The sequence below is a fragment of the Ambystoma mexicanum genome, chromosome 6q, assembly GCF_040938575.1.
Source record: "Ambystoma mexicanum isolate Mex_15411 chromosome 6q, UKY_AmexF1_1, whole genome shotgun sequence".
Taxonomy (NCBI): Eukaryota; Metazoa; Chordata; class Amphibia; order Caudata; family Ambystomatidae; genus Ambystoma; species Ambystoma mexicanum.
In genome coordinates, this window is record NC_090937.1 from 1,474,233,750 (window position 1) to 1,474,522,107 (window position 288,358).

At 46.1% G+C, this 288,358-nt stretch overlaps 1 protein-coding gene across 1 annotated transcript; it reads right to left on the bottom strand.

The window, feature by feature from the left end:
• Positions 1-41,117: 41,117 nt before the first annotated feature.
• LOC138516789 (T-cell surface glycoprotein CD8 alpha chain-like) lies at positions 41,118-220,639 on the bottom strand. The gene is made up of 6 exons (XM_069632187.1): positions 220,557-220,639; positions 194,627-194,986; positions 151,249-151,338; positions 74,375-74,497; positions 51,673-51,715; positions 41,118-46,372 (listed from the first exon to the last, which is right to left on the bottom strand). The coding sequence occupies exons 1-6, from the start codon at positions 220,612-220,614 to the stop codon at positions 46,327-46,329; spliced, it is 720 nt and encodes a 239-aa protein (XP_069488288.1). The 5' UTR covers positions 220,615-220,639; the 3' UTR covers positions 41,118-46,326.
• Positions 220,640-288,358: the final 67,719 nt, after the last annotated feature.

The window sequence follows — 288,358 nt, forward strand, 5'->3', positions numbered from 1 at the left end:
CTGAAGACTTGCTCTATTATTTGCAACTTCTACATTATAACACCACAGTTCAGTTGAGGCTTGATGGAAGTGGATCCTCAACTAGGGTGATAAAGCAAACAAGAGGGGTGAAACAAGGCTGCGTCACTGCACCCATGTTATATAATCTGTTCGTTTCCGATATTCCAGAGTATATTAGAGAGGTGAGTAACTGCCCTCCCAAGGTTGGCTCTCAACACTGCTTAATCCTGGCGTATGCGGATGATGTGGTTATTTTTGACCACACATTTAGCGGCATTCTACGCTCGGCAGAGCGACTATGGAAGTATGCGGAGGAGAACGAACTCACAATTAATCACATGAAAACAGAGTTGATCCTCTATAGCCATGGCAAAGTGAGCCGCCCTAGAATGGTTGTAAGAGGACATGAAATTCAATATACCCATAGTTACAAGTACTTGGGAGTGGAATTCGACTCTAAGGGAAATTCCCAATCATGTGTACAATCCCGCAAAATAAAAGCAGCGCAACTTACCTCTATGATACATCAGTTCTCCCGTAAGAAGAGTGGATATTCCATGTGGGCAGCTCGCCAACTTTACGTCCAATGCCTGATACCCATGGTAATCTATGGACTGGAAGCCCTGGTTGGCCTCAATTTAGATTGGCTACAGACATTGGAAGGCCGCTTTTGGCGAAAGCTGCTGGGACTGCCACCGGGAATACCAATGGCGATACTAAGATTGGAGCTGGGTTTACCCTCTTTAAAAGCTCTGGTCTTGAAGAAAAGAGCCGAGATCTATATTAAGCTGCATACTAATCCGACTAATCCCCTTCTGATAACTGTGAAAGAAGACATTGTTAAGAATAAGCAGGCTCCTTTTGTTAGAGAAATGAATGCTCTATTTGAGACGATTGAATGGACCCCTAACTGGGAGGACAATTATATAAATCTAAAGTCCCAAATGGCTGAACGACTCAAAATTTGGGACTGGCAAGATAATTTTAGACATCTTGCGAGCCTCCACAGCTACGGGTTCATAACTCATGTTTTATACACCTTCAGAAGGGCACAAGGATATCTCAACCTTTGCCCCTCGGATAATCTAAGACGCTTTCTGTTACTCCTACGCATCAACCATTTACCTGTTCTAGCGGTGTTGGGCCCTGAAAGGGCCATCTCTAAAACAGAGCGTTTTTGCAGGATATGCAAGAATAAAGATTCATTAGAAACTGCAAGACATGCTCTTACACTATGTCCCAGTTTGGGTTCAACCTACATAAAACATTATAGCAGATATGTACATAATCTTGACCATATTAAGTCCAAAGATTTTTGGCTAACATGCATTAACACCTTGAATCCTAGCCTACATTTGGCCTTATATAGAGTTTGGTATACAGTTAAGGGAATACTTGAAATCTGAAGACTAGCCAATTTCTCTCAGCATCAATAAATAGTAAACGAGTGATTATATGAAATAATATGAAATTGCATGAAAGTTATCTCTAGGATAAGGCCTATGAAATTTGCAACAAAATTGAATATGATTTTAAGTGTTTTCCACTTTTAAATATTGAACAGTTGTTTAAATTATAAGAAGAAAATATTATTCTGTTGATTTATGTGTAAAGTTTTTTTTTGTTTAAAAACTGTATCACATTAAAATAAAATAAATGTCCTTATTGTCCAGTGGAACAAAGTCCTGGAGATGCCAAACAGATTTTCTTCTGATAAAATATTGCAAATGAAAGAGTTGAACATTTGTGCAGCTTTCAATGAAGCAGACGTTTCCTGGACACTTGCCGCCGTCATTCTATTTACTCGCGCCCACCGAGAAGACTCTGCAGAAAGGACTCGCTACTGAATTATATCACTGGACGCCTTTTTTCTGGTTCTGCTCTTTATTCCGGACCCTTTGCTTCTCAAGGGAAATGCACACAGGCACCAGCAGTTTTCTTTTCTTGCAGGGTTTTATATGAATCTATTACAAGTTTGTACTTTTTAGCGTGAACATCACTGTCCTCTGTAATATTTATTCAGCGGTCATCCTGTGTACTTCTTGATAAGTGTCACCAGAAGCAATTGTTGAGAGATGTAGATTTCACGTATTGTGTACATACATGATAAATATAAACCTCCGTACACTACTGCAGAACACATAAAGGAAAGAGACTAGTGGCCATGAGCGTAATGCTGTATTCGTGGTGGAGGATGAATGCTGTGATGGATCCGGTTTGCTTTCGACTTTAACGTTGAACTTGATTGCTACTGTAAATAACACAATCCCAGGGAGTTTATTGGTATATTCTATTTCTAATTTAAAGAACAGTGCAGAGCGAATGGCTGTTGGGATGGAGTGCAATGAGAGATTGATTTTGCTTTAATTATCGAAAAAATATTTGTGTAATCGAATATTCAATAAAAGAAAATGTAAACCTGTGTGTTCTTTGAGATGTGTGCCTCTGATTTAAAAAAATAAAAAATAAAAAAAAAGTAAACCTTGTGCCATGAATTTTGACGTGGGGGATTCAGGGGGTAGGGTACTTAAACGACCATTACCACGATATTGTGCTGCTCATTAGAATAGAGTGTACGTTTCAATACCATCAAACCTCAAGCAGAACTTGTTTATCAGAGACAACGTTGTTGAAGACAGCCCTATGAATATAATCACTTGTTCTCTGGGCCCCCCAGACTTCGCAAGTCCTTTCTGGCTGTCACATCTCTCATGTAGGGATTTATGAAAAAATGTATTTTTGAGTTATTTCTGGTTTATCTTTTAACCCGTTCGGATTTACCCATCAGTTATGGTGCAGGGGTTGAATCGAAGATGAGCAGAAGCTAAAGGCATCCGGTATCATCCACTAAGCAGGAACCAACATCAAGGATCTAGTACAGTGTGCCACATAGCAGTGGTCGGTCAAAATATCGAAAAAAAATCTCGAATGACAAAAAGGTCGAAAAAAAAATCTCGAAAAATAAAAAAAAGTTGAATTTCTCTTTTTTTAATTATTTATTTTGAGGTCCGGGATTAAAAAAAATGGTTAAAAAAAGGGGGGTTGGGCGGGGAACCCCCCATTTTGAATAAAAAACTTCATTAAAAAAATTTGACTTTTTTTTTTTCAGCCTTTTTTTCGAGATGTATTTTTTCGAGATTTATTTTTTCGAGATTTATTTTTTCGGTATTATGACCATAAACCCCACATAGCTAACTTCCTCATAAATGTCAAGTTATAACTTCTTCACATTTATATATGATCCATTCTGCGTTAAATTTATTCAAGATCTATCCCAGTTCACCTTTTTACATATTCCTAAACCGAGTTAATTTAGCGTAGGTATGTTTGCATGGCACATTTGGCATAGAAGGTCCAACGCAGCCCCTGTTAATTGTTGCATCAATCTAACCAGTCTCTTCTAGGCTAAAAGCAGGAGCTTATCTCCCAGCAATTTCTACTCCTCCATAATGGTGACTGCCGATACAGGTATTGTGCCAAAGATCTACTTGTTGCTCAGATACTTTTTCGTCCGAGTTCTTTCAAAGCGATCACAACGCGAGGACCGTGGTGTACTTCTTCCAGTTCAGCTGGGAAATGGGGGGGGCGGGGCCCAGGCAGGGTCGGACTGGGACAAGAAATGAGCCCAGTCACCCAAAAAAAGTGGCCCTCCCTCGCTTCAAAAAAGTGGCCTGACCTCTGATATCACCGGAAGTGATGACATTTGACCCCACCCCAAAGTGACAACCTGGGAAGCGATGAAACACGACCTTTCACCCCTTGACTAAACAGCAAGTGGCATCAAATGGCATTTTTCCTAGGTACACTACGAAAAATATGGTTATGATTTCACGAATGTGATATACATTTCATACAAGAATGGATCACCATATGTATAATTAATATCTATCCATATTATCAAATTACTGTTAATCCAAGCAGACGTCCAAGGCCAAATGATAATGTTTTTGTATAGCACTTACACTTGAGCTCTTTTTTTATAGAACAAATATACATACAATATCACGCAACCTGTGTTGGTCCTCCTTTATCGACCTAAGAATGATGAAATGCTTTTTGGAAAGAAAAAACAATTAAAAAGAAAAAAGATTTTGATTTCAATTTCTTTTTGCCAAACCGGCCCAGGCATGGCCACAAACTGGCCCCCAATTCCCAGGGACGATTTCGTCCCGACCACAGGGCCAATCTGACCCTGGGTCCAGGGGGATACTGTTGGGGAGTTTGCCTATTCCTCCATGTCTCCCTGTGACTGGGGTTTGAGTCTATTTCTGGCCCTACGCTGATCTCTTAAGAGGAGGCACAGAACTCTCTGGGGCAGAGTTTACATCTAAGGTTACGCTCTGGCTTGGAGCTGCTGTCAAGAACTGTGTCTGCATGCGGTCTGTTTGCCATTCCTGCCGACTGTTCCCTCTGCCTAAAAAAGGTGGGCGTTTTGACCCATTCCTTGCTCCTGTATTCCGACCTCTTTGCATAGAGGTATTCTTCTTTCTTCCTCTTTGTCCAGCGTCGTTGGTTTCTTCATCTTCACCTTGTGTACCTCCTTCTTCTTCTTCAAAGAAGGTCTTACATGAACTAAAAAAAACTTGAAACCAAAGGCATTCCCAAGAACTCCAATTTAAGTCAACAAGAAATCGCCATATTACGAGGTCTGGGCAAAAATGAGAAAATCGTTATTCGCCAGGCCGACAAAGGAGGGGCGATAGTCCTTTTGAATAAGAAAGACTATATTGAAGAATGTCACAGACTATTGTCAGATAACATCAGCTACTGCAAAATTGACCAAGATCCTAGTCCTACTATTATCAAAATGATAAAGGAGAAAGTGGACAAAGCAGTCAATTTGAAACAGATTAGCAAACAGGAAGGAGAATACTTAACAAGAGAGACAGCGAGAACTCCTGTTTTTTACATCTTGCCCAAAATCCATAAAGATCTGGTGAGACCCCCTGGTAGACCTATCGTGTCTGGGGTCAATTCAATTTTGGACCCCTTATCGAAATTTGTAGATTTTTATTTACGCCCCTTCGTAATGAAAATGAAAAGCTATGTTCAAGATACCATAGATGCCATTGGGAAAATTGAAGGACTGCCGTTTGACTAGACCAAAGACATACTTATCTGCCTGGATATTCAATCTCTCTATACGAACATTCCACAACGAGCCACTCTTGAAGTGGTAGAATAGACTTTGCTCCAACGTGAGGACAATCATCCTGTGAGTAATGCCTTCATTTTATGGTGTGCGGAAACAGCTCTGACAAATAACTTTTTCCAATTCATGGGTCAATTCTATCTACAGGTAGAGGGCACAGCCATGGGTGCTGCTATGGCTCCTAATTTGGCCAATTTGTATGTAGACATGGTAGAACAAACAGTGATTTATTCGGAAATTAATCCTTTCAAGCAACAAATAACTCAATGGTTAAGATACATCGATGATGTGTTCATGTTATGGCATGGCTCAATAGATGAAGCTAACAATTTCCTTGTTTGGCTGAATAACCAGAATAGATACCTGAAATTTACAGCTAGCATGAACTCCACAGAGGTAAATTATCTAGATTTAACAGTTTACCAACAGAATAACCGACTATGGGTGAAACCGTTTGTCAAGAGCACCGACAAAAATGCGTTACTACATTATAGGAGTCATCACGCTAAACATGTCCGGGACAATCTGCCCTTTGGGCAATTTCTACGGCTGAAGCATAACAGTAGCACCAAACATGATTATGAAACAGGCGCTAACATACTAATGGACAAACTGATTGAAAGGGGTTACCCTACCAATGTCGTGAGACAATCTGCCAAACGAGCTTTTAACAACAACCGAGAAGCCCTTCTTGAAAGGAAAAAGAAAAACACTGCCAATCATGACACCCCATTGGTGTTTGTCAATACCTTTAGCAACATGTCCTACAAAGTTAAGAACATTATATGCAATAACTGGAAAAAGACTATGAATAGCCCAGTACCTTTGATAGCCTTTAAAAAGAGCACTAACATTCGTAATCTTGTCATGAAAAACGACATACACAAGGTGGTCAATCATGAGGGCGCCCAAAGTACATTGTGGGGTCCGCCCCCTGTGATGGGACATCATCTGTGTGGAGAATGTGTTATGTGCCCTTTTACTAAGAAAATGACTTCTGTTCATTTGGGTTTAACTACAGAATGGTCTTTGAAAGAACATACTAATTGCAAAACAGAGAATGTAATTTATTTGATTAAATGCCCATGTGACCTAATTTATATAGGCAAAACCAACAGAAAGTGCAAGACTCGCATGATCGAACACAGGAGCTGTTTGAAAAATCATATTGATAAAGCTCCTCTAGTAAAACATTTCGATGAGAAAGGACACACATTCTCGGACTTTGAATGGTGTATCCTCAAAAAGATTAAAGGTAGAACCCAAGACGAAATCAATAGAAAATTGATTCATTTGGAACAGAAGCTGATTTTTCTTACCAATAGTCACATTATAGGACTAAATGAAAACATAGAGTGGCATAATATTAGATAAGAGAGCTTGGTGTCACAGTGATTGGGCTCACGAAATCATTGGAGTGTTGCACTTACTGGGGGTTCCAAATGTGGGAGAATATCAATCTCTAGATGTAGAAACAATGAACTATATATCTGGTGGTGAATTAATGATTGCACAAACCTCTTGTTGGTGTATTTCATCGGTGATTGCTTCTAATTTGGTAAATCCTCATTGAGAGAGGTGACTCTGTGGTTTCTCTTTGACCTTTGGACATGATCTGGTCAGGGGTTTTCCTGCTGTAAGTGTGACTAGAATCACCCAGATGGTTGGCCTATAGTCTTTTTGACTTCGGTGATGGTCATTGGGAGAAAGAATTTCGGTAAGTTATCCCGTTTTCTTTCATTTTGGTGTTGCTACTTTTGAGCCCCTGATGTACCTTTGAGGTAATTGTGGTAGGCACTCTGTTGGCCCGTGTACACGTGGGGTTGTTGTGAGATCCCCATTTGTTTTCTCCGTAGCAATGGTTGCTTGGCAACCTCGCTATCGCTAGGGATTTTTGAGCCCGGCCCTACTTTGCGTGAAGGGTGCATGATGACGTATTACGTTACCGCGCGACAACTAGCGTGATGACATCATCACGGTATGCCACTTATGCGTAAGGAGGATTCATGTACGGTTGTTGGTAGAACTGGCGGTGGACGCGTCCGCCGGCCCCTGATCTCGAATTTCTATACGTGGCTGCCTACTAGGAGTGTATCCATCAAAGTGTAGGTAAGCGCTAGGAATGTTGTCTAATTACTCGAGTCCTATATGGGGATACTCCTTTATATTTTGCTGATCTAGCATTGTACTATTACAGAGCGAGAGGTTTACATCTGTGAAGAGGAAGAGGCCGTATTCAGATGGACTCTGATTAGAACATATATTTGTTGGCTTACACGAGCCTGAGATAGGTAAGAACACTCCTTTGAGTTGGATGAGAGGAATAATGGATATTTAGTGGGATAATTAAATCTATCTTCCACTCCCTGTATTTTAGGCACCTGTAGGTCTAGAGGAATTGGAAAGGGCTACCACGACTGAGACTTGGTTGAATCTAGGAAAAGAACAGCTTCCACATCCCATGGCGAGCAATCTATATAGTAGAACTTCTATTTTTGGGTTGTATTAGTATCCTACTGGTGATTGAGATGCTAAGATTCCTTTTACTCAGGGGAAAGAACGGCTATTATGAGTCAGAGAGATCTACATTTTAGCTTTGGGGTAGGTTTTTTCGTGGTACTTAATGCTGAATCCCTCTTGCTTTTGCAGTGAAGAGCCATAAATGGGTTGGCTTTTGAGGTCCAAGTTATATATTTCTTGAGACCCTTGACCAGGTGTATGATTTACTGTATACTTGGTACCCTATTGGTGATTAGGTTGTGGCTATGGTGATTAATTAAACCGATTATGCCGGTGTTAGTGATACATGTTTGTCTCTTTTTTCCCTTAGAAATAGCAAGTTGTTGGTTGAATAGGAAGAATCTACCTGAAGCACAGGATTACTTCTGCCCCTGATGAATGTCCGGTTATTGAGAACACAGAGGACAGAAACTTATATAAGTTGGGCTGTGACACACAATAGGAAATGAGATCAATTAAGTTGCCATTGTTGTGTTATGCTGATCTATTTGTCGTCATAAATGTTTCGATACTGTGAGGTGGAATGTTTTTAACATGTATATGACTATGTTATGTGTATATGTTTTTTAAACAATGTTTGTATTACTTGTGCTGAATTAGAGATTAATGTATTAAAAATGATATTTTTTGACAATACTGCTTTATGTCCATTGAGAATACATAATGCCGCCGATATTGATGTAGCGGCTGTTATTTAAAATTGCTTTCTGAGGGGACATGTTCATTGTTTGATATAGTTTGTTGTATATTCCTTCCTTTTGTTGAAATACATGTTATACATCCTCACTTAGTAGGAGAGATTATCACCAGAGCGTGGGGTTACCCCTGTAGAAGAGTATCTGCAACCTCTATATGCCCCACCACTGCTTTACTATTTTGATCATTAATATTGCGAAGACACAATACAAGGACATGACTGTTGAAGCTCAAACAATATTCAACTTAGAGATTTGCCAACAGGTTGAGTTTTGTCTTCACCTTTTCTGGCAACATGTCACAACAGTACTTTACATTACAGTACTTTACATATTGAAATGTCCATATCATTGGAAATGTTATGTTATGTTAAAGGCACTTATATAGTGCTCCGTCGCCAACGGAATTGGTCCCCATGCGCTCTGGCGGATCTGTAAACAGGATGAGGGCGGGTAGGGTTAGTCGAGAAGGAGGGGAGTAGGAGAGTGGGAGAAGTGGTGTGCTGTTGGCAGCTTCAGCTCGGTATACACCGAGTGCTGGGCTTTGGTGCAAGTATCGGATCGGGCGAGGCCTTGTGTGCTGTAGGTTCGCTCTATGTGTTGTTGATGCGGTATGGGAAAGTGCGGTATGGGATTGCTGGGATAGAAATAGTTTTGTGAGTGGGTTGAGTATGCAGAAAATTGAGGGTTGGGTTAGTGGGGTCTTTATCCTGTCCAGGTACTTCTGGTTCCGTTTGGAAAAATGCCACAACCGCCGCACACATAGGGTACATATCTGCATACAGGTATGCACTCACTTTTATTAGCTTGCATATAGCCGTACAAGAAGTTGCAGTAATGGGGTACATAATATGGATGAGAAGAGAATTCAGGGAAGGACATAGAGAGCGGGGTACAGGGGAGGAAAGCCGACCGCGGCTTCATTGATTTGTTGGTGGCTCTGCAGTCGTGCTCCTGCTGAAGCCATGTTCCTGTGAGGGCACTGCCTCTCTGATGCCATGCTCTGCCCTCTTCTGCCGAGGTCAGCGCAAGGAAAAGCCTGTGGTCTGTGCAGCTCTCTGCACGCATGCACAGGGACCTCAAGTTTACTTCCGCTCAGGCCTGTCTCTGGGGCGCAAGGTCTGCACAGGCACAACTTTAGCCACCAGGGGCATCACGCATCAATTATGTATGGGGCGCAGTCTGCGTGCAAGCAGTGGAGAGGAGGCATAGCTCATGGGCGGCGTAAACCCAGTGTGTGTAGTCTAGCAGAAAGCATAGATAAACTGGCTGCATTGTTGTTCAGTAGCAGAGAAACACCTACCTTGACAGAATTGCGATCTGCTCCACAAAGGCCTGCCTTTCTGTCCGCTCCCCTGGCTCTATTTTGAATTTCCGTGGGTTCGACTTCACAATGCCAACAAACAAACAAACAAAACACCCACGAAAGGCCGGGGGACTGTACTGGGGTGAATGCTTGGCTGAGCTAAGGTTCCTGGGTGTGGTAGGTTGTGCTGGGGTGAGGTAGGTTTGCAGGGGTGAGGTAGGTTTGCAGGGGTGAACTAGGGTTTGCTAAGGTGCTCAAGGGTGGCTGGGGTGCTGGGGTGAGCCGCATGTGTTGCAGTGATGTAGCCGGGCTGGGAGTGATCAGGGTGTCATAGGGTATGGGGTGGGCTAGGGTTTGGGAGTGAGCCTGGGTGGGTTCTTAGGGTGTGTGTGTGTTGGTGTGATTCTGCAACCTAGGTGAGGAAGGGTGGGTAGATGGTTAGGTGTGATCCTGGGGTAGCAAGTGTGGGTGAGCTATTGAGATGCTTGGGTGAGCTTGGGTGGGTTGGTGGGGCACGCTGGGTTGGTTTGGTGGGTGCTGTGTTACTTTGAGGTGACCTAACATGTGTGAGTGGGGTGTTCGGGTCAACTATGGTGTTCTGGGGCTAGTTATGAAAAATGGGTTGTTGTGCCTGGATGAGCTAGGGTAGGTGGGTATCGTGCTAGGGTAAACTAGGGTCCTCAAGCGTATGTGCTATTGTTAGCCTAGGTGGGAGGGGTCTTGGGGTCAGTGAGGTGGTGGGGTGATATTATGTTGGATGAGGCGAGCTAATGTGATGAGGTTGGGTGAGCAGGTGACATGGTTGGGTGGGTGCTGTAGATGGGGTGATGTGAGGTAGTGGGGGGTTGGCTTGGTTGAGGCGGTGGTTGGGTGGAATTAGGTGTATTAGTGGGGTGATTGTGGGCGGTCTGAGATTTCTGGGTGAGGGTTTAGGGTGAGGTTGAGGTCGTTGGGACAGGCTGGGTGGGTGAAGTGAAGCTGGGTGGGGTTGGGTGTGGTGAGCTTTAGGCTGGCATGTGCTAGGGTGCATGGATGGAGAAAGGGCAAACCTACCAGCGCTTTGAGGTCATACCAATGATATATAGAGCGCTATATAAATGCCAAGTAACATAACATACCATAGGACTGGGGTGTGCTTGGATGGTTGGGGTTCACTACTGGGGTGATCTAGAGCGAGTGGGTTTCAGTGCTAAGGTAAACTAGGCTAGGTGTGTTTCAGGAGTAGGTAGGGTGACGAGACGATCTAAGATGGGGTGCTAGGTTGAAGTAGGTGAGCTGGGGTCAACAAGGGTTGGTTGGTGGTTGAGGGGCTAGTGAAAGTTTGGGATTCTGGGTGGGGCTCGGCTGGGTTAATGAGTGGCAGGCCAGGGCATGCTAGGGTGGCTGAGTAAAGTGGGTGCTGTTAGGTTTCACAGCCATTTGGAGTGCTCCAGTGAGGTAGGATGAACGGGTGGGCGGTAGGGTGAGTGTATACTGGAGGTTGGGCTACTGGGGTGATCTAGTGTGGAAGGATGCGCTGCTGGGGTGATCTAGTGTGGAAGGATGAGCTGCTGGGGTGATCTAGAATGGTTGATGTTGTGCTGGGGCGATCAAGGGTTGCTCGGAGGTATGCTGTGTCAAGCTACGGTGGGAGGCAGTGAGATGGAATGACTGTACCGTGCTGGGGATGAGGTAGGATGGGTCGTTTGAGGTGTTCTGGGGTAAGTTTTGTTGGGTGTGCAGGTTGGTGTGTTGAGCCAAACCAGGGTGGGTAGCATGCTGGGATGACACGGTGTGGGTGTGTTTGTGTGAGGTAAGGTGAATGGGTGGTGGGCTGTGGTGAGTTAGGGTGTGTGCATGTTGGGAAAAGTGGTGCGGTAAGGATGTGTGGGATGAGGTAAGAGAAAGTTTAGCTTTGGTGAGTGGATGGAGTGGGGAAGGTGGTGGGTAAGGGTGGCTGGGGTGATGTTGGTGAGGTGGTGAGGAAGCGGTCTGCGGTAGCTTGGGTGGGTTATGTGGGTGGTGTGGGGAGGTTGGGTGGCGTGAGCTGTTGTGCTCCAGTGAGTTAGGGTTGTAGTGGGTGGCAAGAGTGCTTGGATAGTTCATTGCTGAGATGAGCTTGGGGGTGTGGGTTGGAGAGCTGGAGCAAACCAGGGTGGGTGGGGTTCTGTGCTGAGGTGCACGATAGTTGTACTTTCTCTACTTATTGCTATAACTTGCACTGTACCAGTATTTAAAAACGTAACATCTGCGCTGTGAATACTAGGCCTTTTGTCTCCCATTCAAGAATCTGAATCCTAGTTGTGTCCAACCTGGCTTTGCAATAATGTGCTTTTATTAGCTCCTTATCCTGAGTGCTGCCACCTTGGCCCTGCCAAACTTTCCTACCTCTCGCTGCCTTGCCTGCCTACTCTTCATCCTCACCAGTGCCCCCCCTCTCCCTTTCACCTCTCTCCTCTCCTGCCCCACCTATTGTGCTCTCTGTCTCTCCTATCTTCTCTAACTGCTTCTCCATTGACTATCCTGCTCTCCTCACTAAATCTGGTAGGAAGAAGTTTAAAAAGGACATCCTGGTATCCAACCCAGGCCTCCCTATTGCTGACACCTACACCAGTGCCTCCTCCAAGGAAACTCTCACCGACATCCTCTTTGCCGTGCCTTCGCCGGACCTATGGACCCTTCATATGGTCTCTGTGCTTTCACCTTTTGCCTCCTCCCTATCCTCCAAAGTCATCATTAATGTTTACTCTAATGGGACCGTCCTGGATCAAGGCCCTCAGGCCAACCTGCACCTTTTTGATAGATGCTTCCCACGCCTCATCAACTTCCTCTCTTCTCCTGCTGTTCCCCCTCCCTCTTCCTTGGCTACCTTGCCTTCCCCCTCCCTCTCGGGCTCCATCGACACCTCCGCAGGGCGTACCTCTGATCTGTACCCCTCCCCGGAAGTCCTTCAAGGAGGGAAACCTTCTCCACATTGCCACTCTTAACTCTCACTCCGCTGTCAAGCATTCCTCCGACATCTGCCGTCTTCTCGAAGAACTTGACCTCGATGTCCTCAGTCTTACCGAGACATGGTTCATGGCCAGCTCTGTCACCAGCTTCGACACGCACCTTCGACGGCTACAAGATCCTTTCTGCACCAGGCCCAACCGCTCCGGTGGGGGTATAACCCTTATCTTCCCCGAGTGGATTCCTCCCTCTGTCACACCTACACAGGCCTACTCCTCTTTTGAATGCCTTGTCTGCAGGCTCTCTCTCTCCCCTAGCCATTCCCATACTGTGGCTACTATCTATCAGCCACCTGGTCAGATTTCTCCCTTCCTCTCTGAGTGGCCGGACCCCTCCTCCTCACTCCTTGCCTCTACCACTCAACTCCTCCTTCTTGGAGACTTCAACATCCACCTGGACGCCTCTTGTCCCCCCTCTGGACACTTTCGTGACCTCTGCAACTCTCTCTCACTAACCATTCTCCCCTCTGGCCCGACTCATTCTGCAGGGCACACTCTCAATGCTCTGATCTCTTCAGACCTTCCCCTCTCTGCCCTTCTCTCCAGTCCTCTCTCCTGGAGTGACCACTTTCTCCTATCCTCCCACCTCACCCTCCCTACCCCTCAGGCCAAGCCTCCTCCATCACTGCCACCCACCTTCTCGGTCATCCGGCCCATGAAGCGCGTGTCAGTTGAGGCTTTCGCTGCCTCTCAATCACCCCCTCCTTCCCCTTTGGCTGACTCTCACCCTGACACAGCCCTCTCCTCGCTCCTCGCTCCACTACTCTTGATATCCTTGCCCCTGTCATGAGAATCCGCCTGAAGCCCAAAGCCAAGTGTAGTTCCTGGTTTGACTCGGACCTCGTCTCCCTAAAAAGCAAGTGTAGGGCGGCCGAGAGGAAATGGCGTGCTTCAAGTTCATCCTCTGTCAAACTGGCCTGCCGCCTGCTGCAAAGACAATACCGGCTCTCTGTCCTCACCAAGAAGAGCGCTCACATCCAAGCCCGCATCTCTGCGGCATCTAACAACTCGGCTGAACTCTTTAAAATCTGCAAGGAACTGGCCAATCCTGCCGCAGTCTCTACCTCTCCTGTCCCCTCCCAGGCCCTCTGCGCAGCACTGGCTTCTCACTTCATTTAAAAAACTCAGGACATCCTGTCCTCCTACCGCCTCCCTCCCCCTATTCCCTGCTCTTCCGCCGGCTCTTCTGCAGCTTCCCCCCCTCCTTCTCTGCCTTTCCCCTTTTCTCTGCTGATGAGGTTTCCAGACAAGTCCGATCTATGAAGGTCTCGTCAAAACAGGTTCACCCCTGTTCCTCCAAAACTATCAAGGACCACATCGACTCCCTGGCTCCTGCCCTGGCTGACTTCTGCAATCACTCCTTCACCACTGGAGTCTTCCCATCCCACCTTAAGCACTCCCTTGTGCACCCTCTTCTTAAGAAACACTCTTCCGACTCCTCCTGCCCAGCTAACTATCTCCCAATCTCCATCACTTCCTTCCTGGGAAAGCTCCTGGAGAAACTGGCCATCTCCCAGCTTAATCTCCACACTGAATCTGTGGGTTGTCTTCATGACCATCAGTCTGGCTTCAGAGTGGCCAGAAGCACGGAAACTGCTCTCCTGAACATCCGTGAAGATCTGCTCTCCAACCTTGACTCTAACACTCCGTGTGTTCTCATCTTGCTTGATCTCTCTTCTGCCTTTGACACTGTCAACCATGCCATCCTGCTCAACCGTCTCTGTGACAACCTGGGTATCACTGGTCAGGCTCTGGCATGGCTGACTTCTTTACTCTCCAATCGACCCTCCCAGGTCCAACTTGGGTCCTTCCTCTTTGACATCTTTTTCTCTACCTGTGGTGTCCCCCAGGGATCTAACCTCTCTCCCTGGCTGTTCCACCAATATCTGGCACTCCTTGCCCACTGCATCGCCGCTCTCTTCCCCAACTTTCAGTGCTATGCGGATGATACCCAACTCATTTTCAGGCTACCCTCGGTCTCCTCCTCTCCTTCCCTCATCTCTGACTGTCTGTCTGCTATCCAGGAGTGGTGTGCCGCCAATGACCTCTGCCTTAATACCAGTAAGACTGAGATTCTACTCATCAGCACACCCACTCCCTCCTTTCCTGCAGCTCTCTGGCCGGCCTCTCTAGGCCCTCTCCCTGCTCCTACCTGCAAGGCCAAATACCTCAGGGTCATCTTCGACTCCACGCTCTCCTTCTCTCCTCACATTTCTGACGTCTCTAAGAAGTCACACTACCAGCTGCACCTCCTTAGAGGTATTCTTCCTTTCCTCTCCTTCCCCCAGAAGCTCACTGTCTCCAGAGCCCTTGTTCTCTCTAAACTGGACTACTGTAACAGCCTCTATCTAAATCTGCCTGCCTCTACTCTCCGTCCTCTGCAACTCATCCAGAACAGGACTGCGAGACTTGTTCTTGGCCTCAAGCCCAGGGACCGTATCTCTCCAGGATTGAAATCTCTTCACTGGCTCCCAGTGGCTGCGAGGATTAAGTTCAAAACCCTCTGCATTTTCCACAAGGCCTTCTGGGGCCTGGGGCCGAAATACCTTCAACTCTCCCTTCCTAAATATCTTCCTTCTCAAGCTCTTCGCTGATCCGCCACCAACTCCCTCAGGGTCAGCCGCTTCTCCAAGCAACGAGTTGGGGGTAGACCTATCTCCGCGGCAGGGGCCTCCCTCTGGAACAGCCTTCCTGCCTCCCTGAAACTTGAGGAGAACCATCTCCGGTTCCGGAAGCACCTCAAAACCTTCCTCTTTGCTTCTGCTTTCTCTCCCCCTCTCCCCTGCTAAACTCCGGATTGAAACTGCACTGAATTGGCACCGGGCCACTCTCAATGATCTTGGTCCCTTGCCCAGCCACCTGCCCCTGGCACTTCCTCCCTGGCAACCACTGCACTGGGGGACTTTCTCTGTATCCCTACAGCCCCCCTCCGAGCCCTTGTTCTGCACTTACCTTGTACTTGCCACCAGCTGGCCCCTTATTTATGTATCTTATTTTCCACTATCCCATGTACTGCACTTTCCCCTCTCCCTTGCCCCTAGCACTTTCCCTTTCCCCCCTCCCCATGCACTTGCGCGATCTGAATGACACCTGGCCTAGTAAGATCGTTGTCTGTCTTCCCCATGTCCCCCCTCCCTGCCTCGTCGCGCCTTGAAACACTTGTGTATAGGCGCGTTATAAATGCCATATATCATATCATAGGTGTTTAGGTGGGGTGCTAGAAGATGCTAGGGTGAGGTGTGTATGATTATTAGGGTGGGCATGTCCTTTAAGCGCTGCATGCAGTGGAAAGCAAGACATCAGCTTTCAGCGCACTCCACCCCCACGCCTTCACAGGGGCAGTGTAAGGACAGTTGGTTTGTAGAAACCCAGCTCGGGAATTATTGGCACCGGTTCCGGGTTTGCATATGCTTCTCCCATCCCTATTCGGGGCATCTGCTTTGCCATTTTTGCGGCCTGGTCGATAAGTGATCACGAAATTGAATTTGGCAAAGAACAATGCCCATCGAAGTTGTCGCGATGATTGGGCTTTGGCTGTTTTTAAATACTGCAGGTTCCGGTGATCAGTGATTATGGTAATGGTATGCCTGGCACCAAGAAGGTAGTGCCGCCAAGCCTTAAAGGCGGATTTGATAGCTAATAGCTCTTTATCGGTAATCGCATAGTTTAACTCAGGTGCTGAGAACTTTCTGGACCAAAACACTACTGGGTGAAGGTGACCGGTTTCAGGATCCTTCTGGGACAGGACAGCTCCCATGGCTAAACTGGGTGCATCAGTTTCTACTATGTATGGAAGCTCAGGGCGTGGATGCTTTAAGACAGGTGCTTATGTGAATTTCGCTTTCAGCTCTTGGAAGGCCTTTTCAGCCTCTTCGGTCCACAAGAAGTGTTTGTTTTTTCGCAAAAGCGCTGTGATGGGGTGTACAACATGGGAGAAGTCTGGAATGAATCTGCGGTAGAAATTAGCAAATCTGAGCATGCTTTGTACCCATTTGACTGAACTGGGTGATGGCCACCTGAGAATTGCCTCCACCTTTCGAGAGTCCATAAATCCAAGAAATTCAACTTCCGTAGCATGAAAAACACATTTTTCCAATTTTGCATATAACTTGTGCTGGCGTAGTTTGTTAAGGACTGCATGCACGTGCTTAACATGATCTGATTCTGAAGAGGAGTACACTAGAATATCATCTATGTATACGACGGCACAGACGTCAATGAGTTCATGAAGGACATCGTTCATAAAATACTGGAAGGCTGCTGGTGCATTGCACAACCTGAAGGGCATCACCTGATATTCGAATAATCCGTACTTGGTGCGAAAGGCAGTCTTCCATTCGTCGCCTATCTTGACACGTACCACATCATATGCCCCTCGGAGATCTAACTTAGTGTAGATACAAGCATCCTTTACTTGGTCTAGTAATTAGGGGATCAGAGGCAATGGGTATCAGTTTTTTTTACCATAATCTGATTTAATGCGCAGTAATCTATGCACGTTCTAAGGTCACCTTCCTTTTTTGGCACGAAGAATAAAGCTGAGGATGCAGGAGACTTGGAACGACGAATAAAGCCATTAGCTAGGTATTGGTCCAAGTAATGCCATAGGTGAAGATTTTCAGGTTCCGTGAGGGAGTAGATTCTACTGCATGGGAGTTGTGCACCGGGTAGGAGGTCGATTTGACAATCGTATGATCTGTGAGGAGGTAATGTATTGGCCTGTTCTTTTTGAAAAACATCCTGACATTCTTGGTATTCCTGAGGTAACTGCACGATTGGGTTAACGACTGTAGCCAGGCCTTTGTTCAAAGTTTTCTCCGGGTAACAGGGGTGTGCACAATCCGGGAAGGTTATTCTCTTCTCTCGCCATTCTATACAAGGATTATGTGTTTCCAACCATGGCATCCCCAATATTATGTGGAACTGTGGGGCTTTGATTATATCAAACACAATAGTCTCTCGATGCCCATCTTGACTCAACAGTGTCATCTCTGTAGTGGAATGAGTTACAGGCCCTGAGGCAATCTCCGTTCCATCAACTGTGGTGATGACATCCGAAGTGGTCTTTTTGCAAAGAGGTAGATTCATCCTTGACACCAATTCGTGGTCCATATAGTTTCCTACGGCCCGCTATCTATGTATGCCCTTACTGCGTGCATACGTGATGGCGGCCTGGGATCAAGTAGGACCATTGGGATGATCAGATGCGAGGTCTGAGTGTCCTCCTTTAAGCTTGGCAAGCGGACCTCTACGCTTGTCGGGCGTGGTTGTTTTCTGAATCAGGCTCTATGTGGCTTTTATCAGCAACTCCTACTACCTTCTTGGGTGGTTTTGTAGGGCAATCCCGTAGAAAATGTCCTGAGGTTCCACAGTACAGACACAACTGCATCTGTCGTCTTCTTTCTCTTTCCTTTTGAGTTAAGGGTCCTTTAACCCCCCCCCGATCTGCATAGGTTCAGATGCATCTGTTCCTTTGGGAGCAACGTTGGGTTTAACCAATACCCGATTCTCGAAGTTAGCTCGATCAGTCTTTCGTTTCTGAAGTCGGTGGTCTAGCTGGACCACTAAGTCTATAAATTCTGTGCAATCCTGAGGTGGGTTCACAACTTGAGCTAAAACGTCTTTGAGTTCTCTCCGAAGCCCACGATGAAACAATGTAATTCGTTTTTCCTCCGGCCACCCGGTTTCCGCCACCAACCTATTGAAGGTTGCAATATAGGTTAGCAGATTCTGGTTACCCTGTCGAAAGGATAAATGTTTGTTGTCCAGGGATTGACCCTGCGAGTGTCTGGCAAATAGTTTTTCCATGCTCCTTTGAAAACCCTGAAAATCCCGGAGAAGAGGATCATCCTGGTTGACTAACGGAATGGACCAATCCGCTGCGCTGCCACTAAGATATGACAATACAAAGGCTACTTTGGCTTGGTCATTTGGAAAGGCTCCGGTCTGCATAAAAAGTGCAAGCGGCATTGGTTCATAAACACGGCGAACCTTTTGGGGTCCCCAGCAAAGCGTTCGGGTGGAGCTAACAGAATATTTACTGGTAAAACCACTTGCACAGGATTGCTTGATGAAACGGGGGTTGGGTTTCCCCCATATCCAGGTAGGGGCGTTTGCCCAGCTTGGTTTTGCAGTAGTTGCCTAGCCAGATCATCAGTGCGCTCCTTTGAGACAATCAGTTCTCTCCTGAGGGCATTAGTCTCTTGGCGAGCGGCATGTACTTCCGCCCTAAGTTCCCCCAATAATTGGGCCAGTTGGTCGGTTTCTGAGGTTTCCATAACAACCAGGTGGGTATTTTTAGAAAGGCTTCGTGTTCTGTTACGCTCACCTGGACCCCACAGGGGTGTCGATCGGACCCGGACAGCTGCGGTCTCCGTCAACGTGATGCGTAGTGCAGAGATGACTGTCTGGACTGGCCCGCCTAGTCTTGTCTGCTGGACCCGAATGAGTATTTTCCTGTAAGTGGAGACAGGGATTAGCCACCTGTGGGTTTTAGTGATGGCCTCCCAACTGTTCTCACTCTCCCCCACTAATCACCTCCGATATCCCCTTAGTAACCTCACCTTATGTTTGTAAAAGATGATCGCTCCATCCTGCGTGTCTTGCAGGGGCGCGTAGATACCAGTTACTTCACTGGTTTGAAGGCGTCGGGAGAGTTCCGGTAAGCATTGTCTCTGAAGTCCCAGGCGGGATTGGTAAGTATCAAGTTCAAAGAGTTCAATGTGCCCGATGTTCACTCTTGTCCCCTTCCTTCCTTAAGTTGCAACTGAGTTTGTGAGAAGAAGGTCTCGTAGCTGCTGCTGGCGTTCAGGTAAGAGCCTGTGTTAGCCAATGCTGTTCGGTAACTATTACATGCGTTAACGTGTTGTTTTTCTCCCTCTTACAGATGCGGCATATGAAGATATGGAGAATAATACCGCCGGTGGTAAATCAGGTAAGTCTATGGTGGTAAGAGGTATTTGTTGATTCCCTTGGCTCACCTTGTTATTCTTGTGCCCCTAGTTGCCGGAATATGGCAAAGAAATGATGGAGACCGTGCCGGATCGAAAGATGCTGTGAGAACTGCTGAGTATGGCGCTGTGCTGGAGCTGGCGAAGCGACGCGTGCAGGACTGATGTACTTCCAGGTCGGGAGATGAAATGGATCTGGAATCAGGTGAGGAATTTGAAATAAGTTTGTTTTCTAACCTTGTCCTTTTCTTCCTCTTTATTCTAGGAGCTCCGGATTCGAGGCGGGCGTGGCAGAAGACTGGATGCTGGCTGCAGGCACGGTGAGAGTCACGCTGCTGGATGCAGAATAACACAAAGCATGTGCTGCTGTTCGGGCGTGGTTTAAATAGCCTCCAAAGTAGTCCCAGGAAAGAAGTTCCCCAGGACCACACCCGAGTAAAAAAAAGTCCCTGTAGTAAAATAGTCCCATCCAGGCCTCACGTTGGCTTGGATTTATTTGCAGCATGTTCTGCATGAGGTAAGTAATGTCTATGAGCCTGGCGCCAATGACGCCAGGACTGATTTTTATTATGAGCCTGGTGCCTACGGCGCCAGGACTGAACCCAGACAGCCCCTAGCTGGGGCTGCTGGGGGTTTTTGTAAATGTCTGGATGCCTGCTCCCGGGGCTGATGGGCTTGATCCGGATCCCGGGGGTAGGCATCATGACACTGCACCATACACTAGCGTCCGATACAATGTGGCCAGACCATAACCCTGCACTAGCGTCTGATACAATGTGGCCAGACCTGCACCATGCACTAGCATCTGATACAATGTGACCAGACATACACCATGCACTAGCGTCTGATACAATGTGGCCAGACCTGCACCATGCACTAGAATCTGAGACATTGCGGTCAGACCCGCACCATGCACTAGAATCTGATAGAATGCATCCAGTTCTGCATCATACACTAGCGCTTGCTACTATGCGGCCAGACCTGCACCATGCACTAGCGTCTGATACAATGTGACCAGACCGGCACCATGCACTAGCATCTGATACAATGTGGCCAGACTTGTACTATGCACTAGCATCTGATACAATGTGGCCAGACAGCACAAACCATATTGAATGTATAGTATTAAACCATTCTGATAGGTACCAGGGGCGTACAGACGATTACATTCCGCAAGCATAAGTGTGCCAGATGTTTAAATTTCTTTAAGTCCTACCAGTGCTATTTATTAGATACCGCAAGTGCTATGTGCAATGGCATTTGAGCACATCATAAATAACATGTATCATAGCGGTATTACTATGTTGTAGATACAAATCAGTATTATAACATGATATAAACAATGTATTGATGCTGTACATATAACAAGCATTGATAGGTGTAGACATTTACATTGAACCCACATCAGTAATAGACTTTCGTTACTATAATTAAGCCGTCATATAACACGATGGACATTAATGGCCTAGCTATTTTAAGTCTAGCACCTCAAGACACCCACATGGTGTGCTATATAAACACGATCTGAAGTTGCCCACCGTAAACTGGTCGTACGTTTTTTCTTTGCATTTTGATACTACAGTTTTGCTTTCTCCCCATTATAAATGTATAAAGTGCTTCAAGTCACAGAATGCAAATACGAAGGAAAAGCAGGACTGTGATATGGAACAGCTTTGTGTTTAGTGTGAAGGCTTGAGCGCGCAGGTTCAGAGCTGTACATGGAGACCTGTATCCTTGAGGCTGATTGTGAGATGCACGCAGAGAGCACTGTGTATTCAGGCTTCCTGCAAACGCCGAGCATGAGTACGCGTGCGCAGTCAGCAGGACTTATCACGAATATGTATGTGTATGCGAACTAAATACATTATTATCACGTTAATAATGCACTTTGTTCACATACATATACATTTTTTTATGGATTCTTTAATATGTTTTGCACATTTAGTGCTGACTAGAATCCTGGAGGTTATAAAACAGTGTCCGCTGGGTTCAGGTTCTTTCATCTGCAGGGTTCGTGCTCTGTCCGTCCCTTTTGGAGTCGCTCCGGACACGGCTTCACTCTACTCTGTTATTTTAGTCAGCCTGGCTCTCATAGAGTGAAAAGTATTGCACCCCGGGACCACAGAAAGACAGGCACACCACATTCCTGGTGTCAAAATCCTATCCGTTAAGTAATGACTGAGTGTGGCGTTGCCCCGCAAGGGCTGCGCATGCGGCGGCGTGACGTTGCACGTCGCCGCGTGCAGCTTTAATAAACGGGGCGTTCCCGGAAGCCGGCAGAGCGACCGGGGAGCCCGAAGCCGACAGACGTGTGTGAGTGAGCTCTGTCGGGTTGGGGGGCTCACGGGCACGCATGGGGGGCCAAGGACGAACCCCCAACAGTGGCGACGAGTGGTGACGGATGCCCGGGCCCGGCGGTGAAAGGCTTCCGGAATTTTTCTTCATATCGGAACGTTCACGGACGTTTCGTTTCACGCCGTGGCTGCGGACCGCACACGCGGCTGGCGGCCATTTTGGACACAAGGCCGCAGAACTTCTCGGAGCTCCGGTTCAGAACGAGAAGGTGATCCGGGTCTAATTTTTGGATTTCATGGTTGCAGACTGCATACCCTGCACGCCCATACCTGATTTGTGTGTTTTACTCATATCTTTGGACTGTTACGTCGAGTGTAAGCCAGGATAAGGAGTACTATGGCAGGGCCTGCTTAGTCCAGTCTACCCACATGGCTTAATTTTTGGGACCTCTACATTGCGGTGCATTGCTGCAAGGTGGCAACAAGGCACTTCCTCGCCCCCTTCATCATCAGGACACATTCTCTTGATCCTCTTCATCTTCACAAGGTAGTGGCAGTTGGTGCTCCATTTTCTCTTGGTCTTCTTCATCATCACAAGGTGGTGGCAGTTGGTGCTTCTTTGTGTGTAAGATTCTTGAGTGGTGCTCAGGGAAGGGGACACACGTCACCGTCTTCTCCGCTCTCCAATTTGGGACCCTTGCTGTGCCTGGCATGGGGGTGAATCCACCTGCATGGTGATGGTGGGAATCTGAGTTGCGGCCCCAGGACTTGAAGTGGGGGTGCCTGTGCGCTCAATCCCATGTACGACAGCGACCAGGGCGGTGACGCCGCGGACCCTGTGGAAGACTTTCAGGACGAGGGTCAGGCGGCCCAGCCTGCAGCACTGCAACCGCTCCCACCGGGGAATCAGGCGCCTGCACCCCAGGCACTACTAGGGGCGCAGCCTGCCGCTCCACAAGGGGCTCCCATCATGGCTCAAGCGAGAGCCCAGGCGGCCCTACAACCAATACCAGAATTTGATCCAACGGGCCCCCCGTCCAGCCTGGGGCCCCGATGGAAGAGGTGGGTGGCCCGCCTGGACATGTACTTCAGGGCTGCTCGGGTGACGGACGACGACAGCATGGTGGCCACCATGCTGTACTCGGCGGGAGCCGCGGTTCAGGAGATCTTCGAGTCGCTGACTCCGGTTGACCAGACCTATGGTGAGGCCAAAGCGGCTCTCCTTGCACATTTCCTTCCACTCGCCAACGTGGACTTCGAGAGGTTTGTCATGCTGTCGGCCAAACAAAAGGATGATGAGACCCTGGACACTTTTTACGGCCGCCTGCGCCGCCTTTCCCAAGGGTGTGCATGGGGGGACGTGGATGATATGATACGAACAATGCTGATCCAAGCATGCTCCTCCGGCAAACTGAGGAGACAGGTCCTCAGAGAGCCGGGAATCACTCTGCCCCGCATACTGGAACTGGGTCGATGTCACGAAGTGGCCGAGGCACGGGCAAACAAAATGGAGGCGGGATCACGCTCAATCAAGGCCGAAGAGGTGTGCGCTGTTTGGCGGGGCGGCAGAGGAATAAGAAGGCCTGGTGGAGGCCCCCGAGACAGAGCTGGAAGATCAGGGGAGTCATGTCAGAAGTGTGGCTATGACCTCCCCCACCCAACAGAGTGCCCAGCCGCAGGAAGAACATGTGGCCGATGTGGACTGCCTGATCACTTCTCAAGAGTGTGTAAGTCGGCTCTACCTGTCATGGTACCGAGAGGCCCTGCCCGGATCTGGACTCCGCGCCAAAACCGGCCATCCAACGTGGCCCAGGTAGATCAAGCAGAAGAGGAGACCCAGATGGAGGAGGCTGAAGAAGAGGAGGAGGAGAACATCTTCTTCGTCTCAAGCATGGGGGTCCTGAAAGCAGTGGCGGATGGTGAGTTTTAAAGCTGGTGGGGCGTAAAGTTCCCAAGTGTAATTTGGGAGCGACCATGCGCAGAGCACAAGCCCACACCACCAAATGGCCTCCAAAATGTGCTATTTACTGTCCAAAACCCACCGAAATAGGACATTAAAAGCATTAGGTTTTACATACTAATGGTAGTACATTAGTCTTACGTGTGCAGGTGTGATGGTGTATTTTACAGCAGCTTGTTTTGAGAATAGCTGGTACTATGGTGTATGCATAAAAAATGTATCATTATATAGTCAGTAATGAGCACAAGTACAGCAATGAACAGATGACAGTAAATGAAAGGAAGTGTAACTCTGCAACTTTCAGAAGGGGGTCCAGGATATAAATGACATTGTTAGGACTGGAGGCTGGAGGCCTTGTATAAATGTGTCATAATGCAAGTTTCTAATCTCAGGCTGATCATTAATAATCATAAAATAAGGTGCAAGTACTGCAGCGGCTCTAGCCGATTGCTTTTCAGAAGCAACACTCCATTTAAGTCATTAAGTCTCATAACATTGCTTTGAAAAAACACTAGCAGGCACATTGAGTGCAAGGTTTGACGATGATGAATGTTTAATTTGAGCTAAAAGAGTTCCCACAAGGAGGTATTTTGGGCGGGTAGGGGCTGGAAATGGGTGGGCATGACCATTGGCATAAGCAGGGCCATGGGCAGTTAACGAGTGGTCAAATAATCAAACAGCACCTACACGCTTTGTTCCTTCTTCATATGCCATTTCTCCCTATCTGTACTCTGATGCAATAGTTTCGGCTTATAGGTGGCACACATGTGCCACCTAATAGCCCAAACTAAAAAGAGCAGACGCTCAATTGGTTACTTAGGGCAGTGCCATACATACCTGGGGATGTTTACCTATTGTTTACTAAAATGTCTACTTAGCTTTAACACTCTTGAGGCTAGTTTGGGGGCTCTAGGCATTATGTAAAAACGTGACTTTGATATGTTGGACCTGATTTACAAAAGCGTTTTATAATGGTGCAATTCCATTAAAAACGCTTTGTAAATCCGGCCATTGGAGTCTATGGAACATGACTCAACGTGTGGGACCTCAGAAAGACTGCTAAAATCAAGAAATATTATACAATAAACGTATGAATGCATAACAGCAGAATATTATAGAAACTTTGCGTCGTTGCAAGGTAAATTAGCTCCACGCTAAAAATCGGCCTTCTGCAGAAAACATATTCTTTTAATGTACTTTTGCACAAGGGAACTGTATGCCTTAATACTAACCCTCTCGGCCTTGTGCAAAAATGCATCGAAATGTTATGATTTTTGTAATGCAGGACAATTGCAGTTTGTCTATTACCACCCAATGTTTTCACCCGTGTTGCATGAGTACATGGAACATAGGGCGATCAATGGACGTGTTAAAAATCAACCAGCGTGACAGAGGGGGAAAAGGTTTTTATAATCTCGCAACCTAGCGAGTGCTCAAAAGACTAGAACGTGCCCATTCTTGTAAAAGCTGGCAGCTTTCGGTATGCCTTCTCATGGCGCAGTGCGATTATCACTGCAATTGCCGAAGCAAAAACGCAGGCTACGCAGCCATTATCTGAGTGAGAGTGGTCAGCCAGGGGAGAGGCGGGAGTTCTCCAGATCAAAGACGGGAGATTCTTATCTGCAGCCCATGTGTTCAGATGTACACCATTACATTTGACAACTCCGTGAGAGCTGCCGCACTTCACAAGCCCAATTTGGATTCCGTCTTTCCTCCAAAGAATGAGATTCATTAGGCAGAATGGAAAAAAAAATAATCAGAAAGTCATTCTTACCTCTGCGCCGCGGTTTAAGTTTTCATAATGAGACTCGGGAAGCTTGAAAGGCTGCGTCCGGTCACAAGTGGGTGCCGAGGAGCAGGCCATGCGGATGAGTTGCTATATTTGAAAACAACGGAGCATTATAGGCCCGATTTCCTTACAGACCCTTTCCTGCACTGCTTACGTAACGTAACGTTACAAGCTCCAATCGAGAAGAAGGCTGTGAGGCATACACCATGCCCAAGACTCACCCGACTCCACCCACGCGGAATGTCATTGGTTGCATGCTAGCACCGGACTCGGAGGAGGTCTCCTACGGCGCTGTTTGCGCAGAATAACAACAGTGAGGGGCCACCCCTCCAGCGCCCCGACAGCCTCCCAAATGAGAGGATGTGATACGTAGAGTGCGTGGAGCTACAAGCTCCACGCACTCTACATATACATACAATTAACGTAGCCTGCGTAGATCCGGACGCGCCCCACTGCTGTAGTGGTTGGGCAGGAGCAGGCCTGGCACTGCAGCCCAGCAGAGCGTCAGGTTAATAAATAAATAATTAATCTGCTGCTCTGCAAAAATGTATTTAATTAATTCCAAACAGCAAAAAAGAGTTGTCTCTTCTTCTCTCAGTGGCGGGAAAGGGGGGCGGCGCCCCCCCGCCCTATGTAAGCGGCCGCCACTGCCCGAAAGGCAAAAGCAGGAGGCAGCCAAGGTGCGTGGTGGAGGTGAACCGCTCGCCTGTTCCCGTGTTGGTGGACACAGGGGCATCTGTCAATGTAATGGCGAGGGGACATTATGACGCTCTTGACCCACCACCGAACCTGGCTGTGCCAAGAGCTCGCATATTCGCCTTTGGTGGACTTGAGCCTATACCGCTGGACGGGGCGTTCGTAGCGCATGTGGAACATGAAGGCTTGACGATCAGGGCTTGATTCTACATGACCCCTATTAGCAACAACACCCTGCTAAACTGTGCAGCTGCGGAGGCACTCGGGATAGTCAGTTTTGCGTACTCAGTATACCTGGAAGACATTAACGATCTACTTGACAAGTACGCGGCCCTGTTCAACGGCATTGGGAGAATGACCGGTGATCCAGTCAGGCTGTACATTGATGACTCAGTACAACCCATTGCCCTGAAACACCGGAGAGTTCCCTTTCATCTGAGGGAGCAAGTCGACAAGGAGCTGGATAACCTGGTGGCCTTGGACATCATCGAGAAAGTGGAAGGCCCAACACCATGGGTGTGCCCCATTGTCGTGGCCAGAAAACCAAAACAGCCGGACTCAGTTCGTATCTGTGTGGACATGAGGCTGCCCAACAAGGCCATCAAAAGGGAGCGACACCTGACTCCGACCATTGACGACATAATCGCTGAGGTACAAGGGGCCAGATTCTTCTCCAAGCTCGACCTCAGAGCAGGATATCATCAAGTTGTTCTCCATCCGGAGTCCCGGTATATTACGACATTCACCACTCACCGGGGACTCTACAGATACAAGAGGTTAAGCTTCGGGGTGTCGTCGGCTGCGGAAGTGTTTCAGAACATTATCCGAGGTGCCCTTGCTGATCTTGAAGGGGTACTCAATATCAGTGATGACATTTTGGTGTTTGCCACCACGGAGGTGATCTTCCTGAAACGCCTGGCCAAGACTTTCGAGAGACTGCAGTCATTGGGCCTCACCCTCCATAGGGACAAGTGCGAATTCCTGCGCCCCTCCATAGAATTCTTTGGGTTTGTGTTTAAGGAGGGAGGAGTGTCACCCGACCCGCGGAAAGTCCAGGACATAAAGAGGGCACAGCCCCCGGAATCGGTGTCGGAGGTGAGAAGCTTTCTGGGCATGGTGACCTACTGCGGTCGGTTCATCCAAAACCTGGCCTCAGGGTCTGAGCCGCTCAGAGCTCTTACCAAGAAAGAGACTGCCTGGCACTGGGGTCCACTGGAGCAGTCAGCGTTCGAGGACATCAAGAGCGCCTTAACAACGGAGGACACCATGGCGTTTTTCGACCCAGCGCTACCCTCGGAGATCGTGGTCGACGCCAGTCCGTTTGGCCTGGGGGCGGTCTTGACCCAGGTGGACCGGGATGGAAACCTCCGTCCCGTAGCGTATGCCAGCAAAGCACTCTCGGAAACGGAACAGCGTTACTCCCAGATTGAGCGGGAGGCCCTGGCGGTCCTGTGGGGATGCAGACATTTTCGCCTCTATGTGCTGGGGCGCCCGGTGACTGTGGTGACTGATCACAAGCCCCTGCTCCCGATCCTGGCAGGCTCGTCATCAAAGCCCCCGGCCAGAATTGAGAGATGGATGCTCGCATTACTTGAGTACGGGGTCACGCTGGTGTACCGGCCAGGCGCTAACAATGCAGCAGACTTCCTCTCCCGGCATCCCAGAGTGCCTGGGGGAGTGGTGGGAGACACCTGCGCAGAAGAGGCGGACGACCATGTCCGGATGGTAGTGGAAGGAGCAACACCAAATGCGCTACCCCTGTCGGAGCTGGAGGCTGCAGCGGCCGAGGATGGGTGCTTCCAAATACTGAGGCAGTCGATACAGAGCGGATCCTGGAAGTTCGTCTTGGAAGCTCTCGCGGGGCGGACCCATGAGGCGAAGACCGCCCTTGAACAGCTGTGGAAGGTGAAAGATGAGCTGTCATTCTCGGCATCGGGACTCCTGCTCCGAGGGGATCGCATAGTGGTCCCCCACTCCAAAGTAGGTGATGTGATCACTTTGGCCCATCACGGGCATCAGGGTGCTGCCAAGACGAAGGCGAGGCTGCGGATGAAGGTCTGGTTCCCGGAGCTGGAGAAAAGGGTCGATGACTTTGTGGCAGCCTGCGTATGGTGTCAGGCAGCCTCCCCGGTGCAGAGGGAACCGGCTATCGAAGCAATGCCTCGAGGGACCAGGCCCTGGGAGGTCATTCATGCGGACTTTGGGTCCACGTCCGTGGGCACCCACTTTCTGGCCATAGTTGGTGAGTACTCCCGGTACCCCGAGGTGGAGTTTGTGGAGTCGGTGGCATTCGAGCATGTGGTAGTCGCCGTGGAAAAGATATTTGCAACCCACAGATTTCCCCTGACGCTATGCTCGGACAATGGGTCGCCATTCCAAAGCGAGCGTTTCTCAGAATTTGTAGCCAGCTGTGGAGTCCAACATCGGAAGATATCCCCACTGTGGCCTCGAGCCAACGGCGATGCAGAAAGGCTGATGCGAACGCTAAACAAGACATTTCGGATTGCGCAAGGACAAGGTCAGCCTCTCCAACGGGCCTTGTATCTATTCCTGAGAGTGTATCGCACCACTCCACACGCATCCACTGGTGTCGCCCCGGCGGAGGCTTTATTCCGGCGATGCCCCCGGGGGCTACTGCCAGAGTTACAGGAGAAAGAACCCGGTGTGATCAACGACCAGCAGGTTGAGGCCGACCGACTGGCCAGGATCAGCCAAGAGAACTTGCGCCGGGGTCTTCGTCCCCAGCGGCTGGAACCCGGGGATGAGGTGCTTATCCGGAACCGACATCCTCACGGGAAGCTGTCCCTCCCTTACGAACCAGCGCCCCTGGATGTGGTCGACGTGAAGGGGTCGATGGTGACAGCCTCAGATGGGCGATCGGCTGTCACCCGAAATGTCAGCTTCTTCAAGAAGTTGGGGGACTCGAGAACTGAACCCCCTCTGGACCCTGGTGTCGCTGAGATACCTGAGGATGATGGGCCCCCTCTCGGTGCCCCGGCCTCTCCGATTCGAGGGACTGCTGCTGATGGACTGCCGGTGCCGGAGGTGAGCGGGAGGTACCCCCAGAGGGCTGGGCGAGGGAAACCCGCTTACCTCAGCGAGTATGTGTTGGGACAGTTGGAGAGTCATATGGAGTGAGGGGACCCGGGTGGCTGACATTAAAGGGGCATGAGCTCAGGATGGGCAAGTTGTTTTGTTGTGTGATGTGTCGTGTTTAACTAATGTTGCAATTGTGTGTCCTCCTGAAAAAGGAGGAGTGTGGCGTTGCCCCGCAAGGGCTGCGCACGCGGCGGCGTGACGTTGCACGTCGCCGCGTGCAGCTTTAATAAACGAGGCGTTCCCGGAAGCCGGCAGAGCGACCGGGGAGCCCGAAGCCGACAGACGTGTGTGAGTGAGCTCTGTCGGGTTGGGGGGCTCACGGGCACGCATGGGGGGCCAAGGACAAACCCCCAACACTGAGCATGTGCACGCATGCTCAGTCAGCAGGGTAGGATTTTTGGACACATAGCAAAAAGTGACGTTACACCGGTGCGATGGTGTCGCAATTTTGGGGGCATTTTGACTGCGGTGTTCCTTACCTGCATTAATTCACGTGTGGCACCAAAGGGGTCGCATTGGCGGCGGGAGGGGGCAATGTATACTAGTTACTGCCGCACGTTTTTGATACAGTAGGAATTTATAACCCTTCCAATACACAAGTTGCAAGTACGATGTGGTATCCTCTAACGGTACAGTTGTGTGATGCGTGCTCTTGATGGTGGACGGATGGTGGTCAGGGTAATTCTGCCTCGTGTTTGTGCGTGTGAGCAGTCTAAGCGGGGCAAAGAAGGGGTTTCAATGAAGTATTTTAAATACACCATGTTTGTTTTTCTTAACGGGTTTACACCGCGGTACAGGGAACGGGTTTCAAAGTATAATTTTGCGTCCTGTTTGTGCTTTCAAATGTTGGAGAACAACGATGCAGGGAAGGGGTGTCAGGTGCGCAGTTCAGTGCAACAGATGCCTTTTTGAATGAGTCAAACCACGGTTGGTGCGGCGAATGTTTCATGGGACAGTTTCATGCCACATGCATAATGCAAGTATTAATTTGAAGGTGGTCCGACTTTCCGATGTTTTGTTGCCTTAGGCTGCCTGGTATTGTTTGGGGGCCTCAGGTTAGTGTTCAGGAAGGACCAGTCGGGACCTTTCGTTTTAAAGTGGATATTATAGCAGAATTATGGCCGTGACACCAAAGTTCTTGTTCCGGATGGTAGAAGTTCACTGGGGAGGTTTTGAGCTAATTCGAAACAGGTGTAGGTTTTTCAATGACGCTGCATTTTCCTTTCGGGTTCAATACGAGCACCTAACTCACATATGGCCATTTGAATTTAGTTTATGTCCGCTACCCCAGTGCCAAACATTTCGAAAGGAATGGGAGGCAACTTTTACAGAGCAGGGATTTATAAGGAATGGTTCGCCCTTTGTTTCAGAACTATGTGTTGCGAATTAGGAGTAGGCATTCATGCAAAATCATCTTTTTTGAGCATGGTGAGGCGTCTTTGCGAGTTACTGTTTGCAATCCGGTCATTTGTCACTGTTTGTAAACAGGCATGTGACTTGCAGGAATTTAAACGGGTTGGCACATGGCCGCGTGGCAGGATTTATGTTGGTATACTACAAGGATGTGCTTTCAGTTGGCCGCAATTACCGTGGCTCCCAATAGTTCGGTAACAGTAATTTTTATTATTGTCTGAAAACCGCGTAAGTTGTACGCTACATGTTAATGGTGGGAGCTACAGTAAGGCACACGGTCAGGTTGCAGGGATGACATGGTTCAAACTTTATGTAAGATGCATTACATACAAAGTGCTAGGCCGAGCGAGTCCTGCAAATGGCCAATACAGTCGGTCGTTTATTCCTAAATTGGGTATCAATTTATGTTTCTTTATGGGTTTTCTTCGTTTACAACCACAATGAGGCTTCGTTGCAGGTGACCGTGTTTTGCAATGTTATGATCTGCATTCCTCAAACACCGCGTGGCAGCATGACTCCGGGCAATTGGTTTAGTGCTGCACAAGGTTGGTAAGGTGAATTACTTTTGATTGCTATTAAATACGGGATAGTTTAAAAGTAATTCCAGCGTAGCGGGAAGATTCGGTGAGTATGCGCAGCGTTACTGGAGCGAGCGCACTAATGAAAGTTCTTCTTTGTGCTTACAGGTGCCGGTGTAGGTTTCACCTCGTGTCCAGGGAAAGCTGCGGCGTGGAGAAAGTGCAGAGGTTGATCCGGAGCTGGTAAGCAGAAGCAGGATGATTCGGAGTAGGTAAGCAGAAACAGGATGATTCCGAGCAGGTAAGCAGAAGCAGGATGATCCGGAGCAGGTAAGCAGAAGCAGGATGATCCACAGCAGGTAAGCAGGAGCACGGTGAGTGTGTTGCTGATGCATCTTACAGAAAGCAACACGAAGCACTGGAAGAATCTTGGGTGTGGCTTATATAGCCAGCCACACCCGAACACTGGAGAGCTCATGGGCTTTCATGCACTTCCTGTTTGGCAACAGGAAGTGGTAACCAGGAAGTTACTACAAAAACCAGGAAGGAATTAAAAGAAGGTATCTATTAGGCCCGGCGGGGCCTCCGTAATAAAGACAGGCACACCGAGAGTAGGATACACGTCTTCTTTTATTCGGATACACTTTCTAACTGCCCGCAGGCACTCCTTCCTCCCAACGTCACGCGTCACGTGGCCGGACCACGTGACTCGACCTGTGTCTCTTAAAGAGACAGCTCAGTGTAACATCACCCCCGGACAAATGTCCTTACAACAACAACATTAACATTCTTCAACTAGGCGCATCGGTTTCTTCACGACCCGATGGGGTCGACCGTTGGCGGCTTCTCCTGGATCATCTTCTAGCTCTTGCACTCTCCTCACTCCTGGGCGAGCCAAAAATCTCGGTGGTGACCACAGCGAGTCTCTCGGGTCCGTTGGTATTGGTTCCGGATCTGGGGGATCTCGCTCCTGCTGGCCCTGACCGGTGGTGAGTTTGAACTGTGAGCAGTTCCGAGTTATTTCCCGTTCTTCGTTTTCAGCTGTTACCATGGTTCCTTTGGTGGCCGTCACGAGAAGCGGCTGTGGGGAGAACCTTGGGTCAGTCTTTCTGATCATCGTCTGTTGGACCAGTACTTCGTCTCCCACCTGGATCTCTTTCGGGCGAGCCCCTCTTTTTTCATCTGTTCGGATGCGGGCCCGTTCCTTCCGTTCCGCATCTCGCGTTAGGACTTCCGGATCTGCTTCCGGCTTGTTGTTGGGGTGTCTTATGATGCGAGTGCGAACTTGGTATTTTACCATCATCTCAGCCGGCGTCCTGTTTGTGGCCTCGTGCGGCGTGTTTCGATAGTCCCGAAGCATTCTGCACAGAGCCTGGTGAGGGTCAACATTTTCTAGTCTGGCTCTTTGTAAGGTCTTCTTGATCGATGACATGAATCTTTCGGCCATCCCGTTGGCTTGTGGCCACCTTGGTGTTATCTTCTGGTGTCTGAAGCCCAGATGCTTGGCGAAAGTTGCGAAGTCGTGACCACAGAACGGCGGGTCGTTATCCGACTTGATAACTTCTGGTATGCCCCACTCACTCACGACCTCGTCGAAGACAGCTGCTATGTGGGCGAAGGCTGTTGACGGTGACTTTTTCACAATTGGGAAGCGAGAGTGCTCGTCAATGAACAGTAGTAGGTATTCGCCGGACTCGAGGGGCCCATAAAAGTCTATTGCCACTCTTTCCCATGGGTGATCGGGGATCTGCAGTGACTGTAGTGGTGCGGGGGCTTCGGCCCTAGCTGTGCATTGACATGCCATGCAGTTTCGTACCCATCGATCTACTAGGGCGTCAAGAAATGGGAACCATACATGGCACCGAAGTTGCCGTTTGGTGTTGTCTGCCCCGCGATGGCCTTCATGGGCTGTCTTTATGATGTCCGATCGTAGGGCTGCTGGGATTATTATTCTGCACCCTCGAAGGAGTATGGACTTGTCCTTGACGGCTAGTTCGGTATGAACTTTTGCCAACCTTTCCAGTTCATCTCGATTCGCGTCCGGATGTTCCGTTAGAAGTTTCCTGTATGACTTCCATCTGTTGTGTTCTGTGAGGTTGATAGCCAATGCTATGGATGGGTCAGCAGCTGACGCCTCAGCGACTGTCTCGAGTGAAATTGCCGGGGGAAGTGCGTTTGTGGTGACATAGCTGATGTATTCTACATCTCCCTTTCGCTGTGTGGCTTTTCCTGTGGGGTGTCTCGACAAGTAGTCCGCTGGGTTGTGTTCCCCCCCCGGACGATGAATGATGTGATAGTCATATTCTTGCAGGCGGATACCCCACCGTTCAATTCGTGGCGGCATCTTCGTTCGAGGGTTGCCGAACAGTGATAGGAGGGCTTGATGGTCCGTTATTAGGGTAAACTTTTTTCCTATGACAAAGTTGTGGAAATGTTCGCATGCCCAGACTGCTGCTAGGCTTTCCTTTTCTGCCTGCGAATATGCGGACTCAGGTTTCGAGAGGGCTCTGCTGGCGTAGGCCACCACATGTCTCGGGTGGGTGTCTGTACCGTTTGTTTGGGCGAGGATGGCACCCAGCCCGACTGGACTTGCATCGACCACGATTTCAGTGTGCCAGGTGGGGTCGAAGTAGGCAAGTTTCCTGGCTTCTGCTAGGTGTTGCTTGATGGAGTCGAACGCATCTTGGCAATCAGCCGTCCAGGCGAAGAGCATCTCTTTTTGAAGGCGTTTCCTGAGCGGTTCCGTGATTGTGGCATAATGGGGTATGTATCTCGCGCAGTAACCTGCCATCCCCAGAAACGATCGCACGTCCGCTATTTGCCTTGGTTCTTGTAGGCCGAAGATTTCGCCACCTTGTCGGGATCAGGTGTCATTCCATCTGCGGAGAATATGTGCCCAAAGAACTTCAGCTTGGTCTTACTGAATCGACATTTGTCGACATTGAGCGTGAGTCCAGCGTCTTGAATGGCTTTGCAGGTGGCGCGGAGAGCTACATCGTGTTCCTCCTTTGACTTGCCAAATACCAGGATGTCGTCGCTGTAGTTAAGTGCTCCTCTGATTGGGCGAATGATTTGCCTGATGGTTTCGTGGAAAATCTCCGCGGCAGATGAAATGCCAAAGTTGAGGCGCTTGTACCGGAATAAACCATCGTGTGTGGCGAATGTTGTTATGCCTCTGGATTCTGGATGAAGTACCAGTTGGTGGTAACCCTGGTTAAGGTCTAGTTTTGAGAAAAGGGTGGACTTGTTTATCTGGACGATCATGTCCTCGATTCAGGGGCCGGGGTGTCGCTCACGCTGGATTTCGGTGTTGGCGACGCGCATGTCGACGCAGAGTCTGAGCCGTCCCCCTTCTTTTGGCACTATGACTAGTGGGGAGACCCACGGGGTCGGGCCCACTGCTGGTTCAATTATGTCATTTTCTAGGAGCTGTTGGAGTTCAGCTGACACGGCGGCTTGGAGGTGGAACCCGACTCTCCTCGGGTGCTGGGGAACTGGGCGAACTGCGGGATCAATGTGCAGTTTAACTGAGGGTCCTTTCAATTTTCCTAGGCCCTTGCAGATGAGGGGGAATTCCTTCACGATGGCGTCTTTTGATATCACGTCCATCTCTCTGGGTTCCGCTTGGATATTTGCCACGCTCTCTTTCGCTACTTGAGTTGGTTCTGATGAGTGGATCATGTCCCCATCTCGGACGTGTATGTCTATGAGTCCCAGGGAGGAGGCCGTCCTGTAGCTGAGGAGGCACCTTCCTTTCGTTGGGCTGCGAATTACGTGTATGCTTGTCATCGTGGCATGGTTGCCGTGAACGAGGTGGCGGGCGAAGAAACCAATTGATTGTAGTGGAGTGTCGGCGCCCCATTGATATATCTTGGACTCAGACGGCACTAAGGTGGGTTTCTTGGGAATCTGGTGGAACTCCTTTTCTCCCATTATGTTGACCGTTGCTCCTGAGTCAACCAGGAAACAGAATTGGTGGCCTCCTATTTCCATTGGTATCTTGGGTGCCTCGCGTGCTTGTCCTTCATCCATGATGAGGTTAACGTATTCATCTTGTCGATAGTGATCAAACTGATACTCTTCCTCTTCGGGGTGCTGTTGGTGTTGGTCCACCTCATAGTGAGATATGGGCGCTGGGGGCCCGTCGTATTCATCTCTAATGCGGGATATCTGTTCATATTGTCCGTCGCCTTGGGGTTCTTCCGAAGGGTAGACGTCTTCAACTACTCTGACATACCTTCTCGGGTTTTGTTGAAACGGGCGCGACGGATAGCCTTGGCTTTGGGGATTCCTGTAAGGTATTTTGAACTGTGGGGCGACCGGCGGTCTTTGGGTTGGGAACGGTTTGCCCTCTCTGCAGACTGATTGGAAGTGTCCCTCTCTCCCGCAGTTGCCGCATTTCTGGGACAATGCGGGGCATGTCCCTGCATGGGGATACGGCATTCCACAACGGTAACACTGGCGTTGCATTCTCGGAACAGTTGAGTAGGTGAGGTTGGGTCCTCTCTCTGTTGTCCTGGCATTATTGGCCTGCATGGCCGCGATCACCTCGTTGTTATCATGCTTGGAGGGGGTGGTGCCAGTTATTTGCGTCACTTGCTTTTCGACTCTCTCGAGGATCCTTGCCATCTGGCTGACTTCATCAATCGTGACGGGGGATTTTAAGAGTTGCTTCTTTAGCGTTTGAGATACGCACCCTTCAATCACTCGCAATCTAATGGCTTCATCTAGGGAGAATGCGTGGAACTGGCAGTTCGCACCTTTTATTCGTAGGCGGGTGATAAACTCGTCGACCGTTTCATCTGCCCTCTGTTTGCACTGATTGAAAATGTATCTTTCATAATCCCTGTTGGGTTCAATCACCAGTCTTTTGTTCAGTGCTGCAATAAGGGCTGGGAAGTCTGCTTGCTCTGCCTGCGGGATGGTTTTCAGAAGTATTTTAATGTCATTCCCTGCGAGGTTCAGAAACATGCTGCGTAGTCTTGGGGATTTCTCTTCACCCGCGGCGTCAATGAAGGTGTTGAAATCTTCCAGCCACTCGACCCACCTTGGGCCTTTGTCCGCCTGTGGCATCATGGAGAAGGGGGGTGGCATGCGCCATGCTGTGGTTGCTGTGTTCCCCGCTGGGGCGGGGGGACCCGGGGCCTGCTGATCTTGGGGTGCGCTCATAGTAGCGGTGAGCGGTGCCGTTCACTTGCGTGTGTCTGTCCCTGGGGGGGACTGTTGCCCTGGTGGCAGGTGCTGAGGGCTAGCGGGCAGCGCAGGGTGACACCCACCTTTCACCGGGGTCCTGGTGGTGGTCTCCGGAGCCTGTATGGTTTGGCGGGCGGGTGGACGTACCCTCGACGTCGGTCTCTGGCTGTGGGTGGCCGGGCCTGGGTCAGGCGTGCTGGTGGGTGCCTGGGCTTGGGATCAGGATTGACGCTGGAGCCCCCGTGGAGCTGGGCCTGGGGTCAGGCTTGTCTCTGTAGCATGCGTGGGGAGTTCGTTTTTAATATATATCAAAAAAATTTTTTTTTTTTTTTTTTTTCTTCTTTGTGGACCGCGCACGCGCCCTTCCTGTGTGTCGTGGGAACCTCGGAGGGGTGGGTTGCTGGTGGGCCGGGATCGGCGTATCGTAGGAGCCGGAGTGGAGGAGGAGGCGAGCGCTCGCAGGTTGAGCCTGTCGGCACCCGACGTGCACTGCGGAGCTCGGATGGCACCGTGGGCGGCGAGGAGGAGGAGGAGGAGGAGGACTCGGCGGCCCTGGAAGACGCCTCGTCGCCAGTTGTTAGGCCCGGCGGGGCCTCCGTAATAAAGACAGGCACACCGAGAGTAGGATACACGTCTTCTTTTATTCGGATACACTTTCTAACTGCCCGCAGGCACTCCTTCCTCCCAACGTCACGCGTCACGTGGCCGGACCACGTGACTCGACCTGTGTCTCTTAAAGAGACAGCTCAGTGTAACAGTATCTGCTATGGGTTTTTTGTGTGCCTATGCCAGGTCTGCCAAGCCTCCACCCAGCTTGCCCCGACTACATGCTTGGTACCCATGACAGCAACGTAGCATGGCGTAGACAGTGGGTCAATATTATGGTATGATTAAAACATATTGGTGGTTTGGATGGTTTAATCACGGTGCCGGTTGTATGGTTCCATTTTTCGGGTCCTTGCAGTTGAGTGATCAGCCACTCATGTATTGAGGGGTAAAGTGTGCCATTGTTCCTTACTGATCGGCACTGGCTTTCAAAAGCCACGTGTGGTTACTATTCAGGCACAACTATGGAACCATATTGGCAAAATTGTATATGTTGTAGGTTGCGGCAGTAACACAATAGTTATCAGGAATAGAGCGGGGCGCCTTACGTAGGACACAAAGGTTATGCACATGTGTTTCAAAGCTACTCATGTGCTGAAAGGTTGGGGATCGCTTTCCTTCTTTCAGCTGCAACCAGGGTTGGACGACGGTGCGGATAAAGAGTTTTATATGGTGTTTTGAAAGCATCGTGTTGGGGATTTAGAAGGGTTGCAAACACGGTGCGGGAAATGGATTTAAAGGTATTGGTTAAGGTGGCATTATGGTGCGGTTTCTCGTACAGCAAGGGGGCTGGCTTAGCGCAGGCCTGGGTTCCGTTGGTCATCAAAGGGCGGGCATTTTTATTTCAGCACGGGCGGGATTAAGCTTTTACATTTTGGGAACCGCAGTTAATTTTCGGAATCTAAATGCAGCATGTGCTTTTGTGAAGTGGTACAAACACTTTGGTGCAGGATGAAAGTCGAATGCATCAGGTAGGTTCCTGCAAGGGATTAGGGTGTGTTTGAGGCGGCGGGGCATGTTACACACGCACAATTGTTTCATTGGTCTGGGGTGAAGCTGGAAAGGAATGTAAGGTGATAGGTACGGAAGGATGGGGTATTTATAACACGCCGTTGCACAAGTGTTTCAGTGGCCTAGCAAGAAACCAGCCAGCAGTATTTATTACACGCCTTTGCACTGGTGTTCCCTTGGCCTAGCAAGAAACAAGCAAGCGAGTGCAGGACAATGCGATTTTAATGGTTTTAACCACGGGTCGTTACCGGGGGTCTATACCTGGACAAAGTGTTTTTTCAACATATGGGAATAACAAATTTTAATTTTGTACCAAAAACAGGTTTATAGGCCAGCTGGAAAGGACCACTTGTTAGTGTGCAGGAGATACAGTGGACAGCGCATATGCATCAGTAAGGGGTTTTTGTGATTGAAATACACTCCTGTTGAAAACAGCAGCAAGAAAGGTTTGCAAAAGGAACGGGTGCGGGAGTTTGGAAAGGGGAAGCAGGGGGTCAGAACCAAGATGTTGGGAGGTTTAAGTTGCAGATAATATGTTAATACCTGGTTGGTTAGTATTTAAATGAGTAAAAAGCAGGAAACAATCAGGTTAAGAGGCTTAAAGTGAGGTAGGAAATGTATGGTAATTAATTTGTTCTTTTTTCACCCAGTTCCAGGTTTGCATAGAAATGTCTCAGATAGGGTCACCGGACATGTTTTCAGGAGTGGAGATAGTTTTGGACACATTGGCCAATGAATTTGATGATGAAGCCAGGTTGTTAGCACGATTCCAGGAACAAATGCAGGGCAGAGAAAATGCTTAGCTAAGGACAAGGGCTACTTCCTCATCAGAGCATGGCGCAAGCACAAGTTTACGGTGTTCCAGACACCGCCCCGCTCACAGAGTCACCGCTGGCCAGTGTCCAGACTCCTAAGAGGGCACCAAACACCAGGCAAGGTAAGGGGCAATTGGTAGTGCCCGCAATAGAGCTGGCGGGAGCAGGTTTGGGGATCCAAGTTACACCCACCCCAAAGAAATGGGCAGCTAGGAAAAGCAGGGCGACACAGCCATTGATCAGCCCTCCACAAACACCAGAGGAACCGGTGGCCCCCATTGGAGGGCAGTGGCCAACTGGTGCTTTACGTGTGGGGGAGCCTATCCCAACTGCCCCAGTTAACGATTTATTGAGTTAATACCGGCAATGATGGCAGGGATGAGCGCTAAATTGAACAAAACACTGGGGGAAATGTTGAAGTTATTGCGTGGACCCATTTTTCCCCCTGCAGGTGCACCTAGTAATGGGTTAAGGGAAGCGAGGGGAGACCCACCTCAGCTAGCGACTGTGGGTACCATGGGGGGGGAGCACGCAACCTGGATCACGGGCATTACAGAGCCAGGCAGTATTTGGGGGTACTGGTGGAAAAAGGTAATGTCTCATCTGGGTCTGAGGTTGCGGGACAATTGCGGGTGGGTACGGGCGAGAGCACGGCAAGTACCACAGCACCAGTGTTAGGAGTGGTGGTCCCAGTACCCACAATGACCGCACCCACACCATTGGCAGCCCAGGAACCAATGGGGACAGTCAGTATGGCCAAAACTGTCACACCGGCCGTGGGCATGCCCATTCGGCCACACCCTGCCACTCCTAAAGAGTGAGCACATGCAAAGGCAATCCATTAGCAGCCACATCCAAGAATACACTTGGGGCTGCTTAATGGATGGAATGTTCAAGGTTAATGCATCCTGCTTAATGGATGGAATGTTCAAGGTTAATGCATCTGAAGTGCTGTGTCCATAATAAGCTTTTTGGTGTTAAATTGATGTTCTTGTTTACTTTTGTTCATGATCCTGGTGCCAAAGGCGCCAGGACAGTGTCCACCCAGGTCTCCTGTGCATGCGACCCTGGCATGCCTGTGCCCCTGACTTCATGACCATGACATAAAGAGGTACTGAGAAGAAACATCAGGACTGAAGAAATGATTGAGCTGGTCAAAAACAAAGAGATGCTGAGAAGATACATCAGGACTAAAGAAAGGATTGTGTTGATTAGAAACACAGATTAGAAACAAAGATTCAAAGAGATTCTGAGATGAAACATCAGGACTTGAATAGGCATTGTCTTGTCCAGGAGAAGAGAAGTAAAAGCCTGTCAGAAAGGCATACCAGGTATTGGTAAAATACAATGGGGTCTTTCATGTCTGAGTAAAAGGCCAAAGAAAAATGAACTCTCAGATTTGAGTTTGAGGTGCTTTCCCCCTCTGAGGCTGTTAGACCACATTCTGATGACTGTGAATTACTGGAAAAACACTTAAGAAAAATTCAAGCAAAGCATTGAAATAACAAAATGCACAAAAAAGAAAGTACCACGGGGTGGTATGAACCAGACCTAAAACAAGCGAAAAATAACATTAAAAATGATAAAAGCCCACCATATTCTCTGAAGCCAAAATGATGGAATACAACAATAAACTTCCAAAAAAGATGTTTGCAATGTACATCAGCCTACACAGCAGGACAGAGGGTCACTGGAATAATAGGTGCAAACATGTTGACAGGTGGGTCTGGAGCAGCTGAGGAGGCACTGGAACAATGGAGTCATGGTGGATCTGAGATGCAAAGAAGGGCACTGCAATGGGGGGCACTTTTTCGTAGTATTTCGCAAAGGTTTTTCCATTCATTTCTTTTAATGATTTTGCCAGTAGTTATTTTTTATGCCCATTTTGTATGCGAATTAACATACCATTTTTTTGCACATATAATACATTTTTCCAATGAAAGCGTTGAACAAATGCAATAGATTGCAACATTCCCAATAGTTAACCATCAGTCTTATCCAGTGAAAAACTGCCCTTTACTTTATTAAATAACAATATAGTGCCACCCTACTAGGACTTACTATCTCTCCACATGCTTTTACTTATCACTCAATGATATTCACTGTAAACGGGTGTGGGGTCAAACATACAACTTTTATTCCAATCAATTTGATTTCAACATTGTGGCCGTAACACTTGCCCTATCTCCATCAGGAAAGTTCTTTAACTCAGAAGAGTCTGGAGCGTAGCCCATGCCTGTGATGCCGGAAATGCATCGGAGGGACAGGGCCTCTGTATCCTTGTCCTTTACTGCTACGCTTTATTCAAGAGCTTCCTAAATAAGTGATACATCGAACAGCTATACAATTCATTAGCAGCAAACAGAACTCGCAACAAATGTATGGATTGAAAAACATGCTGCAAATGAAAAATGACATTTAAAATTTGCTGTATCCCATATAATTACAATGCAAGAATTAAAGGAACATATACAGATTAACACCTTCTACAAGAAATAAAGGTGATAACGAAACAACAATCACAATAATAAAGTGAACAATTTTAAATCAGAACTGCTGAAACAATTGGACATAATATACATAAAGGTATATGGAGTAAGCCATAAATAACAAACATCAAGATATATGTACTGAAAAATAATTCTTCCAATTAAAGAAACATAACTAGTCACTATGCTAGGTATACCAACTCCCGATTATTTCATGAATACAAAGGGTGAACCAAACATTCCATGAAATCGATGGAAAAAAAGATTTGTCCATTATGTTCTTGCTGCCCATGGATTGAACTTTTTTAATGAAAGAAAAACATTTCTATTGATACATTGTTTGGGTAATTATGGGCAAGAACAATCAGAATTTACCAACACTTTCTGAAGAAGATACCATTGGACTTACCTAATATGAAAAATGAATCAAAATATTAGATCGCCATTATGACAAAACAGTCAGTATTATTCTAGAAAGATATCATTTTGGCAAGAGAAAGCAAGAAGAGAATGAAACTATGAAACTGTTGAGCAATATATCACTGCTTTGCAAGGTTTTTCCACATCCTGTGATTTTGGGATTACACTTAATGAAAGCCTTTGTGATCAGTTCATGTTAGAATGCAAAGATAGCAAAATAAGAGAAAATCTTTGGGAAAAGGAAATCCTTTTTTAGACGAAGTAATTAGAGTTGCAAAAGAGGTGGAGCATACCAATAAGTGTCTGAAAGACCTTGAAAGGAGAAATGATGATGATAATAAGAAAGGGAAAATGGCACAGATTCCAGAAGTATTGGCTGTAGAGGGAAATGACTATACTAAGAAAAAAGGTTTATCAAGAAAGACATAATGGACATGAAGAAGAAATATAAAGACTAAAGACAAAGGAGAAGAACATGACAAACGTTGATGTTACAGGTGCAATAGCCGGTTTCATTTAGCTTCAAGTGATAAATGCCCAGGAGTTATGCAAGAGATTTAATAGGAAAGGGCATCTCACTAAGTTTTGTAAAACTAAAAAGGAAAACACAAATTGTTTGGAAGAACTATGTGAAAGTTTTGAAGAATGTACTTTTTTTGGTGGAAGAGGTTGTTCATTGTGAGAACAAGAATGATGATGATGCTGACAAGGAAAGGCCCATGGCTATGATAGAATTGAATAGTAAGAAACTGGAAATGGTAATTGATTCTGGTGCAAAATATACCCTATTGCCTAACTATATGTTTGAGAAAATATTTGGAACCAGTGTAAACCTAAATGTGATTGACGTTAACCCAGTGACATATGGAGGAAAGCGAATTGATCTTATTGGGTGGTTTTGGGCAGAAATGATATTTAAGGACGGGTCAGCAAAATGAAAAGTATGTGTTACAGTGAAAGGAATGCTACCACTACTAAGCTGGTCTCACCAGGTTAGATTGAAGATTAAGGTGATTGCAGCCGTGGAGGAACCCATTTATGCGGTGGATCAGGCACTAGTAGCAGCACATTTAAATACTTTTGATGACCATGTCGTATTTAGAGAACAACTGGGTCTGTTAAAAGATTTTTCTCACAAAAGTATATTGAAGCATGATGCAATACCTGTAGTACACAAATTGAGACCAGTTCCATTGAATGTAAAGCCAGCTGTAAAGGAATAACTTGAAAGATTGTTTAGTGATGGTGTGATTGAGAGAATAGACTCTTCAGAATGGGTGTCAGCTTTGGTGATAGTGTACAAACCAAATGGAAAATTGAGATTGTGCATAGACTTTAGATGTGTCAATAAATGTGTGATTCCTGATAGGCACCCGTTACCAAATATAGCTGAAATGTTAGGTACCATTGGAAATGCTAAGATTATGTTACATCCTATGTCAAGAGATATTACGGCATCCATTACCAGTGAAAGTTTGTTTCTGTGCAAAAGGTTGCCTTTTGGTCTTGTATCTGCAGTATCAGTGTTCCAACGTGTGATGTATCATCTTTTTAATCAAATGCATGGAATTTTGTGTTTTCAGGATAATTTCCTGATTTATGGTAAAGATCAAATAGAACATGATGATAAATTATACAAGGTATTAGATATATTTAAAGATGCTGGTCTTACCTTGAGTAAAGATAAATGGAAGTTCAATAGATCTACCATATCTTATTTGGGTCATGAAAAATCAGAAAAAGAACTAGACCTAAAGAGGATTTAGTTAATAATAACATCCTGAATTTTCCTAGTCCAGAAAACAAAGAGAAACGTATTTCATTTATATATGCCAAGATACTGTATCTGAGGAGGAATGGCTGACAGCAATGAATCTAGATGCAACTCTCACTAAAGTGAGGTAATTACTAAAAAGTGGTATGAAGGGTAGTGAGATTAGGAAAGGTGTATTGCCGGATGCAGTGAGACATGTATTTGATGAGTTACATTTACATGATGATTTGGTGTTAAGGAACGGAAATCTATTTCCTACTGAAGGAGTGAGGAAGTAGATATTACAAATAGCTCATGAGGGACATCAAGAGATGACCAAAACTAAGCAGAGAGTTAGACAGGATTTTTGGTGGCCTGCTGTTGATCTGGAAGTGTAAAGACTCATTTGTGATTGTTGTACCTGTGAAGACTCATCTAAGGGCTATGTAATTGGGCAGATTCCGATGACTATAACCTCAAATCCCACTATGCCGTGGGGTAGTGTTGGATTAGATATTGTAGGTCCTGTAGGAAGTCAGAGCAGTTTGAAATAATGCATGCTACTCATAGACATGCTGTCCAGGTGGGCAGAAATTGAGTGGGTGCAAAACATTTGCACCAAAGATGTGATAGCGTTTTTGGATAAAATGTTCAAACGTGAGGGATATCCACCATGATTATCACTGACAGCGGTGTACAATTGGTGTCACAAGAGATGAGTTTTTCTCTTAAGGAGAATGGAGTTAAACACAGGACAAGCTCTATCTATCATCCCCAGACTAATGGAATCGTAGAAAGATTCAATAAGGTTATTAAGAACAGCATTATGTCTGCATTAAGTGACAATACCGATTGGAAAAAGGCGGTAGAAGATACCATAGTTGCTCATAGATTTACACCACATTCCACTACAGGGACTTCACCATTTGAGTATTAAGGGGTAGGAAACCCAATACCAGTTTGTGTCCAGCATGGTTGGGCAGAGCATGTGTTAAGAATGTTGAATGTGAAGAAGTGAGCAGAAATGTGTTGCAGAGGCAGTAATATAATAAAGAGCAGTATGATGTGAGAAATGCAATTAGGGAGTCCTAAATTAAAGTTGGTGATTTGGTGAGAATAAAACGCCCAGGGGTCAATGCCAGAGGTTTAATCAAATGGTCTGATCCCATTCAAACAGTTAAAAGATTTCATGGTACCATAAAGGTATCAGGAGAGTGTGGAATCTCAATAGAGTATGTAAATGGTCAAAACAAGAGAATGATGGGAAAAGACAAGTTTAGGTTAGAAGGGAAGTGGAACAAAACAGAGACATTTAAGTTTGTAAGAATGATTGCAATAAACGTTTATGTACAAGACCATTCTGTACATCTCTGTCAGGTACTGCATTGTATATCCAAGTTAATTTCAACTTGGTAAGTAATCTGAATACTTCAACATCAAGTGTATATTTTGCTGTACATTTGTTAAATTTATTGTTGTGAGTCACTGTAAAGAAGGGAGGTGTGCAGTATTTTATTGTGTAAGTCATTAGTAATTCAATGGTGTTCTGTTTTACTTTGTTATTCATATGAACAGATGGGCTATAGGTATGGAATGTAGAATGTACTGGGAAGCCAGGATACTAGAATGTTAGAATGTATTGGTTGTAGGAATGATGCACAGGAAAGCATCAGTTATGAAGCTGTTTATGATGTGACCGGTGGGTTATTAATCTTATACTTAAGTAAACATATAAAACTACAAAAGTGGTGTGCAAAGATATTTCAGCCATATCATTTATTCACTCACAAACAATATGAGCATTGATTTTGTTTGTTTCTTTTTGTTTTTTTCTAATGGTCTCAAAACCTTTTGTTCCCACAAATTACCTGATGAACTACAATCCTGTAATTCACTGGTATGAGGTAATTCCCGGGGAACTACAGGTAAAACGACACTAAAAAGCAAAATCTTAAAAATGGGCTAAAGTATCCCCACCTGTGCTATATGAGTTGTCAACGAGGGCCTATCTGCCATATAGTGGCACAGTGCCACGGGCCAAGTGCCGTTGATGGGGCATGAAGCCCCAAAGTATTTTAGATACCTTATTACTAATGGGTACCTGGCACTTATCTACAAATCCCTGCTGTCCTTTTCACTTCCTCAACACTTTCATTTTTCTTTCGCTTTATTGTTGGTCTCCTCTACTTTTGTATATGTAATCTTTCTCCCTAATTTTTCCTTTCTGTCTTTCCTTTTTCTTTGTGTCGAGGTCCTTACCCATGCAAAGGGCCCACAAACAGCATGACCATCATGCCTCGCAGTAACTGGGGCCTAGTGGCAGCTTTGGGCGGCTGGAGCTGTTGCATGACATTTTAACAACATTACAGTCGGTTTGTCGAGTCGAGTGATATTCTCATGACTAGTAAGAAGCGATGCTGCAACCATCCTCCCCTAAGAAAAGATAATACGGGCATTTATACAGAAAGCGCAATCTCCCTTATATGCTAGTACATTTACATACACACACAAAACAGCAGATATTCCATGTATAATCAAAATGCACAAAGACTTTTGCAGTCCCCCCACCCCAAACGGCATTGGTTGCGTAGTTCCTGAGTCCGTGCAGTTATGCCTTGGCCGGGTCCGGGCACGCACTTCAGTCGTGGCTCTCGTCACACTTATCTGCTGGGTATGTTGGGTCTGGGAATGTTCTCGTTCATCGGTCTAAAGGGATAGAAAAGAGCACATATGAGGCATATCCAATGGAAATGCTGTCCACGCTTTCATCCACGTGGGCAGGGAAGGTCGCCTTTCGCCTGTCAGGTGTAAACTGCAGCCTGTGCCTCAGTGACAATATTTCTGATAGACAGCAACACTGTGCTGGGAGGAAAAGATCAAATTTTTTCTTCATGTTGTGTTCACAAACAATAAATAATAAATGTGCTCTACATGTGTGGGGACTGCTGGGACTTCTATTCGGTACCAGTGTCTGCCAACCACTGTTCAGTTACCTCACTTACTCTCTCTCTCACCGCCGCGACTGAGAGAAGGATCCCCGGGCATCTGAGCCCTTACTCCACCCAACTGCCACACGGCACACTCCACACCATCGTAGTCACCATTGTATGAACACAAGGGTCCACACCCCTGGCACCATCCTCAACTAGCACTATGACACAACCCAATCCACAACAGGCTCTAGAAACAGGGCACTAACCTCAGCGCTATATACATGTACCCACCTATCCTCATTCACCCCAATCCTACCATGGAGATAGGTTCAAGGGACATCCAGTAGGCACTATGCGCTATGCTATCAGCATGATTAAGGGACACGCCCCACAACCACTGCACTGCACCAACCACCACGGCACCAACCAGTATTAGCATGGAATCTCACCTTCATATCATCCTTGACTACCTAGGTTATTACCTCAGCAACACTTATAAGTTATATGAGGAGGGACACAAATCTTGTAGGTTTTGTTTGGTTATTTGTCCACCCATTGACTGCCCATGGCCATGCTAATTCTTATGGTCATTCCTACCCAGTTCATGCTCCTCCCCACCCAAAACACCTCGTCATGGGAACTCTGAGCCTTATCACCAAACCTTGCACTCGAAGTTGCTGCCAGAGTTTTTTTAAAGCAGTCTTCTGAGAAATAATGACTTAATTGGAGCAGTTAACGCACTACTGCTGTAATAAAAAATTCGTAACCAGTTCCGTCTTCAGCCACTTGATTTATTTGCACTATGCATGTCCTTCACTGAAGTCCTGTTAAAACAAGCATTGGCAGAGCCAAATGTTTTGGTTTGTATATGAGTATTATGGATTTGACAGGAACTGCTATTAGATGCTCAGGTACTCGCACCATTTTTCACCTGCTACCATCAATGGCCAGTTAATGCTACTATGGCAGTGCCTGGCAAGTGCCTTTCGCATGCCTAAACAAAAGCCCAAACTGTTGGCGTTGCCAATGTCTATCGTTCCATTAAACCAACAGCTCAGTTTTCATTGAGCTGTAGAATGCACTGGACAATGCAGTGTATGTTTAAGGCAAAGCTTCGTAGGACAGTCACCTGCTGAAATTGTGGAAGTGTCATGGGCGATTATGCACACTGCTTTTGGCACGGCCCCAAAGTGTCGAAACCAACTCGAGTGTGATAGCGGAGCGACTGAGAATGCTTGTGGCGACAGAAATGCGCCTTGATCTGAGAATTTAGTTGTTCACCGACACGAGGAAAGGGATCTACGTGATTATTTGATTTTTCCGCGGCTGATTTTGCCACGACGGAAATGTTTGCATGGGAAATGCACGAATACAAAATATTTGTACATTTCCCATGTGAACATGCAGGGTTGTCCCCCTCAACCCTTGCTAACTATACTGTGTAGGATAGTGAGCGAGATGCTGTGGGGGAAACCACAGCAGCCCCATTTTTTCTTTTTTAAAAAAAAATGTTTGTTCTGTCAGGATAGTTGTGGGGTTGTCCCCCGCAACCTCCGCTCACTGTAGTGTGCAGGGTGTTGTGAGGGACACCCCCTCAGTCCCTCACAACCTTTTTAAAAATATTTATTTTCACACCGACCCCACCAAAACACCTAAACACATACCACGAAAAGTTAGAACATTTGGTAGTTAGAACTATGTGTTTTAGGTCTTTTGGTGGGGTTGGTAATTTTTTTTCTGACATTTCGTCCTATTCCAAGGAAAGACACAGTGAGCAGTGGGCAGAAGAGGCTCTGGGTGAAGAAAGGTCTGGCTCTGGTGAAGAAACCCAGGTACTGAAAGAACGATAAGGCACTGAAGGTAGAGGACTGGGTGATGGACATGAGGATGCTGGTGCTCATGGAATCGGTGACACTCCAGATGAGGTGTCAGGATCCACTCTACAAAGAAATATGGGGGGATGTCTTTGACTATTATGAAATTTGAACATTTCTTTCCTTCTTTCCTTCTTTCTTCCTCCCCAGAGCTATCATAAAAGGGAAGACAGACTCAGGAAGTATGAGAGAAGCCCTCCCTGGAGGAGCAAGAAGAAGGGAAGTTTTGCTGCAGAAGAAGTAGTTGTGGACCAGAGGCTCTGTCTGGGGAAGGGGGCACCTTTGCATGCAGGTGAGGTGCTGAGGACTGGGGGAACCCAGGAGAAACCCTTTTCAAAGGACCTGACAGAGAGCCTAACCCTTCCTGGGGGAACAAGGGAAACCATGTTCTTTGGAGCTGCCACAGCACACTGGAAAACAGGGGAAGACTGCAGAAGCCCAAAACTGAAACAAAGACCTCAAGACCATCCAAGGATTACCATGAGAGACCCTAAAGGTACAGAAGTAACCAGACAGTTTGGTTGGGCAGAATGGAGCAGTGAGATACCCTGATCCAGCTAAACAGGGGAAGAAGGGAAACTCGGGGAAGGAAAGTAAACCTCCCAAGCCCCCAAGAAAGAAATCAAGAAAGACAGGTTTGGGACCGGTGCCCAATAAAGATTACCATCCTCAGTAATCTTCATAGTCGCAGTACTTGACAGGCTAGTGAACCACGTCTGCCACACTACCACTAAAAAAGACTTAAGGGTTTGGGAACAGTATCCCAGAGACTTTGAAGCAAGATGAAATACGGAGAGTGAAGAAGAGACCAGTTGAAATGGAAGCATCCTCCCTGGTGTTGTGAAGAAGCGGCCAGGGGAAGGGAAACATCGTCCCTGATTTTCTGAGAACAGCATGAGAGAAGTCGAGAGAAGTAATAGGGCTAGGTAGGTTTTTCTATTATTTTGTTATCAATAAAGTTTTATGCCAACAAACGTACCACTCCTGTGTCTGTCTCCTACCTCTGCACCCCCACACTGCATAAAACCCAGTTATATCTGCTGCATGATTATGTCTATCTTCCATTTTTACCACAACCATTCTTGGGGAAAGATGGGAGCGTGGTTTGGGAGCGTTAGGGATATAAAACCAGAGGAATATGTGGTCAAGGGCTGCAGTGGGAAGCTGTTTATTGGAGTAGAGGAAAGAGCACCTGCTTGCCCTCTGCCCTCTTACCAATTTATTCTTCTCAGAACCTTGCCTTCTGCCAACACTCACACTACGGAACCACTGCTTGAGTACAGGCTGCTAGCTAGGATAAAACACTATTCCAACAGCTTCCCGTCCATTCCTACAGCTCTTAATTGTAGCTTGAATAGCGCCTGTAAGTACTCTATTGAATCGTTCTACCATGCTGTTACCTTGGAGGTAATATAAGACGAAGGTACAGTGGGAAATACCCCTAGCTTTGAGAAAACGCTTCATCTTGTCACAGGTGAGTTGCATACCATTGTCAGAGAGATCCCACAAGAGATTGACTGAGGACGTGGTGATGGAGTCAACAATTTTGATCTCATACTATTTTGTGAAATGGTCAATGAGGACTATGGCTAAACATTCCTCAAACGGTGCACCTATGTAGAGACACACGTGCCATGAACCATCTGTACAGCCACCGGTGTAAGAGGGGACTGCCTACTCACATGTTTTTTGTCTGCCGAAGCACAGATGAAGCACTGTGAACAAATCTCTCGCTATGTGAATTTTCTGCAGGGCACCAATAATCCCTAAAGATGACCTTCTTCATAGCAGCGTTGCACACATTCCTTTGCTGAGCTGCCTGTAGAAGCTTGGTCCTGACCCCACAGATGGCATTATCTGGTCCACCCTGCACAGTATACCATTGTGTATGAACAACACCTTTATGTAAGATGCATTACATCTTTTTTTGAGCTCTGCAAATGTCCAATGTTGACTAAAAGAGAGTGAAAATCGGTTAATATAAAACATGTTACTGGCTCTTGACCAATCACATGGAAGGAAAAGGTTATATGTGATATTTCCAAGTATTAAAAGCCCACGCATAAAAGACAATTATTTTGGCCGATTTTCTGCAGCGTGCAATATTTGCAAATATCACGATTTTGTGGGGTTTACCCCAAGAAACCCCCTTTAACGTAGACCCACTGCCTGCCCTCTCCCGCGCTGACAGTGATTTCTGCCCTCGCCCATCCCCACACTGGCACCCATCTCCCCGCCGTTGCCTCACTTCCTTGCTACAATCCTTGCTCCTCATCAAAAACACAGACACACACTTACTTTCCACACCTGCTACTTCCGTCTTCCAGCCCGTCTGCACCTACCAGCCCCTGTCTGCACTCGTGTGCCTCGATGGGCGTGGCAGGTCGCTTTAGAAATACCGCTCTGAGCGGTCTCAGAGTGGTCTTTCTAAAGCAGCCTGTCCATTACTACTGGCATACCACCACAGTGCTGGACATGAATCCTCCAGCTTCCAGGTTGGTGTTATTTTCCATTATGGAGTCACATAGGACTCCATCAGGGTTTGGAGGAATTAGAACTAATGGTAGATCCTCATTTCTTGGAGGGAAAAGTGCAAGAAATACTTTTTGCAAAGTTCAGTAAGAATCTCTACCGTTTTCTCTACAAATCTGTAATATGGCAGTGCAGTAAATGTCGCAGTAATTCTTCTACTCCCCCTTGTTCACTACACTGCTATTCTTGTAATGGGGCCCAACCACCAAACTCGTTTACTGCTACTGCCTGGATACCACCTCAGAATTCGAGGTAATACTCCACATTCTGGGTTAGTGTTATTTCCCACTATGGATTCCCCTGGGACCCCGTTGGAGTTCTCAGGAAAGGTGGTAATTCCTCCAATTATTGGAGGCAAAGTGTAGGAAATACCACCTGCTACTTTTTTTACTGGCCCACCATACTAGTAATGAGGTCTATTGTGCTGTTTGCCCTGTAGAAGCCACCATGTGATATTAAAGGAGGGGGTGATATGAATTGTTTCAAATTGGCAAAGATAACTCACGGGAAGAGTCTCTGTGTTGTGATTAGCTTTCAACACTAATGCCATTAAATATTTAACTCATACAAATACTAACAATTACACATGATAGCACCTTTGCCATAGAGCTGCCTGAATGCTCTCTATAAAGTGAACATTAATGTCAACAAAGCATTTGCTACTGACCTCTTTTTGCCATGATGTTTGCACCGTTTTCTTCTTATGAAAACTGAAGAAAAATTCAAAAGAGAAATACAGAATCAGAGTATGGAATCGTGTTCATGCAGTCCTCAGAATACATCGAAAGTACTGTATGGTGCAACTTGGCGATCCATGGTGGCAGGCTGCCTACAAGTGTTTGGTACACGCAACAAAATGCCAGAAGGCAATCTCAAAAACAGTCTAGGCATGGTCTCCACAAGTTATTTATAAAGGATAGGCTAATCTACGATGCCTAAGTGCTCATTGCCACAATTAAATAAAACATATTCCAATGTGTAGTGCATTCATAATTAAAGTGGCTCTTCCTTTTAAGATTCCAAAGATTGGGATTAACATATAGTATTCCCCATCAATAACAGTTTTCGCTGTGCTTAGTTTGCACATGATTTCTGGTTTCCATCAAACTTATTTAGCATCTCATTATCTGTTTACATTATACTCAGTTATCAAATTACAATATGCCCTCTGTAAGGGTGCAGAAGTAATACTTTGACACAGAGGGGTCATGGTGATTTTAGAAACTTTTATTCAAATACGAAAAGGAAAAGAAAACCCTATCTCGTCCCTAACTCTAAGAGGGGTTTCCCTGCCTCAACTGAAATAACTAGTGTCATAATGTCCAAAGCAAATGTCCAATGTCAGAATCTAACTCTGTCCCTCACACTCTAAGTTTAAACTAAATGAAAAAGGTATTTCTAACCCAAAGGCAGTGGCTCCCCTCCCCTGGGCAAAAGACAGTTCTGGAATCTTCAAATCGTGAAGTATTGGGGAATATCTGCCTTCTTCCTGCCGTGTTCAGGCTTCTTGCAAAGTTCAACCAATTGTTGGGGAAACCTCTGTTCCCTTGTTGGTCCTTCTGAGGCGGCTTCTTCGGTCTCTTGGTCTCTGACCCTGATTAGCAGACATGGTTCCTTTTCACCAGGCACAACAGGTGTCTTGCGATGTTCACACAATTGTTGGGGAAAACTCTGTTTCTTGGTTGGTCCTTCTCGGGCTTCGTTTTCACCAGGTTCTGTGACAAAGAAGAGTAGCTTGGATGCACTCCCCATGCTGTGGTGGGTCCCTAACCCTGGTTGGCAGACCTGGTTTCCTCCTACCAGGTACTGTGATGAAGAATAGCTTGGATGTACTGCCCAAGCTGTGGTGGGTCCCTAACCCTGGTTGGCAGACCTGGTTTCCTCCTAGCAGGTACTGCGATGAAGAAGAATAGCTTGGATGCACTTCCCAAGTGCATTTATTTTAAATCACTTTCACAGTTTACTTTATATGGGTGCGGGTCCCAGACGTGCACTGCAGGTTTCTGCCAGTCCTCCGCTAAACTTGGTTCATAGCTCTGCCAAATATTATTCAATGGAGTAGGCTGTCTGAATGTCTTTGTCTTTTTGATAGGGTCCCAAGATCCATTCATGTGGCTCTTTAGGCTTACTTTCCTGCTCCCACTGTCTCTGCCACTCCACAGGGTCCCTGGTGAATCCACATTCATCAGCGTACCTTATTTCACGGTCCGTGATGTTCTTGGGGTGTCCCGTGCACCTGCCATCTGCGGTGGGGCTTCCCCGGCTTCCTTCTCTCATCTCTCCAGTCGACACACCGGATCAGCTTGACAGCGACCTCCTTGCTCGGCTCTCCAGTCTGCCTTTCTTCTTCCCAGAACAAATGTCAATCCTGCAAGGCAGGATTGACATTTGGTCAACTCCTTCTTTGCATTTAACGCAGCTTCGTCCAATCCACTGTCTAGAACCACTAGAATGGGCAAAGTAATTCTGGTAGGTACTCTGTATTGCTCTGCGTCTCCTCGTCACAGTACTGATTGAGTTATGATGATGTAACTCACTAGAGATCTTCCTCGTCTCAGCACTCTCCACTTCTGTTTTATTATTTCATAAATACATGGCATAGGAGGGTAGTGGTGGAGAGGGAGGAGATGAAAGAGAGGTGGGGGTTATAGGGATACAGTGTTCTACTTATATGGTCGTCACTGGTTTCAAAGGGGGTTTCCCCTCACATGAGATCTACCCACTGAGTATCACCCCCAGTGGGGGTATTGGGTAGTGGCCTCGTCTCCCTGGCCTCATGGGAAGGGGCACCCCCTTTGGAAGCAGTGACGGCATCCTAGGATTCGTCACACCACTTAGAGATGGCTGAGTACTTAGAAAACACAAGATCTCTCTCACTCAGTACTCGGTCTCACATTCACTGTCTCACTCCCAAACGCTCTCACTCTTGCCCTCTAACACCCACCCACCCTATCACACTCACTCTCACTGCCCTACTGGCACCCATTTTTGCACTCAAAATCATGTTGTGGTATGTCAAGTGATGATATGCCTGCTGTACCATGACGTGCCATAGCATTGAATGACATGGCATTTCTGGTAAACTAGCCTCGACATCCAGAGTAAGCTTCAAGTTTGTCATTTTCAAACAGCTCTTCATTTGATATTGCGAACGTTAACATATGTATCTTCTACATGCATATTTGGGAAGATGCCCTATGGCCTCACGCGTGCTGGTTCTCCATTGTTTTGATTTTAAATATCCACCTATGATAACATCAAAGAATGGGATGAAAATGAATAAAAGGGAAATAGCCAAATGAAACCTTGAAATCCCCATTGCCATCCTTTATCATTGTGTTATGTCTAGTAAAAAGGTAACCGACTTGTTGTTTTTCACCTGCCGCCTGGTTGTGAGTTACCCCAATTCCTCTTTGAGCCACATACCAAGGAGGTAGGACAGAAGATTGGCAAATGGAAAGTCTCCCATTGCAGGTGAGATTCACAGTTAACATATACGAAAATGACAGAAAGAATGGCCTTTTTGGAACATTACCCTAAACAATGAAGGACATCCATAGAGTTTACCATTTAATGGATTTTGGCAGTCGTTAGGCCTGACAACATGACTTCCTCTTTTGTGCTCTACTACAGACCAAAGTACCTCTTAATAGCAACCTAATGGATGGAAAGTCCACAAGAGGAACGGGTGCACCTTAACCTGGACCCCCATGAGAAGGCACCTAACAATCAGCGGGATCAATCAGCCATCGTGAATGGCCTAATCATTTTCAATACAATCGACCCCTAGAACTCCATCATCTTGGGGGCTTGCAAAAGATGGTTTACAGACAACTACCTTCAGATAGTGGAGGTTTCCCGGGTATGCACTCGTGAAAGAAATATTCGAGTGCTGCCTCTATGTACTCCTGGATGGGGGTTAACCAGAAAGAAAAAGATAGAGGCCTGTCTGATAGGGTGGGTAACTGAAAGTGGGGTAGCTTTCAGCACTTAAAAATAATTTTAATCATCATTATTAAACATCTTAAATTTCAACATAACACATCTTACAATCAAGTATATAAAATTAAGTAAAAAACAATACATACATTGTGGTTATTTGGACATACACATTTACCACATGTCATCTCAGTGGCCAGGGTATCATAAACAACCAAGGATTATTTATCCTGTTGACCTCTAGTTTCAATATTGTTTCAGTATAACCTAGAGTTTGGCATCACATTTGGTGGTTAGTTGCATCAATTGTTCACTGCATTGCTATTACACAGTACAAAGTCTCAACATGTTTCAGTTCGTAAAGGTGAGGAATCCAGAACTTTCTTCAGGAGTGAGACACTGGTTATAGTACTGGCTTGTAGAGTGTGCTAGTGTTTAGGTTGTAAAAATCGGTGATAGGTGAAATGCATTCCCTATCAGACAAAAAAACAAGAAAACTGGAGTGAGTTACTATTTCTCTAGAATCCAGTCCAACTCTTCATTAGAGTATCTCCTGCTAAAGGTATAATAATTACCTGTACAGGTGATTTTGAGAGGGCGTGTCTGTTCCAAGGAACGTAGGTAAGAGATAGTTTTCGTCCTTCCGTTTGCCTAGTTAATAGGAAAGCATAAAAAGAGTATGCCTTAGGTTTTGCTAAAACCATAACCAATGGAGTACAGTCCTAAAGGGCTACACATTGAGGCGGGCAGTCCTGTTAAAAATGGATCTTAAAATGAAAAAGTGCTGCACCCCTCGACTCACCTCTCTTGAAGAGGGTGAGAATTCTGTAGTTAGGGTGAGTCATCAAATCTGGTCTGGGTACTTCGATATGTAATATGGGTTTCTCTGGGGCCCGCAGCAGCGAGTATAATCTATGAAGAAAGGAGCGGTAATACTGTGTCATATACCATGCCCTGTGTTAAATTAGCATAAGGCTGAGTTTAAATGTAATCAAGTACCTCGTTTGTAAATAGTAGCCGCTGTAGCAGAATGTTGGGTTGTACACATTTGTAGAAAAAGCCGCTGCTGTAGCTAAATTCTGGGTTTTTCTCGTTCACCGGCCGATCCGCGTCGTATCGCGAATCAGGCTAAACGGGACCAAATAAATACGGACATTGAGTCTACTTCATTATCTGTAATCAGTGCGGGAATGTAAATAGCGGGTGAACTGTAAAACCAGAGCGCTTACCAGGCGCGCTGCCACTCGGTCAGTAAAGCGTCCAGCGGTTTGTGTGCGGCAGCCGGCAGCATCCTCCCCTGTTAGCAACCGTCGTCATAGCGATCGGTATGCTCATATGTACTGTGGACTTTTTCTATTTCGTTGGCACGTACGGAGTTCGGGCGCGCCATTTTGAAATGGTCTAAATGTAATCATTCACCATACGCCTCGTAGTATACAGGGAACTCTGGGGATACATAATCAATTGGCAACAAGTAATGTTTAGTTGCGAGCATATTCTCAATCGTATGGTGATTCTCCTAATCAAGGTACCAGAGTGTGGTGTCGTACCCTATTAAGTCCCCTCAATTATATAATTAACTCTGTTCAGGGTGCTAACCTCGCTGGTGGAGGAGCATCTGTTCTGGGCGTTTTACAGTAAAAGAAATTGCTCTAAAAAATATATTTTGTGTAAACATTATACTAATAACACAGGGGCCCATATGGACACTGCATGTGTCGAATAGGGGGATGTGCGGCACCCACCAGTTAGCGGACCTTGCTCAAAAATTGTACATCATCCCATGAGAACCCGATGATAGTTACATGTTCATTAAACTATTACAAATACTTATGTCTGGGCCCCATCCTATCATATCACATGGACATTCAGTAAATGTTGTCACATTTAAATTGTACACAAAAGCCCTGTGGATATTATGATAGTGGTGTACAAATATTCAGTGAACGGAAGCGCGGGTGAGAGATGACTCAAGCTCCAGACACCACCAACGCATGAAAGAGCAGCTTGATTTGAGTCGGAGCCCGATTAGAAAGAACAGTGAACAACAGCGCCAAACAGTCGACCGTAACCATTCAAGGAGAGAAATGCCAGAGGACACGACAACTAAACAAGATCAGCTCCAACCAATAACATGTAATGAAAGACAACCAAGAGGCCCCTGGAAGTGGCTAACGGCAAGTTGGACTAACAACAAGGGCAAATAGCAACTACAAGGGTCAGCTTGCCTCGACGATATCAGCAGCGAAAAAAGATGCGAGCGACCCTCAAACGAAACATACACCTTGGGCTCATGGAACACAAGGGGCCACATCCATCTGACGACACCTGGCGACGTCGACTTGGGTTTCTATGATATTTTGTGCCTCCAAGAAACCTGGCTGGTGAAACAACCAGCCCTGGATGGTTTCTCAGGGATGATTTCCCCTGCAGTGAAAGGCCTCCTCGGCAGACCGTCGTCTGGGTTGCTAACTGCAATAAAAACTGGAACAGGGCTGAGTGAACCAAGAATGTGGAAGCAGTCGTATGAAATGCTGGTCACCCTGACTTCTCAAAACCACTCTAAGGAAAAGATGGATAAAAGGCGCCTAAATCCTATGGCTATAATGAATTGTTACTGGAACCCTCAGCGAATGTCGATAAAATCATTCTGCAACAATATGTGTGATACAATTGACCAACTTTACACGGAATTCGAGAAAATTGAGCTCATCATTTGTGGCGATTTCAAAGCCAAATGTATGACAGGTCTGAGCAAAAAAGAACAATGCATCCAGAAATGGGGAGGGCTGGACCCTACTGCTGAAAGAGGAAATGCCTTGAACGAATCCATCAGCTCACAAAACATTCAAAATGTGGCTGCCCTTTTCCCCAACCAGACGAACATTCCTACGTGGGAGTCAACGACTCTAAAACGCCGCTCGATCACATCTTTGTGTCAAATGGCCTCACCCAGGATCTCGTCAGCTTCAAGGTCCTAAAAACCGCAAACAGTGACCATAATCTACTGGCCTGTACGTGGCAAACAAAAAATCGGAAAGTTAAAACGTACAATTGGGTGATCGAAACAAACGCACAACAGACTCGCCTACGTCTAACTGAAAAAGACCTGGCAAAAATTAAACAGTCCTGGGTCAACAAAGTCAGTGAAAATGCCCGGGAAGAAAAGAAAGAAAGACCAAACTACTTACCGCTATTATTAGCGTTCCAGGTAAAGGGTCAGAAGAAAACGAACTCTTGTACTCTCACCAACCACACTTACGATAAGGACCTGGTATAAAAAAGAAAAATTGGTCGAAGATTACTAAGAATAGCTAAGAAATCCAGCGCAGTGGACGACTGGATGGCCTGGCGCCGTGAAGTAAAAATCTACAACAATTGGCGCAGGCAGCACAGAGGTATTCAATACCAAAATGACGCTGAAGTTATGATGCTCAAACTACACTCCAAAAAATCGAGCAAATTTTGGTCTTTGATAAAAGAATCAAACTGCAGTAAGAGTTCTTCCTTGTCCAATGCAGTGGCCGAAGAAAGCTGGTGTCGATATTTCGCGACAGAATTCGTGGGTCCAGCAACAGATACACAAATGGTAATTCAGTGCCCGGAAACACCTTGGATTGATTTATCGAACGTAGAAGACATTGAAGCTTCCATACGGAAACTGAAGACTTTTCGAGCCCCGGGTCCGGACGGACTAACCAATATGGATCTAAAAATGTTTCCTAAGGAATAGGCTGAAATGATCAGCAAGGTCTTTGCAGAATGTGGCAAAATGAAAATGGTGCCGGAATCATGGCAGAAAGCAGTAATAGTACCCATATACAAAAAAGGGCCAAGAAATGAACCAGCGAGCTACAGGCCGATCGCCCTTTTGGATGTAATAGGCAAAATATTTGCCACCGGTCTGCTAAAACATCTACGAGCATGGGGAAAAGATAGCCAGTCCAAAGACGTACTCCAAACAGGATTTCAAAAAATGGATCTACGTCAATCAACCTAATGTTACTAAACATCTTGAAGGCAAAGGTCAAAGAAGGGGCTCCTAAGGTTTATCTGGCCTTTGTGGACCTATCCAAGGCGTTTGATAAGATCGACCGTCGTATTCTTTGGTCTAAACTCCAAGATTGGAATTGTCCATCTAAGCTCTTGGAGCCTTTAAAAGCCCTCCACTCGCACACAAAAATAAGAGTCAAACTTAACCATCAAGGAGCGCTCTCGGAGGAAATCAGAGTGAATCGAGGGGTGAAGCCAGGCTGTCCTTTGGTGCCGGCTCTGTTTACAGCATTTCTAGGCGATTACCAAACATCAGAAAGCAAAATTCGATCGTTCCCTCCAAAAATCGGGGAAACTGAGATCCCTCGTCTTTTGTATGCGGACAACTTCATCATAATCGATCAGACGAAAGCGGGCCTACAAAGAAAACTACGGAACCTGGAGAACTACATTGCACACAACCACCTGGAGATCAATAAATCAAAGACAAAAATTCTGCTGATTGAGAAAGGCCAAAGTAAAACAACGAAACATCCAAATGTGTTCCTGGATAATACCAAAATCGAAGTAGTGAACACCTTCAAATATCTGGGGATCCAAATGGACAGCTCCAGAACGGAAAAAAGCCTACAAAACCAAGTATGGGAAAAAGCTAAACGCCTGACAGCCCAAATGAGAGCAGTCGACCGCAAGTTCGGTAAATTTTCCCTGATACCGGCAATAACCTTTTACAAAGCCAAAGTGGTGCCTGCATTGATTTATGGAACGGAGGCTTCGTTATACCTTCCACGTAAGATCTGGTTGAAAATTGAAGGTCACGTTTGGAAAACGGTGCTAGGTTTGCGCAAATCATCGGCTATCCCGGCCATCAGAAGAGAGTTGGGGCTTGTCTCTTTGGCATCAACGATAGATCAAAGTGCTATGCGTCTATACAGAAGAACCATCATGTCGGACACGCTACCCATCTTTAATATCTTACGTGACGAAATGGAAACAGGCAAATGTGTGGCTCTGAAGAATTGGGTACAAGCTAGAAAGGACGATCTGGCAAAAATGGAATGCTCTGAAGAAGACCTGAAAGAAAACCCCGATCGCATTAAAAGGAAAATGGAAGAAATGGATTGGATCTGGACCACAGAGAAAGCAGCGGGGTACAAACTGCTAAGCCACCTGCCTCCAACATTTAACAAGGCAAAACAACCCTTGAAGTATTGTGCCAAGTTTCCGGATAAGAAACTGAGAAGTACGATCATGAGAGCAAGATTCAACCTGATGCCAACTAGAGAGATCTTAACGATCAGAGGCGACTTACCCGAAAAGCGATGTCGCCTATGTAAAAAGGACTCATACATCGAAACGTTGAAGCACCTCGTGACAGAGTGTGAAACCACAAAGAAAAACAGAAACATCTACCTCCCCCCGCTGGCGGAAAACCTCTGGATTTTCGAAACAGACGAGCTGTGGAAGAGATTGATTTCTGGTGAGAACACGAGATGGACTCAAGCTCTGGCCAAACTTATTGAACTTGCATTCGAGTTGATAACCCGCACTCGGTCCGATGATGAGAACGCTGTGAGATTCGAAAAATGGCAAAACAAAGAAGACCCAAGAAAATTGTTTTGGCCAGGCCAGCTGGGGTGATGCTTTCGAACTTTGATGGTTTCGTCTGTCTTTTTACGGCAACACGATCTGGACGATGTGAACCTTTGACAAAACTTAGTTGTAAATGAGTAAAGTTCAAATAAAAAAAACAAAAAAAAATTATAATAATCAGTGAATCAGTCATGCTACCCATCATGCCACCCTCTCATGGACTTTGAAGGGAGCATATGTATTCAATTAATGTGTGCTTGAATTCATAGTTTTAAAAATGTCAAGTATTAACGTCTCTGTAACTTCCTACTGTCTGTAATTCAATGATTATAATGATATTGAAGGCTTGAATGACTTATTATTTTCCATTTATAATTCAATAAAATACAGTAAACCTAAAATGATATATTGTATACCGCCTATATGAACGTTTTACATGGGAAAAGGGAAACATTTTAATATGTTCCTGAACATTTGATGATTATCTTCCAATCTATGATGGTGCCGTGGCGAGCTCCAGAGCAGACTGGCTTGGGCATAAAATGAATGTGGGCCCCATATAGCAAAGCAGTGTCTAGGAACTGAAAGAAGAGTATAGTGAGCCAAAAACAGAGACCTGGCTGAAATGTATAAATGGAATTGTTTTGCAACCATATGGGTCCTTTGTGATGGTATGCATAGTGGACTATGCAAAGGCATATGAAATGGATACTGTCCAGATCTGTGGGAAGACAATAGAGTTGCTTAAGAGGTTAAGAGGAGTAAGCTCTGCAAGGGGAGTCTGAGAGGAGTTCTAGCTAGCACCTTTTGTACTTTTTGCAATTTATGAGTTTGGATTTTCGTACAGTCCCGATAAATTACATTGCAGAAGTGAAATGTCACTGAAACGAAAGCAAAGACAAACTGCAACTGATGAGTAAATGAGAACAGGTGCAAGCACTTCCGTAGTTGTTTTAACAGTCCAAATCAGGTGACTGATAATTTATTTACTTGGGGGGCGGGAGAGTGGGGGTCAAGGACATTTCATTTCCAAGGGTACCTTCTAGGTTACATATCTTATCAGTAAGAACTTTGCAGGTGCTGACTATTGGTGGCCTAAGGTGGAATCGATAGGATTGCCTGCGGAACCATAGGTTAATACTTTGGGCCTCATCACAAGTCTGCTGGTAACCCTGAAAAGTGGCGGTAGCAGAATTAGTACTGCCAATACCGCTCCTTTGGATTATGAGCCGGCGCAATATATACTGTAAAATCAGCCACCGCTATTACAGCCGGCAAGGTTACAGCTGTCCACACGAGGTGCAAACACAGCCTCATCATAAGTCCATGTTTGCCGGTATTAGTACCCAAAACCGACGGTAATACCGCGTAAAATATGGTGCAGTTACCGCCAGCTTTTAGCTGGAGGTAAATGAACATAGATGCCAGAAATGAAGCCACAGGAGATCCCAATCCACCCCAGATTTCTACATAAGGCACACCCCTAACCCAAACACTGGTTACAACACCATGCTACCACTATCCACTGTGAGCTGGGGCAGGCAGGTAGACAGGACAACCAGGCCATGGCACAGGGAGTACAGGGGAGGAGGAGGAGAGCCCAGGCAAGGAGTACACCGATCCCCAGGATTAGGCCCTCACCCTGGACCCTCACCGACAGCCAGTTGGTCACCCTGTACCGCCTCAATTGGGAGACCATAACAGAGTCGCTTATCACAATACAGGACAACATAGTGAGCGGGATCAACATCCGGACAGCTGGTGCCTGTCCTACAGTTCAGTCGGAAATGGCACCTTCCAGCACTCAGTGGCCATGATGGTATGTCACATTCCACATTCTGCCCAGTGTTGAGTCAGGTGCTTGAAGCCCTCCTGCGGCAAGTATAATGCCACATCTCACTGCCTACCACCCCAGCCCAGGTCAATGGCATGAAGGCACAGTTCTATGCCGTTGCCCGAATGCCAAATGTGATTGCTGTCCTGGTCTTACCCATGTATCACTGGTGGCGCCCCAGGCCCACAAAGCAGTGTACCATAACCACAAGCGCTACCACTCCCTGAATGTGCAGGTGACCTACGACCCCAACATTCACATCACCCACTGCTGTGCCAACTACCCTGGTTCCACCCACGATACCATGGTCTTACGGAACAGCACACTGCCAGGATACATAGAGAAGTAGAGGACAACATACCTGAATAGTGGGTGAGTAGAAAAGCCAGCAAAAATGCGCGGTGAAGCACATGCCCAAATGGGGGGCCATGGGTGCAAATAACTACACAAAGGATGGCATGACAAGCAAATGCAAATCCCGTTCTTGACCACCTCCCGCACCAATGTCAAAGTACAGGCCAGGGAGCATGCAAATGCCGGACTTACCTGCATAGAGAAGCTGATGTACACATATACTAGCAACTATAAACACCAACATGACTACAGGTACCACAATGCAACAAGTACTTACCAAAGCAATGGTGACAAATGGCCACATCACCTCACACAAGAACAACCCTGCTAGTACCATCGCCATGCAGGCATGTGCGGCCAGCCGGCGAACCAAATGCTCAGGGATTGCCCATGAGAATCCCAGCATGCCACATGCATAGTGGAAATACACTGCCAAATGACAGCCACCATGCCAGCTGCACATGTCAATGACATACACCACATGTAACATATGCTGCAAGGGAACAGGATACATGTGAAGCAGAAACAATGCATGACACGAGTGACACAGCATGCACAGACATAGAATGGACACATGACATGAAAAGAAGGCCCATTTGCATACACAAGTTGTGCATTGCCCTGATATTGTACAAGCCCACACCTTACACTCTGACTAATGCCTGTGCCTCTGCCATGCAGGTGACTCCATATACCCACAGCTTCCCTGGCTAATGACCCCTGTATGTGATCCACAAGCACTGCAGGATAATGCCTACAACCACGGTCACAGCAGAACCTGCATGTGCATCGAGCATACCTCGGCCTCCTGAAGGCATGTTTCCACTGCCTCAGCCGTATCGGAGGAGCCCCGCTATAAGCTCCAGAGAAAGTGGGTAAAATTGTGCTTGTGTGTGCCATGCTGCACAATATCTGCCTGAAGAGGAATGCCCCGCTTCCAACTGACGTGGACATGCACCCCCACAGGATGAGAATGCAGTGCCTGTAGCAGAGGTAAATGCATGCATTGCTAGAGATGATTTGAGGGATGGGAGATGGACCCGCCGGGAACTGATAGACAATTTCTTCTGACACTTTAATATGGCACAAGCCATGTGCCACTGTGTGACACTTGTCTCTATCAATAAACACGACAATGACACAATCAGGAATGTCCTTGCATTGATGAAGTTTGATGGTTTTAATGTAATGAAGTGCCCAAACTATCCCCCATCTGCCTTCCCCCACCAACTCCCCAGCACACTATCCCCCTCCTGCCACCCCAGCACACTATCCCCGCTCTCACCAACTCCCCAGCGCACTATCCCCCCTCCCGCCACCACCCACCAACGCCCCAGCATGGCCACTCATTGCAACTAGTGTCTCAGGGTCCATTGCAACTGTGGCCTCTTTCGCCCCGCCAGCCCCCGGTGACCTTGGGCGCTGAAGGCGCTGTGGCTGATGCCTCAGTGTGCCCTGCTGTGACTCCTCTGGTGGAGTGGTTGAGGTGGAAGGGACGGAGCCTGGCTCCTGCACCTGTTGGCGTGTAATCTCGTTGCTCTGGTGGATGGCCTCTGCCAATGCAGACACCTTCATCCATCTGCCTGACCCTTTGCGTGCATAGAGTCAGGGCGAGCGTACTGGTTGACTCGGCCTGGTTCTTTTCGGTGGCCCGCACAATCTTGCGGGTGGCCTCTTGGATGCTGTCCCGTATGGCCTGCAAGTGTTCTGAGTGTGTGTGCCCTATCGCCTGCATCTTCCTCTGTCTTGGCTCCATCTCATCAAGCCTCTGCAGCACTGTGCTGCTACTTGGTGTGTGCTGTATGGGAGGGGGCCTGTGCAGTGTGCCAGGGCTGCCGTCAGGGGAGCCATATGATGGGGTGTCCACGTCCGCCTCAAGTGTGTGAGCATGCTGCCGGTGAGGAGGGCTCTCTGGGGTCTGTGGTGGGACAATTCAACAAAAGATTTCACCTTATAACCATTAATCCACCCCATCATGTTCATGTGCGCAGCACTCACCCAGTCAACCGAAGACACATTCTCTCTTTTCTTAAAATCCCTGAACCTTTTAAGGTATTGGGTAGGTGTCTTGCCAAACTTGGCAATCAAAGCAGATTTCATACACTCATACTGACCCCGTTCTTCCACACTCAGCTTCAGAATACAGTCATACCCAATCTGAGGCACTCTGCTTAACAAACACTTAGCCCAATCTCTTTTGTCAACTTCATGAATTGCACAAGCCATTTCAAACGCTTCAATCCATTGGAGGATATCAGAACCCTCCACAAACACACCAACCAAATCTTTCATAAATTTAGTTGCTGGGGACCTGACACTCTCACTGGGTTTCGCTGAAGTCTCCACTCTAGCTTTCTCTAGCTGGATTCTCTGACATTCAGTGTCCTTGTCTTTGAGTTCAAGATCCCTATTCTTGAGTTCAACTTGTTGAGCCAGATCCTACTTCTTAAGCTCAGCATCTATTTCCAACTTGCGATATTCGAAGGCCAATTTCATCCTTAATAACTCAAGCTCCAAGGAATTGCTGGGGTTCGGAATAGAGGCAGCAGGAATGGTGGCATTCCCAGAAATAGATTCAGTAGAAACCCCAGGGGCAGAGTCCTCATTGGTTGCATTCCCCCCTCATCAAGAGTTTCACCATTGGTCTGGTAGTCCACCAGGGCAGCTATCACCTCAGCCCTGAACTTGTCCACAAAGTCTAACTCCCTGGCTTCACAAGCACTCTGGAGAGCCTCTAAGCTCATCCGGGTCAATTTACCATTTGCAATAGACTCCATTGCTTGTAATGCAGTTATTTTGTACACAACCAAACCTTAATTTAATAAAGTGCAGATATTTTGTAATTGGCACGGTTATACACTGATTCTTAAAACCATAAGCATCCCACCGCTGCCACCAGTGTAAAGACTGGTAGGGGGTGTCTGTACTTCCGCTCTCTATATGGTAGAGGAGAGGCACAGAAGACCCCAGCCAAGATTCTCTATTACGGTAGCAATGGACGAGCAATCAAGGCCTAGCTTCTCAGGAGGTGATGCGGGCTGGTTCTTAAGTACAGTGTAGTCCCCGAACACCCACAAAGGAATGTCCACACACTGTATTACTGAAAACAGTCTTTATATAATTAATATTCAAAGGTATGTACACAATCACAATAACGCACTTTGTACTCAGAAGTCAATAATGATAAATATATACAATTCTAAAGTGGTACCACCAATGTTATCAAATCTCAGTGCATCAACTGTACGGTTAAAATGTCACACAGATCAATAACGAGGAAACCAGCAATAGAGATAGGCAGGAACGTAAGATTGTTGAAACAATAGGCAGAATGCTGACCCCTACCAATAGGCACAGTTCCGTGTGGAGATCCCCCCACCTGGGCAACCTGTAAATAAAGATATATAGCACAAGCCCAGTCCATATATTGTTCAATAGTCTTATTTCCTCCTATTAACGTTTTACCCCCCCCAATGTACCTGGTGGAGTAGAGTTCTCCGAAGATGCGTCGACCGATCCTTCTTGAGTGACTCCCTTTAAAGCAGGAGCCACGGATTGTCGAGAGGCGTTGAGGAACTCGGCGTTCGGTGTCGGGGAATCCAGGGCCCTTCTTGAGTGCCCTCCCTTTAAGGCAGGAGTCATGGGTCGTGGAAAGTCCGACGGCGAACAGGTTGAACTACGGCGGTGAAGTGGCAGCTTCGTTCCTAGCGGTGCTCGTCGACGACAGATTGTTGGCGTCCTGCAAGGAAGAGGCGTGGGGGGTACCTCGGTGACGATAGTTCTGGACCGCAAAGAGATGATGAAGAACTGTGGCCCAGCAAGGGCGTCGAGTCGTCGGCGTCTCTGTGGTCTGTAGGTGGCGGGAAACCCACCGGCGGATGCTCCTCGGCGCGTCGGGCCTTCTCCAGCGGGATAAAGCAGACGACGATGCAGACGAGAGCGTCCGATGATCAAATGAAGTTCTTAAGCAAACGGGAGCACGGCGGCTCCGGTCGGCAATGGCGGTAGTCGACAGTGGCGGACAACAGTCCGGGTGCTTCTCTTTGAGATTCTGCGGCAGTCCCCATCTCGGGTCGGCAGCCTGTCGAAGGTCTGTCTACCAGGCAGCTTTGGCAAAGATCAGCTGGTGCACGATGGTCCCTCGTAACTCGGGAAGAGGGCGCCTTAGCAGGTCCTTTCTGTGTCAGTCCTTGGAGACACAGCAGCTTTCAGATTGTGAAGGAGGGCAACAGCACTTCTTCTCGTCCAGCGGGGCATCAAGGTCAAGCTTCAGTTACTCCAGTTACTCGTCGTAGTGGACTTCAGCTTCTGAACATGATTCCTAGCAGTGAGAGGTCCCCAGATATACTGTTGATCTCCCATTCATTCCGCTGGGTTACACTCAAGCATCCAATCACGACTAAGGGCATTCATGCAGGCAGGGAGGCAATCGGGCACGCAAGGTATTCAGGCCATTCACTTCTCTCCAGACACTCACAACAAGTTATGTGTATTGGGACAAGTACCGAGCCATTCGACACTCCAAGCTGCATTCATACCGGTTTCGGGCAGGGCTGTCTCATTCATTGTCTCAACCACAAGATACTAGACATCCACAACACAGAATGCATATTCGTCACACACTCTATTTACTCAGGTCCCACCCACAGGAGGTACCCACAACATACATCACCGGGAAGGCTCCAGCTAGTCTGGCCGGGCCTTCACAACAACACCATATATGGCACTTCCATCCAACAGCCAGTCAGGGGGAAGGGACAGAGTCAGGGCTTCCCAGGACTTTGGGAAAACAAGGTAATGGGTAATAGAAAGCAAGAGGCCGCAGGGGCCATCTTGTTTTCCATCAGGAATCAACTGATCCCCATGGCAGGGCCGGGGTATCCCCAATATGGAGGATACTCTGCGCACCTGTCAAATTCAGCATGGAGCTGCCACCAACCCATACCCTGCTCTGCGGGCCACCCACAGGTGCCCAAAAACATACACTAGGGGCACAGGGTTGCACCCCCACCCATGGGTGCCATAAGGGTATCCCACAGGTCCGTCCACCAAACCAAAAGAGAGAGAGCTGCACTGCCAGGAGTACCACATGAACTCCTGCGCGGAAAACACGACAGAACATGCGATAAAAAGCAGTAAAGGACAAGGATACGGAGGCCCTGTCCCTCCGATGCATTTCCAGCATCACAGGCCGTCACTGCTCCCCCTCCATTGCACCGTTGCTGTGGAAAGTCTCCAGCAGCTAGACTCCTTCGAATAGGGTGCCGGTTATTACGGAGTGTTATACGCATGCGGGAGCCGCTACGAGCCCGCACATGCGCAGTAGAATAAAGGGAGCCCATTCCAGTCTGTTGGGGCCGGGACTCTGTAGTAACCAGACCTGTGTCGGTGTGTTCTTCCAGGTACCGGGCAGGGCGGGCCTAACTACGGAGGGGAACCGGGGCTGTAATATACTATTTAACACTGGCGACAAGGACGCTGCGGAGTGGGGAGAGAATTAATAGATCGAACGCTCAATTACACAGCAATTCTATTTTCTCAGCGCCCACTAGTCGCGTTACCCACTCGGTTCACGTGCGGCTGCCATTTTGTGTACATAAACGGTAGCGGCCCCTCACTGGTTGCTCGTGTGCCGTTTTGGCCAATTTTTGGATCCTTTACAGCTGTTTTATGCTAATGGCTGTATTTCTATGGACAATCTCCATGGTATTTGACATTTTTGGACCCCTCACAGCTGTTTTATGTTAATGACTGCATTCCTGTGGACAATCTCCATGTTTTCTTGACATTCTTGATTGTGGCCTCCTGGAGAAATTTTTACAGCCATCTTCAAAGGTGGACCTGCTTTGATGGCCATTTCTGGGTATCTGATGCCTGGACAGGCATGTGGGAGGCTGCACTGCTACTGTCTCTCTGCTGCAAGGTCTATGCATGGACTAGGATCTCTTCTTTGCCCAACTTTGTACGTAATTTGCCTGGAAGCCTGTGACCATTCCTTGCCCTCGCTGGGGGTGGTCATTTTTCTGGCGCCATCGCCCTGGAGCATCCCATCGAAGGGTGAGCACGCCTCGCACTGGACCTGTGCGGACAACTACGTGGCTGGTGCTGACTTGTGCCTTTGGGAAAGGTGAGAGGTGCCTGTGCGGTCTGCAGCAATGGGTGACAATGATGATGCTCAAGGAGGGGCAGCTCCACCTGCCCTCGGGGTGCAGCCACCTCTCAGACCTGTTCCCAGACAACAGGGTACGCTGACACCCATGCCGGAATTCAACATGTCTGGACCTCCATCGAAACTGGGCCCAAAGTGGCTCCTGTGGGTCAAGAATTTGGAGATGTACTTAAGGGCCATCAGTGAGACGGAGGAAGATGCAAAAGTTGCAACCCTACTGTATTCTGCCGGTTCCAAGGTCCATCGGATCTATGAATCACTGAACGCTCCTGCCGGCACGTACCAGGCTACCAAAGATGCCCTCAAAGAATATTTTCTTCCCCTGGCCAACCAAGATTTTGACCGATTTGTGATGTGTGGGGAGAAGCATCATGAGGATGAGTCACTAGACAGTTTCTGCGGGAGATTGCGACACCTGGCAAGCACGTGCCAGTGGGAGAATGAGGAGGGGATGGTTAGAAATCAGCTAATTCCGGGTTGCTGTTCAGACAAACTATGACGACAAGTGCTCCGTGAACCAGGGCTCACTCTGAAACAAATCCAGAACATGGGAAGAGTGTGTGAACTGGCTGACAGTCGTGGCTCTCGAATGGATGCAGCGGTCAAGCCCGGGAGGAATGAGGAGGCATACATCATCCGACGTACTGCAAACTCTGGGCCCCAGCACCCAAGATGGACTCAAAGGAAATCCGATCGACCGCAGAAGGGCGATGTGCCACAACAGTGTCAGAAGTGTGGGTATGACCTCCCACATTCCGACGACTGCCCCGCAAGGTCGAGGGTGTGTGGGCGGGGCAGTACCGCCGGCCATTTTGCCAGAATGTGCTGGGCAGCAAATCCAGTGGCTGTCTCGAGGGGCCAAAGCAGATCAGTGGGGGCCCGCGCAAGTAGAAGAGCATGGCCGCCGTGGAACAGGATCTCAAAGAGCTGGACATCGCTGAGGAAGAGGAGGAGGAAGAGTTCTTCTTCATCTCGAACATTGATGCCATCTCGAAGAAGAGCCGACAGCCCATGTGTGAGATCAACATCTGCGAGACTCCTACCCCAGTTCTCATAGAAATGGGTGCGTCTCTGTGTGTGATGGCCTTGCGACACTATGAGGCACTGCCAGGACCACCAGCGCTGGCTGAAACCAAGGCCAAAATATATATGTTTGGGGGAGAGCATCCACTTCCCCTCCAAGGGATCTTCACGACGTCCGTCAAGCATGCCGGCCGATCCATCAAGGCCAGATTATTTGTGACCAACGTAAGCCCTCACTCTATTCTGAGTTGTGCAGCGTCAGGAGCCCTGGATAATGTGCACTTTGCGCTATCCATATACCAATCGGACATCCATGGCCTCACCGAGCAGTTTGAGGGCACAGGCAAGCTGAAAGGGGAACCGATACACCTACACATCGATGAGTTGGTGAGGCCAACGGCGCTGAAACACAGATGCATTCATTTTCATCTAAGGGCACAGGTGGAACAAGAGCTTCAGATTCTCATAGACCTAGACATCATTGAGAGGGTGGAGGGCCCTGCCCCGTGGGTGTCTCCCATAGTCGTAGTGACAAAACCCAAACAGCCAGGGGCGGTACGCATTTGTGTAGACATGAGGCTGCCCAACCTGGCCATCAGGAGGGAACGTCACCTGACGCCAACGCTGGACGATGTGGTGAGGGAGTTGCAGGGTGCCAAGGTATTCTCAAAACTAGACCTGCGCTCAGGTTACCACGAGCTCGAGCTACATCCAGACTCCCGGTACATCACAACCTTCACCACCCACAATGGCCTGTATCAATACAAGAGGCTGAGTTTTGGAATATCCTCAGCCGCAGAGGTATTTCAAAATGTGATCGGGGCGCCCTTGCCGGGCTGTCAGGGGTGATTAACCTGAGCGACGACATCTTAGTGTACACCTCCACGGAGAGGGAACACTTGGCCAGGCTGGAGAAGACACTGGGGAGGATTCGGGACCTGGGACTAACCTTACATTGCGAGAAATGTGAGTTATTGAAGAAGAGCATCGAGTTCTTTGGATTCATCTTTCATGCAGAGGGGATATCACCAGACCCACAAAAGGTTATGGACATTCGGGAGGCCAGGGCCCCAGATGCTTAACTACTGCGGGAGGTTTATCAAGAACCTTGCCTCCCTTTCTGAACCACTGAGGGCCCTTACCAAGAAGGACGCCACCTAGACGTGGTCAGTGGAGGAGCAGAAGGCATTCGACACCATCAAGGCAGCGCTCACTGGTGAGGAAACAATGGCATTCTTTCACCCCAAGAAAGAATCAGAGCTGGTCGTGGATGCCAGCCCGGTCCCTCAAGGGCAGATGCAGCCCATAGTCTACACCAGCAAAGCCCTTACGGATACCGAGCAACGGTATTCCCAGATCAAGAGGGAAGCGCTGGCCATTTTGTGGGGCTGCAAACATTTTCGGCTATACATACTGGGCAAACCCGTCTCAGTTGTCACAGACCACAAACCTCTGATTCCAATCATGACAGGGGCATCCTCCAAACCGCCCCCAAGGATTGAGAGGTGGATGCTTACCCTCATGGAGTATGGGGTGAAGCTGCAGTACAGGCCGGGCACGCACAACCGAGCGGACTATCTGTCCCACCATCCAAAGGGCAGCGGCGCACAGACTGGGCAGTCCGGAGGGGACTGTGCCGAGGTGATTCGGCAGGTGGTCTAGGCAGCCCTGCTCATTGCCTTGACACTGGAGGAAGTGGCCGAAGCCTCAGGAGCCGATGATTGTTTTCAGCTGGTTCAGATTGCCATGGGCAGTGGGGACTGGAAGCTGGTCCTCGTGGACCTGTCCTCAAAAGGCGCCGAGACGCAGCGGGACCTGCAGGCGCTGTGGCGAGAACGTCACAAACTATCTGCATCCGAAAAAGGGCTGCTGTTAAGGGGAAGGCAGATTGTGGTTCCGCAGGCGCTGGTGGGACGCATATTGGAACCCCGCTCACAGCGGCCACCAGGGTACAGCCAAGACTAGAGCGTGCCTCAGAATTAAGGTCTGTTCCCCAGATCTGGAAAAGAGGGTTGATGGACACGTACAACAGTGTGTCTGGTGTCAGGCAGCCGCCCCAGTGTCCAAGGAGCCTTGCATCGAGTCGATGGACAGGAGCAACCAGCCATGGCCAACTGTGCATGCAGACTTTGGGTCTACCAGAGGGGCATGTGCTTCCTAGTCCTCATGGATCAGTGGTCCCGTTACCCGGAGGTGGAGCAGGTCGAGTTCACGTCAAGCGATCACACCATCCAGGCGATGGAGAAAATCTTTGCCGCCCATGGTTTTCCGCAAGAGCTGTGCTCGGATAATAGTCCCCCGTTCCAGGGCCGCCAGTTTGCAGTGTTTATGGATGGATGGATGTGGTGTCACACACCGGACGGTTACCCCTGGGTGGCCGCGGGCCAAAGGGGAGGTGGAATGTTTTATGCGGGCCCTCAATAAGATCTACCGGATCACTCAAAGTCAAGGAGGGGAATTGAGGAGAAACATATATCAATTCCTCTGCGAATATCGTACCACACCCCACCAGTCTACAGGGGTGATTTCAGCAGAAGCCCTGTTCAACCGGTGCCCCCATGGTTTTATCAGAGAGCTGGGAGGATGGACCACTGGGGTCATCGATCACCAAGAGACCCGGCAGGCAAGGAAAGGGCGCAATGAATGTGAGAACATCCGGAGAAATCTGAGGCCGGTGGACATCGAAGTAGGGGACACCATCCTCATACGCAACCGTCATCCGGAGGGAAAGCTGTCTTTCAACTACGAACCAAACCCCATTGCGGTGACTCATGTCAAAGGCTCTATGGTACCGTGGCTGACCGGAGGGGAACAGTTACGAGGAACTCCTGCTTTTTCAAGAAGGTCAACATCCAGGACAACCCTGACGTACCTCGTTAGGGTGGCGTGTCCACCTACACCTCCACTGCGGCTCCTGGGCTGGAAGAAGACGCCGGGGACCCAGTGTTGGTGGAGCCTCCTACGGAGGTGAGTAGAGCGGAAGGACGATATCCCCGCCAGTCGACGGTGCCTGGCCTTCTTCAAGGACTACATTCTGGACCCAAGTTCCTGAGGGTCAGAAGGGACGATAACTGCCCACATTGGGCCTCATCTAAGTTGTGTGAAGATTATCACTGTGTGTGTCACGTTGATGTTTCTCTGTTTGGTTAACTGTTGAGATTGTTTGTTTGTTATGAAAAAGGAGGGATGTTACGGAGTGTTATACGCATGCACGGGCCGCAAAAAGGCCACGCATTCCCAGTAGAATAAAGGGAGCCCATGCCAGTCAGTTACGGCCGGGACTCCGTAGTAACCAGACCTGTGTCTATGTGTTCTTCCGGGTAACAGGCAGGGAGAGTTCCCGGGGCTGTAATATACTATTTAACACTGGTGCAGTCCTGGGGCAGCTGTCTAGCAGTTGTCCACCTGCTCCGACCCGGTGGCCCCTTCCCAGCAAGCCCACTTCATGTTACGAGGGCCTCCGGATGCCCGGGAATAGGGCTGTGTCCAGAACAGCTCAGCGTGGGCTGCAGGATCTCACAGCCCCTCCCCCACTCAGGCAGTCTCTGCCGCGGACCAAGTTGCCAACGCGCCCAGGGCTCATGGAAGCATCTACTGGGCTCAGCTCCCCCACTGCACGGCCAGCCTTGCCAATGGCTCGAGCATCCTCTTCAGCTCACTGGATCGGGACACAATTCGGTCATCATGCGCTTCAAACCGAGCGCCACCTCTGTAACTCTTTTGAGAGTCTGGATATCAGGCACAGAGAAGGATATTATTAAGACCAGGATAAAGAAAGTGGCGGATCTCACGCTCAGGCCGCCATCCTTCTTGCTGCTCAGCAGCACCCCTCATTGCCACATGTTTTTGATTAAGCTGTATTGCGGGGAGGGTTTCTGTTTTCTAATGCTATACATGTATTTTATGGTGCAATGTTTCAAATGAATGTTGCCATCAAAGAGGCAAGGGCGATGGGCCGGTCGTATGCCTTAATCTGGTCCCACCACAATTCCACTCAAGGAGAAGATATGTTGGCATCTGCCAAGTGGTACACATGATGACGCGGTGAATCAAGAGGGGAACAACTACTGCTGCCATTTTGAGGGGGCACAGGGCTGAATTTACAATAGGTATGGGTTGATGCTAGGGCCTATTTAGTTGCAGTGCTGCGCTAAATATAAAAACATTTGCATTACCCGAAACCATATCTGCTGCACCAGCATGCTTTCAGCCAATCAGCTGATTGGACAAGTCTAATGAGAGTTGACAATCTACTCTCAGACAACACGGCGGATCACCTGGTTTCCTTTCACCAGAGAACCGCTGAATGCTCCTCTAGTTCCTGCCACTGTAACCCCAAAGCACTTTGAGGTGACTGATAATGAGCATACATGGGTTTGCAACCCACCCCAAATTAACATGTAATGAGCGTGCTGGGTGCCCACCTGGTATCGCACTGGAAGATGCAAAATATCAATGACTTACTTTTGCAGAGGAGGCTGCTCGCGACCAAGAAGGCAATCAATAGGACGCCGCCCACTGCAGCCATGGGGACCAAGATGTACAGAGAACAGGAGAAATCCAAGGATTCTGCGGTCAGGATCTTCTCTGGAAGGCAAAAGGCTCAGTGAGAGACAGTCAGTGCACAGAGATGCAGAAACACAGAGAGGTCATCATTCAGCTCTGGGAATGCCCACAATGCAGAAAAATCCTGCGAAAAGTTACTCTTTTGTAATCTGGCATAGATTGCCTGAATAATTTACCTGAGAGAAATGATTTACAAAAGCAGTATCAATTAAAGAATTGGTTTCTTTCATATGGGGCTTGTTGCTGAGGCTCATGTTTAAATAAAAGGTACTTACCTCACTCCGCCACAGAATATATTCTTCCGCTGTTCACATCAAAATAAGACACAGGCAGTTGCAGAAAGGAGGACCTGGCACAGCATAGAGGGGTGTGGGCCCTGTCCCTTTTCCCTTGCCTGCCTGTGGCCTGCCCACCCTGCCATGCCACCACACCTGGCACAGATCGTTTGCTTGCTTTGTGTTACCTCGCACCCACCCCAAATTTAGAAACGCTATTCATGTGATTGGGCTCACTTCTTGTTAAAGAGACATTTTGCCAAGTTATGTACCAGTCTGGTGAATCTTTAATATCTGACGTTTTCATGTGTGATGTGAGGCCGGCAGGCGTGTCTCTTGCTGTGAGATTAGGTGTGTCTGCGTGGACTCTATTCGTGTAATGTAATGTAGTTGTTCTGCTTGCCATCTTTAACGTTTTTCCCCACACCATGTGACACCACCAGGTACTGGACTATGGGCCTTGTGAGTATCTACAACTAGTACGCACAGTCTATAGGAACCAAGTTTCTGCCTTGTGGGTTGGTGGCACTTTATGTTGGCTTCATATGCTATGACAGGGGCAGATTGGCCTTTAATCAGTTCGGGCTTTCGCCCAACGCCCAGCAGCATCGAAGGCTCAAGGGCTGCTCTAGTCTTGGTTTAGGCCTACCTCCTTGTGTGTGATCACTACCCTCTCCATTCCCTCCCAAGCTGCTGGACTGCTTCAGAGACAAAACCATTCAAATGCAAGGGCTTGTGAGACATGGACCTCCCTCCTTCAGTCATCATGGTAAACCTTCATCATCTACATGACTGACATTTCCTCGCAGGACACATAGCTCACTGGTTCTGTGCATGCTTGTCAGATCTGTGCTTACATGGCGTAAAACATGTCAGAGGCCAGGAAGGTCAGGATCATTTTTATTCAGTTCTGGAAAAAATGTGTCCCACTCAGATTCAGAGCAGAGTATTTTAGTGAGAACTTCATTCAACGTACTGGTGACACAATCATGCTAGCAATGGGTGTAGAAGTCGTTATTTATTTTTGTAGCTTTGCTTATGAGCTCAGAAGCATTCACAAGGTTGTAGAATATCAGCACCTATTGAAAAACCAATTCCTTCAACACTATCAGTGGAACTGGTGGAGGACACCATTAACCTACTTAATATCACAGGAGAATATGAGTATATACAACAACAACATTCTTGGACGAACAAGGCATAGAATCCTTTTTATTGGATGAATAATCGCTCAGACCCAAATCTAAATTCACACCAGGGTTATCATCAGAAAATGTTATTGATCTATTCCATAAAGCCATAAGCAATAACATACGCTCAAACTACCTGAAGAATACAAAAACAGACACATGACATTTCACAAAAAATGAAAAACTAGCCCTAAAGAGCTTGCAAAAGATTACACCATTATTACAAAATCAGCGGATAAAGGTGGAAGAATTATTCTGAAGAACAGAACTGACTAAGTACGAGAAAGAAAAGCACACCTTAACAGCAAGAAAACACGATCAGAAATTGGCAACCAATCCTCTTCCTGATCTAGAAAAGGAATGGAACCAGAAAAATAAATGCTGGTTTGAAGAAGGTTTACTACTTGAGGGAGAACATTAATATATGTAAAGTATGGATTCCGTTATGGCTACAAAATATTTTCTACCAAAAGTACACAACCAATATGAGGACGTTCCACCTCTCACACCTATAATTAATGGATACGGTTCACTCACTTAAAAAATCTCCCAATACATTGATATACACCTCCATCCACGAGCATCAGGACTGACATCCTTTGTCAAAGACACAAAACACATTATTCAACAGTTAAATTCAATTCCATGGGAAACCAACTATCTATTTGTCACTCTTGATGTAGTGTCTTTATATACTAGCATCCATCATGAAAAAGGAATAAAAAGTTCACAATACTTCCTGAAATCACTATCTATTTCCTACAAACAGCAAAATGATATGATCATATCAATGCTTCATTTTTCACTTAACAATAACATTTTTTGTTTCGATAAAGAAATCTACAGGCAACTTCAGGGTAATGCAATGGGGTTGAAATTTGTCCCTCTACGCAAACCTATTCATGGGCTACTTTGAAGTCAACTATGCCTGGAGACATGATGCCTTTACAAACAACATAACATTTTGGGGTAGATATATCAATGACATTTTGATCATATGGGAAGGAGAAACCTCAAAACTTGGAGAATATATGGAATATCTAAACACAAACGATTACAATCTCTCGTTTACAAAGAAAGAAAGCCCTATAAAGATAGAATTTTTGGATCTAGAACTTTTTGTGGAGAACAACAAAATACAGACAAGACTGTATTCGAAGCCATCTGCAGGAAATAGTCTTCTTTATGCCTCATCCAATCATCCGAAACACTTTATCAACAATATACCTTACGGTGAAATCTTACGATTGAGAAGAAACTGCAGCACTGAAACATCATGCAAGGAAAATTTAGACAAAACTGTAGCAAAACTTATTCAAAGAGGATATAATCCAAAAATTGTGTGTGAAGCGGTACGTAAAGCATAAAATATTTTCAGGGAATTCTTACTAACAGATAAACCTAAGGTCGCCACCAGAATGAAAAAATAGTATTAATAATCTAAAATACGACAAAAACATATCTGTATAGGTAAAATGTCTCAGAATCTAAAGCTATTTAGAAATCAAAAATTGTAATTAAAACTACAACTATTATAGATATAATCAGATCCTATTGTAAAGTAGTAAGGAATATGAATAAGAATCAAATTTGATATCACTTCTGAAAAACCCAGCACTGCATTATAAAAATGATATTTATCCACCTAGAGAAAATGTAACAATACCTAAATATGGCCACATCATGCAACATTGGCATCATGCTTAGTTCAAATACTAACCTTTCTTAAAAATGTCTTGCTTTGGTAAAACTAAGCACTCAAAATGGCTGTGCCGCACAACACAATGACATCATAATGTAATCACGTTAATTTACATCGTAACGCATGATGTCATCACGTATAGCAGCCATTTTGGACGATAACATGCAGAGATCTCAGTATTATCCTGTGCCCCTTACAGGAGACATCAGGATACAAACAGGAGCATCGTGCCTGTACAAAAAAGAAAATACAAGGAAGCTCTAGTAAGTAAAGCTTCTCCACCTTTACTACTCAACCTAGACTGTGCTGTGCTCCCAAATTAGAATTTCATGAATATTTCATGCCTCCCTCTTAGGAATCTTCAAGTTCACCTTTTCTTCATCTTCTCTTTTCTTTTTGGTTTATCTTCCTGTCAGTCTGAAGATTTCAGACAAAAGATCTTAATTATGAAAATACATTCATGAGTAACCCTAGAGCATAAGAAAATCTCACTAAAGGAAAACAGAATTACTGGGTGAGTAGAACTTAGGAACTAGGAAATACACTACTATTAGAAGATGGTACATATTACTTTGATGTATACTTATTATTTTGTAGACATCTCTCCTAATGAGCCCTACAAAAAGTGGTGAAACACGTGTTGAGAGAGAAATAGAAGCTCTTACATAAAAATATGTGTAGTGAAAAATTAAAACAAACAGATAACTGAAACTTGACATGTGTGCCTTTATTTATCTTCAAGTAACTGGTTGGCGCAGTAGGATATAATCCCTTCCCTCAATAAATATGCAGAAGAATAGTTGAACATTTTGTGAATGGGCTGGAGTCCCTTACTGCTTGAGCTGCTGGTGGCCTCCCAGTCTGCCACTGCGTTACGGGACCAATTTGACTGACTTATACCCTACTGAGCCCACAGACTAGCAAACCGTGGACACTGGGTGGGGGTAACAGCAGTGTTTTAAATTGCAGGTCGTCTGTCTGCTAGATGGATGAATGTTTAGGCTTTGGCACTGCGTTGTACACATTGCGTTCCCTTTGCTTACTTTCGAGTGCATGGTTGTTGGATCTTGTTTCAATTCAATTGGCTGCTGGAGGGAGTTGCAATTGGCTGACTGGGTCACGTGAGATGCGTGCATGATTTTGCTTGTTCCTTATGTGCTCACGTTAAGTTTAAAGGGATTCTCACTGCAGGTGGCTTGCACTCGTGCAAAGTCAGCATAGTTATGTTATGTGAAAGGTTCTTATACCACGCACTGTTGCCACTTGTAGTGCCAGTCGTGTGTTCTGGTTCTGCTCACTGTGGCCATTGAGTGATGCTTCGAGACTGATTTTGTATGAACGTTTGGTTTGGCGGGGTATCCTTTGACTCTTGATCTAAGTGTGCCACACTCAAAGACACGTATTATTGTTTGTGGGTGCATGTGGGTGGACGACGTTGCCCGCCTTTTTCAGAGGGTGGTCCCCGTCCCCCGATGACCGTTTATTTTAAAGGCCATTTGTAAAATGATAAACATTGGCTGTCTTTTCTGAATTTATACTGATCTGCGATTCGAACCGTTTGCAAGCCAGACACTTCAGCACTGCACCATATAACCTGATGAGCAATAGTAGACAAGTAAAGTTGAAATGTCACATTTCAGGACTGCAACTTCCAGGGAAAACATTGGTATTGAATCTTGTAATCCATAGTCTGTTAGGTGTGGGCCACCGTTTGACTCATGATATGGTTGTTGGTTTAAATTAGAATGTGTGATGCAAGGGTTTTGTCGCCGTTCTGCTTAATGGTGACTTGATTGAATCCCGTTAGTGAGTGTGATAAGTGCTTACCGCACACTAGAGGAGGTAGATGAGGGAGATTTTGGTTTTGTGTGGAGGGATAGTTGGTTTGCTTGAAAGTCTTTGTGCGTGAGTCCTACTTTCCCTACGTATTCATACTTCTCTCTTGTGAGTCCCCTTTCAGTGATCTTTCATTTCTGATGTTTCCAAAAGGGCAGTGAGGTGTGCTTCCTATTTGCTCTTTCGTCCCGGCCCGCATTTATGATGTAATGAGTGTTCTGTGAGTGCAATGCTTGTGAGTGAGATGCAGAATGTTCGATATGTGACATTTGAGAGAGGCTTGCTTGGAGAGTGTGAGGCAATGACTCCCGCCCAGCCGGAGTACAGGGATGAGTAGTGGCCAACTCTCCTACTCAGCCCCAGGCTACTGCAAAACCAGTAGCGATCCCAATTATAAAGGTGAAACAGGCACAGCTCAACAGGGATGCCTCCTTTGTCTCTCTTGTTGGCTCATGCCGAGAGCAGTCCATATCTTCAGGAGGGGTGTGAGCTGATGAAGCTGCAACACAAACAGTAATAGTATGGTGGTCCGATTATAAAAACATGCCCAACCATGTTCCTATATAAATTGAACTTTAATAAAAACGAACAATGCACAAAACTAGTTAAACACATTAAAGACCCACCTATGCAAAGGAATCAGAAAGAATGTGGACTTTGAGAATAAAGGGGGCACTGGGTGGATATGCAGGTGTGTTCAGAGAAAATATTTCAGCAGCAATGTCAGTGTTCAAGGATGTGTCTTTTAAAGGGAAGAGTGTGGGCTTAAAAGTCACTATGGTGCTTTAGGATGGACCACTTCAAATAGCTTTATCATGTTGTTTGGGTGTTCGACAGCATTGGGTGCTTTCCTGCAATTAAGCTGGTGTCAGGACAAACTAAACATGTTGATTCTTTGGCACATTGCATTGAGTCATCTTCCAGATGGGGCTGTCTGTGGATTGAGTCAGCTGTCAGATCGGTTCGAAATGATGCATCCACTGTGTTGAGTCTGAATTTGAGACAGGCGAGTTGATGGCTTTCAATGGGTTGAGTCGCCTTTTGAGTTGGGTCAAGACAATGGTTCTGTTGTGTTGAGTTGGTGCTCGCGTTGTGGCCAGTTAGGTGCTTTCACAGCACTGAGCTGATGGTCAAGCTGCGGCAGCGATGCACCTCAATACGTAGAGTCAGCATTGAGAAAGCTTGAAGAAGCAGGTAAGTGCTTTAAAGTGCCAAAAGCAGCACTGTAAGTTGTAGGGGCTCAAAGTGAGACGAATTGAATTTGAATTTCTTCATTTTTAAAGCGCGCCTGGCCCTCGGGCATCTGGGCGCATATCTTAGGCTAGGTTACAAAGACATATAATAAAATAATGCGACATGTAGTACATCAAAATACAAGAGAGATATTTAATCTCTATTTACAAAATTTATAAAAGCAGGTATATACAAGTCATATGCATAAGAGGTTTACATTAGCAGGTCAGAGATGAGAGATGAGAGATGAATCAGGGCCGTTGCTAATTGTCACTTTCCTGGAGCCACAGTTTAGTTTTACATTTGAAGGCATGCGGGGAGGGCAGTGAGTTCCATAATTTAGTTGCTAGTACCCGGAAGGTGCAACTGCCCGCTTTCTGTTGCTTGAACCTGGGGAGGGTGAGACAGTTCGCTTGGGCAGATCTCTGCGGTCGAATGGAGGTACGGGGTGTAAATCGATTGGAGAGGTATGTGGGAGCTTGGTTAGAGAGACACTTATGGGTGAGTTTCAGGGATTTTAGAGAGATTCTTTGGGCTACTGAGAGCCAGCCCATGTTGCTTCTGGTGTCTGAGATGTGGTTGTTTCTAGGAATGTTAAGGGCTGCTCTGATGGCGTTGTTCTGGGTGACCTGCAACTTGTTTAGGTTCCGTTGACTGGTACCCAAATAGAGCGCGTTGCAGTAGTTGATCTTGGACATGACAAGAGTTCTGGCTAAGATAATGAACCTTATGATAAGAAACCTTCTGCTAGCCCTCTTCTTGTCTCCAACTTCAGAGCAATCTCCCTTCTCTCCATCTCAAAGCTCCTTGAGCGCCTAGCCTACTCTCAACTCTCAGCTTTCGTCTCCTCTCCCCCCCTCCTCCCCACCTCTCAATCTGGTTTCCACCCTAAACACTCCACTGAGACTGCTCTCACCTATGTACTTAATTCTCTCCTCACCGCTCGCTACGCTAAGCAATCCCCAATTCTCATCCACCTTGACCTCTCGGCAGCCTTTAACACCGTAGATCCCCCCCTTACTTCTAAGCACTCTGTCCTCCTTCAGCTTCAAAGGCTCTGTCCTCTCCTGGCTCTCCTCTTACCTCTCCAACCAATCCTTTACTGTCTCCTGGGGCGGCCGCATCTCCACCAACTTCCCCCTGAACTATGGCATTCCCCAGGGCTCCGTACTCAGACCTTTCCTTTTCTCTCTCTATACCTCCCTTCTCGCCCCCGTCATCTCTTTTTTCGGCATCACCCATCACTTCTACGCGTACGATACCCAACTCTTTCTCTCCTTGTCTTCCTTCAGCTCTGACCTCCACCACACCCTCTCTTCCTGCCTTACGGCCATAAAAAATTACTTAGATGTCATCCCATCTTCTTTCCCTCAACACTGACAAGACTGAAGTGCTTTTCTTCCCTCCCAACACTCTCTCACCTTCCCCTCCCCCTTCATCCACTTTCTCCCTTCCAATCTCCCCATCTCTACCCACGCCCGCAACCTTGGCCTCCATATTGACTCCTCTCTCTCCTTCTCCAACCACATCTCCCTAACCTCTCGTGCATTTCGGCACCACCTATTCAACATCCGTAAGATCCGCTCTTCCCTCACCTTTCACGCTTCTAAACTCCTAATTTCCTCCCTTATTTTCTCCCGTCTTCTACTGCTACTCTCTTCTCTTTGGACTCTCAGTCTCTCACCTGACTCCCCTAAAATCCATCTACCACTCCTCTATCCGCACTATATGTCTTCTTGGCCCTCAAGACTCGTTCTTTTCCTCACTCTCTCAACTCGGCTGGCTCCCATTCCTCTCACAATTGAAATTCCAATTCCTCTGCCTTGTCTACAAATCTCTCCACAACCTCATTCCCCCCTATATTTCCTCCCTCCTCTCATTTTACTCTCCCTCCCGCTCTCTTCACTAATCTCCACCTTCTCACTGTACCCCCAGCTCCTTGTGCCTCCTCGCGATTCCGCGCCTTCCAACTCTTGGCCCCCCTCCACTGGAACTCCCTACCTCTCTCTATTCGCTCCACCCCTACCTACCCATCTTTCCGCTCCTCCCTGAAAGCCCTTCTTCTCCATTCCCCGCTGACTCTCCTTCCCTACCTCTCTCCCCCCTCAAATCCCTGCCCCCCTTCCCTTCCCCTTCTCTGAACTCTTCCCCCTCATTCCCCCCGAGGACCCCAATTTGGATACTGTTACCACCTTAGTGCGTTGGAGGTCAGCCGGGGTCCCCCCCTTCCCCTCCCTCCTCTGTGTAAATTGTTCTAAATACTGTATCACTGGTTTGTTTCATGTTTGTAAATTATGCTTCATTCATTACTGTACCTGTTGTTATTCTGTAAAGCGCTTTGGTGTAAAGTGCTATATAAACTCAATAAATATAAACATAAACATAAACATAATGCAGTTAGCCGTGGAGAGAAAGGGGCGACAAGCAGTAATCAGTTTGCACGTGTAGGCAGAGGCAGATGTAGCTGAGTTAGTTTGTCTGGAGAGAGACAGAGTGGAATCAAGGTAGATACCGAGGGTGTTGGTGTCATTAGAGACCTTGATGGTGTTGCCGTCAATGATGAAAGACTTGAAAGCAGGATCAAGTTTACTGCGGTGGTGATGTCAGCCAAGGATGAGGAGCTCAGTCTTACCATCATTAAGACAAATCTCATGTTGAGCCATCCAGGCTTGTATGACCAGGTAGACGTCATTCAATGATTTGGTGTCAGCCAAATAGTCTCCAGTGATAGGGATGAGTATCTGGGTGTTATTGGCATAATTTGTTAAGGTGACACCCAGATAGTCAGGAATATCAAAGAGAGGTTTGGTGAACATGTTGTATAGTGTGGGGGATACGCAAGAGCCCTGGGGCATGCCACAAGGAACAGGTGAGGGTTCAGCGGCCGCAGAGGGGGAGAAGACTTGCATGGATCTATTGTCAAGGAATGATCTGATCCAAGAGGTGGCAGCATCTGAAAAATTGGCGGCTGATGAGAGGTGTTGACACAGGATGCAGTGGTTGACAAGGTCGAAGGCTGCGGATAGGCCTAATAAGGTCCTCAATTTGAGTTTTCAGATCGATGAGGGCCATTTCTGTCCCGTGCCTGCGCCTGAAGCCTGATTGCCTGAGACCAAGACGTTTATTGGATTTGAGGTATTCCTGCATCTGGAGGTATGCCGCCCGATCAAGGATTTTAAGCAGGAAAGGAACCGTAGTAATGGGCTTGTAGTTGGTAGGTGTGCTCGGGTCGAGAGTGGGCTTTTTGAGTAAGGGGATGACCCATGCAGATTTAAGATTGTTAGGGACAATGGGCCTCATTACAACCTGCCAGTCCGGGTCCGTGCAAAATCCGTGACGGCGGTAAAAACGTTTCCGTGTCCGCAAGGTTGCGGAAAAACCGTCTGATTACACGCTGACGGTCGCGCGCTCCACACGGACTCGGAAACGTTGTTACCGCCGTCACGGAAAACCCCACGGAAATGGAAATAACGCAGCCACAAGTGGCGCAAAACCCGTTTCCGCCTCCGCCGCCACGGACACGGAACCGGAAATACCATGATCGCCAAAACAGGAAACAGAGAGGCGGCCATCATATAAAAGCACAATCCATTGCCATCCAGAGCCAGCACAAGCACAATCCTAACTCCGAGAAGCCAAAAGGGACCACCAGCATGTCTGCCAGAATTCCTGCTCAGAGGCAGCGCAAACAGCGCTTCAGCGAGGCGGAGCTAACCGTCTTGGTGGAGCACATTGTGGACAATGCGGAGATGCTGTTCAGCGCCGACCAACGGCGTGCCACACAGCAGCGGAGGAAGGAGATGTGGGCCGAAGCTGCACGGAAGTGCACCGCTGTGGGCGTGGCAGTGAGGAGCGTGAAGGACTGCCACAAGCGGTGGGACGACCTGAGGCTGAGGGTACGCAACCTCATTTCCACGCACCGCCAACGCAGCAGTGGGACAGGTGGAGGACCCCCTTCCCCACTGAGGCTGCAAGCATGGGAGGAGCGTTGCAGCAGCGTCCTCCACCTAGAGGGAATCCATGGGATCGGGCAGGCTGAGGCAGGAGTGAGCCCACCTGCAGATGCCGGTAAGTGCCCAAACATGAATGCCACATGTAAATATGCAGTTGTGAGTACTAGGCCAAAGGACCCATTAACAACCCACCCCCCCAGGCAGTGCATGTGTGGGCCAAAGGACCCATTAACACCCCCCCCCCCGGCAGTGCATGTGTGGGCCAAAGGACCCATTAACAACCCCAGGCAGTGCATGTGTGGGCCAAAGGACCCATTAACAACCCCCCCAAGGCAGTGCATGTGTGGGCCAAAGGACCCATTAACAACCCCCCCCCCCCAGGCAGTGCATGTGTGGGCCAAAGGACCCATTAACAACCCCCCCCCAGGCAGTGCATGTGTGGGCCAAAGGACACATTAACCCCCCCCCCCCCCCCAGGCAGTGGATGTGTGGGCCAAAGGACCCATCATGATCCGTATGGCAACCAATATCACAGATTGCATACACCAGCAATCAGATGCATGTGACTAACACTATTCAATGTACAATCTTAATGACGCTTGTGATGCACCCATCTGCCACCACAACAACACTAATTGCATGCCCTTTGTGTCCCCACAGCCGTTTCAAGTGACAGTGATACTGCACAACAGGCCAGCCAATCTGCACCGGCAAGTAAACAAGCCACCGCCACCACACAGTAGGATGCTGCCAGCAGTTCCGCACCTCTGGCCACATTACCAGCCACTACAGATGTGCGGCCCACCACCACCAACGACATCCCCACCGTCTCCACACTGGCTGAGTCTAGACAGGTGCCACGGGAACCTATCATGGCCCCCCAACACAACACCGAAGGCAGCAGCACTGCAGAGGGAGCGGCCTGCAGTGATAACAGTGCCCCGCAAGAGCACTCGGAAACGGGGCCACAGGGGGAGATGCCCACATTGGAAGACCTGGGCTCCTTCCATGAGCTGGGGTTCAGCCCCACTTCACTGGGGAGTCCCATGAGGTCGCCCACCCCATCCATGGCCGAACTGAATGCCCGCATGCAGCGGATGGAGGACCAGCAGGCTACCCTCACCCAGCTGGTAAAGAGGCAACTAGAGGAATCCAGGCTGCAGAGGGAGAGCTACAGCGCCTGAGTGCGTCGCCTGTCGAGGTCCATCGGACGCTTTGCAAGCACTATAGTAACCCTTGCACGCCATGTGCGGGAGGGCAATGACCACACCTCCAGGCTTGTAGAGGCCATGTTGGTTGGCCAACAGGCAAATCTGGCACGGATGCCCTCAATCCCAGATTCTGGCCAATCAAACACAACCACCCCATCCAGCTCCACTACTGCCAGTCCAAGGAGGCGCTCGAGTAGGCTAACGGGTCCCTCGGGCAAGGTTGCACAGGCACAGAAGCGCACACGGAAGTGATGGCATGTGTGTGGGGCAGTGCAGGACACATGTGGACTACAAGGATGTGAGAGGGGTGGGCACGTTTGGGTGGTGGGGTAGGTTGTTTTGGGGGTTTGAACAATGGGGTCTGGGTGGGGTGGGCACATTTGGGTTGTGGGGTAGGTAGTTTTGGGGGTTTGAACAATGGGCTCTGGGTGGGGGTGGGCACGTTTGGGTGGTGGGGTAGGTAGTTTTGGGGGTTTGAACAATGGGCTCTGGGTGGGGGTGGGCACATTTGGGTGGTAGGTGGCCCCGGGTGTACAGCTTCCCTAACCAATGCACCTCCTTCCCTGTTGTTATTACATCAATACATCACCATTTCAAATCAAGACATACATGTGTGGACATTGATCATTTATTTTGCAGTGCAACTATTAATGCATGTTCGTGCATTTCTGTGAATGTGCTGTGACTCAAAAGTAAATGCGAATCAGGGCATCCCGTGCTCTCTGGCCATCATGTGGACCCCCAGGGGGAGGCGGTGCCATCCCATCCCCATCTCCATCCCCATCCCCATCTCCACCCCCATCCTCATCTTCCTCATCTGCGTCTGGTGGCATTGGGATGTTCCTGCGCAGGCATATATTGTGCAGCATGGCATATACGAGCGTGATATTTCCCGTCTTCACTGGGCTGTACAGCAGTGATCCGCCAGATCTGCTCAGACAGCGGAAACAGGCCTTCAGCAGTCCAAATGTCCTCTCAATCATTCCACGTGTGCGGATATGTGCCCTATTGTATGCCTCTTCATGCCTGTTCCTTGGTCTCCGTACAGGTGTCATCATCCATGGCGTGAGTGCATATCCCGCATCACCTACATGGGAACATGTCAGTGTTTGTGGCATCATGTCCTCATCTGCTGCTGTGCATTCTTGTATCATCATTCATTCATGCATATGTACCATGCAGTGTATGGAGGTATGTTTTGGGCATCACGATGTATGTCGCTGACTGCATATGGGCCTACACATTAACTTGCATGTTTACTGTGCCCTGCGGGTGACATTTGATTGTGTGCATGTCACGGTGCAGTGCTGTCCACACATGGCAGAGTGACTCCACTGTACGGAAGTAGTAAATACATGTTGTCTCATTTACACGCCTCTCGTGCTTTTTGAGGCAGTGTTTCAATTGAGGGTGAGTGTCTGCAGTGGCACAGGGTTCATGGGACAGTGACGGGATTAGCTGTGTCAGCGTGTGCACGGGCACATTGTGGCGCTCTGTCATGTCTTCCTTCATTATGTTTGGCATCCATTGTGTATTTGGTAGATGGAAGGGGGGTGATGCATGTGCGGTCACAGCGGCACACTCACAATGCTCATTGGCCTGGACACACACACACCACTCCGACAGGGTTGTAGCATCGTCAGCTGTACTCACCCAATAGCCATGTGCTTTGTCCGGCATAGGGTTCCATGTACCGTGGCAACGTGGAATTCCACAGTACCATTGAGTCATGTGATGAGCCTGGGAAACGTGCGCAGCAGTGTGTGTAATCAGTTGCATGGCATCACAAACCATCTGGACATTCAAAGAGTGATACTGTTTCCTATTGCGGAACACTGCCTCAATTGCATGTGGTACTGTCAGCTCGACGTGGGTGCAGTCAACTGCGCCTATGCAATTTGGCGTGCCTGCTATGGCATGGAAGGCCAACTTGGTGGCAATGACCTCGGGGAGGGTGCGGGGTAGGGCTATGTGTTCCGACACATGGCGCAACAGGGCATCCAGTACCTGTACCAGGATTTTGGAGAAACAGGGTTGTGATATGCCGTGCAGCTCACCAACCGTGTGTTGATAGGTGCCAGTGCCAAGGAAATGCAGTACTGAGACAACCTTCAGGAGTGGGGGGATGGCGGTGGGGGTGTCAATTAGGCTGCTGATGTTGTCCTCAATCATGCCGGTGATGTGCAGGATTGTTGCACGGTCCAGCCGGTATTGTGTGTGGATCTGTCCTGGGGTGAGGTTCCAGGGTGAGGCCCTGATGCGTGGTATTGCTGGCTGGCAGCGGGGTCGGGCTGGCTGGGCAATGGGGTTTGCCATAGCTGCAGGGTTGGCTGGTTGCCGCCTGCGCCTCCTCCGCCTACACCTCCTCCTCTGCGCCATTACTGCCACCATGTGCAGTGCTGCCTGTTGGTTGAGTAGGCCCAGTCCCAGTGCTACTAGACCTGCTGCCTGCATGGTTCTGTGTTGTGTTGGGCTGGGTGTGGCCCTTTTGTAGCCTCCCAGTGGCCTGCTAGGTCCAGCTGGGCTGATTTGGTGCACCTGTGCCCTGATTCAGTTCAGCAGGCAGTGTATAACGCCATGTTTGCGGTGGCAGCGGTTCCCGCCACCGTGATCACGGTATTTACGCCATTTTTCTGCCGGTATTTCCGTGTCCGCGCTAGTTGTGATGCTCACGGTGTTTCGTGTTGACGGTAACGGAGGGGTTTCCGTGCAGACGGACTTAACGGGAACCCTATTTCCGCGGTGGCGGTTTAGGGTGGTGCTATTACCGGGGCCGCGGGTCATGATTGAGCAGACATGGAAACGGTGCCGGTATGGTTTTACCGGCAGTGTTAATTCCAGATCGGAGTACTTGCAATGAGGCCCAATGCCTATTTTGAAGGATGTGTTGATGAATGTGGTGATAAAAGGGGCTAGTTCGTGTGCCGCTTCCTTAATAGTTGAGGCGGCACAGAGGTCGCCTTGGCAGTTGGTTGGTTTAAGCTTGTTGATGATGTTTTCAACCTCAGATATACTGAGTGCTGTGAAGCTGTAGGGATTGTGAGTAGAGCCGGGGGAGGTGATACGAGTGGGAGGGGGGCTGGTTGTCAGTCTGGAGGCACGATTGATTGCCTTTAATTTTGGCTTGGAGCGTGGTAATTTTACCCAGCAGGGCAGCTTGTATGTTTGTGCACCACAAGCTGTTCTTACTACATATATCTGGTGGGGTTGCGGGAGATTCAAGTTCTTTGAGGATCTTGAAGAGCTCTTCGGTGTTGGATTTGGCTGGCTTCCATGATGCAGCCGTTGTAGGTGTCTTTCTTGGCCTGGAAGATGGCTTCTTTGTATTTAAGGGAGGCAATGGTTAAGTAGTCTTTGTTGGCGTCGGAGCGGTGACTTTTCCAACGAGATTCGGCAGGGGGTTTTGCTTTACGGAGTTCTCTTAAGTGAGGGGTGAACGAATTGAGGTGGGCTCGGGTTTAGGTTACCTCGATTTGATTGGGGCAATGGAGTTTAGTTCTTTAAGCATGGTCTGGTTGAAGGTGTCAACTAGTGCTGTGGGATCCGTGCATGAGGATGCAATGTTGTTTGATAGCAGGAGGATGAGGGGGAGTAGTTTAGCCTTAGTAATGTCTCTTTTCTTTCTGGTCTGGGTGGCAGGGGCCTGTTCTTGTTTGGGGCATTGGTCAGTGGTTTTAATATCGAAGAGGATTGTGTGATGGTCTGACCATGCACAAGGAGTGTTGTCCTTGAGGTTGATGCAGCAGTTAGATTCAGCTAGCCAATCAAGGGTTCTCCCTTTGGAGTGAGTGGGTTCCGTTATGTGGTGGGTGAAGCCCATGTCACTTAATGTGTTAGCCAGATCTAGCGCTGCAGGGTCGTTAGGGTTTTGGAATCCAAGATTGAAGTCACCAAGTGAGATGATTTGTGATTTGGTTTTGGCTTTATCAGCTATGATGGACATGATATCATCTGAAAAGGTTGAGATGGGTCTAGATGGTCGGAGGTGGAGTGTGTCAGTTTGATTAGGGGAGATGGGGAGTTTGACCGTAAGTAGTTCTGCAGATGGGATTTGTTGGTTGTTAATGCTTCTGAAGCCAATGAAGATTTGGTGGATGAAGGCGACAACACTGCATTTAGATTGGTTGGTATTGCGGTCGCATCTGATAATAGTGTAACCGCCAGGAATGACGAGAGCTAGTAGTGGTCCTGAGGTGCCATGTAACCAGGTCTCAGTTATGGCCACGAAGTCAAGGTCTTGAGTTATAATCAGATCAGCAATATCTAAGGCGTGCACAGGGAGTGACCTGGCATTAATCAAAGCACCTTTGATCAGAGTTTCTTTGGGGGGGAGGGTTGTTAGGTGGTGAGTGTATGACGTTACTGCAGGGAGATTGTGTAGATGAAGGGCTCTGAGGTGGGTGAGAGAGTCTCTGGGGTGTACGGGTATGGGGGAGGAATCTTGAACCTAGTCTTGCGTTCCTTACGGTCGTGAGGCAGGGTAGATTGGGCGTTGGTCTAGTGGCTAAGTGTTCCAGCCACAGTGCAGGTGAGTTCAAGTAGGGATAATGTGGGGGTAGGGAGTGAGTCGGAGTGCTGGCTGAGTGTGCCATGGCGAGCTTGGGTGTCATGCAACGTTTAAGTTGGGTGGTGAGGCTGCATAAACTGGTGAAGGCAATGGTGGCGAGGAGAGGAAGTAGCCAGGTGTTGTTAAACAGGAAGAGGAGCTGATGCATAATGAGTAGCAAGCTGGGTTGGGCTGTAATGCTAGAAACAGTTGGTGTACAATAGGGCTGCAGTTGCTAAATTCGAGGTAGACTGTGTATGCACAGACTTAGTAGATCGCTCGGACGCAACAGGTACATAGGTGTTGGCATTTAGAACATCTATGGGAATCACAGGAGTTGAGGGCGTTACACCAATCAGAATCATTGCAGAGCAGTTCTGTCAGCCTCGGCCGTCATTAACACAATATGCAGAGTGTTTAGCTTTGTTTACTCGGCTTGGACCGGCGGGCAGGGGATTCCAGCATGGGGTGGTGAGCACAGTACCTTTAGAGGTCGGATCGCCGCTAAAGGGAGCCTCAGTTGGGCAGGGGTTCTGGCAGACGGCAGAACAGGCTTGGACAGGCACCAGCCTTGCCGATGTGGGCCTTATTGGAGGTGGTCCGGCTCGCGCCGCCGGTCACGGATTGGTGCACAAGAAGGGAGCCTCAGCCAATGGGACGGCGGTCAGTGCAGCTTCTGGCTGTGGCTGCAGGTAGGTAAACGAAGAGCCGCCATCTTGAAGCGGTTGATGCCACGTGTTTGCCAATGGAAGAATGATGCTTACGGGCAAAGTTGCTTACGGATGAGCAAAATAAAGGAAGCAAGTAGACTTGCATACAACATCTGGTATTGGGGGGTGATTACCGCGCAATAAGCGCTAAGAATAATCCAGATTGAACAAATCACGCTGCGGTCAGGGAAGTAGCCAGCGGGCTTACCTAATGCAGCTGGGTTGGCGAGGGATGCTCGATGCTGCTCCTGCAGTGCACCGGAGCTCCTGCTCTAACAGTGTTCGTAGGCAACAGGCTTGGTCTGGGTGAGCTGACTGGAAGATGTCTCAAAGTGGTAAATAGGATTCCAAGCTGCTTCTGTGTGACTGGAAGGCCTGATCCCTGTCTCCATTGTCAAGGGGGTTCTTAATTCTGCACTTTCTTTCCAGGTTGTTTGTGGGGCACCTGTAGAGGTTCCCTAACCCCTAGTAAGCAGGATCCTGTTTCCAGTGCACTTGCACCTGAGAGGCCTTGCTTCACAGCAGTGTCACCTCTAATATTCCCTGTGGATGGTTAGGGGGCAGAGGATTCCTCTCCCTTAGAGCTCTCTGTTATCATCTCTATGGCAGAGGACTTTGTAATAGACTGTATTCCCAATATTTCATCTTCTACTGCTGAGAGTCCACAGATAAAGAGAAGGGCATCAGTCCCTTATAAAGGCAACATGTTACAGGGGGTTTGTCCAAAGCAAGCCTGTTGTCAGGTGCCCAAATCCAGATTGCTGCAACAAGTGTCCTGTGCCTTCTGACATCAGACCAGAGTGCTTTGTCTGTAGAGAGTGGGGAGGGGTAGGACTTTGCAGAGAGCCCTAGAAAAAAACAACCCTAGCAGAAACCAAGATGGTGGAACCCTCCTCTTGGCCCACACTAATCTCCAGACTAGACTAATTCCACCCCCTTCCGATGTCTGCTGACATCAAAAGTACTCCAGTGATCAGCACCTTGTGTGAGAGTGGCTTTGTTATGTTGTTATGTCAGGACTGCCTCTGAAGCACAGATTCTCAGAGAATCTCCCAGAGAGGATTCCTATAGCCTGGGAGGAAGGTGTTGCCTTCCTCATGGGATCAAAGAAGCAGCTTCCTTGGAATTGCCCCACATGGCTGTTGTGGAGACATACAGGCCAGAGAACTAATACCTATCAGCCCTGCAGTAGCTGGATCACTGCTCACCTAGCACAGGTATGTTATTCAAATGCTGTGGCTGTATAATTGTGTGACCCCCCTGTAGCCACCATGCTATAACACGGAATGGCTTATATTTACTGACTAGGTTACATAATTATTATATTTTCAATTGGAGGTGCAGACAATAAAAACTACCTCTGTCTTTTGGAAAATTGGTGTTCCAGAAGCTGTCAGGAATGGACATGTGATTTTTAAACCGGCCTTGCTGCCAATGCAGGGCTGGTGCTGGGTATGTGAGGAGGTTGTGTCAGCAGAGGCCCATTCGCGCACTGTCATTTCAGCCTGGAACATTATGAAAGGGGGGGCATAGTGGTCGGATTGCAGACCTCCCGTCCAGAAACAAAATTACGCACATCATTTTATTAATAAAAATCTAAACAAACAAAGGCTCTTACACCCTCACGGATGACCCTCTGTTACAGAGAGAGGGTGTGTCAGTGGATGTCCCTATTTCATCTTATACTTCTATGTATCTATGTAAATAATTGGAAGTTCTAGGAGAATACAACCTGACTTCACCAATAATTCTGTTAAAAAGAATACATTTTAATAAAAATGTGTAATTGTATAAAAACAAATACATACAAATGCACATATAAAAACTAACACAAGTGACATGTGCTTCAAGTGTTAGTCACTAAAGAACTGACCAGTTAAGCAACCACACTAATGAGTTTGTGGTTTGTTTTTATTAATAGGCTTACCCTGGATCAACTCCCTTGTAGTAAATACAAGCGAACTGGGACTAATACTTCATTTTAGCACACATTGGGATACACTACTCAAGACCTCACACCTCTATGACAACTCCTCAAGTGTTTTCTTCATGCCACCATAAATTGGGCTGTGGGTGCCCCCTGACCCTGGGTCATACGTTCCTCTGAAGAAGTTCCTGTCACTAGTTTGAAAGACTGAAGGAACGCCACATGTAGGGTTTTCACAGATATAACTTAGAAGTTTCGGTATTAGTATCAATGATATATGATGCACTTTAGGTATATGTTGACTCAGACATAACAATTAGAGTCACTATACAATATGGGTCTTTGATTGTATATATTGTGTGTTTTGCTGTTTAACTAAGAATTAAGGTTACAATGACCTGAAACTGTCTAGATGCTTACATGTACATTTGATGTCACTATAATATCTCAGAGAACAGATATAGATCAATTGTGAATCTTGCACATTGTCAGTTGTTCAGTGACTAACACTTAGTACTTTTTGAAGCACTTGTCACTTTTGTTAGTTTTTATGTGTGAATTTTTATGTATTTGTTTTTATACAATTACACATTTTTATCAAAATGTATTCTTTTTAACAGAATTATTGGTGAAGTCAGGTTGTATTCTCCTAGAACTTCCATTTATTTACACTTGAACTGTTGCTGATAGTGTGAGAATCCCATTAGTATCCAGAAACAGGTGTGTTTAAAACCTATGACTAGCTTGGGGGCTTCTTCTTCATTGTCTATGATATGTCAGGTTTATCCCCCCGCTATCCTTAGTTATACCTGATTTCCCTTCTTATAAATTTTCTGCTTCCTGATAGCCTGCCTTAAAGCCAACCAGTCTAATGCTGATGTGTAGAAAGATAACTGAGCTTGGCTGTATTCACCTCCTACACATAAGCAGTTTACAGTCACTGGGTGCAGGGATTGTGCTTTGCTGGAGAGTGAAAATGCAGAAAATACATGAGCCGTTGTAGGCAATCCTTGGTAATGGGGCAAATATTGTTCCATTTCATGGCAATTGTTGGCATGTAACTGGGCAGTTCATTACAAACCTTGACGGTCAGATAATTACATCAGGGGGCCAAATCAGATTCGGTGGTAGGCGAACGCCGGCCCCCACCCAAGGCCCACCCCTTAGGCGCCTGTCTGAGCCTGGGTCCATCCATTACATTCTTTTGACCTAGTGAAGAAGAGCCATTCCCCCGTGCATGCACGATTCCCAGAGGAGCCAGCAGTCCGCCTGCCTTGAGGTAAGCCCAAAAGGGCTCATGATGCTAATTCATATGCTCCTGACTAAAGCAGTGTGCCATGCGCAAATTCAAATGTAAAATTGTCCAAAAAGAAATCCTTTTTGAAAAAAGCTGGAATGTGCATGCTTTGACTAATTTAATGAGCGCATTGTCACCTTTTGTCTTCGATGTGTTTTTGCACCTCTTCCTACATTGGGATACTCTGTGCTCCATCTGAATCCTATCACAGGCCTAGTTTCAAACATGGCCACCGTGTAACTGCTGGCACCGGAGTGCCTGTCCAACCATCACTACTGTGCATGGCTTGGCCCTTGCCCATTCATTAAGACCAATCACATTCGCCGGCAGACGAACGCCAGCCCCAACCCAAGGCCCCCCCCCAAGGCTCCTGTCTGAGCCTGTTGGGAGCGTGCCAGAGCACAGAGCATCTTTCCACACCACACACACCCTGGTAAGCCTCTTCAGGCACATGCTCACCCGCCATGCATTGTTGTGCTCACGCTGCCCTGGACCAATTGCTTTTTACTGTGTTCACCCCCCCCCATTGATTGTTGTGCTCACCCTGCCCTGGACCAATTGATTTTTACTGTGTTCAACCCCATGCTTTGTTGTGCTCTGGACCAGCCAATTTTGACTGTGTTCACCCCCCCCCTGCATTGCATTGTTGTGCTTACCCTGCCCTGGACCAATTGATTTTAGCCGTGGTCACCCTGCATTACTAAATTGATTTTAGTTGGGCTCACCCTGTATCACAAAATTGATTTTAGCTGTGATCCCAGATGGAGCCTGACGCTTGCCCAGGGAATGAACGTAGCCAGGAAGAAGCATGTCGCCAGAGAGCGAAGCCGGCTTCAGCTGAATACAGACACTTAAAGCTGCAAGAGCTCTCTGCTACTCTCCTCTGCTGACTTTTAGTATTCAGCTCAAAACTGACACTGCTGTACCCACTAACATTAACATTGAAGGGAAGCCTGAGTTACCCCTATTTACTGCTGGCGCTTATGTGATCGGTGGAAACGTAGTATTGTCAATGACGACCCACTGCCCGCGCCATCCCTCCAGCACCTGCCCTACCCCTTTCCTACCCCTCAAAGTCACCTTCGGTCCGCAACCAAGGCACAAACTCGAATCCCGACTCTCCCTGACAGCCCAGCACCGCGCCTCCCAAGTCACATCAACTCCACAAGCTCAAAACTGCCCAGCAGGTGCAGGACCCTCACTGCACATCCTGCAAAACACCACAGCCCAGTGCCGGCATTGCTTCCCACACACCGACCACCACTGAACCTAAACCAGACCCACCACACTCACAAACCTCCTTGAAATCCCAAACATCCAACAGCCCTCACCAGAACTCACATAAATCAACCCACACACAGGAGACATTAAACGAACCACAATGGACAAATATTCTCTACATCGCCTTGCACAAATCCCCCACTCCAAAATCCAAAACAGTGACCACTCAACTACCAGTCCGAATAAGGAACGGTAGGCTTGACGCAAGAACCACCAGAGATATCCCATCCCACCTCCCAGTGCCCACGGCGATGAGAAATGATAATCTCAATGTAAGATCTCAACCCAGCCACACTACTACAAAATCGCATAAACAATATACCGAGGAATACACAACCAGCCACAAGAAACTTGTCAGCCATATATCCAGGCGCCCTCTTCCCCAGACCTCCTCTCCTCCGAACACAAACAATAAAGCGACCGCCAGGACCAACATCACTGGCAAAGACCAAGGGTTAAACACCAAAACGCCTAACCCTAAGAGACCACCCACACCCACCCCAGAACCCCTCCAATGCCCCACACTAAACAGAGCCCTCATCAATACCAGGCCCTGTCTGCACATCCACTGGACATTAATGACCTAATCACAACATTGAACCTACACTTATTGGCTATTACCGAAACTTGGCTTCACCAAGCTTCTGGCCCTGCGCTGTCCTTAGCACTTCCAGAAGGCGTCACTATTCCCAGATGTGATAGAACAGACTCTAGAGGGGGAGGGGTAGCACTCATCCACAAGGACTCCCTCCAGATAAGACTTTCCAGCTCCTCAACAGAAGGCCACTGCAAGCACATTTCAGTTAAACTTGTCACCGCACCCACTGATTCCATTACCATTCACATCCTATACCGCCAGCCAGCCTCTTCTCCCGCGTTCAAAGAAAACCTCATCCACACCATTGGGGAAAACATAAAACCCACACCTAGAGTGTTACTAGTAGGAGACCGCAACCTAGGCGACAAGCGTCGCTAATGCCCTCTCAGACCCAGGCTTCAAACACTGTGTCACATCCCTCACTCACATCAACGTTAGAACCCTGGACTGGATAGCAGACCTAAACAGCTAGATCACCATCATCTCCAACAATCCCTGCCCGTGGTCAGACTATCACGTCCTGGCATTGGTATCAGGTAATATTATCTCCACAAATGATGTCACCATATATATGATCGCAGGGAACGGCCATAGGTGACATTATTTGTGGGGATAATTTATGGGGTAAATGGGAGCTGGGGTGGCGGGGGTGTTCCCGCTTGCTTTAAAAAAATATGTGGGGTGCTGGGGTGTCCCCCGCAGGATCCATGGGGTTAATATTTCAGCAAAGAAATGGTGGCATTCTTGTATGGCGCTATTTCTGCGGGGATATTAACACATGTGGCCTCATTACGACCCTGGTGGTACGGGGTAAACGGTGCCGTAAAAGGTGCCGGCGCCGTTTACCCCGTACCGCCTCATTACGAGGTCCCTCGTGGGACCCAGGAAGCAACGCATGGTCAAACCAGGCATGCTTACCGGGTCCCGCGAGGGGAAGAGAGAGCAAACAACGGGCCAACTCGTAATGGCACATTGTTTGCTCCCTCTTCCATTCCCATTCAGCCCTATGGGGGCTGAATGGGAATGGGGAAGGACCGGATCCGGGTCTTTAGAGGGAGGAATTACCGGCCCTTCCGAACTAGGAATGGCCCGGTTATTCCTCATTCCGAGGTCCGGACCCGGACGCGATTTCCGCCGAACTCGTAATAAGGGCCATGGAATCCTGGTATTTACCTTCTCCGCCTTGAAACAACCTCTACCCACCCCACCAACACTACCACCCACATGGACACAAAGCTCAAAATAAATGTCCAAAGAATCGATCACCCCCCTCCTCGAGCCCGAGCCCCTGGTTTTAGAACACCTAGCCTCAAACGACCCTCACAACCTAGCCAAGATCTCCACAAGTACCTTAACCATAGCCACAGAGTCAGTAGCCCCACTCCTTCCCAGAAAAACTAAAACCACAGTCCATTGTAACCCTTGCTTCACCATTGATCTCCACAAACTTTGTTCCCAGAAAAGACAAGCCGAAGCTTATTGGAGAAAAAGCCCCATAGAACACTGCAAACTGGCCTTCAACAAGACTGTAAAAGTATATAAGCAAGCCATCACAGCAGCTAAAACATCAATGTACAATACCAGCATAGTCAAAGCAAACTCAAACTCGCCACAACTATCTAGAATACTTAGAGAGATTTGAGTACCCAGCATCATAACCCTCAATCGATAAAGATGAAACATTGTGCACCAACATACAGAATTCCATGTGCTCTAAAATCTGCCTACTTCAGAAAAAAATCTAAGACAAACGAGTGAAGACCAACGCCATCAACCCCCACCTCCACCCCTCTCCCCCGCCACCATTAGGTCACAGACTGATGCACCCTTCTACCTCTTTAGAGAAGTCACTGAGCTGGAAACAGCCAATATACTTAAAAACCGAAAACCAACCAAATGCAAAGGAGACATATGCCCAGCAGCAATCATCATGCCCAGCAGATCTAAGAGCGGAGAACTCTTATTGGGTCTTCTGAATAGCACTGAAAACCTGGCTCTTTGCCTAATCTATCTCCTACCGAGCCAATGCCCTGTATGCAAGCCACTTCTTTTCCCCTTGATTGTTGATTTTTTTGCTGTCATGACTCAAGCCAGTGTATAAATGTAACTGGTCTGCAACAGCACCCTGGTGCCTCAGGGTTTAGGCGCTTTACAAGCGAAAAAATAAATAAATATCGAGGAGTTTGATGGCAATCCTAGCTGGCCAAATTATGGTAGTCCTTGGAAATATAGTAGGTACGTATCCAGTGTTTGGCAATAACTTTTAGTGGGTCAGGTTTATGAGCATTTGATGACAATCATGGAAATTGTGGCAATTGGCTTTGAAATCATAGGCATTGCATTATTTGACAATGGGACAAGTACCCGGGTATTTGATACCAATACTTAGCAATGGAGCCGGTATCTCAGCAGTTGGTTTCAATCTTTGGCAGTGACAAATGCACTTGAACATTCGATGGACATCCACTGCAGTACGGCAAATGCAGGGTCAGTTGATGGCAATCTCATCTAATACCTGGGCATCTCATATCAATACTTTTTTTTTAAATATATTTTTATTTTATCTCAACCAAACAACATTACAACAAAACATAAATAAAACACTTCAAACAACAAAACCAAACGAACTAAAAATAAGGCACTGCAATCCCCATCCCTCCCCCCTATGAGCCTGTAGAGTGTTCGCCATCAATGTCCGTTCCGTGCGGTGGGGCCTCATCGCTCTCAAGTCCAGCCGAGGCCGATCCCGCACCAAACAGCTCAGCTAACAACAACTTCCATGCCGTGAGAGAGCCTATTTCTTCCCCATCCCCTGCCATACTGCCATCTTGCCAGGCTGTCGTTTCGGCATCCGCCCATTTTTGGAGATCCCGCCACCAGACCTCCACTCGCGGCTTGTGACACTTCTTCCACTCCATAGCTATCCTACGTTTGGCAAGCACATAGGCCAAATCTTTAAGTTTCTCAACATGTCGAAGCTTACGCGCCCTGGGATACCCTCCCAGCAGACAAGCCCAAGCCGAATCCACCTTACGTGTGATACCCCTCCCTGCCAGCCTCCGCGCCACTTCACCCCAGTAAGTTGCAATCACTGGGCACGCCCAGAACATATGTATCATGTCCGCATTCTCTTCGTTACACTTGGGGCACGCCTGGCGCCCACTACCTAGGAATTTGGAAATTCTAAGGGGGGTCATATATGCCCTGTGGGTAATATAGAGCTGTATCTGCTTGAACCTGGCGTTCCTCGATACCTTTTTGTGGTACCCCAGGGCGCGCTCCCACATCCCATCCGACATCGGGGCCCCCATCTCCGCTTCCCACTCCAGCCTCAGGTGCCCCAAATCCTTCCCAACCTTTGTCATCAACATCTCGTACAACCTAGAGACCTCGTGTCCACCCTCTGATGCATCATACATCGTCTCCAGCGTGGCATCCGGTTCATCGGCCAAAGTAGTTTCAGGCCACGTGCTCCGGACCTCCCGGACCACCCTATGATATGTTACATATTGACCCCTGTGTAGTCCCGACCCTGCCTCCAGTTCATCGAACTCCATCAGGGTCCCATCCTGCCAGATGTCGCCCATTGTAATCAATCCCACTGACTCCCAATACGTCCGGATAATAGTTCTCAGCTGCCCGTCCTCCTTTGCCAGGGTGATCAGAGGGAACTGCGGCATACACGGCGAGGGGTCACCCATCATCCGACAGGCACGCCGCCATATATTCCTGCCAAGGGCTAGCATCTTAGGACGCTCTCTCATCCATGAGCCAGTCACCCAAATCACCTCCCGCAGATAGAAGGGGGAACAGTCTTTCCCTAGCAGCCTATGTTCGGGGGTCTCTTCATGTGAAAGCCACCTGGCCACATATTGCAGTTGCGCCGCGATATAATAGGCCTCAAAGTTCGGCAGCTTCACGCCACCTTTCTCGTAAGAGTTCTGCAATTTCTATAAAGCGACCCTGTTGCGCGTGCCGTGCCACAGGAAATTCCTACACACGCTATGTAACCTAGCGAAAAACTTCCTAGGTATCATATACGGGATGTTATTAAAGTAATGCAGGAGCCTGGGCAGCACCACCATTTTAAGCATAGCTCCGCGACCCATCATAGCTAAAGGCAATCTTTCCCAGAACCTCATGCACCTCTCAATCTTTCCCACAGCTAGTTCAGTATTATACTTGTGTTCTTCCTCGGTCGTGTGATACACGTCAATGCCCAAGTACCGGAAGGAGCTTGTTGCCCACGGAATCCGCAGCACCGGCAACCTCTTCGCCGGTATCCCCACATAACTGCCCAGCGGGAATAATACGGATTTCTGAGGGTTAACCGCTATGCCGGACAACCAGGCGTACCTCTCCAATACCTCCAAGATATACTGCAAATTCTCTTCCGGATGTTTCAGGTATAACAGCATATCGTCTGCATACAGGGATATAAGATGGCACTCTCCTCCCACCTCTATGCCCACCGGATCATACTGCTGCCGGAGGTAAACTGCTAAGGGTTCGAGGGCCAGTATGTACAACATTGGGGACCAAGGACATCCCTGCCTGGTACCTCTGCCTAACTGCCATCTGTCTGACACTACTGCACCCGTACGGACCCTAGCCAGAGGCGCACTATATAATAGCTCGGCCCACCTCATGTAGCATGGTCCCAGTCCGAACTGCCCCAAAGCCGCCAGCAGCCATGGCCATCGGACGGAGTCGAACGCTTTAACCGCGTCCAGCGCCACTATTGCCATTTCGCTTTCCTCACTGCCCCCCCATTCCACCACCCTGTGAAGGCGCCTGTGATTGTGAGTAATATTCCTGTTCGGGACATAGCCCGTCTGGTCAGGATGGATCAGCTTGCCTATTACCCTCCGCATTCTGGCCGCTAGGACCGCTGTCAGGATCTTGCTGTCCTGGTTCAACATCGACAGGGGCCGGTAGGAGCCACAATCATGCCCCGGTTTATTGGGTTTGGGGAGCGGTACTATAATCGCCTCCCTGAGTGATTCCGGCAGCCGCCCCACCTCGAACGCCTCATTAAACATCTCCAGCATGGGCGGGAGCACTTCCTCCCCATACGCTTTATAAAATTCACTGGGGAACCCATCTGCACCTGGGGCCTTACAAGTGGGCAGCTGCTGCACAATCCCCTGCAGCTCCTCCAGAGTGATCAGAGCATCCATCTCCTCTCGCTCTTCGTCACTTATCTTGGGCAGGCCTATGTCTTCAAGTACTACCTCTATCTCCTCCCGGCTTCCCCCCTCTCGATCCTCATATAATGCTCGATAATATTCTGCGAATGCTCTATTCACCCCTTCCTGGGTGTCCTGCTCCACTCCCTTTTCAGTGATAACTGATCGGATCGGGGATCTTGGGGTCTCGCTCTTATACAGCCACGCAAGAAGCCTGCCCTCCTTCTCTCCCCCGGCATGCAACCTCTCAATGTACCTCCTGTAATTCAGATTACAAAGCCTGTCCCAATGTTCTGCGCACCTCTGTTGCAGATTAATGACCTCCTCCATGTCCGTCCCCCCCTTCCCCAGCTCTCTCTCCAACTCAATCTCGGCTCTACGCAGATCTGCCAGGACTCCTCCCATTAATCTTTTGGATTTAGCAATGGCAACCCCCCTCATTACAACCTTAAAGGCCTCCCACAAAGTACCAGCCGACTTGACGCTGCCTGTGTTCGCTTCAAAATAAGCAACAATCTCCTCCCTCACTTCCTCTCTGAAGACTGGATCCCTGAGCGCTTCCGCCCTAAGGTGCCATGTTGGAATTCGCGCACGTGGGGGACAAAGCTGCCAACGCATGACCAGGGGCGAGTGGTCCGAAAGGACTCTCGCCCTGTAGTCTACCTGGTCACACTCCGCGACAACGTCCGGAGTGGCGAAAAAATAATCCAGCCTTGTGTGTAACTGGTGCAGGGCCGAGTAATGCGAATATTGCCTCACGCCAGGGTGTCTCGTCCTCCACACGTCTGCCAGGCCAAGGTCTACCAGCAGCGCCTGCAGTACCCGAGCCGCCGGGCTGGGCCTGTCCACCCTGTCATCTGACCTGTCTAGTACACAATTAAAGTCCCCTCCCCAAATCACAGGACCCCCCATCCCCTCACCCAGTCTAGTGGTCAGTGTCCTGAAGTATGTCGCCGTGTCACGGTTGGGGGCATAGGTATTTATAACGCACACTACTTTATTCTCCACAAGCCCCCTTACCATGACCAGCCTCCCATCAGACTCCACAACCTCCCCAAGTAGCTTAAACGGGACATGTGGTGCAACCCAAATCAGCACACCTCTAGCATAGGCAGAATATGTAGATCCAACTACAGTCCCTCTCCACTTTCTCCCCACCAGTTCCAGTTTATCCCGTGTCAGATGTGTCTCCTTTAACAAGGCGATATCTATCTTTTGTCTTTTTAGGTACAACATGACCTTGTTACGCTTAAGGTAGCTGTTAAGCCCTCTAACGTTCCACGTTAGTATCCTAAGGTCCCCCATGATGCATCAGTAGCTCCCATCCCTCTCCCAGGTCCACTCGCCTCCCCCCTACCGCAAGGGCCCCCATCCCCAGTTTCTCTCCCAGGCTCATATAAAAACTGACCCACCCCACCCCCCTAACCCAACCAACTGCCCAGCTCCATCCCTGGATCTCAGGCATCCCTGTGTTCGGTTCTCTCTCTGGAACCCAAGTAGAGAACCCGACAGGGTGTCACCCCACACACCGTGACTAACCTAAACTCAAACTGGGGTACAAAGAACAGTCCCCGGAGGCTCCCCTCCCACACTTCCGTATCCGCACACATGGACCATGTTTCGAAGTCCTAACGCATACACTACCATAACACAGTCCCACCGACTATATTCCAGTCCCACTGTTCATCGCCCAACCGGGCCCGCAGCGTCACTTATCTCTTCCCGTTCCGTTCGCCGTCCGCTCATCTGGCTCTTGAGGACAATTTTGTGCATCGAGCCATTCCATGGCCTCCTCCGGAGTGTCAAAAAACAGTGTCTTAGTCTTAAAGAATATCTTCAATCTGGCCGGGTAAAGCAACATATACTTGTACCCCGCTGCCCGCAATCGCCTCTTGACCGCCCCAAAGTTCATGCGACTACGCTGCACTTGCAGGGTGTAGTCGGGGTAAGCAGTAATGGTCGCCTCTCCTCGCTGTATGGTGCCCCTCTTACGAAAGTGCTCAAGGATCCTTTCCCGATCCCGATAGTTAAGGATCTTGGCGATCACAGGCCTAGGTGGGTTCCCCGGCGGTGGTCTTCTGTTCAAGGCCCTGTGCGCCCTCTCCACCGCAAACCCCTGCGACAGGGCTCCCCCAGTGATCTCCTGCAGCAGCAAGTTCTCAATAAACTCCGTGGGGTTCTGGCCTTCAGCCCCCTCTGGCAGGCCCACGATACGAACGTTATTTCTCCGAGCGCATCCTTCCGCCTCTTCGGCCCTACTTTCCAAGTTACCCACCCGCTGCACCAGGGCATGGATATCGCTCTTATATGCAGTGCAGTCCACCACAGTAGGGCCCATCTCCTTTTCCAGAGTTTCCGTGCGCTCAGCAAGGGCTCGTACATCCTGCCTCAGGAGGTTCACGTCCTCCTGCACCGCCCCGACCTGTAGTTCCAACGCAGTTTTCAATTCGACCACAGCAAGTTGGAGCCTGGTCTCCCACGTCGCCTTCAGGTCCGCGATCGCAGCGAGGACCTCTTGGTTCGCACCCCCGGCGGCCATCTCCTTGGTCTGAGCTTTATCCCTGCTCCTGGCACCTTCCAGGCCGGGCGACGTCTTGGCGTATTCGTCGAGCGTAGGCTGCTTATTCTTCGCCCTCAGAGGTTTGTTCGACATATCTCCAGTCAGGAGCGTCCTTCTGGCCGCGCTCCGGTCCAGGCCAGGGAGGCACCGTGCCCATACACCACGACTTAGTTGAGAGTCCCAGCTCGCACCACTGCCTCAGGCACCGCTGTTGTACGGCGCACCCCCCAGATGGGCCAGGTCGCGCTGCCCCCTTCGTTCCGCTGAGAGGGCGCACGTATGCTGTGGTCCCAGTCTACCGCTCCTTTGTCCCCTCGTCAAGCGGCGGCGGCCATTTTGTCGTCAGTCGTGATCTCGCCACCAGTGCTTCATTCGGCTCTTAAGTACACGTGCGCACCACGAACCCGTGTAAAAATGTGTCCTCGCGTGCAGCCGGACTTCATGTTCACAGTCTTCCCACTTTCTGCCAAATCACAGCGGTCCTTGCGCGGTATCAGTCGGATTATGTACGGATCAGCGGGAGCTCCCGTACAGGCACGTCCTTTCACATGGCTTCCAAGCCACGCCCCCTCATATCAATACTTAACAATGAGGCAACTGGCTACGCACGTCATGGCAATCATTGGCATTTGGTCTAGTAAATTAGCAGTTGATGAAAATCCTTGCCAATGGGTTAGTTACCTAGATAGTTGATGGCACTCCTTTGCAACAGGGCATTTACCTAGGCATTTAGGGGTAATAGATACAATTGCACAGAACTGATAAGTACCTGATTAGGTGATGGAAATTCTTGCAAAAAGTACATGGTCCATGGATGGTAACCCTTGACAAAAGGAGAAGGGCAGTTGACAGCAACCATTGACAACGGGGTAAGTACCTGGGTATTTGTAGAAATCCTTGGAAAGAGGAGGATAGCTGGGCAGTTGATGGAATTCCTTTTCAAGGGGGCATTTTCCTGGGTATTTGATGGCAATCCTTTGCAAAGGGCATTTACCTACACATTAGATAGCAATCATTGGCAAAAGGGTAGGTACCTGGGCAGCTGAAGCCAAACCTGGCAATAGGAAAAGCACATGGACACTTGATGACATTGAGCCTTTAATGCCAAACCAATGGGGTGTGTACATGGGCATTTGCTGTCTTTGGAGATGGCATTTGATGACAATTCCTGGCAATGGGGCCAGTAGGCTGGCAAATGTTTGAATCCTTGGTGATTTATTTATTTATTTAATTTGTATATAGTGCCGTATGCCCACAGGCTCGGTGCAAAAAAAAACCTGAAACAAGACAAAGCAAGAAAACTCAAATCAAGGGGCCATCAGCAATCAGAAAACGTCAGCAATGTATTGTTCATAATCCCAGGCCTAACATCAGTCAGTCAGTGCAGAAAAGGTGAGTCTTCAAGGCTTGTTTAAACTGTGATAGTTGTGGGATTGTCCTGAGGCCAACAGGTAAGGAGTTCCAGGAACTTAGCGCCACAATATAAAACATTGTGCCACTATTTCTGAAGCCTAACACATCTTTGATATAGTTTGTTGGCATCATTTAAATGTGGGGTCCTTCTTATCGGGGCTGCCTGAAGTCGCGTGGCGGGATAAGGCAGAGCCTTCCCAGTCCTACATTTGTGGACTAAAGTTAGAATTGTATGCAAGATCCGTTGCTTGACAGGAAGCCAGTCGAGTGACATGCCCTCCTCTTTTTAAAACCATAAATTGCCCTGATGGCACCATACAGAATGGATTGAAGCTTTGGAATGATGGAAATGGAGACACCAGCAAGAAGACACAACAGGCCTGATTTGTTATAAGAGTTTAAGAGTGTAAGAGCAGGAGGACCTTAAATAACTTACATGCCTCTGCATGGTCATCTGGGAGCAAAGGTAGACGCCTAATGTCTCAACATGATCAACCACAGGAACCTTGAACCAAGAACGAAAAGCCGGATTTTGCTGTGATTAAGAGCCAGAGAATTGGCTGCCATCCGAGCCTGAATGGAGGACTAAATAGTGTTGATGATCTTCGTATCATTGACATGGCCACCTGTATGTTGAACCAAAACGTGGGTGTCATGCGTGTAGTTCATATAGTTATCACCCCTCTCATCTAAAAGATCAAAGAGGGGGCGCGTGTAGATGTCATGAAGCGCTCCCCCTTTTATTATGGTCAGGAGGTGATTTATAGGCAATTTTGTTGGCTGAGGTTTCCTCTGAGCGCCATGCCTTCTCGCAGGTTATATTGACTTGACGTGGTTTTATAAGGCCCTCAGAGAACCAAGGATTCTTTTTTAACTCCATTTTAAAAATCTTGATTCTCTCTGGTGATAGCACATTAATAACTTGGGACGTAGCCTGTTGGTATTGATATTCAAGCTCTCCAACATCAGAAGCCGAGGGCAGAGAGTCGATAATGGGTCCTGCAAGTAAAACGGAGGAGCTAGTGTAACCTTGTTAAAATTCCTGTGTTTCTAGGGTCCGACGTTCATCCTTCGCCCATTTTCTTTTTGCTGCATTTTTTGCAAAACTTTTTTGCCACAAAAAATCATCTGAAAATATGGGAGGGGGTGGTTAGGCCATATAGGTGATAGGGTGTGGTGGGGAATAATGAATAAGTAATAGTGGAGGGGGGCTTGGAGGAGGCCCCACAAAAATAAATTAATGATTTATTTTCGGGCAAATCTTTTTGGCAAAAAATGCCACGAAATAAAACGGCGATGAATTAACATAGAACCTTTTCTTTCATGCTCTTGGGTTGCTACAACTCATGCTGGCTTGGTTGGTAAAAAAAAGATCAAATGATATAGTTACTTTGTGAGCTAAAACCCAGTCAATGATATTGCCTTCTATATGAGTATCAATATTGATATGCAATGTAAGCCCCAGGGACGTTAATGATTGTATGAGAGAATTAGCTACAGTGTCAGAGGCATCATGTGCCCAGAGACTAAAGTCACCAACCACTAATAGAGCACTTGATAGAACTAGACAACAAAGCCGGCATTTATTCCTAAAAATCAGGCATTTTATTAGGAGGGCTATATAAAATCAGAATACTAAATGTAAGGAGAATGTAATTGTTTATTTATACAGCGCTTATACACAGGTGGAGTGCTTCAAAGATGTGATAGAATGAAGGCAAAGTTTAGTTAGAACATGTTTGCAGTTATCTAATGCTGGAGTAACTACTGCATGAAAATTCACATTTTGTCTATAGATCAGAGCAATCCCACCGCCTTTGGGAGAGGTTCGATCCACCCTAATAAGTCTATAACTATCAGGGGTCGCAAGAGAGGCTGCATGTTAGGCAGCGTCGTGAAGCCAAGTATCTGTAATGGCTAAGATGACAATTTCATGATCTACAATATGGCCTGCAAGTTCAGTTGCATGCTGCACGAGGGACAGAGTATTGATAAGTGCAAATTGTAACCCAGAAAAGGAAGATGAGACTAATTCAGACATGTAATGAGCCAAGTACCAGGTGCTGTTGAAGGTGGCAATGGGGAAAATACATTGGGCAATGCAGTGAGTACCTGTGCATTTGATGGTGATCCCTGGCTACGGGGAGAGAACTTGGGCAGTTGTTGGCAATGGCGCAAGCATTCAGGGAGTTGATTGTAATCCTTGACAACTGGGTATGTACCTGGGGAGTTAATAGCAAGAAATCATTGGCAATGGACCAGGTACCTAGAAAGATAGTGGAAACACTTGGCAATAGGGAATTATTTGGACATTTGATGAAAACCTTGGCAATGGGGCAAACGTAGTTGGCAATACTTGGCAATGGAACACAACATGAGGAATACTTGTCAATGGGGAAAGCACCTGTGCAGTTAAAGATAATCCTTGGCAATAGGGCAAATACCTAGGCAGTTGATAGTTATCTTTGGCAATTTGGTGAGGACCTGAACAGGTGATGGCAATCCTTGCCAATAGGATATGCACCAGAGCAGTTTCTGAGAATTGGTGGTACTGGGACGTGCAACTAGGAGTTTTATGCGAGTACTTGGAAATACGGCAATTAGATGGCCAATTGATGACATTCTAAGAAATGGGGCAAGTACCTGAGAGCTTGATGTCAGATACCTGGACATTTCATGACAATTCTTGATGATGGGATACATGTGGGAAGTTGATGGCAATCATAAGACATAGGACAAGTACCTGGCCATTTGATTCCATTCACACAAACAGGGTGAATACCTGGGCTTTTAAAGGCAATCATGTGCATTGTGGTGAGCATCTGCGCATTTATTGCAAATTTACTGGAAATGTTGTGAGTAGCTAGGCCTTTAATGGCAAACATTGCCATTGTGTGATTACCTGAGCATTATAATATAATAGCCGGCAAATTATGAGTACCTGCTTTTTATGATTATACTCGACATAAGATGTGGCAATGTACCATTTGAGTACAAGGCATTTGATGGCAACACCTAGCATATGATACCGTACTTGACCATTTGAAGGGACTACTTACAGAGGTGGATGTGTATGGGCATGTGATTCGGTAAGACTGCAGATAAAATTCACAACTGCTGGCTTTGCCAATTCTTTTTTATTAATGTTATGCATTTTCTATTGGGTAGCACACGCAGGGTGTCTGGAGAGAGAAGACACACATCTGCGTGTATTAGTCCACTGTCAGCTAAAACTAGTGCTGTCCCTAAATGGAAGCATGAATCTGTCCCTACAAGGGGGTTCTTTCCTTAGGTCAACGGTGTGATGTTGCCTATCTAAAAGAAAAGAAGAGAATGCTATTAACATGGCAATAGGCCATCAGGGCATGGGCAACAGGGTTTTTTCCTCATGGGAAATGGGGGATACCGTGTCTCAACCAATGGAGCCATGACATCTCTCTGGAGGCTATCTCCTTCCATGAAATACTCCCACATTTAGCCGTCCCTAGGGTCAGGATCAGGTAGCGACTGCCATCCATTGGCCACATTGGAGGAGGCTACGACCGGGTCAATCCGCGATGACTCCATTGGATTCATCACAGTAATTACTGAAGACAATGAATGGACAAATCTCCCCAAGAAGATTGCTCTCTGCTGAGCCACAGCAGGGTAACCCATCACTAGATGACAGATGTTTTCAGTGCAGTTCAACTCGCATAACCTACACAATCGTTTGTCTCTTGGGCTACTCAATCTAGGTCCCGTCACCTCCAGCAATTAATGTGAAATTTCATATACCATTTTCGAACTTGTTTGGATGGAAATTTCTTCAAAATTGGTATAGGACTTATTTAAGGTCCTATACCAATGGGGGACATCTTTATACAACTGTAGCCTAACCAAATCATTGCCATGTATCCTTCACATCTTCTACTAATAATTATTATGAAGGCATTTATATTAGTTCTAACCATGCTCCCCAATTCAATACCCAAATTACGACTCATCTTATCATGATTTTAGTATATAACCCTATGCTCCCACCTTTGTATATGGACCACCACGATTGTGGTCCTAGTTCCAGTCTGAGAATACTGATAGGAACAGACAAAGGCCAGCCCAACACTGCTCTCCATACCCTTCCCTACAAGATGTCAAACCATTTACGATTACCTAACTAAACCAAATCCACCTCATAAAAAACGATTGCAGTCACCTTAACCCGATAAAATGCTATCTGGGAAATAAGCAAAAAGGCACATAGTTTACGCTTTACCACCTTCATCCATGATATGCACAACATAGTGCCCATGTTTTCTTTGTGCCTCTCAAGTTTGTTCTTGTTGACAAAAAGCAATTCTAAATATAAAATCTCATCAACCTCCTTAATCCTCACATCATTAATGGACCAAATATATTGTTTGCTTTCTTCCTAAGGTACACAGGCATTACATGTGCGGCAATAACCAGACCAAAAATCAGAGGAGCATAAAAATGGACATGACACTTGCCAAGACAGTTATCATCGTATAGATCAAGAAACTTTAAATCAGAAGAAGAAATGGAAACTAGCATAGGTATCACTCTAAACAATGACATTTCCGGGATCTACTCAGCGGACTATTGTATTCTTCCACAAATATCGATTCAAATGCCAGTATAGGTGGCAGATCAGTCTTCCACTGCTGGTTACCGTCATGGATATAAGATCATTCCCTGACATAAAACGATCCCATATTCCTGCATAGTAATGCTGTTAACATCATTCCTATATTTGATAACATATTGTAGGAGCAAGGCTGACAGATTTTCACAGTCATCTAAGATGTCTAATAGTTTCAATTACTGATACTCCACATAGTCTACAAAGCCGTTCATGACGAGGAATCCCCCATCTAACATCAATGATTTCATGAGTCAAGACTGTATTACATTACATTTACATACATTGTCTGACAGTATTACAATCTGGAAAGGCATAAATATACTTTGGTTTAGTCTTGATATCCATCCCATATTCAAGGAAATTAGTGCTATTTACTTTGGTTAATAAATCCAGCAGAGTTTGTTCTCTATCAATAGAGTTCATAACCTTCTTAACCAGATTCTAATGTGTATCCATCATTTTATCCTGAGAATGTATATATTGCACCTACCTCTTGATCAATCTTCTTGTCAACATATTCCCACTTAGACCGCCAATTCAATTGGTCATCAAATATTACACCCAGATGCTTATATGTAGACACAATTTCAATCTTTCTGTCATCTATATTCCAGATATATGCTTTCCTTTTTTTATTTTTACAAGGTTTGAATTCCATGATTTTTATTTTCTCCACGTTAATCATGAGATAATTGACTCTGGCATAATCCTCTAGCCCCTTCATTTTAGCCTGTAATCCTGTTGGGGTATAGTCCAGAACAACTATATCATCTGCATAGCTCAGACAATTTTTTTTGTTTCTGCCATATTTTATGGGATTAGCTTCAGACATATCGAGTACGGCTTGCAGATCAGTCACGTATAAGTTAGACAGGACAGGAGCTCAAATACAACCCTGTTTAACCCCTTTGCAGGTTGAAAACCAGTCTGTTATTCGTCCAGCTCCATCAATTCTAAGTCTAAGTCTACTGTTTGTATGCAGCTTTCTAATCATCAATAATGGTATTCCAAGTCTATCCAGTTTAAACCCTAGGTGGCCCCCAAGGATAGTATCAAAAGCAGTGCTGAAATCTATATAAACAGCATACACAGCCAGCTGCTGCTTTGCCCAGGTATATCCGATTAGGGTTGCAAGCGTGAGTAAATTGCACAGGGTATTAGATCCCTTTCGAAATCCAGTCTGATACTGTGGGATAATAGTATTGTTGTCCGTCCATTTCGTTAGCTCTTCCAATAGCACTCTAGAGAACATTTTGGAGGCGCTACATAGCATGGCTAAAAGGCAGTGATTACTAGGAGAACTTCTATTTCCTTTCTTATACACAGGGATTATATTGTTATCTCTCCATGATGCCGGTAATGTCTGAGCTACACTAATGCATGCAAATAATTCATGCATTGCTCGGGCCCATATGACAGGATTCGTTCAGGGCAGGGAGTTAGATGTGATGTGTTTAACTTTTTTATTATCACAACAAGATCATTAACTTCAGGCAGGGTACCACAACTTATGTTACTATCACTTAAATAAGGGGGATCTCCCACAGGCAGGCCTAGTGTGTTAGCTATATGATTCTCCCAGTCTTTGTCCAATGCACCTGCTTTTAATGGCCTGTGGGAGTTTCTAGTATTCATAACTTCCCAGAGTCCTCTATGATCAACTTTACCTGCATGGTCTGCAAGTGCCAAAATACCTCACTTTTCTTTTTCTTAAAAGAGGCACACAGCCATTAAAAGTATTAATTTTTCTGTTTCCTCACATCTGTTTTTAACTAGGGATTGCTATCACATCATCCCTCACATATGTCTCTGTCGTGATATCTGCTGGACTCAACCATATTAAGTGGAACCGCTAATGAAATTGCTAATGATATCTGCCTTCAACTTTCTCTTTTCATACTGCACATTCTTATCAAACATACAAGTGTGCTTAGTTCTTAAATTGGGAGAGTCGGAAATGTTTTAACTTAACCTTTTCAAATGTATGTGTTCTTGAAGGGTCTGCAGGAGTTTCTCAAATCTTGCTACCATATCCTTATTTCAAGCTCTCTCCTTAGTATGAGTTTGAACAATTAAATAATTCAGTTGAACATTAGCAATTTCATTAGCGGTTCCACTTAATATGGTTGAGCCAGCATCAATAGAAACTGTTTCACAGTTATCATATTGATGTTAAATTTCTCCAAGTTCCTACAATGTGCACTTTCCTCTCTGATAGTACTGCCCATATCAATAACAAATGTCAGAGCTGCCCGATTCACAAATATATAGTCAATTGTGGAGACACTACGTCCAACGACTTTAGTAAATCCACTGGGACTATCTCCTTTACAACAGTCATTCAGCATTGGTAAACCATACTGATATAAAATAACACAATATAACATATAACAAGTGTGTCCATGGCCTCCCTTTTTCACAATAGTTATTTCTCATGGTAGGAGAAGACGCCATATCTATCCCAGGGGCTTTTAGACTAGGTGTAATTCTGGTGTTAAATTCATCACCCACAATTATTGGTTCATAATTATCACTTGAATCCAATATTTTCTCAACTGTGTTAACTATTTCCTTATGCAGTGCTAATGCAAACGGGTCATAAAGATGTATGACAAGAAATTCTCCCTTAGGCAATATTGGATATTGGATTTTGCCAGCCAATACATTTTCACCACTCATTACATGCTTTGAGATACTCCAACCATTAGTTACTGCGATTACTAATCCACCTCTGGGCCTTCCAATAGCCCCTTTAACACTGGAGCATGGATAACAACATATCCATCAAATTCAGGTGGATCAATACACCAGGTTTCCTGTACTAGAAGCAGGTCAAAGCACTGAATATTATCACACAGGCCACCCTCCCAGGTATAATGAGTATGGCCCCTCGTGTTCCAGGAACATACCTTAGGGCCTTTTTGTAAAATGGGGTTGAAAAGCTTTCGGAAACCATTGTCAGTATCCATCTATTTTTTGATTCATAGTTGACCAACTATAGGAGTCAGACGCTTGTCTTTGTTCCATACTATCACTATCTCCATAATAAATGTTCCTAGGATTATCATATATTTTTCTGAAACTATTTTCCTCATGTCGAGTTCCAATGTTATTAGAGTATGTATTATGTTTTTTTTAGCAATCTTAACCACCTGACATCCCTAGACCCTTTTAAAAAGTTCATTCTCATGGGCTAAAACAAAGTCGAATAGTTCCCCCGTTTGAAACACTACGTTCATCGTTTCCCTACCCATACATATCATTTGGTCCACCAACTGTATATCATCACTTTCTTACTTTAAAGGTATAATACAATGCAACATCTTTAATAATATGGACCAATTCATGGAGGAGTGGCTATCTTGAGAGGAGACCCAATTCAACTGCAAGGCGGCATAGGCATCTGGGTCATTTTTATGCATCATTATAGGGTCTTCACTTTTGCATGTCAAGGGGCATAAACTATAACATTTTTTCAGCCCAGTTCTTAGATCTTTGTCCATTTGTATGCCTATACTAGCCACCTTTGGGGGTGAAGTGGACTGTTCCTCATAGAATAATCTGCTCAAGCCATCCAGTATCTCTATATCACCATTCTCGATAGTTTTTGCTGTTGTCTGGATTGTCTTAGTTGATTTGTGTTGAAGTCTCATCATGCTTTCCCAGTTGTTTCCCATTTTGCTCATTTAAATAGGGGGTGAATATCAATATTCTGAAAACTCTTATTATCATTCGGTTTAATACTCTTTTCTTGTATATAACATACAGGCTTACTTTTTGCTTTCTTTACCTCGAAAACATAATTTGAGGGCTTGCTATGGTAGACCGCTTTAGTGGTAGCAAGATCATAAATACCATTTTCATTTTTGGTGGTGGATGGGCAGAAACTGGAGGTAGTCGATTCCTTAATCTATCTGGGGACCCGGTTTGTCTCGAAATCCTCAAAGCAATCGTTTGTGGAAACCCTTGTAAACAAGACCTTGGCCCTTGGTTCTCAATGGAAAAAAATCAATGGGATGATCGGAAGGTTTTCCGTACTCCCACCGCTCAAGTTCTACCTTGGAAAAATAGTCCCAAAAATTCTGTATGGCCTTGAAATACAGGACATAGCAATTCTTGACGTTCTTAAAAAATTGGAGGCATCTCTCCCTCGGGGAAACTGTTCCATACTCCCAATTCTTTTCCGGGAGTCTTATTAAGATATGATTTAGGATTCCAGTCACTTAGATTGATGGGAATTTGGAGTTCCCTCAATTTGTACCAAATGATCATTATCGCAGATGTCTCCACTCTTTATGAAGATGTCAGGGTGTCTCTGTCCTGTCAATCCACACTTGGCCCATTTAAGATCCAGAAAGAATGCAAGAATTTTCTTTTTTTGATAGGTTCTTCACGTGAAGAACTAATAAATAAACATCACACACCAACTAATAAATAGACCTCACACACCAAACATCAGTTGAAATTGTGGGATTGGGCCCAAACGATCGATCTATTACACTCACTACCATCACTTGCTCACCTGAGTACAGATCACAAGAAACCCGGTGTTGTGGCACCATTGTTATTAGTCTATCCAGCTAGGTCAGCAAGGAATGAATTCTGTAGATTTCTGTGGAATCTTTTGTATACTAACAGGCTTGATTGAGATACAAAATGATTGAAATAGGAGACGTCAAATGCAGGTTTTGTGAGGGTGGTCCAATTGAAACATCAAGACCTTTATTTAATGGAATGTCCCTCCCTGAATGCTGTCCCATTTAAGTACCTCAACAGACTAGATGCTAACGAAACTATCTAAAATCAAACCGATGGTTGGAATAGATGTTTGAGTGGGTATGTAACTTCTGATATACTAGCGGTGGTGGTTTTATTTTCGGGATATCAACTGAGTCCCCAGTCAAAGTTTGGCCACCTGATTCAACCGAATGTTGATTTTGTCCAGTCTACCCCAAATGTCTGCGCTCACCCCTTGCATCTCTTCCATCAGAGAGGCAATGTCCCTTTTTGTGGACAACGGGTCTACACCACCCTCAGCCATGGTCCGTACCAAAATCTCACTCTCAGGCACCTTCCTTTGTAAATATTCAAAGCACTCTATTTTTTTTTTTTAAATCTGTTTTTATTGTTTACATTGTGCCAATAACGTGGTTACACACCAAAACAAAGTGCAGTTACAACCGCCCCACCCTCCCTCCCCCCAATCCCAACTGTCCGGACCCAAACGTGATGCACCACAAGTTCAGCTTTGCAATTGTTGTGAATCAATTGTGTCGTTGCCAGAGGAGCTTTCTGCATTGGAGTTGAACAATGTAACAGTTAGCTCCACCCATTGTAGAAGGTCGTCTGAGGTGTCCTGTCTTTGTTGGCGCTGGGCCATCTCCCAAGCCGCAGTTTCGGCGTTCGTCCATTTGCGGAGATCTTCCCACCATGTTAGCAGGCTGGGGGCCTGCGGGCGCTTCCAGTTCATGGCAATGCGCCTCTTTGCCAGCATATACATTAGGTCTTTTAGTTTATTGAGTGGTCTATTCTTCTTACTTCTGGGGTATCTACCAAGGATACATGCTTGTGGCGTGTGGACCTCCAGGGTGATGTTCGCCTCGGCCACCTTAGTTTTGACCTGGGCCCAGAAGGACCGTATGATGGGGCATCCCCAGAACATGTGTGTCATCACAGCGTGGGATTCGTTGCATTTAGGGCATCCCGTACTCACGGCTCCACTAAATCTGGAAATGATGTCTGGCGTGAGATACGCTCTGTTCGTAATGTAAAATTGGATGAGTTGGAACCATTCAAAGCACTCTAATGCTACTTTCCAGTCCATATGGGCTGGGGTGGCCAGACCAAGGACTCAATAATCCGGTCACTGCATGCATACCTCTTCCCACCTCACTTCAGAAGTGGGGCCACCACTCACCTCCCTCCTTATGAGCCAGACGAAGACTGATAACTCCAAGCTCTGTGGCCTTCCACATGTGCAGGGTCTCTCATTCCATGGTGGGCAACTGCCACCTAGCTCGATGTCTCCACAACTGGGGGGGCTGTTAGGGGCTGCGCTGTCGAACAGTCAGTAAATCCCAGGTTGCACCCTATCAGTAAAAAGGCACTCTACGGGATGTTCAACAAAGAGAGGCCACAACCCACCCTCTTTAGTTCCTCACACCAAGTGGGTCCCTTGTGACCCCTACACCAGTACACCCGGAAGCCAATTCTCCCAGCTCTCACCTGCACTAGCCTTCCAGGAGGTCACTTTCAGATACTGCAGCACTGCCACCCCTCCTTTTCCCAGAAGAACGTCCCTACACTCCCGACATCCCCAGGGGTCTTGGCTGTTTGTGGTGGTGTATTTCTCCTACGGCTCCTCCACTTACCCGACCTTCGTAGACCCAGGTCTTCTCCAGGGGTGCTGAATGGGGTCCGGTGACCCTTGACTCTGCTTGGCCTTCCCTTACTTCAACGTGTAACCCCCTTAGCTGAGGCTATCAGCTTGCAACTTCTTCTTTCTCCTTCACCCAAACCCTGCACTCCTCTTCTGGGGCCGGGCTGCGCTTGTTGCCTTTTTATCTCTTTTCCTTACTTCACAGGCCACCACTTCCCTGCTCCACTGGGGCCGACAACTCTCTAGTTCAGCCCCCAGGTCCCGATAACACTACACGCCAGTGGAGGACCGTCCACGGCAGGGCCTGGTACCCTCAAGGATGTAGGCCGCTCGTTCAGGCCTGCACAGCCCCTCCTCCGCTGGTCCGTGGGGCAATTTTTTACAATTTATTAATAAAATGTATTACATCGTTACCTTAAGGTTATTATTTCTGATGTTTATAGACTTTTGTTGGTTTAACCTCTTTTGTTAAAACATGTTGGGGGGGGGCAAAGTTTTAGGGGGGTCACAACATTTCAGTTTTTTTCCATAGACGCAATGGAAGAAAATGTGCTCAGGTCTGCTGCCCAAAACGCTGGGCAGATTTTGAATCTAGATATTAATGTTGCAAAGTTTGGTAGGATTCTGTAAATAGGGGGTAACATTAGAGGGGGTCCCCAAATATTGTAAAGGCTTATAAATGTGCATTGATTGTAATTATTTTTACAATGTTAATTGAAGTGGATAGGTTCACAATCACAATTATGGTCACAAGTAAAACTGAAAAACCTCAGAAATTCGCCAGTTATGGTAAGCCAAGCAACCATAACCCGCGCCACCACCGTGCACTGCTAAGACTAACACCCAGGACATCAAAGATCACATCACAAATGAACCAATTGGAGGCCCGTCCGCAGACCGGACAGAGAAGTGAGTCCGCGGACCGAACCCAGATATCACGATTTTCTTTTTACCTACTTTTGGGCCATTTAAAAAATAACTACTGGACGAATTCACACCAAAATCATGTTTATCTGCGCAGTAATTGTGTGACACACTTCCTTGTTCGCTCTGCGGACAGGACACCGATTGGCTAATCGGCTTGCGTCATGCCCGCAGACATGCGACGTGTCCTCTGATTGGTTGGGGTGAAGTGTGAGGTGCGTCATATGCTTTCGATACGTCCACCATATTGGATCTGTGGACATCCGCAGACAGTGCGGTGTGGAAGTGAGCATAAATCCAATTTTGGGGAGTGTGTTGGTGTGTAGGAGTGCTTGGAGAGGGTGGGGCAGTAAGAGATGGGTCAAATGCTGTATTTGTTTAGGTGGGAGAAGGACTTGATGTGTTTGAGGTGTCCGCGGTCACAGCGGTTGTCCGCGAATATACTAAACACTGGGCGCACTACTGGCTTTTTTACTTTAGTATGATGTTGGTTTTGGGTCGTTAGTAGAGCATTGGGTGAATAGGGTATGTATTGAAGAGTTTGTGCATTGGTTGTAATTATTTTTTAGAATGTTAATTGAAGTGGATAGGTTTTGAGGTGGATGTATTATGTTTTTGGGTTGTGGTCATTTGGTAGGTGTTTGCTTCTATCAGGCATGTACCCAAGACTCTAGGCCCTGGCCACAACCACCGCAGCATAACATACCCATTCCACTAAAGATTTTGATTGTGAAAGTGGGCTGCTTAGGGGATATGTTTTCAAAAATGTGTGTACTGATTGGCAGTAGTGTAATAGTGTTTATAGGATAGTGAGATGATGTGTGTTAGTTTGTTTGTTGGATTGTGTTCAAAGTGTTGGTATTGAAGACTCTAGGAATTGTGGGTTGTATTTATTGGTGAGGTGTTCATTTGCATGGCTGTGTTATGTTGGGGTGTTTGTGAGTCTAATTATTATATACTTACTGTTTCCTTTGCTGAGGCTGTATGTAGAGTTTTGGCCAGGCCATGCAGTCAAGATTGTAGTGTTTGGCAACAAGCGCTGCAGCATAAGATGCCCATGGAAGCAAACATTTTGGATTGTGGTCTACGGTCAGGTGTTTGCTTGAATGGGTGTGTTATGCTGTGGTGTTTGTGAGTCCAATCATTATATACTTACTGTTTGACTTTTCGTGGTTGTATGCAGTTTTTCATGGCATGAGTAGTTGGAGCAGACATTTTTTTTCAATCAGTGTGATAAAAGAAAAATTAACAGGTTATTATAGGTAGTTTATAATGAGTATTGCATTGCATAGTAGACATTTCTGTATTTTGTCGACCTCATATTGGGTCTGTGGGAAAAAATCCATGCTGGATTAAAAAAAAACTTTGTACGTTGTGGTACAATATATTTCTTTCATTGATTTCAATAAGAGGAATTGAATAGGTGTATGGTTTTTGATTTGAAAGTGGTGATAGTATTGTTGCAATTAGATAGCAGTTGGTGTATTTTATTTGTTTATTTATTTTTCTATTTTAGTGGTATTTATCTATTGGTTGGCTTTTTGCAGATTTCTGGGGCAGTTAGATACCTGTTGGCGTATTCTAACTGTATATTTCTTGTTTGATTTTAGTGGTATTTATTTATCTGTTTGCTTGTTGCAGAATCTTGGGGCAGTTAGATACCTGTTGGCGTATTCTAACTGGTCATAGTTTTGAAGTTCAAGTTTTGTTTATGGTCATACACAGATTAGTTATTACATTTTGGTTTTAAGAATATTAAATAAGTGTTTACAAAATGTGCTGGTAATCTCTGTTTTAGAGTAATGATAGTATTGTTACATACAAACCATCACAATTCTTTTTTATATATGCAGTGTAGTGACCTGCATTGGTTGTCCTGCGTGGTAGATTATACCTATTGTTGTGAAGGTTTTCTTAACAAGTGATACTTGACCATGTGTGAAACCAGTCAGCTTGCAGTTGTTTTTGGTACCATCTGCATTATAACGTAAAAGCATTACTATTACGTATTTACTATGTGTCTGTATTTGTAATTATCGGAATTGCAGGTAGTACATAATCTGTCATGGTTTGCATTTTGTACAGGTTGCTGAAATTGAATGGATTCACAGTTAGGTATGAATACATACACAAAGCATTCATTAGGAACTTATTATTGTACTACATGCCTGCAAATAGTGCATGTATGTTTTCACATGTATGAAATATGGAAGATTTTATTTATAGGTATGTTTTTGTTTTCCAGTATTTGTAGTAAGTACATTAGAAATTCTTGTGGATCTTCTTGTGAGTTTATAGTGAATTTGAACATTCCAGCACAGTAGTCCAATTCCTGCCTTATTCCAGAAACACTGTAAGTATTGTCAGGATTGTTAGTTGCATTTCTATGAAGGACTAACATTTGCAAACACAATTGGTCTGTACCGTGTAAGTAAATGTTGTCATGATGCCTGCCCCCGGAAGACCAGACCAGGCCCAGCAGCCCCGGAAGCAGGCATCATGCCACTTGGAGCATGCCCAAAAGCCCCAGTTAGGGCTCATTATTGATAACTTACCTGAAGCAGACCATGCTGCATACTCACCTGAGGCAGACCATGCTGCATGAAGACTCAAGCCAAATGAGGCTTAGGAGGGACTATTTTACTGAAGGGACTATTTTGTTACTTGGGTGGGGCTGTGGAAGAATACTTACCTGGATCTTCTTCCAAGGCTATTTAAACCACGCCCGGACAGCCACACGTGCTTCGCGTTATTCTGCTTGCTGCAGCGTAACGCTCACCGTGTTTTCTGCAGCTCCAGTCTTCAGCCACGCCCGCTTCAGTCCTGGGACTCCTGAAACAAGAAGACAAAAAGGATAAAGGTTAGAACAGGAGTTTTAACTTTAATCCTTACCTGAATCCTGATCCATTTCGCCACGGAACTGAAAGACAGAAGTCTTTGAAGCATCGCTTTGCATTCCAACGGCGCCGCGCTGAAATCACCTACTTGGCGGTGCTTCAGCATTCCATCACGCTCTCTCCATCTCGCGGCCGCCCTCCGACACCTAAGGAGACAAAGACAGCAAGGTGAGCAAGGGGACTCTCTAAGGCCATACAAGCTACTCCCAAGGACTTACCTGATTTACCACGGGAGGTACTCACCTCATTTCGGGTCGGCGCAGTCAACTCTGCTTCATCGCCGTACCCCGGCCCCTAAGGGGAAAAACACAACAGACTTACCTGAATCTTACTGAGTGCCATTTGGAAATCTTCGAGTGGATTAATCGGCAACCTGCAAGGAATCGGACAGAGTGAAGAGCAGACATTTGAACTCCTATGAACAATTGGACTTTAGAGTCAATACTGGAACTCACCAATTCCTCTAAGCCAGTGAAGTAACTGGTCATCAACGCGCCCCTGCGGTCGACGCAGGATGGAGAGCTCATCCTTCCAAACCATCAGGTGAGACTAAGGAGGGGACATCAAGAGTGATCAGTGGGAAGACAACGGGAGTGGGGAAGGTGGGTTGACACTCAATTCCACGGGGGGTTAATTCCTCTTCTCCTTTGCAGAAGAATATTCTTGCGAGCCAGACAAACTAGGCTGAGCGGGCCAGTCCAGTCAGTCATCTCGGCGCTACACGTCACGCTGGTGGAAATAACAGCGGCCCAGTTCCGGTCGACGCCCCCGTGGGAACCAGGTGAGCGTAACAATGTTGTCAATAATTGGTGGCAATTGGAATAGAATATTGATTGCTACATTTGCGTAGCAATTTACACCAGTTGTATTTGAAAATTTGAATGGACCTGACAGTTCTGTGTCGAGGTCATTTGCTTCTTTGGAGAGGTAGTTGAGTTACTTTGAGCAGTAGATTCTTCTTTGGTTGTGGTCCTTGATGAAGTATTAGCTTCTTTTACTTTCTTTGGAGGAATTGCTGTGAGATCCTGCATAGTTTGAGTCTGAAGTAGTTTTCTTTTACAACGTTTTCCTTTTTGCGGAACAGGAAAGGTTTTTAGATGGGGGTGTAGAGTGAACGCATTCTATTGTATTCTAGAATGCAAGAAATATCAGTATTATATTAGAAATAGTCTGTCAAGTGTACGTAAGCGTGATAGTGCTTTATAGCTCATGTCTTCTTTAAAGACTGTGCTACCAATATCTATCAATGCTTTATCTAGGGTAAGACCTTGTGATTTGTGAATGGTGACTACGTATGCTAGAGTTAGAGAAAATTGTTCTCTATGTACATACATGTCTTTGAAAAGAAGGAAGCGGGCTGTTGAGCGTCCTATCCTTTTAACTTCTGATAGTTTGTCAAAGAGAATATTGACAAATTGAATGTTGTTGTCACGTGGGTATGTTTGAAAGCCAACAACTGTACCAAGTGCTCCATTAACTAGTACTTGGTCCACATCAAGGTTACGTTTAAGTATTACTCTACAGTTTAAAGATAATTTTAATATTTTCTCCAAACCAGCTGTTTTAGAGAAAGAGTTTTCCAACGTGTTTAGCCTTGTTGTGGCTTGTTGACAGATGGGTAGTGTCATACCATTTACGTCCAGTTTGTCTGCGGAGCAAATTTGCTATTGGTTGCATTTCTTTTTTAAACATTGTTTCATTAAATTTTGAACAGCTTGCAAGAGTTGGCATTAAGGACATACAAATGACATTTTTGTGTGCTAATTGTTCCATGACATCAGTAGCACATGAGTTATGGCCATAGAGTTCATGGATGTGTCTGGTTTTTAATATAGATTGTGCTTCTTGAGATAGTACACCACCTCTAATACTTTTTAAAATGTTGGCGTATGTGAGGGCTGCAGACTGACGCATGTTTGCAGTTAATTCTCTGTATTGGAAATGTTGCTAAAGGTTGACATTTCCTATACTGCCAAGAGTTTTACGGCACAGTTTGTGCCCTAAGGTTTTGAAAATAGATTCACTTTTCACTGGTGTTAATTGAAGAAGATCTCCGAAAACAATAATGTGTTTTCCAAGGAGCTCTTCATAGTCTGTTTTGAGGACCTCTTGTAATCTGAGGTGAATCAAAGCCAACATTAGGTTGGAGACCATGCTCACCCCATCTATTAGCAGCATTTTCATTGGTTTGAAAACTGCGCAGTTCCATTGCAGCTTCTGTAGAAATTATGTAATAGTCTAATTTGTTTTGGTGTTCTACTGGAAGGAGTAGTAATTGGTGTAAAGTTACACTGCCTATGTTGTAGGCAGCTAAACCTGTGGGCGCAGTTACAACAGCTGACAGTTTGTTGTTTGTCAATTGTTGGAGGAATTTGCTGATGATTGTAATTAAGAATGTTTTGCCTGAACCAGCTTGACCACTCACAGATAGCAGTATAGGTTTGCAGTCTTGGCAGGTACAGTTTTTACTTTCATGTTGCACACCATTTTCAATTTGTTTTGTTACTTCTTGGAAATGCTACGCTGTTCATTGTTTAGTTGTGATTGCAGTACAGCAATGTCTTCTGTAGATTGCTCATACTGACACATGGTGTTTTCTACTTCTGTCAGGGCTAATTCTGCCTCATTTGCTATGAGGTGGCTGTCCAAGTGGTTCTTGGCTTCCTGTTATTGAAGGTTGACTACTGTCAGGAGTGTCCACATCTAGTTGGGCCTGGGGTTCTTCTTCGTGTTGCTGTTCATTGTGCAACATCGTTTTGTACTGTGTACAGTTTATGTCTGTTATAGTGCTTTTATTTGCTTTGAAAGCGTCTTCATAGGAGTCATAAGTATCTAGTATATCTTCTTCTTTTCTCCATGGTTTAAAAAGTTGTAGCAGGGACATGTAATGCAGTTCTTTATGTTGAGGAGTGTTTAATGACAATTTGATATGACTAATTAAGCTTCGTTTGGTAAGTTTCACTAAGCTGCCTTCACAATTTGCCACTCTGTATCTACCTTTCTTTTCATCTGGTTTAATATTATTTTTGTATTTGAAGTTTTGGGCTGCGTGGTATAGACACATAGTTTCCAAAGTAGTACACCTGTTTGGGTAGTATGTGTCTAGTAAATTGTTTTTCAAAATGTCTTGGCTGTTGGGATCATTTTTGGCTATTGTTTCTATGTCCTCATATGATTTGAGAACTCTTTTTCTAGATTCAGCAGGACCAAGACTTAGCCATACTACATTTTCAGATTTTCCATACAAGGCAGTACCGTTTAAATGGTCTGCAGCTTCATAGCAGCTACATTCTCTATGAGAGAGCATTTCTATGCCTAGGCTGTAAAATTTCTGTGATACTGTTTTGTCAGATGATATGTCATCCCAGAGGTTCTGAAGCTCTGTTTTCTCTGCTTTGGTTAAGTAGGCTGTGACATATCGTGCGACTGCAGTAGAATTGTCTGCAATGTACTACACATCTATGTTTGCATTCCATAGGACAGCAATGCTTGCATTGTAATCATTGATGTATTTTGAGTCTTCTGTTCTTTTTATGTAATATGTGTTCTTAGGGGATTTACCTTTGACACTATGTCTAACTGAAGACATGAAGTTGTTTACTTGACCTGTTCTTGAAACTGGTCTAGGGTAACCAAAGCAGCATTTGGTGTAGTATTTCCCTTTGTTTTTATATTTGTGATGACAATATTTCCCACATTTGTGTCTTTGAAATTGTAAAATTTGTGCATGAAGGTCATGAGTTGTTTGTGAAGGGATTTCACAAGTTGACACATTTTTTTGTAAGAATAATATTTTATTGTGATTTAGTTCACATTGACACTTTACACAAACATTTATAAAAGAAAAATGATTAGCATGTAAAATGAAAAATGATTAGCATGTAAAACATATTATACATATTTAAATCAAAATCTGCAGTAAAACCCAGAGTGAGTTTTATAGACAAACAATAATACTACCATCTTACATTTAAGCATTTCGGTACTCTCTCGTTCAGAGCTATATAGCCTACCAAGAAAAGACATAGGACTAACACCTATATATTTTTATCAACATGTGGTATACAACTCGGGGTACACATCTAGTCCATTAAATGAAACAACATTAATAGCTTACGGTGGTATATCATCTACCATATATGACAATATTCCCAAATCGCATATAATGTTCACTTTAATTCCAACAGATTTGGTTCAGTTTATTGTCTTTATCAACTCCTTATATTGTTCTGGCCAAGAAGCTGATTTCAACCTTCATCTCGATATTGTACAATACCATCAGTAGACTCATGCTATTAGAGTTAATACAATGGAGCTAGAATAGATCCTCCTTAATATATTCATAACTATGTACATGTTTACCCAAAAGGAGGTTAATTATACCCGTCATTTCATGGCATTCTGTCAACAAATGTTTATCTGTCTCCAACTGATCTTGTTCTTTACATAGGCGACATAACCGTAGTTCCGTTACAAGCTTCTCCCTTCTCCCAGTAACCATTTATGAAGGTAGTTGTTCTAATCTGAGTAATAGTATGAAGCATCTCAGTCTTACTGCTGGGCACAGGTTCAGATAACTCTGTTTTTTTAAAAAGTTGTATAGCTTATGCTGCACAAACTGGTAGCTTTTTAGCTCTCAGAGATGATCATAGTTCTCCAGCCAGTCCCAGAGCTCTATACGTTTTCCCAATGCCCTCTGTGCCTCATCTGGGTCGCTTCCCACCCTCATTTGCCACCCAATATCGGCAAGTAATTTGGTTATTTGTTTCTTGGGTGTACACAGAGAATTTGCCTTTGAAATCTCTTGATGGGCTGCTATTAATAAGCCATTCCTTGGGTTACTGATCATTTTCAGATATAACGTAGCACGCTTCTTCAATACTGTAGCTTTTAAGGAAATCAGCCCGAGTTCCAGCTGCATTATCGCCATAGGTATGCCAGGTGGTAGAACCAGGATGGTACGCCGGAATTTCCCTTCTATCACCTGTAACCATTTCAGATCTATGTCATGGAGAGCTTCCAAACCATAAGTTATCATCGGGCACAGAACTTGCATATACAGTTGACGTGTACCCCATATGGTAAAACCTCCCTGATTGATGGTAAATCTATGGAACAGGGAAGTCAATTGTGTTGCTCTAATAGTATGTGTCTGTTTGCATGTTCTATAGTCACCGGGAATCTCAAATTCAATGCCCAGGTATCGGTATTGTGGAGTGTAAGCAATATTATCTATGCCTACCCTAAGCTGTATGCGGGAAGTATTCCTCTGGGTATACCTCATGACCTTCGTTTTTTCCAAATTAATCGTGAGTCCATTTTCCTCCACGTATTCCCAAAGGGCAGCGGAAGACCTTCATAGCCCACTGATGGTATGATCAAAAATTACCAGGTCATCCGCATAGGCTAATACAGGGCAGAAGGATTCACCTATTTTAGGGGGACAATTTATCGCAGCCCTTATGGCCGCAGGGATGTCATGGACATATAGGTTGTATACTAAAGGTGCCGTAACACAGCCTTGTTTGACCCCCCTATTTTGGTAGACATTTCTTGTAGTATGACCTTCCTGATCTAATTTTAATTTTACTGAAGTATCCTGGTGTAACAGTCTGAGATAGTATAACAGGCCCTCAGGGCAGCCCATTAGTTTTAATTTCTGCCACAGACGACCTCTAGGAATAGAATCAAATTCCGCCGTAAAATCTATATATAGGTCATACAGGGGAGGGTGCCCCCCTGTCCTTGCTCTGGACCGTAATGGATCCATTACCATGATGTTATGAGCCATAGAGTATCCCTGTCTGAACCACTTTGGAATTTGCATAAGATATTTGATTGCTCGACCCAGAGCTGTAATTCTTTTAATAGTAGTGAGGCAAATATCTTCCCCGTGGAGTCTAACATTGAGAGCTGCCTATAATTACTAGGGTCTGAGCGATTCCCCTTTTTGAAGATGGGAATAAGGACCGCCATTTGCCAGGATCATGGTATTTTCCCTTCTTTTAAGATCTTATTAAATCAGATGATGAATAGGGTAGCCCAGAATTCAGGGTGAGATTTCAGAACAATGTTTGCCAATCCATTCGGGCCTGGAGCTCGAGAGAATTTCAGTTCCTTAATCTTATTCACCACCACTTCATATGATGTATTAATGGATGGAATTAATGGAGGACTGCCCAATGATCTAAATTCCTCTACCTCTTCCTATCTACCTGGGCATTCCAATTTTCCAAAAATGTTGTCCATACTGCAGCCTCAATAGAGTTAACTAATGGATCTTTCACAACTCCCCGTGCTTCACCCAAAAGTAACCACATATTACGGGTCTTACCTTTGCAGATTGTCTTTACTAGTCTTTGCCAGGACTGGATCGGTATCAGGTAATATTATCCCCATATATATGGTCGCCGTAAATAATATCGCCGGGAAAAGGTTGCGGCGATATTATATGGGTGACCATATATATGGGGACAGGGGCAAAAAAAAAAATTAAAAAAATTAAAATAAAAAAAAATGTAAAAAAAGTTTGGGGGTTGCGGGGGTGTCCCCCGCATGTTCCATGCAATAATGTCGCCACAAAAAACGGCAATTTTTCAGCGATATTTTTGCATGGCGAGATTTTTGTGGCGACATTATTACATGGAACCACTGGATCTTGTTCGCCTTTCTTTTAGCTTTAATAATAGCTCTATATCTATTTTTAATACACCTTACGTTAGTATGATATATATTCAGGGCGAGAACCTGTTTCTTGGCATCTCAGAGCTCTGTTCTAAGATCTCTTTTAGCTTCTCTAATCATCTTATCATAGGGAGGTTTTTTTGACCCCAGCATTATCATAGTCCCTATGGGGACCGCAGCATGCTTGCCAGCAAAGGTATAGATCCAGTCCTCAATAGAGTTAATCGTCATCTCCCTAAAATTCGGCAGGAGATGAGATCTGTCTATAGCCAGTGCTTCCAGGGCCTGTGTTACATTTTTATCTGACCAACTGATCCTTGTGCCTGCTTTGGTTACCTTTATATTACCCATGTTACTCATAGGAATATCCCTATCGGCAATGTTAAGTTCACATATCAATGCAGCATGATCACTCCACTCATTGGGCACAACTCGCATATCTTCCACCTTTGAGTGCATCCTGGTACAGACACATATGTAGTCCAGAGTACTGCAGGAGGTTCCATTTGACCATGTATGGTGGCCTGGTGATCACTAGTAGTTCTACCATTGATCATTTCTCTGTCACAGGACTCAAATAGATGTTCCCACCCTCGTCCTTCAGGATCCTTTTTAGTGTGTTGCATAGAACTTTTCACTCTCAGTTTAGGATTATGAGACTCCACCCCACTCCCAGCCATATGGCAATTGAAATCACCAACCACTATTACCCCAGTGTTCCCAGATTTTATTAGCCAGGTTGCCAATAGGTCATGGAGAGCCTCCTGCAGTTGTTCTCTTAATATTGCCAGGGGTGTTGTATAGACTTACTAGTAGAAATGTTTCCTTTACTCCGCTATTGTCATAGGTCACTTCTACAGCAATCATATTGCTTACTAGTTGGGACACAATTTGCCTTGAACCAAGTATATTAACCACCCCTGTAGTTAGGTCTCCATATGGTCTACCCTTTTCACCTTTCTTTGCTGCAGATTGGTAAGTAACATATCTATCCAATATCAGAGGGTCCATTGCCCATTTTTCTTGGAGGCTAATACAGCTATGCTTATCTAGCTGTTTAGTTGAACCCTCTGCTGATAGTAGGTGTGCGAAACCACAGCAGTTCCATGTCAAAATTGTGAGATCTCATTGTTTTGAGGGTACCTCAGGTAGCGAATCCGCCAACCATTTTAGTACTTGTTGAACATCTGATAATTCCACCATCTTCCCTTTTGGCAGTCTTGGACAATCTGTGACATCTGCGGGCGTGTCTACCTCTCTAACCAAGCAGCTTAGATCAATTTTGTTCAGATCAGCATCCACCTCCACATCTACTGCTTTCAATTCGTCCTTGTAATTTTTTATCAATTGTGCTGTTGACAAAAACTTCCAATGAAGTGCTGAAACCTGAGGATTAGGGCCTTTCAGAGGCTCCACGAATTGAAAATCATCAGATTTGAGGACACGCAGTTGTGGCACACAGTTCAATCTAGTTAGCAATTCTGAACGCGATAGCCATTTTGGTTCTCCGCTCAGATATATATTCTTTATCAAGCAGATGCGGTTTCCTTCAGTCACTCCTTTGACTTTGGCCGATACCAATGCTTCGGTTGCTGTGACCGTCTGCTCTGGTAGCATGATGGGCGTCTCATCCTCGATTATCACATCTTCTTCACTCACATTGTCCTCCTCCAACTCGTCTGCCTCATCTTCAAGTTCATCTTTGCTTGTTCAGGTATCAGCCAACTAGTCAGGCGGCCCTCTCCAGTAATCTTCCTTTTCTTAGCTCTTGCTGCTCTCTTCTTAGGTTTCTTGGAAGGCAGCCCTACGGGTCCCGCATTGGACCTAGGTGAGACCATGACATTAGATCTTTTATTCTTTTTGCCCCTCCTAGCCATTCTTCGCTGCTTTCGTGAGAACAATGGTTCGACACTCTCCTGGTTTACATCAGCCTCCTGGTTTTGATGTTCTTCAATCTGCTGTTCTTCAATCTCTTCAGCAAACTGTATAGCTTCCGAGAGGTTGCATTCAGCTGTTTCACAGGCTTTCTCCCTCATGTTCTTGTCTAGTGTTAGAGTGTTAGTATTGGCCAATATCCACCCAGATATCTGTAGTAAAATCTTGAGGGCAAATTGCAAGGATGCTACTGATGACTGAATCTCTGCAATCTCGACTGCCCCTGGGTAGAGACTGTGCAAGCAGTCCATTTCCGCATCTAGGACGTCCTCCATAGAGGCCATAGCCAAATCTGGTGAGACTGACAGTCTACCCATTCCCTCCACACGGGTGGTCATCCCATAAAGTATATTCGTCTGCTTGTCTTCTTGGGATCCATTATTATTAATTGCCATTATGCCTGATTGGGGGGTCATATTTCTTTGGATGTTCAAACGTAGTTCCAATAATGAGTTATTGTCAATATCATCATAGTTTGAGGAACTCAATGGGCCAATGTTGCATGCGCCCGGTGCAATTATTTCCTCAATAGTGGTAGAATTTATTTCAGAGGGCAAATTTTGTGGAAACAACTCAGTAATCATACCTTGATCTGCTGGAATAGCGTTTTTAGCTTTCTTTTTGGGTTTCTCCATCTCACCTTCCTTGCTTTGGTGAGTTCCTGGCTTTTTCCATTCCCTTAGTTCTTCTTAAGTTGTACTTGGGCTGTGTGGGTCTTTTCCCTTGAAGGCATTTAGGCTGCCCAAACGGTGCCCCTCCTGGGGTTAGAGGACCAGAACAAAGATCCTTGGAGTTGTCGCAGTGGCTCAGTACCTCTGGGTACCTCTTGGACCTTTAGTCCCCTCAACAGGATGAAAGGCACACAGCCCACAGTCTCCTGCTGTTGTCGTACCACTGGCAATCCCACCAGTCCAAATTGGGCCCCTTATAGGATGGCACACTACAGCTTCAATATGGTTTTCCCCTCACTACCAAGAGATGCGACGATGGCCTCCTTATAACCGCGTAGATGATCCACAGTGTGTCCAATCTCTGTCTGTTTAGGTATGAACATCCCACCTCAGCAGATAAAAGAGCACTAATGTGCTCTAGTCGTTAATGCTGCCCGGATTTTGTCAACACCTCCCCCTGATCATAATCAGTGAGTGCCAATAGAGGGGAGCTTGTGCCCATGGAGCGGCAAACACCCCAAGTCAAACGCAATAGGCTTCTAATCGCCTATCAAACAAAGTGCAGGACTCGGGATGCAAGGCAATCACAGCTATCTTACCCGTCACTCCTGGCCTCCCAGCTCCCTGCTCCCCTGAAGCTCAGGGCTGCAAGGTCTTACTGCACGTATCAGGTGCGGCAAGTGGCACACTTCCGCACCCCTCTATCTGCCACCGCCGTCACCCTGAGGTGAATTCCGCAGAGGAGCCGTGGAGCAGTGACCCGCGTCCCGCCACCTGCACACTGAGCCGCCACTGCTGCTCCGATTCGAGGAAAGGACCTCGCAACGGCCCCCACCAGCATGCTACGGCACTGTACGCACTCCAGCAGGAAAGCAGGAAAACAGGAATCAAGCCGCACCTCACACGCTCACACAATGTAGAGGATCATAGAGGCTGCTTCCGATTCCCTGAGGTGAACTTATGGCAAATGTTTTTGTCTTTTGTAGGTACACCATTTACTAAGATAATTAAAGATTGATCTATTGGACGTTGCACTCCCAGAGTGTGTACATTTTCTTTGCGATCTAATGGCAAATAAACTACTTTGCCACAAATGCATTTCACTAATTCAGCGAGAGGTAATTTTGCCGTTTTTGGTTGAAGGCGTATTATTGCTTGAAATTTGTGCACTGTTTGAATTATGATGCTCTAATATAAGTTGAGTTATTGCAGGGGTTTTGGTAGTGGGAATAATTCCAAGTTATTTCTGATAGCATGTGAAGGTGTTTGGTTGTTATCAAGTTTTGCAGTGCAGTAACTGCAAAGTATTAAGGGGTCACTAATTTCGTATTTGTTTTCTGCTATAAGATAGAGAGCTAATTGGAACCATTTTAAATCGTCATTGTCTTCTATTTTGTACGTTATGTCTACAGTTTGTGTGCTTTTTTTTATAAAAAGTCCTGCAGCAACACACACACACATGGTTTGGTACTTCAGCAGATGTACTTTTAAACTTTAGTATTTCTTTTTTGTATGTGTGTAGTAGAAGCTTGCCATCTGTACAGTTGTTGCTTGTCTGTTGTAAAGCTATTGCATTTTGTAAGTGGCTTTCACTTCCAAAATATTTTCTCTGGTTATGCTCTATTTCTTCGAGTAGTTGTTTGGCTGTGCCATGTAGAAGATTGTTATTTAAATTGGCTAGTGCTAAAGCAGGACTTTTGGCATAGTACAGTTTATGGACCAGATTTCTTATAGTTGAATGATGTGTTGATATCATTTTGATATAATGGAAGGTGCTTTTGCAAATAGGTCCAGAAATGCAGGCTAATGAATGTCCTTGTAGTTTTGTGTATTTGCGCACAGGACAGGAGCCAATATGTTGTAGTAGTTTAATTTTGAATGTGTCTTTGCCTTTCATATACTGATTGAGGAACTGGCATAAAGATTTGAAAGATTTTTTTGCCAATGTTACACATTGATGTGCATGACCATTTGTAGACTGGATGTATTGGTTCAGTGGAATGGACAGTTGATACTGAATTTTCTGGGGATATTTTTGTGAGCAGTTTTTCTTGTTCCATAATGGTATTATTAAATTTTTCATACCCTCGTCCACTGCTATGTATGGAAATTGGGTTTATTTTCTTTTGTTTGTATGCTTCTTCATTGAAATATGGTTCTGTGCTCGTGGTGTGACTCCATTCACCTCCACAGATGTTTGTGAAGCTATCTTTGTTGATATTCCGTTTGTTGAGATGTCTTTTTTGTAGTTTAGTACTTAGTTTTGCCAGTGGTTTCATCCTGTTTAAAACTAAAATAAATAATTTCCTTTTGAGAAGGATTGCACTGTCTATGCGAGCTTGTACGAATAATTTTCTACGGTAGGTTTTAAGGGTTGTGCGTGATTTCTCTCCTGTTTTATAAGGTTCTGAAGGACTCTGTGGCGGAACATTTTTTGGTATGCTTACTTGCGGCTACATCAACATTTATAGGTGCACTGTTAGCACTAGTAGTAGCTGCAGTCTTGTTAATCACTTTTTGTTTCGTTTTACATTTTGAAAGAGGAGGCAATGTTTCTGTACTGGAAGCTTGTTTTGATTCGCTTAATGACTGTATTAGCTGTTTTGTTTGAATTTTTTGTACAAATTCTGCTAGAGGTGGATGCTTATTTTAGAGAGTTTTATTTTGATTTTGTTTACTTTTGCATTCCTTTCTACAGAGTTGATTTTTGGTAGGCATTCATTGGGGTCTGTTTGTGCATGAGTGTCTGAGTATGATGGTAAGGACGTATGTAGATTTGTGTGATTGTGCAATGGGTTGCTACAGCAGGTTGGGAAGGCTATTCTTGTATTTGTGTGTTACTATACTGGTGTTCAGATAACAATACAAAGTATGCAGCTGGTGAGGGGAAGCACTAATACTGAATCTAATGTTGCAGGGTTAATACAATTGTTTGTTCTACAATACAAGAATTCTATAGTGTTTGAGTAACAGTTAGAACATTATGGCAGTATTGCACTTACTTTTTTGGATGGAAAGAGTAGGTGTCTTCTGAGTTCTCATTCATACTTCAGACGCTGCTGCTTTTCAGGAGAGTGGTCTTCACTGCAATTGTGAAAGAAAGAAGTTAGTAAATATGTGTGTTAATAGCACTGTTGTTAATGTAGACATGGATTTCTTTGTTTCTGCAGTAGTAGCGCTTTCTGATAACTGTGCATAGCATGTACATGCACTTTCCTTTGCCTATGTGCATTCTGTATTTTTTACTTAGAATCTGTTAGTTGAACGTGCTTTAGAAATTACTGCAATAGTAAGCGTACGGAGCACACTAGGCTTCTTAAGGTGGTGTTATTGATTGTTAAGAGATAGAAGAAATAATTGTATGCTTTTTTTGCTATTTTTACAGGGTAAATGGCACACACCTTAGGGAAAAGCATGCAATGTATGCATTTGTGAAGGTGTGGGGAATAAAGCAGCAGGGTTTGATGGGTTCAGCAGCTTATTATGCAGAAGGTGATTACCAAACTACTGGGTGATCCTGTAGTGCTTGGAGGTGGGAGAGTGTGAAATAAAGTAAGGATTGCAAGGAAGGATCTGGTACTTGCGTTGCAGACTGAAGGGAAGGGGGAGATGTTGTAGGGCTTCTTTACAACACTGTACATAGTTGTACATGATGTGACAGACATGACTGCACCTGTGCATCGTTGAATGCTATTGTAAATTCTAGAACGGAATGGGCAACCAGCTGAAATGAAAGAACTGTTTAGATTGGAAGAACAGTCGTAGAGGCAGTGGTGTTGTTTCAGCTGGAAGCCTTTAAAATTATATTGGCTATCTGTGTGCATGAATAAAGATGCATGTACTCATCTTGGCTGTGTTTCATTGTATAACGCTCTAGAAAGCCTTCTCCTATAATTATACTGTTATTTGTCCCATCTTTTAAAATGAAATGACATTCTGTTAGATAGCTGTGTGTGTTGTGTCTGATTACTATTATAATAATTTCTAAAGCAAATGCAAATGGTAGAATGTATGTTAAATATGCAGAATGTATAGAAAGTAAATTGCATATACATCCTATGTACTATAATGCATTAAATGCTATTATGGTTGAAATGTGGATAAATAGGTGCCAGTGGTTACACAAATGATGTAATGAATGAACAAAATAATAGTTTGCACATTACAGTTAGTAATGTGGGTAAATACAAATTTGGAAAGTAGATAGGTTTGCAAGTGACATTTGATCATAGCAGATGGGAGAAATGACAGTAAGCTTGTTTTACAGGTTATACAGGGTAAGTGGCAGTTACTCTGTTTAGATGCATTTATACAAGAGCTGTACATGTTCTGTGCAGAAAATATTCATACCTGTAGTTTGTGTTCATGCATATGGATGTGCATGAATCTGCAAGTAGAAATGTTGGAGAGTTTTATAGTGGTTGCTGTAGGTTTGCAGTCACAGCCCAATTGTACTCAGAGTGATCAATCAACAGTACATCTGAATTGCTGAACTGTGATGATGGAGTTAGATGAAGAGTTCTTGGATGTGATTGGTGGATGGTTGTGTGACTGCCTAACAGTAGTGAATGAGGGAATGGTGCAGAGAGTGAAGTGGAAAGGGTAGAAGGGCTGCCCCAGTGTTACGCGCTCCGTGGACACCACGGCTGTCAGCAGACAGGGCGTGCCACATCCGGGTTTTCTCAGCAAACCCATCATGGAAAAGGGACTGTAGAGATTAGCCAATGAGGTATTGAGGTTCTGCTTTGTATTGAGAGAGGCTGTGTGTAGTGAAGATGGCAGAGGTGGAGAAAGTCAGGGTGTTGGTGCTTGGAGATATGTTTGTGAATGGTTTGGAGCAGTATGCAAAATGTAGGCATGTGGCAAACAATTTTGATGTAAAAGGAGTGGCTGTGGTGTGGAGCACTGTGCCTGGTTTCAGTTTGCAGGCAATGCTAGAGGTTTGTCAAGATATGGCTAGGGTTAACAGTCCACATGTGGTTGTCCTGCACTGTGGTGCTTTGCATTTGGGTTATGTCAGTGCCCCTACTTTGTTGGAAGATCTGCAAAACTTGGTTCAGGCAGTAATGAAACTACTTCCAAATGCCAAGATAATTTTTTCTGGTTTGATACCTAGGGCAATATGGGACAATAGTTCTGTTTTTTGTCCTCAGCAAAATGTTGGTAGGTGGTTAATCAACCGAGGCATGTTTGCTTTTATGACTAGAGCTGGCATGTTCTTTTGCAACAATGACAACATTGACTCTGGTAATGTTGATTAATTTAAAGAAGAAGGCATGTTTTTATCTTTTATGGGAAATGCCATGCTGTTTTGGAACATAAGGATTGCTTTGGAGAAGCTAATGTGAAGATTGTTGGAGGAAAATAAGAAAAAAATACAAAAATACAAAATAAAAGGTGTTTGTGAAGCATCTGCAAAAAACCCAAAAAGGCTCTTTTCAGAGCCAACCTTAAAGGGGAAATGGAGCACACAATTTAAATTTTCATTCCCCACAATCAGATTTTACGATTTGTCTGCGGACAGCGTAGTTATCCGCGGACAGCGTGCATTACATACAGGGATTTTGAGGTTGAGAGGCATGCAAATGAGACTTAGCAGAGCAAGGGATTGATCAATAGGGTTTACTGGGTGTGATGTCTGAGCAGAGACTTTGTCAGAAAGTCATTTCTTGAGAGGAGAGAAGATAGCTATGGCTGTGTGTTTCAGAAAGCAGATTGTCTGGATTTTGGGAGTTTCGTGGATAAATTGGTTGGAGGTGCATACAGATCGCTGTGGAGTGGCTGTACATCTTGGATTCCCTCATGTGGAAGTACACTGGCATGGAGTGCGTGGAATTAAATGGATGGATTTGGTACCTCTTTGTGCTACTTTGGTGACACAGTGTCATCCAGACATTATTATTATTCATTGTGGAGGGAACAGTTTAGGACATGTGTCTGGAATCTCTTTGCAATTTGCAATGAAAGAAGGACTTGGGAAAGCCATGGACATGTATCCAAATTCCAGAGTAATTTTTTCCCCTATTGCGCAGAGACAAATGTGGCTGCGTTCTTCTTCATTTGGTCCACAAATGGAGAAAGTGAGGGGCAATGTTCACAAGGCTGTCTGTGCCTTTTTGAGAGATGTTGGTATGTCCTTTTTTCACAATGAAAACCTTATGTTTTGTAGTACACACATTTTTCGCAGAGATATAGTGCATCTTACTTATGCTAGCAATCAGATTTTTCTGCAAAATATACAAATTGCATTGCAACCCTTTTTGGAATTACAGCAATCCATTTTACAGTAGGTGTTGACTATTTGAAGTTTTTGAATCACAAAAAACACCACAAAAAGTTATTTTCAGAGCCTTCACTTCCTCCCAGAGAAAAGTGCAATGGTTCTGATAGGGCAGCACGCACAGGGCCCTGCAGCATTTCATTGACACTTCTATTTTTGAACTGTGAAAGGCGGCTCTGAAAAGAGCCTTTTTATTTGTTGGTTTTGTTGTTTTATATTTTCTTTGGTTTTTTAAACACGACACACAAGGAAAGGAAGGGAAAGCAGGGTAAGGAAGGGACACCAACCACGTGGATACGAAAGGGCAGGTGGAGAGAGGAAGATGTAGGGTGGGCCTTATTCAGGTAGGTAGCAGTTCTTCTCATGCTCCTTGACCGCAGTCTCGAATGCACCCCGAAGGTTCTCCCCCCTGGAGAGTACTGCATCCCAGTACATGCACAATACTGTGACCCTTGAAATGTAAGGGTCAACAGCATCATGTATGGCCTGCAAGGCAGCTGGAGGGATGCACTGCCCCACAGGAGTGTCTCTTGTGGTAACAGGAGCTAAAACGGAGGATGCTGCAGGGGAACTCAACCTACTACGTTTATCGCAAGGTACAACCTTACGGAAAGCCCCAACATGGAACGACCTTTGGTGTCGCTTCATTGATGTAGTACCATAGCTATACAAACCCGGTTTCCCACGACTCAGCACCATCTTGCACTGAGTGCAAGTCACCTTGTTTGCACATGCTTTTGGTACTCCATCAAGAGTGGTAAATAACCTCCACACCCAAGACTCACAACGAGTGCTAGTAGTAGGGACTTCCACTACCTCATCCTCTTCATCCCTCTCCTCTGCATCCTCACACCTGTTCCCCTCTGCAGGCCCTTGGGGTGTGTAGTGCTGCTGAAGGCGAGGCAGCCATGGTGGCCATCTGGAGGACAGCAGGCAAAGGTCAGCAGCAATGCAGTCAATGCAGGTCAGGAGCAATGCTCTCTCAGGTAGCCAGAAACACAATGAGGAGCAGTTCTAGGGTGTGGCCTTTTATAGGGGTGCTGGGCGCACTTCGCCGACACCCGCGCTGTCTGCGAACACTTCGAACATCAAAGAAGGGCTAAAAAGTATGTAGATCGCCAGGGAAATTGTCTGGGACATGTGCTAGGATGAACCTTTACTGGAAAATACCTTGGATTGCTCAAAAAATCATTTTTTATATGTTCAGGGGCCTGGACAGTGTTCGCGAACAAGAAGCCACGCTCAGCGTGGGTGCGGTCACATGATGACGTTGCAGACACCTTCACGAATGAGACGGCTGTCTGTAGGACACCAAATGCATGGGGTCGGTTGTATGCATGCGTGCGGGTGTTCTATGGACAGTTTTCGGGTCCCCGAACTAATTAAAAGTGCGACACACGTGTGGCAGATAGTTACGGACAGGGGCATTAGGGGTTTGTACATGATGTGTGGTAGGGGAGGAAGGGATTGAAGTCTCATCATAACGTTTTTCTTGCTGGGAGTTTTTGGGGATGGTTAGCTGGGACATGGAGAAGGGGTATAAGTACATGTGGGACAGTGATATTTATTTTGTTCTTTTGTATGGTCCTCCACAAAGTTTTTTAAAAGAATGAAATTTGACATTAATAGATCCGTTTTTTACTCCATATGCTGCAGATGATTTTCTAAGGAGTCTGTTTCTATATTACTTTTAATGTCTGTGTAGTTTGTTAAAAAATAAATATATGTTAAGTACACATAAAGTAATGGTTCTTAATTGGTTTATTTAGAGAAGTGTAGTGTCTCCCATTAGTATCACTGTTTTCACTAATTTCATCCCGAGGAAAATGTTCTTCCCGCCATTCCAAAGTACTAGACATGTCTGTGTAAAAAACAAAAAAAAATACTTTTATTGTACCTAATACAGAAAGTTTATAAATATATAAAATAAATGTAGTGGACTTACTAGTTTCTTGCTAAGTTTTGCTGTTACGGCTGCGTAGGTGTGCTGTTGCTTTTTGCTGTCCAGTTTCTGTGAGGTAATAATGTTGGTGGCATATTTATTTTGTTTTGTTATATTCCATTATGTTGAATATGCTATTTAATTGGACGGTTGATGTCATACACATACAGTTTACACTTCCTATTTATTATTAAATGTAATGTATTTATGTGCTGCTTTTTGAACATGTTCGGTGTTTTTATTGCATAATACAATAATGTAAGATACCCCCTCAGTTTTTGGATAGTGTTTATTTATTTATTCATTTTATTTATTTGTTACACGCCCAGACCCTAGCGAGGTTATAAGACAGCTTAAAGATTAATACAAACATCATTACATTAGTTACATTACATTATTAATGAGCAGTTAGTGCTAAGAAACAATTTACAAAATTCACGAAAGTGTGCAGTGGTAAGGAGACTTGTTTATAGATACTAATATTGTTTGAATAACCAGGTTTTAGCAGTTTCTTGTATGCCGTGAAGGAGGGCTCTTTTTTGATATTGGTGGGTGGGGTGTTCCAGTGTTTGGGGGCTAGTGTGGTGAAGCTGCTTCCCCCCGCTCTGGTGGCTTTAAAGCGAGGGAGGGTCAGGTGGAGTTTGTCGTTAGATCTTAGTGGTCTCCTGTCCACTTTGGGATGTAGAGTGTTGTTGAGATAGATGGGTCCTTTTTTGGTCAGGCATTTGTATGTGATACATAATGTTTTGAAGATAATTCTGGCTTTGATGGGGAGCCAATGGGCGTCTTTTCTAGTCTTGGAGATATGGTCTGATTTTTTTATGCCTAGAGCTGCCCTCAGGGCTTTATTTTGCAGTAGTTGCATTTTGGCTAAATTGGTATTGGAAGTGCCTAGTAGTAATACTTTGGGCCTCATTACACGGATGGCAGAGAACCATGGCGCTATTAGCGCCATGGTTCATGCCGGTAAAATACCGGCACCGCCTTGGCGGAAAGGGGAATTACCGCCCCATTCCAAGGTTGGCGGGGCGGTAATTCCCCCTTCCACCATTGCCCTTCCCCATTCCCATTTTTGTCCCATAGGGCATAATGGGAATGGAGAAGGCGCTAATTACGGTACCGCAAATTGCGGTACCGTAATTAGCTCCCTGGGTCCCTTTGCGGGTTGGTTTTTAACGCCTGCAAAAAGCAGGCGTTAAATCCCCCAACCCGCAAAGGGACCTCGTAGTAAGGCGGTAAGGATTTACCGGTACCGGTATTTTACCATTACCGGTAAATCCTTACCGCCATCCATGTAATGAGGCTCATTGCAATAATCCAATTTCGACAGTACAAGAGCCCCAGATAAGGTGAGGCAGTTAGCTGGGGTAAGAAATTTTCGGCTGAGAGCAATTAGTTTGGCAGTATATTCCGTGGAGGAGGAGAGCGCCTTGATCTGTTTGGTCATAGTCAGGCTGGCGTCAATGTACACGCCCAGTGTTTTGACTTGCTTCAGCACAGGGATATTGGTGCCATCAATGTTGATGGTTGAGTATTTTGGGTGAAGGGTTGCTATTTTAGCTGGAGATCCTACGATGAGGACTTCCGTCTTCTCATCGTTAAGAAACGGGCTATTTAGTGCCATCCAGTTTTGCATGATGGCGTACATTTTATTGATTGTAACAGTGTCCTGCTCATAGTTGCCTGTGAGAGGTATAAGGACCTGGGTGTCATCCACAAAATGTGTGTATATGACACCCATATCATCTAGTGCTGAGAACAGTAGGTTGGTGTATGCGTTGTACAATGTAGGGGAGAGGCAAGAGCCTTGGGGTACTCCTATGGGGACTAGAATGGGGTTGGCTGCTTCTTTGCCTATGGACACTTTGGAAGTGTAGTCGGTTAAGAAAGATTTTACCCAAGCAGTAGCTTCGCTAGAGAAGTTAAACTCACCGGTAAGTGAGTTGCATAGTTTGTCATGGTCCACCAGGTCAAACGCGGCAGAGAGGTCCAGCAGCAGGAGAATGCAGAGTTTCCCAGCATCTCTGACGGCATCCATCTGGATTTTGAGGTCCAAGAGGGCTGTGTCAGTGCTGTGGTTAGGCCTGAAGCCTGATTGTCTGGTGCCGAGGAGGTGGTTAGATTCCAGGTGGGTTTGAATTTGGTTATAGGCTAGTTTGTCGATGATTTTGAGTAGAAACGGGACAGTAGTTATTGGGCGATAATTGGTCGGGTCTAGATTTGTTTTTTTTAGAAGCGGGGTGACCCAGGCTTCTTTAATGCAAGTTGGAACTGTATTGGAGTTAAAGGAGGCATTGACAAATTTGGTGATGATAGGGGTCAGAGTAGGGGCACAGGCTTTGACTAATTTGGCTGGGACAGTGTCTCCTTTGCAATTGGACGCTTTTAACTTGGAGATCGTGTCAAGTACAAGATCCTGGTAGACGGCTGTGAATTTGAAAGGGGGTTAGGGTTGTCGCTGGGAGAGGCGCAGGGGTTAGGGGTGGGGGAGTTTTTGACTGCTAGGAATAGTCTTTTGGCGTTAATTTTATTTTGCAGCACAGCAAAATTGGAGGCAAGTGCGTCTTGTATGGTGGTACACCATTCTTTGCTTGCGTTGGTGGGAGTGTCAGCCGGCAGGGGGTTTTCGAGTTCTCTAAGGATAGCAAAGAGCTCCTTGGAGTCTGAAGCTGCATTGCAGATGCGAGAATTGTAGGCGTTGGCTTTGTGGGTGATAATAGCTGTTTTGTAGATGGAATTGGCATCTTTGAAGGCTTTAGCCGAGTCAGGGGAGGGGTGTTTATTATGGACCTGCTCGAGGGAGCGTTTTTTCTTTCTAAGGGCAATTAGTTCCTCGTTGAACCAGAGGTTCGTTTTTTTATTGATGCGTCTTAATTTGGTGGTGACTGGTGCTATGTTGTCAATCGCTGTGTAAAGGCATTTGTGATAGTACTCCGCAATAGTAGTAGGATCGTTACTAAAGATTGTGTGGGAGTCTAGCAGTTTATTTAGGGTGGGGTCGAGGTTCTCTACTGTGAGCTTTTTGGGGTTTCTGCTTTCAATGGTGTCCATGATTTTGATCTTATGCAGGCAGGGGTCATCACTGGTGATAGTGAATTCAATGCAGTAGTGGTCTGTCCAGCTGAGTGGGGTAATTGGGCCTATGGTGATTTTAGTATTGAGGGTGAGGATCCAGTCCAAGGTCCTACCCTTGGTATGGGTGGGGACATTGATGTGTTGGTGGAAGTTCATGTCATTAAGTGCCAAGAGAAGGGCCGTGGCTTTGGTGTCTTGGTCATCGTTAAAGCCAAGGATCAAATCACCAATGATGATACATTTTGTTTTGGGTTTAAGGAGGGGCGCCAGTGCTAGTGGAATATCTATTTCTGGGTGGCTGTTGGTACTGGGAGTTCTATAGATGACCACTATGTTAACTCTGGTATTTTCATTTAACGCAAGTTTAGCGAGCAGCAGTTCGTATCCTTCGATTAATTCGATGGAACAGGATTTTATTTTAATGGTGTTTCTTGTTATGATGTCAACAGCGCCTTCTGGGGTAGTGTTTCTATCTGATCTGAGAATAGTGTAATCTGGGGGGATGGCCAATGCCAGCAGAGGACCTGAGGCTTGGTGTAGCCAGGTTTCTGTGATTACTAACAGATCAAGGTCAAGTTCGATGATAAGGTCGTGAATTTCGATGGCAGGGGCTCCTAAGGAGTGGGCGTTGATGAGTGCATTTTTGAGGCTAATGAGGGGCTTGGTGTCCTTTATGGGTGCATTCTTTATTAGTGGGTTGCTGGGCTCCATGTGTTTTCTTGAGGTTTTGGTTGCTATGGCCTCAGTTGGGCTGTTGTTTGTTCTGGTGGCCATAGATTTTGAGGGCCTGGGTGGCTCCGTCCTGGTCGTGGGATTCTCGTGGGGTACTTTGGTGCGAGCTCTTAGTCGGGACGTTCTCTCATATCCTGAGATGGGGTGTGTTTTTTCGCTACCTGGGAGGTTGGGGAATGCGAGTGGGACATTGGGGAGTGTAGAATAGTGTTCCTCATTGCTTGTGAAGGGGTCCTTGGGACAACAAGTGAGATTGGAGAAGGCCGGGAAGGGGGGTGTGGTTTGGAGGAAGGGGGTGGGACACGGGATGGGGTGGTGTCTTGGGCAAGCTAGTTTGGTGAGTCCATTACTGAGGATGATGAAATGGCTGCCAGTGCAGGGGGTGTCTACTTGGACATGGTGGAAGGGGAACATGATGATCAATATCCAACCTAACATAACTAGGAACATGGGTGTAAGGTAACGAGAAGCTAGGCTCACTTTGTCTACACAGTTTAGGTTTAAAACAGTTCTGGCTAACAAGGTGCCAATGGGTTATAAGCAATAGTCCTAGGTGGGGCACAATTTAGGCTAAATACAGTTCTAATCAGTAGGATACACATGGGCTAAAAGCAATGGTCCTAGGTGGGGCACAATTTAGGCTAAATACAGTTCTAATCAGTAGGATACACATGGGCTAAAAGCAATGGTCCTAAGTGGGGCAAAATTTGGGCTAAATACAGTTCTAATCAGTAGGATACACATGGGCTAAAAGCAATGGCCCTAGGCGGGGCACAATTTGGGCTGAATACAGTTCTAATCAGCAGGATACACATGGGCTAAAAGCAATGGTCCTAGGTGGGGCACAATTTGGGCTAAATACAGTTTTGACCAACAGGATACACATGGGCTAAAAGCAATAGTCCTAGGTGGGGCCCAATTTAGGCTAAAAGCCAGTGTCATACATAAAACAACAATAGGCTAGATGCAGAGGTCCTGTGTGGGGCCCTGAGTGGTCATGACTACTTGCGTACTGGCTGGTGTCAGGGGGTACTTTTGGCAATCTCAGGTGTTGTCTAGGTCTCAGCTAATATTTTCAGTCAGAGTAGGATGCAGTAGCATAGGTGAGCAGGCAGTGCATTATTGGATTTGCGCGTAATGCGTATAGAGCGCTAGATTGTAGGGCGGGTACAGCATGGGAACACCGGTTACAATTATGACATGCGGCTATAATACGGCAATAGTGCAAAGCAGGCAATATGTGGTTCGTGTCTCAAAGCAGGCAATGGAGAATACAGTGTCATTATCACCCTCAAGGCGGTAAGCTGAAGCAAGGATCTGGTTGAACAACCCCTGGCAGTCAATAATACGTTTAACGGTAGTGAGAGAAGGGTGGAAGTGGACACTCAATCAGTCCTTAGATCAATGTACTTACAGTAGGTTTGTGTCCCTTGGTACAGCGGCAGAGAGTACGGCTCCTATGGCGAACAGGCGGCAAACAGGAAGTTGGCCTGTTTCCTATGGCCTTCTTCCGTGTGGCCGGCTTCTGCCTGCTGGGGACAGTGCAGGAAAAATAACCAACGCTGTTGCTTAGAAACCGGGCCGAGCCTCAGTTTCATTCCGCATCGCGCCGGCCATTTCTAGGTCAGGCGAAACGCGTGGAGCGCGGGAGGCTCCGAATAAACAGCTGATCCGTCGGGTTTCAGCTTCTTCAGGATGGAAGATTTTTGGAAGGAGGTAACACGGACGGTGTTGCAATGGCGCTGCTTGTGCTGTAACAGCAGCTTTCAGCACGGAGCATGGAAAGGTGGAGGCAATCTGCTCCTGCAGGCCTGGAGTGAAGAGGGCTCCTGCACTCTCTGCAGTAGATGGGGAATGAGTGGAACAACAGGCGGCAAACAGGAAGTTGGCCTTTTTCCTATGGCCTTCTTCCGTGTGGCTGGCTTCCGCCTGCCGGGGACAGTGCAGGCAAAATAAGCAACGCTGTTGCTTAGAAACCGGGCCGAGCCTCAGTTTCATTCCGCATCGCACCGGCCATTTCTAGGTCAGGCGATGCACGTGGAGCACGGGAAGCGCAGAATAAACAGCAGATTCCGTCGGGTTTCAGCTTCGTCAGGATGGGAGATTCTTGGAAGGAGGTAACATGGTCGGTGTTGCAATGGTGCCGCTTGTGCTGTAACAGCAGCTTTCAGCACGGGGCAAGAGAAGGTGGAGGCAATCTGCTCCTGCAGGCCTGGAGTGAAGAGGGCTCCTGCCCTCTCTGCAGTAGATGGGGAATGAGTGGAACAACAGGCGGCAAACAGGAAGTGGGCCTTTTTCCTATGGCCTTCTTCCATGTGGCCGGCTTCTGCCTGCCGGGGACAGTGCAGATGTTGACCGCGTCTGTCCGCGGACAGGCGCATTGTCCGCGGACAACAAAATCTCTGGCAGGCGGTTCAGTATGTTCTATGTTAAATGTATATAAACTAAGTTTGTTTGTTTGTTTGTTTAGTTATAGGGCGCCAGAAAACCCTTGGGTAGCTGGGCGCACAGAATAGCAAGAACACTTAAAACGTAGTTACAGGTTACAGATTGCAGGTATACATTAAATACATTCTGTACAAGTAAGGATGGCGGGAAGCATATTATAGGCAGTAAATACATTATGTACATTTTACATGTGAGGGGCGAACATCATATGGCATCAGGCCCTAGTGTACATGGTCTCAAGGTTTCAAAAGTCATTTCGTCAAAGCCAAGTGCGGGTGTGGTGCCTGAATCTGTTGTAGGGCTGGTCCCTCCTTAGTTCGACTGGTAGGGCATTCCAGTATTGGGCTCCTTGCACAAGGAAGCTATTGCCTCCTGTTATTTTTTAGACGGAATCTCGGGTTTGAGAGGCAGAAGAAGTTGGCTGTTCTGGTTGGTCGTGCAGAAGTTTTCCTTATTATTCTGTCTCTGAGGTATGGGGGGCTGTATTGTTCAGGCATTTGAATGTGAGTGCGACAATTTTGAAGGTGATCCTATCGCTAATTTTTAGCCAGTTGTAATTTCTACGCACATTCGAGATGTGCTCTCTGATTGGGAGGTTCAGGGCCATTCTGAGCGCATTGTTTTGCAGGGTTTGAAGTTTATTGATGATGTATTTGTTGGCGTCTGCATAAAGTGCATTGCAATAATCCAGTTTTGAAAGGATCAGTGCATTGGCTAGGATAATGCAGCTAGCTGGTGAGAGGAAGAGTCTGCATGCTTTGACAAGTTTACCAGTATAGGCAGTGGATGAGGCCAAGGAGTTCACTTGTTTCCTTAGGGACAGAGTGGAGTCCAGATAGAACCCAAGGGTCTTCACCTCTTTGGCGACGGGGATTATATTACCGTCAATGTTGAAGGAGCTGTAGTTGGAATCAAGTTCTTTTAGGTTGTTAGGTGAGAATAGAATGAGGATCTCTGTTTTTGCACCGTTCAGGCAGAGGCCATGGGTTGCCATCCATGACTGAATGAGGATGTAACTTTTGTTTACTAAAGCTGTATCTGTAGTGAAATTGCCCGAAAGGGGGATGAGGATCTGAGTGTCGTCTGCATAATTTATTATGTAGATGACACCCAGTCTGTCCGATTTGTCAAATAGAGGTTTAGTAAAGATATTGTACATTGTTGGCGAGACACAGGAGCCCTGTGGGACTCCACATGTTGTCTGGATAGGGTCTGCCGCGTCTGAGGTGGAAAAGACTTGCATACTTCTATTATCGAGAAAGGATTGGACCCAGGCTATAGCTTCACTTGAGACGTTGGAGGCTGGCGCTAGATGTTTGCAGAGTATTGCATGGTCCACTAGGTCGAAAGCCTCCGACAGATCAAGGAGGAGTAGAATAGCTGTGTTTCCTTTGTCGTTGAGCTCGTTGATTTGGGCTTTAAGATCTATAAGTGCGGTCTCAGTGCCGTGCTGAGGTCTGAAGCCCTATTGACGAGTGCCAAGAAGTTGGTTAGTCTCCAAGTATTTTTGGATTTGGAGATAGGCCACTCTGTCAATTATCTTCAGGAGGAAAGGGACAGTAGTGATGGGCCTATAGTTGGTGGGGATGGAGGGGTCTAAGGTTTGTTTTTTTAGCAGTGGGAGAACCCAGGACTCTTTTAAGCTGCTTGAGACTGTGCTAGATGAGAAGGAGGCGTTGATGAGTTTGGTGACAAAGGGGGCTAAGTCTCTGGCGGCATTCTTAATTAACTGGGCCCGGCAGCGGTCGCCTTTGCAATTGGAATGTTTTAGAGAGGCAATGATTTTTTCAGTTTCATGAGTGGAAACTTTAGCAAATTTGAAAGGTGTTAGGCTAGGTTTGGGCGTGGGCTTGGGCTTACTGGGAGTTTCGCTGATAGGGAGCAAGGATTTTTTCATTGTAATTTTAGATTGTAATGTTTTCACTTTGTTTGCGAGGGCATTTGGATATTGGTACACCATTGCTTGTTTTTGGGTACGTTATCGGGTGGTGGTATGGGAGATTCAAGTTCTCGTAGGATTGCAAATAATTCCTTTGTATTGGAACATGCGTTGGAGATTCTGTCGTTATAGATGTCTTTTTTAGCTTGGATGATAGCTTTCTTGTAGTTAGTAGCGCATAGTTTGAGTTGAAGTTTGTTTTCAGTTGTAGGGGTGTGTCGCCATACAGTTTCAAGCGTCCTTTTTTCCAGTCTCAGTTCTTTTAGGTAGGGGGTGAACCAGGTATTGATGTGGGATTGTTGTTTGCTTTTACGGTTCTTCAATGGGGCAACGGTGTCCATGGCTATGGCCATGGTGTCGTTGTATATTTTGACCATGGTTTCTGGGTCAGAGTCAGTTGGCAGGGCATTGATAGTAGGGAGGAGCAGGGGTAAGATATTCTCAGGTGAGATGTGTTTTCTGGATCTAGTGGGAACCGAGGGTGCCATTATTTTTTCCGTTCTGAGCATCTTGTTGAATGTTGGTAGAAATTAATGAGGAAGTGGTCAGTCCACGGCTGGGGTGTAATTTTGGTGAGAGTAGTAGGACAGTTGGATGTGGCTACCCAGTCTAATATTCTCCCTTTGTTGTGTGTGGGTGTGAGAACCTTTTGGGTGAGGCCGTGTCCCTCAAGCATAGTGGCAATAACTTGCGCTTGTTTGTCATCTGGGTCGTTAAGACCTAGGTTAAGATCACCAAGGATCATTGTCTGGGATTACTTTTTTGTGTTGCTCGCTAGGAGGCTGGATAATTCCTCTTCGAATAGGCCTAGCTGCCCTGGTGGCCTGTAAATGAGGTAGATAGGGTTTGGCATGGGGATATTGGTAGTTTAGCAGTTAGGAGTTTTCAGGATTTTAGGGTGGGCGGTGTTGTTAATCTTACATTCAGGTTAGATTTGGAGATGATGGCTAAACCACCGCCTCTGGCGGTCTAGTCTTAGTAGCTGGTATTCTTTGGGTATTGCTAGGGAGAGTGCTGGACCTGCTGCGTCATGTAGCCAGGTTTCTGTGACTGCTAGGAGGTCAAGGTTATCTAATGTAAGGAGATCGGCTATTTCCGTGGCGTGGGCCACGACTGATCTAGCATTGATCAGTCCTCCTGTTATGGAGGTTGTTTTAGGAAGGCAGTTGGTGTCAGAGGTAACCGGGATCGGATCTTTCGTTATGGTGCTAGCCGGTAGTTGTGGGTTAGGAGGCGTTGCGTTCCTGGTCTGGTGTTTGGGAATGGTGCAATGGTTCAAGTATGCATTAGTAGGTACCTGCGGTTCGTAGAGGGTGGAGAGTCTAGCGCGAAGTCTAGAGTTTCTATGGAGAGTAGGGCATGGTGCGTGTTTAAATTGGTCCATAGTTACTGATGTTAATTGTAGTAACAGCAGTGGGGCGTATGTTGATAGAATCATGCTAAAATGCATTCTGCTAAAGAGAAATAAGAAGCACAATGTAGTGACAGGCTAAAAGCAATTTCAAAACACAATGTGGCGGCAGGCTAGGTGCGACTATCAAATTACAATGTAGTGACAGGCTAAAAGCAATGTAAAGACACAATGTGATGGCAAGCTAGGTGCGACTATCAAATTACAATGTAGTGACAGGCTAAAAGCAATTTAAAGACACAATGTGGTGGCAAGCTAGGTGCTACTATCAAATTACAATGTAGTGACAGGCTAAAAGCAATTTAAAGACACAATGTGGTGGCAAGCTAGGTGCGACTATCAAATTATAATGTAGTGACAGGCTAGAAGCAATTTAAAGACACAATGTGGTGGCAAGCTAGGTGCGACTATCAAATTAGAATGTAGTGACAGGCTAGAAGCAATTTAAAGACACATATGGTGGCAAGCTACGTGCGACTATCAAATTGGAATGTAGTGACAGGCTAGAAGCAATGTAGTGACAGGCTAGAAACAATTTAAAAACACAATGTGGTGGCAAGCTAGGTGCGACTATCAAATTGGAATGTAGTGACAGGCTAGAAGCAATTTAAAGACACAATGTGGTGGCAGGCTAGATGCAGCTTTCAATGGCAGTGCACTTTCTGTGCATATGCAACTGTGTGGTAATACAATGAGTATAGCTAACAGGGATGATGCAGCAGATGGCTGGGTATAGATGGCATGTGGCAAACTTGGGTGGTGTGGTAAAGGTTAGCCACAGTTTGTACAAATGCTATGTGACATCAAGGGGATTAGCTAGTGCAATTGTAACAACAGTCAGCTTGAGGTATAGTCTAGCAATAATCAGCATGAAGTACAGTCTAGTGTCAGTCATCAAAGGTTACTGTGCAATAGTAAGGCAGGTAGTCATATAGCGAGATGCGGTATAGTTGGTAGAGTGTATAATATCAGGACATAGGTGAGTGGTATGGGCTAGAGTTGCAAGTTACAGTTAGCAATAGGTTTTACTTAGATTTAGGAGTCACAGTATGAGCTAGAGAGTGCACTGTGCAAGGCAGTAAGCAATTAGCAAGGTGTAATGACAGGCGACCAGAAGGTCTCAAGTAGATAATCGATAAACAGTGCAGGCAACCAAAGAGTGGATAAGGCTAGGCGGCTGTTGTGCAAACACAGAGTACAAGCAAAAAACAGTTTAGAGTCTAGTAGAGAGGCAGGTGTCACTGGTAGCTGTGACCATGATGATTAGGAATACCCAGGGCTTTAAGTGGGGTAAGAAATCGAGGGGGGGCCCTCATTTGGGGGCGTGTCTTGTGGGGGGCGTGGCCTAAAACGTACGCAAATCGTAAGGTATGCACACACATATATATGCATGTTATATATCTCTGTGCGTACCTTACTATGGTTTGTGTACTTTGCAAGCCATCTTTTACAACATATTTATTTCTATGTTTAGAAAAGATGGCTTGCAAAGTACACAAACCATAGTAAGGTACGCACACAGATATATAACATGCATATATATGTGTGTGTGCATACCTTACGGTTTGCCTACCTTTCAGGCCATTTTTTTTTTAAACATTTCGGTTTTATAAAAGATGGCTTTGAAAGTACACAATTCAAGCCATCTTTTATAAAACTTTGACTACGGACAAAATTGTCCGTCGGCAAAGATTTATAAAAGATGGCTTGAATTGTGTACTTTTCAAGCCATCTTTCATAAACCTCGAAAAATGTCAAGGAATCCCCAGGTTCGCCGAGGGTTAAAGACGCCTCGGCGACCTGGGGAAACAAAGGGACAGTAACTGCCTCTGGTGACCCCTCGCGCGAGAGGTCACCAGAGGCAGTTACTATGACTTACAGAAGTGGCAGCCAGGCACAGCATCGCTGTGGTTGGCTGCCACTTCTGTCAGATGCCTGACTTCATGGCAGGCGCATCTCCCGTCGCGGCTGCCGCCGCGACGGGTAGTGCATCCCGCCAATGTTGCGTGCAGTGGAAGGGGGGGCCCCGGCAGGGCCCCGGCTCAGTCCCACTTTTTGGAGACTGCCGGGGCCCGGCCCCGGCCCACTTAAAGCCCTGGGAATACCTGCTCAAGTATAAGGTTAGCGTTGTAGGTAAAATGTTAGCAGACTGTGGGCAAACATAGCAGAGTGCGACTTACGTGCTGCTCACGTGGTAGACCTGTTTATAGTGTTGTACTGTCATACAGATGTACAGTACGTGCGGGCTGTTTGTGGGTGGAGGTAGTCCAGAGAAGGCAGCAGTTGAGGATTAGTAGATGGGCCGTAGGGGTGGAGGGCGGGCAGCATAACTGGCCGATGGCCGTACGTCAGACAGGCACAGACAGGCCTGGTGCCTTGAACCAGTGCCTTTACCCAGAGTGCCGGCTAGCGCCTTCCGGCTATGCTGGGCTGGGCAAATGCAGGTGTTCCTCCAATGAGCAGCGATCAGGTTGCTAGGCAACCAAAGAACACAAGGTGGGGGCGGCCATTTTGCCGGATTCCATGTTGTTTTGCACGTGGAAAAATTGAATAAATGCCATAAATGAATGTCGGATATCGGGTAGCTCGAGGTGTAGAGGTCCTCTAGCAATGGGGAGCAGCAGTCAGCTTACCCAGGCATCTGTGGGGCTGGATGCCCTTCGGACTTGCTTTGGTCAGGCACAGCAGTGATTTATCAGCTGGTGAGGATCACCTGTTGGAGACAGTGCAGAAAGGGCTCCTGTCCAGCCGACGGACGTAGCGAACTGCAGCAGGCACAGACATGCCTGGTGCCTTGAACCAGTGCCTTTACCCAGAGTAAGTGAATCCTAGTAAACACCTATCAAATTCATGCTATCTATATTCAGTAAAAAAAATTGTTAAAGGGACGTTATGGTTAAGTTGTTCCACTAAAAACCTATGAAATTCAGTAAAAAAACATTGTTAAAGGGATGTTATGGTTAAGTTGCGCTACTAAAAACCTATGAAATTCAGTGAAAAAAACTTTGTTGGCAAGATTAGTAATATTGCACCTCCATTCTGTCTGCTGCGCACAATGCCTATGTTTCTACATGTGTACCTTATTATACTGGAAAAAACTTCCTAACATAATGCTATTTGTATCAATACAATGCTTAATCCACTACGTACCTCATGATATTGATTCCAATGATCCTTGACACTTTTTTTTATCAACATTACAATAAGAATCTCCCTTGTACATACTTTTCATGAAAAGCAAATGCACATGTGATGTCATCAGTGATGTCATCAATGACATTTGTGATGTCAACTTTTCGTAGCGCAACTTAACCATAACGTCCCTTTAACAAAGTTGTTTTACTGAATATATATATATATATATATAATCACACACACACACTCAGGTTACACCAATACCCGAATACACGCATTTATGTAAACCTGTGCATTTTTAGGCAAAGTCACAATTGTTAGAGGATATGTAGATGTTCCGAGGAACATTGGGTATTGGGTGACCTTTTGTGGCCTCTCTTCTCTTGTGACCCCCTTTTTAAAACTGTCCTTCAACACCCCCTCCAGCTCATACCCCCACCCCCCTGAAAACATGTGAGACTTGCTCTGTCCCTGGTAGCAAAACATGGCCATACAGTGGCATAGCTTTGGCATACTGCTCATTATTAATAGGTACAATCATTTGTTTACATTCATAAAATACATAGGAAATGTGTTCAGATGCCAGTGTGTACGTGATGGAATGGCATTCATTTTATTTTGCCAGTATTTCTATACTGCATGACAATAAATAAAAACGCTTGCATTTGGCAAATCTGTAAACCTGGGCAGGGAGACTGACACCGTGTGAGAAAGGCCAAGGTCTCCTGCAGGCAGGTACTGGGCAGATACCTACCTGTGGGGAGGGTAGTGGGACAATTGCAGTTGTCCACGGCCCGCACTGTGACTTTCTGAGGAGTGGTGCGCTTCGGGGGTGGTGTGGTCACTGCAAGCCGAGAAAAAAAGGGACAAGGGAAAAGAGAAAAAACACATTAAGGAAGCTGAGACAACCTTGCAAAAAACCAGAGTATAATGTATGATTTTATTATTAACAATGAAACTACTACTAATTATACAGAATAATCTACCTTTACGCTTAATTTGTGAGGAGATGGCATGTCACTGAAGAGTTGTGTCATATTCTTAAAACGTGCTTGGGGGCTACTTTATTCTGTATAATAATTACAAGCATGCTGATGCATATTCTGCACTTAAAGCAGCCAATGAGGCCTTGAAAGCATAGCAATGTGGTAGTGGACGTATGAAGATCTTTTCTTATTGGAAACTCTTTCTGTCTATTTGCAAAGGCCATTGCTCCTCAGAACATACAAAACACCTTTAAGGGCTTCATCGCCTCCTTCATGCTTTGCTTAAGCTCAGTGTGGACGGAAATCATAGCTAGAGAATTCTAATACATTGCCCATTTGTAATGACATAATTAAGGGGGTCATAATAACATTGCACAACTGTGATGTCATAACAGAATTGTATATGGAATAAAGTAAGCCCTACATACATTATTAATATATGGGAAGTAACCGGGGTCACAGACCTCTGAAATGACATATTCGTATACTCTATGGAAAGGGGTACTTTATTGCTTATAATCCATGGCCACAGTGCTATCCCCTTTAGTACCTGGCCTTTTGCGTGATTTAATGTAAGGGATCTTCCAGTTCTTGTTACATATAATCAATGTAGAATCTATTTAGACTAAAACAAACACTAATATGCAGCTTGTAAAATGCGTTGCAGTGGTGTAAAATAAATAACATATAGATTCATGCTCTCTTTTGTTAGAACTCCAGTAGTTCACGAAATAAACACACTACCATAAACAGTTTCCTATCTTTAACGGCTCTAATGTGTCACAGAAAGATATTTTAGAAGAAAGGAATCTGAAAAGTGTCTGATGTTTTTAATTAAGTGCTACAATGACAGCTGGAAATCTGTTATATGCTGGCTCATGTAGCGTGCATTGTAATGTCACACCCCAACTGTAATAACTGATTACAGTTGCAGTAGTGATGTCATTTTCTTATTACAGGTCAATAGTGCTATCACAAGCAGCCTGTAATAAGGACACTATTTACAGGCTTTAATATGGATATTGCAGGCTTCCATGGGTTATAAGTATTGTTGGTCACATTTCTAAGAAGTGATTACAGTTGCAGTAGTGATGTAGTTTTCTTATTACAGGTCGATAGTGCTATCACAAGCAGCTGTAATAAGGACATTATTTACAGGCTTTCCTATGGATATTGTAGGCTGCCATTGGTTAAAAGTATTATTGGTCACATTTCTACTGAGTGATTATAGTTACAGTAGTGATGTAGTTTTCTTATTACAGGTCGATAGTGCTATCACAAGCTGCCTGTAATAAGGACATTATTTACAGGCTTTCATATGGATATATCAGGCTGCCCTGGGTTATAAGTATTATTGGTCACATTTCTAAGAAGTGATTACAGTTGCAGTAGTGATGTAGTTTTCTTATTACAGGTCGATAGTGCTATCACAAGCAGCTGTAATAAGGACATTATTTACAGGCTTTCCTATGGATATTGTAGGCTGCCATTGGTTAAAAGTATTATTGGTCACATTTCTACTAAGTGATTACAGTTCCAGTAGTGATGTAGTTTTCTTATTACAGGTCGATAGTGCTATCACAAACAGCCTGTAATAAGGACATTATTTACAGGCTTTCCTATGGATATATCAGGCTGCCCTGGGTTATAAGTATTATTGGTCACATTTCTAATAACTGATTACTGTTGCAGTAGTGATGTCATTTTCTTATTACAGGTTGATAGTGCTATCACAGGCAGCCTGTAATAAGGACATTATTTACAGGCTTTCATATAGATATATCAGGCTGCCCTGGGTTATAAGTATTATTGGTCACATTTCTAATAAGTGATTACAGTTCTAGTAGTGATGTAGTTTTCTTATTACAGGTCGATAGTGCTATCACAAACAGCCTGTAATAAGGACATTATTTACAGGCTTTCCTATGGATATTGCAGGCTGCCCTGGGTATTATTAGTGACATTTCTATCATTATTTGGTTATGATTAGCATTGATCTTGTTATTTATATTATTATTACTATGAGCTGTATTCGTACATTTAGTATTAACAATATTGGTTTTATTACTATTTTTTTGAATATTATTACTACTATAACGTCTGCTAATATTATTAAATGTAGATAAGGGAAAAAAGGAAGCTAGATGATTCTCATCAAAGTACATTTTGCTATAGTTGAGGCTGCACACCCAACCATGCCGCAACACTGTAAGAGGATTCAATTCAACACTACAGCTAAGTCAACGCCTAGTCTATAATACTGAATGAAAACCCTTATTGATATATTTTTATGTCCAGTTCATGCGTTCTGGATGACTACCCCTATATAACACCCCTCTCTTGGAATCCCCCTGACCCCACTGAGCCAAGAAGTAGTTCTGTTTTACAAGTTAAAAGGTTTATTTGATAATTTAAACAAGAGATATATAGATCACACTTTATAATAAATTAATAATTGAATAGCACACTTAATCTGATATGATAAAGATTAATAACGGAGAATCTGGCACTAACACGCTTCTCTATAATCAATAAGGAGTTGACATGAAATGGATAAGGTAGCACACTGGTAAATAGGTACAGAAGTATAATGTGGTAGAAAATGCTTTATAGGGTTCAAGGAAATGCAAGGTTGAATGAATGAAATGCAGTATAGAAAATACTCAATATGATTTCAACAAAACAATGTAATCACTTTTCTCTGGCTATTCACTCCCCCCCTCTTTATGCAATGCAAGGGAATGGGAGGAAAGCACGCAGTTCTCAGAAATGCAATCAATGTAATCAGTTCAATCCCCCCCAAGCTTAGACAACAGAAGTTTAAAACACAGATAGGAGTTTTGAAAACACAGGCCCAAATGCTTTGATATGTGCTAGCAATGGATGAGAAATATGCTGGAAATGCTTTTTAATTCCCTTTCAGAGGTTCAGGGTGAGTGGTATCTAGTTAATATTAGTCCAGGCTCACACTAGCAATGAGGCCGGGATAGTTAACAGGTTAAACGAATTTCTGGCAAATGGAAGGCAAGCAGCAGCAGTTTTTACATGTGAAGAAATTTGCAAATCGCGGTAAAATTCGCGGATGCGTGTTCCGCGATTGCGGTAAAACTATAAGGGGTAGGAATGCGGTTCTAGGTTCGTAGGAAAGCCACTATTCTAACCTTTCAGATGAAAGTTATTGCAAGTCTCGGAGATATGAGCGATTTTGTGAAGGTCGTTTTTCAGATTTGAAATTTTAAAGTTCAAAAAGACAAGTGCAGCTTGCAACTAGCAAATCACAAGTGACAGCTTTACAAATGACAGGTGACAGTTAGGAGGCAGTTCTACTTAGATGAAATAGATTGAATTATATTATTTTAACTAAGAGATTGGTTCTGCACAGTTTTCTAGGTACTCACACTATATTCTTGAGTGAAATGGGCCACGCCACGGATCTGGTCAGGGTTTTAGACTGGGCTCTGGTCTCTCTCTGGTCTGGTCTCTAGTTTGGCTTTCTGGAGGTTTATGAATTTGAAGTCTGGATCTTTCCGGCAGAGCGTCCCGCTGCAGATGGATTTGGAAGGTCCCTATCTGTCCTGTCTGTCTGCTTTTATGTGTTTAGAAGGTGGGTGTGTTCTAGCATCACTGACCCTACCTCTCTCTCAGCTTCTAATTGGTCAAACTTCCATTTATCATTTGATTGGGGAATGAACTGTGAGTCAGAGGGATGTCATTTTATGGCTTGCAGATAGGACACTCCTCTGTCAGATTGCACACATTCTATATTTGATAATAAAAGACATATTTCAGAGTTACACAGTTGCTTGAAATTACATATACATGGTGTGGCTGAATTTAGCCATGTCTCTGTCCAAATCTGCTGTTTCTAAGAGCTTGCATTCAGAAATGGCACATAATGGACTTTTTAACTGATTTTTCAATTTCTGACATTGACCCAACTTTACATACATGTGTGCAGGGAGTAGGGACATTAACTGATGAAGTTTCAGATTTTTAACATGCATACATTTAGAGTTATATCCACTTTTCCGCTGACACCCCCCTGAACATGCCACCGGGTCGAAAAACCTCTTAAAATGTGGGCAGAAAAATCACAAGAATTATGGTATCATTTATAAAATTTTCACATGTCCGCACCATGAGTTATTAATCTTTTTCTAAACAATATTCTGGCTACAAAGGGGTGTGGTTTTCTCTCAGCACAAGGTAGAAATACTGGTTAATCCAGTTCTGCCAAGCCAGCTTGCTCTCACAGGCAGTGCCCCTCCCAGCTCCTGCCAAGAGGAAGCTACATTTTACGACTGCGTAATAAAACCTTTGCCTGAGTGAAGAGGGCTTTGTTCACTCTCCTGCAGAGCACAGGTAATTCAATTATCAGATAGATGGCATATCCTTAGTGTGGGCAGCAAAAGGAAGGTTGGCCTGGGAACACAGTGGTGACTCAAGTTTCACTCCTGATGGGGGTAGCTGCCAAGCAAAATCAAGTTCCTTAAGCCAGACCTTCAGCTAACTGGCAGGTTTTTTTGTTGCTTTTTAACTTAACTTGCAATTTTACACATGCAGCTAGGATGCTGAGTCTAAGTGCAAAACTATGACATTTCAACAGTTACAAAGGCATGTGATACCAAACATAGGTCACTCATTTAATCTAAACATTTTCGATTTTAGTGTCTTTAAATCCAGTGCAACTTAAACTGCTGCAATCCACAGCTCAGCCAGTCTTGTTATAAACCTTGTCTTATGATCTTCATTTCCCAGATTTTGTAGGCACACAAAACTCCATTCTGCCAAATGTCTGCTGGTGTTCAGTAAATATTTTGCACATATTGCGATGTTTGAAAATAGGCATTTTGACTTGCCTTCAGGGAAACAGAGTGGTTTTAAAACGCCGGCTTTTGGATAGTGGTGAGTACTGGTACTGCACCCATTTTTGGGATTTAAGAAATGAATTCCCCACAATTCTAGGTTGCATTTGGCAATCAGCATTTCCATTCCCAATGGTTTCAGACTACTGTGCGGGTAGTCCAATGGTGGTTTTAGGCAGTGTCCTTCTGTGCCCATAACATCGGCAAAATGAGTGGCAGCCTATTCTTCATGCATTTCCCTGTGCATTTTCTGGGAAGCTCTGGCCATCATGAGGTTTTCCATGTCAGTACTGCACAGTTTTGAGGTAGGGCTCGGATGCATGGGTAAATACATCCCACAAGCCCCCCTCTTGCGATGGCCATTCTATTTCACGAATGGGACTCGCAAGACCTGGGATGTTTCCTCATCTTCTTCCAATAAATGGCACAGTTCAGCATCTTTTCCTCCATCCGGTACTGATCGATCAGTTCTCCTCGCCAGTCCTGATGGGAGTATTGGGCGGTCCACTGGGCCCATTGGATCTTCGTTCCCGGTCTCCGGATCGTCCTTCTTGGTCATTCTTCATGGTTTCATCTCTCCTAGGATGATAAAGCAAAAGCGGCAATATCTACTCATAGACGATTTTTTTTTTTTTTCCACCACTGTTGAGATAGTGGGGCAGCATATGCATTTTATCATAACGAAACATTACATTCTTATTTTAATAAAAACAGTATGACTAAGAGACAGTTTCATACAAATCACAGTATGTTAGAGACTAGATGTGGTATGTTTTATGATTGGAACTGAATTAGTCTGATACAGTACCCGCTAGGATTCCAGAGGATTCCTCCAGTTGTTGCAGAGTGTGCCTGGGATGGCAACATTTCAACTGGTTTATGTGGACCCACTTGTCTTCCCCCTCTGCCGAACCGCCTTTGGGGATGCGGATCTTGTAGGCCACAGGGGAGATCTTATCGACGATCTCAAAGGGTCCCTTCCATGTAGGCAAAAATTTGCGCTGCTTGGCCTGGTTCCTTTGGAAGTTGTATAGATAGACCCGGTCTCCCACCGGATATTCCTTCCTGGAAGTTTTCAGGTCATAATGGGTCTTCATGCTATCAGCCGATCTTTCTAGATTCCGCTGAGCATAAGCAAAAGCATGTTGGAGGCGTTTCCTTAAATTCTCTACATACTCATGAGTAGTGGAGGCATTTATCAGTGTCTGCTCTTGGGTCCTGTAGAGCAAATGCTGAGGAAGCACCATCTTGCGTCCAGTCATCAACTCAAATGGTGACATTTTGGTTGCAGATGAAGGGGTAGATCTGATGGCCATTAGGACCAGAGGTAATCGGATATCCCAACTTGGCCCAGAATCTGCCACAAACTTCTTTAATATGCTCACAATTGTCCGGTTATATCTCTCTACTGCCCCAGAAGAAGCTGGTCTATAAGCAATATGCAGCTTTCTCTTGACCCCCAGTATCTCCCACATCTTTGTCATTACTTCACTGGTGAAGTGGCTACCTCTGTCTGACTCAATCCTTTGAGGTAGACCAAAACGGGAAAAGATGTGGTTAATCATCAAGGCAGCTGCAGTTTCTGCCTTGCAATTTGGGGCTGGGAGACATTCCACCCACTTGGTAAACAAGCATGTCACAGTCAACATGTACTTATTCCCCCTAGCCGAGCGAATCACAGGGCCTACAAAGTCGATTTGTAAATCTGACCATGGCAGTGTCATTCCCCTCTTTTGTAAAGGCGCCCGGTGTGTGAGGGATGTCGGCTGAAATTGTGCACACACAAGACAACCCTTCAAATATTGGTTGAGGTCCTGGCCCATGTGTGGCCAGTATGCAACCTCTCTTAAGATTTCCAATGTTGTGTGAAACCCCCTATGACCGGCGGTGGCCGCATCATGGGCGTGACTTAACATCAGGCTTCGGAATGAGGTAGGAACCACCCACTGATCGTGGCCAGCTTTGGATTTCCTTACCAGCAAACCGTCTTGGATTCGGAACATTTTTGGACATTTCATCAACACTCTTAGGTCCTCTTTCCCAATGTAATCGGTATCCGTCAGGGGAAAGTTCTCAGGGTCCTCAAGGTGCTGGTAAAATTTACCAATTATTGGATCCCCCTTCTGAGCAGTAATCAAATCAGCATCAGGGGTCTCCTTACTCCATTGTGCAATTGAAAGGTCGTTGTGAGCATTTGTCTGGGACCTAGTGATAGCAGTGACCTGGATTTCCCCCAACAGGGACTCAATCTCAATTAGATCCCCTTGGATGGCCCCGGGCTTGGCCAACTGATCAGCTAAGTTATTTCCAGTTTTGTCTGGTCCCTCTACTTTGGAATGACCCTTGATCTTCTTCCAATAGATGGTCATCTCGTTCGAGGTGACCAGATCATCAATGTTTTGGATCAACTTCCCATGTTTCAAGGGTTTGTTGTTAGCACATAACATGCCTCTGGTTTTCCAATTAACCAGGTGCTCCACGAACCCGTTCCGTGCATAATCCGAATCTGTGATTATGACCAGTTCGTGGAGTTGATGTTGGACAGCAGTGAGGATGGCCTGATGCACAGCCATCAATTCTGCCACCTGACTACTTCGGGGACCAATTGTGTATCCAGCGGAGGGTTCTGGGGACTCATTCACCCATGCATTCCCTACGCCGGCCACCAGTTCTTTCTCCCCGTTGTTGTCAACATGGTAAGAGCATCCATCCACATAGACAGTGGGCATTCCCTCACACTTGTCTTCTTCAAAGACCTTGTGTGGGGAATTAAGGTATGCCTCCATGTTGTCCTTGATTTTTAGACTTTCGTCCTCGAGACAGTTTTCTCTGGCACAATCATGCAAGTCAGCCAGACCTTGCGCGAGGGGACTCTTCTTGTTTTGGCCATATCTGACTTCCACAGTAAAGCCTTGCATTGACAGAATCCAGGAAGTAATTCGGGAATTACTCACATTTCCGGCCCGGATTCTGTCACTTTGGAGATATTGCAGAGGCTGGTGTGGAGTCTCCACTATGATGTGTTCCCCCTGGATAAACGGGCGGTAATTCTTCAATGCCCACACCGTTGCCAGGAGTGCCTTCTCACAATCGTTGAATTTTTCCTCCACAGAGGATAAAGTTTTGCTCGCATAGGAGATTACTTTATTGACCTTGTCATGCTTTTGATATAATACTGCTGTCAAGCACGTATTAGAGAACCCCGTCTCCAGGAAGAACTCCTTGTTTCTGACAGGGTAAGCTAGGCAGGGCGCTTGTGAGAGGCTTCTTTTGAGTTGTTTTACTGCCTCTGCCTGTTCTGGACCCCATTCCCACTTGACCCCCCCCTTCAGGAGATGAATCAGGGGTCTGGTGATCTCTGCGTAGCCCTCAATGAACTTTCTGCTGTAATTAGTCAGTCCAAGGAGGCTCCTTAGTTCCCGCAGAGTTGTGGGGTCTTTCAGTTTCTGAAGTGCTTCCACTTTCTTTTCCTGGGGACAGAGACCCTGAGGAGTAATCTCATGCCCCAGGAAATTAACACAGGTTCTACACCACTGTGCTTTCTGAAAGGAAAGTTTTGCTCCGGCGGCCCTCAACTGCGTCAGAACATAACGGATCTCCGCTATGTGTTCCTCCACAGATGAACTTTTGATGAGGACATCATCTACATCAGCCAGGTTACCCCTTGCACCCAAGTCGGGCATGGCCTTATGTAGGAAAATATTGAACTCATTACCGGAGTTAAGGTATCCGAAGGGAGTCCGGGTCCATGTGTATTGCTGGCCCCCAAAGGTAAAAGCCAGTTTGTATTGGTCCTCCCTACTGACAGGCACGGTCCAGTATCCATTGGTCAGGTCTATTGCAGTGAATACCTGTGACCCCTGAATCTGGGCCAGACCTTGGTCAATGTAGGGCAGAGGCCATCGGGAAGTATGGACCCGTTTGTTGAGCTCCCTAAGGTCAGCACAGAGTCTCCACTGGCCGTTTGGCGTCAATATTCCCAGCACCGGATTATTGAAGGTGCTGTGGACGGGACGGATTATTCCCCGGGACTCAAGGTTCTTAATTATTTCAGTAAGGGACTCCATTGATGCGAGAGGCAAGCGATATTGCTTCACAAACACTGGAGTCATGCCAGGGTCCGTGGGGATTGTTGTGGTGTGGATGTCGGTGCGACCACAGTCATATGAGTCTACCGCAAAGAGATCTTGGAAATCCAAGAAAACTTGTTTCAACTTTTGCCTTTGTTCCAGAGTCACACAGGCATCAGCTAGGTTGACTCTCTCTTCCACCATCTGCCTGAAGCCTGGAAAGACTTCTGGTTTGGCTATCTCAGCGGCCTCCTCCAACTGGGTGGAGAAGTCCCTGGTCAGAGTGCTGATTTGGACCGGAGGCTTCAGGTGGGAAAGGCAGCCCTCATGTACCTGGAAAATCACCTCATCCCTCCTGAAGTCACAAGTCACATCTTCCTTACCATAGGGGCAGGAAGTGTACACCAGGAATTTCCCCCCATGCCGGGTAAAAATCCTGTCTGGTGTTGTATTGTCATCACTGTCACTGTCAAAACAGTCCTCGGGGATTGGTCCTAACAGTTCGTTACCTAAATCCATGGAAAAATGTCGGTCATCAACCGCCATTCCAATAATGGTGCCTGCAGCTAGAGTAACACTCTTTAAGTCGCTGTTATCCACCTCTATTGGAATGGTGTCATGTTCTAGGTTGACTAATGGAGTTGGGTTTACCCCCAACCCTTGCTGTTGGAGAGAAGCATTTAGATGTATGTAAGCATCAGGGTTTTTCAACTCTTGTCCCCTTTTAACTTTCACTTCCAGGGAGAATTGTCGGGTCCTTTCTGGGATGGTGACTTCCTCTTTAACCTGAATTTCAACTGCATAAGGTAGCAATTGAGCTGACCTAAATGCTTTTTCTGGATCATCAAAGCTCATGGGATTATCCGCTAATCGGGACCAAGCTTTGAAGTTTATTAGGTCCAAACTAATGGCAAAGCGATTGAGAATGTCACTGCCTAAGTAAAAGGCGGCAGTGACGTCTCGCACGACCCAACAATTATGGACTATGCTCTTGTTGCCAATGGAGATTTTGAGCATACACCTGCTTGGCAGGAGATGTTTTGAATTGGGTGCTTCCAGGTCCATTTCCCATTTGTCTATCAGTTTGAAGGTGGGAATGGCTGGATCTTTTGGAAGTTGGCGAAACATGGCTTCGCTGATGAAGCTCTTACCGTTGTTCACACACACTCGAGCGAGAACAGAGTCCTTCCCATCATTTAACTGAACAGGGATGAACAACTGCTCTCCAATTTGCTGAATATCAGCCAGGCTTTGAGCTGATTTCACATCTTTCTGGACTATAGGAGTGGGAGTTTCAGATTGTGGATTGGTATAGAATTTCAGAGTGTTTCCTTCCAGCGTGGAATACCACTTTAAACTGGAAGGAAGGTTGATTTTCAGAAATAGAGAGGACCCCCCATCACTAGTCTGTTGTCCTACTGCTATTACTGTCACGTCTGGAATCTGGTTGTTCTGGAAGTGAAATTCTACTTGGTCAGATTTTTGTTCAACCATGTGGCATGTGCCGTTTAAACTAACATGGTTGACACTCTGTTTTAATTTTATGGGTCGGCTAGTCTGGGTCCAGAGGACCTTGTTTACGCAATCTATTAGGGGTGACAACCTTCTCAGGAGGTCATTCCCTAGTAAACAAGGGGTGCCCTCTGGGGTCGCAACTATGACCGGGTGTTTCAACTTGTGTCGCCCGATCTTAATGTCCAAGTCTGCAGTCCCCTCAACGGGAATTTCCTTCCCGTCAAAGTTCTGCAGTTGTCCAGGAAGAGAGGTGAGAGGAATTTGGTAATCCTCTCCCCTTCCTGCATTCAGTTCATCAAAGGCCCTTCTGGACAGAAGGGTAGCTTGAGATCCAGTGTCCACCAGTGCCGAGATTGTACCCTGCCCCTGTACTTGTACCGGGGCATAATATCTTCCCTCCTTCTCCTCAAGGGGGCACAGATAATGTACATTTTTGGACAACTGGTGGGCTAACTTTCTGGTTTTGGACATCGCTAGCGAAGAGATTTGGGCAGAATTCTGTGGAGAGTCTTGGGAATCTGAAAGAAAAAGTTGGCAACTGGAGATCAGAGCCATTGTGGGTTCCCCTGGTTCCGGTTCTGGGCCGCCCCCCCCTTTTTGGAGGCAGTCACCAGGATGGGTTTGAACCAGGGGATTTTCTTGCTGTTGGTTCTGGGATGAGATGGTGGGTGGCGGTAGCTCAGTCTCCACATCTCCCCAGTCTGGATTTGCATCCCTAGGGACCCATTTTTCTTTGGGAGGAGTTCCCCCCTCTCTGAAGGAGAAGATCCTTTTCCCAGGATCCTCTGAGGATCCCTCTCCCTCAAATTGGAAGATCTGTACCTCCTCCTCAAACTGAGTCTGTTTGGGTCTTTTGTTTCTCCTACCCCCCCTCTGCTCCTTAGGAGGCAGACTTTCAGGGGCAAGAGATTTTGTTTCCGGTTCCTGGGTTTCCAGGGGCTGTTTACAAGTGAGGAAGGAAGCTTCCTCCAAGGCTTTACACCCCCCTTCCCTTTGTGCCTCCTCCCTGGGAACCGGTGAGTTATCGGGGTGCTGCCCCCGTCATTGTTCTGGAGCACCAGGTCCAGAGTTGGGTGCGTTCTGCGCCGGCACGCCCATCTGAGGGTTCTGCTGAGCCCTCAGTATGTGACCCAGATCCCGCGCCATGTTTTGAACCTGGCGCTCTAACTGGGAAACCCGCTCAGGCTGATACGGGGCCCTGTTTTCTCCCCTGGGCTGATCCCGGGAAGGGTAGCTGTCCCTTCTTTGGTAGTACCCCTGGTTGGGAAGATTTGGGTACCCCTCCACCCTTGGCCTCCCCTCTCCCGGATTCAGTGGTCTGGGCTCGGGGAATTGGGGAAAGAAGGATGGATGATTTTGGGGTTGGAAGTCGGGTGGATATCTGGGGAAAAAGTTCTGCCCAGGGTTTGGTAAATTTCTGCCCTCCTGTGGGAAGTTTGGAGGGAAGTTCCCTGGGTTAGGTGCTTGGCTGGATCCCCCCCCCTGGGCTGGAGGAGTCCACACATAACCCAGGATGGGTCGATTTCCCTTGTAGCGAGGACTTACATAGTCAGGAGAGCGAGGGACCCCATTTGTGGGGCTGCCTCCCTGGCTCCCTGTCTGTGACTGGCCCGAGGACCTTCTGGGCCTAGCATTATTAGGTGCAGGTAGGTTTTTAGGCCACCCCATCTCCAAATCCAAAACGGGGGTGACCTTTACCTCTGCCACCTTGGCAGCAGCAGGGGTGCTGTTGGCTTTGGGGTTTTTCTGGGCATTGCTTTTATTTTCTATGGGCTTCTGCACCTCATAGACCCGGGTAGCCTGTTCAATGACCCAGTCTAAAGATCTTTTCTCATGAAAATCCCTCACGAGCTGGGTCATGATATATTTGGGCAAGGCATGGAAAAACGTATTTATAAACTCTCTACTATCTGTGCGCACCCTTCTTGTGGTCTGTGCAAAAGCACGCTTTAACTCCTGCACAAATTCTTGCGGGGCCTGATCCTCCCCACATTGCAAATTGTAGGCTGCCTTGCGAGCCTCTTGAGGATTTCTGTGAACAGAAAAATGTTTCAGGATGGCCGCCTTATAGGTGGACCATCTTAAATGATTTTGGTCCTCCAGCCCCGCAAAGAAACTGGAGTATTCCGGGGAGAAGGTCCACTTTACATATTGAATGCAGCTTTGGCTGTCCTTCAAATGGAAAGTCTCCATCATTTGTTCAAACAACTCTAAGTGCTCCCAAACAGAATACTTAGCGTTCTTATGGTAAGGCGTGATGACGCTCCTGATCGCCTTAATCTGCTTTAAGGGGTCCTTAAGCAAGGCCCTTTTTGCCTTATTGGCCTTTTTGGTTCGGGTAACCCTTGTCCATTCTTCCTCGGACTCAGAGGCACTGCTCCCAGAGGTTCCCGTCTGTTCTTCCAGGTTTTCCCGGATTCTGCGAGCCTGGGAATGGCTGGCAGAATGTGGGGACCTGGTCTCCTGTGTCCCGCGCAGTTCAGAGGAGTCTTCAGATTCCTCCTTGCTGCCAGGATTTGATGGGTACCCCCTCCACTGACCTAACTGGGCAGAGGTTTTCAGGATGCCCTTAATGGGCCTACTCTCCCGGGGTTCCCCATTGAACTGTACTGTACTTGGGTGTCCATACCCGGATGACCACCCCTCCATTCCTGAGTGGTACTGGCCTATGAGCCCCATACTCTTAGCTGGATAGTAATCTGCCATCCCTGTGGCCCTGTGCTCATGTGCGCCAGGGGACATGGGGGTGGCAGAGTCCAGGGACTGAGAGGTATGAGGGCCTCTGGTACTAGGGCTCCTGAGGTTATGCTCCGGAGTTTCCATTTCCCAGCGAACCTCATCTCTATCCGCCCCTGCTCCCTGTTGCAATGCAAGAGCCTGCATTTGTGCCTTCAGTTCCTCAGTTAAGGCCTTACTAGACTCTATCAGTCTCTCCTGCATCGCTACCTGTTGTTGGAGCCTATCATTGTGTTGACAGAGGGCCTCATTTTCCCTCTGTGCTTCCTGGTTGGTCCTGGAGAACTGGGCCAGTCTTTGCTGCAGGAGGGTTACCTCCTGAGCTGTGTCCCTATTGGCCTGCTCCTTTCTTGCTAGAGCATCCTCTACCCTCCTGGTGTGCTCTAACAAGTTCTGGTGTTCTTTTTGGAGATCACCCAGTCCCTGGTGGGCCAGGTGATTTTCTTCCATTTTTCTTTTTAAATGGCAGACTTCCTGGCCTAAGGCATCTCTTTCCTGACTAAGAGCCTGCATTTGTGCCGCCAGGTCGTCCCTCTGCCTTTGAAGGGCACCAGCTTTCTGGCGTTCTTCATCAAACTCTGCCTGGGTATCCAGGTCTTTCAAAATCAGCTTGTTGCTCTCTACCTTCACTCTATCTAGATGACTTTGCAGGGTGGCTACCTGCTCCGTGCATGCCCTGTTAAAGTCTAATTGTTGCTCCAGCTTTTTCTGGCTCTGCAGTAAGGAGTCCAAACTGTCTTGGTGCTCCTTCTGCAGGGCCAGAAATCTGGTATCCTGGTCAGCCTTTTCCTGTTGCAGCACATCCATATCCTTCTTTATTTTAATGATGTGCTGCCTACTATCATCTTCTGACTCCTGGCTCCTCTGCAGCCTCTGCTCAGAAGAGTCCAGATCAGATTGGGCCTTCTGTAATGCCATCTGTTGCCTATTTGCCAGATTTTGGCTTTCAGCACATCTATCCTGCATGTCTCCCATATATAGGTACAGGTATGCTGCTATCCTGGCAATCTTATTGTGTTCCTCTTTGGCTTTAGGAGCCATATATAGTTCACTCAGGGCCACATGTAAGGGACCCTGATCTCTATATATATCTGACCCTGTTTCAGTGACCTGTTGTGTGATGGCCTGCAACCACGCATCCTGGCCCTGTTCGGTCCATTCACCTCTCACAAAAAGCTTATGCAAGAGGTGCTCTCTGGCTATTTTCATGTCTACTAAGGTCGTCATTCTAGAGATTGGTCTCTGTCCTGACTTACAGAAGTTTGTATTTTATTTTTGCAGAACAGAACTTTTCTTGGAGTGTCCCTTTTGAGGAATGCTTCACAGCGTAATGCAGCGTGGTGATCCGACCGGATGTATGTATCCCGTCAGTTAGCACACTGTATTAAGCTGCACAAGTGGTATTCTAACCCAAACGTCCGGCTCGAGCCCCCAATTTGTAAGAGGATTCAATTCAACACTACAGCTAAGTCAACGCCTAGTCTATAATACTGAATGAAAACCCTTATTGATATATTTTTATGTCCAGTTCATGCGTTCTGGATGACTACCCCTATATAACACCCCTCTCTTGGAATCCCCCTGACCCCACTGAGCCAAGAAGTAGTTCTGTTTTACAAGTTAAAAGGTTTATTTGATAATTTAAACAAGAGATATATAGATCACACTTTATAATAAATTAATAATTGAATAGCACACTTAATCTGATATGATAAAGATTAATAACGGAGAATCTGGCACTAACACGCTTCTCTATAATCAATAAGGAGTTGACATGAAATGGATAAGGTAGCACACTGGTAAATAGGAACAAAAGTATAATGTGGTAGAGGATGCTTTATGTAAGCTCAGGTGGATGCAATATTCAATGAATGCAGTACAGAAAATACTCAATATGATTTTAACCAAACAATGTAATCACTTTTCTCTGGCAATCCCCTCCCCCCCTTGATGCAAGGCAAGGAAATGGAAGGAAAACACACAGTTCTCAGAAATGCAATCAATGTAAATCAGTTCACCCCAGCAAGCTTAAAGAAAACAGATAGGAGTTTTGAAAACACAGGCCCAAATGCTTTGATATGTGCTAGCAATGGATGAGAAATATGCTGGAAATGCTTTTAATTCCCTTTCAGAGGTTCAGGGTGAGTGGTATCTAGTTAATATTAGTCCAGGCTCACACTAGCAATGAGGCAGGGATAGTTAGCAGGTTAAACGAATTTCTGGCAAATGGAAGGCAAGCAGCAGCTGATTTTACATGTGGAGAAATTTGCAAATCGCGGCAAAATTCGCGGATGCGCCGAGCGCTATTACAGAGGAACCGCAAGGACTATCTCTATCGTTTTGGGGTCCTAGGAAAGCCTAGGATCTCAGCTTCCAAATGAAAGTTATTGCAAGTCTCTAGCCCAAACGGTTGCGGAGATATGACCGATTTACTAGAGGTCGTTTTTGGTTTTTGCAAATTTTAAACGCACACTTTTTCAGCTTTAAAAATGATGGCAGAATAACACAATTGCTAAGCTGCAGTTCTACTTAGGTTAAATAGATTGAATTAGATGAATTTAAACTAAGAGATTGGTTCTACACAGTTCTGCTGGGTACTCACACTATATTCTTGAATTAAATGGGCCTCGTCACGGATCTGGTCAGGGTTTTAAACTGAACTCTGGTCTGGTCTGGTCTGGCCTCTGCACTTCACAGTGATCTGGGTCAGCTCTCTCTGCTGGTCTGGGTCTCTCTGGGTACAGCACTGCTTTCTCTCTGGTCTGGTCTCTTAGTTCTGGATAGATTGAAGTCTCTAGTTTGGCTCTCTGGAGGTTGATGGAGGTAAAGTATGGATTTTTCCGGCAGAGCTTCCAGCGGCAGATGGATTTTAAAGGTCCCTATCTGTCCTGACTCTCTGCTTTTATGTGTTTTTGAGAGTGGGTGTGTGTGTTGCATCACTAGACTTGCCCCTCTCACTTGTCATTGGTCCAGCTTTCATTCCTCCCCTTGATTGGGGAATGAACTGTGAGTCAGAGGAATGTCATTTTATGGCTTGCAGATAGGACACTCCTCTGTCAGATTGCACACATTCTATATTTGATAATAAAATACATATTTCAGAGTCACACAGTTGTTTGAAATTACATATACATGGTGTGGCTGAATTTAGCTATGTCTCTGTCCAAATCTGCTGTTTCTAAGAGCTTGCATTCAGAGATGGCACATAATGGACTTTTTAACTGATTTTTCAATTTCTGACATGGACCCAACTTTACATACATGTGCGCAGGGAGTAGGGACATTAACTGATGAAGTTTCAGATTTTTAACATGCACACATTTAGAGTAATATCCACTTTTCCGCTGACACCCCCCTGTACATACCACCGGTTCTAAAAACCTCTTAAACTGTGGGCAGAAAAATCACAAGAATTATGGTATCATTTATAAAATTTTCACATGTCCGCACCATGAGTTATTAATCTTTTTCTAAACAATATTCTGGCTACAAAGGGGTGTGGTTTTCTCTCAGCACAAGGTAGAAATACTGGTTAATCCAGTTCTGCCAAGCCAGCTTGCTCTCACAGGCAGTGCCCCTCCCAGCTCCTGCCAAGAGGAAGCTACATTTTACGACTGCGTAATAAAACCTTTGCCTGAGTGAAGAGGGCTTTGTTCACTCTCCTGCAGAGCACAGGTAATTCAATTATCAGATAGATGGCATATCCTTAGTGTGGGCAGCAAAAGGAAGGTTGGCCTGGGAACACAGTGGTGACTCAAGTTTCACTCCTGATGGGGGTAGCTGCCAAGCAAAATCAAGTTCCTTAAGCCAGACCTTCAGCTAACTGGCAGGTTTTTTTGTTGCTTTTTAACTTAACTTGCAATTTTACACATGCAGCTAGGATGCTGAGTCTAAGTGCAAAACTATGACATTTCAACAGTTACAAAGGCATGTGATACCAAACATAGGTCACTCATTTAATCTAAACATTTTCGATTTTAGTGTCTTTAAATCCAGTGCAACTTAAACTGCTGCAATCCACAGCTCAGCCAGTCTTGTTATAAACCTTGTCTTATGATCTTCATTTCCCAGATTTTGTAGGCACACAAAACTCCATTCTGCCAAATGTCTGCTGGTGTTCAGTAAATATTTTGCACATATTGCGATGTTTGAAAATAGGCATTTTGACTTGCCTTCAGGGAAACAGAGTGGTTTTAAAACGCCGGCTTTTGGATAGTGGTGAGTACTGGTACTGCACCCATTTTTGGGATTTAAGAAATGAATTCCCCACAATTCTAGGTTGCATTTGGCAATCAGCATTTCCATTCCCAATGGTTTCAGACTACTGTGCGGGTAGTCCAATGGTGGTTTTAGGCAGTGTCCTTCTGTGCCCATAACATCGGCAAAATGAGTGGCAGCCTATTCTTCATGCATTTCCCTGTGCATTTTCTGGGAAGCTCTGGCCATCATGAGGTTTTCCATGTCAGTACTGCACAGTTTTGAGGTAGGGCTCGGATGCATGGGTAAATACATCCCACAAGCCCCCCTCTTGCGATGGCCATTCTATTTCACGAATGGGACTCGCAAGACCTGGGATGTTTCCTCATCTTCTTCCAATAAATGGCACAGTTCAGCATCTTTTCCTCCATCCGGTACTGATCGATCAGTTCTCCTCGCCAGTCCTGATGGGAGTATTGGGCGGTCCACTGGGCCCATTGGATCTTCGTTCCCGGTCTCCGGATCGTCCTTCTTGGTCATTCTTCATGGTTTCATCTCTCCTAGGATGATAAAGCAAAAGCGGCAATATCTACTCATAGACGATTTTTTTTTTTTTCCACCACTGTTGAGATAGTGGGGCAGCATATGCATTTTATCATAACGAAACATTACATTCTTATTTTAATAAAAACAGTATGACTAAGAGACAGTTTCATACAAATCACAGTATGTTAGAGACTAGATGTGGTATGTTTTATGATTGGAACTGAATTAGTCTGATACAGTACCCGCTAGGATTCCAGAGGATTCCTCCAGTTGTTGCAGAGTGTGCCTGGGATGGCAACATTTCAACTGGTTTATGTGGACCCACTTGTCTTCCCCCTCTGCCGAACCGCCTTTGGGGATGCGGATCTTGTAGGCCACAGGGGAGATCTTATCGACGATCTCAAAGGGTTCCTTCCATGTAGGCAAAAATTTGCGCTGCTTGGCCTGGTTCCTTTGGAAGTTGTATAGATAGACCCGGTCTCCCACCGGATATTCCTTCCTGGAAGTTTTCAGGTCATAATGGGTCTTCATGCTATCAGCCGATCTTTCTAGATTCCGCTGAGCATAAGCAAAAGCATGTTGGAGGCGTTTCCTTAAATTCTCTACATACTCATGAGTAGTGGAGGCATTTATCAGTGTCTGCTCTTGGGTCCTGTAGAGCAAATGCTGAGGAAGCACCATCTTGCGTCCAGTCATCAACTCAAATGGTGACATTTTGGTTGCAGATGAAGGGGTAGATCTGATGGCCATTAGGACCATAGGTAATCGGATATCCCAACTTGGCCCAGAATCTGCCACAAACTTCTTTAATATGCTCACAATTGTCCGGTTATATCTCTCTACTGCCCCAGAAGAAGCTGGTCTATAAGCAATATGCAGCTTTCTCTTGACCCCCAGTATCTCCCACATCTTTGTCATTACTTCACTGGTGAAGTGGCTACCTCTGTCTGACTCAATCCTTTGAGGTAGACCAAAACGGGAAAAGATGTGGTTAATCATCAAGGCAGCTGCAGTTTCTGCCTTGCAATTTGGGGCTGGGAGACATTCCACCCACTTGGTAAACAAGCATGTCACAGTCAACATGTACTTATTCCCCCTAGCCGAGCGAATCACAGGGCCTACAAAGTCGATTTGTAAATCTGACCATGGCAGTGTCATTCCCCTCTTTTGTAAAGGCGCCCGGTGTGTGAGGGATGTTGGCTGAAATTGTGCACACACAAGACAACCCTTCAAATATTGGTTGAGGTCCTGGCCCATGTGTGGCCAGTATGCAACCTCTCTTAAGATTTCCAATGTTGTGTGAAACCCCCTATGACCGGCGGTGGCCGCATCATGGGCGTGACTTAACATCAGGCTTCGGAATGAGGTAGGAACCACCCACTGATCGTGGCCAGCTTTGGATTTCCTTACCAGCAAACCGTCTTGGATTCGGAACATTTTTGGACATTTCATCAACACTCTTAGGTCCTCTTTCCCAATGTAATCGGTATCCGTCAGGGGAAAGTTCTCAGGGTCCTCAAGGTGCTGGTAAAATTTACCAATTATTGGATCCCCCTTCTGAGCAGTAATCAAATCAGCATCAGGGGTCTCCTTACTCCATTGTGCAATTGAAAGGTCGTTGTGAGCATTTGTCTGGGACCTAGTGATAGCAGTGACCTGGATTTCCCCCAACAGGGACTCAATCTCAATTAGATCCCCTTGGATGGCCCCGGGCTTGGCCAACTGATCAGCTAAGTTATTTCCAGTTTTGTCTGGTCCCTCTACTTTGGAATGACCCTTGATCTTCTTCCAATAGATGGTCATCTCGTTCGAGGTGACCAGATCATCAATGTTTTGGATCAACTTCCCATGTTTCAAGGGTTTGTTGTTAGCACATAACATGCCTCTGGTTTTCCAATTAACCAGGTGCTCCACGAACCCGTTCCGTGCATAATCCGAATCTGTGATTATGACCAGTTCGTGGAGTTGATGTTGGACAGCAGTGAGGATGGCCTGATGCACAGCCATCAATTCTGCCACCTGACTACTTCGGGGACCAATTGTGTATCCAGCGGAGGGTTCTGGGGACTCATTCACCCATGCATTCCCTACGCCGGCCACCAGTTCTTTCTCCCCGTTGTTGTCAACATGGTAAGAGCATCCATCCACATAGACAGTGGGCATTCCCTCACACTTGTCTTCTTCAAAGACCTTGTGTGGGGAATTAAGGTATGCCTCCATGTTGTCCTTGATTTTTAGACTTTCGTCCTCGAGACAGTTTTCTCTGGCACAATCATGCAAGTCAGCCAGACCTTGCGCGAGGGGACTCTTCTTGTTTTGGCCATATCTGACTTCCACAGTAAAGCCTTGCATTGACAGAATCCAGGAAGTAATTCGGGAATTACTCACATTTCCGGCCCGGATTCTGTCACTTTGGAGATATTGCAGAGGCTGGTGTGGAGTCTCCACTATGATGTGTTCCCCCTGGATAAACGGGCGGTAATTCTTCAATGCCCACACCGTTGCCAGGAGTGCCTTCTCACAATCGTTGAATTTTTCCTCCACAGAGGATAAAGTTTTGCTCGCATAGGAGATTACTTTATTGACCTTGTCATGCTTTTGATATAATACTGCTGTCAAGCACGTATTAGAGAACCCCGTCTCCAGGAAGAACTCCTTGTTTCTGACAGGGTAAGCTAGGCAGGGCGCTTGTGAGAGGCTTCTTTTGAGTTGTTTTACTGCCTCTGCCTGTTCTGGACCCCATTCCCACTTGACCCCCCCCTTCAGGAGATGAATCAGGGGTCTGGTGATCTCTGCGTAGCCCTCAATGAACTTTCTGCTGTAATTAGTCAGTCCAAGGAGGCTCCTTAGTTCCCGCAGAGTTGTGGGGTCTTTCAGTTTCTGAAGTGCTTCCACTTTCTTTTCCTGGGGACAGAGACCCTGAGGAGTAATCTCATGCCCCAGGAAATTAACACAGGTTCTACACCACTGTGCTTTCTGAAAGGAAAGTTTTGCTCCGGCGGCCCTCAACTGCGTCAGAACATAACGGATCTCCGCTATGTGTTCCTCCACAGATGAACTTTTGATGAGGACATCATCTACATCAGCCAGGTTACCCCTTGCACCCAAGTCGGGCATGGCCTTATGTAGGAAAATATTGAACTCATTACCGGAGTTAAGGTATCCGAAGGGAGTCCGGGTCCATGTGTATTGCTGGCCCCCAAAGGTAAAAGCCAGTTTGTATTGGTCCTCCCTACTGACAGGCACGGTCCAGTATCCATTGGTCAGGTCTATTGCAGTGAATACCTGTGACCCCTGAATCTGGGCCAGACCTTGGTCAATGTAGGGCAGAGGCCATCGGGAAGTATGGACCCGTTTGTTGAGCTCCCTAAGGTCAGCACAGAGTCTCCACTGGCCGTTTGGCTTCAATATTCCCAGCACCGGATTATTGAAGGTGCTGTGGACGGGACGGATTATTCCCCGGGACTCAAGGTTCTTAATTATTTCAGTAAGGGACTCCATTGATGCGAGAGGCAAGCGATATTGCTTCACAAACACTGGAGTCATGCCAGGGTCCGTGGGGATTGTTGTGGTGTGGATGTCGGTGCGACCACAGTCATATGAGTCTACCGCAAAGAGATCTTGGAAATCCAAGAAAACTTGTTTCAACTTTTGCCTTTGTTCCAGAGTCACACAGGCATCAGCTAGGTTGACTCTCTCTTCCACCATCTGCCTGAAGCCTGGAAAGACTTCTGGTTTGGCTATCTCAGCGGCCTCCTCCAACTGGGTGGAGAAGTCCCTGGTCAGAGTGCTGATTTGGACCGGAGGCTTCAGGTGGGAAAGGCAGCCCTCATGTACCTGGAAAATCACCTCATCCCTCCTGAAGTCACAAGTCACATCTTCCTTACCATAGGGGCAGGAAGTGTACACCAGGAATTTCCCCCCATGCCGGGTAAAAATCCTGTCTGGTGTTGTATTGTCATCACTGTCACTGTCAAAACAGTCCTTGGGGATTGGTCCTAACAGTTCGTTACCTAAATCCATGGAAAAATGTCGGTCATCAACCGCCATTCCAATAATGGTGCCTGCAGCTAGAGTAACACTCTTTAAGTCGCTGTTATCCACCTCTATTGGAATGGTGTCATGTTCTAGGTTGACTAATGGAGTTGGGTTTACCCCCAACCCTTGCTGTTGGAGAGAAGCATTTAGATGTATGTAAGCATCAGGGTTTTTCAACTCTTGTCCCCTTTTAACTTTCACTTCCAGGGAGAATTGTCGGGTCCTTTCTGGGATGGTGACTTCCTCTTTAACCTGAATTTCAACTGCATAAGGTAGCAATTGAGCTGACCTAAATGCTTTTTCTGGATCATCAAAGCTCATGGGATTATCCGCTAATCGGGACCAAGCTTTGAAGTTTATTAGGTCCAAACTAATGGCAAAGCGATTGAGAATGTCACTGCCTAAGTAAAAGGCGGCAGTGACGTCTCGCACGACCCAACAATTATGGACTATGCTCTTGTTGCCAATGGAGATTTTGAGCATACACCTGCTTGGCAGGAGATGTTTTGAATTGGGTGCTTCCAGGTCCATTTCCCATTTGTCTATCAGTTTGAAGGTGGGAATGGCTGGATCTTTTGGAAGTTGGCGAAACATGGCTTCGCTGATGAAGCTCTTACCGTTGTTCACACACACTCGAGCGAGAACAGAGTCCTTCCCATCATTTAACTGAACAGGGATGAACAACTGCTCTCCAATTTGCTGAATATCAGCCAGGCTTTGAGCTGATTTCACATCTTTCTGGACTATAGGAGTGGGAGTTTCAGATTGTGGATTGGTATAGAATTTCAGAGTGTTTCCTTCCAGCGTGGAATACCACTTTAAACTGGAAGGAAGGTTGATTTTCAGAAATAGAGAGGACCCCCCATCACTAGTCTGTTGTCCTACTGCTATTACTGTCACGTCTGGAATCTGGTTGTTCTGGAAGTGAAATTCTACTTGGTCAGATTTTTGTTCAACCATGTGGCATGTGCCGTTTAAACTAACATGGTTGACACTCTGTTTTAATTTTATGGGTCGGCTAGTCTGGGTCCAGAGGACCTTGTTTACGCAATCTATTAGGGGTGACAACCTTCTCAGGAGGTCATTCCCTAGTAAACAAGGGGTGCCCTCTGGGGTCGCAACTATGACCGGGTGTTTCAACTTGTGTCGCCCGATCTTAATGTCCAAGTCTGCAGTCCCCTCAACGGGAATTTCCTTCCCGTCAAAGTTCTGCAGTTGTCCAGGAAGAGAGGTGAGAGGAATTTGGTAATCCTCTCCCCTTCCTGCATTCAGTTCATCAAAGGCCCTTCTGGACAGAAGGGTAGCTTGAGATCCAGTGTCCACCAGTGCCGAGATTGTACCCTGCCCCTGTACTTGTACCGGGGCATAATATCTTCCCTCCTTCTCCTCAAGGGGGCACAGATAATGTACATTTTTGGACAACTGGTGGGCTAACTTTCTGGTTTTGGACATCGCTAGCGAAGAGATTTGGGCAGAATTCTGTGGAGAGTCTTGGGAATCTGAAAGAAAAAGTTGGCAACTGGAGATCAGAGCCATTGTGGGTTCCCCTGGTTCCGGTTCTGGGCCGCCCCCCCCTTTTTGGAGGCAGTCACCAGGATGGGTTTGAACCAGGGGATTTTCTTGCTGTTGGTTCTGGGATGAGATGGTGGGTGGCGGTAGCTCAGTCTCCACATCTCCCCAGTCTGGATTTGCATCCCTAGGGACCCATTTTTCTTTGGGAGGAGTTCCCCCCTCTCTGAAGGAGAAGATCCTTTTCCCAGGATCCTCTGAGGATCCCTCTCCCTCAAATTGGAAGATCTGTACCTCCTCCTCAAACTGAGTCTGTTTGGGTCTTTTGTTTCTCCTACCCCCCCTCTGCTCCTTAGGAGGCAGACTTTCAGGGGCAAGAGATTTTGTTTCCGGTTCCTGGGTTTCCAGGGGCTGTTTACAAGTGAGGAAGGAAGCTTCCTCCAAGGCTTTACACCCCCCTTCCCTTTGTGCCTCCTCCCTGGGAACCGGTGAGTTATCGGGGTGCTGCCCCCGTCATTGTTCTGGAGCACCAGGTCCAGAGTTGGGTGCGTTCTGCGCCGGCACGCCCATCTGAGGGTTCTGCTGAGCCCTCAGTATGTGACCCAGATCCTGCGCCATGTTTTGAACCTGGCGCTCTAACTGGGAAACCCGCTCAGGCTGATACGGGGCCCTGTTTTCTCCCCTGGGCTGATCCCGGGAAGGGTAGCTGTCCCTTCTTTGGTAGTACCCCTGGTTGGGAAGATTTGGGTACCCCTCCACCCTTGGCCTCCCCTCTCCCGGATTCAGTGGTCTGGGCTCGGGGAATTGGGGAAAGAAGGATGGATGATTTTGGGGTTGGAAGTCGGGTGGATATCTGGGGAAAAAGTTCTGCCCAGGGTTTGGTAAATTTCTGCCCTCCTGTGGGAAGTTTGGAGGGAAGTTCCCTGGGTTAGGTGCTTGGCTGGATCCCCCCCCCTGGGCTGGAGGAGTCCACACATAACCCAGGATGGGTCGATTTCCCTTGTAGCGAGGACTTACATAGTCAGGAGAGCGAGGGACCCCATTTGTGGGGCTGCCTCCCTGGCTCCCTGTCTGTGACTGGCCCGAGGACCTTCTGGGCCTAGCATTATTAGGTGCAGGTAGGTTTTTAGGCCACCCCATCTCCAAATCCAAAACGGGGGTGACCTTTACCTCTGCCACCTTGGCAGCAGCAGGGGTGCTGTTGGCTTTGGGGTTTTTCTGGGCATTGCTTTTATTTTCTATGGGCTTCTGCACCTCATAGACCCGGGTAGCCTGTTCAATGACCCAGTCTAAAGATCTTTTCTCATGAAAATCCCTCACGAGCTGGGTCATGATATATTTGGGCAAGGCATGGAAAAACGTATTTATAAACTCTCTACTATCTGTGCGCACCCTTCTTGTGGTCTGTGCAAAAGCACGCTTTAACTCCTGCACAAATTCTTGCGGGGCCTGATCCTCCCCACATTGCAAATTGTAGGCTGCCTTGCGAGCCTCTTGAGGATTTCTGTGAACAGAAAAATGTTTCAGGATGGCCGCCTTATAGGTGGACCATCTTAAATGATTTTGGTCCTCCAGCCCCGCAAAGAAACTGGAGTATTCCGGGGAGAAGGTCCACTTTACATATTGAATGCAGCTTTGGCTGTCCTTCAAATGGAAAGTCTCCATCATTTGTTCAAACAACTCTAAGTGCTCCCAAACAGAATACTTAGCGTTCTTATGGTAAGGCGTGATGACGCTCCTGATCGCCTTAATCTGCTTTAAGGGGTCCTTAAGCAAGGCCCTTTTTGCCTTATTGGCCTTTTTGGTTCGGGTAACCCTTGTCCATTCTTCCTCGGACTCAGAGGCACTGCTCCCAGAGGTTCCCGTCTGTTCTTCCAGGTTTTCCCGGATTCTCCGAGCCTGGGAATGGCTGGCAGAATGTGGGGACCTGGTCTCCTGTGTCCTGCGCAGTTCAGAGGAGTCTTCAGATTCCTCCTTGCTGCCAGGATTTGATGGGTACCCCCTCCACTGACCTAACTGGGCAGAGGTTTTCAGGATGCCCTTAATGGGCCTACTCTCCCGGGGTTCCCCATTGAACTGTACTGTACTTGGGTGTCCATACCCGGATGCCCACCCCTCCATTCCTGAGTGGTACTGGCCTATGAGCCCCATACTCTTAGCTGGATAGTAATCTGCCATCCCTGTGGCCCTGTGCTCATGTGCGCCAGGGGACATGGGGGTGGCAGAGTCCAGGGACTGAGAGGTATGAGGGCCTCTGGTACTAGGGCTCCTGAGGTTATGCTCCGGAGTTTCCATTTCCCAGCGAACCTCATCTCTATCCGCCCCTGCTCCCTGTTGCAATGCAAGAGCCTGCATTTGTGCCTTCAGTTCCTCAGTTAAGGCCTTACTAGACTCTATCAGTCTCTCCTGCATCGCTACCTGTTGTTGGAGCCTATCATTGTGTTGACAGAGGGCCTCATTTTCCCTCTGTGCTTCCTGGTTGGTCCTGGAGAACTGGGCCAGTCTTTGCTGCAGGAGGGTTACCTCCTGAGCTGTGTCCCTATTGGCCTGCTCCTTTCTTGCTAGAGCATCCTCTACCCTCCTGGTGTGCTCTAACAAGTTCTGGTGTTCTTTTTGGAGATCACCCAGTCCCTGGTGGGCCAGGTGATTTTCTTCCATTTTTCTTTTTAAATGGCAGACTTCCTGGCCTAAGGCATCTCTTTCCTGACTAAGAGCCTGCATTTGTGCCGCCAGGTCGTCCCTCTGCCTTTGAAGGGCACCAGCTTTCTGGCGTTCTTCATCAAACTCTGCCTGGGTATCCAGGTCTTTCAAAATCAGCTTGTTGCTCTCTACCTTCACTCTATCTAGATGACTTTGCAGGGTGGCTACCTGCTCCGTGCATGCCCTGTTAAAGTCTAATTGTTGCTCCAGCTTTTTCTGGCTCTGCAGTAAGGAGTCCAAACTGTCTTGGTGCTCCTTCTGCAGGGCCAGAAATCTGGTATCCTGGTCAGCCTTTTCCTGTTGCAGCACATCCATATCCTTCTTTATTTTAATGATGTGCTGCCTACTATCATCTTCTGACTCCTGGCTCCTCTGCAGCCTCTGCTCAGAAGAGTCCAGATCAGATTGGGCCTTCTGTAATGCCATCTGTTGCCTATTTGCCAGATTTTGGCTTTCAGCACATCTATCCTGCATGTCTCCCATATATAGGTACAGGTATGCTGCTATCCTGGCAATCTTATTGTGTTCCTCTTTGGCTTTAGGAGCCATATATAGTTCACTCAGGGCCACATGTAAGGGACCCTGATCTCTATATATATCTGACCCTGTTTCAGTGACCTGTTGTGTGATGGCCTGCAACCACGCATCCTGGCCCTGTTCGGTCCATTCACCTCTCACAAATAGCTTATGCAAGAGGTGCTCTCTGGCTATTTTCATGTCTACTAAGGTCGTCATTCTAGAGATTGGTCTCTGTCCTGACTTACAGAAGTTTGTATTTTATTTTTGCAGAACAGAACTTTTCTTGGAGTGTCCCTTTTGAGGAATGCTTCACAGCGTAATGCAGCGTGGTGATCCGACCGGATGTATGTATCCCGTCAGTTAGCACACTGTATTAAGCTGCACAAGTGGTATTCTAACCCAAACGTCCGGCTCGAGCCCCCAATTTGTAAGAGGATTCAATTCAACACTACAGCTAAGTCAACGCCTAGTCTATAATACTGAATGAAAACCCTTATTGATATATTTTTATGTCCAGTTCATGCGTTCTGGATGACTACCCCTATATAACACCCCTCTCTTGGAATCCCCCTGACCCCACTGAGCCAAGAAGTAGTTCTGTTTTACAAGTTAAAAGGTTTATTTGATAATTTAAACAAGAGATATATAGATCACACTTTATAATAAATTAATAATTGAATAGCACACTTAATCTGATATGATAAAGATTAATAACGGAGAATCTGGCACTAACACGCTTCTCTATAATCAATAAGGAGTTGACATGAAATGGATAAGGTAGCACACTGGTAAATAGGAACAAAAGTATAATGTGGTAGAGGATGCTTTATGTAAGCTCAGGTGGATGCAATATTCAATGAATGCAGTACAGAAAATACTCAATATGATTTCAACCAAACAATGTAATCACTTTTCTCTGGCAATCCCCTCCCCCCCTTGATGCAAGGCAAGGAAATGGAAGGAAAACACACAGTTCTCAGAAATGCAATCAATGTAAATCAGTTCACCCCAGCAAGCTTAAAGAAAACAGATAGGAGTTTTGAAAACACAGGCCCAAATGCTTTGATATGTGCTAGCAATGGATGAGAAATATGCTGGAAATGCTTTTAATTCCCTTTCAGAGGTTCAGGGTGAGTGGTATCTAGTTAATATTAGTCCAGGCTCACACTAGCAATGAGGCAGGGATAGTTAGCAGGTTAAACGAATTTCTGGCAAATGGAAGGCAAGCAGCAGCTGATTTTACATGTGGAGAAATTTGCAAATCGCGGCAAAATTCGCGGATGCGCCGAGCGCTATTACAGAGGAACCGCAAGGACTATCTCTATCGTTTTGGGGTCCTAGGAAAGCCTAGGATCTCAGCTTCCAAATGAAAGTTATTGCAAGTCTCTAGGTTGCGGAGATATGACCGATTTACTAGAGGTCGTTTTTGGTTTTTGCAAATTTTAAACGCACACTTTTTCAGCTTTAAAAATGATGGCAGAATAACACAATTGCTAAGCTGCAGTTCTACTTAGGTTAAATAGATTGAATTAGATGAATTTAAACTAAGAGATTGGTTCTACACAGTTCTGCTGGGTACTCACACTATATTCTTGAATTAAATGGGCCTCGTCACGGATCTGGTCAGGGTTTTAAACTGAACTCTGGTCTGGTCTGGTCTGGCCTCTGCACTTCACAGTGATCTGGGTCAGCTCTCTCTGCTGGTCTGGGTCTCTCTGGGTACAGCACTGCTTTCTCTCTGGTCTGGTCTCTTAGTTCTGGATAGATTGAAGTCTCTAGTTTGGCTCTCTGGAGGTTGATGGAGGTAAAGTATGGATTTTTCCGGCAGAGCTTCCAGCGGCAGATGGATTTTGAAGGTCCCTATCTGTCCTGACTCTCTGCTTTTATGTGTTTTTGAGAGTGGGTGTGTGTGTTGCATCACTAGACTTGCCCCTCTCACTTGTCATTGGTCCAGCTTTCATTCCTCCCCTTGATTGGGGAATGAACTGTGAGTCAGAGGAATGTCATTTTATGGCTTGCAGATAGGACACTCCTCTGTCAGATTGCACACATTCTATATTTGATAATAAAAGACATATTTCAGAGTTACACAGTTGTTTGAAATTACATATACATGGTGTGGCTGAATTTAGCTATGTCTCTGTCCAAATCTGCTGTTTCTAAGAGCTTGCATTCAGAGATGGCACATAATGGACTTTTTAACTGATTTTTCAATTTCTGACATGGACCCAACTTTACATACATGTGCGCAGGGAGTAGGGACATTAACTGATGAAGTTTCAGATTTTTAACATGCACACATTTAGAGTAATATCCACTTTTCCGCTGACACCCCCCTGTACATACCACCGGTTCTAAAAACCTCTTAAACTGTGGGCAGAAAAATCACAAGAATTATGGTATCATTTATAAAATTTTCACATGTCCGCACCATGAGTTATTAATCTTTTTCTAAACAATATTCTGGCTACAAAGGGGTGTGGTTTTCTCTCAGCACAAGGTAGAAATACTGGTTAATCCAGTTCTGCCAAACCAGCTTGCTCTCACAGGCAGTGCCCCTCCCAGCTCCTGCCAAGAGGAAGCTACATTTTACGACTGCGTAATAAAACCTTTGCCTGAGTGAAGAGGGCTTTGTTCACTCTCCTGCAGAGCACAGGTAATTCAATTATCAGATAGATGGCATATCCTTAGTGTGGGCAGCAAAAGAAAGGTTGGCCTGGGAACACAGTGGTGACTCAAGTTTCACTCCTGATGGGGGTAGCTGCCAAGCAAAATCAAGTTCCTTAAGCCAGACCTTCAGCTAACTGGCAGGTTTTTTTGTTGCTTTTTAACTTAACTTGCAATTTTACACATGCAGCTAGGATGCTGAGTCTAAGTGCAAAACTATGACATTTCAACAGTTACAAAGGCATGTGATACCAAACATAGGTCACTCATTTAATCTAAACATTTTCGATTTTAGTGTCTTTAAATCCAGTGCAACTTAAACTGCTGCAATCCACAGCTCAGCCAGTCTTGTTATAAACCTTGTCTTATGATCTTCATTTCCCAGATTTTGTAGGCACACAAAACTCCATTCTGCCAAATGTCTGCTGGTGTTCAGTAAATATTTTGCACATATTGCGATGTTTGAAAATAGGCATTTTGACTTGCCTTCAGGGAAACAGAGTGGTTTTAAAACGCCGGCTTTTGGATAGTGGTGAGTACTGGTACTGCACCCATTTTTGGGATTTAAGAAATGAATTCCCCACAATTCTAGGTTGCATTTGGCAATCAGCATTTCCATTCCCAATGGTTTCAGACTACTGTGCGGGTAGTCCAATGGTGGTTTTAGGCAGTGTCCTTCTGTGCCCATAACATCGGCAAAATGAGTGGCAGCCTATTCTTCATGCATTTCCCTGTGCATTTTCTGGGAAGCTCTGGCCATCATGAGGTTTTCCATGTCAGTACTGCACAGTTTTGAGGTAGGGCTCGGGTGCATGGGTAAATACATCCCACAACACTAGTTAAAAAAGCATGACATTCTGTTCTTGTACCAGGATTTACGAGGCGCTATTTTAAACAGACTCTGCATTCAACTTCAGAAGAAGCAGAACAAGAAATGGAGGGATGAAAATAGAAAGGAAAAGGTGACTATACAAAAGGAAATAAATAAGAGACAAAATGACAGGGAAAGGGAAAGAAAATGCTCAAGAAAAATAAAAAAGTAACGCGTAAGATACTCAAGATGTTTACTTGAAGTATTCCGAGTATTCCAGAGATATGGAGCACGTCAGTACACTGAAGCACATTTTGTATAAATATGTGTACAAAAAGTGAAATCAACATTAATAGAGATTAGCCAGGCGGAAGCTGGCATTGTCATTGGCAGAATCTTTTTTCTGTAGGCTTGGTATAGATGTAGCCTGTGGCCCAAGTAGGGCCTGGCTAGACAGGGCTACATACTTATCCCCTAAGGAAATATAGAAATAAGGACGCAGATACCAGGGTGCATAAATGAAATACTTTATTTAGTGTAGTGTTTCTATAGTGTGTGTATGTGTTTTTGTGTATCTACTTGAAGTGATCCTTCCAGCCCAACATTGTTCTGGAAGAAATGTTAGAAAAACAGTCAAAGGACAGATCTCCCCTACCCAAGAAGTGGCTGGGCAGGCTAAAGGATTTTAGAGAAACTGTTGGAGAACGGTTCAGAAAACAAAGAAAAGGAGTGACAAAAGAGGAGAAGGGAAGCAGCTATGATTAGGGTCTTTTTAGAGGAGCTGCAGCATCGTGCAGCCCCCCAGAACCTAAAGACACTTTTCAGCCAAGTTGCGTTTGTGCGGTGACCCGGTGTCCTTACCGTGGGCCCAGGCTGCGTGCCTTGTGTAACCCGGGCATCCACGGGTCCATAGTGGCTGTCAGCCTGGATGGGCCAAATCATTAAAACCCTCTGGGCCCTGTCCCTGGGCAACCGGGGGTAGGACCAGCACTTTTTGCTCTTCCTCTCTTTCCTGCTTCTGTAATTCCCTTCCTCCCCCTTTTATGCTTCAATTGGTTTTCATCTTGGCAGTTTTTGGGGGGATAAAGGGCAATAGCACTTGGAACTTTATAGGCTGGGGTATCTTTCCTAACCAGGTGAGGTACTAAATGGCATTCTTACTTTAGACAACTATTTGTTTTGGCTTTGCATGGATTTGGCAACCATTGAGTAACACTCAAATGGATTGAGTTGTCTCTGTCACTTTGACAGAATTCCCCATTATTAATTTTCAAATCTAATTTCGCATCACTGTGTTTGCCTTCCAATGTGCAATACTTATTACCTTATTTCTAAGCAAATTGCAATGAATTTATGAAAGTGCGCAATTTATAGTAGACGCGGCCTGTGTGCTTTAGAACTGCTAGGTGGGCACAGTAAAAGAGCATGACGACTGTCACAAATAGAGTTATCAATGCATTAACACAGAACCTTTTTATTTTCAACAGGCAATGTATGTGTTGGAGCGTCTGAGATTCCTGACTGACTTGATTGTGTTAGCAAGGTTCATGGATATATTTTCCATTTCATTTAATCTCTTTCCCATCAGCTTTATTCTTCTTGATCTTTTATTCTAAATCGCTTTGCTCTTCTTTTCTCTCAGTCGCTCCGTGAACACTTTGATGTATTCCCACACGACAATCCAATTTAATATTAATCAGGCACGTACAAGGAGCGTCGGAACTCACAACTTTATATCTTGTGCGTAGTCCTTGAATTCCCTGTCACTTCCTTGCCTCTCCCCTGATCCCACCCCGCACCCTGTGCTCGTAGGCTCCCTCCCTAAACACGTGACTCCCATGTTGACTTCAAGTACGACATCACAACCTCCCCCTTTTTTAAACAACATGTCAGTTCTCAGTCCATTTCTTCAATTAGTCTATGTGGTCTGTTCCTCGCCCTCTGAGTCCTGCCAGAGCCACTCACCTGGCCTATGTCAGTTCCCAGTTAAATAGAATCTTGAAAAAAAACTGGAAGATCCTTCAACATGATCCTCAATTAAAAAGAATATTTCCTCAACCTCCCATGATGGCCTATAGACGAGGCACCAATCTCAGAGATCGTCTAGTAAGAGCTGAAAGACCAACCACACATAGACAGAGAACACTAAACCCTGTAAAAAAGGCACTTTTCCCTGTTCAGGATTCCAGAATTCCAATAATGTGATGAAGGAAGACACAATTAGACATCCACTCACAGGCAAGGAAATTCAAATCAGAGACTACTCGACGTGCATGACATTGGGGTCATATACATCATTAAATGCCCATGTGGCCTACTATTCACCATGGCATCTCTCCAATTGGAGGACAGGAACGTACGGCACCGTGAACTCACAATCTCGGACTTCATTCGAAATCGAGAGGTAAGAGAACATGTTATATCTTCCCGGGCAAAGAACAAATACGCGGCTACCAAAATCTGTGTAACCATTTGCATTCAGATTTATAAGGAATGACATTTCTTAATAGGCATCGGAGCGCCAACACAAGATAAGGCGTATATCAGCACACTGTGACAGCAACGTATTTCAGTTACTTGGTTCGGGACTTGCGATTAATTCCATGAAGGTAGGTTAAACAGTCCATCCTGAGATGAAAAATGTATCAAATGTGAGTTATAGGATTGCACTTTCTCCCCTCAGTTGTTCCATATAAACCCACTTTAATGATGAGTGGAAGTGATAGAGATATAGCGTTAAACATATAGCATATGTAGACGGATGATTTTTACACATAAAAAAGGCTCTGCATGAGACACGGTTCCGGATACCACTTGAAGATAGATGCAATCACTTGGGTATTGCCTGGTAGATCTTGGATGTCAGTCACCTACGGTGGTGGCTATGATCACAGTTCAGCAATAATAGGCGGCACCATGGAATTCCTCTTAATTTGAAGACTCGTTAAGGACACACTGGCTGGTGACTCTGACTCTATATAAAGAGGAATGAGAACCCTTGGCACACAATAGGTTGTCACTCACGAAGTATGGTGAGGGTTTTTAAAGTTATTAGCTAAAGACAGACCATTTAAGTAAATTATGTTATTGTTTCACATTAAATATAGCTTCTGAAGAAGGGGAGAGCTTCCCCGAAATGCGTTGAGCAAGACGAAAAAGAATAGAGAGACATGATGACATTGGTGTTGTTTTTTTAATATCACATCAGATTTGAAAATTGTCGTATACTTTCAACATTCTTGTTTGAAGAATCCCATAAAGCCAGTTTTCTGGCAGAATGGTGTCCAGGGGACGGGAGGACCCTTAGATTGGGTTTTGATTCTCATCTGTAGAGAAGGAGCCAAGTACCCCCACCAAAAGCTCCACCCCCATGTTGCCTATATGCTGGGAATCGGAGGTTGAGACATGCGCAGTACCAGTGAAGATACCTGTACTAGAGAAAATCATGGAAATAAGGTATCCACTAAGGCAACCATATATGCATTCACAAAGATATGATGGTCATTTGAACGAAATCCCGAAAGAAGTGTGAAAATGAATGAAAAAGTAGATTGATGACGTCATGCAAAGAAGAGCTGACACACCCAGAAAAGAGGCCTGATGCTGAGGACCATACACATTCTATAGGATCTGAAGAGAAGGTGTTAAAAGATGAGCAAATATTTCAGGCTCGAGATGAAGATGCTCATGCTACAGAAACGATGAAGAAAAATGCAAAGCCATTTTACAATTGTACAGACACAGTAACGCAACCAGACAAAATAATCTTAAGGCTGGCTACGTAGAGAATAGATTGCGGCAATGCGCCAACGTATATACATAGGAATATATGGAATATGGATGTTCCACAATGCACTTTAGCAGTGTCTGGACCCTGTGAAAAAAACAGGATTTCAGTGTGGCACAGTTGGAAAACAGCTAATGGCGGAGGAGAATTCAAGAATGGCTTGGCTGGCCCAGCATCAAGAAGTTGAGGCCACCGTGAGCCTGGGTGCTCATTCAGTAGTTGCAAACGTGAGAAAAGAATAAACCCCTGTCTGAGGTGGGATGGAAGAACACTGAAGACGTCAGAGGTTCATCATTTAATAGTATTTAATACAGCAAAAAGCTCAGAAATGTGGCCTCCAGTCACATGGTCAGATGAAAATAGACATTGGGTCGAGCTACACCAAAACCAAGAGACAAATTATGCCTTTAGTCCATTTTATTCTCAGGCACAGAGAACATTTACAAGGTCAAGTTCAAAGCTTAATTGACTGGCAGACTGCAAGAGTGATGATGGATGCTAGACTAATTGGGTAGGAAGGCATAGTCAAGACCAGCCCACAAGCACCTGGGGTACCAGCCTGCGTGCTGCTAGCATGTGTGGAATATTACAGAGGGGTACAAGGGTGCCAACCAATTATAGGGAGCCCTATAGTTTGCATAACCAATAGGACGTTGTGTATTTAGTTGCCCACCTGATGTTAGAGACCCAATCACTATCCCTGTCAAGTATGGAACGTATACTTAGATGTTCCCTTTAAGCCTATCACTTTCCCCAGCAGGGTTTTGTAGTTTGCCATGTAGGGTGATGTCAGGGATGACAGTGTATATAAACTGTGTTTTTTATGAACCTCACTGAGAGATATATGCTGTGAGACATCCGTTGAAATCCGTTGTACTCCCTGTTTTAGACAATTGCAAATAAAACAGACTAACTATTGCCAACTTCCTGAGTTGGTCCAATTATTGATGTTTGAGTAAATTCTGCATCCCCATCTTTCTCATAGTATTGCTACCTCGTCTTAAGTATACAGGTACACATCTATGTCAGTTCCCAGTCCGCCAGGGGGGGCAGCCAGTTCTTTACTTGAGTCTTCTCCATCTCCTTCGTATGGGGCATCCCGTTCCTCTGGATATGAGTCATCTTCTCGGGGTCTTTGCATGATCATTCCTGGCGTCCTTGTGAAATGCGAAGAGTTTCGAGACACATTCTTTCTTTCTCCTTCAGGAGTGATGAGGGACACCTTTACTTTGGTAGCAGCCATCGGAGCGCAGTCAAAACGCAGCCATATGTTTGTGGGTCCAGGGTTGTCACACTAGTTACATTATCACAATATCTCCTGGCACTAGGGTACTTTCGCTGGCTTTTCGTGTGATATCTGCATGTCTCTTTATGTTCTCTTTTGCCCGTGTATCTAGCTCACACATTTATCTGTCTGCCCGCTTCTTCTGGTGAGGCAGCCTTATCTGGATATTGCGACAAAACAGGACGTCCGAAGGTGCTTTCCCTGTGGTGCTGTGAAGGGTGTTCAGATAATCTCTCAGTAGTTGGTATAATATCTTCTCAACTGGCTCTCCAGTCAGATGGGCAATCTGAAAGTTTTGCTTGATGTTGCTTAGGAAGCGTTCTACTGTTCCATTGGCTTGTGGCCACAAAGGTGTTATCGACCTGTGCTTGAACCTCATGTATTCAGCAAATGTTTTGAAGTCTTGCCATGTGAAAGGAGGTCCATTATCTGATTTGACTACTCCCTGTACCCCGTAAGTAGTGAACATCCTATCCAGTGCCTGTATGGTGTGATACGCAGCTGTCGAGCTCACCAGTTGAATGTCTGGGAAGGGGGAATACTTGTCCATTGCTACTAATATGTATTCCCCTCCATCAATGGGTCCAAAGAAGTCAATAGCTATCTGATCCCACGCTTTCTCAGGCAGATCTGTCATGCACAGCGGTTCAGATCGGTTGTGAAGGCTGATGGCCGCATGTGTAGGCCGCTAGTTGAGGAGGGCTTCCACTTATGCATCCAGTTAGGGAAACCATACCTTTTGCCTCAGCATTCTTTCAGTGGGCACTATTCCTCGGTGGCCTTCATGTGCCAGCTCTAATATCCTTCTTTGTAGGGTCCGGGAATGATAATTTTGGTTCCTTTTTGTAATATGCCAACCTCGTTACTTCCTCTTTTACCAAGGTCAGACTTCCAAAGTGTTGCTGTATTTGTGGCCTGATGCCTACCCCTCCACATTTTACCTGTTTCCACCGGCTCGACTCAATGCACCTGAAGTTGACATGGATGGTGTGGTCATTCTCTGTCTCCTGTGCGATGTGGTGGAGCTGCCTGGACGATATAGTTTATATATTGATCCGCAACTTAAGAGTTTGAGGCAGCTGATGCAATGGGGTGTTAGGATAGAAAATCTGCAGGGTTCTCATCTTTTCCTGGTCGATGAATGATCCGGAAGCTGTAGTCTTGAAGCCTCAAGCACCATCTTGCAATGCTGGGAGGCATTTTTGCCTGTGGGTTTCTGTAGATAAATAACAGTGCCTGGTGGTCCATGACCACTGTGGATGTCTTGTCATAGAGAAACAAGTGAACGTGTTTGCCCATATTATGGCCAGTCCATCTTTCTCAGCCTGCGAGTAAACTTGTTCCATTCTTGAAAGGCTCCTACTGCGTAAGAGACAATGTGGTGCTTTCTATCATCAGCTGGGTTAACTTGCATCAGTATTGCACCCAGTCCTACAGGGCTGGCGTCAACAACAAGTTCCGTCTCCCTCCAATGTTTTCAGTGGATGAAATGCACTGACAAATTGTTTTGAAGGCTTGCTGGCAGGGTTCGAACCACTGAAAGGGTACTTGTTGTTTCTGAGGGCTCTCAGTGGTTCACTCACTGATGCAAAGTATTAAATATAATGGGTGCAGTAGCTGGTGAGCCCCAACAATTATCACAGGTCTGACAAATTGGCCCGAGGTTTTGCACTGTGGAGTGCACCTTCTCCGGGGTCATTCCCTGGGCTGAAAAGATGTCAAAAAATCGATGGATGCCTTTTATAAATTTGCATTTTTCCCTGTTGATGTGAGATGGGCCGCTTCCAATGCTATGCACACCCTGGCCAGCTTGCTGTCATGTTGTTTTTGATCTTTCCTGAAAACTGGTATATTGTTGCTGTAATTGAAGCCGTTGGGATTGTGCTTGATGATGTTATGTATCCCAGCTTGGAAGATGTATGCTGTTGACGATACCCCAAAGCTGAGGTGCTTATATCTGTAAATCCCTAGTTAGTGACAAAAGTGGTCCAGTACCTGGACTCTTCACTCAATTTCAGCTGGTGGTAACCTTTATTTAAGTCCAAGTTCGAGAATACAGTGGCCCCATCTAGCAAATGGACCATGTGTGTGATCCGCTGGGCTTGATGCTGTTCCCTCATGATGCCCTTGTTTGGGTGTCACATGTCTACACATAACCTGATGTCTTGTGAGTCTTTCTTAGGGACCGGAACAATTGAGGCACCCACAGACAGGGCCTTACCGCCGGCTCGATAATGTCCTGTTCTAGTAATTTGTGTAGTTCTTCTACCTGCCGCTGTATATTTAGGGAGATGCCGTGGTAGTGTTGAGCCACTGGGCATACCTCCGGATTGCTGTGTAGGGTGATCTTTTGGTCTTTCGGCTTGCCCAGACCTTTAAAGAGCATGGGGAATAGTTGTTCAATTTTCGCTGATGGGTCGATATATTTATGGGCAATGAGGCAGTAAAGCGCATGTATCAGCCCCATGTCTAAGCCTCATGTGTAACGCAGTTTTAAAACCTAGGATGCCCCCACTGTCTGTGGCGGCCTCCAATATGTGCAGGTGTATTCTTTTGGATTGAGTCTTGTATTTGCAATGCACCATGAAGTATCCTTTGCATGGCAGTGGGGTCTTGGACCCGTACGGGTAGATGTTCCCCTCTGCTTAGTTTCGGGCATCTGGAAGGTTGCCATAGACTTCCTTGCTAATGACGTTGTCCACTAGGAACACAGAGGGCATGTTATTCACTTGGAGCAGCAATATGGGGCTCTGTTCCTTTGCTGCAGGATTTCTTAGAGCATAGAGATATGTTCTTTCTTTCTTGGCTGTTTCGCCGACAGTTGACTGGACCCACTATCTGTTTGAGATTGCTCTACCAGGTATCGGATGCATCTTTTGGGTCTTCTCTTGGATCGAGATGTAGATGGTTGGCTTGATTGCCATTCAGGGGACACTCTTTCATGGCCTTCTCTTTCTCCTTCCTCTCCCGATATCTTCTGGGAGGCGCTTCATAGTACTTACTCATCCCTGCCGGAGGTCCCTGGGTTTTTTCTCTTATGCGTGTCACCTCACCAACACTCCCTTCACCTCGTTCTTGACTGCGATACACATGACAGGTGGCCTTGAAGTGATTGTCTCCTACACACACCAAACATTGTTGTCCTATAGCTGGACATGCACCATCATTGGGAAACTCGTAACCGCATCGGTAGAAAAACAGTTCTCTGTTGCCTTTGTGTGGTGGTGTGGTTCCCATTTGGTTAATGACCTCCGATTGCCAGTGGAGACTTTCACGTTGCTCATGGCCTCTACCATTGGAACCAATGGCCAGCATCAGGAGGCTGTACTTTTTGCATCCTCCAGGGGACTTATGGCCTTAATGTACACATCAAAGTCCTGTGCCCACCTTTTCCACCCTGGCCCTGGGCTGCTGTTCTCTGATGTTCAAAATGGGTGGGTAGTTGCATGACGTGATTATCTTGAAGCCTCGAGGGTATGACCCTAAGTGGTGTAACGGGCACCGTCAAATATTCTGCATCCGACATGGTGACTTTGTGCACAATTCAATTTGAGGCGGTAGAGTTCTTGCTAGCTTCTTTGAGGCTGGGACGGCTGGTATCCCAATAGCAATTGGTAACCTTGAGTGAATATGGATGTTCACCGCCCTTATCAATACATGTATTTCGCCTATATTTCGTTCAAGGCTTCTTGACCTCTTTGTGGCAATGGTGGCTGGTGTAACACAGTGGTACTTTAGTGGCATGGGGTGTCTTGGGGAACATGCAAGGCCTTCTTGCAGACATACATTTTACTTAGTCCATCTTCACCTATGGGATTGCCAGTGGTGTTTGCCCTGAGCTACAGCAATGGCTCAAAAGTTTGTGTGTACTTGCTTTCTGAAGGCAGGGCTCCTGCCCAGGAACATGTGTTTCTGACTCACCGCCGGGCTGCAGGACTGCTGTGCACCGGTCCTTTTCCAATGAGCATCGTGACACTCTCACCTCCTCCTCACGCCTGGGGCGACGCCGTAACACTGCCACAACTCCTCCAGCGGAACAGCAGATCTTCACTTCTGCACTCACGATGGCCATCCCGCACTTTCTTTTGTTCAATCAGCAGGCTTCCAAGCTGCCGTACTGGCAGAGGTGTCCTAAACGCCGGCGGCACTGCCACGGAGAAGGCGCGTGACAAACCACGTCACATGGGCAGTATTGACCGAGCAGGCCAACCGCCCTTGTTGCCAGTTTGATTCGCACACAGCAACCCAATTTAATATTAATCAGGCACAGAGCGTCGGAACTCACAATTGTATTTCTTGTTCATGCTCCTTGAACTCTTAACCGCATCGGTAGAAAAACTTTCTTGAAGCTTTCTACCCCACCTTGCACCCCATGCCCACAGGCTCCCTCCCTAAACACGTGACTCCCATGCTGACTTCAAATACAACATCACAACCACCATATAATAAAAATGTCAATTTTGCTATGTACCACGTAATACTGGCACTGGCATGCTTCTAAATGTTCCCAAACGTGTGGGTAGAGCAGATAACTGAGACAGAAGGGAGAACAACTGACTTGCCCAGTGCTTCATTTGAGTGTGATTTGGTAAGCCACACTTTTGCCGAATGGCAACTTTCTCAAATACATTTTTACTGAATGTATTTACCTTTTTTTTTTTTTTTACCACAGATGGTAAGTATGGGTAAGGTATATAGAGGGGAGGGGGATGTGGAAGTGGGGCTGCAGAGGGTCTTGCCACGCTTTCAGTGGTATAAAAAGAGGTAAAAACAACAAATTCGATGAAGTTGCCCTTTGGCAAAAAGACAAATCTGCAAAGCCTCCCCTGTCCCGTATTTTGCAGGACTTACCCGCACTGATGGATTTTGCCCCGCCTCCTGCACACATCCTCTGCTGGGCGCCAAAAGTCCCGACTTTGCCTTCGCTAGGTCTGATCAAAGCCTTTTCTGCCCTGAGCTCACACTTTCCTGTGATAGTTGTAGTTCAGGGCATTACAGCAGCTCTCCGAGGTGCTTGCAGCATCTTAACACGCTGCTCTGTCTCAACAGAGCGTTACAATGGGAGCAATCAGCCATTAATAGGAGGGAGGGGGGATGATTAGCGGGGACGTTTGTCCCTTAAGAAATGTGAATGTAGGTGATTAGAAATGGGAAGGGTGCATTGTGCAGCATGCTGTGTTTGAAATAAGACTGTGGTTTTAAATTCCAAGTGAGATTGTTTTGTCTCACATTAGTTTGCCTGGTGCTAATGTGACCTTTCATGCAGGATGGGGAAAATAAAGCTAAAGCCATGCTCATTTTGCTTAACATGTTTCTATGACAGTTAATATAGTGTAAGGCTAGTTTATTATGACATGCTAGTTTACATTGTTGTGTGTTATTTTAAAGGCATGTCTATAAACAAAGCCTTATTAAATATTTATATCAACTAAACAATGGAAGATATGTTGTCAACTGCTAAATTGCCCACGTCCCATTTTCACCCCCTAACCAAAGTGTGTGATCCTGGGCAAATCATTTGATCTCACTGTGTCTTATCTGGAGTCCCTGTAAGTGATTCACTTCATAGCTTATGTGTTTATACTAGTATGTTATTAGTAAAAACCCTCACTCATGGTTTAATAGCTATAGAGTTGCTACATTATATAATAATAGTGTCATCATGCATTTCACACAACAAAGTTATTTGACACTCAACTTACTCATGACAACTTTTTGTAATCTCACTTCTCCTGGTGCCTTTAAGTATAAAAGACTGGCGATGCTTCTTACAGTGCTCTTTCTGTTGCGTCACTTATGCTAGTGTCAACGTCTATACAAATTAGGATGTTTGCATATGTTTTGCCTCATAGGGCCTGGACAGAACGCTAACAGATGAATGTCCTGCATGTATAATTGTACTATGATGTATTTTTTGTGCTGTGTATCTGTTAAAATATCACCTGCCACTAATGTTACTAAAAAAGTGGATTTGGGAGGGCACGACAAACACCAGATGGAACCGTGCGCACTGCAGGCCGCTTCTAATGTGCTACCACGTCTAAGGTGCCCTGTGAAACCTTTTTGTAAAGTTGGCAACTCTACTCATAGATCCTCTGCTTTTCCTCATATTTTCCCCATGCAGTTTTGCTTCTAGCTGAGATTATTGATCTGTATAGAGAATGCTAGTCATTCAATAAAATAGGCTTAGAAGTCAAGGGAGGGGTTGTTATCACTGTATAATGACTTGCTCCCAAGGTACGGCAGGGGCAAAGCCGAGGGCTATACATTGGGAAAAGGTCATATTTCCAAGTGTTAATGACCCCGCCCGAGGTATACAAGGCTATTGGCACATAGTACTAGTAGCAGTAAAGGTTTTGTAGTTACGGTTGTGAAGTAAAACATGTCACCTTAATAATGAGAAAAGTTACCAAAATGTTTTAAGAAATTTAATTTGGTTTCATTATGATAATATAAATAACTAGGTTGTATTTATAAGGTAACCATTTTAATTATGAACTTGGGGTTGAACACCCTAAGTTACCTGGGGGAACCCAGACGTGGACCCCTTGCTCACTGTACTCAGAGACACAGCTCCACCTCACTGATGAGGCCCAACAAGGCTGAACCACGTGTATGGAGTTGCTGTTGGTACTCTTCTTCAAATAATGTTTGCGTAGCATTTCGGTGCAGGACTGCCCTTATGGGCAGGACAAAGACTGATATGCAAATGGATATTTCTCCTTTGTGAAATGTACAGTGAGCTAAAAGCGATGGCTGCGGACTCTCAAAGTGGGAAACAACCACAGAACAGGTTATCATGTCGTGTTCTTTCTAGAAAGGGGCACCTGCTACTTTTTTGTATTTAACTTGCTTTAGGTTCATTGTTAAAGTGAATTTTTTTTTCTCTACAGTAAGTGAATGGATTGTTCCATATTTAAGCTTTCACACTGATGTGTTAGATTAGGTTGGAAAATTTGGTTGGGAAATTGCATTGCTGTTTCTTGGAGGCAGAGAAATGCTTTCTGTTGTTTCTCTGGCTGCTTCTGAAGTCAGAAGGTCTTGAATGCAGTCAATGCCAGTAGTTATTGCTGTATTCCAAACTTTCTGATTAGCTGAGACGAGCTCCCAAATCCTTCCCATGTCATTATATTGTTTATTATGATTTGTATATAGACAATGGGCCTCATTACGAAGTTGGAGGTAGCCATGCCCTTATTAAGGGCATGGCTACCCCCAAACCCGGGTCCGGCTCTGGGTCCTGCGAAAGGGGAATTACCGGACCATTGCGACGTTGGAGCTGGTATGTCCCCATTCGAGCCCCCATAGGGCTCAATGGGAATGGGGAGGATGGTAGCAGCGGACCATTCATAATGGTACCGTTGCTACCATCCTGGTCGGCTCGCGGGTGCTGCTCTGCATGCCTGGTCTGACCAAGCATCCAGAGCGGCACCCGCAAGCAAACTCGTAATGTTGCGGCATGGCAACAATGGCGCCGGTAGCACTACAACAGTCATAATGAGGCCCAATGACATTTTAAAGCAATGGACATGAGAGTGTCTTATTATGCACCAGGAAGAGATTGGTTTGACTTTCCCTTATTGACTTGGTGTAAAGTACATTTTCAGTGGCCGAAAGTAAAACACTGTTGCAAAATTAAAACATTTTGGGTTACAAAATTGAGAGTCTCATGAAAATCGGGAGTGTTGGCTGGTATGGACACACTCCATACTGCGGTATCTACATTTAATAATTTGTTAAGTATCTTGATCCTAAATGCTGTGCAAAGACTAAAGGTGAAGGGCCCTAAGAATTAACCAGTGGATGGTAACAGAAGCCAGTATGTAGGAAAGGGTAGTGCAGACTTTGCCAATAAGTGACGACAACAGCAGAGACATTGGTCATTGTCAAGTCAACAGTACCTGGTGGGTAGTAGAGCTGCAACCCGCTGCTGAAGTAGAGGACAGAGTTTGCGTTAATCAGGCAGTAGTAGGTACCTTCATCTTGCTCTTTAAATTCCTTAATTTCTAGATTGAAAGCCATGGATTCTTTGTTGGCTATGAATCTTTTTTCGTCGATACCGTTGGCCACTTTTTGTTTATAACCATACTGAAGAAGATATTGAGGTGCGATCTTGTTTTTTATTTGACGGAACCAGAACACCCCATGGTGCTGTAAGTCTGTGTCAGGCAGGGTGCACATGAGCCACAGGGGGTGTGAGTTTTCCCTCTTCGGGGAGGGTGAGTTTAGTTTCAGGCCAATTTGCTTCTGCTGGGAAGAGTCTGCAGAAAAAGGAATGGAAATACACACAATGCATGTTAATGCTATTCAAGCAGATGAACCCATTGGAGAACTCAGGGAAATCTGAGGCACTCATCAGACACACAAAAGGTGATCACAAACATGTGAAAACAATATCAACAGGTTTAATTATAATGCGCACAGCGATTGCATTTTGTAGATCTAGAAACATCTGACAGTACATTTGGGAAATTTATAAGCTGGTTAGATTCACAGAGGGCAGAATTTCAGGTTGCAGGCCCCTAATCAGGCATAAAAAGTTGCTCACTCTCTCAATTCTACACATGCACACAGCACACCATTATTTTACTCGCCAAGAGTCAATTGTCGCTATCCAGTGGCCAGTGCACATTTATGAGCCCTGATATCTTATTTAATATATCTTTTTAAAACCCTTCATGCAAAGTCTGTAATGTGTTACCCTTGGTTGTAAGAGATAATCACATTACCCAGTTGAATTACTATTTAAAACCGCAAATTATTGACTCAGCTCAGAACATTTAGACCATGCCCTGAAGCCGTATTTGGAGTTATGCGATAAACTGGGCCTCTTCTTTACCACCTTAGCCCTGCCCTGAGAGAATGGAACCTCCCTCATATATCTGCAGTGATAAAACAACCTACAGACTTACATCTCTCCCCGGTATGATGTAACATGCCAGGTGTTTTCTCGATGGCCAAAACATTTGTATAGAAAAAACGAATCGAAAAAAATATATGGCAGTGGGTAAGGGGATATAAAGGGTAGTGGTGTTGGGTATCAGAATTAAATTATAGGGGAGGGAGCGTGGGCAGACAACCCGCCACATATAAAAACGTTGTGATGAGTTTTTCATTAAAGCATTTTCAGCAAATAAATAATAAAAAATAAACAGGCGGTGAAAGAACATAGAACCCTCTCCTGATGTCTTCGACTTAACTAACACCTACAAACCTCTATCCGCCTGGCAGAATTGATCGCAGCTCGTCAGGTAGTTAAACAAGATGATCTCTTTGTAGGATCCATTCCAAGGATCATGTTTTATCAATCACCAATGGCATTATCCCACCACCACGGAAGACAGCTAAGATTGCCCTCTGAATAAAAGGCCACAGGTGGCTCTTGATGGGCCATCTAATTTTCAAAAATTCCTGAAATGGCATATAACTACAAGAGAAATGGCATGTCCAATGCTTGAAGACCATCTCAATTGCTACAATATAATTAATTCACTTTACGGTCAGGCTTTGGACCTAGACATTGGATGGAGACAGTGAGTCTATAATTGGTAGGTGATATCCTCAGGAAAGCAGATGCAGGAAGATACAGCCTAGCAGTCGTATGCGATTTGTCCCTGGCATTCGAGATTTTAGATCATGTGCTACACTCGACCAGTCAGCATCTGCAGGGAATATAGGAGGTGTGGCCTTACAATGGTTTACCACTTTCTTTGCTGTTTAGAATCAATCTGTGAATTAGAGGAATTTAGTGTGGGGTTCCCCACAGTTCCTCCCTAACGCCTGCCTTGGGTAATGCAAACATGTTACCACTTAGCTACCTGATCAGGCAATTCAGGCTTAATGTGCAGTTCCACACTGATGAAACTCAGCTATACTGTCAGAATTGGATAATTGAAATCAGACACAAAAACTAACAATGTGTTTCCAGAAACAAACATGGCTAGCAGATGGAACCAGATTCTCCACCCACAAACCGTAAGGAAGATCGATTCACTCCACAGCGGCCCAGTATTGCCTCAAACTGTCTGATTGGCCTACTCCTGGTCAGCTGATCATTTTACTCGGCTCAGAGACCTAAAGACCTTTTCACCCAAAAACCACAATGTTTTCTGTAACTGACATGGCTGCAATCTGGAGCAGACCTTGCAGAACTAGTCACGAAAGTGTTCGAGCCTGACCAAAGCACCATTTCCTGTTTTACCCAAAAATACAACATTGTGGCAACAGATACAGCTGCGAGAGAGGGCTGCATTCTCTCTCCACTGACCCCGCCCAGATGATTATCTCATGCCCCAGCTGGTCCATCTTTGTGGCAGAAGGTCAGTGCTGGACCCAGTAGCCTCAATGGTATACAGCAAATCATATGGCCAGTCAAGGTGGTGCACATCCGCGATGACCTCCAAAAACATAACATTTAAGGAAACGGAAGTAGCCGGATTCTGAGCTGGAATTTGCATCTACCAGCCCCAAGATCATCTCGCTCCCTAGCTGGTACAACTTTGGGAAAATGGCGCTTCACTCGTCTCAGCTGCCTGATAGTCCTACTCCTTGTCCCAGGATACTGCCTCACTTCACTAATGAAGTGCCCTGGAGTGGCTTGGCATTCTTCATAGGTTGCTTGCAAAGGATATCATCTCCTGTCTGTCTTTGAGGCCGGACTTCCACCAAACCACGCTGATGGGAGCTTTTTGGCCTAACTTGGGTTGTGTAGAGCCAGAAATATTATCCAGGGGCTGGTAGTTGTGGAATCTGACCCCCGCTTTGGATTCTAGCTGTATCCATTTCTGCAAAATGTGTGGTTTTCAGTGAAAAGGCCCTTAGGGCTGTTGGACAACTCATATGGCCAGGAATAGTCCAATCAGACTGCCTGATCCAGTGCACGCAGGATATTCAAAGGCAATATTGGGCCATCTTGGGAGTGAATTGTGCGTCTGTGGGGCTCGTGGATGGAGAAGAATATCTGACCACCCAGTTTCACCAATAGGCCCAGGCCTCCAATCATCGCATAATCTGGAGGTCTGTATCCTAAAACATTGGGACTTTTTGAAGTGCTGTAACTTTAATGGACTTTACCTTGACGCTCACCTACTGTACGAGACCTAATTTCTGGCCACTCACAACCAGTAATAGACTGAGTGGGCACTGACCAAAGTCCTCTTATTCCGTTCCTCTCCTTGGTCTCCCAGGTACAGCACTATTTATTTCTCTCCTGGTTGGACTTGTGTGCAGTGCTGTTCACTGTTTCACTGTTTCATGCATATTGCGTGTACCTCATATTTTTTCTCTCCCCTTCACTCTACTGCCCTCTGCCCCCCAATCTGGATGTGCTAGGCGGCCTCCAGGAGTAGCTGTGAACGTTTCTGCCTCCCACTTGCATCTCCCTCTGCCCTCCTATAACCCCCGTTCAAGATCTGAATGTAGCAGCCCCCCGGTTTAGATGTGAACGTTCCCTGGCCACGACCGCCCCAGTCACCTTTCCTCTCCTTCCACCAGAAGCTCACTGTCTCTCGAGCCCTGGTTCTCTCTTTGTTGGAATACCGCAATAGCCTTTTTCTAAATCTACCTGCTTCTACTCTCTGCCCTTTGCAACTCATCCAGAACAGGACTGCGGGGCTTGTCCTTGGCTTCAAGCCCTGGGATTGTATCTCTCCAGGACTGAAATCTCTTCATTGGTTCCCAGTGGCTGCAAGGATTAAATTCAAGACACTTTGCATTGTCCACAAGGCTTTCTGGTGCCTGGGTCCAAAATACCTTCAACTCTCCCTCCGTAAATACCTTCCCTCTCGAGCTCTTTGCTCCTCCACCTCCACTCCCTCAGGGTCAGTCGTTTCTCAAAGAAATGAGCTGGGGGTAGATCTCTGTCTCAGCTGGGGTCTCCCTCTGGAACAGTCTCCCTGCCACTCTGAAACTTAAGGAGAACCCTCTACGGTTCCGGAACACCTCAAGATCTTCCTCCTTGCTTCTGCCTTCTCTCCTCCTATCCCCTGCTGATCTGTTCTGCTTCGGCATCGTGCACCTGTTTACCCTCTGATTTTGGGCCCAGGTACCTGCCCACCCTTCCACGCACCCAACCTGCCTCCTGACAACCCTTGCACTTGGGTCTGTATATGTAATCCTACAGTCCCCACCCTTTCTCTGCACTTATCAGACACCCCCTGTCTGTGCCTTAAACCTAGTACTTGCCACTTGCTGGCTGCACTACCACTTGTTTTTTTGTATTCCTTTGCTCAGCACTTTCCACTTCTCCCCTCCCCCCTGTACTTTCCCCCTTCCCTCTCCCTTACACTTGCGCATTCTCAATGTCACTGGGCCTAGTAAGCTCTTTGTTTTTGTTCTCTCTCGTTCTCCTCCCTTGCCTCGTCGTGCTCTGAAATACATGTCTATGAGCGCGATACAAATAAAATATCAATATTGCACCTGGTTTTGAAATGGAACGAAGTTTCCGGGTTTAGTTGGCAATGTACCTCATTCTCCTTCTGTCTCACTCCTCCTCGACCTTTCCATATGACCCTTCCCATGCTCTCTCTTGCGCTTTGGACTCGCCCAGGGAAACACGTTCCAGCCCAAATCCCACTTACTTTTGGTGAACTGATCTGTCATGTTGACGTTGCCCTGGGAGCGGGAGGCGGGCGTTAGGGAAAGGGGAACTGACGTGTGGATGGGAAGTGCCGAGGAGGGCAAGGGGGGAAGGGCAGAACGAAGCTGGAATTGAATAAATGAAGACGTGTTTAGCACATCCTGTGTCCATCTCTTTTGTGCTGCGACACCCGCGCTCCAGGGCCTACCCGCGCTCCAACATGATCGTTCCCCATGAAAAGGGTGCATCTGCCATTTCACAGTGAGAAAAATTAAAGGTATCCTCCTTTGATCTTCCAGGACAAATCGGGGAATCGAACTAGGCGCTATTGCAATTTCCTTCATGGCTGTCCCCCAAGGACCATAGTTCACTAATCACAAAAGGCCGCTGTGCCACTGGCCGGGCGGTGAAGACATTTGACCATGTCTCAGAGGCCAGGAATAGCCTATATTCACTGAAATGCAACCTGGTGAGTTACTTCATTTTAGGTTACTTTGAGGGTATACACACAGGCCCCTTTCTAGGCACTGGTAGACCGGGCAGCGGCCAGGGTGGGCGTCATCCAGGGTGGCAAGAAGCATAGCAAGCAGCCTGTTAATCTCCCCCCCCCCCATGGAGAGCAGGGAGCCGTTGCATTTGACATCCTTGAGCACTACACCGTCATGTACAGGAAGCAGCCAATGGCTTAATTCTTTGCTGAGAGTTTTTTTTAAGAAGGCTCTATTCTTCCAAATGTGCATCTGTTTGTGAAACAAGCCATGCTTAAACAGTGTCATAATTTCTGCACAGCCCTGGCTTTCCAGAATGGAAGAGTTGAGGGTTTAAGGTGGACTGAAAGGGCTGTTTTTATTAGGCCGGTTTAATTAAAAGGGCCAGAGATAGTAGGCGGTTGTAGGGGCAGGAGTGGGGAACCTAAGTAAATAGCCAAAGGAAGGCGAGGAGTGGGATTGGCATTCATTTATGGTATTTTAGCAGGTGATTAGGCTCATTTTCCTGTTTGTGGGGTGTTTCTAGGGCAATCAAATGAGTGACTCCATGTCATTTGACCCCTTCTGGGATTTCATTTGAAAATCATTAACTTCTGGTATGTTAATCCAGTTGAAACAAAAGAATACAACTCCCAGAATGCTCTGATCTGTTACACGAAAGCCTAGGACTGGAGACACATGCTCAGGTGATATGGAGTCACCTTGCCAAACTATGCTCTTTACTGGGAGGCAAAGCAGTTTGAGTAAAAATGGGAAAAAGCTATATTTGCACACATTAAATTTGTTTCTTTAAGTTTGAGCGAAGAGGTCAGGAGTTAGAAAAATTGAAGCGTTAAAGGCTGAGGGGATTGCACATAAGGTTATTATTTCCTTTGATTGGTGGTGGTGGTGTGTGTTTGATTTACTGTGAAAATGAATGTGCAAAGTTAGAAAGCAATTATTCTAGCAACAACTGATAACAAACCCAACAGTTTTGACACGTATCTACTGAAAAGCTTTTCGTTATTGCTACTGTATGTTTTGGGATACATGCCAATCTATATTCGTGATTTGCCTAGTGTTACAATTGCATGTCCAGGTTACCCTCATTTCATAGATTTTTCAAGAATATTTTAATATAACATCTATGACAGGTTGTAACGGTTTTATAACACGCACCCTCCAGCCAAGGACTCCTCCCCTGACAATGAATGTGGCACACAATAAAAACGCTTTCTATCTTTAATCAACCACAGGTTCTTTTATTCAGTAGGCCCCCAACCTTCACAAACACCCTGTGTCACAGTGGACAAGGCCGGTGTGTATCATTATGATATTTATTAATGATATGGTTCAATGAAAGTAAAAGCAAAATCAAACAATTGGACAGCAGCCACCAATGTTGTGGCAATACAGAAGCAAAGATTCCTACAACACAGTTAGTTCAAAATCCCCACAATGCACATGAATCTTTAATGGCAAAACAGGAAAAATGATTTCATAGCATGGGATGGTACTTAAGGTTAAGCACTCCCCCTGCAACACCCATCCCCAAAAATCTGCAAACTTAATTATTTTTGGATGGAAGGCAGTGGCAATGAGTCAGGATAAAGAGTGAAAAATTGGATTTAGAATTCAGCCCACCACCCCAAGATGGTAGGCCAGAAAAGAAAATGAAAACCCGATTCATGAGCAAAACGGCAGAATCGGATTTTACTTGTTACTCGCACAACAGCTTACAACCGCGGTAGGACAGCTAGAAATGCCTTGGTGTACTTAAGCAGTACACCAAGGCAACATAAACACAAGGTAAGAAAATTGATTTTGGGACAGAAAACTAATGCAAAAGAAAAACACACACGGCTGAATGGGAATTCGTTTTTACATAGGGCTTGTGATGACAGGCAGCCACGGAAAGGGCTTTGCTGTCAAAATCGGAAATCGGTTTCAAGGAGAAGGACAAAGGCATATAACGGATAGGATTCTGACAGAAAGGGATGGTTCTCAACGCGACTATGGTTTGGGTTTTTCTATGGGACAGATGCAAAATCAGAATTCATGGGAGGTGGTTAATTTCAAATTTCAACCAACACACACCATGAATCTCTTTATAGGGAAATTAATTGATTTACTTGAAAATAATGCTGAGGATTTATACGGACAACTGAAAGATTTATACAAGAAATACACTAACATACACAGCCTGATATAGATTTGTCGATGGAAAGGTGAATGGATTATACTGGCAATTTGGGACTTTGAATGGGATTTTCTATGGGATGCAAGATTCAAAAGAGGGGGGTGTGCAATTTGGGACTGGGGTTATTTGCTACTTACAAGGTAAGCTTGAGTTTGGGATTCTGGAAGGCCAGCGAGGTCTCTGGTCACTCTGGGCAGCTAGGTCAAGTGATCTGGTCAATATGGACAGCTAGGCCAAGGGATCTGGTCACTGCGCTTTCCTGGATGGGATTCTGGACAGCTAGGCCAAGGTCTGGGCACTTCGCTCTCCTAGATGTGGTCACCTAGGCAAGGGCTGGTCTCGCACTCTTTTGGATGGTGTCACTAGGCAAGGTCTGGTCTCTGCACTCTCTTGGATGGGATCATCTGCCTCCTCTCCTTTCTCCCTGGATTCTTGTGTGTGTCTGGATCTTGAATCTGTGTATCTTGCTATAGATGGGATGGATGGATCTTGCTGTGGGTGGATCCCTTGTGTCTCTCTGTGTCCCCCTTATATAGCTGATATGACATCATCTATTTTACAATCTGGGGGAAGTACTCTGGAATTACTCCTATACTGAGATAGGACAGCCTACCAGTCCTCTCTCCTACCCTGGGCCAATTGGTTCAGTGGAAAGGGCATCATTTGTCTGTTTGCATTTATGACATTTCTTTGTACTCAGATCCACTTTTTAGCAAAAATGAATTATGGATCAAAGCTTCAGACTCATACAAGCCACCACCATAAGAAGTAGATATACGGATTCAATGGGTCACAGGGAATTGGACAAATCGATCGCCGGCTCTGTGCAAGGTAGCATCACACTCTTTGGCACATTTTGGCCCTATTCATGAAATGCATAGTAGTTAAAATGTTGCCATTGAGTACACATATTCATAATTACATTTTCCATCTTTCCACCTAGTTTCATATTTGTCCCATTTATAATTCAGTCAGAAAAGCGTCTTTCCAGGCCATTTCAGTTCACAAAGTGCTCGAAACATGAACTTGGTCTCTTTACATTCGTCTAAAAATCACATGGAAAACTAGCATAATACAAAATTATTACTTATTCATGGTGCTGGGAAAAATGTCTTAAGATGAAGAAGTACTTTAATTTCAATGGGGAGGATTCGTCACATATGGGGCCGGTGCTGCAGACCCCGACAGCAAAGTCTCCTCTTGGCTCGGCTTGCAACAAAGGACTTTTATGACGCCCTTTGAAGTTTGACAGTTCCTCTTTCAGAGTGGGTGCTGTGCTGGAGGAAATCGCTTTTCTTGGTTACGCACTAGCCACACAGGCATCCTTTTTCCCCTATTCCAGTAATGCCTGCGAGTCTTGTAGAACAGAGAATCCTCACACTCTCGGGCACCTCACATCCTGTTGTGGACTGTTTCACTTAGTGGTGCGAATTTTCAGTGGGAGGCAAGGCTTGCAAATGAATTCTGTGCCTGAGCAAAAACCAGTTTTACTGGTTTCTGAGCCTTCTCCAATGTAACTAAATCTTGTGGGGACAAATATGATGTATATTGTATAGCCAAACGCCCACCCACACATATTCAGACATTTCTGTGCAAGCAAAAGCTGTCATTCAACATTGACTTTTAAACAACATTTTTTCCTTATTTTCCAAAGAGCAGATTCACTCGTGTGCAGGCCTTTCATTTAAAGTTTCAAAATGTGGTTCTGCTGGTCACGGGATTGTCTTTCTATTAGTCCTTTGGAGGGGTTGAGTATGTACTGTGGTTCATGAACACAGAGGGATACTACACAGGATTTCTTTGATTTGGACACAGAAAAGATAAAAAGCCACGCTATTTCTTTCATTTCCAGTTTGAGCGCAATGGTTCACATCAAAGGGAAACAAAAGCTGTGTCGGGTTGTAATGTAGAAACCCTTGCCCCTCATGTGATTTACCACTAAAACAAAGCTGTTTAGGATGTCATGCTTACTTTTGTTCTCCAGATGTTAGAAAAACAAACGCAGCACCGTTCTGAAGGCAGGACATAACTTCTAGTTATGTAGGCGAAAATGAAGCAAACGCAGGGCCGTTTTTCAAAGCATTGTTCAAATGCTTGCCACACATGTGCCAGGAAGACAAAAGCACAGCCGTCTTGGTGGAACTGTTTAAATGTGGTTTTGTCACCACTTGAGAAAAGCGGCGATTTTACTTTTATTTGCATTCCGGACCTGCACTCGGCACTGCGAGCCGCTCCTCGACTCTTGCCGACTCCACTGCTGCCTAACGCTTCCTGGAGGAGGCGGGGCCCGCACGACACGTGCCCTGATCACGTGATTCCGGCCCGATATAAAAGACACAGGCTGCCTCCCGCCCTGTGTGTCACCACTTGAGAAAAGCGGCGATTTTACTTTTATTTGCATTCCGGACCTGCACTCGGCACTGCGAGCCGCTCCTCGACTCTTGCCGACTCCACTGCTGCCTAACGCTTCCTGGAGGAGGCGGGGCCCGCACGACACGTGCCCTGATCACGTGATTCCGGCCCGATATAAAAGACACAGGCTGCCTCCCGCCCTGTGTGTCACCACTTGAGAAAAGCGGCGATTTTACTTTTATTTGCATTCCGGACCTGCACTCGGCACTGCGAGCCGCTCCTCGACTCTTGCCGACTCCACTGCTGCCTAACGCTTCCTGGAGGAGGCGGGGCCCGCACGACACGTGCCCTGATCACGTGATTCCGGCCCGATATAAAAGACACAGGCTACCACCCTTGCGGCGTTAAGCCCGGCAGGGGCAAAGGCCGACTACTGTTACGTGACTGTTGCGTGCTGAAAGTACGGACTACTCTGGAGTATCGTGTACGCATATTGGACACTCAGGTGAGAAAACATAATAGTGCTCATTTTTCTCCATAGAACCTGATTGTCACCATAAACCCTTAGTGCAGCTCAAGGGCACTCACAGCACTATGGGTAAATCAAAGCCTGCTAAACCACGGTACGATTTACGCAAAGGGAAGGCGGGGAAAATGGATAATCCAGCACCTGAAAGCCCTAAGAAAGATAAACAAACTGGAACAGATGGTGCAGCGGCTAAAGGCACAATTCCGGCTTTCTTTCTCAAAGACAATTCAAAAGCACAATCCTCCATTGATAACCCGACAGCCGACGATCACCATCCATCCCTCCTGCCCCCCAAAAACAATAATGAGGCTCTTGATTTAACAAATTATAATGATATTGATAATAATTCACTTCTTGATCTCTGTTTGTCTATCCAAAAATCAATGGCCTCCTTTAATCAGCCTTATACTTCTCAGAAGCCTACCCCAACAGTGGTAGAAGCTCAAATTCTGAATGAGGCTCATAATGACCAACGGAGTCTTTCACCCCCAAGTAGCCCTAAACAAACAGGTAATTCTACCTCAAATCTGTCTGGAATACACCCTATTCATCCCACTCCCACCGCACCTATAGTATCAACTACAGGACGTTTATCGGCTTCTCCAGATCTCTATATTGATATGGAAGATCCGGAACACTCTGGTAGAGACTTGAGCAATGCTGTTGAAAGCTTAAATAATGCAGCAATTGCAGAACTTCAAGCCTCTATGGCCTCCGTTCAGTTTGCTTTAAAGATTTTGTTGAAGCTATGTGGGAGAATTCATAGTAATTCTTTAGCTCAACTAGGAAACATCAACTGTATTGAAAGTACGGACCAAATACCGCTAAAAGCGCCAATACCGAAGGGGGGTCGGGAGTTTACGAATCAGCAAGAAGAGGCACACTTGGGGGAACTTCAGGAGATTGCAACTGAAGTACCTCTAACTAAAAAACAACGTCGACAACTAAGACGAGAGGCAGCAAAAAACGTAGCAGTCGAGATAGCCTCCCCCCTGCCAGCCACCATTGCTCCCGCTGCTCGATCCAAAAAAGCAAAAAAAAGGGGGCGAAAAACAAAGAAGCGTATGAATAAAGGAGCAGGAACCTTAACAAGCTGGATTATCCCAGATATACCTCAGGAAGCTACCAGTACGATTCTGGAAGAGCCACACCATGATATGACTGATAACTCAACTGATGATTCCTCTAATTGCTCCTCCTCATCTGGGAACGCAAGAAACGAGGAAGACGAACATCATGATCCCATAGAGACAACAGAAAATGATGACTTTAACGCCAGTAAAATCTGTGTTATCAAAAATCTAAACCAGAAGAAAAGGGATAAGTGGCTCACAAGATCCGAACTTTTGATAAAACTACATCTGATCCCCCAATTGCGTGTTATACGCTCGGAAGATTTTTCCTTTGTGGAACCACTTACCGTACGAAACCCTAATGTCACAGCCCTCCATTGCTGTGTTATGGCATCAGCTAAATTAATCCGCTCTCACAAAAAAAGCCTTATGCGAATTGGGATAGAGGTGGATGCCTGTAAAGAGAAGGAGGACCCTTGTCTCCCAAGTGGCGATCCCGCCCCACCTAAGGCTAATGGCTGCAAACCCGCCCAACCTTTGGGGAAGAAAGTTCAGATGGCGGATATCCAAAACACGTTGAAATGGTTGGCCGATTCATTACCAATGGTACTACAACAATCATGAGATTATTCCCTACTGAGCTGGAACACCCATGGCCACCAACATCTTCTCACTGATAAGGGGTCTTTATCACTCATTAATAGCTACCCCATTATATTGCTGCAAGAAACTTGGCTATTACAGCCCACGGCCATGGACGGATACACAACTCATCATACCCTGGCTAAGAAAGGACAAAGGGGGCGCCCCTATGGGGGTTTAGCCATCGGTGTGTCAAATAAAATCAAAAGTAAAAGGATTTCAGTGGAGAGCAATTATATTTGTGCTGTAGTCTTGTCCCTCAGAATAAGAGAGGTCTGGGAAGAAACATTATTAATAAATATCTACAACCCCCCGGGGGCAACACATAGAGAGCATATACAAGATGTTCTAAATGACCTTCTCAGCAATTGGAGGTTATTAAATGATAAATATCTTGTTATTGCCGCAGGGGACTTAAACTGCCGGATAAACCATGGAGGGGGCACCACTAACAACCAGAACCTAGCCAGCAAAAGCTATTGGAAACAGACATACACCGATAACGAGGGAGAATGTTGGAGTAGTTTCTTCGAATGCTGGGATCTTGAAGTAATCAATGGCAGGACAAAGAATGATAGACCCGCAAAATTCACTTGGAAAAATGGAAGGAATGGAAGTACCCTCGACTATATCTTCACGAGTGCGGAAATTGCAAACATCATCGATGATATGGTTGTGAGGGAATGTATCTGGAGCGACCATGACCCTTTGACACTTAACTTAAGATCCCATATACCAACTGAGAGAATGGCAAATCTCGGTGAGCTGATAGCCAACCACTCTTCAAATCGTATATCCTGGTCAGCACAAAATGTGATGAAGGCATCTATAGCATCGGGAGATTGGGGACTTGAACAGTCTAAATTATTCTCACAGATGTCGCCCGAACAAATTGAAGGATGGATCAGTAATTTCTCTGGCTTGCATGGTTCCTATAAAATACGGATGATGGCAGGAAAATTGCCGCAAGAGCTAATCTATGATCGTGCCATCAGAGATCAGAAGCGCAAGCTTAGAAGGGAAATCCGGGCTATAAGAAAGGACCTGCATGCTTTTAATGATAAAGCAGCTACAATAAGAAAGCTGAAAGCTGCTTACCAAAAATGGCTAAAAATACATAAAAGACACAGGAAATTGGAGAGATGGCAATCTACAGTTAAAACTCTATGTAGTAAGAACTCCCGCAAAATATGGTCCATTTTAGGAGATGTAAAAGGCAAGAAGATCACCAATATGGTGAACCCCATATGTAGTGACAAATGGATATCTCATCTGGAAAAACGAAATGCAGGGATTAGTGATAAGCTCTGCTCTCCCACCTCTCCTAATCCTCCCACCCCTCCTTTTAGTGTTACCATTAAGGACCTACAATGCAGAATTAAGGAATTAAATTCCTCACGAGCTCCAGGCCCTAATGGTCTATCGAATGTAGTGATGAGAAACAACTCAATGTTCTGGGCTAATCTGCTAAAAATTCTGTTTGACAAAATTATGTCTGATGGACGCATACCAACATCTTGGCAAGAGGCCATCATCATACCTGTCTTCAAAAAGGGTAGCAGGAATGACCCTGAGAATTACCGATTACTATCTATGCTTGACTGTACCGGGAAGATGTTTGCTGCTCTCATTCTTAATGAACTACAAAAATGGACTGAGGAGGCAGGCATCCTGGATCAATTTCAATGTGGTTTTAGGGCTGGCCACTCCACATCACATAATCTTTTTATCATGAATACCCTAAGCAATAAGGCTTTAACACGCACTAATCCTCCACTATATGCACTCTATGTAGATTTTAGGGCCGCCTTTGACTCAGTTAATCGATCCCTTTTATGGGAAAAATTAAAGAATTTTGGTTGCCCCGCATCTTTATTATATTACCTTGAGCTGCTACATACCAATAACACCGTACAAGTCAGGCTGGATAATCAGGGGACAGTGACTAAACCTATCTCTCTGAAGCGAGGGGTAAAACAGGGATGTGTGACGGCCCCCATTTTATATAATCTATTTGTATCTGATGTGCCTAACTGCTTCTTGGGGATAAACAACTGCCCCCCTAAGATAGGTTCTCATCATTGTCCCATACTGGCTTATGCAGATGACCTGGTGATACTAGATCACACTTTCAGTGGAATACTCAGGTCAACCAATCAGTTATGGAAATATGCAGAATCCAACGAACTCACTATTAACCACAGCAAAACCAAATTAATGCTGTATACAGCAGGAAAGGTTGCTAGGCCTCGTATGATGGTGGGCCCAATCGAAATTGAATACACACTTTCATATAAATATCTAGGGGTAGAGTTCGACCACAAAGGAAACTACCATATGTGTATTCAGGAACGCAGATTAAAGGCTGCGCAACTTTCAGCATTAATTCATAGATTTACATATGAGCAATGTGGTTTCTCTATTTGGGCAGCCCGCCAGCTCTATCTGCAATGCCTGGTCCCTATGGTCATATATGGTTTAGAGTCTTTGATCACCATGGACCTTGGTTGGCTACAACTTGTGGAGGGGAAGTTCTGGAGAAAAGTTCTCGGTCTCCCCCAATGCATTCCCATGGCTATGATTAGGCTAGAGCTGGGCATCCTTTCTCTTAAGGCTATGGTTTTGAGGAAAAGGTTGGAATTCTACATTAGGTTCAACAACAGACCTACAACCAACCTCCTCAGGACCATTAAAGAAGATACTTCTGCGGGTAGACAGATAAAACTTGAAACCCAGATTAATACTCTGATCGAAGAAATCAGTTGGTCCCCGGAGTGGGGTAGGGAAAATGAACACCTGATTGTTAGCATGCGAAACCGCCTAAATCTATGGGACTGGCAGAGTAATTTCACACATCTGGGACGTCTGAAAAGATATGGCTTCATCATATTTATACTTTATACCTACATGAAGCCTCAGCTCTATTTAAATCTATGCCCGTCGGACCAACTGAGGCGCTTTATATTACTCTTACGCTTCAATTATTTACCAGTTCTGTCGGCTCGTGGGGCATCAATGGGCCTGACTACCGCAGCTAGGTACTGCAGAATATGTGAGTCTACATCTATGCCGGAGACGGCATGCCACGTACTAACAAAATGTAGTAGGCTAAAAACGAGACATAGGAAATATTTGAAGGAATTTGTCCATGATAATGATCAAATCACACATCCAGATTTCTGGAACCAATGTACCAATTCCCTAAATCCTAAACTGCACTTAGCACTTTTCCAGGTGTGGCGCGAGGCCACTATATATCTGAAAGCAAGCACAAGGGTGGCCATCCATATGCATAAGGGGTTCTACCTCTAGCAAAATAGTCTTACAATATTTATCTAAAACTTTATTACGGATCTGATCTGTCCAAATGTTTCTTCTCTGCCTTGAACGAACGATTGATTTGTGATGAATTTTACAGTGTCTATAATGATTTTTTACTGTATATTTGAATTTATTCCTATAATGTAAGTGTTTAATGTAATTTATGTGTAAAGTTTTTTACATTCTGTATAAAACTGTATCACATTAATAAATAATAATAATAAATGTGGTTTTAGGTGAAGGGGATTTCTGCTTAGGGCCTTAAATGCACCCCACATATTATTGTCATCATACAGTAAAGAACTTGCATCATTGCCAGGTATTTACACAAACCGCTAGCGTTTGCCATCAGACGACAGCAACTAGCACAATTTACTAGGCATTTCAATATGTTGTCATTTTACTTGCATCATCTAATTATAATTTGGTGATTGTTATAGAGCTTCATGTAGATGGACTAATTCTAAGCTCTGTATTAACGAGTGTTATTATTACCCACTGATTGTACTTCATTCATCACCCTCAGAATGAAGAAGAGACTACATAGTGTCACCAGGGTTTCAAACCTGTCACATGGCATGGTCCCATTCCCAAAACCAGCCTGTTGCAGGTCAGCTATCCATCCTGCATGCAACTATTTGCCAGACGTTCACATTATATGCCCAGGAATGGGCACCACTGGGTAGCTGTTAGCAGCACGTGGTGGTCTCACAATATAACAGGTTTTCCCATAGAATTCTCACACACTCTCACCATTTGGCAAGTATTGTTATGCTTTGTCTAGGTACACCGATCGTGTGGCACCATGACTGCTTCACAACATAGCCTAGCTACTTTTCTGGTCTTCGGAATAGCTCCAAGCCATTCATTGTAACCTAATCTTATTGGATGTAGCTGGACACTGCCTTCCTTTTCACCGGTACCGAACAAGTTTCCGTAATTCCACACACATCTTCCATTCTTCCGTCCTCTGAGCGCTGTGTTCACCAAATGAAGAGAGCTATCTGCTCTGGCTACATTTTCAATTGAGAGGAAAACTGTTGGAAAAGTAGACTACAACAGCAGCAATACACCCTTTTGCGGCTGCATCATCTAGGAAAGTGCCCTTCATTAGACAATGGACAAAAACGAGATAGAAAATTAATTCCAGTTTGAAATATAGATGTCTACGTTGTCTATTGATTCAAAGTACAAGTCAACCAAATGGCATGTAATTTGCAGTGACTAATTTGGGGAGGGAGTGCAGTGCAGGGTAGCCACAGAGGAGCTACGTAGTGGGGGTGTGTTCTGGTGTTTTGCCCTGGGTGCAATAGATAGGTGTAGGTAATGGGGCAAATGGTATAGAGGGGTGAGAAAGGATAGATGTTGGGGTGGAAAGTGAAGGAGTGTGGGAAGGCCTCCCTTATTAAAAATTAAAAGAGCCACAAAGAAACCTACCGAAGTAACTTAATCGATAATAGTTTTGTTTTTTGATGAAACAATGTAGAACCATCCCCTGGATAACACTGTATCAATTCAGAGATGAGCACCTTCCAGGTACATGGTCTACAAGATGAAACATTGCATTAACACCCACAGTAAACCAGGTTTTCCTAGAAGAGGCGACAGACATTTCGCTCTTGTTGGCTGAAGACATGGAATCAGCTTCGGGACTGCTAAAGCTCTCCATCTCTTAATCAAAGTTTAGAAAATTGCTGAAAGCTTATATATTTACATCTTAGTCTACCATACTTCATCGGAATGTTATGATCTTGCAATTTCAAAAGTTCCTATTATAGGTTTGCCTGTAGCGGTAAACACAGGCGGTCTTTAAAATATGTAGTGCATTTTGTCTGCCGACCTTAATGTGGGATCATGAGGGTTTTTACTGCATGCCCTAGTCTGAGAATACCACACGTGGTAAAATACTGCTCAGTTACATGATTGAAACAGACTTCAAAATACTTCCAATTTTTAACCCCACCCTTAAGGTGGAGGTAAAAGTGTTCATAACTCCCCAAAATGTTACATTGGGCCTCATTCCGAGTCCGTCCGGCGGTAGGGGATACCGGGCACCGGTAAGGAGACCGGTGCCGGTAATCCCCTACCGCCCGATTTCGAGGTGATTTCCAAGGTCCCCCAACGGGACCTGTACGGTACGTTTGGGGGACCTCGGAATCGGGCGGTAGGGGATTACTGGCACCGGTTTCCTTACTGGTGCCCGGTATCCCCTACCGCCCGACTCGGAATGAGGCCCAGTGTGCACATCCCAGTTACTCCTTAGCAGCACTGGGTCATTAGCGACCCTTCTGTGCATTTATTTTCATACATGGTACAACAGTGTTGTAACACGCTGCTCTACCGTATTTTCCAGCCCTGACACAGGGGTGGAAATGTATTTTGAATATTCTGCATGACATGCGGCCATGATCTTCGGATTCTGACTGCATCCCCTTCTCATGGCATGGCCTTTGTCTGGACTGGATTTTATCACATGGGGCTGGAGTTACCAGGAGGATGCGATGCCCACTTCTGGGTCTGATCACTCTGTCAGACTCTTTTCTTTTAATGCAAGTAAGATCGGCCATACAGTCGCTGGATCCAAAGACATGATTTTGAGATGTAATAAAATGAGGTGGCCAGGATTCCTGGGGCCGAGTTAGCCCATGTGGCTGAAAGCTGTGACACAGGCTTGGCATGTGATATATAGTTCAATAAAGTCATGAATCGACTAAAAAATATTTGTGATAAAACCTCCCCGCTGCAAGTTAGACCTTGTAAAAAAAAACAGCCTAACTATTGCTATTCTTTAATGCTTGCAGATCTTACACAAAGCTACCGTACCGCCGAAAGAATGAGCCTGGAGAAAAAATATAAATTAAAAGGCATTGAATAGTGTTCAAACAGCATTAAAGGCATAAAAAAGCAATTTTTGAAGCTACATCTAAATTCTTGCGGAGTGATAAATATTATTATTCATATTAGGATAATTATTTAAACGCCAATAGCCCCAGGGCCCACACACACACACACAACATAACATACGAATTATTCACAAACTGAATAGCACTGTCCGACCAGGGGATTCAAAGCCAGAAAACAGGAGCCAGAGTAGAACTCATCAATCGGCACCTCTGGTTAAACAGGTACGTTTTTAGGGCTCTTTCAAAATTAGGCAAACAAGGAATAGCGCTTAGCGAAGCCGGCCGCCCATTCCAGGCACAAAGACCCCTTGCATCAAACATCGGACGCCTGCACTTCTGCAGTTTGATGCGTGGTGAAAAGAGTTTATTGTCTCCTTTAAATCGGAGTAATCTTCTGCTGGGGGCAGCCTTGTGTCGAGCACAGAGGTACTGAGGTGCATTGCCCAACCTACATGTGTGGGTTAGGGTGAGCATATTATGGACGATTCAATGTTTAACTGGTAACCAGTGAAGTGCCACTCTAGCAGGAGGGACAGGGTCTGAATGCCCTCACGGCCAGATTCTGGATGATCTGCAGCTTTTACAAGTTGGCGGTACCTGCAGGCAAACTATTTGGAATTCACTAAAGCACAAGCAAGTAAAGATCTATTTTTATCAGACCGATGAGGTCTGGTTTGCTGCAGTAATTTAAGTTCATACACACAGGCAGACACGCTTCTGTATAGTTAATTGTGAGTCCAGGTAGACAACTAACATCTTAACATAGGGTACCACTGGAATGGCACAGTCATGAATTAAAAACTGCTTGCAGCAAGGCTTGCGTTTTTTCAAGCAGAGACCTGACTTCAGAATTAAGAGCTCAGTCTTGCTATCATTAAATTCGAGCGAATTAGCAGCCATCCAGCATAGATCTGGATGGCTGTACACTAGCACACTAGCATAGATCTGCTTGATAGCCTCAAAATCCCTAGCATAGTCACCCGAAGGTTCGAGGACAACCTGGGTGTCGTCGGCATGGTTGGTATAACTTACACCCAGGTCATCCAAGAGATCAAAGGACGGGTGTACATATTGTATAATGTCAGGGAGAGGCAAGCACCTTGAAGCACACCACAGGGCAGTGGGACTAAAATGGCTTTAAATTAACCCACAAAAACCCTGGCGGTACAATTACTGAGGAAAGACTCAATCCAGGCCGATGACTTAATAGAATGATTGGCCACCTCAGCAAACTTACTGAACAGAATGGAATGATCCACCAAGTCAAAGGTCACCGACGGGTCCAATAACATAAGAAGGGCAGTATAGTCATGCTCAAAAATTCCAGAGATGTTGAATTTGAGATCTAAAAGCTCTGTGTCTGTGCCATGCTTGGCACGAAAGCCGGATTGGTGTTGACTGAGTAAATTGTTAGCTTCAAGGAATTCCTAAATCTGAATATAAGCTATTGAGTAAAAAATCTTTAACAGAAATGGCACATTCGTAATTGGATGATAATTACTTGCAATAGTCGGATCGAAGGAATCTTTTTTTTATCCATGGTGTAATCCGAACCTCTTTCAAGACTGTAGGTACAAAAGAGGCTGTGCAGGAGGAATTCACAATTTTTGGGATCAGCGAAATTAGAATGTCTAAGGATTCTATAATGATATTTGCGGGGCAGATGTTGCCCTTGCATGAAGTTGGCTTTATGCTTTTGACAATATTAAAAACCTCAGCTTCGGAGACTTGCCTGAAGAGAAACTAGGTAAATCAGTGCTAGAAAAGGTCAGACTGGATTTAATAGAAAAGGTTGTGGCAGCTAGAAGGTCTTCTCTCTTTTTAATGGACTGTTGATGGCTTCCAATGTTACCCATTAGTGCATTCTGTATGAATCGACCCAAGAGTCATCTTTATCAATGTTTGACTTGGCTCCCTTTTCCCCTCTAGTTCTTTGAGGATCGCAAAGAGTTAGTTTGAGCTAGATGTAGCATTTTCAATCCTATAATTAAAGTCTGACTGTTTTGCGAACAAAATGGCTTGTTTATATCAGGAAGCTGCAGCCTTATAGTTAGATTTGTTTCCGGGACTTTGGTTGCTTCGCCATATCCGTTCACAGGCCCTCTTGGCCTGCCTATACTTAATGATCTCATCGGATAACCAGGTATTCATTTTTACCCCAATTTGTATTAACATAACCTTCTCCAGTGCCCAGATATTGACAACCACTGTTGTGACATGCTGAAATTGGTCCACCAATTCTTCTATAACAGAGGTTGAAGTCAATTTATCTATGATAGGTTTCAAGGCATCAGGGGGGGGGGAAATGTAGGTTCCTCAATTTCTGAATTCTGGGATTAATATACATGCATTTAGGCTTGGAAGGCAGTTGTAAATCAAAAGACACAATATAATGGTCTTACCAAGGACATGGAGTAACCAGAAGTGAAGAGATTATGATGTTATGTGTGAGGACCCAGTCCAGGGTATTACCTCCTTTATGTGTAGACTAGCAGGCGTACCCGTCCTTTGCTCAGTAATTCCTACTTCAGTCCTAGATTGAAGTTCATTTAACAAACTAAACCAATGCTTCTTTGTAGACAATATTGCTATTTTTCCTGTAGGAGCTAGTGTGAAAAAATTGTCTTTGTTTCCAAGTCTGGAGCAAGCCAAATAAAGCTGACCATGAGAAAAGAATGACTCCTGTAAATCGATTTTAGCTTCTTTGAGTTGGAGCATTGAGATTTCGCATCAACATTATTGATGTCCCGATCTACAGCTGAGGGAGCAGTGACCTTATCATAAGTGCACTGCGTGTAGGGCTGAAGCGTGTAAGCTTGAAGTGCCGTACCCATATGTGTACGGCTGAAGAATGTAAGCTTCGTAGTGTTGAGATGGCATACATTTTCAATTATTTGTATGGTGGCGAATAGGGATGGATCCTAAGATACGATTCCACCACCTTCTTCCTCTCCACTATACAAAAGCTCCACGCATTTGTGCCAGCATGTATTTTCATGCTGGCGCAAATATTGTAGATTCCTATGGAGTCCGTCTGCATTTTACACCAGAGGAATCAATTGTAAACATTGCCTGCAAATGCGTGCACGTCAGGCAGCATTTATTCATTTTGCAGGACGGAGTGCAAATGTGTGGTATACACCCAGGTACACCATCTTCTTTTTATTAAGTTTTGCGTTCTGCAGTGCAAATGTAGAAATTTGTACAGAGGGGACCTGCCTACGCAAAAGTGTAAGCGTAGCAGGTCCAACTCTGTGCAATTTACAGAGAATTAAAGCATGAAACGTGAGAAAAGGATAGTGGGTAATACTCAGTGCACCTCCCCCTAATTTTTGGGGTATCTAATAAGTGAGTGTGGCTCGGTGGCCTAGCCTGGCAGCAGAATCCAGCAATGACTCAAACACTAGTCAGTCAGTATCATGTGTGGATTTGTTGGGTTGCTTGCGCCCAGCGCTTGCGCCCAGCTTTTGAATTAGAGTAGACTGATCTACATGCGAGATTCCAATTGCATTATTTCATTGGTTTTAAACCAAGAAGACATTGCAATTCTCACAGTTTATAGGTCGTTGCAAATTGTCATGTTTTACAAATGGTTACAAGTGTCCAGTGTTGCAAAGTTGCAAGTGGTTTACAAAGTGCCACATGGGTCCAGTGTCACAAATACAAACAAAGGTTTACAAAGTGCCAACATACTCCATTTGGAGGCACGTGCGATTGTTTCGCCCTTTCCCGGGCTTTCTCAAGGCACAATTACAATATCGGTGTGAGTGTTACACTTAGTGGAGTGCGTTTCAAATAGTACAAGGTTCAATTGGTACTGTCCTTCCTAATTATGATACAATACAGGCATATCAGTTAGCTTACATAGTTGTACATTCTCTTTTGAGTCACTACATTCCCAAGTGTTGAGAGCCCTAAGTCTGAAAGTGGCAGTGGGTAAGGTGGAGAGAGGAGAGACAAGGAGGAATAGGTAGAATTAGGTTAATTATATGGAATTTTTAGAGTCGGTTTAATCCAATTGGGTTAGTGTGTTTCATGGTATGTCCTAGTGGTTAGGTCCATGTGAATTGGTGGGTATTCATTTATTCAGAGGATAGGCTGCTTTTATTTTCAGTTTAAATGGTCCAGATGCCCATTAAGTAAGCAGAATGATTATTTTTAAAGTTGATTTAGTCCTATTTGGTTGGTTAGTTTCATGGTGTGTCCTGGTATTCACTTGCTCAGAGGATAGGCTGTTTTTATTTTAGCATAGGATGTCTTATAAAAGAAGTACCATTGGGTTTGGTTGTAGGAACATCTTGTGCAGCTAATGGACAACTGAGTTGGGGTTGGCACTCAGTGCAATACGCCAACAATTCCCAGTGTTACTTGATAATGCCCTAGTCATCAGTATCAATGTGCAATGAGCAAATTCCAAAATAATCTTTACTCATATGCAGGTAATTGAACAAAAATGCCCCCAAACACTTGCAAAACGCCACAATTTACCTATGCCCACAAACATCAAATTTGGGGTTCACACATGCAGTCACCCACTGTTCGATTGCTAAATTCCCTATAATGTTCGCCCGGCAGGAAGTCGACAGATGCACAACAATGACACCCTTGGAATCACCCCATGAATGCGGACAGGCAGATTCCCCGCACAGGCGTCTGCACATAGACATTCCAGAGCTACATGTGTTGCCCAGGTGAAAGGGAGCACATCATAACACTCCTTATCTCAGGCCCTGATGGACATTTCTGTTGACAAATGTTTTCTACTGGATCCAGTTTCTGACATACGGGAACTGCTATGGATGACATTCCAGCTGATGCCAATTTATCATGGAACTGGTTACTGCTGTCTGATGGTGTCTTTTGTTTTCCCTCTGGTTTTTTTATTTCACCAGTAGAATTGTCCTTGTTTTTGTTCTACTGGCTATGTATAGTCCTATTGCAAAAAACCCTTATTTCGCACATGGTTCCAGTAGAACCTATTTGTAACTGGTGAGCTGGGACTTCTACCAGGATTCAGGATCACCAAGACAACCCTCTCGGCACTTGCTTGTGAGCACTCCCTCTGAACTGGGTAACTCTCCTTCCCCTCAACCGAAAGACTACTGGGGGTGCTCTAAACAAATCAGATGGACCTATACAAATTGCAAAATAGATCATATAAATGCAAAGTCCAGTCCAAAAGGTGAGGCCTGTCCCTGTACTGAGCGGTGGAAAAACAACCATGTCTAGTTACAAAAAGAAAACACGGCACCACACAAAGCAGAATAGGTTAACCACCCTACGCCACCAGCACACAGACAACAGGCTTCATCACAAAGGAGAACACACCCATGGACCCAACACTGGTGACAATGCCGGTGTACCAGTAAGAAATTAATTATACCGGATCCAGTTTCTGACTTAAGGGTTTTTGGACAGTTAATCGCCTTTGATGGAGAAAACTCCAGTTGTATCTTGGTAACCGTTATTGTACTATTTATTATTGGTGTCTAAGGGTGTAGACTGTTTTTCGCAGGTATTTGTAGTTAACCAGTACAATGGATCTGTTTTTCCACTGGGTATGGGTCCAAGAGCAGGAGAGCCCCTCCTACGTCCCTCCTACTTGCCCGCTCGTCTAGCGCCACGTCCCTCCTACTTGCCCGCTCGTCTAGCGCCTAGATGCCTCCTGGACTTAGATCGCGCTTCATACATTGTATACCATACCACCATACGATACCAGCGCTAATAGAAACCGTTTGTAACTGGTCCATTGGAATTTGCAAGAGCAAACATAAATGAAACATGTTAACATATATTTACATGAATTTCGAGTTTCATGGAAAGTACATGTGTTTAAAATATCAAAATCTACGGTGAGTACTTTACGGAACGATAAGCACCCTGCAGCATTTGGGCTTGTAATAGACGCACGAACCCACTGAGTTATGCAATAACATGTTTGTGCTATCTGCCACATGTGGGCCTGCTGCCTGCACGCACGTCGCACCAGCATCACTGCAATAGACACCCGAACCCACTGAGTTATGCGATACCATGTTTGTGCTATCTGCCGCATGTGGGCCTGCTGCCTGCACGCACGTCTCACTATCATCACTGCAATAGACACCCGAACCCACTGAGTTATGCGATACCATGTTTGTGCTATCTGCAGCATGTGGGCCTGCTGCCTGCACGCAAGTCTCACTAGCATCACTGCAATAGACACCCGAACCCGCTGAGATATGCGATACGATGTTTGTGCTATCTGCCGCATGTGGGCCTGCTGCCTGCACGCAAGTCTCACCAGCATCACTGCAATAGACACCCGAACCCACTGAGTTATGCGATACGATGTTTGTGCTATATGCCGCATGTGGGCCTGCTGCCTGCACGCAAGTCTCACCAGCATCACTGCAATAGACACCCGAACCCACTGAGTTATGCGATACCATGTTTGTGCTATCTGCAGCATTTGGGCCTGCTGCCTGCACGCAAGTCTCACCAACATCACTGCAATAGACGCACGAACCCACTGAGTTATGCGATACCATGTTTGTGCTATCTGCAGCATGTGGGCCTGCTGCCTGCACGCAAGTCTCACCAGCATCACTGCAATAGACGCACGAACCCACTGAGTTATGCGATACCATGTTTGTGCTATCTGCCGCATGTGGGCCTGCTGCCTGCACGCAAGTCTCACCAGCATCACTGCAATAGACGCACGAACCCACTGAGTTATGCGATACCATGTTTGTGCTATCTGCAGCATGTGGGCCTGCTGCCTGCACGCACGTCTCACCATCATCACTGCAATAGACACCCGAACCCACTGAGTTATGCGATACCATGTTTGTGCTATCTGCAGCATGTGGGCCTGCTGCCTGCACGCAAGTCTCACCAGCATCACTGCAATAGACACGCGAACCCACTGAGTTATGCTATACCATGTTTCTGCTATCTGCAAATGAAGTCATGTTTTCTTATGTTACCTTAAACATCAAGACTATTTCTTTCAGTAAGTAAACCACCCCAGCGGGCGTTCAATGCTTTGATGCGCCTGACAGTTGCGCGAGGCACTATAAAAAATAATACCCTAAAGAAATATTAAAATACAGCTGCATTAAAAACACTGTTTACCCCTCCCAGATTGCTCTATATAATAACGCCATTGGCTCCGTTTTGAGTACTTCGGTAACAGTGAACGCATGGGACCTGATTCACAATGCGTCTTTCAATTAGATGCACCCATTGGGAAATGCTTTGTGAATCAGGCCCATTTATTGTAAATACCACTAGTTGGGATTGCATGGGATATTTAGCAAGGGGGCGGACTGGGGGAGGGAGGGCTGCGACCGGACACACACTGAAATTGCAGGTTAAATATGAGTTGTTGTTTGTTACTCCATGGATTATTCTTTGCTCACCAATAGGTCACTAGAGAGCATGGGACCCCAACTCACAATTAGGTGGTATTTTAAAAGTAGGTGGTTTTCAAAATGCCACGTGCTTGCCAATGCCTCCATACCGATAGGGAGGCCCGACGTCGTCGGAGGACACGCACAGACAAGGTGCAGCCTAACTGAAACGTCTGGGGCGGATAGCTCAGGGGCAACGTGCTCCTGGGGTCCGTGCTTAGAATCTTCTGGGTATTAAGCGCGCTATAAATAACCAATCATAAATACACTCTAAAACTGCCCCAACAAATCCTATAGCTCCCTGAGGCCGCCATAAGCGAGCTTGGGCGCTATAGTAGATAATATGGTCTAAAGAATTGTTTCCCACACTTACGGAGCGCCAGGCTGAGTAGAATTAAGCCCGCTATCAGACTCTCCTTTGCTGAGCCCATCCTTAGCGGCCAGGAAGCGCAGTGAGTGATGAGGGGCTGCGCGCAGCACCGCCTCAGCCCTCAGGGGCTCTGTGAGAGGATGTGACGTCAGCATCCACCCTTGGCTGAACGGCCGTGCAGGAATCATTGCACTGCTCGTGCACCCACCGAGGAACCGTTTTTTGAAACCAAGGCCCTCAGTTTAGGCATTTGTCAGCGGCTCATCATTTGCCAACCGTTCCCAGGTGCCAGTGATACCATCTTTTGCTGTATCAATGCGCAATGTCATCAAAAGGCCAGGCACTTACACCATTGAAAGGGACTGGCATGAAATGCCGAGCTCCATATATTACAATCATTTGCATCACATGCCCCCAAGAGCCCTCATCATAGGCCAGGTAGTGTGAGGATGGGGGGGGGGAGTAACCCAAAGCCTATACTCTCAAAGCATTCCGTGCTCTCTGTATAATTTTGAAACACACACAACTTTGTATCTGTAAGTGAACACCCATCACCAAATGTTTAGGAGGGAGTACTGTGATGAATTCGACCATCCGCACCAGGCCTGTCCGCACGCCTGGGTTTTTCTTTTTTTTTTTGGAAATGAAAATGAATGATGGGAAGTTAACCTCTGAAAATGTGTGAGGCCATTCTGTACACATTTTTCATGGTCACTGCAAGCATAGTCACACGTACTCCCGGAGGACACAGCCTACAGGCGCTGTCCTCCCTGTCATGTTCAGCTGGAATGTGGCAGCCACGGGTACATCAAAGCATCTCAAGAAGGGGGAAGGCTCTAGCAAATGCGCCCAAGAGAGAGTGAGACAGAGAGAGAGAAAGAGAGAGAAAGAGAGGGATGTGTGCGAGCGTGTCAGAGATAGAGAGTGCTAGATCGGATAAAGATTCTGTCATGATAAAACCGTTGTATATAGGTGTAATAGAACACATGAAAAATATATTTCACAACGTAGTTGCAGTAGTCATACATATAGTCCATAACAGTGGTCTTCAATCTTTTTTTTTGCATGGGCCCCCCCATGAGAAAAATGTGGGCAGGCCGGGCCCCCCAAAAAAATGCCCAATGGACGGTAAGTCAAAATGGCTAAGAACTATTGCATGCCACCACCGCACCCTACTCCCAGTATAGTGCCTTGGCTCTGCCACCTGTTCCCATCAGCCTCTGGGCTCCCTCATCTCACTCCTAACCCAGTCCCTCTGCTCTCCACACCCCACCACAGACCCTGGGCTCTCTCCACCCTGCTCCCACCAATGTCCCAGGGCTCTCCCCACCCTGCTCCCACCACTATGCCATGGCTCCCCCATCCTGCTCCCACCATAGTCCCTGGGGTTGCCCCACCCCGCTGCTAGCACAGTCCCAGGGCCAGTGGCAGCTGGTGAATTTAGGGGCATAATTATTTCTCCCAGATATGCCACAGCAACCATGCATAGCGAGGGAACCTGAGCCAATCAAGGGGAGTACAGGGGGGGGGGGGGGGGAGATTTTTTTAATAATGAGTTAAAATGTTGCATTTTAGAGCATACTTTAAAAGGAAACATTGGTTAAAACGCCAAACATTTTGCAGTTGGTGCTGGGGGGCCTAGGTGGCAGGCATGGTATTGTTTACTGGACATATGTGATAGATGTCCAGAAAAAGATATCATTCCTGTCCCCTGGGCCTCACAGCGCCTAACACACGCACACAATCAAAGTGACTATGTGTGTATGCAAGGCGCTGGGGATACCAGGAGGAAAGCATGGTATTTTCTACGATAGATGTCCAGTAAAAAAATATCATCCCTGTCCCCTGGGCTCCACAGCGCCTCCGAAGGAGAGCTGATTTTGCCGGTGAGTGGGGAGATTGTGAAATAAAGGCATTTTTCAAATACCTTTTTTGTACAACCCCCCCACCCCCTACTCGCCAAAAACAGCTCCACGGAAAAACACACACACATTCACACAGCAAGCACTTTATAATTCACACGAGCACCCATCATCATACACTCGCTCATAACACCAGCATACACGCATCCATACACATAAATAAATAACAGATACATTAACATAAACTTAACTTCTGATCCGGTCCTGAAGTTTCCTCCCCAGCGCTCCAGCTCCTGCATCCTGAACAGGAATCAGGGAAGCAAATGCTTCCTGCTTCCTGCACATGCGTGCAGGGGCCTGAGTGTGGATGATGAAATGCCCTGCTCCAGCTTGCCCAGAAGCTCTCCTTCGCACACACAGACATGCAATTCCCCAGCCAGCATTGCCAATGAGCTATGCAAGGCTGGCAAAGCAAAGCACCCCGAGTCTTGCATAGCTCATTGAGCATGTGCGGCTGGGAAACTGAACTGTCAAAGGGAAACAGCAGTTCATCCAGCCCAGGAGCACTCCCTCAGCTGGAAAAAGAAGCTGAGGGAGCGCTCACTGTTTCACTGGGCTGGGTCCTTTGCTCCTCCATAATGAGTGAGGGGGCCACTGGGTCGACACCCCTCACCCATTATGGATGAGCCGCCCCTCTTTATCTTTCATCGGTAAAAAAACATAACCTTTTTCTTATTGCTTTTGCAGCTGGGGTCTCGACCGTCCCCCTCTTCCCCCCACACCACCATTACCACCCCCCCCCCGGGAATACATCCAGGTGCACCCCCCAGTTTGAACACCTCTGGTGTATAACCTTAAGGCAGCTCGCTGGGTCAATGAACCTTTAACAAATTCGTGTGGGAAGTCTACAAGGTTTCAATCCATTATGGTGACTCAGCCTTTCATCCTTCTGATGGTGGTAAAAAGGATCACCGTCAATTTAGGGAATACCAAACTGTTTACAATAGAGCACTGGTTGCAAGCAACACATGAAAAGTGGGTTTCTGGTTACAGGAAACACAGGCAATGATCAGTGGGGCACGGGAAAGGCCCATCATTGCCTAATCGTGCTTTTTATTTTCCAGAAAGGAAATAAAGTCCAAGGTCTGTCCCTGGATCACCCTTTTGGCAGGGTCGAGCGATGACATTCTGCGCTCTCCTCTGTGCACTGTAAGCACAGGTGCGCTGAGAGGTCGCTATCAAGCAGGTGCTATGCCTGTTTTCCGGCGCTTTTCGCTCGCTCTTTGGTAAACCACCTGGAAAGTCTGCAAGAAACCCCCCAGGGAGGGGTTTTTGTGGGCCGGAGGCCACAAGTCTCCTCTGTATGCAGTGTTTTTTTTTCTTTTTCTAACCGCATTGTGACTTCCGCCCTCCTGCATATTGCTGAAGGGCGTCGCATATGGTACAGTAAAGAAGGGGCTTTCTGTCTGCAGCTCTCTTCTGACTTTGCTCTGTGAGATGATATTGTAACCACTGCATGCACCCTACTTTGCAGTAGTGTAGCTATCATTTCACCAAAGTCCTGGCCTCTACCATACCCACCTGCGCATGGGGCCAGTGCCCCTATTTATTTTATTTATTTATTGTGCATTTGTAAGACGCTTATACATCAAGTAAATTGTGTTTCAAAGCGCCCACAGGGCAACAGGGAGGGAACAAGGAAATGAAAATGAAATATAACAATGAAAGGTAGAGGCGGACCTACTAGGCCTTGTGAGCATTCAGAACATGCAAGTGCAGAGGGAGAGAAAGGATGGGGGAGGGGGTAAGTGCTAAGAGTACCATGGAGGGAAGTGCTAGGGAGTGAGCAGCTGAAAGTGCCTAGGTGAAAGTGATCAGCTGCCAATAAATATGTAGTGCAGGAAGGAATCAATTCCTAGAAATAAAGTGGGGGACTCGTTAACAAACGCAATGGGATGTGACGTCGCCATAAATTAGCATATCAAGGTGAAATGTGCACATTTCATTAAATTGGCTTTGCATAACCACCCAAATAGTAAAGGACGAATGTTATTTGTCTTTTATACAATCAACACACACCAAACCAAGAGAGGATATTTTCTTATTAGAGTGTTTTTAAAAAACGTTAAAAGGTGTGCATGTTTGAAACTCCAAGAACCAGTACAAATGTTTTCCCTGGAACGTGCAGTACTGAAATTGGACATTTCACCTTTAGTTTTTTTTTCATCAGGTTATATAGTGCAATGGTGCAAACCTGACGACTGCGATTCGATGCCCGAGGTCGGCTTTAATTCATAAATTCAAAGAGGATATTCTCATTTTAGCTGGGGGGACTGAGTCCACCCTCTGAAAAAAGTGGGGAGACTCCGCCCCCCGCGTGTACCCTCGACTTGAGCCCTGAGTGCAGGCCTGTGGTAGCATAGGCCAGAGGGTGCCAAGGCAAGTGCTGGGAGCGGGCCGAGGCTGAAGGCAGGTTCGGAATTGGACAAGAAATGGGCCCGGACAACCAACAAAAAGTGGCCCACCCCCCGCCTCATGAACATTGACCTCTGATTACATCACCGGAAGTGTCATTTGACCCCACCCCAAAGTAACATTCGGGGAAGCGATGAAATATGACCTTTCACCCCTTGACAAAACACAAAGTGGCATCAAATAGCATTGTTCCTAAGTACACTACGAAAAATATGGTTATGATTTCACTAATGTGATATACATTTCATACAAGAATGGATCACCATATGTATCATTAATAACTGTGTGTATAGAACCATATTGTCAAATTACTGTGAAAACAAGCAGACGTACAAGGCCAAATGATAATGTTACTGTATAGCACTTACGCTTAAGCTCTTTTTTATAGAACAAATACACATTCAATATCACCCCACCTGTGTTGGTACTCATTTATCAACCTAAGAAGGATGAAAGGCTGAGATGGCCTTGCTGGGATTCAAACCTGCAGATCACACACACACACACATCACAGCAGCGAGCGCTCAACCCACTGAGCTATCATATTGGCTATAGTAAAATGAGCAATTATTCTGTAGTGGATACCATTATACTGGGAACTGAGATTTAACAGCAGACCAGTTAAGTTCATCTGCAGGTCTGGTGCAAAGTTGGCCGCATGTCAAGCCTGCATGCATCTACTTTCAGGCTTCAGAGGTTGGCAAAATAGGGAAAGCAGCGCACTCATAGACGTTTTTAGGGGAGGGCAAAAGGGGCACCTGCCCAGGGCCCCTACCTGGGAGGGGGACCCACAAGCTGCCTGATCTAAATAAGTAAGATTCCTTTTCACCAGACTTAAATAGCACACATCAGGATATTTTATGGCATGGTGCTGAGGCTCTAAACCTATTGCCGGTCTGTTTTGCAAGTACATTCTGCCTCCATCAATTAATCAGGTAATGCTTTCTGTGTTCATTGTGGTATATATAGTGTGTGTGTGTTCGTTCCTTGCGGCACAACTCCTGTAGCATTCTTTCCTTCCTATTATGTTGAGCATGTGCAATAGCCACATTTGAAATCCATGTTGGTGAATTGAGTGCCACAATGGTTCAGAAGTTAGCTCAGTGTGTTAAACACTCATTGCAGAGATATGTGTTCCTATGCAAGATTACAATTGCACATTCCTGTAAGGCTGGCTGAGCCTTTCCTATGTCTGAATTTTATAAACCTGTGTTAAACACTCATTGCAGGGATATGTGTTCCTATGCAAGATTAGAATAGCACATTCCTGTAAGGTTGGCTGAGCCTTTCCTATGTCTGAAGTTTATAAACCTGCCTGCGTATGTACTTGGTCTTGCAGCACAACAGGTGCTATTATCAGCAATGTACCTGCACCAGATAGGGGTTGCAATAAAAACAAACATTTCATCCTTATGGTGAAGGTCTAGAAACTGGTTTGTTCAGAAGGGGTGTTGTAAATCCTAGGCAATCGCCTCCTATGATGAGCATAAACTGTTAGCCCAAGAGATGAATAAGTATCCAAATTTGGAACCAAAGCATTTCTGCTTGTATCCTGGCTTTGCCAGCAGACAATACAGTGATCTTGTTCAAAACATCTAATATCTCGTACATTACTGTACTGTCTTCTGTGAAGTTTTCCTTCTCGCAAGCTGGTGGCATCATTTAGCCCATTACTTGATCTTTCTTCTTATGTAGGCCATTTGAGTGGAAGGGGTGGTAGACAGAAGGGAGCGGACCAGATGGCGCAGCACTCGGGCAAGCATATTTTAAAGTCTGCTCGTTTGACGCAAAAGAACCCTTTCCATTTTTGTAAAAGTCAAAGGTTTTTTGGCACGTTTATAAATGACAATTTCACAAGCCTGTGTTTAGTGTTAGTCAGAATTATATGCAGTACCCTTTGGGAACACCTCACACAATTAAGACTACAAATGACAGTAAAAATGCACCTTTGGTACAAGCCTGTACTACACAGTTAAACTGGTAGCTATGGCTGAGCAGCCAGACGTATCTCAAGAGTAAGTGAGCAGTATCAAATAGTTACACAAAGGACAGCAATTACTATGATTCTGGCAAACACTGACTCAAGGTTTTCAAGTAAAAGAATATACATTTATTTCATTCTTCAGTTGTATACCATTACACTATTATAAGCAGTTTAAAAATCACACTCTTAATACACCACACCACTCCCAATAAGTTCCAGACAAGTTAAGCTCACAAAATGAAGTGGGAGCAAAATGGCACTCTAGCAATTTAAAAGGGAGTGAAAAACAAAGTGAATAGAAATTGAACCATACCAACAGGTAAGTAGTCGGGGCAATTGAGCAATAGGTACTACAGTGATAGAATCAGGTAGAAAAGGCTTAGGGCCAAAGTCAATGGGTCAAACGTCTTTTGCTAAAGATCACACAGTTCAGGGTAGTTCGCGGTAAAGTCCATGCCACGGATTCCGGACGAGGATGGTTGACTGAAAAGTTAGTTCAAAGAGAAGAGAAGGACAAACCCTCAGTTTGGAGAAAGATTTAAAACACTTTCACCACGGCTGAACGAAGCGAACAACCGGATTTGCACAGTACCTTAAACCGGAGAGGAAGCTGTAGCTGAGGCGGACGTTCCTGGTAGTTCCTGCAGGCTCACGGTTCCTGAAGCGACTGTTGGACTGACAAGAAGTAGGAAGACTGGAGGGTCCTGCAATACCCAGGGAAGAAACCAGCAGCAGAGCAAAGCAACAAATAAAAGGTTTGCTCCTTAAAACCCAAGCAGGGTCCGACCTTCCTGGCTATCCGGCCCACTGTGGCTCTGTACAGCGAATTCGACCAGGGGAAGGGTCCTGGCTTGCATTTTGGGTGAACTGGTTGGTACCAGCAGCTCAAGGGAAGAAATGTTTTGGAGGATCTTCTCTGTTGTCAGATTCTGAAGATTCGGACCGGCAGCAGGGCTTCACTGGGTGGTTCAGTCATTGTAGGGGTCCTCTTCCATCAGCTCCTCGTTGGTTCTTTTGTTCCAGTGGCGACTCTGCCTTTCCAGTCCCAGGGACCTGCTTTTTATGCAGTTTTTCCCCATTCATACAGCCTGGCTGTCAATCATACATCAGGGTGGCTGCCCTATCAATGGTATATAAGGCGCTATATAAATGCAAAATAACATAACATAACATAACAGTCACTCAGCCAATCAAACAGGAGTGTGATTTGGGTTACCTGCCTACCCAGACTTTCAAGCGCCTTAAGGAGGGCTTCTGTGCAGAAGCCCGTGAAAAGACGGCGAACAAAGGGACCAAACATGGTTTGGCGCGCAGAGTAAAACACAAGAAAAACATTTACTAAATGAAATGGTGAATAAACCCAGCCGGAGCCGTAATAAAATATATATGGTCAAGCGGGTTTATGTTTGAGGCTGATATAATAGCCTAAAACAATACCATGGTTATTTAAGATAACCACGTTATAAAAAATAAGGTAGTTACCACTGCACACCAGCCAAGTCTTAGTGTAAAGGGAGCGAAAAACGGCTCCAAGAGACACAGACAAAAAGGGATAAGAATTAACCCTTTCCAATACTCCATGTGAGATGGGGTGTATTGGGTCTGTGGTTTAAAGTGACTAAAATAAAGTTAATGGCAACTTTACCTTTTCTGGGGGACAGTAGTCTGCTCCAGAAAATGGAATCAGGGGGAAGTCTCAAAGACAACCCTTTGTCACTGCACTGAATGTGTAACACACATGAAAAATATGAGGCCATGGAGTAGGTGAGGCTCCAGTGCTCAAGATCACACAAAAAGTGAAAACACACACAGCAAAACACATGTAAGAGTGGGGAAAAAGGCTCACACTCTTACCCGGTGAAAAAAATAAACCCTAGAAATCCAGCAAAGCTGCTGAGGGACTCATTAGGTAAGGGAAATGAGCCATTTATGAGAATTCTCACTAACATTTAGGAACTATGTAAAGCTTTAAAATACAAAAGACCAACCCTGTTTAAATCACACTGATTGGTATGCTGGTACTTACATACTTCTCTTGATGATGGAGAGAATGAAGCTAGAATCATTCTGTGTTACACCCTTCTATAATATTTTGTTTTTAAAAATGGTCATGTTTGGTAATGTGATTGGTGTACTTTCCAAGTCAGTTTTATAAAATTAGATAATTTTAGTTCACTGTAAGAACTGGTAATGAAAGTGTTCAAATACAGAAATGGCATTGTTGACACACATCCCAGATTTACCCCTTAACCAGTGTGTGCAATGCTGTGCATCTAATTTAATCTTGTATTGCCTAGCCTCTTCACATTGCCAGTCCCTGAACCTTTCAAAATTGTCAGCCCTTCAGAGAGACTTCCTTCTCAGGGTATGATCTTCAAAACAGCCTCACTCATGGTTCCCCTGGCTATAGTGTTGTTTCCACTATACTAGTGAGCATTGATATATTGCACACCACAGGCACTTTATTCTTTTGATCTCTAATGGCAACCATGTCCCATTTATAATCTCAGTCTGGATACAGACACCTTCCTGGTAGCTTCTAATCTGCATCCACTATACATGCTATGGTATGTGTAGCTTTCTCCTTCCTACCAAGTGGTCTCCTCTATCCATGCTTGAGCACGTTTGCGTTCTGGGAGGTAGCAAATGTGAGTTCTCTGTCTATTCTGGGTTGCATGTACCTTTTACATACAATCCTGCATTAATACTACAGGTTCCATACCTTCCTGGTTCATACTGATAAAAAAGTCTCCTGAATCTATGCTAGAACAGAAGTAACCTCTTCGTAGACTATTAATGTTGTTCTTCAAATGGTACTTGTTTATCATTCTGATTAGAGCAAGAATGAAGAGAGTAATGAGACTTAAAGGGAGTAAACATCCTTATTTTTAATGCTGTGAGGCAGCATATCAACCTATGGTTTGTGATTGCGGCAGGGGTCGGGGGCGTGGCTCAAATATTCTTGATCACTTAATTCCTTTGGTTAGGTGGATGGGGGCCCCACAGATGTCCATGCCCAGGGCCCCAAAAGTGCTTCAAATGGCCCTGAGCGCACTCACAGGACATCCCATACTCTGAGTGCTCCTTACCTCATACATGCAAACAAACATCCTGAACAGCATGCCAGTGAAATGGGTAAGATAGACACATTACAACAAAGTATTCACTGTGGCACAATGAAGTAAATGGCCGCTTGATATGCTATGGACAAATATTTCTACACTGTACAGAAGCTTTTAGGCATAAGGATTTTGTCGAGTGACCGAGGACACCGAGATGGAATGTCTTGTGATGTTCATAACAATGGCAGAAAAAAAACATGCTATTACTGCAACTTGCGAAAGACAAAATACATAGGGCCTCATTACGACCCAGGCGGTAAGTTACCGCCTGGGCCGTACCTTTACCGCCATAGCGTAAACTACGTTTACGCCATGGTGGTTGGCGGACTTACCGCCCCATTCCAAGGTTGGCGGGGCGGTAAGTCCCCATTAACCCATTTACCCTTCCCCATTCCCATTTTTGCCCCATAGGGCATAATGGGAGTGGGGAAGGCGTTAATTACGCCACCGTAAATTACGGTGGCGTAATTAACAACATGGTCCCTTAGCGCCATGGATTTTCCTCCATGGCGCTAAGGGACCTCGGAATCAGGCGGTAAGGGTCGGCGCTGTTTACGCCACCGTAAACCCCTTACCGCCTGGGTCCTAATGAGGCCCATAGTCTGAAATGGATGCTTATTCTACTCTAAAATTGGTTGTTTATCACTAATAACACTAATACGTATTTATCACTAATATAACAGCACAGCAACTCCAGGGGGCACTGTGCACCTTGGAGTGGCGGCACAGTGACAACAGCCGGCCCGGAGGCATCCCCAGCCTCTCAAATTTGCATGCTGCAGCAGCATGTGAATGATGCATGCATCATAATTTAGGATGCACACATCATGCATGCAAATAAATCATCAAAGCATGGTAACATCTGTTACCTTGCTTTGATGAATTATGCCGTTGCAGGCATTTACTTTTTCAAAAATATATATATTTTTTTTCCAAATTTATTTTTTTTTCAATTTTTTCTTTTTAATCCAAACTGGACCAGGCATAAACCGGCCCCCACTCCCCAGGGATGATTTCGGCCTGGCCACGGGCCAAAAGGCCGGGGGGCCAATCCAACCCTGGCTGAAGCCGATTGGGGGTGGGAGGCCAGAACCCAAGAGGACACATAAGGACCCTGGTCACCAATCTCAGCAACTGTGGGGTTTAGCAGAGGAGGGAGGAAGGGAAGGAGGAAGTGAAAATGAAAGTCTTGAAGAACTTCCGAAATTTGAGTAGCTTTGGGTTTTCATCCAAAATTACTAGAGTAATTGAAAGGAAGCACGAACACATGGTGACTTTTAGGTTCGTTTATTACGGAGCTCCCCGGAGCCCTGGCCAACACTTCTCCGACTCATATCTAACTGCCTCGCTTCGGTCACGCGGCTCCCCCGTCTGAACAATAACAAGAGAGAACACGCGACCGGAGCGAGGCACCAGCACGAGCCATCACATATGATTCTCTACACATCTTCCCCCTCTAACAAAATTAAGTAACAAATATTCTAATATATATTAACAATCAGAACAATTGAAATACAGCAAATATATTTTGATAAAACTTCGTACTAACAGACCAGGCTAAATAATATCAAAATGCTTCACATTTCAGGAAATGAGATTGAGACAAAATATAAATGTTCAACCCTCATAATCCCTCATCCACACAGGCTTTGATCTAGCTCTATGTGAACATTCCTCATTGACTATCGCATCAGCATTATTATTGTCAACTCACACTGCTCTTCTCCTAGGTTCCTTTTCCACATTTCTCATTGCTCCTCTCCTAGTTTCATCTTCCACATCCACCGATCTTGCCAACCTTCCTTTCGACCAAACTTCTCCCCCTTCCAGGACGACCACACCACTTCTCACAGCACATATCTTCTTCGGTCCCAGAAGCTTACTTTCTATACATTTATTCACTAGCCTGGGATTCTTGACATACACCATTTGCCCAATTTTCCACTCTTGCTCCTTCACCCTCATCCTGTCATCAAACCACCATTTGTTCCTCTCCTGACTCATATTAATGAGCTTCATACTGCTATCCCGATCAACCTGAACAACGTTAGCCATTCCTAGCCATCTGGGACAAAGCCTTGTTCCCGGCTCCCTACCTTTCATGGACACAAATGGAGCTACTCCTGTCACTGAATGTGGTGTAGTAACATCATTCCAAGTTAGCATCCTTAGCACCTCCCTCCACGGCTGTCTTGATTTCATGGCCATTTGCAAACCCCCTTTTATGTATCTGTTGACTCTTTCTACAAGACCATTTGCCTTGGGGTTATACAACGCAGTCCTAGTGTGTTTTATACCATAACTTGCAAGGAATTTTCTCATGGCCACAGACACAAACTGAACACCATTATCAGATACAATTTCAACAGGTACCCCTTCCTTAAGAAAAACTCCCTCTAAGAAACCGATCAATTCCTTAGCCGTGACCTCTTTGACAACTTCCCACTCAAACCATTTAGAGTGAAAATCTACTACCATAAATACAAATTTCAAACCTTCTCCCAAACCTGCTACCGGACCCATAATGTCCACCGCCAACTTGTTCCAAGGCTGGTCTGGTACAACATTCGGCACTAACGGGGCTTCTCTTACCACTCTGCACTTGTCACTCGTCTGGCAAGCCATGCACTCCTTGACATACCTTTCCGCACTCCTGTCAATCCCAGGCCACCAATAGTTCTGTCTCAACTTTCTATTCATGGCACCTTTCCCTGGATGTCCCTGATGCGCCAGCCCTACCAACACAGATCTGAGAGATTGTGGAGGAACAATGCAATGTCCCCTCCTTAACCTGTTCTCATACAAGTTCAACTCTTCCTTTATCTCCCACAACACATTGAATTTACTGTCCAGATCTCTCTTGGCTGGCCATCCCGTCACAGTTCAACTCTTGACTAGTTTGAGGTCCTCCTCTAAATCCTCTTCCTGTGCCCACTCTTCCTGACTAACTGCACTTTGCAATTCTGCTACTACTGACTCCTCCTCCACTTCCCTTCCAACCTCGTCCGCAAGAGTATTGCTAACCGGCAACCTGCACAGGCAGTCCGCTACTACATTTTTCTTTCCGGGCAAATAACTCACATCAAAATAAAATGTTTGGAGTCCTAAACCCCACCTGCTTATTCTGGGAGAGCCCATAGTCCATCTGCCACTCTCAAAAAGCTGAACCATGGGTTTGTGGTCCGACCTAACAACTAATCTTCTCCCCCACAAAAAATACTTAAAGTGACTCACAGCCCAAAACATGGCTAACGTTTCTCTTTCAATAATGGAATACTTACACTCCGCACCCCTAAGCGTCCTAGATGCAAATGCAATGACCCTCTCTGTGTTGTCTCTGTCATATTCCACCAAAGTTGCACCCAGACCCAACATACTTGCATCAACTACCAAAACAATCTTATCTCTGGGGTCAAATCTACCGATGGATGGTGCTTCACTCACTGCTTGCTTAATACAATCAAAAGCCGCATCACATTCTGCTGACCATTCAAACTTCGCGCCTTTCTTGAGCAACATCCTAAGAGGAATAGACACTCTGGCAAAATCCTTCACAAATCTGTGATAATACTCGGCTAAACCCAAAAATGATTTAACTTGCTCTTTATCTACTGGCACAGGAGGACACTTCACCGCTTCCACTAAGTTCCTCTTTGGTTTCACTCCTTGTTCATCGAATTCATGCCCTAGATACTCCACCTTGTCAACTGCAATTTTGCACTTGCTCCTTTTTACAGTCAACCCAGCTTCACTCAATCTGCTCAGAACTTGTCTCAAGACCTCATCATGTTCTTCAATGGAGCTAGCATATATCAAAACATCATCCTGAAACACAATTATGTTACTCACTCCCTCCATCACAGTCTCCATCGACCTTTGAAATACCGCTGCCACTGAGGCAAGCCCGAACGGCATCCTACAATATCTAAATGTTCCAAAGACAGTAATAAATGCCGTTAAGTGTTGACAGTCTTCCTTCAGGGAATTTGATGATATGCCTGGGAAAGATCGATTACTGAAAATACCTTGGCATCATTTAGCACTGATAATTTGTCCCCAATTATCGGCAAAGGATGTTTATCTATTAAGATGTTTCTATTTAGTTCCCGCAGATCTACACACAGCCTACATGCAGCGACCACCACCGGCGACAGCCATTCTGAACTTTCACTCTTCTCAATAATTCCTCTTTGCAGCAACGACTCCAATTCTACTTTAAGTTCTTCACTCAGATCATGAGGCACCGGCCTCACCTTGTGCACCTTAGGACTGGTGCCAGCCGTCAGTCGCATCTCATGCTCAAACCCCTTTATCATCCCCAATTCCTCTTGAAATACCATTGGATATTCCTTCTCCCATTTGTCCTTCAGCTCAGCCACATCAATAGGCTCTTCAGCATTCGCTTGTATTCTTATTCCTAATTTCCGCTGTTCAGCCCACCCCAGGAGGGATGAACCTTCTTGAGTAACATACACCTCTGACTCGCAACTCCTTCCTTTATACTTGATGCAGGCCTGGAACATCCCCAAAATTCCAATCCTCACATTGCCATATGCATAGGGCTCTATTTTGTGCTCTTTCAATAGTCTCACATCTCCTTGCATGCAACTTTGAAATGTTTCCCTTGACATCAGCGTCCACAGCGAACAGCTATCCACCTTCATTGTCACAACTCTCCCGTTGACCATGAATACATCTGTTGGTGCACCTCCCTTGCGTGAGACTTCCGATACCTCCAGCACATGCTTTGCCTGACTGTTCTGCCCCATTGCCTGATTCTCTTCTTGTTCAGGTACTCCTCCGCCAGACTCAATGTTTTGCACCATCCCTGATTCTCGACACACTCTCGCGAAATGGCCCTTCTTCTTGCATTTCAAACACAAGATGTTTTTCGCTGGGCAAAACAGACTAGTGGAAATGTTGCGGTTGCTCCCACATTTGTAACATTTAATTTCCTTGTTCTGGACCCCCTTGCGAAATCCTCTCACAGCAGCTACTTCTCCTTCCAGCTTGTCTCTTTTCATAGATGACCTGTACTTATGGGTCTGTTCCATGCTTCTTGCTATATCTACAGCTGACTCTAGTGATACATCTTTCGACAACAGTCTCTCCTGTATTTTTACGTTACTTGTACATCGGACCAATTGGTCCCTTATAAGAGAGTCTGTTAGCAGTCCAAAGTCACACGTGTGGCTGAGGGACCTTAGCGCCGCAATGACATTTTCCACTGGTTCTTGTGGATCCTGTACTCTCTGAAAAAATGTGTACCTCTCGAACGTAATATTTTTTTTCGCTTCAAAATGGACTTCTAACTTCTTTTCTGCCATACAATTTTGGTCCACATCCCCTTGGCCCTCCCGTGGAGGGTCAGGCAATCCATCGTAGACACTTCTGCCTTCAGTCCCCAAATTTTGGAGCAAAATCGCCTCCTTCCTCGCTGATGCAAACTTATCACCTCCTATAGCAACCAGGTAGGTATCAAATAGCTTCTTCCACCTATCCCACCTTATTGGTGGAGTACCCGGCTCTGATAAAAAGGGCAGCGGTGGTGACATACTCGCTGCAGCCATCCTTATGGAGTATGTAGGTGTTTATGTCAACACAAATGCACAATGCAATGTAAAAATGCAGCAGCTCCTTGTCATATAACTTGTATTTGTGTTTGACTGTACAGTGCCCCTGTATAACCTCAGATTTCCAGTTTTACACCGCTTCTAAATGGTCCCTCCTTTGGACTTTCATCCTCCTAGTAAAGATCCTTAAGTGGCGAAGAATTTCTCCGCCATCTTCTCTATGCTTAATCCAATGGGAGGCACTCTAACACTGCTTGAGTGGACCTCCCCCACCCCCTCTCTGTGCCCAACCCCTCTCTCCCTCTGCTCCTCACCTCACTGTCCAATGGGAGTCAGGCGGGCGGCACCAACCAGGAACAAACGCGTCCGCTGCGGATGCTCTTCCAAGCAGACTTGGGGAGACTGTCCCCCTGCAGCGCCACTTCTCCCCACCTGCTGCGTAGCTCCCGTCAGCCACAGAGATCAGATGGCAGCGTTTGGGCTTCGAAACACCACGGCCCCTACTCGATCAGTAGTCGACCTGGCCAGACCTTCACCGCTCCGTGGCGAGCTCCGTGCCTCGTCGCCAATGAAAGGAAGCACGAACACACGGTGACTTTTAGGTTTGTTTATTACGGAGCTCCCCGGAGCCCTGGCCAACACTTCTCCGTCTCATATCTAACTGCCTCGCTTCGGTCACGCGGCTCCCCCGTCTGAACAATAACAAGAGAGAACACGCGACCGGAGCGAGGCACCAGCACGAGCCATCACATATGATTCTCTACAGTAATCCAGACGTGGAACCCTTGCTCACTGTTCTTGGGCAGGACAAAGACTGATATGTAGTGGACATTTCTCTTCTGTGAAAGGATGGTGAGCTAAAGACTCTGGTTGAGACTCTAGCCAGGGATATAGGTCGGTAGAGGTTGACTCCTGGTGTTCTTCCTGGTGTTGCTTGACCTCGGCTATCCTTAACAGTGACAATGAGCTGAGCATGCAATTACCTGCTACTGTGCTAGAGGTACAGCCTCTGTGATATCCATTGCTGCTAAAATGAAAGGTAGCCTCCTCCTGCTACACCCATGCTAGCTTCTCCAAAGTGCAGCCGCCATCTACCTACCCCTTCATCTGTCACCGTGCTGTTACCAGCTTAGTCTGTCGCCAGAGCCTCGTCCAACCCGTATCTCCCACTACCTACCACTCAGAAGTGCCTCAGCTGTGGTCCCTGGCTCGAGGGTTTGACTGGTCTTTACTATTACTCCTCGGTTCCTCCGGGTTCCCCTGGTGATGCGCCTTGGCTGCAGGCCTTGCTGTTGTGTACTCCATGGCTTGAACGTTCTGAGCACTCCTGACTCTCAGAACTAGTTAACTGATTTGCCTTGAAACTGCCCTTGGTTACTGCCCAGGCCAGATACACAGCGGGCTCTGGGCAAACGGAGCAGGAGGCGGGGGAATGATTTCCAGAGCTCCTGAGCTCTACTCGCTGTAGAGAGCACAGAAAAATGATGACATGTATAGAAAGCGCCCATGTGTGTGAGCCTCGTACTCACACAGGGAAATGAAGGGCACATTAGCAGATTGATAAAACACCCCCTGCATGAGGGAAAACAATTGTGCACCAGATGGATGTAATGTTTAGTTGTGGTCACGGATGGCCTATCAATATGGAGGGTGGTCATTTTTATTTATTTTATTGCTTATAGCACAAACCTAGCTCTAGAGAAGCAAAGCACTTTACAACAGGAGGGTGCCATTTCTGGGTTTGCCATTTTACACAGTAGCGCTGTACTGTTGTTGGAGTGAGATATGTAGCGGTGTTGCCTCCTGAAGTGTAGCGTTGTCTTCCTCATGCCTCCAACGCGAACGGGTGCCAGAAGGAGGAAGTTTTCACACAAGCTAACGACACTAGTGTAAATATGAGCCTCGTGTACAGGGGCAGGTGCTTAAAGTGAATGTGCCCAAATATTCTCAAAATGAACCAAACTTGTGCAAAGGAATACCTTCAAATCAGCGTTTCTCTGAGGAAGGATGTGGAATCCTGCTGCACGCTTGTTGAAAGCATATTCATAGCTGCAACGTATCTCTCTCTTAGTGCCTTTGATCTAGTTCTAATAAAATCCTGTTGCACAACAGGACGGCACACATTTGATATGCCAGGTGTCGCAGTCAGAAGTGACCGTGGACTACCTTAACAGAGGACGACCTTAAGGTAGGTACAGGAAGCTGGAGACACGGGGTGGGCAGCATGAAAGGGAGGGGGAGGCGGAATGCCATTTTATATCATATCAAATCATATCATATCATATCAAAGGCAGACGAGAAGGAGAGAGAGAATAAAGTGAAGGTCAACGTTACGATGGCTCTGTCTTTATGTAACCCGTGTGGGAAGCCCAGTGTGTAGGAGTAAATTTACCGTAGCCTGCAATCCAAGCACAGGTCAAAACAACTGGCGACGAGAAGGAGGAGGGATCCCGCGTCCACCAGCTACGCTCGACTGAACTAAGCTGTAATGAAATGGCACTCTGCCGCTCATACAAGCCATCTGAGTCCACTACTGGAACAGCACTTCCGCCATCCGTCCTGTGGGATGTATTAACCCACGCATCCAAGCCCTGCAATAGTACTGTGCACTGCTGGCAGCAGAAATATCAGAATGGCCACTGGAAAGCATGCAGCTCGCTCAAAACCATCCAAAAATGCACAGTAAAAATCTGAAAGATAGCCTGACATCCACTTTTGCCTATTTTAGGGAGCACAGGAGATCACTGCCTAAAACCACCATTGGGCCATCCACAAAGCAGCCTGAAACCACTTGGAAAAAGCAATGCTGATTGCCAAAAGCAACACACAGCTGTTTGGGAATTAATTTTCTTGATTGTCAAAATGTGCTAAAATCATGGCTCACAAATCACCAAAAAGATCCAACCTTCTTGTTGGGTGTTCCACATTATTCTACTGCAAGAATCCACATCAATAAAATGTCTGCAAGAATCATATGCTATCAAGCTAAATCTCCTTTTAAAGATAGACAGCTGTCAAAAATGGGTGTTGTACCGTTACGTTATGCCAAAGAAGAGAATTCCATCAAAATGCCATATAGAGTGCTACAAAGAAAAAGACTTGATTTAAAGATATATTGCTTATTTTAAGTTTATAAAATGCATTCCTTTCACAAGGAACTCTGGTGCAATTGACTAGAAGGAATCTGATTTAATTTAACCTTCAAGAGGCCTTCTGTCCATGGGAACCCTTCACACCTTGTCCTTCCCACCAACAGGAGAGAATATCGCATGGACATGTTAATTAGAACTGTTGTGAGAGGAGGAGATTTCCCCTGCTGGCGGGAGGGAAGAGACAATAGACTCTTTCAACTGAATAGAATATGCTGATTTGGGTGTGCCTGGTCAACAGCTCCTGGCAGGAAACAAGACATGTGACCTCTGAGTCAGAGCCAAGTTTCTGGGGGCGGAGATAAACCGTTGTGTGTAATGAATTGAAAGCAAATGTATGTTTTTGTCATGGTGTGAGCTCCGAAATCCCTGGAGCTGTTGGGCCCATCCCAGTCCCCACCACCCAGAAGAGCTTGTCAGACCCCAAGGAAGCGCCCCAGAGCCTCATTGACTCAGTTCTGGCGCTGTTGCTGCCAGGCTCATGAAATGGGCTGAACTCATGGAACTATTAAACCTGCCTAGTGAGGCAGGGCCTTGGTATAATCCAGGGAGGGGCAGAGGGACTATTTTTCTTGGGAAGACAGGGTGTGGCAAAGGGACTACTTTACCTGGAACTACTTACAAGCCTACATAAGCCACACCCTGCATGCAGACAACGCTTCGCGTTATTCTGCACTCCTGCAGCGTAATGCTCACTGTGTCTGCTCTGTTCTCAAGCTTCTATAGCCACGCCAGTCAGTGCTTCCATCCTTCGGTGCCTGGAAATAGAAAAAGAGAAGAACCGATGTTACTTCATCGACCAAACACTTTTTTTTTTTTTTTTTTTAATATATTTTTATTTTGTTTTAAGTGAAAACAGTATAAACAAACTTGTGACATTATATACAGTAAGACAATAAACACTTAACAAAACACAACACTACACTCCCACCCCCCTCCCCCCCCCAAGAGCTCATCCACAGGGTAGTTCTGTATCGACCTGGTGTGGCCGGGTGACTTCCTCCTCCGATGCAGTAGGTTCTCCTCGTACCCCAAACAGACCAGTGACCAATGACCTCCAGGCTACTAGGTTGCCCACATCCTCCTCCCCGCATTTACTGCATGCCTCTTGCCAGACCATGGTTTCCTCTTTCCGCCCATTTCTGGAGATCCCTCCACCACATCTCTATCCTAGGTTTGTAGCATTGCTTCCAGTTCATAGCTATCCTCCTCTTAGCGAGTATATACGCTAGGTCTCTCAGTTTCCCCAGGTGTCTGGTGTTCTTCGGTCTGGGGAACCCCCCTAGAAGGCAAGCCCAGGTCGTGTCAATGCTTATCGGGACCCCTTTGTCAGCCAACTTCTGTGACACTTCTCTCCAGAAGACTTCGATTACTGGGCAGGACCAGAACATATGCGTCATGTCCGCGTCCTCCTCGTTACATTTCGGGCATGCCTGCCTGCCCGAGTTCGGAAACTTAGCTATTCTCTTGGGGGTCATATACGCTCTGTGTGTGATGTATAGTTGGATTTGCTGTAATCTAGCATTTCTGGACACTTTTTTATGATATCCCAGAGCCCGTTCCCACATCCCGTCAGTCATCTGAACCCCCACCTCCATTTCCCATTCTAGTCTCAAGTCTGTCAAGTCCTTCCCCACTCGGGACATCACCACCTCATACAATCTGGAGATCTCGTGTCCGCCTTCTGATATGTCATATATTGTATCAATCAGGGCGTCCGGATCCTCCGCTAACACTGTCTCAGGCCAAGATTTTCGGATAATCCGTACCAACCTGAGGTATGTAACGTATTGGCCCCCATGTAACCCAGACTCTTCTTCTAGGTCTGCAAAATCCTTGATGGCCCCATCTTGCCATATATCTCCTAACGTGGCCAACCCAACCGATTCCCAGTACATTCTAATTGTTTTTCTATGTTGACCATCCCCCGCAGTCAAGGCAACCAGTGGCACCTGCGGCGAACACGGATCCGGGCTTTCCAGTAGCTGGCATGCTCTACGCCATATTTTCCACCCAAGTAAAAGCATACCAGGGCGAAGATTTAAGTCTTGTCTAGGGACCCAGATGATCTCCTTCAAATAAAACGGGGTGCAATCTGTCCCAACCAACCTGGACTCGGGAGATTCCTCATCAGAGAGCCACTGTGTAACATATTGCAATTGGCTCGCTACATAGTAGGCCTCAAAATGTGGTAATTTAATCCCTCCTTTATCGTAGAAGTTTTGTAGCTTCCACAGCGCCACTCGGTTGCGAGTGCCGTGCCATAAGAAGTCCCTGCACATACTGTCGAGTTTGGTAAAGAACTTCCTAGCTATTAAGTATGGTATGTTGTTGAAGAAATGCAGCAGTCTAGGCAAAACAACCATTTTAAGCAACGCCCCTCGCCCTATCATCGCTAGCGGCAGCTTTTCCCAAAATCGCATAGACGCACGGATTTTATCCACAGCAACCTGGGTGTTATGCAGATGTTCGTTTCCCACAGTGTGATATATGTCTATTCCGAGGTATCGGAAGGACTCGGCTGCCCAAGGCACGGGCAATACCGGTAAGCGTTCCGTGGGGACCCTCGAATAATACCCTAGGGGGAACATGCTCGACTTGCCGGGATTAACCGCTATGCCGGACAATTCGGCATACTTCTGCATGACCTCCAAAATATACTGGAGGTTCTCTTCCGGATACTTTAGGTATAGCAGCAAGTCATCGGCATATAAGGATATCAAACGGCTCTTTCCTCCCACCTCGATGCCCACCAGGTCATATTGCTGTCTAAGATATACCGCTAAGGGTTCCAAGGCCAATATGTATAACATCGGGGACCATGGACATCCCTGCCTAGTACCCCTACTTAGGTGCCACTTATCGGATATCACTGATCCCGTACGCACTCTAGCCGTCGGCTGGCTATACAGTAGTCTCGCCCATCTGATATAGCCTGGCCCAAACCCATATTCCCTCAGGACCGCAAACAGCCACGGCCACCTCACCGAATCAAACGCCTTAACTGCGTCTAGGGAGATCACTGCCATTTCCTCATCTCTTCTGTTCCCTTCTTCTATCACTCGGTGGAGCCGCCTGTGATTATGAGTTATATTCCTGCCAGGGACATAACCTGTCTGATCCGAGTGTATCAGTCTGCCGATGACCCTGCGCAGCCTGTCCGCCAAGACCGCTGTCAGGATCTTACTATCTTGGTTCAACATCGACAGCGGTCTATACGATCCACAATGTTGTCTCGGCTTGTTAGGCTTGGGTAGTGGTACGATCAGCGCTTCTCTGAGCGTGTCTGGCAATCGGCCTCCCTCGAATGATTCGTTATACATTTCCAGCATAGGGGGGAGTATCTCTGCGCTATACGTTTTGTAGAACTCACTCGGGAGTCCATCAGTGCCCGGGGTCTTGCAAGTAGGCAGCCGTTTCACCACCTCTTCCAGTTCATCTAGCGTAATGGGGCCATCTAACTCCTCCCTTTCCTCTGCGCTAATCCTGGGCAGTTCTATATCTTCCAGTGTGTCCCTGATTTTATCCAGATTGTCTTCCCCTTTGTCCTCATACAGCGCTTTATAATAATCTAAGAAAGCAGCATTAACCTCTTCCTGAGTGTGAGCCTCCTCCCCGTCTTCCCTTTCTATCATCATGACCGGGGCCCTGGGGGTTTCCCTCTTATAAAGCCATGCCAGTAGGCGACCAGTTTTGTCACCTCCTGCATGTTGCCTCTCCACGTATTTCCTGTAATTGAGGTCACAAAGCCGCTCCCAAAGCTCTGAGCATCGTTGTTGTAATTCGAGTACTAGGTCTGTGTCCCCTCCCCCTCTGGTACATTCACGCTCCAATTCTTTCTCCACTTTCTCCAGCTCCGCTAAAACCCCCCCCTGAAGGCCCTTTGATTTAGAAATAGCGTCGCCCCTCACTACCACCTTGAAGGCCTCCCAAAGTGTACCAGCCGAATCCACACTGCCCGTGTTCTCCTCAAAATACCTTGTAATCGTCTCTCTAATATCTTCTCTAAAGACCGGGTCTCTGAGCGCCTCCGCCCGAAGGCGCCATGTTGGAATCCGCCCTCTGGGGCGGCCATATTGCCAGGCCATCACCAAGGGCGAATGGTCCGACAGGACCCTCGCTCTGTATTCAACCTGTGTAGTTGTTATCACCACTTCTGGCGTAGCAAAGAAGTAATCTAGTCTCGTGTGCAACTGTTGAGGGGCCGAATAATGAGAGTACTGCAAGGCCGTGAGGTGTTTCAATTTCCAGACATCTTCTAGTCCATAGTCGTCTAATAGTACCCGTAGAGCCCTGGCCGCTGGGGTGGGCCTGTCTACTTTACTGTCGGACCTATCTATCTTGGGGTCAAGAACACAGTTAAAGTCCCCCCCCCAGATAATCGGTTCCCCTGCGCACGGGCCCAGGCGTGTACATAGAGTCCTGAAGTATACAGCAGTATTCTGATTGGGGGCATATGTATTAATAATACTCAGTCCTCTGTTCTCAATCAGTACCCTCAGTATTACCAGCCTACCCTCCGTGTCTACCTCCTCTCGTACAATTCTGAGTGGGACATGCGGGGCCACCCAGATCAGCACACCTCTGGCATAGGCCGAGTACGGGGAGCCCACCACTGTACCACCCCATTTTTTCTTTACAAGGTCTAATTTATGTTGGGCCAGGTGCGTTTCTTGTAGTAGGGCAATGTCGATCTTCTGTCGTTTAAGATACAACATGACTTTATTTCTTTTCAGGTAACTATTGAGGCCTCGGACGTTCCAGGTGGCAATCTTGAGGTCACCCATGGCAGCTATGTGTCTTCCCACCCCACTTACGGGAACCTCCAGCGGTGCTCGTGACACAGAAGGCGTCCCACTGCAGCCACTCCACGAATAAGCTCATTCCCAAACTAACCACACACACAACCAAACTCCAACTCCCTTTCCCCTCCCTCTCCCACCCTCCCCCCAACACCACACACCCCAACTGTTGCCCAGCTTCAACAAAAGAGCTCAGGCACCCCCACATCTGGTTCCGCAAACACCGGTCCGTGCACGGAGCCCAGTAGGGTGAGGTTGCCCTAATGGCCACCTAACCTAAGCTATTGTGGGGAGAGAGTATCGCTCCATGGGGCTCCCGTTCAATGATAATCTCAGTGTTTGTGACAAACAGTACAACCAACTGACCTTCCATATCGAAGGTTCCGAACCGACTATAATCAAGTCTCAGGGTCCATGCCATTTTACGTCTTCCGCAGCTCCTCCGAGTCCTTTTGGGGCCGGTCCGCCGATTCTTGAGGGCACCCCTGTGCGTCGAGCCACTCCATGGCGTCCTCTGGGGTCTCGAAAAATAAAGTTTTATGCGCCTGTATGACCTTCAGTTTTGCAGGATAAAGCAACATATATTTGTAACCTGCCTCCCTCAGCCTCCGTTTCACAGTCCCAAAGTTCATGCGGCTCCGCTGCACAGCTAGGGTGTAATCCGGATACGCCGTGATGTTTGCTGCTCCTCTCTTGATCGTGCCGCCTTTTTGAAAATGTTCTAATATTCTTTCCCGATCACGATAGTTAAGAATTTTGGCAATGATGGGTCTGGGCGGGTTTCCGGGAGGCGGCCTCCTCGTTAGGGCTCTATGTGCTCTCTCCACTGCGAAGCCTTGGGATAAGGCCCCTCCGGGTATCTCTTGCAGCAACATGGTCTCAACAAAGTCCGTAGGGTCACGGCCCTCCGTCCCTTCCGGTAGGCCCACAATGCGGATATTGTTGCGACGGGCCCGTCCTTCCGCCTCCTCCACTCTATTTTCCAAGTTGCCCACCCTTTGGATTAGGGCATGCAGTTTTGCCTTGTGGGTGGCACAGTCCGCCGTATTCGGGCCAACTTCTTTTTCCAGGGACTCTGTGCGCTCCGCCAGAACCCTAACGTCTTGTCTCAGTAGATTGACGTCCTCCTGGACCTCCCCAACTTTGAGGTCCAATGCCGTTTTTAATTCAGAGACAGCCAGTTCTAATTTCGACTCCCAGGCCGCTCTCAGGTCCGCAATCGCTGCCAGGATTTCTTGGTTAGAGCTCGAAGTCGTCGCGCCACCCACGGGCGGTGCATCCTTATTCTTGGTGGCGTCCGGGCCTGGGGACGTTTTGGTGAAGTCGTCCAGCGTGGGCTGTTTCGCCTTAGGTCGCACTGCCTTACTGGACATGGTTCTGAGGATGTGCAGGTCTACCGAATTATGAGTGGGCGCACTACACGCTGTCCTGGTTAGGTCTTCCCGCAACTCTTTTCAATCCCGCCTCGGGCCTATGTCGGCCATTTTGGATCGCCCTTTGTTCTCAGCGTCTCTCGACTTTTCTTTTCCGATCTTAGCCGTCGTAGCTGCTATGACCTCCAAAAGTTCACGGTACTTCGGGTAGCACCTTCACACGCTGGCATGCATATCGTCGGTATTCAATAAGCAGTCGTACTGCACTGATTTGCCCGGATCTGTTCAGGATCTCGGGAGCTCCGCTGGAACGCGTCCTCCTACATGGCTCTCGTAGCCACGCCCCTTCATCGACCAAACACTTACTTGCAATCCGGTCCATCGGTCGCATCTCCAGCTGGTTTCCTGATCGCCGCCCCTGTTTAAAGGACGTCCACGCACGTGCTGATACTCACCCGGGATACCGCGTTCCTCCTGGTTTCATTGGAGCGGTGCTTCCATTCTTCATCTAGGGACTGCGCCGCGCCTGCAAAAGGGAACAGGAAAAGAACAGCAGGTTAGTGGCGCTCAGCACTGAACGAACATTTATTCCAGTTACTCAGCGCCTTTCATCCGCGTTATACTCACCTGGAGGCAACTATTTAGCATCCTGGGAGAGTTGAATCTTCTACTTGATTATCTGCACCAAAACTGCATCTGCAAGAGAAAACAAATATGTTTAAACATTGGGACAATAAGACTTTGAGCATCTATACCAAGCTGCTATTGAGGTAGATAATCACCCGATAATCCCAGCATTTCGAAATGTACAGTAACAGCACTCTGGAACAGTGAGGTAACTGCGCCCAGAAAAAAACCGTGCCTACCGCGCCCCTGCTGAAGGTTAAGCAGGACGGAGAGACAGCCTCATCGAACTCAAAGGTGAGGAGGAGAGGAGTCAGGCCTTAGGTGGTGGCAAGTAGTGGGACCAATCCAACCCACTCATAGCTAACATCTTGTTTCGCCATTGCAGGCTAACGCCTCCTGTGGAGGTTAAAAGGGAGAGGACACCAACATACCATCAAAACGGCGCCAGTACAGATATCGGTCATACGACTACACGCTACGCCCCTGTGGAGACCAGGTGAGCGTGACAGAACGCGAAGCCTTCTACAAATTCTCTACCTGGGCGTTATGGAGACTTCAGAGACTGACCAACTGGCCCAGCTTTTGGGGGAACTCAGGGCCGAGGATCATTCGGCCCGGCAGGAGACTAATGATTTAAGGAGGGAATTGATTGTGGCTAAAGATCGTACCGATGAGCTTGCTAAGCAATTGCTACAATCCCAGGCGGGACAAATACTGCTACCCAGACTGGGATCAATGGTTCCCCCAGCACCGAGCAATCCAGTTCAAGTGGTCCTTCCAGGAGCCGTACCTTTGGCACCTCCAGAACGTTTTGCAGGAGACCCGAAAAGGTATGCGGTTTTCATGAACCAGTGCCGACTTCATTTTCTATGCAGGCCAGGGTCCTTTCCAAACGACCAGTCAAGGGTAGCCTTTGTATTGTCTTACATCAGTGGCAGCGCGGCAGATTGGTCGGTGCCTCTAGTTAATCGGCATGATCCCATCTTGCAAGACTTCAAGGGGTTTCAAATGAACATGGAAAAGTTGTTTGCCCGCCACTCTCAGGGTCAGGCATTGGATAATGAACTCTTATCTCTGAGCCAAGGCTACCAGATCTGTTAACGTACATTGCAACCTTTAATAGGCTGATAGTAGAAACTGATTGGCCCAACGATAAGAAAACAACTCTGTTTTCCCGGGGCTTAAGAGGGGAGTTGAAAGACGTTTTAGCACAAGTGGTCAACCCTCCTAGTGATTGTGCTGAATACATTGATCTGGTGGTTCAGCTTGATCATAGACTACATAACCGTAAGGCGGATCGAGCTAGGATGGACACTCGGGTATTTGTACGCCTAAAGGAGAATGCATCCAAGACTTCCGACTTGGCCGAACCCATGCAAATTGGGGGAGTACGAAGGCCATCAACTTAGGCCGAAAGAGACAGAAGAAGACAACAGCATCTATATTTGTACTGCGGCTCCGCCGGTCACTTCCTTCAAGACTGTCCTGTTAAGCCACCTAAGAAGGCAGTTGGAGTTGCCGGCAAGGTGGAAACGGAGCCGGAATCGGAAAACTTCCTCGCCCGACAAGCGTAGAGGTCTGCTTATCGAGCAAAAAGAATGACTCTCAGACCTCACTCCTCATCTTGCCAATTATCCTCATAAATCACCAGCAGCCTTCCAAAATGCATGAAGTCAGGGCATATATCGATAGCGGTGCCATTGGAAATTATATGGATCACGATTTGGCTACAAGGATGAATCTTCCCCTGTGTGAAAAGGCAACTACAGATTTAGTCACTACTGTCGATGGAACTGAAATTGCTTCAGGCCTAGTAACGCACTCGACAACTGAAATGACACTTTTGTGCCAAGACGGACATCAGGAATACATTGTGTTCGACCTAATCAAGGCTCCACAATTTCAAATAATCCTAGGAATGCCATGGTTAGAATCACACAATCCTTGTATGGACTGGCGTGCTAAAAGGCTGCACTTCTCAGTTGAATGTGCTCGTACCTGTTACCAAACAAAGGAACCTTTGGTTAAAAAGGTCACAACAGTCATGGATCAGCCTAATCCGCTACCTCCAGAATACCAAGATTATCAAGACGTTTTTCAGAAGGATCAAGCGAATACCCTTCCTCCCCATAGATCGTACGGTTGTCAGATCGACCTTATACCTGGTGCTCAGATTCCATGTGGCAGAATCTACGCACTTACGGAGCCTGAAAATCTGCATTTGAAAAAATACTTGGACCAGTACCTGTCTAACGGCTTTATCCGCCCGTCCAAGTCCCCTGCAGCCTCGCCTTTGTTCTTCGTGCCAAAAAAGGAAGGAGACCATAGGACTTGCATCGATTACCGCGCATTAAACCAAGTCACAGTTAAAAACTGTTATCCCTTGCCTCTGATTCCTGAGCTCCTGGATCAAGTTAAAGATGCCTGAATTTTTACCAAGCTAGATCTTAGAGGGGCATATCATCTGGTATGAATAAAAAAGGGAATGAATGGAAGACCGCCTTCCGCACCAAATATGGATTATTCGAATACCAAGTGATGCCTTTTGGACTTTGCAACGCCCCAGCGGCGTTCCAGTATTTCATGAATGACGTCCTGCGTGAATTGATTGATGTGTGTGTCGTAGTATACATAGACGACATTTTGGTATATTCTTCGTCGGAACGGGAACATGTGCAACACGTCCATGCAGTTTTCGACAAACTTCGTCAACATAGATTGTTCACAAAACTGGAAAAATGCTTCTTCCATGTTACGGAGGTCGAATTCCTTGGGTTTGTCCTAATCCCACATGGTCTACTCATGGATTCACGGAAGGTTGACGCCATTCTCAACTGGCCTTCTCCAACCTCGATTAAAGGTGTTCAGAGCATGCTCGGATTTGCGAACTTCTATCGCCGCTTCATTCCGGGGTTCTCACAGCTTGTTCATCCCATTACTTCTCTACTACGAAAGAACAAACCTTTCCAATGGTCAGAAGAAGCCAAGAAGGCGTTTCAAGACTTAAAACAAAAATTCATCTCTGCCCCGAACTTGAAACATCCACGTCCAGACCTACCGTATGTGGTCGAAACCAACGCTTCCAGTTCAGCAATGGGAGCGGTCCTCTCGCAAAAAAGATCCTGGGACAGGTCAGCTCCATCCAGTGGCCTTCTGGTCATGGAAATTCATGGCGCCAGAATTGAATTATGCCATTACAGACAAAGAACTCCTGGCCATCAACGCAGCCTTCAAGACTTGGCGGCATTATCTACTGGGAGCAAGACATACAATAACTGTAATCACTGACCACCGCAGCCTACAATATTTAAAGGTTGCAAAGGCCCAATTATCTCGCCAACTCCGATGGGCATTATTTTTCGCCGAATTTGACTTCGTAATTACTTACCGACCTGGTTGTCGAAATGGCAAGGCAGACGCCCTATCTCGCATTGGGGTAGAAGTGGAATCTACCAACCTAGACCCAGTGTCCATCATTCCCAGAGAAAAGATATTAGGAGTGACAACGTCTCTAACCTTAGAAGACATCCACGAAGAAATCACACATCTCATGGACACAGACACTCTGAAAGACTGGTCTACTAAAAGTGTACATCATTCGTTCTCAAACCATTTACCTTATTATTACGTCTCTACCCAGCAAGGAACTTCAGGAGAAGGTCATCTCTCACTTACCACAAATCACTAGTTGAAGGCCATCCTGGGATTGCTTAGACCAAAGCCAAGATCAAGCAATACTATTGGTGGCCGACTTGGCGTAAGGACATCAAGCAATTTGTGTTATCCTGTGGAGTTTGCGCTCAAAACAAGGCCTCGAAGAAGAGGTCACCAGGTCAACTGCAACCACTGGATATTCCACCTACGCCTTGGCATACATTGTCTCTTGATTTCATAAATGACCTTCCTCCTTGTGACGGGTTCAACACAATCCTAGTGGTGGTGGACATGTTTTCAAAGATGGCTCATTTTATTCCACTGAAGGGCCTACCCTCAGCCTCAACCCTAGCTAAGGATTTTTTTAGCACAGATAGTCCGAATGCATGGGTTCCCTTCCATCCTAATTTCGGATCGCGGCAGCCAATTTATCTCTCGATTTTGGAAAAAGTGTTGCGAATTAGCGCAAATCGATGTAAGACTCTCTACTAGCCACTATCCCCAGACCGATGGTCAGACAGAGAGGACCAACCAGACTCTTGAACAGTACCTCAGATGTAGGTTACACCAATCAGAAAACAGTTGGAAAGACATTTTATGGATAACCGAATACACCTACAACAACTCCCTGCACTCCAGCATCGTAAAGACTCCCTTCTACACCATTTATGGATTGCATCCAAGAACCTCTAATCTTGACTCTCCTCAAGCTTTGGAAATGCAAGCAGTGAAAAGCTTGCACACTACCATAACTCAAGCTTTTAAGCAAGCAACAGACCAGCTGAAACAAGCCAAGGAAAGATACAAGAAGTCAGCAGACGTCCATAGGAGTGAAGCTCCAAGGTATCAAGTTGGAGATGAAGTCTTGTTGGCATCCAAACACATACCCATGAAAGGAACCCGAACCTTCAATCCCAGATTCGTAGATCCATACACCATTAAGGCTGTCATCAATCCGGTAGCCGTAAAGTTGGATTTACCTTCACACATGAAAATTCATCCTGTGTTTCATGTCTCACTTCTGAAGCCAGTACAACCAGGAACCCGGATACTGAAACCACCAAAACCGATCTTGGTCGACGGAGAACCCGAATTTGAGATCAAGGATATCCTGGACTTGAAAATCGTCAAAGCAAAACTATTTTATCTAATAGACTGGAAAGGATATGGACCACACAAAAGATGTTGGGAACCTAGTGAACACATTCATGCACCACGATTGTTAAAGAGGTTCCATCATAGCCACCCGAACAAACCAGGACCAAGGGAAGACCTCGCCTTTAGGGGGGTGTTGGGGGGAAGTGCTGTCATGGTGCGAGCTCCGAAATCCCTGGAGCTGTTTGGCCCATCCCAGTCCCCACCACCCAGAAGAGCTTGTCAGGCCCCAAGGAAGCGCCCCAGAGCCTCATGGACTCAGTCCTGGCGCCGTTGGCGCCAGGCTCATGAATTGGGCTGCACTCATGGAACTATGTAACCTGCCTAGTGAGGCTGGGCCTTGGTATAATCCAGGGAGGGGCAAAGGGACTATTTTTCTTGGGAAGACAGGGTGTGGTAAAGGGACTACTTTACCTGGAACTACTTACAAGGCTATATAAGCCACACCCTGCATGCAGAACATGCTTCGTGTTATTCTGCACTCCTGCAGCGTAACGCTCACTGTGTCTGCTCTGTCCTCAAGCTTCTACAGCCACACCCGTCAGTGCTTCCATCCTTCGGAGCCTGGAAATAGAAAAGAGAAGAACAGATGTTACTACAGCCCCCAAACACTTACCTGCAATCCGGTCCATCGGGCGCATCTACAGCTGGTTTCCTGACCGCCGCCCCTGTTGAAAGGACGTCCACGCAGGTGCTGATACTCACCCGGGATTCCGCGTTCCTCCTGGTTTCATTGGAGCGGTTCTTCCATTCTTCATCTAGGGACCGTGCCGCGCCTGCAAAAGGGAACAGGAAAAGAACAGCAGGTTAGTCGCGCTCAGCACTGAACAAACATTTATTCCAGTCACTCAGCGCCTTTCATCCGCGTTATACTCACCTGGAGGCAACTATTTAGCATCCTGGGAGAGTCGAATCTTCTACTTGATTTCTGCACCAAAACTGCATCTGCAAGAGAAAACAAATATGTTTAAACATTGGGACAATAAGACTTTGAGCATCTATAACAAGCTGCTATTGAGGTAGATACTCACCCGATAATCCCAGCATTCCGAAAACGTACAGTAACAGCACTCTGGAACAGTGAGGTAACTGCGCCCAGAAAAAGACTGTGCCTACCGCGCCCCTGCTGAAGGTTAAGCAGGACAGAGAGCCAGCCTCATCAAACTCAAAGGTGAGGAGGAGAGGAGTCGGGCCTCAGGTGGTGGCAAGTAGTGGGAGCAATCCAACCCACTCATAGCTAACATCTTGTTTCGCCATTACAGGGTAACGCCTTCTGGGGAGGTTAAAATAGAGAGGACACCAACATATAATCAAAGCCGCGCCAGTACAGATATCGGTCATACGACTATGTGCTACGCCCCCGTGGAGACCAGGTGAGCGTGACAGTTTTATGAAATTGCTTATAACAAATTTTACCAAGCTGACAGAAATGTCAAACTTTGAGATTCTTAAAATGACAAATTCACTCACAGTTCAAGACTAAGCTGGTCGCCGTGTGATGTTCTGAGACCAAACCCCAGGATTTATTAATATTGTAGATACAGTGCTTATGCTAGAAACATAAAAACTTACAGTAATAGGCTCAGAGAGTGTGTGTATGTCTGTGTAAAATTTGGTGCAGAACCAATCTTGGCAAACCCACCAAAAGCGCAAATAAGTTGTCATTTCTGAACTAAAGCTCTTAGGAATATCAGAGTTGGACAAGAATGTACCTTAAGTAATATGTGAGGTGTATATGTATTATGAACAAGTTGTGCACCTTGGAAATATGTTTGTTATGAAAAATTGATTTTCTATGAAAAAGCAGAGGGGAGGGATTTCAGCTAAGCCATATACACAGCATCATGATGACACCTCATGACATGCTGATCATTTTATCCAGTCAGGGAACAGGAGATTCTCTGACCTATCAAATCCTTAGGGGGTTGGGCATAGAGAATCAGCCTCCACACCCACTTTGGAAACACATAAATAGATACTGCTTAGGACAGATGAGACATACCTTTCCACTACTCAACTGATTCTTGCGCAGCACCCTGCCGAAATACTCCAGAGACCAGAACTTAGAATCCAGACTCCAGATCTAGAACCAACTCTAGAACAAAACTCTAGAACCTTGAAGCACAGAGGCCTAATCCACAAGCTGAATCCTCTTGAGCAGGCCTCAGAATCTTTTGCAACCTGATTCTCAACAGCCGGGCTGTGCTGTTTGCTTCTAGCCAAGAACCCTGTGCTAGAACCCAGATCCAGAGAAAACAGAGCTGTATCCAGAACCTGCTTGATCCAGTCTAAGAGGCCGCGCAGACCGCCGTGCAGTGCTGATCGCAGACCAGGGTGCCTGACCTGTCCGGTGGCGAGAGAACCGCAGCCCAATCTCTTGACCAGATCTTGACGGGACCCATTCCATTCTATTCCAAAACTAGGAGTGAGTATCTAGTCTAGAACTGTACAGAACCAATCTCTTAGTTTAAAGTAATCCTCTTCCATTCATTTCAACCTATCCAGAACTGCATTATAGAATCCTGTGTTCATCCTGTTGATTCCAAATCTGTAAAGCTCCATCTGTCATTTCTGAAATCATGACTTTATTTCTGAAAATCTACCTTCACAAAAACATCCGTAACTTTTGAACCGCTCGTCCTAGACACGAAATTGCCGTGAAACTGTCATTTTAAAGCTAAGATCCATTCCAATTAGTTATAGTTTTTCCGTAATCGCGATTTACGCACGCGGAAAAACTGCAGCGAATTGCGATTTGGCTAAATTTCATTTTCTGTCAAATAGCTGTCTTTTGCTTTCCACTGCTGAATTTCGTTTTCAATCTGATAATCATTCATGAATCATTGCTGGTGCTGACCTGAACCAATCTAAAGTAACTATCACTTATCCTGAATATCCTTTAGTGAATTAAAATCAATTTAGCATATTTTCCCATCCATTGCAATCACATTCAAAAGCATTTTGACCTGTGTTGTAAAATCATACCTGTGTTCTCTAAGCTTGCTGGGGGAACTGGAATTGAACTGCATTCTTGACTGTATTCCTGAAAACTGTGTGCCCTCATTTCCATCTCTTCATATTGCATAGGGGGGGAGTGAGTAGTCACCGGGAAAAAGTGATCATATTATCTTTTGTTGAAATCATATCAAGTTTATTCCTGTGTTGCATTCTTTCCCATTATTGCATTTCCTTGAACCATAAAACTATTCTCTGCTACCTTATCCTTCCTATTCCTACTCCTAAGTGATTAAAGAGATTGTCCATTTTGTAATATTACCCATTGTTGATTACCATCCATATTCATAAGTGTGCTATTCAAATATTATTTTATTCATAAAAGTGATATATATATATATAGTTTAATTCTTCAAATAAATCTTTTAACTTGCAAAACAAACCTACTTCTTGGCTCAGTGAGGTCAGGGGGGTTCAGAGAGAGAGGCATTATATAAGGGTTCATCATCCATATTTAAGAACTTTGACATAAAAATATATAAATAAGGGCTTCCTTTGGGCATCCCAGACTAGGCATTGACTTAGTTGGAGTGCTGCATTGAAGTCACTTACAGATTGGGTGCTTGGTCATGGGACTTCTGGATTAGATCTACTACTTGTGCAGCTTAATACAGTGTGCTAACTGACAGGATACATACATCCTGTTGGGCTTCTACGCTGTGTTACGCTGTATAAGCACCCCTCAAAAAGGAGCGCTCTCAGGAAACGGTCTGTTTTGCAAAATAAAATAACAAACTTCTGTAAGTCATGAAGGAAATCAATTTCCAGAATGACGACATTGGTAGGTATCAAGATAGCTAGAGAGCACTTTTTGCATAAGTTGTTTGTGAGAGGTGAATGGACTGAGCAGGACCATAATGTGTGGTTGCAGGCAATCACACAACAGGTCACTGCAACTGGGTTAGCTATCTGGAGAGGTCAGGGCCCCTTACATGTGGCCCTGAGTGAACTATATATGGCCCCGAAGGCCAATGATGAGCACAACAAGATTGTCAGGATATCGGCATATTTATATTTATATATGGGCGCCGTACAGGACAAATGTGCTGAAAGCCAAGATCTGGTAAATAGGCAACTGATGGCATTAGAGAAGCCCTAATCTGACCTGGACTCTTCTGAGCAGAGGCTGCAGAGGAGTCAGGAGTCAGAAAACGAAAGTAGGCAGTATATCATTAAAATCAAAGAGGACATGGAACAGGAAAAGGCAGACCAGGATCCCAGAATTCTGGCCTTGCAGAAGGAGTATCAAGAAGGTTTGGACTCTCAACTGCAGAGCCAGAAAAAGCTGGAGCAACAACTGGATTTCAATAGGGTATGCGCAGAGCAGGTAGTCACCCTGCAAAGCCACCTAGATAGAGGGAAGGCAGAGAGCAAGAAACTGATTTTGAAAGACCTGGATACCCAGGCGGAGTTTGATGAGGAGCGCCAGAAAGCTGGTTCCCTTCAAAGGCCGAGGGACGACCTGGTGGAACAGAGGCAAGCTCTTACTCAGGAAAGGGATACCTTAGGCCAGGAAGTCTGTCACTTAAAAGGGAAGCTGGAGGAAAATCACCTGGCACTCCAGGGACTGGGTGACCTCCAAAAAGAGCATCAACACTTGTTGGAGCACACCAGGAGGGTGGAAGATGCTCTGGCAAGAAAGGAGCAGGGCAGTAGGGACGGGACCCAGGAGGTAGCCCTCCTGCAGCAAAGACTGGCCCAGTACTCCAGGACCAACCAGGAAGCACAGAGAGAAAATGAGGCTCTCTGCCAGCACAATGATAGGCTCCAGCAACAGGTAGCCATGCAGGAGATACTGATAGAGTCTAGTAAGGCCTTGATAGAGGAACTGAAAGCATAGGCTCTTGCATGGCAACAGGGAGCAGGGGCTGATCGAGATGAGGTGCGCTGGGAAAGGGAAACACCTGAGCACAACCTCAGGAGCCCTAGTACCAGAGGCCTCCATCTCTCCCAGTCCCTGGACTCTGTCACCCCCATGTCCCCTGGCGCACATGAGCCCAGGGCCACGGGGATGGCAGATTACTATCCTACCAGAAGTATGGGGCTCATAGGCCATTACCTCCCAGGAATGGATGGGCGGGCATCCGGGTATGGGCACCCAAGTACAGTGCAATTTAGTGGGGAGAGTAGGCCCACTAAGGGCATCCTGAAAACCTCTGCCCAATTAGGTCAGTGGGGGGCATACCCATCAAATCCTGGGAGAAAGGAGGAATCAGAAGACTCCTCTGAGCATCCCAGGACGCAGGCGACTAGGTCCCCACATTCTTCCAGCCATTCCCAGGCTCGCAGAATCCGGGAAAACCTGGAAGATCAGACGGGCACCTCTGGGAGCAGTGCTAATGAGTCAGAGGATGAATGGACCAGGGTTACCCGATCCAAGAAGGCCAATAAGGCAAAAAGGGCCTTGCTTAAGGACCCTTTAAAACAGATCAAAGCAATAAAGAGCGTCATCACTCCTTATCATAAGAACTCCAAGTATTCTGTTTGGGAACACTTGGAGCTCTTTGAGCAAATGATGGAGACTTTCCATTTGAAAGACAGCAGTAGCTGCATTCAGTACGTAAAATGGACATTCTGCCCAGAAAACTCCAGTTTCTTTGCGGGGCTGGAGGACCAAAATCATTCAAGATAGCCCACATATAGGGCGGCCATCTTGAAACACTTTTCTGCTCAACTAAATCCCCAAGAGGCTCGCAAGGCAGCCTACACTATCCAATGTGGGGAGGATCAGGCCCCACAAGAATTTGTGCAGGAGTTGAAGCATGCCTTTGCGCAGACTACCAAAAGGGTGCACACGGACAGTAAAGAATTTGTAAATACGTTTTTCCATGCCTTTCCCAAATACATCATGACCCAGCTAGTGAGAGATTTTCATGAGAAAAGGTCACTAGTCTCGGTCATTGAACAGGCCACCCGAATCTATGAGGTGCAGAAGCCCATAGAAAATAGAAGTAATGCTCAGAAAAGCCCCAAACCAACAAGCACCCCTGCTGCTGCCAAGGTGGCAGCGGTAAAGGTTGCCCCCATTTTAGATTTGAAGATGGGGGGCCTAAAAACCTGCCTGCACAGAATAATTCCAAGCCCAGAAGGCCCTTGGGTCAGTCACAGACAGGGAGCCAAGGAGGTAGTCCCACAAATGGGGTCCCTCACTCCCCTGACAATGTAAGTCCCCGCTACAAGGGAAACCGACCCATCCTGTGTTATGTGTGGACTTCTCCAGCCCAAGGGGGGGGATCCAACCAAGCACCTAACCCAGAGAACTTCCAACCTAACTTCCCCCAGGAGGGCAGAAACTCACCAAACCCTGGGCAGAACTTTTTCCCCAGGTATCCACCCAACCTCCAACCCCAAAATCATCCATCCTGCTTTCCCCAATTCCCTGAGTCCAGACTATCTAATCCGGGAGAGGGGAGGCCAATGGTGGAGGGGTACCCAAATCTTCCCAACCCGGGGTACTACCAGAGAAGGGATAGCTACCCTTCCCGGGATCAGCCCAGGGGAGAAAACAGAACCCTCTATCAGCCTGAGCGGGTTTCACAGTTAGAGCGCCAGGTCCAAAACATGGCACAGTATCTCGCATGCTGAGGCTCAGCAGAACCCCCAGATGAGCATGCCGGCACAGAATGCCCCAAACTCTGGACCTGGCGCTCCAGAACAATGACGGGGGCAGCACCCCAACAACCCACCGGTTCCCAGGGAGGAGGCACAAGGGGAAGGGGGGTGTAAAGCCTTGGAAGAAGCTTCCTTCCCCACTTGTAAACAGCCCCTGGAAACCCAGGAACCGGAAACAAAATCTCCTGCCCCTGAAAGTCTGCCACCCAAGGAGCAGAGAGGGGGTAGGAGAAACAAAGGACCCAAACAGACCCATTTTGTGGAGGAGGTACAGATCTTCCAATTTTAGGGAGAGAGATCCTCAGAGGATCCTGGGAAAAGGATCTTCTCCTTCAGAGATGGGGGAACTCGTCCCAAAGAAAAATGGGTCCCAAGGGATTCCAATCCCGACTGAGTAGATGTGTGGACTGAGCTAGCGCCGCCCTTCATCCAATCCCAGAACCAACAGCAAGAAAATCCCCTGGTTCAAACCCATCCCAGTGACTTCCTCCAAAAAGGGGGGGGGGCAGAACCGGAACCAGGGGAACCAAAAACGTCTCCTATTTCTAGTTGCCAACCTTTTCTTTCAGATTCCCCACAGAATTCTGCCCAAATCTCTTCTCTCTCCATGTCCAAAACCAGAAAATTAGCCCACCAGTTGTCCAAAAATGTGCATTATCTTTGCCTCCGTTGCGGAGAAGGAGGGAAGATACTATGCCCTGGTACAAGTACAGGGGCAGGGGACAATTGTGGCACGGGTGGACACTGGATCCCAAGCTACCCTTCTGTCCAGAAAGGCCTTTGATGAACTAAATTCAGGAAGGGGTGAGAAATACCAAATTCCTCTCACCTCCCTTCCTAGACATCTTCAGAAATTCGACGGCAAGGAGATTCCCGTTGAGGGGACTGCGGATTTGGACATTAAAATTGGGTGACACAAGGTGAAACACCCGGTCATAGTAGTGACTCCAGAGGGCACCCCTTGTTTACTAGGGAATGACCTCCTGAGAAGGTTGTCACCCCTAATAGATTGCGTAAACAAGGTCCTCTGGACCCAGACTAGCCGACCAGTGTCAACCATGTTAGTTTAAATGGCACATGCCACGTGGTTGAACAAAAATCTGAGTAGAATTTCACCTCCAGAACAACCAAATTCCAGACGTGACAGTAATAGCAGTAGGACAACAGACTGGTGATGGGGGGGGTCCTCTCTATTTTTGAAAATCAACCTTCCTTCCAGTTTAAGGTGGTATTCCACACTGGAAGGAAACACTCTGAAATTCTTTACCGATCCAAAATCAGACATTCCCACTCCTATAGTCCAGAAAGATGAGAAATCAGCTCAGAGCCTGGCTGATATTCAGCAAATTGGAGAGCAGTTGTTCATCCCTGTTCAGTTAAATGATGGGAAGGACTCTGTTCTCGCCCGAGTGTGTGTGAACAATGGTAAGAGCTTCATCAGCGAAACCATGTTCCGCCACCAAAAGATCCAGCCATTCCCACATTCAAACTGATAGACAAATGGGAAATGGACCTGGAAGCACCCAGTTCCAAACATTTCCTGCCAAGCAGGTGTATGCTCAAATTCTCCATTGGCAACAAGAGCATAGTCCATAATTGTTGAGCCATGCGAGACGTCACTGCCGCCTTTTACTTAGGCAGTGACATTCTCAATCGCTTTGCCATTAGTTTGGACCTAATAAACTTCAAATCTTGGTCCCGATTAGCAGATAATCCCATGGGCTTTGAAGACCAAGAGAATGCATTTAGGTCTGCTCAACTGCTGCCTTATGCAGTTGAAATTCAGATTGCCGATGAAGTCACCATCCCAGAAAGGACCCGACAATTCTCCCTGGAAGTGAAAGTTAAAAGAGGACAAACATTGAAAAACCCTGATGCTTATATTCATCTAAATGCTTCTCTCCAACAGCCAGGGTTGGGGGTAAACCCAACACCATTAGTCAATATAGAACATGACACCATTCCAATAGAGGTGGATTACAGCGACTTAAAGAGTATCACTCTAGCCGCAGGCACCATTATTGGAATGGCGGTTGATGACCGACATTTTTCCATTGATTTAGGAAATTAACTGTTACGACCAATCCCCAAGGACTGTTTTGACAGTGACAGTGATGACAATACAACACCAGACAGGATCTTTACCCGGGATGGGGGGAACTTCCTGGTGTACACTTCCTGCCCTTATGGTAAGGAAGATGTGACTTGTGACTTCAGGAGGGATGAGGTGATTTTTCAGGTCCATGAGGGCTGCCTTTCCCACCTGAAGCCACCAGTCCAAATCATCACTCTGACCAGTGACTTCTCCACCCAGCTAGAGGAGGCTGCTGAGAAGTCTTTCCAGGCTTCAGGCAGATGGTTGAAGAGAGAGTCAACCTAGTTGATGTCCGTGTGACTCTGGAGCAGAAGCAAAAGCTGAAACAAGTTTCCTTGGATTTTCAATATCTCTTTGCGGTAGACTCATATGACTGTGGTTGCACCGACATCCACACAACAACAATTCCCACGGACCCAGGCATGACTCCAGTGTTTGTGAAGCAATATTGCTTGCCTCTCGCATCCATGGAGTCCCTTACTGAAATAATTAAGAACCTTGAGTCCCGCAGGATAATCCGTCCAGTCCACAGCACTTTCAATAATCCGGTGCTGGGGATATTGAAGCCAAACGGCCAATGGAGACTCTGCGCCGACCTTAGGGAGCTCAAGAAACGGGTCCATACTTCCCGATGGCCTCTTCCCTACATTGACCAAGGGCTGGCCCAGATCCAGGGGTCACGGGTATTCACTGCAATAGACCTGACCAATGGATACTGACTGTACCTGTCAGTAGGGAGGACCAATACAAGCTGGCATTTACCTTTGGGGGCCAGCAGTACACATGGGCCAGGACTCCCTTTGTATACCTCAACTCCGGGAACAAGTTCAACATTTTTTTTGCATAAGGCCATGACCGACCTGGGTGAAAGGGGTAATCTGGCTTATGTAGATGATGTCCTCATAAAAAGTTCAACTGTGGAGGAACACATAGCAGAGATCCGTTATGTTCTGACACAGTTGAGGGCCTCCGTAGCAAAACTTTCCTTTCATAAAGCGCAGTGGTGTAGAGCCTGTGTTAATTTCTTGGGGCATGAGATTACTCCTCACGGTCTCTGTCCCCAGGAAATGAAAGTGGAATCACTTCAGAAACTGAAAGACCCCACAACTCTGCGGGAACTAAGGAGCCTCCTTGGACTGACTAATTACAGCAGAAAGTTCATTGAGGGCTATGCAGAGATCACCAGACCCTTGATTCATCTTTTGAAGGGGGGTCAAGTGGGAATGGGGTCAGAACAATCCAAGGCAGTAAGACAGCTCAAAAGAAGCCTCTCACAAGCGCCTTGCCTAGCTTACTCTGTCAGAAACAAGAAGTTCTTCCTGGATACAGGGTTCTCTAATACATGCTTGACTGCAGTATTATACCAAAAGAATGACAAGGTCAATAAAGTAATCTCCTATGCGAGTAAAAGTTTATCCTCTGTGGAGGAAAAATTCAATGATTGTGAGAAGGCACTCCTGGCAACGGTGTGGGCATTGAAGAATTACCGCCCGTTTATCCAGGGGGAACACATCATAGTGAAGACTCCACACCAGCCTCTGCAATATCTCCAAAGTGACAGAATCCGGGCTGGAAATGTGAGTAATTCCCGAATTACTTCCTGGATTCTGTCAATGCAAGGCTTTCCTGTGGAGGTCAGATATGGCCAAAACAAGAAGAGTCCCCTCGCGCAAGGTCTGGCTGACTTGCATGATTGTGCCAGAGAAAACTGTCTCGAGGACGAAAGTCTAAAAATCAAGGACAGCATGGAGGCATACCTTAATTCCCCACACAAAGTCTTTGAAGAAGACAAGTGTGAGGGAATGCCCACTGTCTATGTGGATAGATGCTCTTACCATGTTGACAACAACTGGGAAAAAGAACTTGTGGCCGGCGTAGGAAATGCATGGGTGAAAGAGTCCCCAGAACCCTCCGCTGGGTACAAGATTGGTCCCCGAAGTAGTCAAGTGGCAGAGTTGATGGCTGTGCATCAAGCCATCCTCACTGCTGTCCAACATCAACTCTACGAACTGGTCATAATCACAGATTCGGATTATGTACGGAACGGGTTCGTGGAGCACCTGGTTAATTGGAAAACCTGAGGCATGCTATGTGCTAATAACAAGCCCTTGAAACATGGGAAGTTAATCCAAAATATTGATTATCTGGTCACCTCGAATGGGATGATCATCTACTGGAAATAGATCAAGGGTCATTCCAAAGTAGAGGGACCAGACAAAACTGGAAATGACTTAGCTGATCAGCTGGCCAAAACCAGGGCCATCCAAGGGGATCTAATAGAGATTGAGTCCCTGTTGGCGGAAATCCAGGTCACTGCTATCACTAGGTCCCAGACAGATGCTTACAACGATCTTTCAATGGCACAATGGAGTAAGGAGACCCCAGATGCTGATTTGATTACGGCTCAAAAAGGGTATCAGGTAATATTATCCCCATATATATGGTCGCCGTAAATAATATCGCCGGGAAAAGGTCGATATTATATTGGTGACCATATATATGGGGACAGGGGCGAAAAAAAAAAAGAAAAAACAAGTTTGGGGGTCTGGGGGGTAGGGGTTGCCCCGCATGTTCCATGCAATAATGTCGCCACAAAAAACGGCCATTTTTCGGCAATATTTTTGCATGGCGAGATTTTTGTGGCTACATTATTACATGGAACCTCAAAAAGGGGATCCAATAATTGGTAAGTTTTACCAACGCATTGAGGACCCTGAGAACTTTCCCCTGATGGATACCGATTACATTGGGAAAGAGGACCTCAGGGTGTTGATGAAATGTCCAAAAATATTCCGAATCCAAGACGGTTTGTTGGTAAGGAAATCCCTAGCTGGCCATAATCAGTGGGTGGTTGAAATGAGCACTACTCCCGAGGAGCCAGGACTGGCCCAGCGCCCCCGGAAGCAGACCCTTCTTCCACATCTCCGACCCAGCAGACCCCTACAGGGGCCCTTTGGACCGTGTCCTGGCGCCTTTGGCGCCAGGCTCATAATGGACTTCAGTCCCGGCGCTCATATTGATAAACTGTGTAATAATGCTTGGGTGGACTTACCTGAGGCAGACCATGCTGCATACTTACCCAGAACAATCCAGTCTGGCTGAAGTCCCCAGCCATCAGGCATCAGCAGCAGGACGCTCACCGAGTCGGCTCCTGCATCCTGGCTCCTGACACGCCCGCCAGCACCCGGAACACCTGCAAACAGACAAGAAAAGAGAAGGCGAGCATTAGAAATTACATACCGGAATCCAGCCTCAGCAATCCTACCTCCGACGATCCTGCAAAGGAAAGGTACAAGATTAGCAGCGCTTTCAAACGCTCGCAGCCGCGCCGCCTTGCCTTACCCATCCGTGGCCTCGCCGAACTCCACCGCGGCCACAACGCCGGCAGCATCTCGGCACCTGAAAAACAGAAAAAGACAGTCATTAGTGGTGCCCGCTCTAAAGCGGCCACATTTCTTCCACTTACTTACGTGCCTCATCACGCGCGACAGCGGCTGTGTCGCCGGCAGCATCTCGGCACCTGTAAGCAGCAAAAGACAATCATTAGAAGTAAGCAGTCGCTTTTCTTTCACTTACCTTCCTCCACCGCGGCTACGATGCCAGCTACATCCCAGCACCTCCATAAGAGGAATACATGGTGAGCACTAACTACGCACGGAGAACAAATACTCACCAAGAGACTTACCAGCTTTAGGTTTCTGGGCCCCGGCTCCTGTGTAGAAAAGACACTCATACTTACGGCTACCGCAGGATAGACGAAAGGACACAGTGTCCGCAACTATTTCCCATCCAGTGACGTAACTGGATTCTACGCACCCCTGCACCTGAAGCAGGCTGGAGAGCTCATCTTCACAATACCTAAGGTGAGAGCTCGCAGAAATCAAGTTGGGGGTCAAGAAGAGTGAGAAATGGGAGATTGGTGGGAACACATATCCACCCCATCTGGTAATCAATCCCTTTTCTTCCACCTGCAGAAAACTTACTCTGCAAGCCAGGCAATCCAAATTCGGAGGCCCGTCCAGAGCATCTTCCGGGCCCTGCGCCTCACGATAGAAGAAACGGTAGCAGTCCAGTTCGGGTCAGCGTCTCTGTGGGAATCAGGTGAGCGTTACAGAACGCAAAGCCTACCAATAATCTCCTACCCAGGCGCTATGGAAACTTCTGATACAGATCAACTGGCCCAGCTACTGGGGGAATTAAGGGCTGAAGTTCATGCTGCTCGCCAGGAGACGAACGCCCTCAGGAGAGAGTTAATAGTGTCAAAGGAACGAACTGACGACCTTGCCAGACAGTTATTACAGAGCCAAGCGGGGCAAACCCCTCTGCCCAATCCAGGCTGGAATTTTACCCCAGTTACTTCAACCAATCCCGTTCAAATCAACCTACCTGGAAATGTGCCACTGGCACCACCTGAACGTTTTGCTGGAGACCCTAAAAGATTTGCAGTGTTCATAAATCAATGCCGATTGCACTTTCTCTGCAGGCCTGCGGCCTTCCCGAATGACCAGACCAAGGTAGCATTTGTACTTTCGTATCTTAGCGGCAGTGCCGCCGATTGGTCAATTCCACTGGTTACTCAAGATGATCCAATCCTTCGGAATTTACAAGCCTTCCAGACGAGTATGGAAAGACTTTTTGCAAGGCATTCCCAGGGCCAAGCCCTGGACAATGAACTCCTTTCCCTACGAAAGGGCAACCAGGATCTCTTAGTCTACATTGCATCCTTCAATAGGTTAGTTGTGGAAACTGGAGGGCCCGAGGAGAAAAGAATCACGCTATTTCACCGAGGTCTACGTGGCGAACTCAAAGACGTCCTGGCCCAGGTCGTAAATCCACCTCAGGACTGTTCGGATTATATTGATTTGGTGGTCCAATTAGCCAATTAGATCACAGGCTTCAAAACAGGAAGGCGTATCGATCCAGGTTTGAAACCCAAATCTTCACTAAGACTCAGAGCAACTCCAAAAGTGTCGATGGCACCAAACCTATGCAGATTGGGGTTGTAAAGGGCCCCTTAACCCAGAAAGAGCGTGACAGAAGACGGGAAATGCAACTGTGTCTCTATTGTGGGAACTCGGGACATTTCCTTCGAGACTGCCCTGTAAAACTACCTAAGAAGACCGTAGGAGCTTCCGACAAGAATTCTGAAAAGTCTGAGCCCGGAAACGACCTTGCCCGACAATCGTAGAGGTCTGCTTGCCGAGCTTAAAAACCAGTTCTTTGACCTCGCACTTCATTATGCCAATGGTCCTCGTAAATCCGAAGCAGCCAGAAAGATTGCATGCAATTAAGGCAGATGTGGACAGTGGAGCTATAGGAAATTACGTGGACCGCGAGTTGGCTTCCAGGATGAACCTACCCCTTTGCCCAAAAGCTGTTAAAGATGTCATCACCACTGTGGATGGGACTGAGATCGCCTCCGCGCCGGTAACCGATACCACTACTGAAGGGACATTACTAGGCCAAGACGGGCATCGGGAGGTAATAGTGTTCGACGTGATCAAGGCTCCGCAATTTCAAATAATTCTGGGAATCCCTTGGTTGGAAAAACACAATCCTCAGATTGATTGGCGAGCAAAGACGATAACGTTCCCAGAGTGTGCACAAACCTGCTATCTACGATCAGACATTGGCCTAGCGTCAGTAACGGCCGACAGTTTGCAATTACCGCTAGAGTATCGAGAGTTTCAAGATGTTTTCCAAAAGGAACAGGCTAACACCTTATCGCCCCACAGGTCATATGATTGCCACATAGATCTACTACCCGGTGCAACTCCTCCTTGCAGCAGGATCTACGCCCTTACAGAGCCCGAGAACCTTCACCTGCGACAGTACCTCGACCAATACTTGGCCAATGGTTTTATTCGTCAATCGAAGTCCCCTGCATCCTCGGCTCTGTTCTTCGTGCCAAAAAAGGAAGGTGACCTCAGAACCTGTATAGACTACCGCGCTCTGAATCAGATAATGATAAAAAACAGATAACCTTTACCTCTGATCCCGGAACTCCTTGACCAGGTGAAGGATGCTTGCATATATACAAAACTAGACCTACGGGGGGCTTATCACTTTGTACGGATCAAGGAAGGCGATGAATGGAAGACAGCGTTTCGCACTAAATATGGGTTATTTGAGTACCAAGTGATGCCTTTCGGACTATGTAATGCACCGGCCGCCTTCCAATATTTTAGGAATGATGTCCTCAGGGAGCTCATTGACGTCTGTGTTGTCGTCTACATAGATGTCATTCTTGTTTACTCCTCTTCGGAAGCAGATCACCAAAATCATGTTAGAACAGTACTTGAAAAACTTCGCCAACACAAACTATTTGCCAAACTTGAAAAATGTGTTTTCCATGCCACTGAAGTCGAATTTCTGGGTTTTATCCTGACACCCAAAGGCGTCCACATGGACTCGCGAAAGGTGGATGCTATTCTCAAATGGCCATCACCTACTTCTGTAAAAGAGCATGTTAGGCTTTGCCAATTTTTATCGCAGATTAATTCCAGAGTTTTCACGAGTGGTACAACCCATCACGGCTCTCTTAAGAAAGAATAAACGTTTTGAGTGGTCTGAAGAAGCTGAACAAGCCTTCCAAGAGTTAAAAGCCAAGTTTACTTCTGCGCCAATACTGAAGCACCCACGCCCAGATCTCCCTTATATCGTCAAAACCGACGCATCCAGCTTAGCAATGGGAGCGGTCCTCTCACAAAGATACCCAGAGACTAACCAATTACATCCCGTGGCGTTCTTGTCTCAAAAATTCTCTGCGCCTGAGGTTAACTACGCCATCACAGACAAGGAACTGTTAGCTATTAAATCCGCCTTTAAAGCCTGGCGTCATTATCTCCTTGGGGCCAGACACACCATACCGGTGATCACAGACCATCGGAATTTACAGTATCTGAAAACCGCCAAGGCTCAATCTTCTCGACAGCTCCGCTGGGCCCTGTTCTTTGTCCGATTTTTGACTTTGTGATCACTTACCGCCCCGGCAGCAAAAATGGCAAAGCAGATGCTCTTTCTCGGATTGGAATGGGAGACACCATTGTCAACCCAGAGCCTGTACCAATAATTCCTGAACAAAGGATCTTGGGCCTGATTTCTTCACAATCCATCGAGGACATTGAGGCAAAGGTTAAACAATTTCTGAACCCAACAGACTTGCAGAACTGCCTACAAAAAGGAATGGATTTCACTTTAAACAATGACTTGCCTTATTTCCGAAGGCGATTATTCCTACCACACGCCGATTTGCAAAGGCAAGTAATCTCCTGCTATCACGATTCATTGATAGAGGGCCACCCTGGCATTGCCAAAACAGAAGAGAAAGTGAGAAGACAATTCTGGTGGCCTTCGTGGAGAAAAGACATAAAAGAATTTGTGATGTCCTGTGGTGTGTGCGCTCAAAACAAGGGTCAAAAGAAAAGACCGGCTGGTCTTCTCCAACCATTAGACATTCCACCGTCTCCCTTGCAAACCCTTTCTATGGATTTTATCACAGACTTACCCTCCTGCTCCGGGTACAACACTATTCTCGTTATTGTGGATTTGTTTTCCAAGATGGCCCACTTCATTCCGTTAAAAGGCCTACCCTCAGCTTCGGTACTAGCCAGAGAATTCCTTGAAAACATTGTCCGGTTACACGGATTCCCATCGGTACTAATCTCAGATAGAGGAAGCCAGTTTATTTCCCATTTTTGGCGTAGTTGCTGTCAATTGGCTCAAATCGATGTAAGACTCTCAACCAGCCATCACCCCCAGACCGATGGTCAAATTGAAAGAACTAACCAGACTCTCGAACAATATTTACGATGCATGCTACAACAGTCAGAGAGCAACTGGAAGGACATCCTTTGGATAGCTGAGTATGCATACAATAATTTCGTTCACTCTGGAACCGGGCAAAGCCCCTTCTACACTTTGTATGGAATTCATCCTCGAACTTCCAACCTCGATCCACCTCAAGATCTTGGAACACCCGCCGTGGATCAGTTAGACACTGCTATTACCAAAGCCTTCAAAGAAGCTGCTGCACATTTACAACAAGCTAAAGAAAGGTACAAGAGAGGAGCAGATCAACACCGAAGCGAGGCCCCTCAATACCAGATTGGGGACCAGGTCTGGTTGTCCACCAAACACTTATCACTCAAAGGACCTCGCACTTTTAATCCCAAATATCTGGGGCCATATCCAGTTGCGGCCATATTAAACCCAGTGGCCGTTAAACTAGGATTGCCAGCTCATATGCGAATACATCCTGTTTTTCACGTATCGCTTTTGAAACCCATGCAATCTGGAACCAGACTAACCAAACCCCCAGAACCAATTCAAGTGAAGGGAGAACCTGAATTCGAGATTAAAAACATTTTGGAATCTAAGATCATCAGATCAAAGCTGTTTTACCTGATTGACTGGAAGGGTTACGGGCCTCAAGAGAGGTCATGGGAACCCTATGACCACGTCCATGCTCCTCGTCTAATCAAGAAATTTCACCGAACCTTTCTGGATAAACCAAAACCCCCGGGGAAGACAATTTTGGGAGGGGCCTTGAGGGGGGGTGCTGTCATGAGCACTACTCCCGAGGAGCCAGGACTGGCCCAGCGCCCACAGAAGCAGACCCTTCTTCCACATCTCCGGACCCAGCAGACCCCTACAGGGGCCCTTTGGACTGTGTCCTGGCGCCTTTGGCGCCAGGCTCATAAAGGACTTCAGTCCCGGCGCCATAGGCGCCGGGCTGATATTGATAAACTGTGTAATAATGCTTGGGTGGACTTACCTGAGGCAGACCATGCTGCATACTTACCCAGAAGAATCCAGTCTGGCTGAAGTCCCCAGCCATCAGGGCTGGGAGGAACTATTTCCTCTATTCAGGAACTCTTTTCTTACCTGGGTGGGGCCGGTGGAAGAACACACACCTGAAGCACTTCTCTGCTATTTAAACCACGCCCGATGGAATACACGTGCTTCGCGTTATTCTGCATCAGCAGCAGGACGCTCACCGAGTCGGCTCCTGCATCCTGGCTCCTGACATGACCACCAGCGCCCGGAACACCTGCAAACAGACAAGAAAAGAGAAGGCAAGCATTAGAAATTACTTACCGGAATCCGGCCTCAGCAATCCTACCTCCGACGATCCTGCAAAGGAAAGGTACAAGATTAGCAGCACTCTCAAACGCTCATAGCCACGCCGCCTTGCCTTACCCATCCGTGGCCTCGCCGAACTCCACTGCAGCCACGACGCCGGCAGCATCTCGGCACCTGAAAAACAGAAAAAGACAGTCATTAGAGGTGCCCGCTCTAAAGCGCCCAGATTTCTTCCACTTACTTACGTGCCTCATCACGCGCGACAGCGGCTGTGTCGCCGGCAGCATCTCGGCACCTGTAAACAGAAAAAGACAATCATTAGAAGTAAGCAGTCGCTTTTCTTTCACTTACCTTCCTCCACTGCGGCTACGGCGCCAGCTACATCCCAGCACCTGCATAAGAGGAATACATGGTGAGCACTAAATAAGCACGGAGAACAAATACTCACCAAGAGACTTACCAGCTTTAGGTTTCTGGGCCCCGGCTCCTTAGGACAAAAGACACTCATACTTACGGCTACCGCAGGAGAGACGAAAGGACACAGTGTCCGCAACTATTTCCCATCCAGTGACGTAACTGGATTCTACGCACCTGAAGCAGGATGGAGAGCTCATCTTTACAATACCTAAGGTGAGAGCTTGCAGAAATCAAGTTGGGGGTCAAGAAGAGTGAGAAACGGGAGATTGGTGGGAACACATATCCACCCCAGCTGGTAATCAATACCTTTTCTTCCACCTGCAGAAAACTTACTCTACAAGCCAGGCAATCCAAATTCGGAGGCCCCGTCCAGAGCATGTTCCGGGCCCTGCGCCTCACGATAGAAGAAACGGTAGCAGTCCAGTTCGGGTCAGCGTCTCTGTGGGAATCAGGTGAGCGTTACAGTGGTCCCTACTTCATTACGAAGCCTGATGTTAAGTCACACCCATGATGCGGCCACAGCCGCTCATAGGGGGTTTCATACAGCACTTGAAATCTTAAGAGAGGTTGCATACTGGCCACACATGGGGCAGGACCGCGACCAATACTTGAAGGGGTGTCTTGTGTCTTGTGTGTGCACAATTTCAGCCAACATCCCTCACACACGCCTCAAGAGGGGGATAACACTGCCATGGTCAGATTTGCAAGTCGACTTTATAGGGCCCATGATTCGCTCCTCTAGGGGGAATAGGTACATGTTGACTGTGACATGCTTATTTACTAAATGGGTGGAATGTCTCCTGGCCCCAAATTGCAAGGCAGAAACAGCAGCGGCCCTGATGATCAATCACATCTTTTCGCGTTTTGGACTACCCCAAAGGATTGAGTCAGACAGAGGTAGCCATTTCACCAGCGAAGTAATGACAAAGATGTGGGAGATACTGGGGGTTAAAAGTAAGCTACATATTGCTTACCGGCTAGCCTCTAGTGGAGTAGTAGAACGTTACAACAAAACCATTGTGAGCATATTAAAAAAGTTTGTGGCAGATTCTGGGCCAAGTTGGGATATCCAATTACCTCTTGTCCTAATGGCCGTCAGATCTACCCCTTCATCTGCAACTAAAATGTCACAATTTGAGCTGATGACTGGACGCAGGATGGTGCTTCCCCAGCATTTGCTCTACAGGACCCAAGAGCAGACATTGATCAACACCTCCACAACTCATGAGTATATTGAAAATTTAATAAAACACCTTCAACATGCTTTTGCCTATGCTCAGCGAAATCTGGAAAGATCAGCCGATAGCATGAAGACCCACTATGACTTGAAGACTACTAGGAAAGAATCCAATGTAGGAGATCGGATTTATCTATACAATTTCCAAAGGAACCAGGCCAAAGAGCAGAAATTTCTGCCTACCTGGAAGGGACCTTTTGAAATTGTAGACAAGATCTCACCAGTTGCTTCAAGATCCGCATCCCCAAAGACAGTTTTGCAGAGGGGGAAGATAAGTGGGTCCATATTAATTAGCTAAAGTGTTGCCATCCCAGGCACACTCTGCAGCAAATGGAGGAGTCCTCTGGAACCACAGAGGGGGCCGCTCCAGATCAATAAAATTCCAACCCTAAAATATTCCAAATATAGTCTATAAAATACAATAATAAGAATGCAAATGTCTCCTGATTTATAAAATGTATATCTTCGCCCAACTACAATAATAGTGGTGGGGAAATATCTATGAATATGTTTCTGCCTTTTGCTTTGTCATCCTAGGTGAGAAGGAGAGAGAGATAAACCATGGAGACTGACCAAGGAGGATGACCCGGGGACCGGAAGCAAAGATCCGAGGGGCCCGGGATATCGCTCAATACTCCCATCAGGACTGGCGAGGAGAACCAATCGATCCACCCCTGATGGAGGAAAAGATGCTGAACTTAGCCATTTTTGGAATCCGGAGAGAAGAGGCTGACATTCCAGTCTTGCAAAGTTCCATTTATGAAAAATCAATGGCCATCGCAAGAGGGGGGGCTTGTGGGATGTATTAACCCACGCATCCAAGCCCTGCAACAGTACTGTCCACTGCTGGCAGCAGAAACATCAGAATGGCCACTGGAAAGCATGCTGCTCGCTCAAAACCAGCCAAAAACGCACAGTAAAAATCTGAAAGATAGGCTGCCATCCACTTTTGCCTATTTTAGGGAGCACAGGAGATCACTGCCTAAAACCACCATTGGGCCATCCACAAAGCAGCCTGAAACCACTTGGAAAAAACAATGCTGATTGCCAAAAGCAACACAGAGCTGTTTGGGAATTCATTTTCTTGATTGTCAACATGTGCTAAAATCATGGCTCATAAATCACCAAAAAGATCCAACCTTCTTGTTGGGTTTTCCACATTATTCTACTGCAAGAATCCACATCAATACAATGTCAGCAAGAATCATATGCTATCAAGCTAAATCTCCTTTTAAAGATAGACAGCTGTCAAAAAAGGGTGTAGTACCATTACATGCCTCTGTCAGGTGCTAGCGATCTCTAAATTCTGACAGGAGAGCTGTGTTTCAGAAGCTAAATATGCCAAAGAAGAGAATTCCTTCAAATGCCATATAGAGTGCTACACAGTGATTTCATGTTGAAAAAGACTTGATTTAAAGATATATTGCTTATTTGAAGTTTATAAAATGCATTTTTTTCACAAGGAACTCTGGTGCAATTGACTAGAAGGAATCTGATTTAATTAAAACTTCAAGAGACCTTCTGTCCATTGGAACCCTTCACACCTTGTCCTTCCTACCAACAGGAGAGGATATCGCATGGACATGTTAATTAGAACTGTTGTGAGAGGAGGAGATTTCCCCTGCTGGCAGGAGGAAAGAGACAATCGACTCTTTCAACTGAATAGAGTATGCTGATTTAGGTGTGCCTGGCCAAGAACTCCTGGCAGGAAACAAGACATGTGACCTCTGAGTCAGAGCCAAGCTTCTGGGGGCGGAGACACACCGTTGTGTGTATTGAATTGAAAGCAAATGTATGTTTTATGAAATTGCTTATAACAAATTTTGCCAAGCTGACAGAAATGTCAAACTTTGAGATTCTTAAAATGACAAATTCGCTCACAGTTCAAGGCTAAGCTGGACGCAGTGTGATGTTCTGAGACCAAACCCCAGGATTTATTAATATTGTAGATACAGTGTTTATGCTAGAAACATAAAAACTTACAGTAATATGCTCAGAGAGGGTGTGTATGTCTGTGTAAAATTTGGTGCAGAACCAATCTTGGCAAACCCACCAAAAGCACAAATAAATTGTCATTTCTGAACTAAAGCTCTTAGGAAGATCAGAGTTGGACAAGAATATACCTTAAGTAATATGTGAGGTGTATATCTATTATGAACAAGTTGTGCACCTTTGAAATATGTTTGTTATGAAAAATTGATTTTCTATGAAAAAGCAAAGGGGAGGGATTTCAGCTAAGCCATATACACAGCATCATGATGACACCTCATGACATGCTGATCATTTTCTCCAGTCAGGGGACAGGAGATTCTCTGACCTATCAAATCCTTAGGGGGTTGGGCATAGAGAATCAGCCTCCACACCCACTTTGGAAATGCATAAATAGAGACTGCTTAGGACAGATGAGACACACCTTTCACTACTCAAATGATTCCTGCACAGCACCCACCCGAAAGACTCCAGAGACCAGAACTTAGAATCCAGACTCCAGACTCCAGATCTAGAACCAACTCTAGAACCAAACTCTAGAACCTTGAAGCAGAGAGGCCTAATCCACAAGCTGAATCCTCTTCAGCAGGCCTCAGAATCTTTTGCAACCTGATTCTCAACAGCCGGGCTGTGCTGTTTGCTTCTAGCTAAGAACCCTGTGCTAGAACCCAGATCCAGAGAAAGCAGAGCTGTATCCAGAACCCGCTTGATCCAGACTAAGAGGTTGCCGTGCAGTGCTGATCGCAGACCAGGGTGCCTGACCTGTACGGTGGCGAGAGAACCGCAGCCCAATCCCTTGACCAGATCTTGACGGGGCCCATTCCATTCTATTCCAAAACTAGGAGTGAGTATCTAGTCTAGAACTGTACAGAACCAATCTCTTAGTTTAAAGTAATCCTCTTCCATTCATTTCAACCTATCCAGAACTGCATTATAGGATCCTGTGTTCATCCTGTTGATTCCAAATCTGTAAAGCGCCATTTGTCATTTCTGAAATCTTGACTTTATTTCTGAAAATCTACCTTCACAAAAACATCCGTAACTTTTGAACCGCACATCCTAGACACGAAATTGCCGTGAATTGCGATTTGGCTAAATTTCATTTTCTGTCAAATAGCTGTCTCTTGCTTTCCACTGCTGAATTTCGTTTTCAATCTGATAATCATTCATGAATCATTGCTGGTGTTGACCTGAATCAATCTAAAGTAACTATCACTTATCCTTAATATCCTTTAGTGAATTAAAATCATACCTGTGTTCTCTAAGCTTGCTGAGGGAACTGGAATTGAACTGCATTCTTGATTGTATTCCTGAAACCTGTGTGCCCTCATTTCCATCTCTTCATATTGCATAGGGGGGGCGTGAGTAGTCATGGGGAAACAGTGATCATATTATCTTTTGTTGAAATCATATCAAGTTTATTCCTGTGTTGCATTCTTTCCCATTATTGCATTTCCTTGAACCATAAAAGTATTCTCTGCTACCTTATCCTTCCTATTTCTACTCCTAAGTGATTAAAGAGATTGTCAGTTTTGTAATGTTACCCATTGTTGATTAACGTCCATATTCATAAGTGTGCTATTCAAATATTATTTTATTCATAAAGGTGTGATATATATATATTGTTTAATTCTGCAAATACATCTTTTAATATGCAAAACAAACCTACTTCTTGGCACAGTGAGGTCAGGGGGGTTCAAAGAGAGGGGTGTTATATAAGGGTTCATCATCCAGATTTAAGAACTTTGATATATAAATAAGGGCTTCCATTGGGCATCCCAGACTAGGCATTGACTTAGTTGGAGTGCTGCATTGAAGTCACTTACAGTCCCCTCCGCTGCTCCGCTGTGCACCCGGGCGTTTCCCGCCACAGGTGCTCGGTACAGCAACGTCACTCCAGCATCCGTCCCTTTCTAATGTCCGCCTAGGTGACTCCCTCCGGCGGTGCCCACCCTGCAACGGCACTCTGCCATCCATCACCACCCTTCTGGCAGGTCCTGTCTCTGGCTGTGCCGGCTCCAAGTGTGGGTGCCTAGCGACTCCACCAGATGCCAGAGGCTGACGCACTGATCCACTGCGGATCCAGAGGAACAGACTGCAGCATCCGCCACGGGTAAGGCCCTGCACTGCCCGTTTGCCAAGCGACACCCACCCACCTCCCAGGACTCATCTCCTTCCCCAGAGATCATTACACAGACACACTTCTCCTTTTCACGGACCGGACGACACGTTGCTGCTGCTCTCCTGGGGTCACTGTCCTCTACTCCATCCAACAGGAATGTGGGTGCTGGAAGAGGCCCGCTTCGACAGAGAGGGACTCAGTTTGTTGATAAGTAAATAAACAAAACCAATGCAAACAGGGGGTTGGGGGTTGTGAAGAATCCAGTGAAGAAAAGGAGCCACCAGGACCACTTCCATGTCACAGGAGACTCCGGATCCAAAGGTTTGAGGAAAAGGAAGGGTCTGCACACACACCAGTAACCAGAGCCAGACCAAGCATCACACTCAAAGAGACAACCCAGGGAACCGGAAGGCAAAGGAGTGATCCAGGGAGACAAACATGGGAGAAGAACAGGCGGTCCAAGAAATGGCCCAGGCAACCTCCACATCCAGAGCCGTATTTCTAAGAAGACCACAACCTTTCCAACTACAGCCACAACAGGACAGGGGTCCTCGGTGGGAGGAATCAGTAGAAGAGTTTTCTGATTTCATAAAAATGGTAGGGGATGAGAAATCTACAGCCCTCCTTGACATCCTAACCAACCTGGCTGGGAAAGAGATAAAGGGAATTCTTAAGACCATTCCACTGCATGAGAGAACAATATATGATCTGGCCATCACTGCCTTGAACAAGAGACTGGTTGAACAGCCAATCAAGGATTTTGAAAGGTATGAATTCAATCAATGCCAGCAACTGCCACATGAAACAATAGGAGACTTTGTCATCAGGCTACAAAAGAAGATCCGCCACTGAGACTTTGCCAACTTCTCCTATGAGGAGGCAGTACGGTTGAGAATAATAGAAGGCTGCATGTCACTGATATTTCAAAAGCACCTACTCAAGAACTCTCTCTGGCTGGAGGAAATACTATAGCTAGACCGTTTTCATTAAAGGGTGGACGTGCAGGCTGCAAAGATTAAAAACCCAAAGGAGGCTGACACTATCGCCGCCATATGCTGAACGCCCGACCTTGCCCCATGGCCAACGTAGCACAGACGGGGCACCTCATCAATTCACAGCCCACCAGAACCTAGGAGACCGAATGTGCTGCAGGTATGGCCTGTCGTTCCCCCACCGGGGACCATGCCCGGCAATGGGCCACCAGTGTGCCAGATGTGGGAGGGAACACCACTTTGAGTTGGTGTGCAGGGATGGGATACTCTTCCCACCAAGTGGCACACCACCCCTGCAAAGAAGAATGATGAGAGCATTAGACCAAGTGCACCTATGAGAACCAAGAAAGCAAGTGGAGCCTCTGGAGGGGTATTCAAGAATGGATACACGACTACATGGAGAACGAAGTGGAAATGTCTGGGAGTGGAACTAGAAGAGCCCAAGTAGTCGGAGGATGAGGGGGACAGCCTTTCTACAGAATGGGGCCCAAGGCCAGTGGACTGGCCAAAGTGTGGGAAGTTCAATGCTAAGTGGGGGGGAGATGTAGCAGTCAGAAATGACCATGGACTGCCTTATCAAAGGACGACCTTAAGAGAGGTACAGAAAGCTAGAGTCATGGGGTGGGCAGCAAGAAGACGAGGGGGGAGGAAGAAAGGCCGTCGAGGAGGAGAGAGAATAAAGTGTAGGTCAATGTTACAATGGCTCCTTCTTTCTGTAACCCGTGTGGGAAGCCCAGTATGTAGGAGTGAATGTAACGTGCATAGAAAACAATTGAGTAAGGTCATGTGGGGAGCCTGACCAAAGGAAAAATACACTCAATTCTGAAAAACAATTCAAAAATAAATTCAGAATGTAAGCTACTCCATTTATTATTTAATATGAAATACATCTGTGGAGACATAGGATACTCAACATAAAACATGAATACAATACATGGCATGATACATCAGTAGCATGACCCAAAAATGCATTTTGGGTGCAGGTTTTCAACAATTACAAAACCCGTATTCCCTATTAGTGGTAAAGAATCAGAGTGTTAGGAATGTAATCGGGGTACTTAAACAAACAAGTGTGTAGATGCTATACAAAAGTGGAGGGAATAGACAGAGAAAACACAACCAGGAAGGTGATTGTGTTTTCTCTGTCCATTCGTTTGACATATATACATAGGACACTCCTACGTGCACCACATTTCTCGTCCTGATGAAGGCCATTCAACCTACAACTACTAAAAGATAGCTTTTAGGCTGAAACATCTTTGTGTTGACCCACACTACTTGTGTTGTAAACACTCCACTATTGTATAGCTTCTACACACTTGTTTATTTATGTACCCCGATTACATTCCAAACACTCCGATTCTTTACCTTTACACTAGTGCAACTAATAGACACACTAAAGAACCATCCTGATTCTGGGATCTCAGAAGGGCGAACTTTGCCAACACTCCACTCAGCAGTTCACAGGGGGCCTTCACACAAAGGATCCCACAGTCAGAATCTAGCACCCCCCTTTAAATGTCAGAATCCTTAGTTTAGCAAAGCTCATGTCAATACACTATTTACGACGAATGCCATGCATTAAAGTGACAAGGAAGCACTCTCAAACAACTTTGGAGAAAATCCAAGCTTTCTTCTGACCTCTCACCCTTTCTGATCCATAATAGAGGAGAATGAGCTTTGTCACAATACTAAAATGGCTTACTTTCAGATAATGCTTGACAAAGCTGCCAACTCTTAGAAGCAACTAGTGTTATTCTTCTATGAGCTGACTCTCCACCATCTGAGTCTGCATCCCAAACAGATCTGAAATGACAAGATTGATGCACTGAAATCCAAAGCGGAAGCTGTTGCCTTCGGTCATCATTCAGAATCATTAGCTGGCTCAATCCCACTGCCTACATTCTCAGAGTTTACATCAGTGTCTATGTGTAGAGTTACATAAATCATATTAGCACTCTGTAGGAGGATTTCTTTGTCTGCAACATCCAATCTTTCTCACCAAAGAGAAAGCTAAGACATAAGAATATGCTTTCAGTATCGTATAGAGATGTTATGTGACATCTAATGGATGCTCATGTTCACCCCGCTCCAGTTTAACCAAGTTTAGAATCAAAATGCTTAACTTATGAAGACAGCCTTGCACTTTAAATACTACAACATAAACCACATTTAACTCAGTTTTCTCTATTTACTTTAGTCACTATTAAAGTAACGTTTTTTGCTTAATCTCTGAAACTCCCAAATATGTATTGCTACTATCATTAGGTGCGAATAGCCTTATCGACCTCAAGAACGGTCATTATAAAGTGGGATAATGACCCCTCCCCCAACATATTTCCTCGGGCCATAATTTGGTGGTGGGTCATTATCCCTTTGTCTATAAGGGTAAAGTATCCTTCAAAATCTCATATCCCTAAATCTGCTCAATTCCTTTATAAATTCAAGCACACCACCATCACCCTATGTTTAAACAAAATAGAAGGAAATCCACCGCCAAACTATTGCCACACCTCTTCCTATAGTGAGGTACTGAAACTGCCCTTATTCACATCTGGTCAGTGTGGCTTCAGACCAGAGAGGTGAGCCTCTGCTGCACCGTGATCAATTTCTGAATGATAAAGTGGATCACTCCATTCACAATATAACCATCAACAACACTGATCACAAATGATTGACCTCCTTTCCGCCTGATTGTACTCATCAGGTTTAAGATCAATGTTTTGGCGCCACAAGGATTGTTATCATCTCAGATCCTTTTTAAAGCACATTTTCCCAGTGGTGGCTGGTGACTTTGGAAGGTGGTGGGGCGCAAATTTAGCACAGTAAATTTGCATGAAAGCAAGTCCGACCGTCAGCAAGGGGATCTGAGGGGGGATCCCCCGTGAAATTTTGGAAAAATGGCTTCCAAAATGTGTAATTTACTCCCCAAACCCAAACAAAGATGACCTAAAAAAACATTACGGTTTAGGTACTAATGATAGTCCATTATTCTTACTTGTGCAAGTGTGGGGGTGTATTTTACAGCAGCTTGTATTGACAATAGAAAGGTATTATGTTGAATGCATGAAGAAATGAATTAGATAGGTATACAGTAATGCCATGAAAGGCCATATGCAAATCAGGCCTGGCCCCACCTGCTTGGTCACAACCCTTCTGCATGAGACCAGATGGACATAGTGTCATGGAATCTAGCATAGATCTCTAGTGAAACAACAAAGCAAGATGTTAGTCCCTATCCAAAAATCTAAAAAAAGAAAAAAATTCAGGGTCTCCAACAATTATAACAGTGCATTTTAATGCATATCGGGGCAATAACAAGCTGCATAATGTATTCACTCAAAGTGGCCCACATTGTCGCAGAAAAGTGACCCACACTTGCCTGACGGGGCGGCCTTGCAAGCATTGTGATTTTGCCCTAAATGCCAGTGTGAGCCTTGCTCCTGTTACGCTGATACCTCCATTTGGATCATTGGCCACCACAGCCTGCCATTTGTCGCATTAATCATGCTCTAACATCTTGGCTTTGTTATCTGGAAAGCAAATCACTAAATTGCCATGAATCACGTCCTCTATTCGTAATCCATTCCTGACTGTTTTCCCAAACCCCTTCTTCTCTCATTTTCCGTAATGGCACTTCAAATGAACTTCTGTTTGAAATCGTGCATTACAAATATCCCACATAAATAAATAAATCCCCTTGGATGCCATTATACCAGTGGCTGCAAAGAGACCCCCTTTTTCGTCCCTTAGGTGGTGGTGAAAGGGAGGCCAGACTGGAACCTGTGTACCCTGAGAGCATCTTGTGACTACTGCTGCCTGCCCCCTGCACTGCTGGTTTCAGATTAGGAAAAAGGAGGTGCACTTAATTCATCTCCTGAGAAGAGACACAATTAAAGCATTGAGCTCTTTAATGCATGGTGGCAAACAATGGTGCTTTGCAAGTATATGCTTATTATCCCACTGCATTTGTTTAGAAGGCATGTTTCCAATGAGTTGTCCACATATACTCAACTCGTGTAAGACCCTTTCTTTTCACTCTTTCATCCTACTCCTCTGCCCCCTCTGTTTGGCAAACGTTTCAAGTACTTCCTTCTGCACGGCTCTCTGGCACTTTTTATTTTACATCAGTCAAGCATTGTGCACAATGAAACTCGAGGTTCATAGCCATGAAAGGTTTTCGTTTACAATTTGCTCAGACCACCATTTTGTCTCTATTTGTTACGTAATAACTATACAACCCAATACTTAAATAGAAGTATACACATGTATTCCTGCGTATAATATGAATAGGTGTGTATCCCTATATTTGTCTAGGAAGTGCGCATTGCCTAAATGGACAGTATTTAGACTCTGAGTATTAAGGTGTGGACTTTTCGTTCTCGCCCGATCTGAATGGCACAAGACCTAGTAAGATCGTTTCTTAGGTCCACAGGCGCGTTATAAATGACTTATATCATACAGGCTAATGCAGCATGCAGTCAAAGTTCACTATTGAGGCAAAAAATAATGGGGGCCTGCTTACCAGAGCTGTCCTCGGCGAGCGTATCTACTTCTTCCAGTTTGACATCCAATTGCAAATTAAACATTACCACAAGAAAGTGGAAAGGAGAGGGACTGACTGAATGTTCCTGGGGCCCCAGCCATCCCCACATCCCATCAATGCTTAGATATCAAATTCACCCTCCCCAGAACACAAGTGCCATAATTAATCGCAAGGCTCAGTGGGCTTCCTGGGGAGGGGCCAGGTGGTGCCAAGAGCTGTGGGAGATCCGATTTCATACACCAGTGTGTTAATGTGGTACCGCGACTAAGACCACATCCCAGTAACATGACACAAGCGATATGGCAATGAATCTGCTTTATGGCCCCTGCGTGACGAAAAGATGATTCTTGTTCAGTTAAGTAACTTAATTTTAAGGGCCTTTGAATTAAGTTACTTAACTGAATAAAAAATCATCTATCTGAAGATAGGTGCCGATGCAGCAGGGCAGGCCAGGGCCCAAGGCCTACCCGGCCTCAGCCAGCCTGTGACGGTCTCATCAGAACAACATCGGAACGCAGGCCCCAAGGTGTTTCCAGCAACTTCCGCACAGACAGTTAGCCTCGTCAGGCACCTCTCTCACACAAGGAGAGAGAGAAGAGGTGTCGGACTGGCTTGAGCACTGCATAACAAGGGCAGGCCTAGTAAAAGTTGTCAACAACAACAGTGACGTACTTACCGGCGGACCGGAGGGCAAACTTCTTTGGCATGGTATGCTCTGCTGACTATGGCGTGCACGGAGCAGCTCAGCTCAAACACAAGGTTACACCCGCGAAGAAGGAGAGAGAAGTGGGTGGGTCATGCAACCTGCTCCATCTCGACTCCACCCCCAAACTCAAGTCATTGGCTGCCTCCTGCATAGATACAGTAATGTCACTGGCTGTTGGCAAACAGCCAATGCCATTACTGTATCCATGCATGGAGGAGGGAGATTATAGATTATTTGGTGTGCTGTTTGCGCACACATTAATACTGGTGGGGCCAACCCTCAAGCGCCCCGGCAGCCTCCTAATTGAAAGGCTTACATAAAGTGCATGGAGTTACGAGCTCCACACACTTTACTATGCCAAAAAGCAGTGTGAAACGGGATGCACCAAGCTGTTGCCGGCGGCGTCATGAATAGGATGGAATTGTTGCCACAGCGAGGGAGGGGGGGCGCGCTGCCGCCCTGCCGCCCTATGATAGCGGCCGCCACAGCATTTACCTATCTTTCACAGATTATTAGTATTTACTAGATCAGTTTTCATATGTATACTGACACTTAGACACATCTCAAATTCCAGAAAATATCTGGCAGTCACCAAATCGTGGCAGATTGTTTTGTTCATTTTGAAAAAGAGATGGGTACAAATCCCTTTTTTCTGAATTCCTCCAAGACTGAGATCTTGGTGATGTGGCAGGATTGCCATGCTATGCTATGTTATGCAGGATTGCTATGTAATGCAGGATTGCTATTTTATGCAGGATTGCTATTCTTCAAAGCCCTAATTGGCACTGGACCACTGAAGTGATGATGGATTGATTATCTAATTGGTGGGAAGCTGTGGCTGTTCAGTCTGCTGGCTGCTAGGCGTAGGAGGAAAAGTACTGACGGGGGTTAGAAGCCACCCAATTGTAGAAGACCGCGTAATTAAGGGTCCTATAGTTTGTGTAGCCAATGGGACGTCATGTATTTAGTGACGTTCACAGTGGCCATTTTAAGGGGAGGGCTTAGTTGCCCCACCTGATGTTAAGCACCCTATCACTTTTCTTCACTGTTCTATACTGATATAGAACATATACTTAGATATTCACTTCCTTCAATAGGTTTTTGTAGTTTGCCAAGTAGGATGACGTTGGTAATGACGCAGGTCAACACGTCACACATGACGATTTTGTCTAATGTAACCTCTGTTTTTTGTAAAATTCGTTGAGTAAGAGGATCGAGCGAGTGCTGATGTTCGTTGTACTCCCTGTTTTAGATAATTGATACTAAAGCAGCCTTCCTTTTTGCCAAACTACCTGAGCTGTTTCAAGTATTGATGTGCGAATATCCCCATCCATCTCAAGGGTAATTGCTACTCATCAAAGGGGCTGGGATATCCAGTTCACAGTAGTTGTTAGTGATGCCTAAAGCGTATAAGGGACTTGACAAGACTTAGTGAATTGCACTTGGGGTTCCTTTCCACATTAAGGTTAATATTTGATAGCCATGGTTGAATGAGTGCTTGACTGGTCTGGTTTCCGAGGAGCACAAACTCAGTTTTTGTTGCGTTTGAGTTTCAGGTATTAATTAGTTTGTCATCCAAGTCTGGGTCAGCATGAGGCAGCATTTTTGCCGTATGGCGTGTTTGACGCAGTTGACTTTCAAGTATAGTTGTACATCATGCAGGGAGATGTTTGGAACATTAAAGAAAGCTCCTAGAGGCCCCATGGGGAGATGGAAGATGGCTGGTGATAGGATGGACACTTGGGGGACCCATAGGTGACTGGATGGCACAGTGATCTGTAGTTTCCCATCTGAACTATCTGGTGCCTGTCCAACTCGCAGATGGTGAACATGGGACTAGGGAAAGGGTGTTTTTGATATGTGCTGTCAAATGGAATTTTGGGACCTAGTGAAAAGAGGGTTGCCTTGCCCCGCAGGCCACACCTAGTCTATGCCATAGGGCAAGACTAAGAGGCAGGGATCCCATTTGCCATGATGTGCAAGGTGCCCGCCTCAAGCTGTATGGCTGCTGAATTGGAGCTATATCTTGGCCTGAACCCTTACTGGTTTTGCAGGAGGCGTTGATGGTCTATTTGTTTATGCAACTGTAGGACAACAGTTTTTTTTATCACCTTGGAAACAGCTTTATTAGTGACAGGTTGTCAGGATCATTAAGCCTGTTTTAAGGTAAGAAGGGAAGACCCCTTGTTCGAGAGTCCCTCATGGTTTTGATGATGGGGAAGTAGAGGCCTGTATCCTCATATATGGTAGGTCTGAGTGATGTAAGTAAGTTGGAGAGTACATCACTGTCGTGGCCTCGTTGGGTATGATGACCAGGGTCGGATTGGCCCCTCAGCCTTTCGGCCCGTGGCTGGGCCGAAATCGACCCTGGAGAGTAGGGGCCGGTTTCTGGCCATGCCTGGGCTGGTTTGGAAAAAGAAAATTGAAAAAAAAATATGTATTTTTTCTATTTATTTTCTTTTTTTCTCCAAAATGCCTTTCATCCTTCTTAGGTCGATAAATGAGTACCAACACAGGTTGGGTGATATTGTATGCATATTTGTTCTATAAAAAAGAGCTTAAGCGTAAGTGCTATACAATAACATATTATCATTTGGTCTTGGACGTCTGCTTGGATTCACAGTAATTTAATGTACTTAGGAACAATGCTATTTGATGCCACTTCCTGTTTTGTCAAGAGGTGAAAGATCATGTTTCATCGCTTCCTGGGATGTCACTTTGGGGTGGGGTCAAATGAAATCACTTCCGGTGATATCATCAGAGGTCAAGGGTTGTGAGGCGAGGGGCGGGCCACTTTTATGAGGCGAGGGGTGGGGCACTTTTTGAGGCGAGGGGCGGGCCACTTTTTGAGGCGAGGGGAGGGCCACTTTTTTTGGGTGACCGGGCCTATTTGTTGTCCCAGTCCGACCCTGATGAAGACACAGTGGCCCAGGCTACTTACGGTAAGTTTATTGGTCCGCAGGTACACATCAGGTAAATTACATAAGTAGGTATCCAAGCAGTAAGACACTGGCACATCCACACCTTCCAGCTCCAAGATGTAACTGCCACACATATAATCCCCAGCAGTCACCCACACACAACATTCTACCATGGCCTCACCACATTCCAATACACCTCACTACATTCCCCTTGCATAGTACTTGCACCTCCCGATTTTTCTGATAAAGACTTTATTTATGATGTTGCATTTTCCATTCAATTGCCTGATAGAGGGCTCTGCGATGGTTTGCTACCTTGTCTTATTGTTGTGGTGTGGTATGTGGACTTGGGCGTTTTTATCAGAGTGTGCCTGGTGCTACACAGTTTGTTGAGTGTGGGATGTGCTTTGCTTTGTCCCCAAGCTTGCTTTTACCAGTGTATGGCCAATTTGCTGTCCATGAGCTCTTATGAATACCAGGAGTGCATGGTTCGGTCCTAAGTCAACAGCCTGGCCATGCGGACCACCAGGAGTGTGACTTATTTATTTTATTTATTGTATTTGTTGGTAGCGCTCAGACCCGGAGGCATCACAGTGCTAAAGACAGGATATTGTGCGTTACAAGAAGGTTAGGAACAGTAAGGTTACCTTACATCAAAGGTAGTCCAAGCATAGATAGTAGGCGGGAGGAGTTACACATATTTGTTGAATAGTAGCATTTTTACTTTGTTACTAAACAGTGCGTCGGTAAGCACACTTTGGATGTGTTGAGGGAGTGCATTCCACAGTGTGGGTGGTGAAACAGGCGCAAGATCCCCTGGTCACTCTTCCTTGGTCCCGTTGATTATCAGGTTCCAATCACCCAAAAACTGCTGTACCACCATATTTCCCACTGAGGGACCTAAAACCTGTCTCCTTTTTACTGAAATCCATAATGAGACAATTGGCAGACTCTGTGGTGTCTCGCAGGTCAGTGAACATTCCTAATTTGAACCCCATGAGATATGCAGAATTGTAAGACTCCACAGAACTGTATCTGACGTCCATGGACTAGGCCTGGTACACACTTTCGCAAACTTCCTCACAACCACGTCATGGGGAAAAGGAAAACATGGGTAGATCCATCTAGAACCTTCAAATCTATCTGCACAACAATAGCATGATTGGTTGTCCCTTCCAAAGTGAGCTCTCCCATTCCATATTCTCTCTCTCTCTCTCTCTCTCTCTCTCTCTCTCTCTCTCTCTCTTTCTCTCTCTCTTGCTGTCTCTTGCTGTCTCTCTCTGTCTCCCTCTCTCTCTCTCTCTGTCTCTCTCTGTGTCTCTGTCTCTCTGTCCCTCTGTCTCTCTCTCCTCTCTCTCTCGGTTTTGTCTGGCCCCATCAGTCTCAGCTGAACCCAAGTGATGTTAGGAGCAACAGCCAATTCCAGCCCTCCAACATTTAGGAACTAGAGGGACAGACCCCGACCCAGAATCACACCTAACGGGAGGAGAACTCTCTCTCTATATAAGCCAAGTAGCCCAGTCTGTTAGTGTGGATTGTGTCTGGCAGTTGGAGAGTTTTTGAGCATGATACCTGGTCTATGGTTTGGAGCATGGCACATGGACTGTGGCGGAGTGGAGACTGTTGTAGTGGAGAGGCGGAGAAGGAGCCAGGAGATGGAGATCATAGTTGGGAGAAGAGGGAAATATGTGGAGTATAGGGTCAACAGTTGAAGGAGGTGGTTCCAGTAGGAGGAGGTTGTAGGGGTCTGGAGGAGGTTTTGAAGGATTGAAGGAAGTGTCGATCATTGGAGGTGGCAAGACTCTGGATGAGGTAGTTAGATTAGTATTAGGTGGAGAGCTGGTGGAAGTGGTTTTATCAGTAGGAAGCGTGCGCCTGGGTGACATAACATCAGGAGCAAGTGGTGAGAATGGGGCGGAGACTGTGATACCAAGAGGAGATTGTAAACCCGAGGAGGAGTGGAGTTGGTTCAACTAGGTTGAGAAGGCCGGAGGTGGCACGAGACACAGGCAGCAAGTACAGAGCATTAGTGGCAAGGTACAAGAGAGTCAAGGATGAAACCTTCAAGGTGAAGAATGGGCTTGGGAGTCAAGAGTGATAACAGAGATTCCTGACTTCAACACCACCCTCGGGACAAACTTGAGTTGTACCTAAAGTTCGTGAAGGTGACGCAGGGATTCTTCACCCAAGGATTTGAAGGAGTCGGCATGGTTATTGATATGGCACTTGTGTACAGACGCGTTATAAATGCCATATCATATCATGGGCTTTGCTGTTGGCATTGGCACTGTTGTAAAGGGAATTCTCGTTATATTCATTTACATGCAGGCTACTCCTTTCCTTCCCCATTGTCACTGTTTCATTATTATTTGGAACATGTTTCATTGGTAATGAAATTGTTATGGTTAGAAGGTTGATACCTGAATAAAAGAGAGAGACAAAGCCTGGAGAGAAACTGCAGTCACTGCTTTGAGGTTTAAACCACAATAAAGAATTTGGACTTGCCTGTGTGTGTTAATACTGGCGAAGAGGGCCAGCGCTGTCCTGACTGCAGTGGAGAGGTGATATCAGAACAGAAGAGTGAGCAAGGTCAGGAGAGTCTATCTACTGAAATTCGACCAAACGTACAGAGTGCAGTACCTGAGTTCTCAACAATCAAATGATCAATATTTGAGTCAACAAATTCTGTGTTTGTATATTCTCTACAGGTTCCTTGGGAAGGAAACTAGAGAATTTAGTGGAATCATAATCAGGTTAATCACCCTTTGAGTGTGGGCACAATTACAAGTTGAACAACAACATCATATATAACATGTCAACCCAAAAGTGTTTCGGCCATTTTGTGAGGAGCTGGGTGAGCTCTGGTAGTGTAGGCCTTCATCAGGACAAGGGTTTCTTGAGGGTAGAGAGTCCTATGCCGTTTGTTGGAATGAAACAGACAGAATGCGTGTCAGGATATAGTTGGTCAGAAGAATCTTGTAGTAGATTTGTAAATGAATACTAATAAGGAGGATCCGGTGCTTACCGGGTCAGAAGAGCACATTGGCTGAGGGCGAGGAAGTGTTTGAATACACTTCAACAAAACGGATGCCTCATCATGTGGATATGCGCAGTCATTCCTGTAAAGGGATGAGGAATGATACAATTAGGTGCATAATTGGTGTTGGATATTGGTCGCCGGCGGTGAGTGATCAGCGACACAAGGTATGTGTAGGTCTTAATAGACGGCGAGTGACCTCATAAAAGGTGCCATTGGGGTGTTAATAATGGTACCATGTATAAGGGAGTAAGACTCCGTGACAGTGATAGTAACACTGAGGTGACCGCAGTGTGTGCGTCTGGCGGCCCAGTTTGCTGTTGCCGTGATGGTCAAAGCTATGTCAGTGCCGGAGTGCACAGAGAGACGATGGGGGTGATTACCCATCCACAGAGCCTATGGTATCGGGGAAAAAAATGGGAGCCTCCCGGGTGTGTATTAGACATCCCGGCTGTGAGTTGGACGTCCCGGCTCATTAATGATGGTGCATGTGCACGGTGAAAGTCAAGCACGTAGAGAGACATGGTGCTTGAAAAAGGTCTGTGATGGCCTTACAGAATGATGATAGCCCGAGGCGGGAGTGCGTGCCCTACATGCAAGGTGTAGTGTTGTAGAACTAGGGCTAAGAGGTGTAAATGTGGACAAGGCTTACCTGGAGAGAGCGCGAAGAGCTGCCTTGAGACGGGATGCCGGCGGTGCGTGTGTGTCAGTATCCAGCACCAGTCATGATAAGGTGGCGGCCATGATGGGAGGGGCGGACCTGCCTGAACAAGGGGGTGCCCTGTTGCCAGGAATTATGCTAGGATGGTAATTGCGATGCATGAGGGGTGGCAGAGTCCAGTATCCCGGGAGTGCCGGTGATAGGTGCAGGCACTTGGTTGGTCGTGCGTTCATTGTCATAACGACCTGCCGTCGCACACTACTGGGTTGGAAGGCTATCTGTGTCAGTGTAGCAGTGTACAAATGCAAGGCTGGGCGGAGGTCCAAACAGGCAGGGCAACCACTGGGAAAAGTGGTCATAACACATTTTACATGGAATTTCACATGTGGACCCTGAGGGGAAAAGTTGTTGTACATCATTTAACCATCAATGCTTCCATTCCGCATTTATGTTTTCCACAGTAGGATTCGAAAGGGAAAGGTTGTAATACATGATTTTACAAAAAATGCTTCAATTCCACAGTTATGTTCAAACCTTCTTTCACACTGCGGAACCAGTGTACCCTTTTGTATACTAGTTTGCAGTGGTGAGGTGACAGCCTGGCGGAGGAACCAAGTTGGATAATCCATTAACGGAGTAGCAGAAGATAGAGTTGCATTTGCTAGCTCCCTAAGGCACTGTGGCCGTACCATGGAGGTGTGTCAGCTGTGGATGTTGGAGCCTTGGATACCCTTTTGGCTCTGTTGTGTACATTTGTCATTTGTTGACGTGTTGTTGCTCTGCGACAGCTAAAAGGACCTCAGGTGTCTTTGTGCGCACAGGTTGGTGTCATGATCACTCCAGTGCTTTTGGGTTCCTGCAGGATTTGTTTTGGGGAATGCAGCTTGTAAGGCACAAATGTAACTTATCTAAGAGAGACACACAGAATACAAGCAGACATTTTACATTTCATTCTTCACTGTGAGTGACAAGGCAACTACAAGACAACTTCATAACCATGGCGAATATTCCTGGACCATCATTGCTTCTTTCACAACCTGGGGAACCCAAGGTAAGATAGAAAGAGTGGACAGAAGACTTTATGAAATTTGTTTTAGCAGTGTATGGTTCTAATTATGCAATTGAGAGTAAGGATGCATTGTTGTCCCACTGCTTGGGTCATGCTGGACAAGATATATGCAAAAGGTTACCAGAACCTAACAATCCTGATGATAGCACAGGCCTCAACAGTTTTGATATTAGCATTGCAAAATTGGACAAGCATTTGAGATTAAAGAGAATAACATATTAGCGAGGTACCATTTGCCACCAGAGAACAGAAGAAAGGCAAGTTGATTGAACAATTTGTTATCGCTTTAAGAGGTCTAACAATAAAGTGTCAATTTGGACAATGTTTTGAAGAACACATAAGGGACCAGCTCATGAACAAGTGCACTGATAATCAAATCAGAGAAGAGTTATGGAAAGACAAAGATCTGAATCTTCACCGCACCATTGGAATTTCTAAGCAGTGTGACAAATCTCGTCACTACTTCTCCATGGGAAATCTCCCCTCATGTTGCCAGGGAAAGGCAGAAGCCACCTGACTCTGACCC

Excerpts from the sequence above, each read along its gene's own strand:
- LOC138516789 (XM_069632187.1), bottom strand. The coding sequence starts at position 220,614 with ATGGGCTCAGCAAAGGAGAGTCTGATAGCGGGCTTAATTCTACTCAGC. Across the intron at positions 74,498-151,248 it reads TCCCACTACCCTCCCCACAG|AGAAGATCCTGACCGCAGAA; the intron begins GTAGGTATCTGC and ends TTTGCCTTCCAG. Across the intron at positions 46,373-51,672 it reads AAACATCATGGCAAAAAGAG|ACCGATGAACGAGAACATTC; the intron begins GTCAGTAGCAAA and ends CTATCCCTTTAG.